A 288,358-nucleotide genomic window follows, 5' to 3' on the forward strand; every position below is an offset into this window, starting at 1 on the left:
GAGATCTACCCACAGATGGTCTATAAACGGGCAGCCATTAGAAAAAGTATACTCCTTTAAATATCTAGGCCTACATCTCAGCCACAATGCCATCTGGAAGGAGCATTTTGAGGAAACTAAGCTGATAAACGCCAGAATCTCTGGCCAAATTCGCCGTTTCTTCTATTAACGTGGGGGCCAATTGGTAAACCCCATGCTGAAAATCTTTCAGGCCAAGGTCCTACCGATGATCTTGTATGGTGCAGAGCTATGGGCCCCGACGGTTAAGCCAAGGATACAGGTGTTTCAAAACTCCTTAATGAGACAGATCACCGGACTTTCCCCCGGTGTGCCCTCGGCCCATCTGAGAGCTGAATTAGGACAGCCCTCTCTGGCGGCCAAAGTTGACCTGGCACAAATGAGATTCTGGAGGAGAATCCTCCAAATTGTCAGCTCTACACTGCATCAGCAGTGTCCAGGGGGGGCTGGAAATTCCTGGGTCTTTGGCAGGGAAGGAAAGTCCTTAGCCAGCAGTCGGGTTGTAAATCTGCCAGGCCTATCCGAAGCGTACTTGCCGAGTCAGAAGTCCAGAAGCGAGGTCAGTGGAGGTCCGGGATCAATTGCCAAGGAGGTCAGTCAAAGAGATGCTGCAGGGAAACTAGGTCTACACAAAGCCACGCCCGACGTTGCAGTCAGCAACAAGCTGCAGCCAAGGTGTGCCTTATAAAGAGCAGGATGGACAGCTTGTGAGACGGCCGTTGCGAACGCAGGAATTTGGTTGAGAGCCATACCCGGTCCCCTACCTTCAGCGGCAGGCCTGGTTGGCGGTGGCAGTCAGCAAAGCGCTTATACGCGTCCTTGGCCTGCTCCAGCTGCTCCTTCAGGACTGCCTGCAGGGCTTGCTACTCCTGCAGCATGACATCCGCAGCGGGGACCGGCGACGGGGGTCGCACTGAGGGGAAGAATCGGGGGTGGTAGCCGTAAGAGGCAAAGAACGGGGTCTGGCGCGTGGAAGCATGCACGGAGTTATTATACGCGAACTCCGCCAGCGGTAACAGATCCACCCAATTGTCCTGTTGGAAGCAGGTGTAACACCGCAGGTATTGTTCAACGGTGGCATTGGTACGTTCTGTTTGTCCATCTGATTGAGGGTGGTGGGCGGAGGACAAGTGGATCTGGACGTTCAGGGCCCGAAACAGGGCCTGCCAGAACCGGGCGGTAAACTGGGCTCCTCGGTCAGAGATCAGGTGGTCGGGGAGGCCGTGTAACCGGAAAACCTGGGTCAAGAACAGTTTCGCAGTTTCTGGGGCAGAGGGTAGGCCGGCACAGGGGAGGAAATGGGCCATCTTGGTGAACAGGTCTACGACTACGAGGATGGTGGTCATTCCCCGGGAGGCCGGTAAGTCCGTGATAAAATCCAGGGAGACCGAGCGCCAGGGCCCGGGGGGGTAGGCAGTGGGAGCAGGAGCCCCGGGGGCTTGCCGGGGTGGCTCTTGGCTCGCTGGCAGGTATCACAGGCCGCTACATAGTCCTTGACGTCCGCTTGGACCCGGGGCCACCAGAAATCCCGTAGGACCAGGTGGAGGGTTTTATACGTTCCAAAATGCCCTGCCGGCTGGCTGTCATGGCAGAGGTGGAGCACCTCTCCCCGCAGAGCTCCCGGGGGAACGTACAACCGGTTCCAGTGATACAAGAGGCCCTGCTGCAAGGAAAAGGGGCTGTCCCGAGCGGGCATCCCTGACTGGAGCTCTCGCTGCTGGGCCAGGGCGTAGGGGTCCTTTTGCTGCTGTTCCTGCACCCGGTCCAGGAGGGGTTGCGGCTGGTGGGTAGCGGCGAAGTTCTCTGGGCGAAGAATTGGGCGAAGGGGGCGATCGACCTGCTCGGCTCGGTATTCTGGCTTGCGAGAGAGTGCATCTGCTAGGGTGTTTCGGCGGCCAGGGAGGTAGGTGACCGTGAACTGGAACCGGGAGAAAAACAGGGACCACCGGAACTGGCGTTGGTTCAGCCGTCGGGCGCTTTGCAGGTGCTCCAGGTTTCGGTGGTCCGTTCGTACCTGGACCGGATGGCGTGCCCCTTCCAGGAGATGACGCCAGGTCTCGAAGGCTACTTTGATGGCCAGTAACTCCTTCTCCCAAATGGTGTAGTTCTGTTCCGAAGCGTTGAGTTTCCGGGAGTGGAACGCACAGGGGAGCAGGGACTGCTTGCTCCCCACCGGCTGAAGTAGGACCGCTGCCACTGCCTTATCCGATGCGGAAGGCCTGTTGAGCGGCTTCGGTCCAAACAAACTTCTCTTTGCCTCGAAGCAGGTCTGATATGGGTGTGGTGAGTTCGGAGCAGTGGGAGATGAACCAGCGGTAATAGTTGGCGAAGCCCAAGAAGCGCTGCACATCTTTGGGGCTTCGCAGAGCTGCCCAGTGGAGGATGGTCTCAATTTTGGCGGGGTCCATCTGGATACCCGAGGGTGAGATCCGATGGCCTAGGAAATCCATGGTCGTGAGGTCAAAGGCGCATTTTTCGAGCTTGGCGAAGAGGCGGTGCTCCCGCAGGCGCTGCAGCACCGCTCGAACATGCTCCTTATGTTCCGAGGGGTTCCGCGAGTAGATCAGGATGTCATCCAAGTAGATCACCAGGAAGCGGTCTAGGAGGTCCCGGAAGATGTCATTCATGAAGTGCTGGAAGACGGCAGGAGCGTTGCACAAGCCAAACGGCATCACGGTGTACTCAAAGTGCCCATAACGGGTGCGGAAGGCTGTCTTCCACTCATCGCCCTCCCGCATACGCACCAGGTTGTAGGCCCCTCTCAGGTCTAGTTTGGTGAAAATGCGAGCACCCCGCAGCTGCTCTAACAGTTCTGGGATCAGGGGCAGAGGGTAGCGATTCCGAACTGTAATCTGGTTGAGGGCGTGGTAGTCATTGCACAGCCGGAGTTCCCCACATTTCTTTTTGACAAAGAGGACAGGGGCAGCTGCAGGGGACGTGGAAGGGCGAATGAACCCTCGGCGCAGGTTCTTGTCGAGGAACTCTCTGAGGGCTGCCAGTTCGGGTTCTGACAGGGAATAAAGCCAGCCCACGGGAATCTTGGCTCCGGGGAGCAGATCAATGGGACAGTCGTAAGGACGATGGGGCGGCAACTGGTCTGCCTCTTGCTTCCCAAACACATCCGCGAACTCCCGGTACTGTTCCGGTAAGGCCTCGGGCACGGAGCTTGCCTCCTGGGTCATCAGGATGCGCTCCTTCGGCCTCCAGCAGTTGGCTTGGCAATAGGGGGATCTGAGGGTCAGTCGGCCCGTGGACCACTGGATGATGGGGTCGTGCCGCTGGAGCCATGCCAGGCCCAGCACGACCGGGAAGTGGGGTGCGGCAGCCAGGTAGAACTGGAGGCTTTCCTCGTGCTCCCCCAGGGCCATGTCGAGCAGCACTGTCTCCTGTACTACAGGGCCCGAGGCAAGAAGCCAGCCATCAATAATCTCCACCAGGAGGGGGCGGTGAATGGGTTGACTAGGAACCCGGTGGAGCTTGGCAAAGGACACGTCCATAAAATTGCTGGTGGATCCTGAGTCCAGCATGGCGGGTACTTGTAGGGTCCCCCTTCCGGGGACTGTCAGTGCGATCAACACGGTCAGATGCTTGGGCGGTGAGGAACTGAGGTGGCGGGCCCCTTGAACCATGAGGTTGCCCCGGCTCAGGGGCCTGTGAAGGCCGGGGCATAGGCGTTTCCCGAGGCAGGGGCTGTGGGTCGTTTCGCGGAACACTGGGCTGCAAAATGTCCCGGGGCCCCGCAATACAGGCAGAGGCCCTGTTGCCGGCGTCGCAGCTTTTCGGCCGCAGAGAGACATGGCCGAGCCCCTCCCAGCTGCATCGGTTCTGCCGGGGGTGTAGGATCCTTGCCGACAGGCTCCAAGGGCCCAGCCACTGGGGCTGATGCTCTGTAGACTGGCTGGGGTCGGTTGGCAGCACGCCTGCTTTCCAGCCTCCCGTCAATCTGGAGACACAGGCGTATGAGGGCTTGCAGGGTTCCAGGGCGCTCCACCCTAGCTAGCTCATCCAGGAGCTCATCCGACAGCCCCTCCTGAAACTGGTCCATGAGAGCGGCTTCGTTCCAGCCCAGGGTTTGTTGCAATAGACGAAAGTCTGTTACATATTCCCCCAAGGGGCGTCGGCCTTGCCGCAGCCTGCGTATCCGGCGGTTGGCTGTGGCAGATTGGACTGGGTCCTCGAACATAGCCTTCATTTCTCTGGTGAAGGCGGCTAGGTCGTTGAGCACGGGGCTCCGCTCGAGGAGCAGGGGCGTGGCCCATCTAGCTGCTGCCCCGGTGCAGAGGTTAATCAAGAATCCCACCTGGGTCTTATCATCTGGGAAGGCCTCTGGGTGTAACTCCATGAAGAGCTGGGCCTGGGCCAAGAAGGCTGAGAGCTGGTCGGAAGCCCCAGTAAATTTCTCTGGGAGAGTCACAGGGCACTTGGCTCTCCCTGTAGGGAGAGGGGGTGGGGCTGCTGCTAGCTGGGTTTGCAAGCCTTGGACGGCCAACAGCAGCTGGTCTACTTGTGAGCGCAGGAGCAAGTTTTCCTGCTGGAGTTGCTCCATGGTCAGCACTTCCCCCACTCCTTTGTTGCCTGCTTTGTTTGGGCTGACTGCAAACTGTCAGCTCTACACTGCATCAGCAGTGTCCAGGGGGGGCTGGAAATTCCTGGGTCTTTGGCAGGGAAGGAAAGTCCTTAGCCAGCAGTCGGGTTGTAAATCTGCCAGGCCTATCCGAAGCGTACTTGCCGAGTCAGAAGTCCAGAAGCGAGGTCAGTGGAGGTCCGGGATCAATTGCCAAGGAGGTCAGTCAAAGAGATGCTGCAGGGAAACTAGGTCTACACAAAGCCACACCTGACGTTGCAGTCAGCAACAAGCTGCAGCCAAGGTGTGCCTTATAAAGAGCAGGATGGACAGCAGGTGTGAGCCCTCAGCGTTTGGGCCTTAAGGAGACAGGCCTGCCTCTCTTCTGCCTGACCTTCTGCTGTCTACGTTCTGCAGGTGAGGGGGGAGTATCCTGTTCACTGTCTGTGTCTGGCTGCAGGGCCTGTGCTGTCCCTGGGGTGCTCTGCAGCTGAGGGGCAGAAGGAGCTGGATTCTCAGGAGGCTCCTCTGTGTCTCCTGCTGCTCCTGGGTCTGCTGCTGTTACTCCCGAGTCGTCCTCATCTGAGGAGTCCTCTGACGGGGCCATGACACAAATGGAGGAATCCTCTCTGGTTCGACTTTGTTGGCAAGAACAGATCCAATTAGAGAGCCGAGCGCAATGGTGCCAAGCCCTATTGTCTTCATATGAGCTTAACTGGGAGAACCTACTATCTCTTTCTCCCAATGTGTTCCGAAATAGAGTCCTTGATTTTGACGCGAACCAAGACAGGGCCGCAATAATTAACTCTTCCTTCTCCCCATGGTTCCTGGCCCTCAAACCCAACCACGCCACTTCTAAATATTTCGAAACACTTACACGTGCTTGTGACGCCCTTCCCTGGCTCTCCCTGTCAGGTTCCTACCTGCGCGTGGCTACTGCCTGTCACTAGGCACCACCAGGGACTCCACCAGTCTGGACTGTCCTTTATTTTATTTTTTCTCTCCCCGCTCTAGCACAGATCTCAACAGATCCCCCTGCTAGGCAACCACCAGTCACGTCCTAATACTAGTATTCCCAGAGACTCTGAATACTGGTATTGTTATTCTCTTCACCGCTGCCACCATTTGTTACAGTTCCTCTTCAGCCTTGGTCATTACCTTACCCTCCCTTCTGGTCTGTGAAACCCCAGCCAAGGATCAGGCCTTTGGTAAACCAAATTAAGTATTTATTAAAGATAACAAAGCTAACAAGATTATCAAGATTTCTTCTTAAGGCACATAAGCATATGGTTTTACTCAATACTAATCCGAACTCCACCCCCCTCCTTCTCCACTCTCTCCTGGCAAACCACTCTCTCAAACCCCACCAAGCAACCCACTCTTTCTCTTCTCCCCCCAGATTCCACTCTCACTCTTCCTTTCATACGTTCAGCCATTTTAAACACTCAGCCAATCATCTAGCATTCTACTGCCCATTCACTCCCCCTCCTCTTTCACTCCACTTACCATGTATCTTCTAAACAACAACACTTACCATATATACATTAATATAGGAACATCACATTTCCCCCCCCTTAAAACAACGGCAGAGTATTATTCCTGTTCCAGGATTTATACGTCGCGTTAACAAATAAAAGTCTCTATGGGGAAAATGTCTTTCTTTGTTCCTCCGTCTGGTCACGTCACTGCAGTCCCAGCCACTTGCCTGGAAAATCGATCGGCCAGTACATTGTCCTTGCCTTTTATGAACTGGAAGTCCACTTGATAGTCCTGTAGGGCCCAGGACCACCTCTGCAGCATAGTGTTATGGTTTTTCATAGTCTGCAACCATAACAAGGCCCGATGATCCGTAGTCACTGTGAATCTTCGTCCCCACACGTATGGGCGCAACTTGTTCAGTCCCCACATGACCGCTAGGCACTCCTTCTGGACCGACGAATAGTTTTTCTCCCTCGGCATCAGCTTGCGACTCAGGTACGCCACTGGATGTCTGGTGCCTTCTCTCTCCTGTAGCAAGACGACTCCCAGCGCCAGGTCCGACGCATCTGTAGCCACGATGAATGGTTTCTCATAGTCTGGTGCTATTAATATGGGTCCTTGGCACAACGCTTGCTTCAGTAGATCAAAAGCCTTCTGACATTCATCCGTCCATACCACACGCTCAGAACACTTCTTCTTTGTTAATTCATGCAAGGGGATAGGCCACAATTGCACTGCCTCTACCTTGCTCCATAAGGGGGTGATTTTCCCACTCCCCACCCCATGTCCTACACAGATTACTTCACTCACAACTTTCCCATTCACACAGCACGGTACAGATCTGACTGGGGCATGCTCTCCAGTATCAATGGAATGTATAACTATACTGGTTCGGCCAGGTTTATTACTAAAGAGATTCCTATAGGTTTTCAAAACTCTCAGAATCTCTTCTTTTACTTCCTCCTTCACCTCCTCTGACCATTCCACTTGATCTACCCCTCCTTTGTCTTTGCTTTCCTGTACCAAATCTGGAAGTTCAGGCCCACTTCCCTCAGGGAATAAGGTAACTTGCAACACCTGTACATCCCTGGTATGGTAAGGCTTCAACATATTTACATGAACCACTTTGCTTTTGTTTAATTGGTCTGTGGTGATTACATACGTCACTGTGTCAAGCCTTTCTCTGATGGTATATGGTCCTTCCCAGTTAGCCTGTAATTTGTCATGTTTCCTGGGTATGAACGCCATAACCATATCTCCCACATCATACACACGTTCCCTGGCTGTTCTGTCATACCAGTAACGTTGCTTCTCCTGTGCTTGACTCAAATTCTTTTCCACCACCTCCATCACTGATGTTAATTTATTGCGGAATTCCAATACAAAATCTACTACAGATGTTTTGTACTCTCCCAGGGTTCCTTCCCATGAATTTTTTAATAGTTCCAAAGGTCCCCTCACTTTTCTAGTGAACATGAGTTCAAAAGGTGAGAAGCCTGTTGACTCCTGAGGGACTTCTCTGTATGCAAATAAGAAGCATCCCAAACGTTCATCCCAGTCTTGTGGGTGATCTTGAACATAGCTTCTTATCATGCCCTTCAAAACGCCATTGAATCTCTCTGTTAACCCATTAGTGGCAGGATGGTAAGTAGTGGTCTTTAGATGTTTTAGACCACAACATTTCCACATACATTGCATCACTTCTCCCATGAATACACTGCCTTGATCCGTCAGCATTTCATGAGGGAAACCCAGCCTCATAAAGATTTTTAATAAAGCCTCTGCCACTACAGGGGCTTCTACAGATCTTAGTGCTTCTGCGTCTGGGTACCTGGTGGCAAAATCCACCACCACCAATAGATATTTCTTGCCATGCCTTGTGGGTTTGGAAAAAGGGCCCACCAAATCTATTCCCACTCTATAAAACGGTTGTCCAATTATAGGAAGGGGCTTTAAGGGTGCCTTAGTCTTTACTCCACTTTTTCCCACCTTTTGGCAGATACCACAAGATAGACAATGTTGTTTTACATCTTTGGAGATGTTTGGCCAATAATAGTGTGCTGCCAATCTCCTCTTGGTCTTTTTTATTCCCAGATGTCCTGCACATGGGACATCGTGGGCTACCTCTAGCAATCTGGTTCTGTATTTGCTAGGTACTATCAATTGCTTCACTGGTTCACATTCATCCTTTCTCTCAGCAGGCATCCACAGTCTATATAAAATCCCATTCTCACACACAACTTGATTCCTCAGTTTGTCAGTGAAAGGAATCTGTTGGGTCAGAGCTTGTTCCTTTATCTGCTTCAAACTTATATCTTTATGCAGCTCTTCCCTGAATTGATCTGCTTCTTCCCCAGAGACTACTTGATACAGTTTGTCTCCTTCAGCAGGCCTGCTAGTGGTTGCTATAGTGACCTGAGGCTGGTTAACAGATTCCACCCTGTTTGTTTCAGCCCCCCTTAATATGGCTTCTTTTTCTCTGCCAATTTGCTGTCTGGTCACTACATATATCTTTCCTTGGGCTCCCATTACATCTCTTCCCAGTATTACTGGTTCTTGTTGCTGGGCATTAATGCCTACTTTATATCAGCCCTCTCGGCCTCTCCAAGTCATTTCCACCAGGGCCACAGGCAAACTTTCTGGTTGACCCCTCACTCCTTGGATAGTCACAGTTTCCTGAGGTAATATTACCTCAGATTTTATTAAATCTGGCCTCAGTAATGTCTGAGCGGCACCAGTATCAAGCAATGCCCAATAATTTGCCCCTTGTACACTCACTTCCTCTCTCAGACTTGAATCAAGGTCTGTTACTTCTGTCCAGTTTATCTGGCAGAACTGAACCTTTTTCGCTGTTTCTAAAGCCTTGGGCTCTGTTTTCACTGCCCTTGTCTGAGCAGGATTACTAATGGGGTTGGCAACCTCACATTGAAAACGTAGGTGCCCCGGTCTACCACATTTGTAGCATAATTTCTCCTCACTTTTAGGGTACACAGATCCACTCTGGGGTGTCCTGTGCCCTTCAGATTTTACTGGAGGAGTCACTTGCTGTGGTACCACATCCCTTCTGCCAGCGTTATATGGTCTGGGTTTAAAATCTCTTGATGTTTTCCCCACCCAGCCAGTTCTGTTGGAGGCGAAGTGATCCGCCATCTCTGCGGCCTCCTGCACCGATGTAGGGGAACGGTCTTTGACCAGGAGCCTTATTTCTGGTGGTAACTGATGGTATAATTGATCCAATATCATGAGGTTTTTCACCTCCTCCACAGACTGAGCTTTTGCACTTGTCAGCCATTTCCCAAATATGTCCATCAGTTTTGCCCCTAGCTCCACGAAAGACCTCCCTGTCTGTATCTGGCAGTTTCTGAAAAGCTTTCTAAAATAATCAGGCCCCAGTCTGAATCTTTTGTAGACTGCCTCTTTAAACTCAGCATAGGTGACGGGCCTGTCTGAGGGGAAATATTGGTATACCTCAGCCAATTCCCCTTTGATCAGGTTTGATAAATACTGCATGTATTTATCTTCAGGTAGCCCCCACAACTGAGCTGCCTTTTCAAAGGTTGTGAGATAAATTTGAGGATCTTGACCAGGCTCATAGACAGCAAAGTCCTTTGGAGTAATTTTTATTTTTGCTCCATCTCTGTCTTTCCTTGTCTCATCAGAATGAAACTTCTCTCTTTCAAATTTTAACTTTTCTGCCTGTAATTCCGCATCCACTCTCATTATCTCAGTTTCCATCCGCAATCTCTCAGTTTCCAACTCTCGCTGTTTATCTTTCCCATCAGCTTCCATCCTCAATCTCTCAGCTTCCAACTCCCTCTGCTTGTCTTTTTCCTCAGCCTCCCATCTTAACCTCTCTCTCAAGTACTCTATATAAGCGGGATTGCTTAAATATCCTTCTGGGGTCTCTTCTCTGACAGGTTGTTTTTGCTGGGCAGTAGCAAATCCTGTAAGTGCTACCCTCAATTCATCTACCCCTTTACCCTCGTGAGGTAAATTGAATGTTATGCACTTCTCCACCAGCTCCTCTCTTTTCATTTTTATGTATTCAGCCATGGTGTTTGAGTTCACTCACTCTTTGCCACACACTCTTTGCCAGTCACTCTCACAAGAAATCTTGTTTTGTTATTTCTGTTTGCCACACCACTGTATCTGAATTCTCTGTTGTTCGTATCTGGATTCTCTGTTGTTCGTATCCCACTGCTACTGCCACCACCTGTGACGTAGTCTCCTTTGTTCGTATTCCACCGCTACTGCCACCACATGTGACGTAGTCTCCTTTGTCACCACGTGTCTTTGGGACTCTCTTTGGTTCGTATCCCACCGCTACTGCCACCACATGTGACACCCTTCCCTGGCTCTCCGTCAGGTTCCTACCTGCGCGTGGCTACTGCCTGTCACTAGGCACCACCAGGGACTCCACCAGTCCGGACTGTCCTTTATTTTATTTTTTCTCTCCGCTCTAGCACAGATCTCAACAGATTCCCCTGCTAGGCAACCACCAGTCACGTCCTAATACTAGTATTCCCAGAGACTCTGAATACTGGTATTGTTATTCTCTTCACCGCTGCCACCATTTGTTACAGTTCCCCTTCAGCCTTGGTCATTACCTTACCCTCCCTTCTGGTCTGTGAAACCCCAGCCAAGGATCAGGCCTTTGGTAAACCAAATTAAGTATTTATTAAAGATAACAAAGCTAACAAGATTAACAAGATTTCTTCTTAAGGCACATAAGCATATGGTTTTACTCAATACTAATCCGAACTCCACCCCCCTCCTTCTCCACTCTCTCCTGGCAAACCACTCTCTCAAACCCCACCAAGCAACCCACTCTTTCTCTTCTCCCCCCAGATTCCACTCTCACTCTTCCTTTTATACGTTCAGCCATTTTAAACACTCAGCCAATCATCTAGCATTCTACTGCCCATTCACTCCCCCTCCTCTTTCACTCCACTTACCATGTATCTTCTAAACAACAACACTTACCATATATACATTAATATAGGAACATCACAGTGCTCCCCTCCGGAAAGCCTTTACAGAACTTTGTTTTCAAACAATGCCATCTGCTTTCTTGGAGGGGAGATATTCCCAGACCCCTTATTCCCAGCGATTGTGCATTCGAGGTTGCGGGGTGGTCAAAGAAGTAGCCCACTACTTACTGACCTGCCCTTTATACGATGATCCAAGGAGGAAATTCCTAGCCCCAATCATAAACTCCTATAGGGACTTGACTCCAGAGGAGCAAATGCTTCTTCTCCTGGCAGATTTAGACAGATCTATCACGCAGGCAGCAGCCAACTTTGCTTTGGCTGCAAGAAAATTGAGAGTTATATACCTCAAGGCCCTTAAGGGATAAACTAGGGGGAAAATTTTATTGTATTGAGCTATCTTATGTATTTTAAAAATTTTATGCAAGTTTGTATGTTTTTCTTTTAATTGTATGTTTTGCAATGGCTTATGGCCGAAATGCAATAAACTGAACTTGAACTTGAATTATCGTTAGCATGGAATTTGCCTTTTTCACAGCTGCCGCACACTCGGTCGACATTTTCATCATGCTGTCCACTACAACCCCCGAGGTCTCTCTCCTGGTCAGTCACCGCCAGTTCAGACCCCATGAGTGTATATGTGAAATTCAGATTTTTTGCTCCAATATGCATAATTTTACACTTGTTTATACTGAATTGCATTTGCCATTTTTCCACCCATTCACTCAGTTTGGAGAGGTCTTTTTGGAGCTCTTCGCAATCCCTTTTTGTTTTAACAACCCTGAACAATTTAGTGTCGTCAGCAAACTTGGCCACTTCACTGCTCACTCCTAATTCTAGGTCATTAATGAACAAGTTGAAAAGTACAGGTCCCAATACCGATCCTTGAGGGACTCCACTTTCTACAGCCCTCCATTGGGAGAACTGTCCGTTTATTCCTACTCTCTGCTTTCTGCTTCTTAACCAATTCCTTATCCACAAGAGGACCTCTCCTCTTATTCCATGACTGCTAAGCTTCCTCAGAAGTCTTTGGTGAGGTACCTTGTCAAACGTTTTTTGAAAGTCTAAGTACACTATGTCCACTGGATCACCTCTATCTATATGCTTGTTGACACTCTCAAAGAATTCTAGTAGGTTACTGAGACAGGACTTTCCCTTGCAGAAGCCATGCTGGCTCTGCTTCAGCAAGGCTTGTTCTTCTATGTGCTTAGTTAATCTAGCTTTAATAATACTTTCTACCAGTTTTCCAGGGACAGAAGTTAAGCTAACTGAACTGTAATTTCCGGGATCCCCTCTGGATCCCTTTTTGAAGATTGGCGTTACATTTGCCACTTTCCAGTCCTCAGGCACGGAGGAGGACCCGAGGGACAAGTTACATATTTTAGTTAGCAGATCAGCAATTTCACATTTGAGTTCTTTGAGAACTTTCGGGTGGATGCCATCCGGGCCCAGTGATTTGTCATTTTTTATATTGTCCATTAAGCCTAGAACCTCTCTCGTTACCACTATTTGTCTCAGTTCCTCAGAATCCCTTCCTGCAAATGTTAGTTCAGGTTCAGGGATCTGCCCTATATCTTCCACTGTGAAGACAGATGCAAAGAATTCATTTAGCTTCTCTGCAATCTCCTTATCGTTCTTTAGGACACCTTTGACTCCCTTATCATCCAAGGGTCCAATCGCCTCCCTAGATGGTCTCCTGCTTTGAATGTATTTATAGAATTTTTTGTTGTTGGTTTTTATGTTCTTAGCAATGTGCTCCTCAAATTCTTTTTTAGCATCCCTTATTGTCTTCTTGCATTTCTTTTGCCAGAGTTTGTGTCCTTTTTTATTTTCTTCATTCGGACAAGACTTCCATTTTCTGAAGGAAGACTTTTTGCCTCTAAGAGCTTCCTTGACTTTGCTCGTTAACCATGCTGGCATCTTCTTGGCCCTGGCGGTACCTTTTCTGATCTGCGGTATGCACTCCAGTTGAGCTTCTAATATAGTGTTTTTAAACAACTTCCAAGCATTTTCGAGTGATGTGACCCTCTGGACTTTGTTTTTCAGCTTTCTTTTTACCAATCCCCTCATTTTTGTGAAGTTTCCTCTTTTGAAGTCAAATGTGACCGTGTTGGATTTTCTTGGCAATTGGCCATTTACATGTATGTTTAATTTAATAGCACTGTGGTCACTGCTCCCAATCGGTTCGACAACACTTACATCTCACACCAGGTCCCGGTCCCCACTGAGGATTAAGTCCAGGGTTGCCGTCCCTCTGGTCGGTTCCATGACCAACTGGTCTAGGGAACAGTTATTTAGAATATCTAGAAATTTTGCTTCTTTGTCATGACTGGAACACATATGCAGCCAGTCTATGTCTGGGTAGTTGAAGTCACCCATTACTACCACATTTACTAGTTTGGATGCTTCTTCAATTTCATATCTCATCTCAAGGTCTCCCTGAGCATTTTGATCAGGGGGACGATAGATCGTTCCCAGTATTAAGTCCCTCCTGGGGCATGGTATCACCACCCACGACGATTCTGTGGAGGAGTCTGCCTCTTTTGGGGTTTCCAGCTTGCTGGATTCAATGCCTTCTTTCACGTATAGAGCGACTCCGCCACCAATACGTCCTGCCCTGTCCTTCCAATATAGTTTATATCCAGGGATAACCGTATCCCACTGGTTTTCTCCATTCCACCAGGTCTCCGTTATGCTCACTATATCAATGCTCTCCTCTAAGACCAAGCACTCCAGTTCTCCCATCTTGGTTCGGAGGCTCCTAGCATTAGCGTACAGGCACTTGTAAGCAGTGTCTCTCTTAAAGTGTCTTTGGCACTTGTGGTTTGGCCTGTGGTAATTTTGCTCTTCTGAATTTATATCCTGTGCCCCTGCTCTCACAATGCCTACTTCTAGGCCTACCCCTTTTAAAACTTGATCATTTCTTTGGTTTTTATCCCAGGGGGGAGGTTTATTCCGAACCGGACCTTCCTCAGCTCCTGTCGGGTTTCCCCCCTCAGTCAGTTTAAAAGCTGCTCTGCTACCTTTTTAATTTTAAGTGCCAGCAGTCTGGTTACATTCTGGTTCAAGTGGAGCCTGTCCCTTTTGTACAGGCCTGGCTTGTCTTGTCTTGTCTAATGCTTGTCTTGGACTGCGAAATAGTTCAGGGGCTTGTCCACACCAGAACACAGTGTGGATTTGCATTGGCCTGTCTCCCTATTAATGTAGGGGTGTCCACTTGGTGTCCTCCCAATCCCAGTGTTGTGCCAGGCCTTTTCCCCTTTAAATGCAGGGGTTTTCAATCCTTGGAAATTCCAGAATAGCCGGGATTGAAAAATCCCACATTTAAAGGGGGGGGGGGAAGTCCAGGACAACGTGTGGGCCCACATCTTATAGCAGCCCTAAGAAAAGAAAAATGCTGAAGTAGGTTTCAGAGTTTCTTAATGTGCACTTAGATAAAATTTAATTTTATTGTATTTTTTATTTTTAGTTGTATTTTAATTTTGTTTTTAATATGTTTTATAATCTACACTTGCTTGTATTTTAATTGTGGTTTTATCTTGTAGTACACCGCCCTGATAGCTTGTTGCTATAGGGCGGTTTAGAAATGCAATTAAATAAATAAATAAATTAAATAAATAAATAAATAAAATGCTGAAATGAGGAAACAGGTTTTTGTTTTTTTAAAGGAGTGGTTTCCTGACATCTCACTTGAGCTGTCCTTTTGTCAATGATTCAAGTCTAAGGATACTTCCAGAATTACAACATCTAGTGCACCCATTTGTGGCTCTTCTCCTTGAAGCTGCTTGAAGAATTGCAGCTGACTTTCCACACATTGGGGGCTGATGAACACCACTGATGTAGGTTTTCCCAAAATAATCTGAATCTTAAAAAAATAAATAAATCTGGAACATTGTCCTAAATTGATGGAGATCTGATATACCATGATTGGTTTGACTTGCATTAGTAAGCAAAACTTTTTTTTTAAAGTATCTGAAACGTATCTCAAATGTTTTTTTCCAGTAGCCCAACATAATTAAACTGAAATATTTTATTGGGGAATAATAAATAATTTGTGGGAAATAAAGCCGTGGTGTAAATGTTCAAAGTCATACTTCAGAGCCACTTTCGTTTGGAACTGTTGTAAATATAGTATGACATAATAGGTCCGTGACATACCCTTCCTTTACATTGTTTAGATTTTAAGGCAGGGGAATTACAGCACTGAGGACTGTTAACATACTAATTTTAGCAAACCTGATGGTCATTTCAAAAACTCAACTAATTTGCCTAGTATTGTATCCATTTCAGTTGCCCAGTTCGATATGTATTGTATTAAGTCATTTTGTTACTAATGAATTGAATGGAACCATGAATTTTGCGTAGAGCAATCATATGCATGTTTAATCACAAGTAAATCCAATGGTGCTTACTCCCTGTTGAACACAGGATTGAACATGCACAGGATTATACTGTAAATGTAAAAAAATACAGTATTGCTTCTGCATCACTGTATAGTATTATTTGGCTGTATAACCCCATTAAGTTCCATCTATGCTAGTCGTTATCAGGAGAGGGACAGTTTACTTGAACACGCCATTTTAGTAGCATGGGGGTGGTTTAAATCAAATTTATAACTTGCACTGAAATGTTTTACTTAAGCATTTAACTAAAAATGTAGGCTAAAAAGCATTTTAGGACAAATTAATTAACAAAAAAAAGGTTTAAACTGGCCCTGACTGGAAAGGTAATAGTGAAGTGATGGATTCAACCACCCAGTGACACTGAACATCAAAACTATTGTGTCATTTTTTTAAAAAAAGTGATACTAACACTGAGACCATCTACACCAGTGGAGATTCTGCTGCTTTTGTGGTCTCTCCAAAAAAAAGGAAAAAGCTGGATTTTTCGGTGATTTTGAAAGATAGAAACAATAGATCCAACAGAGAAAGGTGACAACTTGTTTGTCATATAGATACCTCATACAAAATGAGTGAGGAAAGAGTTGTAGTTCCGGAGTATATGCCTAGTGTGACAGCACCCCAAGTTTGTTTGTTTAAATGTGGGCTGATGTCTAGGGAACGGTCTTAGCTCAGCAGCAAAAGAGCACATGCTTTGCATACAAAAGGCCCTGGGTTCAATTCCTGGCATCTCCAAATAGGGCTGGAAATGGCCCCTGCCTGAATGAGGCAGTTTTCTGTGTTCTTCCTGTGCCATTGCTGCTAGCTGCTTGCACCTGGGGCCATCACTTTAGGGGAGACTGAGGCAATCTGGGCCCCTCAGGGACTTTCAAGGTCCCTTCTTGATTATGTTCAGCTTTCTAAAAAAAAAATTCTATCTCTTTTACTTACAGAAATATAAGGGAAACTTAATGGGCACGGTTCTTTCTAATTGCACAGGATGGAAGGTTCCCACCCTGGGCTAATCATCCACTTTGAGGGGGTCATTTTCAGCAAGTCTGTGGCACAAGGGAAAATGGTTAACACCCCTCTTCCGGCATGCTGCATCCAGTTCTGCTCCCCACAAACACACACACATACTTGCTTACACATATTTGATGTGTACTTTGGCCCTTAGATCACATTATAGCACAAGGGAGCTTGATGTCCTGAAACTTCTAAGCTACTAGTCAGAGCGAGTTATGCGAAAACACAATTCATACACTGTTCAGAGAAGCACAGATAATTTTTTCCTGATACGGATACTGATTTTTCCCCCCAGTCTGGCCTAATAGGGTTAAAAGTTTTGCGCAACACACCTCAAATGATCCCAAATATAGGTTTACAAATAGCACATAAAAACTGTATCCCTGTACATAGTAGAGGCTGTTTGTGCCTCATTTGTACACAGACAGGGAGCTGGTGCATGCAACATCAAAGTGGTGCCACAGCCCCAGTGCTTATGTGTAGTGCTTTTTTTCTGATGGCACACTTCAGTACAAAATACTCGCACTTTTTCTTTTTTTTAGAGTAAGGGTGGGGAACCTTTTTGGCCTGGTGGGCCAGATCATGATCGCTCCGTACCCCATGAGTCAATTTTGATAGGTGGATGGTCTTGTCCACCTGTAACCCATGGGGGTGGGAGTGGGGAGATAGTTGGCAGGATTGAACTCCCCATCCACCATCCTGCTTTCTGCATGCTTCAGACAGAGCATCTCATATATAAAAAGTGCTGCTTGTATGAATAATCTTGGATTCAAGCAGGGTAGGCCCAGAGCGAAATGCAGCATGAGTTTCTAAGTGTATGTAACTGTGTTGAACTGAATTCTGAACTGTCCCATTTCTCAGAGATGCTGGTTGCTGTAGTCTTCGTCCGTGAGTCCTCACCAGCCCCCGACTCTCTGCTGCTGGTTTGCCAAGTCACTGGTTTCTACCCGCAACCAATCAATGTCTCCTGGCTGTAGGATGAGAAGGAGTTGCCCAGCTCATGGTTCAACTCCACCAACATCTTACCTAATCATGACCTGACCTACCAGATCAAGATCTCTCTGGTTATTAAGTCAGTGGATATGCACAGTTATGGTTGCAGGGTGCAGCACAGCAGTTTGGGGGAAAAGATCATCCCTTGGGGTAGGTACTTTTTATACAGAAAAAGATTTATGTCTGTTAGGAAGGGAGGAGGCATTAACTTACTGCAGTATCTGTGAATGTAAAGCAATGGCAGCACTAAAGCTGAGACTTTATCCTGGCAACCATGGGTGCAAAAAACTACTTACCACTGGAACTAAAATTGTTCCTGGGTTTAGCAAGGATTTTACTACAAAGGTGAAGTAGTTATTTTAAAAAAAACTCAGAAGCTTTGTACTATTGAATGTTGGAGCTTGTTTACATAGCCAATTTGCAAAGATTAATCATTTACAGCCACTTGAGCCTTTCAGTAGACAAATGGATTGATCAGGTGCAATGGCCCCTCTAATGGTATTCTGTTGACTCTTGGAACTTGTAAGAACACTTGGGAAATTCCAAATCCAACACTCTTGGGTTTTTTTGCTGCATGGTTATATAAAATGATTGATTACCGCATGCACTTTTTAGATTTGTTCAACTCTTCCCACCAACGATTTTCACCAAGTGTAAATCAAAAGGAAGGTTTCACCATAATCTTTGGGTTTGGGGGTGGAGTGGGACATACATAAGTATTCATCTGTAGGGCATATTCCTTGTACCATCATAGACTGTATTCCTGGTACCAGGCAAGAAGTACGACTTTGCAATCTTGAGTGCTCAAAATAAAATCCACTATATTTCATAATCTGGAAAGGTTCAAACCTAGCAGTTGCCCTGAGTTTGCATTGGACAGAGTTGAATCTTCTAAGCATTTTTACATGTTTAGGTCAACAATATTTGGCCTCCTTTTTAAAACAAAGCAAAAACCCAGATGTGCCCATGCGCCACTGTTTTTATGAATGGTGTGACATTCGCTCCCCAAATATGTTCAGGAAGGTTGGGGGACCCCCAAAGTACAGATTTCAGGGGGTGCAGAAGAGAAAGATGAAGTCCACTTGTGTGATGTTGGATACCATTGCCAATCTGCATGCATGAATTCATTAGGGATGTTCACACATTACATTCATCAAATGTACGATCTGTTTACCTGTGTATATAATAGCTGAGCTGTACAAATCAACGAGTGTACACGCTTTCGCAAAGAGTTGTATATATATAGAGAGAGAGATTGCACCAGTGTTCAGTATAACATGAGCAAGCTTTTTGACAGGATCAATTGAAATCCAGAGTTTGTGTTGACTTTTAACACAGACAAAGGGTTGCAAGGATCTATTCTCATCATGTAACTGATGCTGAGTATGAATGAAAGCAGCATCACCAACAACAAAATCAAGCTTGCAAAACCAACAATGGCTAGCTCGTCCCTCTTTCCTCTGCTTTGCTTGTTTTGGTCTCCTCATGAAACAGACACCTATGAAAACGAGTGCCGCAATCAATCAGTTCAGACACTATTATGGAGCTTTTGGAGTGCTCTCTCCATATGAAACAAAAACTTAAATCCCTGGTTGCAGGATGGAGACAACAGAAGGAGCTGCTGTGTTTCTTTTTTTAACCCTGTTGCCTTTTCTGTTCTTGTATACCCATGTTCTCCAGACCGCAGACGAAACAAGGCTGTAGCAGTAACAGTAGGGCTCATCGTTGTTGTGGCAATACCTGTGACAGGTGTATTATTATATTGGTGGAAGAGACGTAGGTAAGTTCTTCTCTCTCCCTTTCTAATGGTTGCAACTTCCAAAGTGCAGAGCATGGTGGGGTCTTCACTAGTTCTAAGACTTTAGGGGGACATTTCCAGAGTTTGTCAGCACTTCTTTTAATCCAAACATAGAGTTGGTATTTGTATTTGCAAAGGGGGATATGTGTATGGACTAGGGTTGCCAGGTCCATGGCCTGAGACTGATCCTGTATCTTTAGGAGAAGAGAAAGTCAGCCAAGTGCAGGTGTTCTTGCAACACTGTAATGGGAAAAACCACAAGGTGGAATTCTCCCTTCCCCCTGCAGAACTTTTAAAGATACAGAAGACCTCTTGGAGCGGGCCTGGCAACCAAGAGGTCTTCTGTATCTTTAAAAGTTGCATTGTTAACAGCTGGGCAGTGCCTGGATGAAAAGCTGCCTGGACTGCCCAAGTAAGCTGCTCTGAGCTTTCTGAAGGAAGAGGGTGGATATGGGGAAGGGCCATGGCTCAGTGAGAGAGAATCTGCTTTACATGCAGAAGGTCCCAGGTTCAATCCCCAGTATCTCCAGGTAGGGCTGGGAATGTCTCAACTCAAGCCCTGGAGAACTGCTTCCAGTCAGTGTAGACAGTATGGAGCTAGATGGCCGAACTGTCTGGTTCAGTATAAGGCAACTTCCCATGTTCTTTTCTACCTCATAGCCAATTCCTGAGATTGCACCAAGGGACCATGACACAGCTATGATGAAGGGCCAGAGCTACGAGGGCAGAAATCAGGCTTTGTTCTCAGTGGGTCACAGAGCAACCAAGTGTACACCCCATCCCAATGAGGTTATGAACCTTTGCCCATGTAACAAATAGCAACCATCCGCATTCCGTGGGGAAAAGTTCAGCACGTGGGGACAGTTTTACTAAAGGTAGCTCTTGCCTCCTACCCACTACTGGCACGTCCCTCTCTTTGTGTATGGCACTGGATAGTGTGTTCGACATGCATTCTGTGCATTTAAAGCACTTTGGCTTGTATCCAATGTTCGTCCTACTCAGAGCAGACCCACTGAAATTAATAAACCTAAGTAAGTCATGCCCATTCACTTTAGTGGGTCTATTCTGAAAAGAACTTAGGTGGATGCAATCCATTGCTTTCCTCCCAAAAAAAGAATCCTGGGAATTGTAGTTTGTGAAGGGTGCTGGAAATTGTAGTTCTGTGTGTGGGATAAACTACAGTTCTCAAGATTCTTTGGGTGAAGCCATGAGTGTTAAAGCTCCAGGAAATGTGCATTCAAATTCCCACTTGACCATGAAGCTTTCTGGGTGACCCTTGGCCAGGCACTATCTCTGTCTCTTAGCCTAACCTACTCCACAGTGTTGTTGTGAGGATAAATGGAGGGAAGAACTGTGGACACTGCCTTGGGCTCCTTGGAGGAAAGGCAGGCTATAAATGAAGTAAGCAAATAAATAGGAAGTCCTGCCCTCCTTACAGAAAAGCCTAAAAGCCACAGATGTAAACAACAGCAGGAGGACCATCTCTGGCATACACAGGTTAGTGGAATGTAAAAGAGAGAGAGTGGCATATGAGTGATCAGATACACTCTGTGGCAGGATATGGCTGAAATGCCCAAAGTTCTATCCATGTGGGCAGGGCTTGCCATCTCAGGATAACAACCATCTAAGGCTTGTTTGCATGAACGTAATTTTCTGCTCCTATTCTAGAAACTATGACGGCATCGGCTCAACAGATGAAGTAGCGTGACAAGCTAGAAAAGCAGTGTGGCCCCACATTATAAAGGCTGGTACTGAAGGCTCACAAAAAAGAAGACAGCCATGCAGAGCATCACAGATTCTGCCTCTAGTACCTCCAGCTTTAAAAGGTGGCAAATTCTTTCTTCCCTCCAGCTTGTGAAAAATGCCTGCTTGAGGCCTTGGGAGGGATGTTGCCAATGATCAGGTGCCAGATGTTTTGAATTAGAACTCCCATCAGCTTCAGCCAGTACAGAGAGCTCCAGGTTGGTGAAGGCTGGCATAAGGCAACATCATGTTTCTGGCTCAATTAGTGTTACTATACCTATGAAATTACGACTTAAGGTTAAATGATCTTTTAACAATCCCGAAGAACTATATGGGGCTTTAGGTTTGTGTTCAGTGTGGTGAGGCCACCTGATGCTGACATCTTTTTCATGGACCGTTTAGGACTTTCCTCTTTATGGGGCATTTGATGAAATTCAAGAAAATAAGAAGTGCCTACTCAATCAGGCCAGTGGCCCATCTGGTCCAGCATCCTGTTCTCATGGCGGCCAACTAGATGGGTCTATAGGAAGCCCACATGCAGGACCTGAGCATAAGAACCCTAACCCAACCCCACCCCTTTGCAACTGGTATTCAGAAGCATACTGCCTCTGACAGTGGAGGTAGAGCGTAGCCATTAGGATTAGTAGCCACTGGTAGCCTTATCCTTCATGAATCTAATCCTCTTTTAATGCCATTTCATTTGGTGGCCATCACTGCCTCTTGTGGGAGCGAGTTCTGTAATTTAACTTGATTCAGCTAAGTCAAAGCTTCATGTTAGTATAGCTTTGCATTGCTGGTAAGTTTCCCCCTCCCCTGTGGAATATGCCGTTTTACTTATTGATTTGATTGTTTAAAAGTTAATGCTTGTTTAACAATTTTGTATGTTTTTAAACTTGATCATAAGCCAGCTGAAGTGCCCTTTGTTAAGCAACTAACAAATAAATAATAATAACAGTAATATATTTTTCTATGAACTGATCAGCCCATGAAAGCTTATACTACAATAGATCTTGAAGGCAAAAATAGATCATGTGTCAGAAAAGATCAGACTAACAAGATCCTCTGGAAACCATGGCTTCTGTAGTAGTTTATAGGCTGGCAAACTTTCATGTACATTTTCATTAGAGAAAATGTAATAAAATATTTTACAGGCGTGCGTTTTTCATTATTGAAAAAAATCTGTTTCAACTGTATATTCCATCTTTCATTTTTGAAAACAGTGTTTCTGAAGGCGCCAACTTTTTCTTCAGAAAGGTCACCTGAGCGATGCTCTATTTAATGCAGGAAAAGGGTATGAGCTGGTTTAAATCCACTTAATTATAGGTAGAAGTCCAGAGGAGGGTTGCCACTCCTGCAGAGAGTCTAACTAAAAATATTTGTCTGTTGGCAGGGGGAAAGGGGTAAGAGAAGGTGAAGGATCAAGTTGGTCTTATCTGACAGTGTATGCCAGTATCGCAGGGGCTCCCAAGCTGTGGTCCATGAACCACAGGCTTCATCCACGTGGTTCCTGGTCTGTAAAAATACAATTAAAAACTTATATAGCAGTCCAGTGCATTACAATTGTTACAAGAGGCAGAAAAATAATTAAGAGGTCTGCCAAGACCCTCAGCAATTTTCTAGTGGTTTCTGGGGAAAAAAGCTTGGGAACCACTGCTGTATAGGATAGTAATTCATTTCTTATGAGATGGAAATAACACAGTGAACTTTTTATTAATTGTTTTATTGTTCAATACCTCCACAGCACTTCTCCATGTACAAAGCATTTCACAAGTCCTGACTCATATCATCCTATGTCATAGTAAATTTGGATTTATAGCCTCTCCCATCCAGACAGCTCTGCAAAAGCAACAGCAATTGCATTTTAACTATGCTTCCTTGAAGCCCCTCAATAAAAGAAGGGGAGAAGGATATCACTTTTTTATAAAAGGAAAATGATACAATTATAAAAAACAAATGTCTGTCTGGGATTGAAGTAACAGTAGCAAAGCCTACTTATGTTCTATATCTGCATATTTTCTTATACCAAACTACTGAATCACTACTAAATGATTTGTTAATCCCACTAGTGTCTTAGACCATTTACCTACACAGTTTTCTTACGAGCATGGAGTTTCTGGTGAGCAATGAGGGGTGATTTTTGACTGAAGCGTCTCCCACAATCAGAACAAATGTATGGTTTCTCTCCTGTGTGGGTTCTAATATGTTGTGTAAGAATTGAGCTCACCCTAAAGCTTCGCTCACACTTGGGGCATTTGTAAGGTTTTTCTCCTGTATGGATTCTTTGATGTTTACTAAGGGTGGAAAGTATCGTAAAGCCTTTTCCACAATCAGGACACTGAAAGGGCCTCTCTCCTGTGTGAATTCTCTGGTGTACATTGAGATGTGAGCTCCGATTGAAGCTTTTCCCACATTCTGTGCACAAGAAAGGTTTCTCAGAGGTGTGGACTCGCTGATGTTCAATAAGACTTGAACTCACGGTAAAACTTTTCCCGCAGTCAGGGCATTCATAAGGTTTCTCTCCTGTGTGGCTTCTCTGATGTGTAACAAAGTTTGAGCTTTGACTAAAGCTTTTCCCACACTCACCACATACATAAGGTTTCTCCCCGGTGTGAACTCGGTGGTGTTTAATGAGATCTGCTTTGTAACTGAAACCCTTCTCACACTCCGGACATCTATAAGGCTTTTCTTCCATGTGGATTTTTCTATGCCTACTAAGAGTTGAGCTGGCACCATACCTTTTCCCACATTCAGGACATTTGTAAGGTTTTTCTCCAGTGTGGATTCTCTGGTGAGTGCTGAAGTTCTTACTATGAGTAAAACATTTTCCACACTCCAGGCATTTATACAGTTTGTCAGCTGCAAGGACTTGCTGATGTCCAAAAGGATCTGAGCTGCTCAGGAAATTTTCCCCGAGATTGGGGCATTTAAAGAATTTCTCTCCCATGTGATGCCCCGTGTGAGTTTCTTCTCCAACTGCTGTTTGCTCTGAGCACCAAAAACTGAATTAAGATTCACTGTCTTGCAGGTTCCTTAATGTGGAACAAAACTGAAGCTTCAGGCAGAACAATTTCCCCAAAGTCAAAATATTTAGAAGCTGACTGTTGTATGATAATTGATTTTCCGTAATCAACAATGTATTTGCTGACGCTTACGTAGCTGGAGTTAACTCTCATTCTAGCCCTTCAGTTTCATTCTCGCTCCCAAACTGGACGTGGAGGATGTGCCAGTTGGCAAAACAAGAGAAAGAAAAGGTCCATCACTTTCTCCTCTACATTCTCCTGGCAAGAGAAAGACAGAGTTCAAGACACAAGCTGTTCTCTACAAGGATACTGCAGCAAAGCCAGTCAATGAGATTGCGAGAAAAGCCCTCCTGGGTGTTACTTGTATGAAGGGAACAAATGTAGCCAAGGGCACAGCAGGATTGTGCATTTAGCTCCACCCCAAAAGTCATGTGACTCCTCTTATCCACACGTATCAGAGTATAACATCTGACGCAGAGAGCCTGCTCTATGCCTGGAGGGTCCCTGTGTGATTTAGAACCCTGATCATGCAGGATTTAAAAATTGCACAGGGAGCTCTCTCCCCACCCAGCAATTCTCCGTTTCAGAAGTTATGTCCCAACACAGCAGGGGTTGGCAGAATCACACTACTTTGGGGGCAGGGCTTACATACATAGGACTGCAGCCCTTTTCACACAAGTGGCATCTGAAAAGGGCTAATGATACTAGCATATGCCCTTAATTTCCACACCCTACTGCACCCTTCCACAATTTAGTGCCCTCCAGATGTTTGGGACTATAACTCCCATTAGCCCTATGCATGCTTACTCAGAAGTAAGCCCCACTGCGTTCAATGTGTCTGCCTCCCAGGAACATGCATATGGGTTTGCAGTCTAAGTCTATGTATACGTTATTGAATAAATGTATATTCTTGCCATTTACCCCTACTTCCATTTCCCATCTCTTCCTCTGTTCCCTGTGTAGAATGATAAGTTCCTCAGGACAGCCATCTCTCTCTTGAACATTCATGGTATTATGTGATATATATTCTGGAAAGTTGTTTGCTATGCATGTGGACACCTCTTAAGTTTCCATAACAAAATTTTGCATGATGGTTTGTGAGATCAAGAAGCAGGTTTTTGTTTGTTTAGACACAGCTGGATGCCATTTTGAATCAAGATGGTGGACTGAACCTTCCTAAGCCCCATTGGTTTTGACCACTGATTTGAAAAGTACACCGACTTTTTGGTTGCTAAATGGGGGTGCCACAGCATCTGATTGTGGTGATGCGCACCTATACTCTGGACAAGAGGCTACTGTAAAGACAGAATATGGAGAAACCGATTGGTTCCCAATCGGAAAGGGTGTATTTTATCACCCTATTTGTTTAATATGCAGTACAGAAAGCAGGATTGGACCAAGATGAAGGAGGTGTGAAAATTAGAGAGAGAAATAAACCAGAACTGTCACTAGAAGCTAAAATGATGAAACTGAAGTTATCATACTTTGGACACATAATGAGAAGACCTGATTCACTAGAAAAGACAATAATGCTGGGAAAAACAGAAGGGGAGTCGAAAAGAGGAAGGCCAAATAAGAGATGGATTGATTCCATAAAGGAAGCCACAGACCTGAACTTACAAGATCTGAACAGGGTGGTTCAGGACAGATGCTCTTGGAGGTCACTGATTCATGGGGTTGCCATAAGTTGTAATCGACTTGAAGGCACATAACAACAACCGAAAACCCAAGCAATGCCAGGTACAAGGCTGCTACTATAAAATAATACGTAATTAGATTTGAAACCTCTTTACATAGCCAAAGACCTGGACTTGTCCAAGGTTATCACCCCTCTCCCACTGAAACAGGCCCGCAACCAGTCTTGGGTTTTTCCCCTCTCCTTCAACATCCAGACCTGTGCCACATTCTGCCTTTTCTCCCTCCTTAACACCAAGCTCTTCTTTTACTGCTGAAGCAATTGCTAAAACTTTTCTTTGTACAGTAGGCATCATCACAATCACAGAAATAAGAAAAGGCTAGCACAGGGACAGGAAACCTGCGGCTCTCCAGACATTGTGAGACTCCAACGCCCACCAGCCTCAGCCAGCATGGCCAACAGTCAAGGAAGATGATGGGAGTTCTAAAACAACTGGAGGGCCACAGAGTCCCTATTCACCAGGAGCTGTGCATTAAGTATTGTAGCCTGATTCTGTGGAACTCCCCGCAAGCTAAAATCAAACAAGGCCTTTCCCTGTTGAAATTCAGGTGCTTGACAAAATCCTTTGTATTTCAGCAGGCATTTTAAGTAAATTACTATACTTCATGAGCTTATGTTTTTACTTGTGGCCTTTGTTTCAAACACCGTATTATTTTGATTGATAGCTAGTTTTATTTATTGCTGTGCAAACCACTTTGTGACCATCTATGATGAAAACTGGTCTATAACTACTGGAAATAAATAAATAAAGATTATGGGAGCCTGGTAACACATGCAACCAAATGAAATGGTGGAGTTCAGAGGTATGAGAATAGACAGTACCACAACAAGATGACAACTTTTTTTTAAGGCTCCCTGTATAACAATATCTCCCTCCAAGTGGAAGACTAACATAGCAGGGAGAAGCCAGGGCAAGACACTTCCTCTGAGAAATGCTAGATTCTTTATTTGCAGGGATTTAAATACCTGATTCAGCTGCATGTCTTATACACCAAGCCTATGCATGTGAACTTTGAGTATTCTACAGCAACCCTAATCACTTAGCTTTAATATCTCTTGATGGTACAACATGCTCCTGCGGTAAAGCTTGCTGCGACTGAAGCACCTGCTTTTAGCATTGTGGCACCAGTTCTCTGGAATCCTCTTAGAAGTGAAGCAAGTCCCAACATTGTTCTGTTTTTGAATTTGTAAAGACTTTTCTTCCCCTCGCCAAGCCTTCCCAAATTCACCTATTTTATTCCTGCCATTTTTAATTCTTGTTGGTTTTTATGTCTTAGTACAGTTGTTATAATCTGTACTAGGTTTTATATTTCTGTATGTTCCACTTTTTATGCTGGCTTGTACAGCTGTACTGTCATCTTGTAATTTCATATTTTATTAAAACAGAGTTGTTTTTCAACAGAACACAAGAAGCTGCTTTATACTGAGTTGAATCGTTGGTCCATCTAGCTTACCACTGTCTAGTGACTGGCAGCATCTCACAAGGGTCTCTTCCAGCCCTACCTGGAGATGCTGGGGATTGACCCTGGGATCTTCTGCATGCAAAGCAGATGCTCAACCACTGAGCTAGGGCCCTTCTCCTGCTTAAATAATTGGGAATGTAAGCTGCTTTGTCATCAGGAACAGACGGCAGGCATACCAATAGAGTTGCTACGAGTTACTGAGACTGAATCTGTTCAATTTTTGACAAAAATTTGTCAACAAATATGGACAACTAAACAATGGCCCACAGACTGGAAGCTTTCAAAATATATCCCAATTCTTAAGAAAGGGGATCGCAGGGAATGCAGTAATTATCAAACTATTGCCTTAATATCCCATGCAATTAAAGTAATGCTCAAGATTCTACAACAAAGGCTCTTACCATATATGAGCGAGAAATGCCAGACGTCCAAGCTGGACTTAAAAAGGGAAGAGATGCCAGAGATCATACTGCAAACATATGCTGGATAATGGAACAGACCAAGGAATTTCAGAAAAAAATCACCCTATGCTTTATAGATTACAGCAAAGCCTTTGACTGTGTAGATCATGAAAAACTATGGAATGCTTTAGAAGAAATGGGGGTGCCACAGCATCTGATTGTCCTGATGCACAACCTATACTCTGGAGAAGAGGCTACTGTAAGGACAGAATATGGAGAAACCGATTGGTTCCCAATCGGAAAGGGTGTATTTTATCACCCTATTTGTTTAATCTATATGCAGTACGGAAAGCAGGATTGGACCAAGATGAAGAAGGTGTGAAAATTGGAGGGAGAAATATCAATAATTTAAGAAATGCAGACGATACCATACTCTTAGCAGAAAATGATTTGAAATGAATGCTGTTGAAAGATAAAGAGGAAAGCACAAAAGCAAGACTACAGCTGAACATCAAGAAGACTAATGACAACAGATTTATGTAACTTGACAATGAGGACATTGAACTTGTCAAGGATTATCAATACCTTGGCACAGTCATTAACCAAAATGGAGACAACAGCTAAGAAATTAGAAGGCTGGGACTGGGGAGGGCAGCTATGACAGAACTAGAAAAGGTCCTCAAATGCAAAGATGTATCACTGAACACTAAAGTCAGGATCATTCAGACCATGGTATTCCCGATCTTTATCTAGGGATGTGAAAGTTGGACAGTGAAAAAAGTGGGTAAGAGAAAAATCAACTCTTGAAATGTGGTGTTGGAGGAGAGCTTTGCGATACCATGCAGCACAAAAAAGACAAATAATTGGGTGTTAGAACAAATTAAACCAGAACTATCACTAGAAGCTAAAATGATGAAACTGAGGTTATCATACTTTGGACACATAACGAGAAGACATAATTCACTAGAAAAGACAATAATGCTGAGAAAAACAAGAGTAGAAAAAGAGGAAGGCCAAACAAGAGATGGATTGATTCCTTAAAGGAAGCCACAGACCTGAAGTTACAGGATCTGAACAGAGTGGTTTATAATGCTATTGGAGGTTGCTGATTCACAGGGTCGTCATAAGTCATAATCGACTTGAAGGCACATAACACCAGTTTTGTGAAGGACATTCCTCAAAAAGTGGGGTATCAATTTTAAATTTTGAAAAATTAAAAAATCTTGAGGGCCACAAGTTGCCTACTCCTGCCAGAGTCTGATAGAATATACTCTCTTATTTGCAATTCTTCCACATACGAACCCAATTTCACTGACACACATTTCTTTAAAGGCTACCTTCGCACCATACATTTAAAGCACCTTATTTTCCCCAAAAGAATCCTAGGGACTGTAGTTTATCTCTCACAGAGGTACACTTTCCAGCATCCTTAACAAACTACAATTCCCAGGATTCTTCAGGGAAAACAATGCCCTTTAAATGAATGGCGTGTACGCAGCCTGCTTTCGCTTGTAGTACTTCCTTGCTCCTCTTGGAAGCCTGACTCTGGCCTTTGGAGAACTGCGGCTCCCACCACATTTTTGAGCCACTTGAGGTTTAAAACTACTGGATTCCTGAGAACTGCAAGCACGAAAATGTGAAAGCCGTCAGGGGTCTTCTTTTCCCCTTACCTTATTACCGCTCCAATCCCAAAGGCAACAATAGCAAAAAGCAGCAATGCGTTTAGCCTTGCAGGAAGCTTCACCTTGGCAAGACGCACAAGGGACCGCGACCTCTCAGTGCCTGACAAACCGGAAACTTGTCAGGAGCAGGATGAGCCATTCCATGATCCGGAAACGCAAAAGATTTCACTCGTCCTCAGCCCGGCAAGCCGGGAGTCAAAGTGATCACCCAGAGCCCTCTACTGGCTATGGTTGGCCATCTATAATTGAAAGGTGGTGGGGATATAGTACTACAACTCCCATCAGCCCCAGCAAGCATGGCCAATTATCAGGGTTATGGGAAAGGGGGTCTAGCAAATTGGGGGGGGGGCAGAGCTTCTCCATATACACTCCATACATTTAAAGCACATGGCTTCCCCCAAAGAATCTGGGGAACTGTAGTTTATCCCTCCACAGCATAAAGCTGCTGAATGCAGTTACATGTGGCTGAATAAGCATACAATCTGCCTGTAAAGATATTATTTAAAGTTGTGCTGTTTTATAAAGTCAATAGACTAACTGTACTTGTGGGATTATCTTACCCCGTATATGCCCACATGACCATTTCAGTCTGAAGCTTAGCAGTCATGGAATAAGAGCAGGGGTCCTCTTGTGGATAAGGAATTGGTTAAGAAGCAGAAAGCAGAGAGTAGGAATAAACGGACAGTTCTCCCAATGGAGGGCTGTAGAAAGTGGAGTCCCTCAAGGATCGGTATTGGGACCTGTACTTTTCAACTTGTTCATTAATGACCTAGAATTAGGAGTGAGCAGTGAAGTGGCCAAGTTTGCTGATGACACTAAATTGTTCAGGGTTGTTAAAACAAAAAGGGATTGCGAAGAGCTCCAAAAAGACCTCTCCAAACTGAGTGAATGGGCGGAAAAATGGCAAATGCAATTCAATATAAACAAGTGTAAAATTATGCATATTGGAGCAAAAAATGTTAATTTCACATATACGCTCATGGGGTCTGAACTGGCGGTGACCGACCAGGAGAGAGACCTCGGGGTTGTAGTGGACAGCACGATGAAAATGTCGACCCAGTGTGTGGCAGCTGTGAAAAAGGCAAATTCCATGCTAGCGATAATTAGGAAAGGTATTGAAAATAAAACAGCCGATATCATAATGCCGTTGTATAAATCTATCGTGCGGCCGCATTTGGAATACTGTGTACAGTTCTGGTCGCCTCATCTCAAAAAGGATATTATAGAGTTGGAAAAGGTTCAGAAGAGGGCAACCAGAATGATCAAGGGGATGGAGCGACTCCCTTACGAGGAAAGGTTGCAGCATTTGGGGGGTTTTAGTTTAGAGAAAAGGCGGGTCAGAGGAGACATGATGGAAGTGTATGAAATTATGCATGGCATTGAGAAAGAACGTTGGAAGATTCAGGACAGACAAAAGGAAGTACTTCTTTACTCAGCGCATAGTTAAACTATGGAATTTGCTCCCACAAGATGCAGTAATGGCCACCAGCTTGGATGGCTTTAAAAGATTAGACAAATTCATGGAGGACAGGGCTATCAATGGCTACTAGCCATGATGGCTGTGCTCTGCCAGCCTAGTCAGAGGCAGCATGCTTCTGAAAACCAGTTGTCAGAAGCCTCAGGAGGGGAGAGTGTTCTTGCACTCGGGTCCTGCTTGCGGGCTTCCCCCAGGCACCTGGTTGGCCACTGTGAGAACAGGATGCTGGACTAGATGGGCCACTGGCCTGATCCAGCAGGCTCTTCTTATGTTCTTATTAATTTTACTCCACATCATCTTTTGTGTCTGTTTTCCCTCAGCTTTTTCCTTTTCTACACAAGTAAGAGATTTTGGCATCTTGATGGAATGAGGGAAAGAACTTCCTTGTACCCAGGAAAAAGGATCACACTCATGTAGTTCTCAAAGCCCAGGGGGTGGGTAGCGTCTCTAGACTAGCAGGGTGGGGAACTTGTGGCCCTCCAGATATTGCCTGACTGCATCAACCCTGACCACTGGCCATGCTGGCTACAGCTGATGGAAGTTGCAGTCCAACAGTTGGGAAGGCCACAGGTTCCCATGGATAATGCTTATTTAAAAAAAAATGCTCCCCCTGACTGAAGACAGAGGTGGGAGGGACCTATTCAGTGTTTTGTGATTGGCTATAGCACATAACAGATAACAGGAGATGGACATAAACGTCTCCAGGAGTGGAAACTGAACTAGGACACAAACGTTACAGAGCCTGCATGGGCTGTGAGAGACTGGGGCTGGGGAGGAGAATTGTTCTTGGTAAGGCTGCACTCCAGCTGCCCTAATGGAAAAACCACTGATTCTCCCTGGTCACATCCATACCATACAGTGCTGGGAATTGTAGCTCTGTGAGGGGTAAACTATAGTACCCAGGATTCTTTGTTGGGGCTTTTGTATCAGCAAAAGGCCTATCCAGTCCAACATCCATTGGCGGGAGAAGCCATGTGCTTTAAATGAATGGTGTGGATGTGACTCTAGATACATTTTCCATCTGGCCTGTAGCCTCTACAATTCTGTCCACTTGGGCTGGACTTGCCCTTGTCCACTTTTAGATTTTAAGCATTCTAGATGAAGTTTTTTTTTAAAAAAAACACATTCATGTTGTGGTATTTTTAACACCACTTTAGAACTCCCCCTCCACCCACATTTGGAAATCTAACACACCTATTTTGTTTTTGATTTTTGACACAAGCAAAAATACTGGCTTCCTTTCCTCACAAACTTTCCAGGATAGTGAGGAACTACAGTTTCAGTTCAGCTTTGCAAGAGGGCCCTCCGATCATACTTAAAAAGTGGCAAACCTAACAGAGCTTCTTAGATAAATGTGTCTTTTTTGTATTTTCTTGGTCCATTTTGTTTTTAAATAATTGTAAGCTTTGTGCATTTTATGTGTCTAAGTCGCTTGGAGGCATTTTTCACGGAATAAATGTAGCAAGCAACAACAGGCTGTCCCACCAACACTTGCCTTCCAAAATTATCTTCTACCCTGGGGGTGAGGGGATCAAGCATGCGGATAAATCACCCTATACTAGAGGTAACAAATCTCCACTCAGCCATGAATGTCACCAAGTGACCTTGGTCCAGTTACTATGTCTTAGGTGAACCTACCTTGCAGGATTGTTGGGAGAATAAAATGGCAGGGAGGTCCCTGTTTGCCACCTGTTCCTTGGAGGAAAGGCAGGATAGAACCATGCTACATAAATAAATAAGTGGGCCAGAATGGCTGCTAATAGACATCACATATAAAGAAGTTGACTTGGCCACAGTAACACGTGTTGGAGACATCGAGGCTTGATTACTATAATGTGCTCTACGTGGGGCTGCCTTTGAAAACAGTTCGGAAATGGCAGTTGGTTCAAAATGTGGAAGCCAGAATGTTAATTGGATTGCGGTGTGCAAATCATATCACCCCTGTGCTTTATTGACTCCATTGGCTCCCAATTTGCTTCCAGGTCCAATTCAAAGTGCTGGTTTTGACCTTTAAAGCCCTAAACAGCCTTGGACCAATGTATCTGAGGGACCACTTATGCCCATATGTACCTGCCTGTGATTTAAGATCAGCTGCCTCTGGTCTCCTCTGTGTGCCTGGAATGACAGATGTTAGGCTGGCAGGCACACAGGAGAGAATTTTTTCAGCTGTGGCCCCCAGGCTTTGGGATACCCTACCCCAACAAGCTCGCTCTGCTCCCTTCCTGATGGTGTTTTGGAGACTTCTGAAAACCATCTTATTCCAGACAGCCTTTGGGAGGGATTGAGGGTAGAGCTTGAAACTGATTCTATTTTTAGCCCTTTTTAGTTTTACCTCTTTAGTTTTTAGTTTTACCTCTTTCATTCCCTTTTAATATCACTCCCCTTGGATTGTTTACTATATTTTATAGTTTTATCTATTTTAACGGTTTTTGAATGTTTATTTTCCATGTATGATGTCAGTGTGAGTTGCCTTGAGTGCCCTACTGTAGGGTAGAAGGGCGGGATAGAAATATTTTAAATATATATATCTATATCTATCTATATCTATCTATCTATCTATATCTATATCTATATCTATATAAAGAAAGAAAGAACATTAACAGCCTAGCCCTGAGTGCATCCAGCCACATGACTTTAGAGCAGGGATGGGCCCTTCAGACATGAGCCCCAGCCAGTATGACTAATGATCAAGGATGATGGGACTTGTAGTCCCATAATATCTGGAGGCTTAAAAGTGCTCTATCCCTGCCTTTAGGGCATCAAGCAGGATGTGGATGTTGGCTATTAAACCGAGAAAGCAGAAGTTAAATTTCCACAAGTGAGCTACGTGACTTAGAAGCAAAAGTTGGCAGAGCTCGAGCCATCTTCAAGGACACGTTGCTAAGCAACCTAGGCTCGGGCAGCTGGCCTTATCTATATAGAGGGCCAGCAGACACTTGTGAGTGTGGGGGTCGAGGAGTTTGTACAGAGAGAGCTGTGATATATTGTCAGTAAAGTAACTCTTAAAACTTATTGCTTGTCCAGCTCATTGCTTCAACTGGCATCTAGCCTGTCACTATACTGTTCTGCATCCTGGGCATCTGCTTGCGCCAGATACAACATCCAACAGTGCAGTGATAACTTTCCCCTTTTGTTTGTCCCCAGCGCTTGTTATTCAGTGATATATTTATTCAATCTGTACACAGAAGTTCAATTTAGCCTTTCTGGCTAATAACTGTAGATGGGCTTGACTTTCATGAATTTGTTCTAACTTTTTTTAAGCTTGTACTTACTGTGGCCTATTATGGCAGTGAATTCCACAAGTTCATTATGAATTGCACTGAAAAGGGCTTTCTTTTGCCTGTCTTGACCTTTCTGGCAATCATGCACCCACAAATTCTAGTTTCATCCTGCAAAACATATTATTTGACCTACCTTAGACTGTTGTACAAGCAAAAAAATTTGATTGCAGAATCCATTTGACTGAAGGTTTGCATACATGACAGAGGCCTGCTGTCATCCATTGGGAGGCTGGTCCCATTTAGGGTTGCTCTCTTTTGTTCTGGCATAGCTCCTGACGCTTTAAACAGCAGGCAGATGCACAGAATTCCATCAGTGGAAGCTTTCTGCCCATGACTACACCTCCATGCTAGGCTAAGTTGTACCAGTTGCATTTCTGCCTGTCACATTGCTGCTTAAGGCACAGAAGCCCTCCCAGGAAAAAAGGTAGTAACAGTACCTGATCTGTAGATTAAAGTATTTTGTAATGGCACTCTTGATTCTCCAGTACACTAGAGTGTGTGGATATGTGTGAAAAATACTGAAAGTCAGTGTGGTGTAGTGGTTAAAGTGTTGGACTTGGACTACCCAGGTTCAAATCCTCATTCAGCTATGAAGTTCACTGGGTAGCCCTGGACCAGTCACTCTCTCACTCAGGGTTGTTGCAAAGGATGAAATGGCGGTGTACCATGTGCACCGCCCTTTGCTCCTTGAAGGAAAGGCGGGAAATTAATGCAATAAAGAAACAGATATAAATTCCAGCCCCACCCTGCCTCTGCACAGCCTCCTTTCCATTCTGAAGGAAGTTCTCACGAGCTCTGATGCACTGGCCTAACAACAGCAGTCGAAGGATTGCGATTGTGTCTTTGTCTCTGTTCAGGGTCTGCTGAGTGTAGACAGCCATCGGATTCTCCTTTTGGGCGACCCAGGTGCTATCATCAGCACTGAATGTAACCAGCGATTCCCCATTGGCAGCAGAATCATAGAAGCCCCTCTTAGCCCCATTGGTTGCAATCTCACAGAAGATCAAGGACTGAACAACAAAAGGATCTGGATGTAGAAATGAGAAAGCAATCAGTTATAGGGGTGCACAAGAAAATAATGGGGAGTGCTTGTAAAGCAGAGATGGGGCCTTCTTCTGCAACTTTGCAGGATTTCTGATGCCTCCACATTTGTTCAGCAAGCATTTGAGTTGCAGAAAGCTATGGCAGCTTTCAGGGACTCAAGATGGCTCCCTTCTTCACATGAAGTCTGCAGCTCACTGGGCACCCGGGTTCCTCCTCCAGGAGTCTTCTGTCACTCTCCCTCTAGTACCAACCCTCTCTCTATCTCCAGAGCTCCTTTTACAGAAGCCTTTGAGGTGTTTTCAAGGTCATACCCCCAGCTCCACCTAACTCCAGCTGTTTTCTATCAGCAGCCCTACCAGCAACCCCTGTGGAATGGGCCCACGATCCTGCATCCCAGTTGGCAGGAAACACAGGGTGCCGCAGGGTGGTCCCCAGCAGTCCTTCACACACAGTCTTTAAAGGCAAGTTTGGAAACAAAGTTTGGGTTCTGCACTGCTGGTGACTGACTAGGAATGAGACCTTGAGGTCATAGCGGATACTTTGGATTAAGTTGTTGGCCCAGTGAGTGGCAGCTATGAAAAAGGCAAATTCCATGTTACTAGGCATCATCAGAGAAGGGACTGAGAATAAAACAGATAACATCATAATGCCTTTATACAAATTTATGGTGTGGCCACATTTGGAACACTGTGTACTGTTGCAGTCACTTCACTTCAGAAAGGATATGGTAGAGCTGGAAAAGATTCAGAAAGGGCAACGGAAATGATCAAGCAACTCCTCTATGAGGAAAGCATGCAACTCTGGGGCTATTTAGATTGGAGAAAAGATGAGTAAGAGGAGACATGGTAGAAGTGTATACAATTATGTATGATGTCAAGAAAGTGGACAGAGAGAAACTTTTCTCTGTCTCTCATAACTTGGGAACGTCCAGTGAATCTGGAAGATGCAGGACAGAAAAAGGGAAGTACTTCTTACACACAGGCCATAGTTAAACTATGGCATTTGCTCCCACAAAATGTAGTGTTGGCCACCAACATGGATGGTTTTAAAACAGGATCAAACAAATCTGTGCTGGCTGAAACTGATGGGAATGGTAGTCCAAAACAAGTGGAGGGCATCAGGTTGGCAAAGGCTGCAATAGAGCATGAGCGAGATCATGATGTACACACTCACAGAGCAACTCTATATGTATCTGCAGCCAGACCAAACCTGAGAATATGGGGGAATTAGACAATAGAGGCATCTTCTTGTTACCTGAAACCCAGACGGGGTTGAGGGGTATTGGCCAGTTATATTCTTTCCTCACCAAGGAGCAACAGCACTTCTAGAAGAATTAAACCAGTGGCGACCCCCCATACTTACAGCTGGCCTTTGTAGCCAGAGCAATATAGTTGATAGTTTTTCGGAAGCCGACAAAGTAACCTTTGATGATCTTCAGCAGAAGGTCCCAGTCTTGAGGAGCGAGGCCACTTTTGGTCCAAGGCTGGAGGAACTTGACCTTCCAGGCATGAGTGTCCAATGCGCCCACCTCCACATCTCCCAGAAAACCATTTAACTCAATATCAGTGTCATTGGTATTGTGGAATGTTACAGTCTGTAGCAGACGGAGGGCGTGGGGTCCTTCTGGGAGAGGAAGGGAGGCTGGGGGTGCAGGGAGGGAGAGACAGACATAAGAGGTGGGGAAATGTTAAGGTCCTGCTCCTACGCCCTTCACAGCAGCTTGGCATGCAAGAATGAAATCAGGGGGTGGTTGGATGCACAGGAGGACAGTGCTCCTCTGCCTTTAATTGTTATGTAGGAAAGGGAATTTCTGCAGGTAATCAGTGGGACCATTAAGAGTGGACTTTGGAGCAGATGGCCAGGAAACACACTCAGCAGAATTAGCAGAAAGGCCCACCAACAAAAAAGCAGGGTTGGTTTGCCATCAGGGTCAGCCCTACCATTAGGCACAGCGAGACCGCCACCTCCAGCAATAGGTGTGAGGGGCAGGCAGGACTGGTGAGGTACTGGAGGACAGAGCTGCGAGTGCCACCCTCCCAACATTGGCATCACTGCAGGTGACCTGGACAGAGCTGTGTGGATGCACTGGTAGTGTCGGAAGGCAGAGCTGGGGTCCCAATCCCGGGGAGCTGGATCCCGGAGAGTTGGGAGAAGAGTATTCGGATGGATGGCAGAGGGAAGGGGGAGGAACTTCCCCCCTTTGGAGCGAAGACGAAACAGAGGAACTGCCAGTGATAAGGTCGCTTAGCAACGGGGAGCCTGAGCCCTCCCTGGACATTCTCACGCCTCCCCCTCTTTCAGGCTCAGAGCAAGAGGGGGAAGAGGGAGGGCTGCTCACAGCCGAAAAGCGGGGAGGCAGTTTACCATCAGCCCCTCCCCTATCCCCCATCCTGGAATCGGAAACTTCAGAAGAGGAGGGGGTGATGCTTCCCCCCTCACCGCGCACACGCAGACAGCTGAAAAGACAGGAGAGAAGGGGGGGGGAAGGCGGGCAGTACCTGAGGGGCAGTTAAGGAGGAGCGAAAGATTGCGTGCCCGTTTGGCCCCTTCTTAAAGAACAGGCGGGAAGAAGTCCCTTGCTCTGTCAACTTTCTCCCAATGCCGCAGGACCTGTATCCCTGTATTGATTCATGAGAAAACGCAGTCTTTGTTTGGACATTACCCTAATAAAACACGAATTAACTACAATCGTTGGTCTGGTTCCTGAGTCACATCCTGGGCCTGACAGGTAGAGCCAATCCACATCTCCTGCTGGTGCATCCATTCAGCTCCAACATCATTGCTGCCCTGACCCATCCAGATCAACTTCAGCAATGCTGGTATTGGGAAGGTGGTTCTGCAGCTCTGACCCACCACAGCAGCCACTACTGGAGTTGGCAGCCCTAAAAGTCTCTTCTACCCACTGGAGACTGGTGGCTCCAATGTCAGTGGAGCAGGAAATCAGCTCCGGGTTTTAGTCCGAACTTTCAAGGAGCTGTCCAAGGTGCTGAAAGCTTCTTGAAAATTCAGACTAAAAACTGAGATGGGCTCAAACCATCTCCATCTATGAAGCTGTGCATGGGATTGAGCATCCTTGTGTCTCCCCTGGTGACATATGGGATTCCCTGCCCCACTGACATCACAGCCACTAGTCTCTACTGCTGCTACCAATCACTGTTTAATATATTTATACCTTACCTTTCAAGCCAGAAACCGTTTCCAAGACAACTGATAACACTGTTACAGATAACAATTCAATACATTAGAACAATCAACAACTGACTAGATGCATTCACTTAACCCTCACTGCAGTCTACATAAAACAAAGAAATTGCAAAATTAATCCAATATTTTTTAACCGGTCTCTGCAAAAAATATTTTAGGTTAGACAAAAGATTGGTGGGATTCTGTTCAACTAATTAAATTCTATTTCAGCCAACCTAATTAAGGTTGCTTCCACTCTAGAACCCTTTAACACTGCTAAGGCATCGCTGTTCTGTAAAGAGCTGAATGCTATATTAAAATGGAGATTCCATATGGCACTTTATATAATGCTGTTTTGTCTAGTAATAGTCTTCCCCTTTGTCAAGATCCAGCTTTGGCTGGTGAGACAGGTGCGGCCGTTTCTGGACCAGGATAGCCTGGACTGGGATAGACCACTGTTGTCTACGCACTGGTAACCTCTAGGCTGGATTACTGTAATGCGCTCTATGTGGGGATGCCCTTGAAGTTGGTCCAGAAGCTGCAGCTGGTGCAAAATGCAGCTCAGGACCAGGATACCTGAAAGATCTTACCCCTTATATGCCCAGTCGATCACTGCAGTCTGCAGGTGAGGGCCTCCTGCAGATACCATCTTATCAGGAGGTTCGTTCTGCACAATATAGGAAACGAACCTTTAGTGTGGCGGCACCTACCCTGTGGAATTCCCTCCCTTTGAATATTATGCAGGCGCCATCTCTGCTATCTTTTCAGCACCTTTTGAAGACTTTCCTCTTTCAACAAGCCTTTTAAGTTGAGAGCTATCCCAGTCTGCATCTGTGTCAGAATTGTTTAATATATTTTTAATAATGTTTTTAACCCTTTTTAAGGTTGTTTTTAAAAAAATGTTTTAATGCTGTTTTATTTTAATGTATTTTAAGATGTTTTAAAGTTTTTTAGTGCTTTGTTTGCCGCCCTGGGCTCCTGCTGGGAGGAAGGGCGGGATACAAATTAAATAAATAAATAAACAAATAATAAATAAGATCCTTCTATAATATTTACTACAAGTAAACCTTATTCAATAAAGACCCTTTCCAATGTTAATTAAAAGTTTCCTGTTTGTAGTTCCTGTCCATTTTATTTATCCTTAATTGTTCATAGCTGTGCTATTAATGAATAGCCTCATAATCACCTCTTGAATAGCCTCCTCTAATTGCTCCAATAATAGTTTCCATTTCCCTAGGAGGGGCGAGGTTTTGTTTAACGACTGCATTTCTTTCTCATTTAATTTAATAGCAAAATAGCACTATATTGCTATTTAAAAAAGGGACAGGGTGAGAGAAAAAGCAGTATAACTTCCCTTACCTCCACCTCGTGGGAACAGAATCTTAGATTGGAGCAATTAAGGGAGACTATATAGCATATATAGCCACAATGAACAGGAAGCAATACAACAGGCAGGACCTGCATATAGGAAGACATTTTGAACTGAGCATGATAACACTGGTATCAGTCATCAAGTGGATTCCCTGGAAATAGCAAGTGGATGAGCATTCCAATGAAAGAATGACCATGGAAGCAACTTTCTGCAGAACACCTCCTGAATTCCATATTCATTCATTCTTCCATGGATACAAAGCATCTTTCTCTTCTGCATCTTTTTTTGTGAGCTTGTAGAAGTGCCAGCCCAAGGAAGAGTTCTGAGGAAGTCAAAAGCTTGTTTGCTATTTTATGGAACTTTAGTTGCTCTTAGTATTACTCTATTGTTGCTTTGAAATTTCTCTCTTCCCCCATCCCAGACACCCAAGAGCTGAATCATGACATATTATGGCAGCACCCATGTCTTCTCAATTGCCCCCAACACCTGTAAAGTGGCCATGTGGGCCAACAATTCCGAGGGGAGAGGGAGCAAGTGGAGGTGGAGTGGGGCTCTTCCTCATCTGCTACTTTGCCCCCACAACCTTCTCTCCCATATCTGTTTTTGTCTTTAATACTTTCAAAGCAAGGGAAACAGTTATTGTTTCTTTCTCCTGGTAGCCTTTGGTGCAAACGTTAAATCTTTTTTTGCAGATTAACTTCTAGCACCACAATCCTATGTATGTACATATACTCAAAAGTAAGTCCCACGGTTCTATGGGGCTTACTCCCAGCCTCTGCTTAAGACCAGGTTACTTGAAAGATAGCTTAAAAAAAATTACCCGCCTTTCACCAGCAGGTCCCAGGGTGGGTCACAACAATATAAAATGCATTATTAAAAACAGTTTAAAACGAATTACAATCACAACTAGAAAATGGAAATGGACTGCCTTCAAGTCAATTTTGACTTATGGCGACCCTATGAAGAGGGTTTTCATGGGAAGCAGTATTCAGAGGGGGTTTACCATTGCTACCCTCTGAGGCTGAGAGGCAGTGGCCCAAGGTCACCCAGTGAGCTTCATGGCTGTGTGGGGATTCAAACCCTGGTCTCCCAGGTCCTACTCCAACACCTTAACCACTACACCACACTGGCTAGAGCGGGTTCTAAAACTATACATCGCAGGTGTCAAAAGCCAGGGTGAAGAGATGCATCTTCAGCATATGGTGAAAGCTGTACAGTGAAGATGCCAGACGCTCCTCTGTGAAGAAGGAATTCTACAACCTAGGGGCTGCCACAGAGAATGCCCTCTCCTACGCCACCACCTTCCCTGAACTTCTGAGGGTGGCAGAACTACCAAGAGGGCCCCTTCAGCCAATCTCAAAATCCAAAAGGGTCTGTAGGGAAGGAGGCAGTCTTTCAAATTTCTTTTCAACTTGTTCTGCCCGAGGATGTGGACAAGATCCTTGGAGCGGCGCATGCCACCACTTGTTCACTGGACCCTTGCCCTTCCTGGCTCATTAAAAGTACCAGAGGGGGACTGGTTGATTGGGTCAGGGGAGTGGTTAATGCCTCTTTACAACAAGGCAGAATTCCATCATGCTTAAAGGAGGCAGTTATAAGACCACTGCTGGAAAAGCCCTTCCTGGATCCCTCTTTACTGGGTAACTATTGGCCAGTCTCCAATATTCCATTTCTAGGCAAGATAATAGAGCGTGTGGTGGTCGCCCAACTCCAGAGATTCTTGGATGATACGGATTATCTGGATCCATTTCAATCTGGTTTCAGACCTGGCTATGGGACAGAGACGGCTTTGGTCACCTTGGTGGATGACCTATGCAGAGAACTGGACAGGGGGAGTGTGTCCCTGTTGGTTCTACTGGACCTCTCAGAGGCTTTCGATACCATCGATCATGGTATCCTTCTGGGCTGCCTTGCTGAGATGGGACTTGGGGCACTGTGTTACAGTGGCTTCAGTCCTTCTTGGAGGACTGAACCCAGAAGGTGGTACTGGGGGACTCCTGCTCGACCCCTTGGCCATTGACCCATGGGGTCCCTCAGGATTCAGTTTTGTCCCCCATGTTATTTAATGTTATTTCATATTACATGAAACCGCTGGGAGAGGTTGTCTGGGGTTTTGGGGTTCAGTGCCATCAGTATGCCGATGACACTCAACTCTGTTTCTCTTTTCCACCTGGAGCCAAGGAAGCCGTACAGGTCCTAAACCAGTGCCTGACATCAGTAATGGACTGGATGAGGGCAAACAAGTTGAGATTAAATCCTGATAAAACAGAGGTACTCCTGGTCAGTCGGAGGGCAGATCAGGGAACAGGGATTCAACTGTGCTGGATGGGGTCACGCTCCCCCTGAAGTCTCAGGTTCGCAGTTTAGGTGTACTACTGGACTCAGCTTTGAATTTGGAGGCCCAGATTACTGCCGTGTCCAGGAGCGCATTTGCCCAATTAAAACTGGTGCACCAGCTGCGCCCATTCCTGGACCTGCCTGATCTGACTAGGGTGATGCATGCCTTGGTTACATCCCGCTTAGACTACTGTAACGCAGTCTACGTGGGGCTGCCTTTGAAGACTGTTCGGAAACTTAAATTGGTACAAAGGGCTGCAGCCAGAGTGCTAACCGGGGCTGGTTACAGGGACCATACAACTCCCCTGTTACAACAGCTCCACTGGCTGCCAATTTGTTTCCGGTCACAATTCAAAGTGCTGGTTTTGACCTACAAAGCCCTATACGGCTCAGGTCCAGGCTATTTGGCAGATTGTATCTCCCTACATGAATCTGCCCGGGATTTGAGATCTTCAGGTGAGGCCCTTCTTGTGCTCCCCACACCTTCGCAAGTACATATGACACGGACACGAGATAGGGCCTTTTCGGTGGCCGCCCCTAGGCTATGGAACTCCCACCCGAGTGAGGTGCGATTAGCTCCCTCCTTGCCGTCTTTCCGGTGACAAGTAAAGACTGTTTTATTTCAACGGGCATTTGGGATAGAGAACGGCCAGGATTAAGTGTCATAGGATGGGTGACTACATTATGATCTTATTATTTTAAATTATCTGCTGTTCTTAAACGTACGTTTTATAGTTTTTAATTTTTCTCATAGTTTAATTCAATTTTTAGTTGTATACATTTCTATGTTTTAATGGTGTGTTATCTTTTAGCTGTAAGCCGCTCTGAGTCCTATTGGAAAAAGGGCGGGGTAGAAATAAAGTTTATTATTATTATTTCAGATATTTGGGGCCTAAGCTGTTTAGGGCTTTAAACACACACTTTGTATCTTCCACATCTACATGCCTGGTCCTTAATATCTTCACTGGAGGTCCTTCTTCAGGCTTCCTCATCAATAAAGTGAGGGAGAGGGCCTCTCTGGTTCAGTTTATGGAATGCCCTCACTAGAGAGAGAGCCTCACATGGTGCCATGTGAATACCTTTTTGTTCTCCCAGGCCTTTTAATTCAACAGGCATTCTGCTGCTTTAAAAAACTCTTGCACCAAGTTCTTGCCCCTGCCAGTTTTACACTGTGTTAATGCTCATTTTTGTCTTTTCAGTTGTTTGGTATTATTTCTAGCTGTTTTTAGTGTATTTTGTACTTTTTTTTTAAAAAAAATATTTTTTAACTTTTCGTATCAAGAGAAAACTGAAGAAAATATACATAATCAATTCCCTCCTTTCCCCTCCCTCCCAAACCCTCACACCTTTCTCCCTCCCCGCCACCATTTCCTCTAGAGAGTAACCTTAATCTCTTGCTTTTCTTTGCAGGTGCAATTTGGTGGAATTCCACCTGTCAAGTCAGCCACAGTGTTTTGAACAGCGCGGGAACCTGTCCAATTAGGGTTGCCAGGTCAGAAGCATCCCAAACCCTGAGATTTCAGGGGCGGGCCCTAGTGATGTCACAGGGGTTGGGCTGAGTGATGTCATTAAGCATGATACATTAAGCATCAACCACAGTTTGGAGCATACAATTAAAAAAAAATTTCTCTGATTGGAAATTAAGAAATCTTAGCTAAAAGATGGAGCAGGGGAGGGAGCATTTAATCTAGCCTACATGCTTCTGGCAAGAAGGGTTTAAGTGCCCAGTTACCAGAAGGCCACTGTAGGAAGAAAGGAGCCTAGTGTCATGGAGGTGTTAGACGGGAGTACTCAAAGAGTAAAGATGGATGCCCCTGAAGGCTGCAATTCTAAACACACTAAGCCCCATAGAACTTAATAGGACTTACTTCTGAGTAGATTTGGTTTGGATTGTGCTGTTGGTAAAGCTTGACTTAGGATCCTCTGCAAAGATATCCATATCCAAGTACGGTTGGCAAACCCCTGCCTGGAATGCCCTGCCTCTACCTTTTAACGTGGCTGCTCCAAACTTCTTTACAGATTTAACCCTTCATTTCAGAAACAGGTCTGAGAAATGAGCAAGAGTGTCTACCCTTTGGGTTGCTATAAACTCACGTTGACAGCCAACCCAATTCCATTGAGCAATAACTGACAGAGAGAAAACATACATGGTTTGGTTCACCTTCACAGGCAGTAGCTTCGGAACAGCAACAATTGCAGCCACACTTCTCAGTTTCGATAACTGCCAGTTTCATTTTATGTGATAGTTTTTCTAGAAGCTCCTATAGCTTTCATTGCCACTTTAAAATTGACTGTGTCTGTCTGTCTGTCACAGTTCTGGCAACAGCTAACATAAACCCAATTAGCTTTTTATATTGCAAGTTGTGATTTGTAAAGATGTTTAATAAGGTCAGTTCCTGGGTAAGAAGTATTGTCTGTTTTGTCAGCCTTTGTATGTGTACATGTGAGCCCTGTATATCGCATCCTCACCAGCAGACATAAGAATTATTTTTTAAACCTCGTGCTATGTATACAGGAGTTAGGTACCATTTTTGTATTATTTTCAATGCTGTGTCTCTGTGTGTTGTTGAGAGAGATTTGTATGGAAATTTCCCCCACATATTTTGCCATTCTTCATCTTCTATTTGGCATTTTAGATCTTTATCCCATAAATGTTTTAATATTAAATTTGATCCCATGACCCTTTCAATTAAACATTTATAAATTTTGGAGACCATTCCATCTTCTCAGCTTCCAAGGTTAATGATTAAGGACTCCCCAGTTGTCAACCATCTCCTCCCCTGGTTCAGAATCATCTGTTTTTGGATGAAGGAGGTCAATTGGTTCCAGGAGAGCCATGATAAGCCCGGTTCTTTAAGTTTGGTTATCCAGGTGTCTCTGGGAAGTGGTGCTCCATTTACAAAACAATCCTTTAACCTAAATAGGCTGTTGGTTATAAGAATTTCATCATCTACTTTCCTATCTTTTTTGTAAAATTCTGGGTGATAGCAGATAGGAATAATGGGGGAAATGCCGGGCATAAAGTGCTGTTTTCTAAAGCGCCACATCTTAAAGATTGGTGCCATTGTTGAATCTGCATTTTTGACTCCTTTCTTGATTTCTCCTTTAATATATGGGATATCCTTGGGATTATGTTGTTCCAATAAATATTTCTATGTGGACCCAATTTCTATGTGGACCAATCTATGTGACACTGGTTCCCAATCAGAAAAGGTGTGAGACAGGGGTGTATTTATCACCCTATTTGTTTAATCTGTATGCAGAACATATCATACGGAAAGCGGGATTGGACCAAGATGAAGGAGGTGTGAAAATTGGAAGGGAAAATATCAATAATTTAAGAAATGCAGATGATACCATACTACTAGCAGAAACCAGTAATGATTAAATGAATGCTGATGAAAATTAAAGAGGAAAGCACAAAAGAAGGACTACAGCTGAACATCAGGAAGACTAAAGAAATGACAACAGAAGATTTATGTAAATTGACAATGAGAACATTGAACTTGTCAAGGATTATCAATACCTTGTCACAGTCATTAACCAAAATAGAGACAATAGTCAAGAAATCAGAAAAAAGGCTAGGACTGGGGAGGGCAGCTATGAGAGAACTAGAAAAGGTCCTCAAATGCAATGATGTATCACTGAACACCATTCGAACCATGATATTCCTGATCTCTACGTATGGATGTGAGAGTTGGACAGTGAAAAAAATGGATAAGAGAAAAATCAACTCAGTTGAAATGTGGTGTTGGAGGAGAGTGGTGTTGGAGGAGAGTGGTGTTGGACGACATGATTCACTAGAAAAGACAATAACGCTGGGAAGAACAGAAGGGAGTAGAAAAAGAGGAAGACCAAACAAGAGATGGATTGATTCCATAAAGGAGGCCACAGACCTGAACTTACAAGATCTGAACAGGGTGGTTTATAACAGATGCTATTGGGGGTCGCTGACTCATAGAGTCACCATAAGTAGTAATCAACTTGAAGGCACATAACAACAACAAATGTGGACCCAATGTTTAGCTGTTTTAGTTTTCATATATGACAGGAGGTGGTGTATTTGAAAGGCATCATAATATAGGGAGAAGTTGGGGACCTCCCAACCGCCCTCCTTTGTCTCTTTATATCTATTGCGGTTTGCTATCCTTGGTCTTTTTGATTGAAAAATGAACTGCTCTATTTTTTATTGCCAAAAGGAAATGCTCTTTTTTTGAACCTGTGTTGGAAGGACATAAAAAAGGTAGGTGAATTTTGGGAGTATTATCATTTTGATTACCGCAATTCTGCTGGATAGTGACATATTCATTTTTGATCATCTTTTCAGATCAGCTCAAATTTATTTCCATATGGGGCCACAGTTGACTTGGAATACTTTTTTAGGGTTTTTTCGAATGTTCACCCCTAGATATCTAAACTGCGATTGAACAAGTGGTACTCCCAGTTCCTGTGATATCTGGATTTGGGCTGATCTGAAAGTAAATTTATAGCATAAGAGATCTGATTTTCTAAAATTTACTTTCAGGCCTGCTACTTCTCCAAAGCCGCTTAATTCCTCCAGTATTCAGGGTGTCACTTCCATTGGGTTGGACAACATGAGTAACATATCAGCATAGAGACGTATTAGTTGTTTCTCCTTAGCTACTTTAATCCCTAGTATTTTATCATTCCTTGTAAGATTGTTGGCTAGAAATTTTACTACTAGGGTAAGCAGCAATGAGGATAAAGGGAACCTTGTTTTGTACTGGCTTTTAATTGTATTGTCTTTGATTGCATTATATTAAATTTTATTTTTGTTGTGGAAAGAGTATAAATTGCCTGCATAGCTGATATGAATTTCAGGCCAAATATATGTGGAATATCTTCAGGGAATTTAATAAAAATGTCCAATTCACACTATCAAAAGCTTTATATATCCAGTGCCAGTATAGCTAAGGGGGACCCAGTAGATTTACAAAAACTTCAGCACACTAAAAAGCTGATGTTCTGGGTCTGCTATACATCTATTTGGAATAAATCCATTTTGGTCCTCATGGATCAATTTGGGGACTACTGGTTTGAGTCTATTTGCCAAAACTGATGCAAAAATTTTATCATCAGGATTTAATAATGAGATTAGGTGATATGATATGAATCTGGGTGGGGTGGATTTTTAGTTTCAGCAATAGTACTGTATAAGAGGAGGACCAGGTGGGGGGCAACTATGCCCCTGACAAAATGGTGTTGAATAGCCTAGTCATATGAGGGATAAGAATGGTTTTGTATAGTTTGTAAAAATTATTAGGGTATCCATCTGGGCCAGGAGCTTTGCTGGACTTGAGAATTTTTATCACTGCCTCCACCTCTTCTTCTGCAATTGGTTTCTCTAGCGCGTCTCTGTCTGTGTTTGACAGGGACTTCATTAGGGAGTCCATTTGGCAATCTGCTCTTTTTTGATCATATACTCTTTGTTGGCTGAACAGGTTTTCATAAAATTTTGCCAGTTCTCCCATTTTGGTATGATCATTTGTAACAGAGTTAGACTCTCCTACTCTAAGTGAATGTACGACATTCTTTCTCTTTTCTTTGACCCTTCTGGCTAGAAATTTTGATCCTTTGCCCTCGTATTCATAATGTTTTTGTTTTACATACAAGAGATTTGTCATTGTTTTTTCTAAGTCCATTAAATTTAATTCTGTTCTTTTCCTTTTCATCTCCTGCCTAATCCTCTGGGAACCTGTTACTTTCTTTTTCTGTCAAATCCTGTATATCTTTTTCTAATCTCACTCTCCGCTTTGTGTGTGTGCATTACAGAAATCCCCATTCATTTATGAATAGACCCCTCATTACAGCCTTCATAGTCTCCCATCTACTCTACTCTCCAACTTTCTTCTGCTGAGTCTTCCTTGAAATAATTCTCCAGTTCTTTCTGAATTTTGTCCCTGCACTGAGGAGAACAGAGTTGGGTTCACATTCCATGGTGGGCGGGATCGGTATATGGAGCTGTCCCCCAGCTCCGTGTTTACCTGGGTACGATCTGTTACACATATTGTACCGACTTCTACCTTTCGCACTAAGGGGAATAATTCATCTGAAATCATGATCGAATCCAGCCTGAAAATTTTCTGTCTGGTCTGGAGTAAAGTATTTTGTACTTTTACTAAGTGGCAAATTGCCTAGAGGACTTTGTTACATGGCCAACACAGAAATGCCAACAAAAAATAATGTTCACAGCAAGCTCAGCCATTATTTTGACTTTTTATGTGCCAGCCAGGGCTTGAACCAAGTCCAGAGAGCAGAAATTTCTGGGGCTTTGTTGTTTGTTTGCAACTACTCACAAACTTGCAAGTATCAGAAAACCTAAGGCAGCTTTCAGGATGTGGGTGCTTATATATGTGAGCATGCATGCAAACCCATGAACTCTCACAACTGCTCTTTAAGTCACTTGTCATTTACTGCCACATTAACCACAAAAACAGGTTTGCTTTAGTGCAGTTTGGCACCACGGCATGAATGGGGATGGAGCCCCATCTACACCTCTTTGTTTTCTCAACGTACCAAGAAGCAATAGCAGTAGTTATGCCATGTCCCTTTGCCAAAGTTAGAGTTGCCAACCAGCCAGGGATGGGGTAGGAAAGACAACCCAGCCTGCTCATGTCCATTTAACGGAAGTAGATGATACCAAAATGTCTATTATCTATAAATATCAGCAAGTGATGCTTTTCTCAGCATGAAGTAAAACACTAACACCTGCTAACTAACCACATGAAACTGTTGTTAAATGGACAGCTGCAAGGTACACTTAAAGAGTTGTCAGCTTCACCTGGCATTGAGAATGCTGCTTTTAAAACATCAAAGAGTCTTGTGGAACCTTCAAAAGACTAACAGTTTTGTTATGACATAAAAGTTTTGTGAACCAACTTTATCAAATTTATTTACTTGCAATTTATATCCCACTTCTTTCATCATTGAACTCAAGGTGCTCTATGTGTGGTTTCCAGGCAGTCATCCATCCAGGCACTGACCAGTTCCAGACCAGTTTGGCTTTAGCACGGCAGTGGCCTCATGTGCCTTCAGACCATACTCTGGGACCCTCAGATGCATGGAATGAAATCCTTTTTTTTATCATTAATTTTTATTCAAATTTTCAAAAACAAAACAAACAAAACAAATTAATAACTATTACAATAAAAACTATTGACTTCCGATTTGTCGTAGATTAGCTATGTCTATAATATATAACAAACCTGTCTCTTAATAAAATTATACAAACACCTTCCTCCAGTGGTTATCTTAATTGGTATCAAATCTCATTAACATCATTTTATTCTTTCCACAAAAAGTCAAAGAGAAGTTTCTAATCCTTGAGATATATATCCATCAATTTTTCTCCAAATAAACATGTCAATTAATTCATCTCTTCAGGTCTACTAAGTCCAGTAATTTCAATAGCTCTTCTCCCATTCTCCCATTATCAGTATTGATTCCATCTTCCATCTTCCATCTTTGCACACCCAATAATCTTGGTCTTGCTGCCATAGTCATATAATAAGAGTCTGATAGGGATTTCTTTCATCACAGATATTTTCTTGCCATCAATTCTGAATGTATTACTGAAATGTTGTTGTAAAGTTGTATCTCTGTTCCTCTTTTTTACAGAATGCACTAACACATCTCTTGAGAGTTTTTCCATTGTCACATATCTGGAATTTATTCTATAAACTTTCTCTATTTCAAGTTCCATCAAATCCTTCCAATCCAGGAATTTTTTCGAGTCGTTGATATCTTTATCTCTAATCTCTTCACCAATTCCTTCAGGGGCAGCGCTGAATTCCAAACAGTAATATTTGTCTTTAGGATCCATCACAACCATAAAATCCAAATCTTTTTCCAGGTCCATATTTGATAAATCTATTCCAATCTCCAGGGCTTGAACCTTCCCTTTGATCTTTCTTTCGTCTTCTTTTTCTTGTCCAGTTATAGAATCCTGTATTTCTTTCAGCTCCTGTCTCATTTTGCCAAATCCAATTTTCATCTCTTGTCTGTTCTGTCCCAGCTCTTGTTTCATTAGCTTAATCTCATTCATTATTTTCTGAAATATATTTAGAGAGAGAACCCCTTCCTGAACCTCCAGGGTCTCAGCCTCCTTCTTGATTGTCATTCTTAAAACCAAAAGAACAAAACCCTTTCAATTCCAATATAGTCACTATTCTCAAGCAAAGAACAGTTTATTTCTTTTTCCAGTCACAAATGAGTTAATCTTCCAAGCCAGATGACATCACCCTCTAGACAGCACGAACTGCCTTATCTCTTATATGTCCAAAACAAATTTAGTTCACAGCGTCCAAATGATTAGTGGCATAAGGAATAAGCAGATTCGCCAAAAAAAAAAGTAGACCAGAAAAAATAGTCCCAGACATATAATACTCAAATATCAGATAAATCAAATTTTCTCTTCAAATCAGATGCCTCTCATCCGTTAATATCTTTAAAATGCTCAATTCCATGCCAGCTTTTTGCAATAAAAAACAAAGATAGGCTATTTCGATTTTCTTCCTCCTTAATTCCGTATGTAAAAGAGAAAGTTATAACTCACCCAGGGCTTCTTTGTTGCTGACTCTTTGACAAATCTCTTTTGCAGTAACGATAACAAAATGATGATAATAGACAGGAGGATGCTTGCCTGTTAATTTCCGTTTTTCTTTGAAGAAAAAAAAATGTCTCGCTTAATCAGTTAGAGCCTGTTTGTAATCCCTGGCTCCGTCCGACGCTGTTGGCTACCTTCCTTCATAGGCAATTCCAATGAATTCCAGACCAACAAACACCACGGAACTTCTGTGGGTAATCTCTAAGTTTCTCCCTTGCCTGGGAGAAAAATTTCCCAGTCAAAAAAAACCTTCTGACTGGTTTTAAAACTGAAAAAGCTTCCTCTAAGACGAGAGCTCGTCTAGAGGCAAGCACAGGCGGAGCGATCCTCCTGGGAAGTGTGCATGGAATGAAATCCTAAATTGGCAGGCATACATACCCATATGGTATCAGAGGCAGGGAGGGAATGGAGAGGAGTGAGGCCAAAGGAAAATAAAATGCAAGAAGACAGTGCTAACAGTGTAAAGACAAAATGATTACTCACACACATCATACATATCTATACCTCCCAATTTAGGATTATACATTTTGCATCTAATGATACGGACTTTGATCCATGAAAACCTATGCTGTATAAACCTTTCAAGGCTTCAAGATCTACGTAACTTTTTGGGTTGTATCCAATGCTAGTCTTACTACGAGTAGACCCATGAAAGTTAATGGACATGACTAACTTACAATAATTAATTTCAATGTGTTTACTATGGGCAGGCAAACCTGGTTCCAGTGGGTGGCCAGGTTGGGCCCTGGATGAAGGCCCCTGTGGCCCAGAGGAGCCCTTGAGGGGCTGTTCCTAGGGGTGGCGCTCTCACTCCATGATCCATGGCAGTGTCAGGTCATGTGACCCAATGCTGCTGCAGATTATGGAGTGGGAGCTCCCAGGTACACACACACACGTTAAAGATAGCAGTGGGGGCATCACTAATGCAAGAGGTAGGTGGGGTGGGTGGGACTATTTAAGCCCTGTGCTGCTTGCATCAGGATGGGGTGTCATTTATGTGCACCGCAGGTCCAAGGCAGGCTGGTGCCCAAGGGCTTAGTCATGCTTGGCACCAGCCTGTGGGCAGGATATTGTTAGATAAAACTCTTTGTTGTTATTTTCTGCAGACCAACACATGTACCCCTTCAGAAATTCCTTTTGTAACAGCTAGTCTGGACCCAGAAAATCTTAATAACTGTAGGCCAGTAGCAAATGTTCCATTCCTGGGCAAGGTCCTTGAACGAGTGGTTGTGGGCCAGCTCCAGACACTCTTGGATGAGATCGATTATCTGGATCCATTTCAGTCGGGTTTCAGGCCTGGTTCTGGCACAGAAACAGCCTTGGTTGCCCTGTATGATGACCTTTGTCAGGAGAGAGACAGGGGGTATGTGACTCTGTTGATTCTCCTTGATCTCTCAGCGGCTTTCGATACCATCGACCATGGTATCCTTCTCGAGAGACAGGCTGAGTTGGGAGTGGGAGGTACTGCATTGCAGTGGTTCCGCTCCTACTTGGCAGGTCGCCTCCAGAAAGTGGTGCTTGGGGAACATTACTTGGCACCCCGGACTCTCCAGTATGGGGTTCTGCAGGGGTCAGTTCTATCCCCCATGCTGTTCAACATCTATATGAAACCGTTGGGTGCGGTCATCCGGAGCTTTGGAGTGCATTGCCATCAGTATGCTGATGACACGCAGCTCTAATTCTCCTTTTCATCTTCTTCAGGTGAGGCTGTCAATGTGCTGAACCGGTGCCTGGCTGCGACAATGGACTGGATGAGGGCTAATAAACTCAGTCTCAATCCAGACAAGTCCGAGATGCTGCTAGTGGGTGGTTCTTCTGACCCGATGGTGGATGTCCAAGCTGTCCCAGATGGGGTTGCACTCCCCCTGAAGGAGCAGGTTCGTAGCTTGGGGGTTCTCCTAGAATCATCTCTGTCACTTGAGGCTCAGGTAGCCTCGGTGGCACAGAGTGCCTTCTACCAACTTTGGTTGGTGGCCCAACTACGTCCCTATCTGGACAGGGATAACCTGGCTTCAGTTGTCCATGCTCTGGTAACCTCTAAATTAGATTACTGCAATGCACTCTATGTGGGGCTGCCTTTGAAGACGGTTCGGAAACTGCAGCTTGTGCAAAATGCAGCAGCCAGATTGGTAACAGGGACCGGACGGTCCGAACATATAAAACCGATTCTGGCCCGTTTACACTGGCTGCCTTTATGTTTCCGAGCTCAATTCAAGGTGCTGGTTTTGACCTATAAAGCCTTACACGGCTTGGGACCACAATACCTGATGGAACGCCTCTCCCGATACGAACCCACCCGTACACTACGGTCAAGATCAAAGGCCCTCCTCCGGGTGCCTACTCCAAGGGAAGCTCGGAGGATGGCAACAAAGGAGAGGGCCTTCTCAGCGGTGGCCCCCAAATTATGGAATGATCTTCCTGACGAGGTGCACCTGGCGCCAACACTGTTATCTTTTCGGCGCCAGGTCAAGACTTTCCTCTTCTCCCAGGCATTTTAGCATGTGTTTTATATTGTTTAAAATTTTTAAATTGTGTTTTAAATTGTTTTTTAAAAGATGTATTTTTAAATTGTATATGTTTTTAGTTACTGTAAACCGCCCAGAGAGCTTCGGCTATGGGGCGGTATACAAGTATAATAAATAAATAACTAAATAGTCTAGTCAACTAATTCTGTCCAGAAGGACATAAGCCATAATTATGCCCTGCTCCAGAAGTGTTTACTTCACAAGCAATCATGGGAGGAAATGGCAGCCAGACAATGTAGAGTAGTGGTGGACTAGGAGCTAGGAGACCGTGAAGGTGACCATTTGGCTAATCACCCTCTTTCAGCCTAATCTATTTCACAGAGTTCTTGTCAGGATATAGTGATGAGGGGGAGAACAATGTACATCACCTGGAGCTCCTTGGATTGTCATCATCAGTCATTCATATGAGATCACTAGTGAGTAGTCAATAAAGCAAAGGAAAAAAGAGGCAGCACCAAATACAAAAAGAAAAAAGAGATAATGCCTCAGAATGGTACAGCACCTTATAAAATAGCGAATTGCCCTTTTAAAACACCAAAGAGTTCCAGTGAAGATCTTCTTCAGAAGCACAAAATGTTGTTTTTTTTTTTTAATAGAGCATAAACAACCCTATCTACCAACAGAGGGCAATGGCCAGGAGGACACGGAAGCAATAAGGTAATTCTATAGTGACTAACATAACACTTGTAAGCTTCTCTACATAATATTTTGTATTTTAGCTAAAATTATGTGAACAATTAACATTAAACTATCTGCGTGTTAAGTGGATTGATCTTCCCTACAAAAATGATCAAGAAGTATGCCAAAGGGAATTTAAATGCTTTCTTTTTCATTGTAATTTTAAAAACAGTTATGCTACCTCAAGAATTTATCTGTAACATGGCTAATTGTGTTCTCTATAAATATGAAAAATGTAAAAATTTCATCAGCAGTAATACACATGAAGAACTATTGTTTCTTGTGCAAGTCTCAAATTTATCGTAATGTTTATTAGAAACTGTAGAAAAAAGTTTTCCAGCAAATGACCTGCGGTCAACTTAACATGACCCATGTAACGGGTCACAATTCACTGATAGACACTCACAGAAATGCCTTCAAAGCAAGACCCTGTGCATATGATATGACACTTTGCTATGCATTCACAAGTTGAAGGTCAGGATCAAGTCCGTGTGGGTAATTGTAATGCCCGCAGAAAATTTACACTTGGCTGTGGCAACACCCTAATTATGTTTCTTTTTATCGCCAACATTTATCATCATTTGCAGGGAAGGCAATGTAACAGAAGTCCCTTTTTTAGTTAATCACATTGCATCACCTGGCCAACAAATTTTCTTTTCAAATTTCCCTGTTTCAAACTCAACTATAACCAAGTTGCCAACTGACAGCAGTATTTCAGTGGCTGTTTCTGTTTCTGCACTTCCTTTCAGGATAACCATATTTCCTGTAGGGGCATTATTTCCTGTGGGTGGCATTCAACTATTTGTTCTAGCGGGTCTACTCTGAATAGAACCATCCAAAGATAAGAATCACTTAAGTGCGGTAAATTCACAAGACAGTTTTTGATGACACTGATATTCTAGCATTGGCAAACCAATTAACACATATAAGGTGCTAAAAATTCCTTTGTCTTGGTTAAATTCACAAGTGATAGCATTGAAACACTGGATGTATTATAAACCAGCACTTTCACCTTGCCCTGTCCCTTCGAAACTCCCTTGTTCCAGGATGGCTATTTTAAGGTTGTTTACAGCACATCCTGAAAGGTCAACACGTTTCTCCACTGCCTTTTGAATATTGCCACTGTAATCCAAGAAATTTATGCTATAATAAATCTGTTATTCTTTAAGACTCTCTGATATTTCCCCTGAAGCACAGACAAACGGGGCTACTCCTCTGGAATTTTATTTAAAGGCTCACAAAATGTGCCAAGCCCTAATTTTTTTCTGGCAAAACACTAACATAATCGTTCGAACAATAAGTATTAACAGCAACACATTAAAAGAGGTAGTTCACTTACCAGATCTGGCACTGCACGGGGAGGAGAGAAAAGGGAACAGCAGCAGCATCCAGCCTAGAAAAAGCATGATCATCAAGGGACACTCGTATAGCGTTCTCACATTCATGCTGGCAGCTAGGGCACGTTCAAAGTGAAAGTAGCTTGCTTTTGCTTTTCTTTCTCTCGGGAACATAGCAACCTGCCTTATACTGTACTGCCTCACGCCATTAGCCCGTCTAGCTCAGTATCATTTACACATTAACTGACAGCGGCTGCCCAGGTCTCTCTCCCCACCCCACCTGCTAATGCCGGGGCTTGAACCTGGGATCTTCTGCATGAAAGCCAATGCACTATCAGTGAGTTACAGCCCTTCTCCAGTGCCAGTTTTACAACGTAGCCAATCCTAGCTGAGTTATTTACACACTGCGGTGAGCCAGAAGGCTCATGTTTCGCACGCGGATCATTCCACACGCCTCGCTTCCTGAATGGAGTGAAGCCCCCTGCAACGTGGGCCGCGCCGTGCCAGAGATATGGAATAGTCCAGGTGTAGCAGCCGCTGCAGACGGTGCTGCTACTGCTGCTACACGGCATAACTCTGACGCAGCAGGTTGTGCCTTCTGAAAGCGACCAGCCTCGTCTCCTTAGGAAGAATAATAAAAGGAGCCAACCACGTGGGAGACTGCATGATGACAGCTAATTTCCAGGCCCTTTGCATTCACCCATGAGTTGCAGCCACTAGAGGAGGCCGTATTACGAGCGAAGGAAACGCCGCCACTCTCTCTTTCCTCTCCCTCTCTGTGTTAGCATGGAAGGGGTGGGGTTTCCTACCAAGACAATGCCAGCTGAACGGCAGTTGCTCCCCCGCCCCATTACCACCACGTGGTTGAGCCCTGGCAAGAAACCTTGAGCTGTGCTTCCTGTGTGTGTCGGACCCAAGTGAAGACTGCTCCCTTTCTTTTTTTTTCTCTCTCTCTCCAGCTTTGGACTGAACCCTGGGTGAGTTATAGAAGAAATAATCCCTGACTACCATCCCTTCGAAAACTTGATTGGTTGAGACGGGTCTGAGCAGGGTAGGGGAGAGAGGGGTCTGCTGCCAGGAACTCAGAAAAGGAGTGCAAAGTCCTGAGCCAAAGCTATCATTTGCTGTTTCTGGGTGGGGCAGAATCAGGACCGAGAGTCAAGGGGCCTTTTCAGACGGTAGCTGCCCTGCCTTGTTGTTAATCGAAAATTGTGGTGTTCTAACCCAGCGTGCCTGTTGCTAAGACATCACATTCCCCCCCCCACACACACACACATACCAGGAAGCTACACTCGCTGGGAAAATTGAGATTTCCCCCGCGGCTCTCTGTCCCTATGCCGCGCACAGGCTAGCACAAATATTGGGGTTGCCTAAGGTGGTGGGATGCCTGCTGAATCAGAGACTATGAACGACACACTCCACCCCAACACCTAAACCGTTTTTTAAAAGCCGTTAAAACTTTTTCACCTCTTCCTCCTCTGTAGATAGGGCATGAGTAAGGACCCTGTGCCCTTCCAGATCCAATGCCCATATCTCTGAGCATTGGCCATGTAGACTGGGACTGTTAGGAGTTGGGAGTTTAGCCGGAGATTGCTCACTGCTAGCACTCCCCTAATGTGTCATCTGGCCAAGAGCTGTCAAAATAGAAAAGCAACCCTGGTGTACCCCACGAAAGCTGCAATCTCATCTAAAGCGATTTCTCATTGTTTCATGAATTCTTTTGTTCACTTCAGCCTTTCCCAACCTTTGGGTCCTTTGCTGGTCTTGGACCGAAATAAATATATTTATTTAACCTTTGGGTCCCCAGATGTTGCTAGACTACAACTCCCATCAGCACCAGCCAGCATGGTTAATGGTCAGGATTATGGGAACTGTAGTCCAGCAACATCTGGGGACCCAAAGGTTGGACTTGCAGGCTGAGTATTCCACTGGGGTGCGCACCTTTAACCTCTTTAATTAAAAAGCAGGTGAGGGAAGATGCAAGCAGAGAATCCCTTCTGCTTTCTAGCGCTCTCTCCATCCTCAGTCCAATATACTTTTGGTATGAGGGGGTAGGCTCATAGCTCACAAGTAGACCATGTGCTTTACATGCAGAAGGTCCCTACTTGAACCCCTGTCATTTCCAAATACAGCCAACATGGAGTCCTCCAGATGTTGCTGGACTACAGTTTCCTTCAGCCCCAGCCAGCATGGCTGATGGTCAGGGGTAATGGGAGTTGTAGTCCAAAACATCAGCAGAGCATTACATTCTCTACCCCTGCGATAAAGGTATTTAAGGTAGCAAGGGTGGGACCCTGGAGAGCTGCTGCAAGCTGGAATAGACAGCCTGGCTGGGGCTGATGGGCGTTGTAGTCCAAAACATCTGGAGGGCACCAGTTTAGGCAAAGCTGGGTTGGATGGGCCAATGATCTGAGGAAAAGTGGGACTGACGACTTTTAAAATCATGTATCCACATGTCTGGATAAGAAACAGTGCTGCTAACTGCGCTAGTGTCACTTCAGTGCAAAGAGGGTAACATTGCCTAGATGTTTTTTAGTGTCTGGAAAGACCATTGCAGGCATGGCAAGCCAAGCTATGTGGCCCCTCTGACCAGATTTTTTTTGAGGAGGAAGAATAGGTAGTGCCTTTGCATGCTGCAATTGCTTGAGTGCTGAACCCAAATTTCAGACCTCAAATATCTTCTTGTTGTTGAAGCTGTAAGTATGATCTGGCCACATACAGGTATCTGGAAGATATGCTGTCCTCTCTAGAAGACTTTATGATGTATCTGTATGAATGAAACAGTAGGACAACCTGTTCTAGACTGCAGCCAAATTACTGGCTGGTTAGTTCAAATCAATTATGTGATGTCCAGTACCCCACCTCACTGGTTCTTCACTCTCGCTCCCTCTTTAGGATTGGTAGGTCACAATGCTTCAGTGTTTCATGGCTTGGTACTGTTTTTATTCCAGCTCACACTGAAGGGCTGAACAAGAATGTTTGGTAACAAGGACACAGCCATATATTGAGTGTTTTTGTATTATACACCACTTTAGAGATTAAAAAAAAAATTAAGCAGTTTAGAAATGCTTTTAAATAAATGAATGTGAAACAGTCCAGGAAAGGTTCTTTCTCTACCCCTGTTGCAAAAAGGGATGTTGTGCAACAGTGCAGAATAAGGGTGGACAATCAGAAAACTTTCAGGAAAGTAATTAGCCAGAGCAGTAGCCAAGCAGACGTCCATTTGAAAGGTGCTGTTCCAGAAATAAAAACATGAATAAAATTAATATATCTAAAATCATAAGTACAAGAATGACTACATATCTGTTTTGTTTTGTTTTTACTTTTCCTAGTTATGAAAACCTCTAAAAGCATTTTTGTGAATTTTTTAAGAAGTGCTTGGATTTCTTCTTGAGCCAACACAATGACAAAGAGCTCTCCTGTGGTACCTTAAAGGCTAACTGCTATATTGTGATAGCACATTTTGCGGGCAGGACATTTATTTATTTATTTATTTATTTACATTTTTAAACCGCCCTATAGCAACAAGCTCTCAGGGCGGTGTACAAAAGATAAAAACAGGTTAAAACACAAATAAACATGAAAACAATACAGTATAAAAAATATATATAAACAAAATTAAGACAAAGACAAATTAAAGTAGAATTTAAAATGCCTGGGCAAAGAGGTAGGTCTTTACCTGGCGCCGAAAAGATAACAAAGAAGGTGCCAGGCGTATCTCGTCAGGGAGGGCGTTCCATAACTCGGGGGCCACCACCGAGAAGGCCCTAGCTCTAGTTATTACTCTGCGGGCCTCCATATGCGTTGGAACCCGGAGAAGGGCCTTCGACGTCAGGCGCAGTGAACGAGCTGGTACATAGCGGGAGAGGCGTTCCACCAGGTATTGCGGTCCAATGCCGTTAAGGGCTTTATAGGTAAGAACCAACACTTTGAATCTGGCCCGGAAACATATTGGTAGCCAGTGCAGCTGGGCCAGGACAGGAGTTATAGGATCATATTTTTTAGTCCCGGTAAGAACTCTGGCCGCAGCATTCTGCACTAGCTGAAGTTTCCGAACCGTCTTCAGAGGTAACCCTACGTAGAGTGCATTACAGTAGTCCAATCTAGAGGTTACCAGAGCATGGATAACTGTGGCAAGGTTCTCCCTGTCCAGATAGGGTCGTATTTGGGCTACCAGCCGAAGCTGGTAGAACGCATTCCGTGCCACCGAGGCTACCTGAGCCTCCAGTGACAGGAGCGGATCTAATAAGACCCCCAAACTACGGACTTGCTCCTTTAGGGGGAGTGTAACCCCATCTAGGGCAGGTCGGACATCAACCATCTGGGCAGAGAGCTCCCCCACCAACAGCATCTCAGTCTTGTCAGGATTGAGTCTCAGTTTATTAGCTCTCATCCAGTCCATTATCGTGGCCAGGCAGTGTAGTACATCAACAGCCTCACCTGAAGAAGATGAAAAGGAGAAGTAGAGCTGCGTATCATCAGCATATTGCTGGAAACGCACTCCAAATCTCCTTATGACCTCACCCAGTGGCTTCATATAGATATTAAAAAGCATGGGGGACAGAACCGAACCCTGCGGGACCCCATATTGGAGTACCCAGGGATTCGAGTAATGCTCCCCAAGCACCAACTTCTGGAGACGATTCTCGAGGTAGGAGCACAGCCACTGCCAAGCAGTGCCTCCAACTCCCAAGTCCGCAAGTCGCCCCAGAAGGATACCATGGTCGATGGTATCAAAAGCCGCTGAGAGGTCCAGGAGAACCAACAGAGTTACACTCCCTCTGTCTTTCTCCCGACAGAGGTCATCATACAGGGCGACCAAGGCTGTTTCTGTACCAAACCCCAGCCGAAAGCCCGATTGAAATGGATCCAGATAATCAGTTTCATCCAGGAGAGCCTGGAGCTGGCGAGCGACCACACGCTCTAAAACTTTGCCCAGGAATGGAACATTTGCTACCGGTCTATAGTTGTCAAGGTTTTCAGGGTCCAAGGAGGGTTTTTTTAGGAGCGGTTTCCCACCGCCTGTTTCAGACAGAGTGGTACCACTCCCTCTCGTAAAGAGGCATTGATCACCTCCTTGGCCCATCCGGCTGTTCCATTCCTGCTAGCTTTTATTAGCCACGAGGGGCAAGGATCCAGAGCAGACGTGGTCACCCGCACCTGTCCAAGCACCTTGTCCACATCCTCGAGCTGTACCAACTGAAATTCATCCAATAAAACAGGACAAGACTGTGCTCTGGACACCTTATTAGGATCAACTGCTACAATATTGGAGTCAAGGTCCCGGCGGATGTTCGTGATCTTATCTTGGAAGTGTCTCGCAAACTCATTACAGCGAGCTGTTGATGATATTATTGCGTTCTGAGGACCAGAATGTAAGAGTCCCCGAATAACTTTATAAAGCTCCGCTGGGCGGTTGGAAGATGACTGAATGGAGACAGCAAAGTACTGCTTCTTTGCTGCCCTCACCGCCTTCACATAGAGCTTGGTGGAGACCTTCACAAGTGCAAGGTTACAGCCGTTGGGAGTTCGTCTCCATTTGCACTCAAGCCGTCTCCTTTCTTGCTTCATCACTCTTAGCTCCGGGGTAAACCACGGAGCCTGTTGAGCTCTGCAAAGGAGAGGGCGCATTGGGGCGATCGTGTCAGCTGCCCGGGTCATTTCCATATTCCACAGATTGACCAGGGTTTCGACAGGAGCGTCAGTTTTATCAGCCGGAAAACTCCCCAGAGCCTTCTGAAAACCCTCAGGATTCATTAGTCTCCGGGGACAGACCATCTTAATTGGTCCTCCACCCTTGCAGAGGGAAGAAAACATTGTGAGTCTAAACCTCAATAGGCGGTGATCTGACCATGACAAAGGAACAGATGTAAAATCCCTCACTCCCAGATCACCATCCCCTAATCCAGTGGCAAAAATCAAGTCTAGAGTGTGCCCCGAAATATGCATAGGGCCAGTAACAAATTGAGACAGCCCCATGGCTGTCATGGAGGCCATGAAGTCCTGAGCCGCCCCGGACAAAGCGGTCTCGGCATGAATGTTGAGATCCCCCAATACCAGAAGTTTTGGGGATCGCAACACCAAGTCCGTGACCACCTCCGTCAGCTCAGTTAGGGAAGCTGTTGGGCAGCAGGGTGGACGGTACACCAACAGTATTCCCAGTCTGTCTCATTGACCCAACGCAATGTGAAGGCACTCCAGACCATTAGCCACCTGGATAGGGTGCCTAACAAGAGGGATTGAACTTCTATAGACCACAGCGATTCCCCCTCCCCGACCCTTGGATCTACCCAGATGCTGAACCGAATACCCAGGTGGGCACAGTTGGGAGAGATTAATGCCTCCCAGATCGCTCACCCAGGTTTTAGTAATAAACGCCAGATCGGCCACCTCATCCACAATTAAATCATGGATGAGGGAGGTTTTATTATTTACCGCTCTGGCATTAAGAAGCAGCAACTGGAGATCCGAGAGTTGGCTGATAGAACTACCAGCAATCCTGTGGATGTGGGGAGGACCGGAACACGGTACAGCCACCAATTGTCTGGGCCGAGTTCCCCTAAACTGGCATGTCCTCCTCACAACGCCATACCTCCCATTACCCGTCACTATGCTAATAGGGGCCCCCTCTGGTCCTCCCTCCCCGCACCCTATCCTCCCGCCCAGGCACATAATAAAAATAAAAATAAAATAAACAACAGAATTCATAATCTATACACAATCACACCCACACTCATACAGCCACTCATACAACCAGACAACAACAATGACAACAGTTGACAAACGACATTGCTTGGTTGGATGCTTGTACTGAATTATCCTCTGTGTTAGCAAATGCATGTACTGCAGCCCATAAACTGTATCTGCCGATCAAAAATTTATCCCCCAGTGAAGAGATGTTACCTCAAAATGGACTGCCTACCTTCCAGTGTACCTTTTTCAGCTTTCCACTCTCATTTCTGTTTGGGGATTTCTACATTTCATATCATGACGTTTTATACAGAATTCTCCCAGTAGTATTGAAATACTTTTTTGATTATTTTGCAGCCAGATTTTTTTTGAATTGTAGAGAAAGCTGGACAGTTCCTAGGAGATAAACACAAGGACTATTCCTTCTGGGGCGGAAGGTTTTTCATGGAAGTCCTGCCACAGCGAAGAATCCCTGGGATAAGGAAGCAGTACCCGTGCCCGGACTGCGGGAGAAATTTCCAGCGGAACTCTCACCTCGTTCGACATAAAAGGCTCCACACGGGCGAGAAGCCCTTCAAATGTCCTGACTGTGGGAAAAGTTTCAGGCAGAGTACCGACGTTAATACACATCGGAGAATCCACACAGGGGAGACCCCCTATCACTGCAACCAGTGTGGAAAAAGCTTTCGCTACAGGACGGGTCTCGTGAAACATGTGAGGTGCCACAACGAAGAGAAGCCCTACAGGAGTTGCCTGGAATGTGGGAAAAGCTTCAGCAGCACTTCGGATTCAGTTGCTCATCAAAGGTGCTACGTGGAGGGGAAGCCTTACAAATGCCCTGACTGTGATGAAAACATCCAAGAAAGCTCAAATCTTGTTGTGCATCTAACAGTCCCCACAACAGAAGAAATCTATATATGCCCTGACTGCGGAGAAGGATTCCGCTGCAGCTTTCAACTTATTAGGCACAGGAGTCTCCATACCAGTGAGGAAATTTATGTTTATGGATTTATTTCAGTATTTATTGGCTGCCTTTCACAGTTAACTCTCCCAACACAGCTCACAACATATTAAAAGATATGTACGTTGTGAACACATTTTTTATGTATTAATATTAAGTAATGGTTACCCACTCCACAGCCCAACACATATGCACATGCCAAGGATGGGGAACCTGTGGCCTTCCCAGATGTTGCTGGACTACAGCTCTCATCATCCCTGACCATTGGCTATGCTGGCTGGGGCTGATGGGAGTTGGACTCCAACAGCATTTGGAGGGCCACGGATGTTCTCCACCCTTGACCTATGCAATCCAGGCTGAACCTGAGCTAACTGTTCATAAGAACCACCCTCACCCCATCCAGCAGCTTGTGTGACAATCTGTCCGGTTATGCTAGTAAGGGGAGGGGACTGGTGCTGTCATAATATTGTTTAGATTTTGTGGTTCTATGGCTCACAATATGGAATTACAGATCACAGAATCAGAGTCGGAGGGTACCTTGGAGGTCATTAAGTCCAACCTCCTGCTGAGTGGGGGGGGGTCTGCAACACAGGATGCACCAATGCAGATGGCCATCCATCCTCTGCTTTAAACATCCAGCAAACAGCCCACCTCTTCCCAAGGCTGTCTCTTCCATTGTTCAACAGCTCATACTGTTAAGAAGCTTCTCTTAAAGTTTACCCAAAATCTCCTTCCTTGCAATTTCCACTCATTGGTTCTGATCCTGCCCTCTGGTGTAACAGAGAACAAATTTGCTCCATCTTCTGCTTGATAGCTTTTCTTTCTTTTCTCTAGGCTAAACAGAGCCAGTGTGGTGTAGTGGTTAAAGTGTTGGACTATGACCTGGGAGACCAGGGTTCGAATCCCCACATAGCCATGAAGCTCACTGGGTAACCTTGGGTCAGTCACTGCCTCTCAGCCTCAGAGGAAGGCAATAGTAAACCTCCTCTGAATACCGCTTACCATGAAAACCCTATTCATAGTGTCACCTTAAGTCGGAATTGACTTGAAGGCAGTCCATTTTTTTTTTCCAAACACACCCACCTCTTTCAACCATTCTTTGTAGGACTTTTTCAGCCCCCTCGTCCTTGTGGTCACTCTCTTCTAGACACACTCGTTTGTCAACACCCATCTTAAAATGTGGCATTCAGAACTGGACACGGTTCTCCTAGTGTCACTTGACCTGTGCAAAATGGCGTGGAACTGCTACTACTTGTGATCTGGATACTACACTTTTGTTATGCAGCCTATGATTGAATTCACTTTTTTAGCAGTCACATCACACTGCTGGCTCATGTTCAGTTGTGATCCATGAAGATAGCTAGATCTTTTTCACATGTACTGTTGCTAAGCCTGATCTTCCCCATCCTGTTACTTGTGCCTTTTATTGCACTGAAATTCAGGACTTTACATTTATTTCTGTTGAATTTCACCTTGTTGGTTTCAGTCCAGAGTTCTGTCGACCTGCCAAGAACATTTTGGATCTTGATTATATCTTCTATGCAGTTAGCTATCTTTCCTAGCTTTGTGCCATCTGCATATTTGATAAGCATCCCCCCCTTTTAACCCTCATCTAAGTCATTTATAAAAATATTGAATAGCTTATAGAAGAGTGCCCTCTGAGCACTGTACTTGAAATGTCCCTCCAAGCTGACATAGTATGATTAATGAGGTCTTCAATGGGTGCAGTTGTTCAACCAGTTGTGGATCCATCTGGCAGTAGTATCATCTGCCCACATTTTACCAGCTCATTAAGGATATCAAAGAAGATTTGTCTAATCTAATGTTTTGCTGAAATCAAGATGTATTATAGCCATGGCATGGTCATGGCATTCCCATGATCTACTAAACTAGTAATTCTATCTAAAAAGGAGATAAGGTTGGTCTGGCATGACCTGTTCTTGATAAACTCATTCTGCCTTCCCATAATCAATGAATTATTTTCTAGACCAACCACTTAATAATCCATTTTGGAATTTTGTCTGGTATCAACATCAACTTGATTGGTTTTTAATTTCTGGGACCCACCTTTCCTGCATTTTTCAACAAAGCATGGGGATGACATTTGCCCATCTCCAGTCTTCTAGCCCCTTACCTATTCTTCAAGAACTCTCAAAGATTACAGACAGTGTCTCTAAGATCACATGTGCCAGCTCCTTCTGCAAGCTACTCGTTTAAAGTTGTGAGGTGTTTTCTGACCATTTTTTCACCTATCCTGGGTGGCAAGTCTCTCTTTATCATTTATTCTATTTTCCCCAGGTTGAATACAATTCCCCTTGCAGGAGGAGTCCGAGACAAAATAGGAATTGAGCAGTTCCATCTTCTCTCCATTGCTTGTTATCATTCACCATCTTCCCCAAGCAGTGGAGCTAGTCCTTCCTTCTTTGTGGTCCTAATGAAGCCAAAGAAGCCCTTTTTGTTCCTTTTAGCATCCTTTGCAAGCCTCATTTCTTTCTGGACTTTAGCCTTCCTGATGCCATTTTTGCAGGGTTCAGGCTAATGTACTTGCCCTTGTTCTTTGCCCTCCTTCCATCTCATATAAATGTCCCTTCTAAGTCTTAGCTGCGTGGAGAGTGTCTGCGCAGCTACACTGGTTTCTTTAGATGTCCCCCATTCTTCTCATCGGAAAATTAGCAATAAAATACTTTTCTGGCTATAATTTAAAAAATAGCAAAAAAAGCTAAAGGTAAAAATGAAAAAATGTTATAGCCCTATACCAGTAGTGTTTTTTTTTTAATAGCTTTTAATCCACCCTCCCACACTGGTCTATGGAGAAGCATTTCTTCTAGTATGGCTGTTGTCATCACATGCTTGAGTATGTAACCAAAAGTTGTGTTCTCTATTCATAAGCTAATGTTGATATCACTTGTGTCTGTAAGTTGTTAGAAAAATTCAATAAATTATATTCTAAAAAAATTAAGTTAGCTTTTAAATACCCTTCCTGGTTACTGCCAATTTAGCAACATATTTACCTTCTTAATGGAAACATTTCTGCTGTTCTGATCCACAACAAATATTAAAGAGCAACCGTACAAAAATGAATAAGTACTTAGCGCTAAATAAATGATTTTTTAAAAAGGAATGCGTGGATTCCACACACACACACACACGCACGCACGCACGCGCGCACGCACACACGCGTACACTCAGTTGCCCTAGATCTACCTCCCTCTCCCCAGCAGTGGTGGCATGCCTACCGATGTGAACATAACATAGTGAGATAAATGTGCAGGAGACGTGTAAAGTCCTGAATAGTATAGAAAGTCAATGACAGTTTCACTTGCAGCTTACAGTGGGAGAACAATAACTGGGTAGCACTAGAAGCCACCTGTCTGAGAGCAGCCTAAAGTAAAATCCAGTCTAGCAGAAATGCATCAGCTCTCAGAATTGCTCATCTAACTGTATTCTCTTTTCCCCCTTTCCACCAGGATTTCTGATTCCTAACCCTAGTACGCTCTGCAGTCTGGAGCCTGGTGTGGTACCTCTGTACTCGGATCATCAGGATGCAGAGGAAAGGGAGAGTCCAGGTAGCGTCTGTAAAGGTGAGGGAATGGCAGAAGCAAGTCGGGGAGAGTTGTTATCTGTGGAAGGTTATTCAGATATGCAACCCCCTCCCTTCCTGTAATCTGAAGTGTTTACAGCCCAGGAAAATCTTGGCCCCATGATCCCACCAATTATATTAGCTTGAGCTGCTGAATGTTTCTGGATGGGAAGCAGAATCTTTCTTCCTTTTGTCACCCCAAACCAAAATTTGGTTACCACAAAGTTAGGATGAGAAATTTGCTCAGTATCCTTGGCCTACTCCTGGCTATGATACTGTTGTCATTCACTTAAGTGAAAACTTGCTCTGTTTTGAACTTTACATGGGCTTGCACTTCTGTTCCAGCTTGCGATGACATTGTGGTGAAGGAGCATGGAAAGGAAGATGTTTTTCCTCCTGCAAAATCTTACCAGACGCTGCTGGGAAGGCTCCAAGGACTTAATCCCCAAAGGAAGGAAGCCTTTAAGGAGAGGCCAAACTTTTCAAGGTGGCAGTGGAAGCAGCCAGGGATAAGTGGAGGGGAATCCAAAGAGGATGGGAGCTCTGCCTCTCCTGGGTGTGAAAGACTTTTCCAGTCAGAGAGAAAGCACCTGTGCTTTATGTGTGGGAAAAGGTTCCGCTTCGAATCCCACCTTATTGCACATGAACGGATCCACACAGGAGAGAAGCCCTTTCAGTGCAGTGCCTGTAAAAAAGGCTTCCGTGACCGGTCAGACCTAAGTAAACATCAGAAAACTCACTCGGGAGAGAAACCCTACAAATGTCTTGACTGTGGCAAAAGCTTTCACCGTCAGCTGACCTTCATTAGACACCAGAGGCTTCATCCCAGAGAGAGTGCCTGTGAACAGGGCCGTGTGTATTTTGCAATCCTGCCATCATACCGCACACGTGCAGAAATGAACATTGGGGGTGGAACTGAGCCTCCCGAGACCCTTGGGTTTCATTTTAAACAAAAAGTAAGTTTCTAGCCCTTAAGGTTGTGACAGTGGGTTTGAAAATGATTGGGCAAGAACTGGGGAAACCCAACCATCAGGACAGGGCCTGAGTAGGCTTTCTGTTGGCTTGGAGTGGTGCTTGGGTGCCCTTCATAGCTGGTTGCCTCCAGTAGCAGTTGGCAGCGTTGTTCAGCTGCCTTCCCAATACTGAGCTTCAATGTCGATCACTGCCATGGAGATACGTGAGGTATGGGGAACTCAGTGTGGTGCAGAAGGGGGCAGTGGAGTGAATCCAATACTCCTGCCACTAAGCCTGCATTGAGCTGAGCTCCCTGTGCCTCCCTCCCTCCCGATAACCAGCAGCAACGCTGAGCAACGCCACCCTGCCTACACTGCCCCACAGACCGCTCTTGGTTGCCTCCCTGTTTAGCAAAAGCAAAATTCAGCATGTAAAATACGCAGATTTACTTCAGAGTTCCACATCACTCAATTCCTTGATCCAGACCATCTTTAAATGCAAAGGGAGGGGTTGCACACAGACTCACAGGCCTGCTTGCGTATGCGTCAGCTGTAGGGAAAGATTTGGACAAATTTGCAACAGAGTGAATATTGGATACTTGGTGCAGCTGAGGGTGTTGAGGTTTGTGTGTGCCTTTTCCTTGCCCCATTTCCTTCTCAAGTAGCCGAGGAGCTGGCAGAAGCCAAAGCTACCAGGTGGTGGTGGCTCCATGTCAGTGGGGCAGTGGAATCCTTTCCGGGCTTGAGTCTGAACTTTCAAGGAGCTGTCCAAGGTGCTGAAGATGAAGCTTCACTGCTCTGCGTCATGGAGCCACTGCTGCCAGGTCACCAGGCATGTTACTGGGGAGGAACCATAAGAACATAGTTAATGAGATTAACAAATTGGGGACAGTGCTGAGATAACCCCTCCATAAGAAAGAATGGGCCAGGTTGGAAGAAGGACTGGATAAAGAGTAAGGACTGGACCCAGCTCTGATTAAAGCACAGCATCCTTGTTCTTGTTGCAGAAGTGCTAAATATCTTTCAACCCCACAGGATCCTAGTTCTCTCTGGACTCTGGAACTGGCAGAAGGGACAAAAGTATACCTGGCTCCCACATAGAAGGTAAGGTGGCTAGGAAGAGAATCTGAAAGATGATTTGTCAGTTCCGCTAGAGGCCCAGGAAGAGAATGGGTCCTCTTTCCCTTCATCTGCATGTAGGAATAAGCTGTTGAGGATTCCCGATGTTAGAGGCTGATCTGGTAGGATTTTGGGAAGGGTGCAACCCTCTTGTACCTATATTGCTAGGAGCTACTTATTCTGCAATAGGGCCCCAAGTTTTAATCGGTAGATTAAACAATAAAAGTCAAAGTTGTTGTGTTTATTTTGGGGACCATTTTGGTTTTGACCTATTGTAAGAAGGAATGAAGAATAACACATACGACAAATGGCCTTGCCTTCTGATAACAAGTGGTAATTTTATTATTTTAAATGCCAACGCTGTCTCATGTTTTCATTATCATGGAAAGGTACTTATGTTGAGGCAGTGGTAATATGTATATTGATTTCAGTTTAATTGATCGAGGAGAATTGCAGATGAGGGGATTGTGTATGAGTGAAAGCAGGCATATGTGGCTCAGGACCTGAATACCTTAGGGACTGCCTCTTTCCACAGGAATGTCCCTGGGCCCTGAATTTGTCATCTGAGGCCTTTCTCCTTGTGCCTCCTCCGAGGGAGGTGTGGAGGGTGGCAACATGAGAACAGGCCTTTTCAGTGGTGGCTCCCCAATTTGTGGTATGCTCCCTCTCCCCAGAGTGATGTGCCTGGCATCATCAATATTGCCTTTTAAGCACTAGGCAAAGATGTTCCTCTTTACCCTGACATTTTGTTTCCTAATTGAAGTTATATGGTATGATGACACTCGAGCCTGTGTTGATGTTTCTCTTTTAGTAGGATGGGGTAGGATTTATCCTTTTTGTATTATTGCAGGATGAGCACTAATTATTTTAGTTAATGTTCTTTTTTATATTTATTATTTTAAATTTTGTATTCTGTATGCTTTTATAATTGAAGATTGCTTTAAGACCGTTTATGTAATTTTAATGAATTTAAAGCAAGGGTTAACGAATGTAAAGGATATCCTAGAAATTTTGTGGGCTAAAGAAAGAATGGGCAATTTATTTTAATACTGAAGTATATTATATTCCGGAGTGATAATATTCTGGAATGATAGTGTTCAACATATGAATTATGGAAAATGATATAAAAGGAAGATGTCACGTTTTGAATCTGAACCTGTATTATATCATTTTATAATATGAAAGTATTTTTACTTGGTTACTGTTATGTGCATTCTAAGTCCCCCAAGCGGATACTTAATTGTGAGTCATTTGTGGCTGTTCTCATTTTGGCCCTACAGGTGACCATGGGGCAAGTGTAAAGGAGGAGGAGACTTTTTAGAGCAAATGTCCTATGCTTTCAGAACAAAACTTGAATGCTGTTGAAGAGATTCAAGAAAACACGTTCCAAGAACTGCAAATTGGGGGGGGGGGGCGGGCGGAATGCAGCCGACACCATGTAGGTCATGGAGCTTTCAACAGAGCAAGATATCTTGCAGAAGAGGAGGAGTAAATCACCTGCCAGAGATTTGAACATGTGCCAGTTCAGAATCCATACAGTCAAGAAAAATACTCATGCTCCAAATTGTTGGGAAGGTTTAAAGCGATACTCATGCTTCATTACACATCAAAGATTCCACATTCTTGAGAAGTCCAATCAAAGCACAGATTCTAGGAGCATCTTTATTGCAAGTTCAAATGCTAAGCAGCAAAGAATCCCTAGAATGGCAAATCCACAGTGGATGATGGTTGTTCTGATTAGACCTTTTTTCACTGTTTCTTCTGTAGGGTTACCTTCTTCCAGCATGCAAGCCTTAATTTATGTCAGAGAAGCCATGCCAGAGGGAGAACTCTTAGATAGGAAAAGCTTCACATGCAGTGGGAGAGAGTAAAAAAATATCCTGTTGCCAAATCCTACCAATGCTATACAGTCCTTAAAAGACCTCTAGTAAATGACCATCACCACTTAAAGAATCCTTCCCCAGCCTGATGCATTCCAGATGCTTTGGACTACAATTCCCATCAGCGCCAACCAGCATGGCCAATGATGGGAACTGTAGTCCAACAACTTAGAGGACACCAACTTGTGGAAGGTTGGTTAAAGCATGCAGAATACACGCATTTCCAGAGCTGAAATACACGTTAAGGGAGGAAAAACATCAAACCTGAATTTGTTTGCAAAAGCTTGCATGGTCCCCAGAATATTCTTTTTTTACAAGCAAGTAGAATGTGGCTAGGTGAAGCTGCTGTCTAGTGGATTTGTAACTGGTTGATGGACTCTACCCCAAAAAGTAATCCTCAATAGTTCCTTGCAAACCCAGAAAGAAATTATAGTGGGGTGCTGTGGGTTCTGTCCTGGGCTCAGTATTGTTTGGCATTTTTAGAAATGACTTGGACAAAGGAGTAGAGGGGATGCAGTGCATGTAAAAGAGGTTCATGGGTTTTTTAGTAAACCACAAGCTAAACATGAGTCAGTAGGCCAATGCAACAGCTACCGTGGCTTATGCAATTCTAGCTTGTGTCAGCAGAAATATAATGTCCAGATAATAAGAAATAATCTTATATTTATTCTGGTCAGACTTCACCCGGATTACTGTGTCCAGTTCCGGGCATCACAATTTAAGAAGGATATTGGCAAACTAGAATGCGTTCCAAGGTGGGTGACAAAGATGGTTAAGGGACTTGGAGTGTATGTCTTATAAGGAAAGGTTGAAGGTGTTGGGTAGGCTTAGCTTGGAGGTAAAATGATTAAGAAGCAATATGATAGCATCTTCATATATTTGAAGGCCTGTTCCACAGATGATGGAGCAAATTGATTGCTCCAGAGGGCAGGACCTGAACTGACAAGTTAAAAATGCAAGAAAGGGGATTTCGACTAAACGTATGAGCGGAGAATATGAGCTGTTCAACAGTAAGAAAAAACTGCCTGGGAAGGTGATAGACTCTCTTTCCTTAGAGGTGTTTAAACAGAGGCTGAATGAGCACCTATCAGGGATTTGTAGCAGGTGGATATTCTTTATTGGTGGTGCAGGGTCAGATGCATGATCCTCGAGGTGCCTTCCAACGCTGTGACTCTACAATATCACTGTTTTTAAGAATAACCAACAAGAGTTAGGACTCCAGATGTGCTTTGCTGCATAAGCAGAGCTCACTTTCCCCATACTAGCTTGGGTACCTAGGTCCCAGCAAGCCCCATGAATGCCTGAGGTCAACAGACTGTATGTCCATCTGCCTTGCACTAGGTCAGAATGTTGGTCCATCTAGCCCCATATTATCTGCTCTGAACTGCTGGAGCCTTCCAAGGTCTCTGGCAGAATTATTTCCTATCATCTCTTAACTATCACAGATTGAACCTCAGACCTTTTGCATGCAAAGCATATGAGCTGCTGCTGTGCTATAAACTTTGATATATCTACCTACCCATTAAGCTGTACCCATGCAGTACCTGAGCAGTCAAAGCAGCTGCAAAAGCTCCTAACTGGCAAATGGGATACCATGTGCTTCTGACTCCTCAGCGGCTGCAAGGCTTTCTAGAGCAGGGGTGCAGCCAATGTAGTGCCATCCAGATGTTGGACAACAGCTCGCATCAGACCGTGCCAGCATTGGCAATGGTAGGGGATGATGGGAGTAGTAGTCCAACAACATCTGGAGGGTACCACATTGACTGCCTGTGCTATATAGATAAGAGTTTTCTAGGATTGACTGAAAGGGCTATCAGAGCATCCCTGTAGGACTCCACAATGTACTTTTGTGCAGAGAGCTATGCATCAGGTTCCTAAAAGTATTTCTGAAAAACAATGTAGGAAATAATTTCTGTTCACCACAATATTTAGTAGCTTTGTCCTTCTTAATTTTTATCTGTATGTATGTCTTTAGTGCTGGCAAGTGTTACTTTGTATTGCTAAATAGTGTAATAATCTGTTTTACCCTGAAACCCAAAACATTGGGCTAGGCTTTAAATGAAGACATCAGATTTAATTCACCAAATAAAATTATAAAGTTTGTTCTGCCCAAGAATATCAGAGTCAAATCTGGAACATATTCAAAATATCTTAACATTTGCAGAGTTTCATTTTGAGGCCTAAGGGTTTCACTTAGGCCACTGCTCAACCATTCTTGTAGTTCTAACAGGCCACAGATAAAAACATTTCCCCAAAGCTATAGTCTACAGCAAATTTTTATCTTTCAGCTTAAAATTGCTAGGCATCTGCACCAAATTTCTATGCAGTCTGACAACCAAGTGCCTGTGATTTCCCCCCTGCTCTGTCCACATCACACTAGAACCCTCCCCTACAACACCACTCCTGTGTGCACCTCTGCTGAGCCAGATATGTGGCCATTCATCTACAGGAAGGATGGGGAACCTCTGGCCTTTCAGATATTGCTTGGACTGCAACTCCCATCACTCCATGCTGGCCACAGCTGAAGGGACTCCAACATCTTCAGGGCCACGGATTCCCATTCCTGTTCAATATAAAGGGACATCATTCAGGGGTCATGCGCATGCAGAAGGTTCCAGATGCAATCCATGGTATCAGCCAGGTCTAGGAAAGACCCGTCCTATGAAACCCTGGAGAACTACTGCTAGTAGCTGTAGACAATAGTGAGCTAGATGCTCCAATGATCCTACCCTGTGTAAGGCAGCCTCCTATGTTGAGAGGGCACAGGGGCCGTTGTGTATGATCACCCAGCAGCCTGTTTCTTCTCCAGGCCCATGGCATGCATTATAGGGGTGCTCTTTTGAGGCTGACTGAAGGGAGAAGTGGAGCAGGCTGATAGCTGCATGTAAGTGAGGTGTGGGAGGGCCACTCGTTGCTGAGTTTGGCCAAGCATGTTGCTGTGTGTCTAGTACAGCAGCAGCACATGAAGGAGGGTGTGGAGGGAGAGGGTACAGTGGAGGACCAGTTGGGAATACAGTCAGTGTGTGCAGGGACTAAACGTCACAGGTTGGTTTTTAGTTTTTTTCCAAATGAAAGGTGGGAATTCTAGGGTTGCAAGGAAGGTGCTAGGCTTTGCAGTTAAGGTTACATATTGTGCTCCAAGGATGATCAGAGTGAGGGCGTGTGTAAAGGCCTCTGCTATATTTTACAAATCTGGGGCTAGAAATCATTTTAATAAAAGTGCAGAGTGTCTCATAAATCCAAATTCTGCACCAGATGAAGCCAGCACACTTGTCTCTGAGCCTCCATTTGGTCATATCCTGTTTGTTCTTTGTAACCAGATATTGAGGGGAAACAAACAGGGACGTGAAAGTAATGCTATGAAATGTGACTTTGTTTCTTTAGCTGCTTCTCTTTCTTTTTATCCTGGATACTTGTTGGACTCTCAGAACTATCAATTAAAATTGTTTGATGCTTCGGAAAGATTGGCTGGCTTGTTGGCTGTTTCATGATAAGCAATGTTAGAAATGCCAAGCTAGATCATAGCAATATAACCCGCCATCCTTGTACCAACAGGGAGATGTGTGTCCTGTTCTCACCAGGGTCCTAAAGAGGCAAGAGCCTTCCCAGCAATAACACAGATGAGGGCAATGCCAAGGCAGCATCCAGGGCCAGCCCAAAGTCAGAGTCCAGCAAGAAGTAAACAGAGCAGTCCGGAAGCAAAGCAGGTCAAGAGGCAGGTCCCAGGTAGTCTGGAATCAACAGAAGACTGGCAGGCAGATCAGGTCGAGAGCTGGAGTATAGACATGGTTCCAACAGCTCTTCCAGCGTAGCACTGGAGTTTTGGAGCAGGAGCTGCCTGAACCACGCCCCAGACCTCAGCTGACTCCTATCAGTCATCTTCAGCCAGTCCTTTACTCCCAATAAGTCTGGGCCTGCAGTCAGGTACAGTACTCCTCTGGATGGGTTGGGTCTCCAGCTGGCACTTCAAGTGATACCTCTCCCTTGGATTTAGGACCTGTTCAGCCTCCATGGCAGATGCCAAACTGGCCCTGGGTGTATACTGCCCCTCCGCAGCTCCTCACCTCAGATGGAGCCTGACCCAAGGCTGGGTTCAAGACTGGAGCCTCTTGGTCTTCCTCTGATGAGGACTCTCCCAGCTGGGACCTGATAATGTTCTCAGAAGCAGACTTAAATGTTCCACAGCCTCTTGTTAAGCCCCAGCATCTGGTAGGCAATTATTGTCTCTTGGTCCAGACTGTACATTTAAAGCACATGATTTCCCCCAAAGAATCATGGGAAGTGTGGTTTGTTAAGAGCCAGGGAATATGTAGCTTTGTGAGGGGAAAACCAGTTTCCAAGATTCTTTGGGGGAAGTTGTGTGCTTTAAATGTGCATTGGATGTGCTTTAAACATATGGTGTGGATCTGCCAATGGGGAATACCCAAGTTGCGCTCCACGTGCTTAATCCCTCCCCCCACCCCATTGTATTTATTTATTACACTGATCCTACATTTCTTCTATGGAACTCAAGGCAGTGTAATCAGATGGTCAAGTGGTCTCCCACTGAGGTACTGGCTAAACCTAGACCTGCTTTGCTTCAGGAAGGTGGCTGCATGCACCTTTGATTTGGCCTCTGGTGTCCCTGCTAGTGTAATAAAATGTCGGTCCATAGTCTTGCTTGTAAGCCTTACAAAGCAAGGGAAATGTATGTTCTAAAGTTACACAGCACATTCATGGGCCTATCAGTATGCAGTGTTATGCTCAAGTAAGTTGCTCGGTAGCTGACTGTTCGCTCTTATATGCATCTATTCAAAAGTAAGCCTCACTGAGCTCAAGTAGTGAGGCCCAAATGCCAATTTCAAGAAAGGGACTGGCCATCTGGGAGGATGATCCCTGAGTCCTGGACTACCACTTGGAGAATACCGTAATCGCCAAGAATACAGAAATTGTGTGTGTATTTCTTCCTCCCCTTCCCCCCCAAAATTATAAATAGAAATATTCACAAGAAGAAAGAAATGAATTGAAACGAAACAACTGGTTTTGAAGGAAGAAAAGAAGGGAGGGTAGAGCCCCCCCCCCAAAAGTGCAAAACATATTTGCATTATTTCCAACAATATTTGTGGTTCAGCATTCTGTATTTTGTTACACCATAATAAAAGGGGTCCATCTTTCAAGAAACTAATTATCCACCCTCCTTTACTGTCATGATGTTTGTCAATCTCACTTTTGTAATCCAGTTATCTCGTGTGGAAGCATTTATTTTTCTCCAGTGATCACCAATTGTCAATCAGTTGTCAACAAATAAAATGCTACCCTGCCTTTGAAGAACAAAATTATTTCCAGCGTTGTTCACGTTAAAAAAAAAAAGACAGCATTTAAAAACATCTTATTACAACTAGCAATCCAACATCAAACATTCAACACAATACTTACACAACACAATCAGGTCTCCAGCCACCATTTATTTCTGTAAGCCAAAGTTTTTAAAAAGATAGTTCACTCTAGAAACTTAAATGGTAGCATGGCTTTGAAAGATTGCTTACATTTCCAATTAAATGCCAAGGGTCACATTTCAGGTGGCCAAAGAGCTTTTGTTAACGCTCAAGGTATTGTACAAGCTGAACCTACGCAGTCAGAAATAAGCACCACTGAGTTCACAGAAAATTAGCCATAGGATTGCAGTCAAACTGATTCTAATACAATGGGTATAATAATAATAATAATAATTTAATTTTTAGGCCGCCTATCTGGCCGAAGCCACTCTAGGCGGCGTACATATTAAATTCAATAAAATACAAAATACAGTAAATACAATAAATACAATAAAATACAAATAATCAACAGTGACAGAATAGCAGCAATTGTAATACATAGCAACGGGCATTGAGTATATAATTAGCCCATCCCGATAGTCCCAAAGGCCTGACCAAACAGCCAAGTTTTTAATGCTCGGCGGAAGGTATCCAGGGAAGGGCCATGTTGAAGATCGAACGGGAGGGAATTCCAGAGAGTGGGGGCCGCCACCGAAAAAGCCCTCTCTCTAGTCCCCACCAACCTAGCTACTTTTGTTGGTGGGATTGAGAGAAGGCCCTGCGTGGCGGATCTTGTTGGGCGGCATAGTTGGTGACGCTGGAGGTGCTCCTTCAGATAAACCGGGCCGAAACCGTATAGGGATTTAAAGGTTAACACCAACACCTTGAATTGGGCCCGGAAAACTACTGGAAGCCAGTGTAGATTAAATAATACTGGTGTAATATGATCACAGCGACGGCTGTTTGTAAGTAAACGAGCCGCCGCATTCTGTACCAGTTGAAGTTTCCGGACCGTTTTCAAGGGTAACCCCACGTAGAGCGCATTGCAGTAGTCTAATCGAGAGGTGACCAGGGCATGTACTACCAGTGGGAGCTGATGAACAGGGAGGTAGGGTTGCAGCCTGCGTATGAGGTGTAGTTGGTACCAGGTTGCCCGGCTCACTGCCGAAATCTGAGCCTCCATGGACAGCCTGGAATCAAGAACAACCCCCAGGCTGCGGACCTGGTCCTTCAGGGGCAATTGTACCCCATTAAACCTCAGGTCAACAGGACCCAGCCTACCCCTGTCTCCCACAAGCAGTACCTCGGTCTTGTCAGGATTTAGCTTCAGCCTGTTCCTTCCCATCCATCCACTCACGGATTCCAGGCACTTGGACATGGTCTCCACAGCCAACTCTGGTGAAGACTTAAACGAGAGATAGAGCTGTGTGTCATCCGCATATTGGTGACACTGCAGCCCAAATCTCCTGATGATAGATCCCAGCGGCTTCATATAGATGTTAAATAGCATGGGAGAGAGGATAGAACCCTGTGGCACTCCACAAGTGAGGGGCCAAGGGTCTGAAACCTCATCTCCCAATGCTACCTGTTGGTGCCTGTCAGAGAGAAAGGAACGGAACCACTGTAAAACAGTGCCTCCAATTCCCAGTCCATCAGGATACCGTGGTCAACGGTATCAAAAGCCGCTGAAAGATCTAGGAGGACAAGAAAGGTGAATTCTCCCCTATCTAATGCCCTCCTCATATCATCCACCAGAGCGACCAAGGCTGTTTCAGTTCCATGTCCAGTCCTGAAACCCGATTGGTATGGATCCAGATAATCCGTTTCATCCAAGTGTGCTGACAATTGGTTAGCCACCACTCACTCAATGATCTTGCCCAAAAATGGTAAATTCAAAACAGGGTGGAAGTTGTTCAGAACTTGGGGATCCAGGGAGGAGTTCTTTAAAATAGGTCTTATAATTGCCTCCTTGAGGGCCAGTGGCATCACACTCTCCACTAAGGATGCGTTTACCACCGCCCTAATCCCTTCGCCCAGTTTCTCCTTGCAATTCACAAGGAACCATGATGGGCAAGGATCAATCAGACAAGTACGGCTGTAGACTCCTTTGGCGTGTTGGTGGTGATGGGGACTGTTCATACTGAGCTCTTGCACTTCTGACTGTACCACTGCACCACTGCTTACATGACTCCAGCTGAGAGAAAGAGGGAGTAAGGTTGCCTCTTCATTTTTCTCTTTGTCATCCAGACCCTGGGTAGAGAGACACACTCATTGTTCTGCTGGTTCCAATGCATCTCCACCTGAAAATAGGGGCACACAACGCTAGTCAAACCCTGCCCCTTTTTATTGTAAAGCCTGGTGAGAGCAGCTTGACTGTTTTGGGTTTTTTTAATCGCTTCAGACAGATTTCACAACTGATTGGCAGATCAACCTGCTGCCACTCCAGGTGTGGCCAGTGGAAATGTTTTGCTCTGGCAACTAGTGCTTACAGCCCTTAAAAGCATGGGGGGCAGGGAAGAGGAACCTAAGTGGCAAATCAATTTGGGCTACCTTTTGTTAGATAGCCAGAGTGACAGCGGAATGCTGTACACATCTTCTCAGATGTAAGCCCCACTGAGTTCAATGAGACTTACTCCCATCCTAAGGTAAGTGTGTATAGGGGCTCAACTACATGGTGATTTACTGTATGTTTGGTGCTACTTGCATCCCCTTTTAATTCTCATGGTTCACATGATGTTGCAGACAAGCAGAAGCTATCACACAATTTTCTTCTTTAAATCCGTATTAATTTTTGCTGATAATGTGAAAAGGGAAGGAAAACCCATCTAAGCTGCGCTGTGCTCCTCCTTGTAGGTGCTTTGCTTTGGTGTTTTTTAGTGGGCGTGTGAATCTTTACTTTCAGCTGTTCCCCTTTCTCTGCCCACTAACTCTCCCATGAATTCCATTTTGTTTCTGGTGGTTTATCCAGCGACCTCCGACTGACTGCTCTGTTCTCCTCCATAGGAGTTTATTGCAGCCCTCCTTTCTTTCCTCCCTTTCTCCCCCAGTAAACTTCCTTCCTTCACTCCTTGTAGCCAGCAATGGGCTCTGTTTCCACAGTATTCAAGTAGAATTCCCATTGTATTTCATCATTCTTTCTGACATTCCATTATCTATCTTTGCGGAGAGAATTCATCTGTCCCTCTCCATGCCTGTTTGTTCCCCAAGTTGACTTTGAAATAATCAATAATATGATCAATACTTTTATCAATGTACTGTTTTCTATCATGTTAAACCTTTCATTGGAGTTTAGAATCGATCACCTATTACTACGGAGTTTGGCATAAACATCGATACAGTACAGACCACCAGGGGGCAACATTCATCAATAGTGTCATCAGTTCCTTGCACTTTTTAAAAGTTAAACTAGTTTTTTTTCCCTTATAAAAACAGATCACATCACTCCTGTGTTGAAGGAGTTGCATTCGTTACCGGTTGTGTACCGAGCCCAATTCAAGGTGTTGGTTTTAACCTTTAAAACCCTATACAGTTGTGGCCCAGCTTACCTGAAGGAGCGCCTCCAGCATCGACAGGGATGCCGCTCAACAAGATCAGCCTTAGAGGACCTTCTCTGGATCCCACCGGTCAAAACAGCTAGACTGGTGAGGACTCGAGAGAGAGGGCCTTCTCAATTGTGGCCCCCACCCTGTGGAATTCTCTGCCAACTGATCTACGCCATGCCCCATCTATAATGAGCTTCCGCCGGACCCTGAAGACCTCGTTTTTTAGGCAGGCTTTTGGAACGGGCTAGTTTTACTGTTGTTTAAATTTTTAACTGTTTTATATACTGTTTTAACGTGTACACCGCCTAGAGTGGCTGGTCTACCAGCCAGATGGGCAACTAACAAATCGCATAATAATAATAATAATAATAATAATAATAATAATAATAATAATAATAATAATAATAATAATAATAATAATAGAACCTTACAATATTGATATTTACATCAATATTTCATTAAAATATTTTTATAAAATTGGAGAAAGGTGGTTTCTGTCATGACTGGAGGGTAGTTCGAGCGCTGTTGTTGCTTAGGGGGCCATGGGGGGCATTCTGGAGAGGAGGACCAATTAACCTTTACAGTGGGGAGGAGAGCCTGGCTGGGAGTCCAGAGTCTGTGAGTTCAAATCCCCACTCATGTCTCCTGGGTGTCAAGGGCCAGCTAAAGATCACCCCCACAGTGAGTGGCTCAGGGGTTATGTGCCTTGCCACCTGTGCAGCCGTGGGTAAGCTGTGTAGTCCCAAGGAGCCCAGTTGCCCCCCAGCTGGCAGTTGCGGGCAAGGAAGGGGCTGGGTTGTGCAGCTGTGGCAAGCTGAGCAGGCCCTACCCAGCTGGGGAGGACTAGCCTCAGAGGGAGGCAATGGTAAGCCCCCTCTGAGTACCACTTACCATGAAAACCCTACCCATAGGGTCACCATAAGTCGGGATCGATTTAAAGGCAGTCCATTTCCATTTTTTCAACTATTCATAGATCTGTTCCCCTCCCTGATTTATTTCTAATGAGTCTCATGACAATGGGGTGGGGGCACTGTGTGTTCAGTACTGAGAGATGGTTGGAGCTTGCAGGATTGGCAAATTGGGGGGGGTACCAGAGACGGTGAGTTTTTATGGCAGAAGGATAAGGAGGGAGCCGGTTGAGGCTGGAGGGGGGTGCAGATGAAGAAGGGGGTGCATGGATCACTGTTGAGTTCTCTCCATGGGGGGCTATGGGGAGGGTCCACCTTTCACTCTGGCTTGGACAATGGAGAAGGGGAGGGGGGGTCTAGTCAGTTTCATTATTTCTTTTAAATTGCATGCTGGGGTGCATTCCCCACTTCAGCTTTGAAGCTGGAACAGTCATGGGGATTGCAACTGACAGAGGGAATTGTTACCTTGAAAAAAATATCAATAGCAATTGTTGGCCCATATTCAGCTTGTGATAAAGAACAATCACAATATCCTCATGTGTAGTATTGCTGGTCCAAGTACCCCCCCCCATCTTATAACTATGCATTTGGCTTTTTTCCCCAAGGTGTAGAACTTTGCACTTATCCATGTTAAATTTCATTCTGTTGTTTTCTCCCCATTGCTCCAGTCTATCAATATCCACTTTCAGCTTTGGTTATGGCTTAGAGGGTATTACAAATGCCTCCCAATTTTGTATTTCTGTTTTATGTTTTCTGTAAGAATAACTGGTCATCACTGTGACATTTCACTCTGATGTAAATCAGAATGTTTAACCATACAAGCTATGAATTCTTTCCAGCACATGGATCCATATACCTATATTTATATATTTATATTTAGACTAATATTTTCAATGGATATTTATCCTGTATAGGATATTTATCAGACACAGTTGAGAAATGTATAGTAAATGCGGTACATAACAGTAATTTGAAATGTCTTATAATGTCTTCTTATGACGAAAACATTCATTAATAATGTATACAATTTGAAAGCAATTTGTGTTAGTAATTAAAAACAATAAAATTTATGTCTTCTTCTGCACTACTTTCAGCTGGTTGTTTTTCATTAATTTGCACTAATACCTTGTTAGCCTCTATCCACTCTTGCCCATTTTAAGATGCAGATAAACTTAAAAAAATAACATTAATCAACCAGTAACACTTGTAATGCTACTGTGTGTCGTGCAGCTTATTTTCTAAAAAGAACCATGCGCTGCACATACAAACATTTGTAAAAAAACAAAATGTTAACTGATAGGTCAACAAAATTTATTAAAAACTTAATTGAACCTGTTCTTTCTCTACACAGAGGACAAAAGGGAACATGACATGGCATCAAGGAAGTCTGAGATTGCAGCAATAAAGACTGAGATTGCAACAATGAAGACTGATGTAGTGGCGATCAAAGACTTCATTCAACTTGGAGCACACTGCCATGTTATTGCTGCTTTTTAAATGTGGTCATTGTTGCTTTGTTGGTTTTTTTATTTTATGAAATACACATAAAAACATATATTTATACATATTTGCTTTTTTAAAAGTGTGGCGCTTTTATTTATTTTATTTATCCTACTTGGAGGGGAAAATATCAATAATTTAAGATATGCAAACAATACCACACTAGTAGCAGAAATTTTTACAGAGGGATGGCTGCCAAGATAAGAAAAGTGATCAACATTCTCCAGCGTCGCACCTTTAAGCTGGATTGATGGCGCTACAGAGGGATTGGTTCGCACTTACTGATGAAGCACTTTGGTGTTTTTTATGTTAAGCTAGAGGCCAAGCTTTTCATATGCTTCTGCAAAGACATTTAGGATAGTTTGAAGATCTTCCTCTGAGTGTGCAGAGACTACATTATCATTGGCATATTGAAGTTTTATAACAGAGGTTGTCATTACCTTACTTTTTGCTTTCAGCCTAAATTCAGCATTGTCTGAGCTCTGCGAGTGCTGCATTCTCCCAAATGAAGTTGAGAGTGTTCGAGGATTGGGATATTCGCAGGGAGACCAAAATGCTTATTTACAAACTCATTGTACTACCGACCTTACTGTACGCCTGTGAAAAATGGACAATCTATAAATTCCACTCCCACCTTCTTGAAAGATTCCACCAACGCTGCCTCCGGAAAATTCTGTAAATTACTTGGGAAGATAGGCAGACTAATGTTAGCGTATTGGAAGAAGCAAAGACCACCAGTGTTGAAACAATGATCCTCCAACATCAACTTAGCTGAACCGGCCATGTTGTTTGAATGCCTGATCACCGTCTTCCAAAGCAGCTACTTTACTCCCAACTTCAGAATGGAAAAAGGAATATCGGTGGACAGCAAAAGAGGTTTAAAGATGTTCTCAAAGCTAATCTAAAAAAATGTAACATGAGCATCGAGAACTGGCCTTGGCCCATGAGCGTCCCAATTGGAGGTCGGCCATTATCAAAGGTGCTATGGACTTTGAAGGAGCACGAGTACAGGGTGAAAGGGACAAACGAGCTAAGCGGAAGGCACGTCAAGGAAATCCTCATCGCGACCATCTTCCATCTGGAAACCTATGTCCTCACTGTGGGAGGCTGTGTGGATCCAGAATTGGCCTCCACAGTCACTTACAGACCCACTGTTAAAGACCTTCCCCTGGAAGACAATCTTACTCAGCCACGAGTGATCGCCAGTGAATGAATGACTAGCAGAAACTAGTAATGATTTGAAACGAATGTTGTTGAAAGTTACAGAGGAAAGCACAAAAGCAGGACTACAGCTGAACCATGGTATTCCTGATCTCTATGTATGGATGTGAAAGTTGGATAGTGAAAAAAACGAATAAGAGAAAAATCAACTCATTTGAAATGTGGTGTTGAAGAAGAGCTTTGCGCATACCGTGGACTGTGAAAAAGACAAATAATTGGGTGTTAGGACAAACTAAACCAAAACTATCACTAGAAGCTAAAATGATGAATGAAGTTATCATACTTTGGACACATAATGAGAAGACATGATTCACTAGAAAATACAATAATGCTGGAAAAAACAGAAGGGAATAGAAAAAGAGGAAGACTAAACAAGAGATGGATTGATTCCATAAAGGAAGCCACAGGCCTGAACTTACAAGATCTGAACAAGGTGGCTTATAACAGATGCTACTGGAGGTTGCTGATTCACAGGGTCACCATAAGTCATAATTGACTTAAAGGCATATAACAACACTACACTACACTACACTACACTAGTTGCAAACAAATGTGAATATAACATAGCAGCAATAAACATTTTTTTAAAATTATTATAAACAATCACAGTGCCCATTTTTTCTTTAAAGAATATGCATATGCATGCATGAATTTATGTCACTGTTGTAGGAATGTTATGCCTTACACATTTGTACACAAGCTGTTCAGAAGTTGTCTATCAATAACAGTTTTTTCAATTAATTTTTCTGTTTGTTATTGCACCAACTCATTAAGCGTGCCATGCTACTTTACCCCAACACAGAGTCATGAAGTTGTACTGTGCTCCCCCCAATAGGTAAGTATGTTGAGTGTTCTTTATTCGTTTTGAGATACAAATTGGTACATTCTAACAAACACTACAAAGGGAAAGTCAACAGTCTAATGTGCATGTTAGGTTGGTTGCTTTGGAATGCATATGGGTGAAACTATGGATTGAGGTATTGCTGTCAAATTTACTGCTGAAATCACAGTTTAAAGCATTAGTGGATATTGGGTTATTAGAAATATCACATTCAAATAAATATCCCTTTTTATGCCTTGTATAGACAAACTCAGGCCTCTGTTTCTACTTTGCAAGGAACATGTGTGCGTGTGCGTATGAACACACACACACCACGAGTACCCTGGGGGGAGGTAATGCTTGGTTGCGGTGAGGAGTTCTAGCTGTTGCGATGGTGATTTTTTGGCACTGGCAGTAAGAAGACTATAACTGCATAACAAAGGTACAGCTGGGGGAGGGGATGCTTGCTTGATCACTGCGGTAGTTGTAGCAGTTGCTGTAATTGGAGGGTGGAGTTCTGTCAGATATCACCACTTGCTGCTTCTGCACTCAACATAAAAAAAAAGGCTCTGGAAAATGTACAAATCACATTATTACATCCCGCAAGAGGAGATTAATATATGCAGTACCAAGAAGACATAGAATTATATGTCAAGGTTGTTTTTACAATAACAACCCATCTTCCACAAATTTCAATATAGAAGGAACACCTAATGCATATTTTTAAAATCAAGTTTTAGATTTAAAAACCAAGCCTGCAATCCAATACACTCGCACACAGACCTGGGTGGGAACCAAAGATGAAACTCTGTGGCACTTTTGAATGTAACTCATGAGGGGGGGAAATCCAATATAACATTTATCAATTGCTAATAAACTGCTTGGGAGCCAGTGTGGTGTAGTGGTTAAGGTGTTGGATTATGGTTCAAATCCCCACATAGCCATGAAGCTCACTGGATGACCTTGGGCCAGTCACCGCCTCTCAGCCTCATGAAAACCCTATTCGTAGGGTCGCCATAAGTCGGAAGCGACTTGAAAGCAGTACATTTACATTTTTAATAAACTGCTTTAACTTCTAATTGACATTTCTTCCACCGGGATTGATCTTCCATCCACTGTAAATACAATTAGAGCATCTTGCTGTTTACTAGTGTGTGGGAACAATATATGTTTGCAGATTTCCTTTTTAGGGGGCATCTCTGACACACTGCACCCCTACGATTCAATTTTCAGGCTTCTGTCTGGAGGAGCAACACATACCTTTTAAAAAAAAACTTTTTCACAATAAATTTTCCTTTAAAAAAGGGTCCTTTGAACACAGTCCTGATGAAGAATCATCACCCTTAGTTGGCACAACCGCCACCACCCAGACCCATGTACCCATAACACACAATTTGGTTAATAGTTCCCCCTTTCCAGGTCCTTATTGGCTTGAAAATACAAAACACTGAAAAAGAATAAGAGTTCACAGCGACAGCAACTCAACTCCAAAGCAAAGTAATCAAGTCTATAAACAAGTAAATATATGTTGGGGTACCCAGAATCAGATACCTCAGTGATCAGGTCACTCTCCCCATCAAGACTGACAATTAATTAATGGCATTAAAATGGTCACGCTTCTGAAATGCACATAAATGCATAATGCTATCATAAAATCATTCAAAACAAGTGACTGAGGATGCATGCCACTAAATCTCCTCTGGGCCAGGAGAAATCATTCACCCCAGGAAAGAGGAGGGTGCCCTGTATGACATACCTGTGCATTCTGCCTGGCCAAGAGCTTCTGTTGGATGCAGGGCACATCTATGGCTATCTATGCACCACCAAAATATACAACAACGTGTGCCCCCAAAAAAGAACTGGGGGTGCCCACCCAAACCTCTGCTCTGTGCCAGGAGATGTCACAGTAGACAAGTAGACATCACAAAGCTAAAGTTTTTTCAAGTATCAAAAGTGAAGAGTACACTGAAAAGCAGCAAATGAGTGAGGGTATGGTATACACTAGGACAGTGTGCAACAATGCTCTTGCATATGCTTTATTTTGTGTACACTTTCACTGTACTACATAAATATGTGCTCATCAGAATGACAGGAATGTTCTGCAGTTATCAGGTGCACCATAAAAAAGAAAAGGAGTTTTTACATTCTAATTCATAGACGTTACTTGCATGTGAAGGTCCCTGGTAGCACTTTTGTAATTGTAAACAATTTACTAAAAGAACCTGCAACTGCAATGCTAAGTTATTTCGGACTGCTATTTTGGAGACTATTGATAAACAAAAAAATGCACAACACAACAACTTAGTTGTAAATGCAAAAGAAAATATAGTGTTTTCTCCTTTGCTCTATCAAGGTTGTTATTTAGGAGTTGTTTGGCCCAAAGTCACTATACTAATTTATGGCTGCTCTGTGAGGATGGGCATGGACAGGCAACAGCGACATTGGCATGTGTTGCCTTGACATTGGTGGGCCATGTTTTGGGCATTGAACTGAAGTCAGTGTCCATCAGAACAGTCCCAAAAAGAAAGAGACTTTGGATTGTAGTTGTCCATGGTGGACATGCAGAGAGAGCTGCAAATCTACACGATTTGCATGTGGGGGAAATAAGAATAGTGGTTTGTGTCTGTTGAGGGGTCACATAATGGCACAGCACTAAAAGTACATGCCATCAATAACTAATGACATGCAGTCAATGTGCAGACAGAAGCAGCAGTAGCAGTTTCAAAATAGGCACACTGGGGCATGAGTGTTGTATTCTGGGGTACCTTCAGTGAAAGCTACAGGCTGTGTTATGTCCTGTGTCAATTTGTATTGTATTTACTTGATTGAAAAGATAATGAATCTCACAAAACTCGTAGGAGCACTAAACATACCAGACATGTATATACTTTTTCAAAGCAGGATACTCTGGGGATACCATCCTCTGTGCACCATCTCCAATAACCAAACTTATCTTGTGTTCGTATATCTGCCATGCTGTACTCAAACTCAGTGTTGGCTAAGGAGCATGCATTATAGATACAAAAGCTGAATGTGTCCATAGAGTCAATTCACTAACAGGCAAAAAAACTTGCAGTTTAAGAACGTACCTATACCCCACAGATATTTCTATTTCTTTTTCAATTGTGGCCCCCACCCTGTGGAACTCCCTCCCAAATGATCTCCGCCATGCCCCTTCTATGATGAGTTTCCACCGGGCCTTGAAGACCTGGCTCTTCAGGCAGGCTTTTGGGGTGGGCTAGATTTTATCTTCATTGTTTTTAGATTTTCAGTGTCTAGGTATTATATGCCTATGTTGTACGTCGCCCAGAGTAGATGGGCTACTAATAAATTTTATGAATAAATAAATAAATAAAATAATCACTAGGACTGCACTTAATCACTGAATGGACTATTAAGTTCTAGCATTTGTTTGATCCAGTCAGCACTGGATTAACCATTAAGCAAAATAAGCACGTGCTTAGGGCACCAAGGAAAGGGGGGCACCACAGTTTTCCCCCTAACTATCATGCCCTTAACTCTCAACTCTTTCACTGCCACACTTGACTTTAGTTGAATTTTTTGTAGTTCTCCTTATTTTTTATATTTTTAACATTAATAGTCACAAATTGCACAGCTGAGCGTTCATTTTCTCAGTTCAAGCATATTAAAAATCCCAACAGAACAACTATGCGACAAGACAGGCTGGATGCCTTGTCTCTGCTAAGTATAGAAGCAGATTTGTTACACCAGATTAGTTTTGAGGACTTGATCAAAGACTTTGCAATTAAAAAATCTAGGAGAAAACTTTTTAAAGTATAAATAAAGTTATAAGTAGGCAACAATGTCAATAAGCATTATTTTGCATCTTTTGATCCATGTATGCTGAAATGCTATGTATCTTCAAGGTTAGAAAGCAATGGAATAAAAGATGCTTTGTTTCATACAAATAATGATATTTCTCCATTCGAATGTCTTTTTTAAAAATTGTCCACCAACATTGATTTCTGTAGAAAGAGGATTTTCAAAATTGAAAAGTATGCTCGCAAGATCATGTAATTTCAGTAGAGATAATATCAGATCTTATTTTGCCTTATAATCTTTGGGAGGGTGATTAAAAATCGTTTCCAATAAATTTTTGTATTTGCATTTTCCCCTTATAACAATTTTATTAAGAAATGCATAAAACAGTGTTGAAAATTTGCATTTTTTCTGTTGCCTTAGTTATAAGTAAATAATTTGCTTATATTGCTTACTGCTATTTAGTGTTAAATAATTTTTTTAAAAAAAGTTTTTATTTAATATAGTTGTGGGGTCTGGCCTGGAAGAACACTGAATTTTCAATCTCTTATTTCACCTTAAGCACTTATTGAGTCAGTTAAGCAATGGAAGGGCTGAGGGGGGCACCATTGTTGGGCTGTGCTTAGGGCATCAGTTGGCCTTAATCCGGCCCTGGATCCAGTCTGATTTTTAACTGCAGATTTTTAGAGCCGTTTCTTTTACGTGCAATGAAGTGGGCTCTGGACCACGAAAGCGAGTGCCTCAATTACAGCTGTTGTTGTTACTGTTGACCTGCCACAAGACTCATCTGTCATCTCTACACTGTGAACAAACCAGTCGCCAGAGCAAAGCGTTTCCATGAGCCACATCTGGAGGGAGAACGGGTTGATCTGCAGATGAGTTGAAAAATCTCTTTTAAACTGAATTAAAACACACACACACAAGCTGCTCCCACCAGGTTGTACAATAAAAAGGGGCGGGGTTTGACTAGCATCATGGGTCCCCGTTTTCAGAAGAGAGAGGTGGAGATGCACTGGAACCGTCAGAGCAGTGAGTGTTTTTCTAGAACTCTTTCCACCAGCAAGCCCTGGAGACGAGTCTGGCTAACAGCAGTTCAAAGAGCGGGCAAAACAAAACGCGGGCACCCTACTGTTGAAAGTTGCGGTGGCCACCAGAGGCTCTCGATTTTGGTAGCAAAGCTGAGAGGAAGTTGCTCTCTCTTCCTTTTCTGCTCAGGAACATCCTGGCTCAGAGTCAGCCACGCCAACCACGTCCTGAGCGCCGTTTTCTCCTCCGATAGAGTTTGGCGAGAGGCAGAGAGGCTGCGGCGGCTGCTACTGGGCGCTGGACTGCCTCCTCTCGGCCCGACCGAAGTGGGAACTGAACCTCGCTGCCTGCCCAAGCCAAGGTTTGGAGGGATCCCCATGTTAGGAGGAGCTTTAAGGGGGAAGGCTCGGGTTTTGAAGTGTGCGAGCCCACAAATTTTCATGGGTGAGTGAGGGAAGTGGAGCGTGATCTGGAATTAAAGCTGCGAATCACGGTGGTGATGATGATGATGGGGCGTGTGTGTGTGTTTGTGTGAGAGAGAGGGTTGAGAAAGCTGGACGGTACACGGAGGAGAGAGACATTTTCGTGCTGCACGTGAAGGAGGGCTGTAGACGGTGTTTTTATTTATTTATTCTGATTGTTTTATACTTTTTTCCTAAAATTAAATAGTAATTTATAAATATGGTAAGCCGCCCTGCATGGTGCGTTTACACTGGAAAGGTGGTGCATAAGCTCTTTAACAAATCAGCAGGGGGAGAAGGGGAGAACGCAAGCAAAGATTCGACACCGATTGGTAATCCTGGGGGGTTAGGTAAAGTGTTGGGTGTGTCATATATCTAGCATCTTCAGGTAGGGCTGGGAGAGACTTCCTGCCTTGAAACCTTGGAGAGCTGCTGCCAGTCAGCATAGACCATTCTGAGCTAGATAGCCTAGTGGTCTGACTCAGTATAAGGCAGCTTCTTATGTGCTTGTTTCGCCCTTTGGAACTGCGTCTCACTCTGCATTCTGGAGCATAAGGCTGTCAATGCCTACTAGCCACAATGGCTATGCTCTCTCCCGCCGCTGTCAGCTGCCTCTGTATTATATACCAGTTGCTGGGAATCATGAGTGGGGAGAGCGTTGCTGCTCTCAGGTCCTGGTTATGGGCTTCCCAGAGACATCTGCTTGGCCACTGTGAGAACAGGATGTTCGACTAGACCTGGCTGGTCTGATCCAGCAGGACCGTTCTTGTTGCTAATAGGATGGGATGGCTGTCCCTTGCCATATATCTGTTATTTCATTTCCTCTATGCATTCATACCTCCCCTATTATTCTCACCAATTGCATGTACAAAAAGTTATCCTAAATAAATATAGTAGCCTGGTGCCAGACAGGTGTTTGTGAGACCCTGCTGCTCATTGGAACAATGAATTAGCTTCCCCTCCTGTCTCACTAAAGGCTCCTATGGATATCACTGTCAGCTGTCATCTGAAATTCTCCGCTCTCAATGGTTTTTTCCAAAGTGGCCACCATGAAAACTCAACAGTAGATGACAGTTACAGCTGGGTGGGGCTTCCCATCTGTTGCCTCTTTCCACAGCAGCTCCAATTGCCAGAAAGGGTGTATGTGTGAGAGATGACAACAGTCTACAGCCCAGTCTAGGTGTCCTCCCTTAACTTCTGTACTGTGCATCTTGCTGCAAAATAATTGCTGCTGCTATCACTGACATTACTGTGGACCATATCCATGATCGCAAATCAAACACTGTAGACAGAACTTTCATATCATCTCAGACACAAGACTTTTTGTTCGATAGTGCCCATTCAGCGTAAATGAGGGTTGGGTGACCAAGGCTTCAAACAAAAGTCTTGCTGCGTAGGCCTAAGTATATTATATCAACTGTGTCCCCCTAGCCTCCTATACTACTTATGCCATTCATGTAATCTTCCTGCCTGTATCTCTATCCTATAAATAAGTTTCTAGTTCTGGATGGAGACTACTTGGAGACTATCTGGAAATACTGTTTTATATTTGTTGAGCTAATGTAGCATGGGTAGTTAAAATAATCTTGGCTGTTAACCACAAATCCCTGGTTTAAATGTCTGTGGTTGGCCTTAGGTAAGTCTCTGTGTTCCAGCCTTAGCACCCTCGTCTGTAATGGGGAAGGGATAACAACACTGGCCTACCTTTAAAAGTTGTTCTTAGAATGACTGGGACAATGTGTGATACATGCCTTAGAGTACTGGTGGGAAGAAGGTAGGCCGGGTTTTATTGGTGGATCTTTGGGTGATTTGCAGTAGATCGGGACAGATTTCTGATACTCAGTTGTTTAACAGTAGCAACAACAAAATGACTTTTCCTAAATTGGGCTGCTAAAATGAAGAAGGTTAAGCAGGAGGGGACTTCTGTGTGAAGGGACTGTGGGCTCAATTCAGTTTCAGTACTAAAAAATAATTATTAGGCTCAGAATGTGTTCAGAGTCACCCTATTCTTTACTTCTAGTAATATGTCTTTTGAACCTTGTTCTGGCTGGTAGACGGAGTTCTAGTAAAAAACAAAGCTACTCTGATAAACATGAAGTCTATCCATCTCTGTCTTATAGCAGTTAAGAAAATGTGCTTTCTAAATGCTACTTATTACTTCCCTCCCTCTGTGATATGATCTCAGCCTGGATTTTGTCTTTTCTTTCAGCCACTGAACAGAAAATGGACGAGACTCTTCAGAAGGAAAGTTCTGAACAGGAGGAACTGCATAAGGCAATAGCAGGGATATCCCAAAGGAACAGTACCCAAGTAGATGATGATTCTGAAAATCAACAGGGACCAGAAACACAAAAGAACAAGCACCCGGAATCCAGAAGGCAGAAGTGTATCTCTTCCCAAGGAGGCTCCAAAGAAATGAGAAAACTGCCAGTTCGACAAAGAAATCGGATGTCAAAGAAACAGCATCCATGCCCTGACTGTGGGAAAGTCTTCAACAGGACCTCAGCTCTCAATGCCCATCGGAGGGTCCACACAGGTGAAAAGCCTTACAAGTGCGCAGACTGCGGGAAGAGCTTCAGCAAGAGTTCACACCTCATTGCTCATCAGAGAATCCACACAGGTGAAAGACCCTACACCTGTATGACTTGTGGGAAAAGCTTCAATCACTCATCACATGTTATTACCCACCAGAGAACCCACACAGGTGAGAAACTCTATAAATGTCTACAGTGTGGGAAAAACTTCCGGTACAGCTCTGATCTCATCAGGCACCAAATTGAGCATGCAGGAGAAAAACCCTATCAATGCTCTGACTGTGGGAAATGCTTCAATCGGAGTTCAAACCTCCTTATCCATCAGAGAATACACACAGGAGAGAAACCCTATAAGTGCCTTGAGTGTGGGAGAAGCTTCAGCTACAGCTCAGTCCTTATCAAGCACCAAAAAGTGCACACTTCTGAGAAGCCTTATAAATGTCCTGACTGTGGGGAAGGTTTCCATGTGAATGCAAGTCTCCTTACACACCAGAGAGTACACACAGGAGAGAAACACTATTCATGCTCAGAGTGTGGGAAAAGTTTCAGATGGATCTCACACCTTACCAGGCATCAGAAGATCCACGCAGCAGCGAAACCTGTTTGAATGCTCTAAATACTGGGAGAGCATCCACATGTACTCAGATCTTAAGTGAGATACTTTTATTTGTGTATTATTGGTCCATATGCCTCTTCACTATCATTCCTTTTATCTCTTGTCTAATTTTAAATTGTAAGCCATTTGGGGCAGGGATCTTTTCATTTTATTTTTTTGTAAAGCTATATCTCTCTCTTTTAGGCACAATATCAATAATAAAACTCTTAAATCCAACAGGTGACTTTTAACGGCTCAGGACAGGATAGGGGTGACACATATTTGTATTTATTTTTTTAATGTTTTCAATTTTGTATTTTATATTTGTTGCCTTCCTGAGCCTAAGAGATTTATTCAAATAAACATCTTAGGTGCTACCTCCTCCTTTGTGTCTGCTATAGTCACTCCTGCGCCTTCTGTGTAACAAATAAGAAGCTGCAAAGTGGTGGGAGCATGCTGCAACTGTGCAATTCCTTTTCTAAGTCTCTCTTTGTTAGACCTCTTCCCAAGAATTTGGAGAGTTGCTATCAACTAAGAGGTCTCAGGAGAAGGACTTCCATGCCTGCCATAAATAAGGGTTACGTAAAATTAATTAATCAGAACATCAGTTTATGATTGGAGATCATTGCACTGAGAAATCTCATATAGCAGGGTGTTAAGAAATCTCCTTGGTTATTACCAGTCTTGGACATACCAATATTGATTGATTGTTTGATCACTATATGTATATCCCATTTTACTTTCAAAGTGCTCAAGATGGCATATATGGCTCTTTCCCCTTGGTAGAGCTCATATTTTGCATGCATAACAGTCCTAAGTTCAGCCCTTGGAACCTCCAATAGAAAAGAACAGAGCTGAGAAGAACCCCTGCCTAAGCTGCTGAAGAGCCATTCCTAGAGGTCTGTACTAGATGGCCCAATGGTCTCACTCTTCCAGGGCCGGCCCTACCACTAGGCAAAGTGAAATGACCACCTCAGCCAGCAGATTCTGGGTGGTGGTGGTGATGGCAGCGGCAGACCGCTGGTTATTCCTCCTGAGCCTCTTGGCCATTCCCCTTTGTTGGAGGACAGGACTGTCCATACTACATGGTCTGTCTAGCCAACTCAAACTCTTGTTCGGTGGAGGACGCGTACAACCATGCCACCAATGTTGAAGTAAAACTGAACTGCTAGGCAGCTTCTATATGAGGAATGGGGAGGGGGCGCCATATTGCCCGTTGCCACAGGCAGCAAAATGTCTTGGGCTAGTGCTGCACTCTGCATAAAGCATCTATCTTGGGTAACTGCAGAGGAAGAATTCTTTTCCTAGCCTGCATATGCATGGACAATATAGGGGGTTAGGCATGCTGGCCCAAGTTACAAGGAAATAACGTTTCTGGCCTTTGTGCAGGCTTCTGGGTACATCCATGTTAGTCAAAGGCTCTGTCCCACATCTATCCTTTATTAGTATTAATTAGACTGATACCTCAACTTCCCTCCACGTGGAAATTTAAAGTGGCATATGTTGGGTTTGCAGGTGGTCTCCCATTGAAGGCACTGCCCAGAGCCAAACTTGCTTAGTTTCAGCAAGGCAGCTGTATGATGTGCATTGAGACCATGCTTTTGCAAATAATGATTTCCTTCTACAAGAAAAGGAGCAGTATTGACAACACTAGAAAGAGAAGAGGAGAATCAAATAGCAGCATGTGGTCATAGCCAGGGGTGTAGTTATCTGGGGGGCTTATTCCCCTTATTTGTTTGAGAGCAGAATCCCAGCCATTATGTTTCCCGCATCCTACGAGCCAATCAGCATGAAAGCTGGCTTGAGTTGATGTATGATGGCCACTGAGAAGGATCTTCTAACATGCTATTTTGTCCTTTCCTGCCGATTGGGGCCAATCAAAGTGAAAGGAGGTGAGTCAGCCACTGAGAAAGACTCTTCTCAGTAGCCAACACACTCCCTTTTCATGCTGATTGGCTCTTAGGGACTTCTGCTATTGTGGGAGAAGGCACACCCAGAAAGGACTGAGGAGTGGAGATGAGAACAGAAAGCAAGCAAGGGGGGGGCATGGCGTGATTATCATGAAGAGACCCTGCACTTCTGAATTTGCCACTACACTACTGGTCACCTCCGCAATTGTATACCACAGTACTATGAGATCCAGGCCAACTGAGGCCTACACATAACAGCAGAATGAGCTGGTAGTATGGATTGCACCTCATGTATGCACCTTCATATGGGGCGAGGGGGAATCACATTTTTAACGCTCCCATTTAAAACAAACAAAAACCCTGCAATTGGAAAACCAGCACCATAGGGATATACTAGTTTTTGCCTGCAGAGATGGTTTTTGCTTAATACACAGGAACTGTTAAAAAATTGCACCTTCCTCCTGCAGTCTGGATTCCATCATCACATTCTGCAGCTTTTCAGAGAGTAGACGGGGAATTACGGTCCTAAATTTTCTTCCTTTAAAAAGCTCCCTGCAAATAGTAAACTGGCATTGTAAACAAAGGGCTAGCAAGGAGCCTTTCTCCCGATGTGCTAGCTTTTTACTTGCAAGGTGCTTTCAGCATTCAGGAACGTAATTCCCACACCTGAAGTGGCAAGTGACATAAGTCTAAGGGATATCGCGTGTGCGGTCGTTCTCTCCCTGTTTAAGGGCTCTAAGAAAGAAAATAATAAAAATAGAAAAGGAAAGGAAAAGGTGGCAATTCCTCGAAAGAGTCTCTCTGTAAAGGCACGCCTAAATTGGAGGTTTTCCGGCTCCGGGGAGGCTTCTCTCGCGCAGTGCCAGCAGAGGGCTCTGCTCATTGCTTCCAGGGAAGTCGCTGCCCTTTTTCACTTTGATCATCTGGTGGGTTGGGAGGATGGATAAACTTCCTGTAGTGAATAGAGCAGCCGCCATCGTAAATGCCACAGTTGCAGCGAGAACCCCAATTCATCGGGGGGAGGTGTAGAGCCGTGAGGCCAGCTTTTTCCCAGCTCGACCGGAGTGAAGACTACCTCGGCTTCAACTCGAGACTGAATGAAAAGTCGAAGTTGAAAACTGTTCAGGTAAACAAGGGGCTGTGTGGGCGGAAGGCAGGAAAGCCGCTTCTTGCATACCAGGCATATAACATTTTAAATCTCTGGTACTAGCCAGGCTGCCGCTTGGGTGGACGAGGTTTGGACCGTGTTTGTGTGGAATCCAAGCTTTGTTAAAATTAATTTTTCAACTCGAAGTATAGAGTGGCTTGCTTTTACTGGCACGAACAGTGTGAATTGGCGTTCTCCCCACCCTTCGGGAATGTGTTTTGGATTTTTTCTGTTTACGCAAATAAAAAGGTATTGAAGCCGGCACCAGTCGCTTTTGGAATGATTGCATTTTTTTGTACTTCTTTAGATCCACGCCCAGCATCGATCAGGGTATCTCCAAACACACAGTAGATCTGTGCAAAGGAGCCCTCTTACAAATTGCATTTCTCTTGAAGGTCGTCTTCGTCAGATGTTCCTATATGTTTGAGGAATGTGCATGCCTCCTTCATGTTTCATGTCATTACCACAATAAATGCTGATCAAACTCTGATTGATTTTCAGTGCTGCATAAAATGTGAAGCTCCCTCAAAGTCCCACGAGCAGGGATGTGAAACCCGTGGCCCTCCCCGTGTTTGATTCCAACTCCCATCAGCCCCAGCTAGCATAGCCAATGGTCAGGGATGATGAGAGTTATAGTCCAGCTATATCTCTGAAGAGCCATAGGTTTTTGATCCTTAACCTAGAATGTTGAGGATGAATCTGCAAAGTTCAGAGGCACTGTGCCACGGAATACTAATTTCTGGGGAGCAATTGCATGAGAAGCCCTTCAAGCCCTACTTAGCTTCCTGGAGCATCTTTTTTGACCACTGTGAAAAGCAGGGTGCTGAACTAGATTAACCTTTGGTCTGGTGCCACAGAACTATTCTTATGGAGTGAATTTTCAAATATTGTGGGGAAATATTGTGGGGGAAAATGATTTTAGCTCTTTTCCTTCCAGCACTGCAGCCCCAATCCAACTTCCATACACACCTGTTGCTCCTTTTAAATCTTTGTCAGAAAATTCAGTTGCAGATCTCCTACTTATTGTGAGTAGTTTAACACCTCAATGTCTCAGGCTAGAAGCTAAACAGGGTCAGGTCTGGTCAGTGCCTGGATGGGAGACTGCTTGGGAACCATATGTAAGCCTCCTTGGGTTTCTATCATGAAAAGAAAGGTGGGGTATAAATAAATAATTTTACCTAGAGGTAAACACAAACATTTTGTTAGGTTTGATAAGCTCTTCAGGATATATCTGATAAGCTGACATATCATGACAAACCCAATAAGGTTTGATAAGCTCTTCAGGACTACTTAGAGGTTTTATTTACAATTAAGCGGCATATAAAATTGGTTAAATAAATAAAATAAAAATATCTAAGGGGGGGAAATAGAAAAGCTGTCATTTGTTACTGCCATTACCAAGTATTTAACTTTCCCAGTGTATATTTTTGTCAGTTGCCATTTTTAATAACGGAAGTTATGCATAGGAGTGATGTAATTTTTATGATAATTTTGGGATGCATTCAATGAGCAATGTCATTTGAAGTTTTTAATAGGGATGGAAGCTTTGGCATCTGGATACCCAATCAGGGGACTTACTGTGTACATTGTACGTGATCATTGCAGCCAGGCAAGGCTGGCGGACTGTTGGTGGTCTCCACTGTTCTCATTCTTAGCACAAGGATTTACACTTGCACAGTGAAACTTGCCATCCCTCTCCTCCCCCTTGTGCACCCTGTACCATCCCCAAATCTGATCTGGAGGGTTGGGGGAAAACCCGGAACAAATTTAGGGGGGGTGCACGGGGGGGAGGGAGGGAAGAGGAAGGAAAGTTCTGTTGTGCAAGCATAAATCATTGTGCTAATAGATCAAGTTACTTAGTGCTATATTGGATACAAGCCAATAGTACATATGTGTATGTGTTTATACATAGAAATTCAGTCCTTATACACATTTCCTCTCCACCATCTGGGGCAATTGATTATATTCTGAATGTACTTACTTCATACGGTTCATTCACACTGATTTGTTTTATGTGCTTCCTTCTTGCCCTCTTATTGTTTGGTGTGGTGGAAGGAACAGGGGCAGTGCCAGGTATTAGATGCGGGGCACATGCCCATGACATACATTTGCCTCTGGGCAGTTGAAGATGGTGGGTGGTTGGGGTCTTGCTATGACTGTGCTCTGCAGTGCCCCCAACCACCCAGTAAACAAAGCTTTTTAAAAACTGTTAAAAATGGGGGCAGGGGGAGGAAGAGCTGAAGATCCAGGGCCCAGTGCAAAAGAGCAGGGGCTTGAGTCCCCTAACATTGCCCGGGAAGGGGGAAGTGTAGGACTGAAATACACAGGATGTTTCTGATTTTGAGTTCTGTTTGTCTCAGCAGGCCATGGGATGGCAACTGGAACTGAGGAACAGATATGTGTAAAAGAAGAGCCAGAGCGTGTGGAAATGAGTGTGGTATTGACTGATGGATCTGAAGAGATGGTCTCCGAAAACTGCAAACAGGAAAGCAAGAATAAGAGTTGGGATTTTCCAGGTAAGCGAGAGGGAGACACCTCTGACAAAAGCCAAGACAAAGCTGCTAAGCACAAGGAGCAAGGTTTCAAGAATCTTGACCAAATTGTCATCCAGCAGTTGATCCACATTGGAGGAAGTGAGAACAGGTGCAGCAAGCAGGAGGAGAGCTTCTGTCAGAGTCCCAGCCTCAGCAAACCTCAGATTGTCCATTTGGGAGAGAAACCGTACCTGTGCATTATCTGTGAGAAAACCTTCCGCAACCACTCGGGTCTTATGGTACATCAGAGAATCCACACAGGAGAGAAGCCCTATAAATGTCCTGATTGTGATAAGAGTTTCAACCAGCGGTCACACCTGACCTCTCACCGTGGGACCCATACAGGAGAGAAGCCCTTTAAATGTTTTGACTGTGGAAAAAGCTTCAGCTACAATTCTGGCCTCATAATACACCAGCGGATTCACACAGGGGAGAAGCCGTACAAATGCTCTGACTGTGAGAAAAGCTTCAGTCAAAAATCACACCTGTTTTCACATCAGAGGACCCATGTGGGAGAGAAATCCTTTAAGTGTCTTGATTGTGGAAAGAGCTTCAGTTATAACTCTGGTCTCATCATACACCAACGAATCCATACGGGGGAAAAACCCTATAAATGCTCTGATTGCGGGAAGAGCTTCAATCAACGATCACACCTTATTTCGCACCAAGGCATTCACACGGGACAGAAGCCATATACATGCAAGGATTGCGGGAAGAGTTTTAGCTTCAACTCTGGGCTTGTTATACATCAACGACTTCATACAGGAGAGAAACCTTTTAAATGTTCCAACTGCGGGAAAAGCTTCAACCAGAAATCACACCTTATTTCACACCAGAGAGTCCACACAGGGCAAAAATTTTGACTTGTTGATGGCAATTATATAGGATAGGTGTGGAGAGCCTTTGGCCTTCCAGGTGTTGCTGAATTACGACTCCCATAATTCCTGGCCATTGGCCATGCTTGCAAGGGCTGATGGGAGTTGTAGTTCAGCAATATCTCCAAGGCTACAGTCTTGAAGGCACATGAGGCCAGCACCTTGCTGAAGCTAAGCAGGGTCAGGCCTGATCAGTGCCTGGATGGGAAACCGCCTGGGAACCATATGTAAGCCGCCTTGGGTTTCTACCATGAAAAGAAAGGCGGGGTATAAATGTAATAAATAAATAAGTAATATCTGGAAGGTCAAAGGTTTCCCACCCTGAGGTAGATTAATTTCTATTAACATAAGCATCATTTTTGAAGGATCTAGAATGCTGCAGTCTAAGCAGGAGCTTTTAAGTAACAGCCATCATCAGTATTTCCCAAAGAGTATGCCTCATGGCAATGGACTTGTTTTCAGAATTTTAAAGGTGAATTTACACATGTGTGTTTAGCAGTTGACAAGTGCTGCCCTTCTTTTTGTTACAGGCCAACAGCAATGCACAGAAAATGAAGTCTCAGATAAAAAAAATTCCAATCATACAGCAAGAGGATACTCATTGCAAAATCCAATACTAAAGTTTTTTTTTTTTGCACTTTTCTCAGTGGAGGGGAGACACCCTTAAACTTGAAGCTAAAGAATCTACTGATCAACTTCTATAAAAAGTGTTTAAAACCTCCCATTAAATTGTTTATGTTGGTCCATTAGGGTATATGCCTTTGTACAGAATTTATAATCTTCATCAGAGGTACCATATCCACACCATATATTTAAAGCACATGGATTCTCCCAAAGAATCCTGAGATCTGTAGTCTGTTAAGGGTGCTGGGAATTGTAGCTCGGATGGGTACACTACAGTTCCCAGGATTCTTTGGGGGAATCCAGGTACTTTAAATGTATGGCGTGGATGCGACTTTAGAATCAAACTAGGTGGACATGAAATATGCCTTTGAAGCCCATGCTTGGGATTTCCAGGGCCCACCCAAGACACCGTGCTGCTTGAGGTGAAGGGTGTTCCACCCACCCGGTACACCGTGTGGATGTGACACAAGTTGCACTGGTGTGTGGAGGGGGAGAGTAGACTATATCTGCTTGTCCAGCTTGCTGTGCCTGAAAAGGGGATCCTGTGCACGTACAGTTGTATGTGAGTAGGCTCTGCTTTTTAGAAGTTATACAGAATGGGTTGGAGTGATGGTAATAAGCTGGTAAGGTGTACAATGTCAAGGGTGGGGTTACAAAGCACTGTCCCTCTTCCCCTCCACCTGTTTAGCCTATGAATCAGCAGTGGGGAAACTTTGGCCCTCTGCATGTTGCTGAACTACAACTTCCATCAGTCCTAGCAAGCAAGGTTGCCCACATCTGCTATAAATGGAGGCAACTTTTGGAAGAGGAATTATTTAATTTTAAAAAAGGAAGATAAGTATGTGACGTTGCTGATATATATCTTCCAGATTAGGTTACTCCAACACATTCTACATGGGGGCTGCCTCTGAAAAGTGTTTGGGAACTTCAGCTGGTGCAGCAGTCAAGGTTGTGCCTGGGACCTGCTTTTCAGTGCATATAACTACAGTGTTGTTCAGTCCGCATTGGTTACCACTTTGTTTCTGAGTACAATTCAGAGTACTGGGTACTACCTATACAGGTCTAAAAATGCAATTTTAACCAATAGTTTGGGACCAGGAAATTTGAAGGGCCGCCTCCTGTATGAACCCACCCATCCCCTGTAGTCATGATCAGATGCTCTGCATTGAGTCCCATTGCAGGTCTGATTGGCTGGGATGTAGGGCAGGGCCTTTTCATTTGTGGCACCCAGGTTGGGAACTCCCCACACCAAAGGGCCCTGTTGTCTCCTCTCTATTAGTGTTTTGACATTTTTTTGAAAAATTATTTTCTTCCACAGTGCCTTTTTGATATCTGGCTTCTGGGGTTTTTTGTTTAGGTTTTTGTGTGTGTGTGTGGATTGTAGTTTTTGTAGTAACTGATGCTGTGTACTGTCCTGAGGTCCCTGTGAGCAACTGAAAGGTGGGAAAATAAATATTTTAATAAATAAAACAATATTCATTTTTAATAATAGACCATTATAACTTAAGTGGAAAAAACAACACCTCTATACAGCATGTTGCTGTATGTATTAGTGCATATTAAAATACTGTAGTCTCTCAAGGTGATTTATTATAATATATTAACCCTCTCACACAAGTTTTCTCTCACACAGTAGGCAAACTTGCAAGGTGATTAGCTCCACCCCTGACATCCACATCTATAGTGCAAACATGTGCAGGGAGGCACCCTTCACTTGTGCAACTGTATGAACAAAGGTGCCCACACTTTCTGGAATCCCAGTTGTGCAGGATTCCAGATTGCATGGAAGGCTGTGCATGTGTGTGGTGCCTCACTGCCAATTTTTATGTTATACATTCTGCTTATCAACAAGTGTGACAATAGAGGGCAGGACTAGTTGGCGATTCCTCTCTCCGCTTCATGCATTTGTCCAGCTTCTGAAAAGGGCTGTGAATGGTGACATTTCTGTACCTTAAGTATAGACACTGCCTGTAATTTCCATGCCTGCTTGCAATAAATGGAGTGTGTGCAATGACCAATGGGGATTTTTTTAATTTTCAAAATAGATGTTTCAATATTGGTTGCATCCTTGGATCTTTACTCCCCCCCCCAACTAGGCTAAACTTAATGAATGCAACATCAAGTGGCAACTTGCATGTATGAAGGAACCATCACAGATCCAACATCACAAGCAGAGCTTTTTGTAATGTTTCACATCACGTTAAATGCTAAAAACCTTTCCAGTAGGGGCAGCTCATGAGAAGAATCTTGCTGGATCAGACCATAGGCCTGTCTAGTCTGTTAACCAGATGGCATATGGAGAAGCCCAAAGCTTGGATGAAGAGCTTTAACTCATTTCTGGAGCACGTGCTATGCAGGTAGAAAGTCCCAGGTTCAGTCTGCAGCTTCTCCAAGCAGGGCTGGGAATGTCTCCTGTCTGACCCTAAAAGGTAAAGGTGTCCCCGTACTTATAGTGCGAGTCGTTTCCGACTCTTAGGGTGACATCTTGCGACATTTACTAGGCAGACGGTATATATGGGGTGGGATTGCCAGTTCCTTCCCCAGCCTTTCTTTACCCCCCATCATATGCCGGGTACTCATTTTACTGACCACGGATGGATGGAAGGCTGAGTGGACCTCGACCCCTTGTACTGGAGATTCGACTTCCTCCTTCCGTTGGAATCGAACTCCGGCCGTGAGCAGAGCTTCGGCTGCGTTACCGCCGCTTACCACTCTGCGCCACAGAGAGAAGCCACAATATGGAGTTAGTCTGAGTCAGTATAAGTGTTATGTTATGGTTTATTTCTAGGCTGCCTTTTGGCCAAAAAGGTCCCCAAGGCGGCTTACACAGAAATAGAAAAACACAAATGCAGAATACAAATAAAAGCAATAATATTTACCAAAATTCAAGCCAGCAAAATCCTAGCATTTCGAAAAAGCAACAACAGCTAAAAACCAAAATCATTCATCTTCCTGGTAAAGGACAGTCCCCAGGAAAACATCACTAAGAGCAGGGGTGAGGGGGCAAGGCAGATGGAAAATCTTGCCCCTTGATGGTCCCAGCACAGTCTTGCCCCTGCAGTAATACCTCTCAGTCTGAAGTGAAGCGTCCTGTGTTCCTAACATGAGGGCAGTTGCACTTCCCACTGTTCTTGAGTGGCTGGTATCCAGAGGCTTACTGCCTCTAATATAGGAGGTGATGTATAACTATCATGACTAGTAGCCATTGATAGGGGAAACGTTGTAGCTCAGGGGTAGAGTGGCTGCTTTTTCATGCAAAAGATCACATATTCAATCCCTGGCATCTCCAGGTGGAGCTGGGAATGTCCCCTGTCTGAAACATTTGAGAGCCATTGCCAATCAGTATGGACAATACGGAGCTACATGGACCAGCGGTCTGATTTGGTATAACGCAGTTTCCTATAGAAAATGACTGTCCAATCTAGTGGCGGCAGGGGAGGGGAGGATGATTCTTGTTTAGAGTGTGGGAGGTCCTAGGTCCAGTTCATGACAAGCCCATCTTCTCAGATGCGAGATATCAGTAGTAAATCATCATGTGAATTTGGTAGGTCTGGCTTGCTTGATCCGTTCTGGGCCATTCCATTCTGGATGGCATTTTGGTTGTTAAACGGTTAATGAAATACAATATTGGAAGAGTTTTGGTATTATATATTGTTCTCGTGTCTCTAACACATCCCAGTGTTTTTGGCATCAGTTTCTTTTATAAAGGGCCTGTTCCAGCCTGTTCCATTCCTGCTTTCACACCGTCCCAATGGAGGTTGTCATGTCACAAATTAAAAAGACAATTCTCCCCCCACTCAAAAAAAAAAAAAATCCTGGGAAAGGAAGATTCTACAGGAAGGAAAATCTAAAGGTCAGGAACAAGACTGGAAGGAGGGACGACTGAGGAGGCGTTAACACCTTTTGGTATCCCCTTGTTTACTGTATCCTTTACATCCTTTTTTCTTGTGAAAGAAAAAAGACGCCAGTCATTTAATTTCTGATGTTCATATGAAATTGCCTGTTAACTCGACCTTTACAAAATCCATTATGTAATTTAACACACTCGCTGCATGGAGGATAAATGAGGAGGAAGTTCCTTGCTTTCCCTTTCCTTCCCCTAGCTTGATCTCATGTCCTCTCCAACAGGGAGGGGTGGGGAGTGTTGCCTGGCACTATGGACCTCTCCTCCCCAAATACCCCACCTAGAAATCTGGCTACCCCATCTAACAAGGAAGGCTGGCCACAGAGCTGCCTGACATTGGGGACACACAATGGTGTCCTCTGGATTAATTTAGACCAAACTTTTCTAATTTTTATAGCAATTGTAGTAGTCTAAAAGTGCTTGTCTTGTTTATATTCACTAGAAATCTGAGAGGTGTATAATTAATATTCCTAATTTTTAATTTGAGGCTGGCATCCCCCCATATATATATTACTTGAAATATATATATTATTCATGTCAAGATTTCCCTGAGCATTTTTATCAGGGGGAGGGGGAGGGGTGATAGTATGTATTTATATTTGTCAGTTCAGGATTACATTTCTTGAGCTGTTTGGAGAAAAGGTGGGTTATGAATGTAATAATAATATGCTGTGAGAGTCTTTGGCAGCATATACACAACATTTTATTCCAGTGTCAATGGAGATCGAGTACTTGTTTTTCCTCTGTAGTCCACAATCTAGATCATATTTAGCCTCCCTGAAAAACGCTTGAGAAACTGGTTTCACTCTGAAAACAAAAGCTCATTGCATGCAGATTGATTCTGCATTAACCTGCAGGGTGTCTGTTTGAAAAAGATGTAGGCTGCTGTTCCACCAGGGGGGATGGAGGTAGTGTATCCACACCTGTCTAGTGATGTTGTGGGTGGGCATATACCAAGACTGCAATCACAATTTCCTTCTTCCTTCACCTGGGGCATGTGCCAGGAGGAAAAAACAGAGATAATCGAATCAAGGGGAGGGGTTTCAAACACATATCAGTAACCACACCCACCCATGTGGACAGCCGGATCTAGAATCAATCTGGATTGAAAGCTGCATGTTAAGAACAAGCATAAATAATTCCAGATTGGAAAAAACCTACATTTTTGTGCGACAAACGAGTTTGCGTGTAAGCAGCCGTAGTTATTTAGAAATGAAACCACAGCAGCTTGTCTGGTTGCAGCCACCAGAGGGCTTCAGTAGCCCAGGAAAGAGCACAGGCTGGTCTGGTTCCTCTCCCACTCCCTGCCTCTGGCAGCATGTTGAGGTTCCTGGGTCAAAAGCTGTTGTATAATGAACATACAACAACTTTGCTGATTTCCAGCCTGAGAATAAGAAGCGGCCGTGATCTTTGTTCAGTTCGCTGTGACTCAGGAGGAACTGACTCCCATTGGATCAGATCATGAACACCCAAATGAATGGGAACTGCAGTAGGCCTTGAAGTAAGTGAATTCTCAAAGAAATTACATAATTGGGAAAGCCCGAGGAACGACGCAGTAGCTAGGATTGCCAGCTGTTGTTATTAATCAGCAGAGCATGTGTGCCTGCTATATACCTTCCCAAGGAATATTTTTTGATGAGCAGGTGTATAAAGTACAGAAATAAACAAACAGGCACAAACCCAACAGGGGAAGCTTCCATCTTCCTCCATCTGTCTCTCCCAGCCTCCCGCAGTCCAATGCAGGCTTGCTCATTCACCTTGTTTTTTTAAAAAAACGATTTAACAGTTTTCCTGAAGAGGCTCATGTGACTTTTAATGGCTGCATAAATATGGAAATTTAGCTGCTGAAACTTAGTTCATCACTTCATTGCTGGAAAACTGCTACACCTGTTGAATGTCTGCCTGCCAAAGCTGTTAAAAGCCACAGGCATGTGTGAATTGGGTCTTATCAAAGCACTGTTCTGAATCCAGACCAAAGTTGGATAGGGCCTATTTTAACATTCTGGTTGTTTTCATAAAAACATAAGAAGAGTCCTGCTGGGTCTGGCCAAGGGCCCATCTAATCCAACATCCTGATCTCACAGTAGCTAGCCAGATGCCTGTGGGAAGCCCGCAAGCAGGATTTGAGCATGACAGCACTCTCCACACTTGTGTCTTCCCAAAAGGATAAGTGGTTGCCTGCTGCTGCAGAAGCTATTCAAGTAAGAGGGGGGACTGCCTTAATTCTGTATCACCCAAATATGTTTTTTTCTGTCCAGAAGTGAAGCCCTCGTAAGAGAATTACGCTCAGTGAGGCAACGTGGGGATACTCTTAGAATTCACCCTGGTCTTCTTTCTAGAAAGGGATACATTCTTTTTCTGCGGTGGACTGAGGCTCTCTGGAAAGGTATGGCACAAGCCTAATCCAGAAAATGTAAGAATAGGGGAAGGGCTGTAACTCAGCAGGTAGAGCACAGGTTTCGCATGTTGAAGATCACAGGCTCAATCCCTGGTATGTCTAGGTAGGGCTGGGAATGACTCCTCTGAAACCCTGAGGAGTCACTGCAACTCCCCGATATGAACCCACCCATACACTACGTTCAAGATCAAAGGCTGTCCTCCGGGTGCCTACTCTGAGGGAAGCTCAGAGGATGGCACAAGGGAGAGGGCCTTCTCAGTGGTGGCCCCCAAATTATGGAACGATCTCCCTGACGAGGTGCACCTGGTGCCAACACTGTTATCTTTTCGTCGCTAGGTCAAGACTTTCCTCTTCTTCCAGGCATTTTAGCATGTGTTTTAAATTGTTTTAAATTTTTAAATTGTGTTTTAAATTGTTTTTAAAAGATGTGTTTTAAATTTGTATATTTGTTTTAATGTTTTTGGTTGCTGTAAACCGCCCAGAGAGCTTCAGCTATGGGGTGGTATATAAATACAATAAATAAATAAACAAACTCAGGGTGTAGGCCTGGTGTGGAGATCCTCAGGCCCTGATGGCCAAATGCAGCCCTCCAGGCCTCCATATTCGGCCCTCAAGACTCTTCCCCAGCCATACCCCCTCTCCTCAGGGCACACCCTTCCCAGGCTCTGCTTTGCAGCCTCCTGGAGTGTTTTTGCTTGTTGGGAATGTGTCCTTGAACTCTGATCGTGCCTCTTGCTCCCCTGGATGGACAACAGAGAGGGGTGTGTATAGAAGGCAGCCTGCAGCAGAAAGGTAACCTTAACATTCCTTGCTCCACCAGCCTTCCCCTCTGGCCCTCCTCACCACTGGTATGTGGCCCCCAGAAGATTACCCAGGAAGGAATGTGGTCCTCAGGCTGACATAGGTTCCCCACCCCTGGTATGGACATTACTGAGCTAGATGGACCAATGGTCTGACTCTGTGTAAGACAGCCTCCTCTGCAGTCTTTCTGTATCAGATGAAAGGTCCATCTAGTTCAGTGTCCTGTTTTGTACATACAGTCACCAGCCAGACGCCTCGAGACACCCACAAGCAAGGCATAAAGACAGCAACCCTCCCCGGTTGTTGTCCCCCAGCAACTGGTATTCAGTGGTATACTGCCTCTGAACCTGGAGGTTCCATTCAGCTATCATAGCCAATTGTCACTGGCAGACCTATCCTCCATAACTATCCTCCATAAATTTGTCAAATTACCTTCTAAGCTAATGACCATCCCCACATCTTGTGGCGGTGAATTCCATAAATCAGTTATGCACTGCATAGGAAATTCTTTCTGTTGGTCCTAAATCTATTGCAAGGGAGGAAGAACATAGGGCTGAGCCAGACCATTGGTCCATCTAGGTCAGTACTGTCTACACTGACCAGCAGTGGCTCTCCAGGATTCCAGACTGAGGTGTATTGCCAGCCCTACCTGGAGATGCCGGGGATTGAACCTGCCACCTTCTGCATGCAGAGCAGGTGCTATCCACTGAGTAGTGGAGGGCAGGCCCTTTCCTAAAGTTAGAAGAAAAGGGTGGGAGAGACTTCCTTTTTCATCATGCTTCCTCCTCCTTTTAACGCTGCTCAGAGGATGCAACTATCACATGGGAACTGCTGTGAATCGCACTCCACGGACGCTGCCTTCTCACAAGAAGCCACTTAAAAATGGAGGTACATAAGGAACATAGGCAAGCCTTTGCTCTGCCTTGCTTTGTGGCATCTACACCGAATGGCAGTGCTTCTCCAGGGTTTCAGACAGGAGTCCTTCCGAGCCCTATTTGGAGAGGCTGAGGACTGCACCTGGCATTCTTGACATGCAAAGCATGTGGCTTGTCACCAAGTTATGGCCTTTTCTCCTATTCTGATGTTCTGATGGGTTAGGCTTGCCTTTATGGGTTAGACCAGGGTGGGGCTCTGCCCCTCCAGATGGAGTCCAACAAAACTCCCATCCACCCCAGCCAGCATAGGCAATGGTCAGGGGTGATGGGAGTTGTAGTCTGACCATATCTGGAGGGCTATGGGATTCCCCCACCCCCTGAGCTAGACCAAATCTTAGCTAAAGCTCAAGGCTTCGTTTTCTTTTCTTTTTCCCCAGCAGTCCTAAGGATGAGTAAGACCACAGAGGAGAATTCTTGTCAAGAAGTTCCCAGGATGGCAACATCACAGAGTCCTAAGCTGGGAAAGACTTGTAAGAACTGCTCACCTCGCGGATCAGTGAAGCAAGCGAAAGTGGTGGGGAGACTCGCTCAGTGTTGCAAACAGTTTAAGACTTGGAAAGAAACTGGAGTCCATCAGGGGCAAGGTGGAAGTGAAAACACATGCACAGTCTACGCAGAGAGCAGCGGGCAGCGTCTGAGACATAAAGGACGCAATGCCATCGGTCTGGACCACCCCCTATTAAAGTGCCCAGATTGCGGGAAAGGACTTGCTAATCAATCGGCCTTCAAAAGGCACTGGAAATTCCACACGGGTGAGAAGCCCTATACATGTCCTGAATGTGGGAAAAGCTTTATGGAGAGCGGCCACCTCATTCAGCATCGGAGGATCCACACAGGAGAGAAACCCTACACTTGTTCAGACTGTGGGAAAGGGTTTACTCAGATCTCGCACTTCATTCATCACCGGAGAAGCCACACAGGGGAGAAGCCCTACAGCTGCCCCGAGTGTGGGAAAAGCTTCAATTTTAAGTCAGCTCTGATACGCCATCACCGGATTCATACAGGAGAGAAGCCGTATGAATGCCCCGTGTGCGGGAAAAGCTTCAACGTTAGTTCCCACCTGGCTAGACACCAGAGAATGCACCTCAAACAGGCAAAGCTTGAAACCGTGGAAGGCTCTGGAGGCAACGCTGCCTTCCTTAGACGTCACAGAGCACCGCGGCCGTACGATTGCACTGACTGTGGGAAAGGTTTTCTCCGGAGTGGAGATCTTGTGAGACATCAGAGAATCCACACAGGAGAGAGACCTTATCTGTGTAGTGAATGCGGAAAGAGATTCAGCCACAAATCCAGCCACATGAGGCACCAGGCAGGACACATAAGAGGAATTGCCCTGAAGTGCTAAGTCCTGAAGTTGAGAGGCCCTCTCTTCCAGCTTCTGTGATGGATTCCAGAGAATGCTGCATGTGGAGACTTTTCTGCATTTATGCACTTAAAAACAAGCAAAGCAGCAAATCATTTCTGCAACTAGAAATGCTAAGTTCTGCAATCAGAATAAATGACATAAATGTACAGTACGTCATTTTCAGAAGTGCCCTTAATTAGCATGCCTTTCTGCACATGTTTGTTGTCAATATTTTTGTAGAGAACTTGCCTGTTTACCTACTTCTTGTTTTGTTTTTAAAACTAAGTTTTGGGATAAACAGGTCTGGAAAGAAGTTTGGGACAGATGTAACATCGAACAGTGACAGGTAGGAAGAACCCTGCTCTCTCCCTGCCTCCAAACTGCAAAATTGTTAAAAGGAAGTGCAGTTAGGAGTGCCTGCTATTGACTTGGAGACAGCACCTATTTCTTGGAAAAGCACAAAAGTTTCCTGCTATTGAGGCCTCCCCACAACCAGGCAACTCTATGCAACGACCCAGCCTCCTTTTCTGCACATTATAGTGGCACATTACACCTTGCAGCAATCCAGTTGCTAACCCAACCAAGAACTTGGGTGTAGAGAGTTCAGCTGAAGCAGGGTGCTGATCTCGATCAGGGATTTTCTCCCTGGGAGCTCAACCTTAGCATGAGAAAGGGTCCTGCCTGATTATGGTCAAGAGCTGAGACAACAGAGATGGCCAGTTCAGTTGGTTCTCCTCATTCTTATCCTGCGCTTGGATAGCAGGCGTGCTAGACCAGCCTGATAGGTCTTGTAGTCCACAACATCTGGAGGGCACCAGATTGGGGGTGTTGGCAGTAAACTTATAGTGGGGACTAGGGATGAGCGAGAAATTTGATTCAGTTCAAATTTAAAGCTGAAACAATCAAATTTGCACTTTCTGAAACAATATGAGAACCAAAACACAGTCATCCTTTAAAATTCACACTTATCCAAATTTTGTGACGCCGTTCTCCAACCGATGTTTACAAAAATGTATATATTAGGGGGAAAGGTGCATGAAACTGGATACAGAAGTGAAAATAATATAAAAATGCATTACGGTAGGAGAAATTGCTTACAAAAATGTGTACATTAGTGAAAACTGCACACATTACTACTGGTCTACTATAATGAGCTGTACATGAGGCTGCCCTTGAAGAAAGTCTGGAGGCTGCAGCTAGTGCAGAATGTAGCTGCTAGGCAGGTAAGTGGGGCAGCCTGGCGTCCTGTAAGCACTGCACTGGCTACCACTGAGCTACTGAGTCCAGTTTAAGGTATTAGTACTTGCATATAAATCCCAAATGGCTTGGAACCCGAGTACCTAAAGGAGCACCCTCCCCACTATAAACCATCTTGGACCCTATGATCAGCAAGTAAGGCCTTGTTGGTGGTGCTGCCACCAGGGGCTGCCTGATTGATGTTGATCCGTGACAGGGTCTTTTCAGTGGCAGTTCCCTGCTTGTGGAATGCCCTGCCTGGCGAGGGGCATCTGTCTCCCTCATTACTGACCTTCAGGAAGAATTTGAAAATATTCCTATTTACCAAACCATTTGATGGCTGAAGGACAACGGTCCTGGCAACCCAAAGAAAATTGGATGAAACAACGTTTTTAATTGTTAACCATTTTTAGAATGGAAGTGTGTTTGCCATCCTGCACTCCTTCAGAAGGAACGGCAGGATATAAATAACGGTTGAGTTAGACCCAGTCTGCCTTGTATGGTCAGGTGGGTATTATTAGAGCCACTCCTTGAATCAGCAGTTATTGAGTGAGGATTCTTGAAGAGGTGAGCCTCCTTCCTCCATTCCTGACCCTGGCTTGCTAGGCAAATTTGGCTGGGAGGATTAGAGCCAGCGGAGGCTGGTCCATTAGGGCTAGTGGGGCACTACCCCACCAACTTCAGCCAGCGTCCACCTGCCTACCTCCTTACTTCCAATCAGTCCAGGGGATGGCACTGGTGGCTTCCTCCTGCTCCTTAGACTCAGTGTACCCTTTGTAGAACTCAGCAGCTGGCAGGATGGGGACAAAACCAGAATTAGTTGGCTCTGGCTTCATCTACTGTTGGCCTCCCTGCTTTCTGGCCTGCCAGTCCCAATAGGTACCAGAGCTTGGAAAAGTTACTTTTTTGAACTACAACTCCCATCAGCCCAATCCAGTGGCCATGCTGGCTGGGGCTGGTGGAAGCTGTAGTTTTAAAAAGTAACTTTTCCAAGCTCTGGCACCCCCACTGATTAGGGCAACTCTTCATTACCCTCTTTAGATAGGAGTCATTTGGGTAGCCTCCCTGACAGACCCTAGATAACTGCTGGGTAGAGGCTTGGGTAGGGGCCTTTCTCTTCACACCAGTCTTTAGTGTAGCTGCTGGGCCTCTTCCAATCTTTATGCCTTGCAGGCTCTGAAAGGTGAAGATCCTCCACTTGGAGCCAGGGCTAACAATTGTGATATAGGTTGTATCCAACAAAGTCACTGCCCAAAGAGAATAACTGCAGCCTCTCTCCTTCCCCCACCTGCTATGCCCCCAGCCCTCCGGAGATTTTGGAGAGGGCTGCAGAGTGGGAGAAGAGGGCAGTTAAAGAACATAAGAACATAAGAAGAGCCTGCTGGATCAGGCCAGTGGCCCATCTAGTCCAGCATCCTGTTCTCACAGTGGCCAACCAGGTGCCTGGGGGAAGCCTGCAAGCAGGACCCGAGTGCAAGAACACTCTCCCCTCCTGAGGCTTCCGGCAACTGGTTTTCAGAAGCATGCTGCCTCTGACTAGGGTGGCAGAGCACAGCCATCATGGCTAGTAGCCATTGATAGCCCTGTCCTCCATGAATTTGTCTAATCTTCTTTTAAAGCCATCCAAGCTGGTGGCCATTACTGCATCTTGTGGGAGCAAATTCCATAGTTTAACTATGCGCTGAGTAAAGAAGTACTTCCTTTTGTCTGTCCTGAATCTTCCAACATTCAGCTTCTTTGAATGTCCACGAGTTCTAGTATTATGAGAGAGGGAGAAGAACTTTTCTCTATCCACTTTCTCAATGCCATGCATAATTTTATACACTTCTATCATGTCTCCTCTGACCCGCCTTTTCTCTAAACTAAAAAGCCCCAAATGCTGCAACCTTTCCTCGTAAGGGAGTCGCTCCATCCCCTTGATCATTCTGGTTGCCCTCTTCTGAACCTTTTCCAACTCTATAATATCCTTTTTGAGATGAGGCGACCAGAACTGTACACGGTATTCCAAATGCGGCCGCACCGTAGATTTATACAACGGCATTATATCGGCTGTTTTATTTTCAATACCTTTCCTAATTATTGCTAGCATGGAATTTGCCTTTTTCACAGCTGCCGCACACTGGGTCGACATTTTCATCGTGCTGTCCACTACAACCCCGAGGTCTCTCTCCTGGTCGGTCACCGCCAGTTCAGACCCCATGAGCGTATATGTGAAATTCAGAATTTTTGCTCCAATATGCATAATTTTACACTTGTTTATATTGAATTGCATTTGCCATTTTTCCGCCCATTCACTCAGTTTGGAGAGGTCTTTTTGGAGCTCTTTGCAATCCCTTTTTGTTTTAACAACCCTGAACAATTTAGTGTCGTCAGCAAACTTGGCCACTTCACTGCTCACTCCTAATTCTAGGTCATTAATGAACAAGTTGAAAAGTACAGGTCCCAATACCGATCCTTGAGGGACTCCACTTTCTACAGCCCTCCATTGGGAGAACTGTCCGTTTATTCCTACTCTCTGCTTTCTGCTTCTTAACCAATTCCTTATCCACAAGAGGACCTCTCCTCTTATTCCATGACTGCTAAGGTTCCTCAGAAGCCTTTGGTGAGGTACCTTGTCAAACGCTTTTTGAAAGTCTAAGTACACTATGTCCACTGGATCACCTCTATCTATATGCTTTATATGTTCCATTGCAATAGCAGAAATTTGGTCCCATGCTTTGTTAGATTCAGCCCTGAAAGTTTTGAAATATTGCTCATTTGTTTTTCTGTGTGATTGAGTGATAAATGTCTGAAGCGAATACACCTGGTAATGTAGAGTGGGAACTTTTTCCAAAGTGGAAATTTTGACAGTCCTTTATTTTTCAATGGAAATTTTTTTGTTTCATATGTTCATTTGTAACAATGAATGGATGCCAATTGCAAGTACAATATTAGGCAAGCTGGGCAGTTTTAAAGTTGTAATCAATGTTTTTCAGGTGATTATCCCTAGTAAGTACATGAGCCAGCATATAATGCACAGTTCTTTGCGTTGCTAAAATTGATTGTTAACATCTTTTTCTTAAATTTAAACAATGTAAGGTAAGTACAGGCTATTGTCTTTGAATGTTTACAGTATTTAAAAAATCTACATAATATAACATTCAAGTGTGCTTTAATTTCTCTCAAACATTTTGGGTGAAACATTTATGGTGTATTGGGACAAAAAACGTTTTTGTTTAAGCTTTATTTACTAAGGTAGAATAAACATGCTAATTAGATCACTCTCTAGGGCAGGAGTGAGGAACATTTGGCCTTCCAGATGTTGCTGAACTACAATTCCCATCAGCCCCAGCAAACATGACCAACAGAGAATTACAGTTCACCAACATCTGGAGAGTTGAAGGTTTCTCATTACTGGCCTAGAGCATCTTAACTAGGGCATCTTAACATTTTACAATGCAAATTATCCAGAACATTTCCCCATACAAAATTTCCCAGAAAACCCACATCACTAGAGACGCGTGAAAGATTGGAGCAGCTGTTTTATTAGAAAAGTCCTACTGTGTATTCCCACCCATCACAAAATTAGCTGCTCTGATCTTCTATGGGTCCTTCCATAAGGGAATTAGTCCTTCTGCTTTAGAGCAACTGAGAAACAGGATTTTCTTTAGGTTAGCTAGTAGTGTCTTGGGACACAGTGATCTTCTGCAACATGAGTGATGCACTTCAAAGAACTACACCCTACACCCTAAATTAGAGCTGTCTGGACATAACCTGTGCTTGAGCTCACAGTTAATACCTCTTAAACTGTGGCTGGGGTGCTGGAAATCATCCTTCACACAAAGATGTTCAGATAAAAACAGTTTATTCACATTCAAAAAACAAACTAGATAGCAAGTCTCATTGTTCGACTGCATTAAGTCTAAACCTAAATTAGTTTAATATCTTTGTAAGAGCTAAGTTCCTGGGCAGTTCTGTCAGTGCTGACTGCATGCCACTGATGAAAGGGCAATTCCAAGGTTGCAAATTATCCCCCCCCCAAAAAAGAAAGGCCTTTGTTCCTGTGTCTCTTACTGACCCCCCTTCCCAATCTTTATCCTCCTTTGCAATAAGCAGTGAAAGAGACAGTGAAGTATTGATTCAAGGAATGTTGATTCCACCACAATTCTTCGCAGAGAGCATGATGTGCCTTCCCATGACATATGAGACTAAAATCTTGTGGATTGGATAGCACCTGACAACGTTTCCTAGCCACTGGCCCAACTGCTGTGATATCACAGAATGTTTATAAACCTAACTGCTCAAAGTGAAGATGTCAGCAAGAGAACAAAACAAGCAGCTGCAGTGCAGGAAGTGAATGGCCAGTAGGAAAGGCCACACAGAGACAAAGGAAAATAAATGGAGCAGAGGCAACAAGGTTGAGTAGATAGGGAAACTGTCAAGTGGAAGAGAGTCAGAAGTCAAGTGGAAGAGAGCTTATATGCAGGGCTAAAAGGTGGTGAGGAAGCAGTGGGTTAAGATGCAGGGTTCTGAAAAGGGGATGAGAAGAACAGTCAGAGTCTGAGGAAAGGGACTATAGCAGAATGGGAACTTGCAACCTTCCAGATATTGTTGGATTCGAACTCCCATCAGGCCCAGCCACCATAGCCAATAGCAGGGCCAGTGCCAGAGGACATCCAGGTCGGGCCCTGGCTGAGGGCCCTTGAAGGGCCCCTCCCTAGGGTGGGAGGGTAGTGCTCCCGTTCCACGACCCATGGCTGTGTGGATTCCCAGCCCTGCCACAGATTGCAGAGAGGCAGCTCTCAGGCAGCCCTCCCATACAGACCATGCGGGCTTCAGTAAGCCCACATGCACACCCCACCTACCTCTCCCATGCTGTGAATGCTGAGCACACTGCGTGCGTATACCTGCCATCAACCAAGTTCGTGGCGGAGGCTTCCCTAAGGGGCTGACACCCCTGCTGCCATCTAGGTTGATGGCAGGCATGCATGCACAGCATGTATAGCATTCATATGAGGCAACTGGAGAGGTAGGTGGGGCGTGTGTGTGGGCACTGCGCGCCTGGAGCAGACTGGTGTCCAAGGGCCCAGTCATGCCTGGTGCCAGCCCTGACTAATGGTCAGGGATGATGGGAGATGGAATCCAACATCACCTGGAGGGCCAAAGATTTTATCTCCTTGGACTGAAGGGTGCACTGAGAGATCAAGAAGGAAGCAGTCTGGGGAATGTAACCTTACACCAGTCCTTGAAAGAGAGGGGTGGTGGTGATGTGTTGTTGACCACAAAAGAGTAGATAAGCAAGAGACCTTTGGTGGACAGATGGCTGTGAGAAGGAACCAATCTGGGCAGGGGGGACAGAAGAAGATTGTATTTGACATACTGAGTTGAACGAGCCAACTATATTGGTGGCTACAACTCCCTAGTGTTGCTGGCAGAAAAGGTCAGAGTAGATTGTGTCCATAAAAGTAAGATGTTCTCCCCCTGCCACTCCCCGAGAGCATGTGAACCAAACAAATAGCAGCATGAACAGTGTATACAAGGGGCCATGGGTACAAACATGGCAAATGGATATCGGGCTGGAATGTTGTCACCTTGGGACAGGACAACGTTTAAAAGAGCACAGGAGGGTTGGTGAAAAAAGGCATCCCTACCTATGTTATTGAATCTGCCCCTCACCCCCACCAATGTCTACTCACCCTGTATCCTGCTGCCATTATTATGAGCTTTCTACAGCCTGCAAGCACATGTTGTGGAAAGGGAGAATGGGGAAATACACACTGTCATGTCAGGACATTTGGTAAGTTGAACTTGAGACATTAAGAACATAAGGAGGGCCCTGAAGCCGAATCAGATCAAAGGCCCATCTAGTCCAACATCCTGTTCCCACAGTGGCCAGCCAGATATCTATGGGAAGCCCACAAATAGAGACGTGAGCACAAAAGCATCCTCATGTTCTCCAGTAACTGCTTTAGATAAAGTAGAAATGTGACATATTACAGTAGGGGAGGGATGAAACTTGACACGGGAATGCCATTTGTAACATGTAGGTCTACCGTAAACATATAAAATTAATGCTGCTTGGCCTATGTTGCAGCAGAGGGCCATTCTTGGGGGAGTGCCTTTCTGGAGGAAATCTTGAGGGTGGTGGTCATTCTATACAGCCACACGCAAAAGGATAAATAATCCAAGTACACACAAATACACAGAAATTCAAATTCTGCATTCTGACTACATTCATACAGCTTACAAAGATTTGCCCCCACTTCCTAATTTTTGTAAGCTCCAAAATTAAAGGATTAATGAATTTGGTGGGAAAGGATTTGGAAAGGAATCAGATGGCAGACAGGGAGACAGGAAACGGCATGGGGGAAAAGAAGTGGAAAACTACAGAGGGCAGGTAAAACCATGTTCAAGGAAAGGTCTAGCAAGCCCCCATAAACCACTGATTTCCAAGCAACCACTATTAGAACCGGACACTTGGTTTTTGGCTGTTTTTCTTTTTTAAATTAAGCTGAAATTCTTAACACTATCAAATTCTGACTTGATCAAATGCTGCATGTACCATTGCATGGTACCACTGACCCTACAGATGTAGAACATTTCATACAGCCTTACAAATAATGCACTAAAGTGAGCCAATAAAAGTCAGCTGCCTGCCATTTGCTTTTTAACTGTTCTTCCTACTGCACCCCAGGTTTTTACCCATCCCACTGGGAGGGAGAATGCATGCAGCCTTGGTTAAAAAGAAAAAAGGAGAATCAACTATTCTGGGCCATGAAAAGCATAAGTCCATTGCCTTTATTAATTAAACAAATGAACGTGCTGGATGATGAAGCACAGCTGATTCTGTTTCAGCTAGTCACCAAGAGAGGCAAAAATCTAGGTGTGGCACTGATCCCTACCTAGCTCATACCTAGGAATCTTGCTCATCATCCCTCCTGTGGCCTCTTGAGAATTCTCTAGGCATGAGTGCTATACACTGAAGTCCATCTCCACAGCATTAAGGGATAGAAATCTTGGGGTACAACACATCCAAAGTTAATTCCTTTAAAATGTCCAAGGATCTCAATGGGAAAAGTTAAGGATGCACCCTCCCCACATCTGCCCCACCGCTCCCTCCCACTGCAATAATCAGGACTTAAAAGTGCTTTACTGGGCCTAGATTGTGCCCTTTCAAAAATAAGGAAATTATGAGCTTCTTGGGATACTACATGTGGCTTTCCAGATGTTGCTCAACAATAGCTCCTATTGCCCCTGAGCACTGCCCATGCTGTCTGGGGCTGATGGGAGTTGGAATCTAACAACATCTAGTGGGCTACAGGTCCTTCCCCCCCACTCCCCGGCACTGCCTGCTTTGCAACCTCAGGGTACAGCCACACAACCCTGCTTTCAGGCCACTTTCCCACAAGACACCTCAAATTTCCCCCATCTGTACAATATCACACATCAACCCACACACTCAAAACATTATAAATCCAAGGAAAGCCATGCCCTCTGTTTACATACTGGGGAGAGGCCCCACCCTTATTAAGAAAAGCGTGGATCAGACCAACAGTCTGCCTAGTCCAGCATCCTGCCTGTAACAGTGACCAGACACACACCTATGGGAAGTCTGCAAGCAAGGCTTGAAGGCGAGAGCTCTTTCCTGTTGTCCCTCCTCTGCATTTGGTAAAAGGAACAAGCTATGAATAATACACATGTGTACAAACACCGAAAACTCCCGTTTGGGTATACCCAAATGAATTATGCGTTCAAGGTTTTCGTGCAGCAAAACATTGCCCAAGAGACAGCCACCAGGTAACACAAGTTGCTCAATCCCCAGTCCTTGACTTGGCTGTGGGAAAAGTACAGATTTGGAGCAACAGGTTAAGTCTTTTTCTAACCATTTTTTTTTTTAAATCACACCACATTACATGATATCTCTAACTTGTGGACAAACTGGGGCAGCGGAAGGCAAGCAAAATCCAGCTGAGCTTGTTGTTACAAGGCAAGAGGAAACTTCCTGAAGAATAACGCAGCTTATTTGTAGTGTTTAGAACTCCTGAGGGAGCCATTTTCTCACTCCGTCTCCTTCTTGCTATCCCCTCCTTCTGTCCAACTATATATACTGCTGCCAAAAAAAGGGGGTGGGGAATTATTTGCTACCCTCCAATTCCAAAAAGGTACCCGCTCCACTTTGCTGTGTCTGGCGAGGCTGCCGTTGTATACTGCCCGTCGCACGCAAGGCCTCTGCAACAGACACCACGGCATCAACCATGGGATGGAGGATATCCCTGGTGCGCTGAAGCTCTGCCTCAATCATGTTGAGCTCCTTAATCCTAATCTCCCTCTCCAGCTGGTTGTCCCTGGCCCTCGCCTCTCTATCCAACTGGGCCTCCCTAGCCCTTGCTTCACGATCTAGTTGGGCCTCCCGTGTCCTGGCTTCCCTGTCCAGAAGCATTTCCCTCAGCATGGCCTCCCGGAACTCCCCTGCGCTGATTTCGCCCCTCTCGTGGAGCGCCTCCATGGTCTCCCAGGTCCTCCGGTAGTCAGTCATGATCTCGTGCATCATTTCTTCATGAGACCGCCTCTTCCTCTCCCGCATGGACGCCATCCTCTCTGCTGTTGTCAGGGGGCGCCCCAGGGGATTATCTCGCCTGCCTCTGCCTGCAAGGGCAAATGAGGAGATCCGATTAGGCACCTGAGGTTAGACAGCTCTATTAATTGCTAGGTTTTACCCATCACTCAGTTCCAGCTGGCTGGCAGTTACAAAGGCTGGAGACCAGAGGGTAGCTGAGACTGTGATGGACCTTCTATTTTTGTTTGGGTAGCTTCAAGGAGCAGAGATTTAAGCCTACAGCTTTACAAAGGTACAGTAAGTCAGTGTTGTGTATTGATTAAAGGAGGGGTGGGGAACCTCCAGCCTGTGGTCCAAATTTGGCCTGCCAGGCCTCCCCATTTGGCCCATGAGGCTGTTTTCCCCAAACCACACCAACCTGTCCCACACCTGATGTCAGATATAGGGCAGGTAGAAATGTAGCTGGACTTCAAACAGAAGTCTTCAATCCTGCTTGGTTGTGGTATCCGAGAGAGTTCCTAGCACGGAACTCTCTTGCACCCTTGAATCCTGCAGAAAGCAGGACTGAAATCCCCACCCATCACCTGATGCGCAGGGAGTTCAATCCTGCATGGTCACTATCTCCCGCCACCCCTGCAGGCCAGCTGTGACAGGTGGGTGGGACCACCCACTTGTCAATCACCTGAGACAATTATGACCTTGGCCACATTGCTGCCTCTTATCCTAACTTGCATCACATGGTTGTTGTGAGGAAAAAATGGTGTGTAGGAGACAGCCATGTATGCCACTCTGAACTCCTTGGAGGGAGAGTGGGATAAAATATTTAATAAAGAGCAAGGTTAGGTTGTTTTAAAGATGTTTTGTTTTTAAGATGTTTCTAATGCACTACCATCTGTTTGACACCCTGGGCTCCCTTTGGGAGGAAGAGCAGGATATAATAATATTAATAATAATATTAATATTAGTATTAATAATAATAATAAGCCATCTCTTGTGCTGATCTTTAATACGGCAAGAAAAGGTGCCTGTGTCCTGCCAATCTCATTGTATTATCCCTGGATGCTAGTGTCCACACTGATTTTGTCTTACAGGTATGTGCCTGGATCGGTGACCACCTTGAAACCACACGCATGCTGCCCTGAGTTCCATGACAGAAGAAAGGTGGGATATAAATGTAAGAAAATATGAAAATAAATTAAATAAAACTAATTACATACTGTTGCATGTCACTGTTGGATGTGCGTTATTTTTCTGTGTTGTGTAATGCACTTTGGAAGAGCACTTGGTGCTGACACGCTTGTCATTTCAGCATCAAGTAAAGAGACTGTTTGCTCAGGCACTTTCAATGTTTTAAGGCAGTATTAACTGTGGTAGTAGCCTGCTGTACAATTGTTACTCTTATTCTTAGCTTTTTAAGAATTGTAGCAGTTTTTATATAATTTTATGGAATCTGTATCTTGTACCCTGCCCTGGGATCTACTGGGATGAAGGGCAAGTTGTAAATGCTCTTAATAAAATAGTAACTAAATAACAATGGCATATTACTAATCTCATTTGGAAGAGTTTACCATGTGACTAAGCATAATTGTTCACCTATTAGCAGTCATTAATGTTATTCGCGAGGCCTCATTGAGGCATATGATGTGGGCTTGTCCACTGATATATTCTTTTTAGTTTGAAGTTGTTATCCGCATTAATTTTGTACTGTAGTGAAATCCTTCATATTTGCAGATGCTCATGTACTTTTAAATTTTATTTCTATAGTATGGGAGTTAATGGATTCTGCAAGCCCTTATAGTTGCAAAGAGACTTGTACTTCGAGCCTGGTAGGATAAATACCCACCATCTATTACACAATGGACTGAGGACCTCATTGGTGTGGCAACATTTGAACATATTTCATACAGATGCCAGTTTTGCACGGATATCTATTTGGACCTCTGGAGGGCTTATATTAACTTATATGTGTAACTTAAGATGCATGTACTGATGTTATTGCAGCCATAATGTAAACTGATGGTGGTTTATTATTACTATTATTCAAATATTATTTCTTTTTCTTTTTATTGTTTTTCTATCTTAAACATTAATTAATTAATTCTTCTTTTTCTTTCTCCTTTTTTAAATTTGCAAATAAAAAAATTAATGTCGTTGGCAGTATGAGAATAGCATAGTTGATGTAACTACTTTTTGCTGATATATTAACCAATTAACCCAATATAAGGGTTAAGTCTCTAAACCAGTGGTTCCCAAACTCCCTTCCCTACAAACCAGTTGAAAATTGCTGATGGCCTTAGCAGACCACTTAATGCTTTTTCTGTCTGATTGTCATGTTCTGGCCTGATGCTAGATCCCAAGTAGAAACAAGGCAAGGCTGCCAGACCATGGATAGCTCCAAGTGAGCAACTTGTTCCAACTAGGGATGGAAGGATCTGTCAATTTCGGTTCTCTCAGTTTCATGTTTTTCTAATTCTAAATTTGGTTCTCCACATTTCTGCAGCAATTTGCGGGTTTTTTTTTTTAAATCCTCATGAAAATTCTCCAGCATTTTAGTGAGAATTTCTTCTACTAAATACACTTTTGTAGATAGTTTTGATTAATGTACACAGTTTTGCAAACAATTTCTCCTAATATAGTGCATTTTTGTATGTTATTTTCACCAATATATCTATTTTGATGCACACTTTCCCCTAATATATGCTGTTTTTCAAACATTGCTTAGTTGGAGAACTGCATCACAAAATTCAGATAAGTGAGAATTTTGAAGGATGGCGGTGTTTTGGTTATGTTGTTTTGGAAAGTGCAGATTTGATAAATTCACCTTGAAATGTAAACTGAATCAAATCTCTTTCTCATCCCTAGTTTCAACAAGGATTGGGTGTAAATTGAGGCCTTTTAAGCCTCTGTCTCCAGTCTGCCTCCTCCAGACTCCACCCCTTGTAGAGAACTCCAGAGCCTGAAAGAGTCAACCCTCTGGCCTGAAGACAGGCACTCCTCCATTCCACACCTTCCCTCCTTATATGCTCTCTGCACCACCAGACTGCTGATGTGCGATGGGAGGCATCAGGCTCTTCAGGGGAAGGTGGCCATGAAGGTCTGGGTTCTGGCCCTATAGGTCCTGGTGGGCTGGGACGTCCTCTGGTGATTCCTGTCCAATAGCCTCAGGTGTAATGGTCTCCCTATTGTCAGCAGTCAGCTCTGAGCCCCGACTCTGACCCAGGGGTCATGATACTGTTGTAGCCATTGTAATGGGCTACGCTTAATGCTGTAAGATTTTCAATTGTATTTTTATTGCTCCGCTTATTTCTCATATATTGTATTTTTACTGAAATACAATTTGAATTCCATAGAGTTCAAACTGCAATGCAACAAAATACAATCTTTGAGAAATATGAGAAGCAATAAAATATAATTGAAAATCAACGAATACTATTTAATGTGATGGATGTGCTGCCTCCCAGCTTCAACCACAAGTCCACAACATGTTGTGGACCACCTGAATAAAGTTTGCAGACCATCGGTGGTCCACGGACCACATTTTGAGAACCCCTGCTCTAAAACCAATGACTGCAATTACTATGGGTGGTCATTTGACTCCTACATGTCAGGTGGTTTTATAACGCTCGTGACCTATTTCTCTGGGAATGAATGTATACGTATTGCTAGAGAACCAAGAATGTGAACAAATCTGAAATGAACATATTTTGGCAAGACTCATGTATCTACATTAAGCTGAATTAGAGTTGCACTTCTGCTTTCATTCCCTGAGCTTCTCCCTTTCCAATAACCCTTTTCTTTTCCAGCCAGCCAGATCCTCCCCACAGACACTTTCCCACCTTCCTCCATTTTCTCTGCCCTTCCTGTCCCCCCCCTTACTTTTTCCTGTCTGCTTGCCAGCCTATCCCACAGCCCAATCAATTTGCCAGGGTGGAACTGTGATTGCCCAGAACTAATGCTGATTGGCTGCTGGGATGAAAATCTAAGTAGTTTCCTTGCCAACCTCCTTCAGACCCTCCCAATCCCCTCCCTCTCACATTTTGACTAAAATTGGTTGAACTTAAGACACATAGCTCCATATGGCACTCATAGCTAACTGAGCTGGCTTGCATAGCATCCAGTCTAACGCAAGCTCCTTTTCTGACACCAAATTTCAAGTCTGCACTTTTCTGGCAAGGCACATCTAACGTGGATCTCTAAACAGCAGAAAATTCAGGTCACAGCACCTCACAAGAGTCAGCATCTACTACAGTGACATCCCAGAAAAAGTTTTCATGGGCTTGTACAGCTGATTGACACAGAACTGTAGGAAAGAGCCAAACAGCTGACAGCCCCCTGCAAAGGCCAGCACAATAACAGAACATTCGCTTACCAGTAACAGGATGGTGTCCATCTTCGCTGGGGCCAGCAACTGGTTGTCCATATAAAGGCAATGCTTTGTCTTCGGGACATTCCTCCCCTATTCTGGTTTCAATCACATCTGGGTCAGTGGCCACCAGCTCTCGTGAGAGTCCCAAATTCGGTTCTGTTTCAGTGTCCGTGTCGGGGTCCATGCTCGAGAGGGTGTTGGGTGGGGTCATTTGGTTGCCCTCTTCTTCAGAGCCTTGGGCCTCCATGTCTTCCGCATCTTCAGTTTTCACAACAACTCGGGTGGACCCATCCATGTTCGGCAGGCTTCGGTTGGCTACTCCATCCATCTCACCGCCAAACATCTGATCCAGCTCTCGAAAGTAGCGACAGGAAACTGGCTCTGCACCAGCGCATACTTGTGCATCCTTGGCCCTCCGATAACTTCGCTTCAGATCCCGGGCCCTGTTCCTACACTGTGAAGCGTTGCGCTCATGACCCCTGGCAACCATTTGGGCAGAGAGGTCCTCATAGATGTCGCTGTTTGGGGGGCGGTTTTCGATCCACCTGAGAATCAAAAGTTCACCCCAAAGGGCAAGGAAATCCCGGGTTTCCTTCTCTGACCAAACTGGAGCTCGAGGCTGCAAGCGCTGGCGAGGGGTATGTGGCATTTCTGCTTTGGCCTAGTCAACAAAGAATGAGCACCAAACTGCAAACAGCTCCAGATCTCTAATGCCTTAAAAGTGCCAAACTTTCATCAAAAGACCCAGAAACCACACCTGGAGAAAGATAACAGAGCTTGCATAGAACAGGAGGCCACAAGAAGAAAGCCAAGATGGAATCTTTTGCACAAGCGAGTGTTCACATGAACAGTTGTTAGTCAGTAGTAACGTCGTGGGTGGAGCTTTGAACGGGACTTGGAAGATTCTCTTTCAGGCACTTGGAATGGCCAATCCTAGCATGCAACATCACATCCATCAACCCACTGAGTGGCTCTTTCCAAGGGGAGGAGGAAGCATCAACGCAGCGAACCAATAGGCAAGGCGGGGAGACGGAGGCGAGTACCGCAAGCAATGGATCCACCCTGCCTTTGCAGACAGGAAGAGGAAGGGATCCCAGCTGTGGCTTCCCACACACCCCTTTCCCAGTTTGCTGTGGCTTGTCTTTTGCATGCGGCAAATAGCGAGACGTCTACAGCGTGCAACACAGAGCCTCATTAAAGCATATAGCTGTATCAGGGGACGTTTCTTTCTGAAATGTACTGTGTCTCCAAGGAAAGCCTCTGTGTCCCTCTGTGCTCTCGCCTCTGCTTGTGTTCTCTCCAAGCCTCTGGATGCCCACCTTCCTGCAGGGGAGAGGAAAGTAGCCAGCTAAGAATATAATTTAAATCGAATGCTGACCTTGGAGAATTCTTTGAAATTCAGCAGGGGTAGTCGTTGTTCTCCCGCTGCTGGTTTCATTAGATACAGACAGCGCTGCGACATGGGTAACATCGGTGCTTTTTTCTTTTCTTACCGGATCAATCCCTGAAAGAGCGTTCAAAGAGCTTGCAAACTTTTGGAGTTCGGAGGAGTGCAAAAGATGAACATATCAACTGAGAGAATGGCGAGTGACAGGAGTTAATGCCGTGGGGTGGGGAGGGGGGATGTTCCAGGGCTGCTTAGGAGGCAAGAAGGACATGAACGTATGAAATTGCGGAAGAGGGATCTGGAATGCTTCCAATATCGCGGGGACAGGAATTGAGGGGAATGCCAATGGAAAGCCATACGGATGAGGGTGGCCGGTGTTGCAAGCGCTTGCAGGAGTCTCTGATCTTCCTCCTGGCAAGAGTCCCCGATGTTAATTTCTGCTGCCTTAAAAGTTGTCCGTTCCCCGATACCTTCGTTCGTGGTTTTCAAACTATTTTTTTTTGCCCTCTAGAGGGCACTCAATCCATTCTGTTAAAACTACATATTTCATACAATCAGAGTTTTAAAGGACTAGGATTCCCTCCCCCTCCCCCATCACTTGGGGTGGGGGAACAATATATATTTTCACCCCCCCCCGCGCAGTTTTTAATTCTGAAGTCTTCTGCAAGGGTGATATTTACCTGGTTAAGGCTGGTGCAAGAGTGATAAAGATGCCTTGACAACAACTCTGTATTAATTTTTTCTTTAAAAAAAAGTCCAGTGTGACAGGATCTTTGCAGTAGTGGCTCCTGGTTTGTGGAATACCTTCCCCAATGAAGTGTGTCTGTCTTCATGGCTATAAACTTTCAGGAGGAATTTGAAAACATTCTTGTTTACCCAGGCATTTGATGGCTGAAGGGGACTGTTCCTGGTAACTTGAAGATCACTGATGAAAGAATATTTTTAAGCTGTGTTTTACAACATTTTAAACTGTGTTTTAGAATGTTTTTAATTGCAATTGTGTTTTGGAATGTTTTTAACTGTTTATAGTATGTTTTTCTTGTTGAATTATTTTGTTTATGTTTCCCACACTGGGCTCTTTTGGGGGGAAGGACGGGATATAAATTCAATAAATAATAATAACATGTACTGTGATTACAATATTCCAGGTAATCCCACAGATCCTGAGGGAATAGCTCCTTCAAACTGGGTGTGCATTCAGCATGCAGCAGTCACTGGTAATAAGGTGTCTTTCTTTTGATATTGAGAACTGCCAGAAATGGAATGCTCAGGTTGTCCTCAGCTCAGGTGAGATGCAAACAGCATTAGGGATGTGGTGGCAGAGATCATGCACAGAAATGTCATCACACACATGACAAACTCCCCCATCCCAAAGAAAAGAATTAACAGGCTTCTACACTAGCAGTGACTGACAATGTATAATGGATTATTTTTACTTACTTGATTTGCCACAGAAAGGAGAATTCCAGATTAAATGTAGAATAAACACACAGGCTGGCATTTTGATGACGTTGTTTGGCCACTACAAAATCTTGCGGGAATGAGAAGCACCAATTCCATAATAAACTTGTGTGTGGAAGCACCTGAGGTGTTAATTAGAATAATGTTTTCTACTGTTGTTCCCAGGTGTATCCCTTTTTCTCTGGAAGATTTTTAAAATGTTTCCCAGGAAAACATACTGCTGTAAATGTGCCCTCAGTTTCTATCCTGTACTGTAACTAAGGAGGCAATCCTGTGCATTTTTACCTGGAAATAAGCCCACGGGATACAAGTAAGATTTATTTTTGAGTAAATGTGTGGGGTTATAGTGCACACCTGAGCACACAGGAAGTGTTATTTATTTATTTATTTATTATTTGATTTATATCCCGCCCTTCCAGCAGGAGCCCAGGGCAGCAAACAAAACCACCAAAACCACTAAAACATCATAAAAACAAACTTTAAAGTACGTTAAAACAAACCAACTTTAAAAACATTTTTTAAAAAGCTGTCAAGACATCTTTTTTAAAAAGGTTAAAAACATTGTTTTTTTTAAGATCTCAACGTAAAAGGTTTGTTGAAAGAGGAAGGTCTTCACTAGACCCCCAAAAGATAACAGAGATGGCGCCTGTCTAATATTTAAGGGGAGGGAATTCCACAGGGTAGGTGCGGCCACATTAAAGGTCCATTTCCTATGTTGTGTGGAATGGACCTCCTGATAAAATGGTATCTGCAGGAGGCCCTCACCTGCAGAGCACAGTGATTGACTGGGTATATAAAGGATAAGATGGTCTTTCAGGTATCCTGGTCCCAAGCTGTATAGGGCTTTGTACACCAAGACTAGAACTTGAAATTGGCCCAGTAGTAATGGGCAGCCAGTGCAATTCTTTCAGCAGCGGGGTGACATGTTGGCGATACCCTGCCCCAGTGAGCAGTATCACCGCTGAATTTTGCACCAGCTGCAGCTTCTGGACCAACCTCAAGGGCAGCCCCACATAGAGCGCATTGCAGTAATCCAGCCTGGAGATTACCAGTGCATGAACAACAGTGGTCAGGCTATCCTGGTCCAGAAACAGCTGCAGCTGTCTTGCCAGCCGAAGCTGGTAAAAGGTAATCCTAGCCACGGAGGTCACCTGGGCCTGTAGCATCCAGGAGCACCCCCAGACTGCAGACCTGCTCTTTCAGAGAGAGTACGGCCCCATCCAAAGCAGGCAACTGACTAATTATCCGAACTTGGGAACCACCAACCCACATCCTTATAAATTGCCTTATAAGGTCAGGTATGGTCCATCTAGGTCAGTACTGTTGACACTGAATGACAGTAGCTCTCAATGGTTTCAGATGGGTATCTTCACAGCCCTACTTGGAGACACCAGGGACTTAACTTGGGATCTTTTGCATGCAAAGTGCATGCTGCACCCCAAACTATGATGTAGTCCATGGTTTTCTACACATTGCCATTTGTCATCCAGTGCAAAATTTTCAGCATGGCCCAGGGAAACATAAGGGCATTTGTACAAATGATATATATGGTGATCCTTAAGAGGAAGGACATATTACGGGGCAGTGGTGACAAGTATGCCACAAGTCAAGCTGAATGTGCAAGATAGTGTTACTGTAATTCACATAGTTCTGTACATGTGCAAACATCCCTCTCTGGCCTGGTTTGTACATTACAGTAGGCCAAAGTATGTCTTACCAGGACAACACGAATTGGCTGGCTCCCTTTGCTCTCCCTGATCGTTTCAGCATAGCGTGGTAGCTAAGCCAAGTTTAGCGTAGTGTGTTGTCCAAACCTGGGATTGTAGTTAAGGTCTCTCCTCCTTAACCACAGTCTATAGCAGCCTTTCCCAACCAGTGCGCCTCCAGATGTTGTTGGACCACAACTCCCATCAGCCTCAGCCAGCATTGCCAATGGTCAGGAAAGATGGGAGTTGTGGTCCAACAACATCTGGAGGCACACTGGTTGGGAAAGGCTGGTCTATAGCCAAGGGTTGTGCTGTGGTTACAGATTGCAGTTAAGAAGGAGAGACCTTAACCATAATCCTGGTTTTGGATGGCATGCTAAGCCAAACAGTTTGGCTTACCATGATGTGCAAACAAGGCCAGGGTGTGCCTCTAGGCTGTGGGCTGGCAATAGTACAGCACTTAAGAGGTAGAAAGGCCTGGCCTGGTCCATCTAGCTTAGATTTTGTTGTTATGTGCCTTCAAGTCAATTACGACTCATGGCGACCCTATGAATCAGCAACCTTCAATAGCATCTGTTGTGAACCACCCTGTTCAGATCTTGTAAGTTCAGGTCTGTGGCTTCCTTTATGGAATCAATCCATCTCTTGTTTGGCCTTCCTCTTTTTTGACTCCCTTCTGTTTTTCCAAGCATTATTGTCTTTTCTAGTGAATCATGCCGTCTCATTATGTGTCCAAAGTATGATAACCTCAGTTTCATCATTTTAGCTTCTAGTGATAGTTCTGGTTTTATTTGTTCTAACACCCAATTATTTATCTTTTTTGCAGTCCGTGGTATGCTTAAAGCTCTCCTCCAACACCACATTTCAAATGAGTTGATTTTTCTCTTACCCGCTTTTTTCACTGTCCAACTTTCACATCCATACATAGTATGATCCTGGTCTGAATGATCTGAATGGTCTGAATGATCCTGACTTTAGTGTTCAGTGATACATCTTTGCATTTGAGGACCTTTTCTATTTCTCTGATAGCTGCCCTGGCCAGTCCTAGCCGCTTTCTGATTTCTTGACTATTGTCTCCATTTTGGTTAATGATTGTGCTGTGGTATTGATAATCCTTGGCAAGTTCAATGTCCTTGTTGTCAACTTGAAAGTTACATAAATCTGTTGTCATTACTTTAGTCTTCTTGATATTCAGCTGTAGTCCTGCTTTGCTTTCCTCTTTAACTTTCATCAGCATTTGTTTCAAATCATTACTGGTTTCTGCTAAGAGTATGATATCATCTGCATAAATTATTGATATTTCTCCCTCCAATTTTCACACCTCCTTCATTTTGGTCCAATCCTGTTCTCCGTATGATATGTTCTGTGTATAGATTAAACAAGTAGGGTGATAAAATACACTCCTGGGTCACACCCTTTCTGACTGGGAACCAATCGGTTTCTCCATATTCTGTCCTTACAGTATCCTCCTGTCCAGAGTACAGGTTGTGTATCAGGACAATCAGATGCTGTGGCACCCCCATGTCTTTGAAAGCATTCCGTAGTTTTTCATCATCTACACAATCAAAGGCTTTGCTGTAATCTATAAAGCACAGGGTGATTTTCTTCTGAAATTCCTTGGTCCATTCCATTATGCAACGTATGTTTGTGATATGATCTCTGATGCCTCTTCCCTTTCTAAATCCAGCTTGGACGTCTGGCATTTCTCGCACCATATATGGTAAAAGCCTTTGTTGTAGAATCTTGAGCATTTCTTTACTTACATGGGATATTAAGGCAATAGTTCGATAATTACTGCATTCCCTGGGATTCCATATTTGTTGACAATTTTTTCTCAAAATTTGGACAGATTCAGTCTCAGTAGCTTGTAGCAACTCTATTGGTATGCCATCTATTCCTGGTGATTTGTTTCTTCCAAGTATTTTAAGAGCAGCTTTCACCTCACATTCTAAAATTTCTGGTTCTTCATCATCTGGTTCCTCCATGAATGAATCTGTCATCCTGGCATCTCTTTTATAGATTCTTCAGTGTATTGCTTCCATCTTCCTTTTATTTCGTCTCAGTCAGTCAGTGTATTCCCCTGCTGATTATTCAACATCCCTACCCTTGGTTTAAATTTCCCTTTCTCTAATCTTTTGGAATAGGGCTCTTGTCCTACCCTTTTTGTTGTCCTCTTCTATTTCTATACAATAACTATTGTAATAGTTCTTTGTTCCTAGGTACTATTGATTGATTGATTGATTGATTGATTGATTGATTGATTGATTGTATTTATATACCGCCCCATAGCCGAAGCTCTCTTAGGTACTGGTTTACAGTACCTAAAAACACATATACAAATTTAAAACACATATTTTAAAAACAATTTAAAACACAATTTAAACAATTTAACAACACATGCTAAAATGCCTGGGAGAAAAGGAAAGTCTTGACCTGGTGCCGAAAAGTTAACAGTGATGGCGCCAGGTGCACCTCGTCATAAAGATTATTCCATAATTTTGGGGCCACCACTGAGAAAGCCCTCTCCCTTGTTGCCATCCTCCGAGCTTCCGTCCAAGTAGGCATCCGGAGAAGGGCCTTTGATGTTCAGCGTAGTGTATGGGTGGGTTTGTGTCGGGAGAGGTGTTCCATCAAGTATTGTGGTCCCAAGCCATGTAAGGCTTTATAGGTTAAAACCAGCATCTTGAATCGAGCTCGGAAACATAAAGGCAGCCAATGCAAGCCGGCCAGAATCGGTTTTATATGTTCGGACCGTCTGGTCCCTGTTACCAATCTGGCCACTGCATTTTGCACAAGCTGCAGTTTCCGAACCATCTTCAAAGGCAGCCCCACGTAGAGTGCATTGCAGTAATCTAACTTGGAGGTTACCAGAGCATGGACAACTGAAGCCAGGTTATCCCTGTCCAGATAGGGGCGCAGCTGGGCCACCGACCGAAGTTGGTAGAAGGCACTCTGTGCCACCAAGGCTACCTGAGCCTCAAGTGACAGAGATGGTTCTAGGAGAACCCCCAAGCTATGAACCTGCTCCTTCGGGGGAGTGCAACCCCATCCAGGACAGGTTGGACATCCACCATCGGGTCAGAAGAACCACCCACTAGCAGCATCTCAGTCTTGTCTGGATTGAGCCTCAGTTTGTTAGCCCTCATCCAGTCCATTGTCGCATCCAGGCACCGGTTCAGCACATTGACAGCCTCACCTGAAGAAGATGAAAAGGAGAATTAGAGCTGCGTGTCATCAGCGTACTGATGGCAACGCACTCCAAAGCTCTGGATGACCGCACCCAACGGTTTCATGTAGATGTTGAGCAGCATGGGGGACAGAACTGACCCCTGTGGAACCCCATACTGGAGAGTCCAGGGTGCCGAGCAATGTTCCCCAAGCACCACCTTCTGGAGGCGACCTGCCAAGTAGGAGTGGAACCACTGCAATGCAGTACCTCTGACACCCAACTCAGCCTGTCTCTCGAGAAGGATACCATGGTCGACGGTATCGAAAGCCGCTGAGAGATCAAGGAGAATCAACAGAGTCACACTCCCCCTGTCTCTCTCCTGACAAAGGTCATCATACAGGGCAACCAAGGCTGTTTCCGTGCCAAAACCAGGCCTGAAACCCGACTGAAATGGATCCAGATAATCGGTCTCATCCAAGAGTGTCTGGAGCTGGCCCGCAACCACTCGTTCAAAGACCTTGTCCAGGAATGGAACATTTACCACAGGCCTATAGTTATTAAGATTTTCTGGGTCCGAGGAGGGTCTCTTTAGGAATGGTCTGACTACTGCCTCTTTCAGGCTGCCAGGGACCACCCCCTCTCGCAGAGAAGTATTAATCACTTCCCTGGCCCAGCCAGCTGTTCCATCCCTGCTAGCTTTTATTAGCCAAGAAGGGCAAGGATCCAGCACAGAAGTGGTTGGACAAACCTGTCCAAGCACTTTGTCAACGTCCTCAAGCTGCACCAACTGAAATTTATCCAAGAAATCGGGACAAGGCTGTGCTCTGGATACCTCGCTTGATTCACCTGCTATAACACTGAAGTTGAAGTCCTGGCGGATGCTAAAGATTTTATTTTGGAAGTGCCTAGCAAATTCATTACAGCGGGCCTCAGATGGTTCTACCATGTCCCTGGGGTCAGAGTGTAATAGCCCCCAGACAATTCTGAAGAGCTCCACTGGGCGGCAGATTGATGATTTCATAGTGGCAGGAAAATATTGTTTTTTTGCTGCCCTCACTGTCCCTAAATACATCTTACCATAGGCACTTACCAGTGTATAATTGCATCCACCAGAAGTTCGTCTCCATCTGCACTCAAGCCGTCTCCTATGTTGTTTCATTGCTCTCAGCTCTGGGGTATACCATGGAGCTGTACGAGCTCTACACAGGAGAGGGCGCTCAGGAGCAATCATGTCAATCGCCCGGGTCATTTCTGTATTCCACAGTTCAACCAGGGTTTCTAGTTGCTGTATTGTTGCATTTAGGGTTATAACTGTGTTTCTGTTTCCTTTTCCTTTTCCTTTCCTTCTCTCTTTAAACATTTTAACAGTTTCTTCAGTCATCCATTGAGGTCCTTCTCTCTTTTTAACTAGAGGTATTGTCTTTTTGCATTCTTTCCTGATAATGTCTCTGACTTCACTCCATAGTTCTTCTGGTTCTCTGTCAACTAAGTTTAAAGCCTCAAATCTGTTCCTTATTTGATCTTTATATTCTTCTGGGGTGTTATTTAAATTGTATTTTGGCATTCTGATTGGTTTGTTGTTCTTCAGCTTTACTCTGATTTTTGATATGAGCAGTTCATGATCTGTGCCACAGTCTGCTCCTGGTCTTGTTTTTGCACAAAATATGGAACTTCTCCTGCTACCAATTATATAACCAGTTTGAATCCTATATTGACCATTTGGTGATGTCCACATGTATACAGTAGGGCCCCGCTCATATGGCAGGTTCCATTCCGGACCGCCGCTGTAAAGCGAAATCCGCTGTAAAGCGGAACGCATTGATTAACATTGACAAAAATGGCGCCCGATGCCCAAAAAATGCTGTAAAACCGGAACAAGCGCTGTAGGAGTGGGGCCTTTCTGCAATTCACAACCGCTGTATCGGTGGAACGCTGTAAAGCGGAGTGCCGCAAAGTGGGGCCCTACTGTAGTCGCCTTTTCGGTTGCTCAAAAAATGTGTTTGCGAGAAACAAATTATTGGCTTCACAGAATTCATTAAGTCTTTCTCCTGCTTCATTTCTATTTTCTAAGCCCCATTTCCCCACAATTCCTAATTCTTCTCTGTTCCCTACTTTTGCATTCCAATCCCCCATGATTATCAGCACATCTTGTTTTGGTGTGATCAATTTCTTCCTGTACTTCTGCATAAAAATTATCCAGTTCCTCTTTTCCTGCATTTGCCGTTGGAGCGTAGACTTGGATGATGGTTATGTTAATAGGTTTCCCATTTAATCACATTGATATAACTCGCACAGACCTTGCATTATAGCTCCTTATTGCTTTTGCTACATCACTTCTCACTATTAAAGCAAACTCATTTCTTCTTAATTTCTCATTTCCTGCATAAAATATTTTGTAGTTGCCTGATTGAACATGTCCCATTCCTGTCCATTTTAATTCACTCATGCCAAGTATTGTAATGTTGATATGTCCCATTTCTTGCTTGACAATTTCTAACTTTCCTTGGCTGATGCTTCTCACATTCCATGTTCCTACTGTGTGCATCATACAACTCCAGACTCTCACATCGGTGTGCATTAGTCTCTGGGCTTCCTTTTGGCTTTGGCCCAGCTGCGTCATTAGTCACTTGTACTTGACCTTTGTTCTTCCCCAGTAGCTGGTTGAGTGCCTGCTGACCTGGGGGTCTCATATTCCAGGCTTAGATTTGGGAATGCCAAGATGGCTTGCTGTGTATAACCTTGTGCTGAAAGCTGTCCCTTCCCCCGCAATGAGGTATAACAATAGTGGAGTACTGGTTAATCTTTCAAATGTTGCTTGCGTAATCTCTTAATACTTTGCGTTGTATCCAGCTAAGTTCTACTTACGAGCAGACCCATTAAAATTAATTGACTTAAGTTAGCTATGGCCATTAATTTCAGTAGGTCTAACCTGAGTATGGCTAATGTTGGATACAACTCTCTTCATTCACAGTTCAATTTAGTATTCATGACATCATTAATATTATTAGTTAAATCTGTATATTTGTTTTTAATGTTTTTAATTGTTGTAAACCATCCAGAGAGCTTCTGCTATGGGGCGGTATACAAATGCAATAAATAAATAAATAAATAATAAATTAGTTGTGTTGTGTGAGTTATTGAATCAATAAATGTTAAATAAAAATCTAGGCAAGGCAAAGCCCTTTTAAGCCCTTTGATTCCCACATGATTCCCATAGAGATATGAAGGCCCTGGGGGAAAAACTGGTTTTTTTTTTTTTAAAACCCATTCTCTCCCCCCCCCCCATTTTTCAGTTCCCCTCAGTTTTTTGGGGAAGAACCAGAAAAGAATGGGGGGAGGAGAGAAAAATGTTTTCTCCCAGTTTTTTCTCCCCCCCACCTAGGACTTCACATCTCTAAAAAATGTAAATGTACTGCCTTCAAGTTGATTCCGACTTATAGGGTTTTCACGAAGCTGAGAGGCAGTGACTGGCCCAAGGTCAGCCAGTGAGCTTCATGGCTATGTGGGGATCCAAACCCTGGTCTCCCAGGTAATAGTCCAACACCTTAACCGCTACACCACATGGTGTACCAAAAGGCAAGAAACTGCAAGTCATTGGCTATGAGGGAAGATTAATATGATACCAGTTTGTTTTTTTACAATTAAAAAAACCTGACTCTCACGTGCTTCATGAGACTTAACATCTTTATATCTCTGCCCCTGTGCCCACCGTGGGTGACTTTGATGGGCCCCTTATTATGTCCCAACCTAGCCTACCTAACTGGGATGTTTTGAGGATAAAACAGAAAGGCGGATGGGGAACAAAAAACTGTGTGTCCCGCTCCCTGGAGGAAATGTGGGATATGAACGCGCCGGTATGCACAATAAAAGAAATAAAATACTGAAATAGAACCGCAAATGAGGGCACTGTAAGGGCAGGTGGCTTCGTTCGATGTCTTTGAGCATGCTCAGAGAAACCAGGCATGCTCAGTAACATCTAGGTATGGCTTTCTGACAAGTCAAGACCTTGTGCGATATATACCATCGAGGGGCATCATGTGAGTAACGAGAGACTGGATTGTTTGGGCCCGGAGAGCGGGGCGGGGGAGAGGCCGGTTTGGCATGTTAGGAGGGAGGAGCTTTTTCAGGTTAAAGCGGAGGACGGACGTGCTGCCCCCGTCGTCTCTAAGGGGGATGGGTCAGGCAGAGGGCGACGCGAAGGGACGTCGGGGCGCCCTCTCCCTGCCCGTTCTCAACTGCCTCATCGTAGGCGCAGGACTCAGGGGCGCCATTTCGGGCGTGGGGGTCGCAGAGGCGACGGTAGGAAGGGAAGAAACTCCCAGGCCTCTTGTGTATAGTTAGCCCCGTATTAAACTGCAAAAAACACACAGCTGCGTCGTCTTTAAGCGGTTGTTGTGGCTACTCTGCCCTGTCTCATAATAAGCAGCGACGACGTAGGTACTGCAGCCTCTTGACTCGAGAGAGTAATAACGAGGAATGGAAAAAATAAAACAAGATTATGGCGTGTAAACGTTTGTAGACCATTTCACCAGTTGCATGTTGTGTGTGTGTGTATATATGTGTGTGTGTGACAATATATACATACCCGTATAGACACAGGACTTGAAGGCACATAACAAAAAACTGACGGGGAAATGGTAAGCAATGTGTTCAATTAAATTAGATGTATGCAAAAGCAGCAATTGGTTTTCCTAAAAACAAATAGCAATAAATAGGAGCCTTCCTTTTTGAGGAGTGACCCTTTAATTTATTTGTGGCCTTTAGCTAAGGATTAAACTTTTATTTAGAATTAATATTCTTTCTAATATTAGTCCAGTGACATGAAATAAACTTCAGTTAATGCTGAATTAAATGTTTCCTATTGTTTTAAAATTAAAACAACATTCATTTCTGGAATGAACCTAGATACATAATGTATATGATTATCTCATTCTGTATTCTGTACATGATAGAAATAAAACTTAAGGCTGCAGTCCTGTGCACTGTTACCTGAGAGTAAGCCCCATTGATCAGTGGGACTTACTTTTGAGTTGTATATATAGGATTATGTTATGAAATCATCATCATTATTTAGATTTCTTACTTGCCTTTCATAATCTCAAAATGATTACAGCAATTTAAAAATACAATATTATAAAAACAAATTACTGTCACAAGAATGGGGTGAGTACTGAAAATATACATCTCAAGTGTCAAAGGCCAGGCTAAAGAGGTGCATCTTTAGAATACAATGGATACAATAAACAAGGTGCCAGACGCACCTCCGTGGGGAGGATATTGTACAACTTCCACAAATTCTTGCCTTCTCTGTTTATATGTATTAGTATAATAACATGTAATGAAGTTTGCTGAATGGAAAACAAGTTTTAATTCAGGCAGGCTCAATACTATTTGTTGTGCTGGGGTGTTTTTTGCTAAATTGCTGGACTATTGTTTTTGTTCCATGTTTTGTTTGTTTTTTAAAAAAATCTGCTTCTGATGAGGAAATTTCCACTGGTTTTAATCTCATTTATATCATCAGTTTTGATTGAGAATGGCCAGTTATACCATGAGTCTGTCTATTGGATACTTATTAATATGCTTCATGTACAATATAGCTCTGCCTTAAACACTTGGCAGTTGGGCCAGTGACATTAACTATTCAGCAGCTGCCCTGTGAATGAAGAGCACAAAATACCGGGGATGTGAGCACTTCAGAGACAGTCAAGAGCATTGTACGTAGGTACAACCAACCGTTATAAATGCGCAGACTGTCTTGCCACACAACAGTTATTCCTCACGTGCAGTCTGCATCTGCCAGCTGTGCTCAGTTGCTCTGTATGGGCAGAGCCAAATGATCTGCTTTTGGGCTGTGCAGAAGGGTTGCACTTCCAGGCAGTCCCTCATCAACAATGAGTTATCAAAATGAGAAGAAGCCTTTTCTAGAGGCTGCGCATTATGTGAGAGAGTGGGTGTCCAAGCCCACAATCTCCAGCATCCAACGCAGCCACAAAATGACACCTGGTAAAACTGGATATTTCTTATGAGGATCGTAAGCCATCTTGACCCTCCTTTCACATCAGCTGCATTCTTGCCTTACAGAAAGATGGGAATAGTAAGGTAGGGAAAAGATTCACTAAATAGTAAGCAAATGATATCTGAGGAGAGATAGCAACTAAGTTAAGATTCAAGGAACAAATTGGGGAGGGTCCATAGCTTACTGGTACAGCACAAGCTTTTCAAGCAGTAAGGCACAGTTTCAGTCCCTGGCATCTCCAGTTAAAGGATCTCTGGTAGCAGGGCTGTGAAGACCCCTGTCTGAGTTTCTGGAGGCTCTGCCAGTCAGAATAGATAATATTGGGTTATGTTGGCCAATAGTGAAAATTTGGTATATACTGCCGATTTATATGCTCAAGTATAGACAGGGCCTATGTCAGGGGCAGGGAACCTCTTGCCTGGGGCCAAATGCAGACCTCTGTCTGGCCCTTGAGAATCTGCCCAGGCCACGCCTTCTCTGTCCAGGTCACACCTCTCACTAGCCCTGCTCCATACCTCCCTCGAGTGCACTATCTGGTTGGAATGTGTCCTTCAACTGTAATAATGCCTCTTGCTTGTCTGGATGGAGGACGGAGAGATGTGTATGGGTTGTGTGTGCATGTAGAAGCTTCAGACTGTTGCATGGTTGTAATGTAGCTTACAAAAGTAAGAGTCACATACATTGCTCTGCCCATTTTTGCCTCTTGCCCTGCTCGCTTTTGGCTCTGGGCCTGCTGGCGCTGGCATGGGGCCCTGGGAAGGTTCCCTACAAGGGAATATAGTCCTCAGGCTCAAATCAGTGACCCAGCTCTAGCCTACGTACTGTTCTTCACTTCAGTTTGCCATTCTGCTTGCAGCCAGTGTAAAGAATAAGTAGAGACATCCCAGCCTTCGTCTGTGTTAGAACTGCTTTTTAAGATGTTTTTAAAGCTTTTTTTTTAAAAAAGATGTTTTAAAATGTTTTTAAAGAGGTTTTCATACATTTTAAAGTCTATTTTTAAGATTTTCTTTGTCATCCTTTGCTCCCTTTGGGAGAAAGGGCAGGATATAACAACAACAACAACAATAATAATAATAATAAACATTCCCTAGACCAGTAAGCAAATGGGGTGCATTCTGAACAAACATTGGTGGAACTCTTATATAGAAGAAGATTAAAGAAATTAAGCTGCAAAATGCTGAATTGTTAAACGTGTCTGCTGCAAAGGATATTCAAGGATAAACAAGTATCAGTATGTAACAACCAATACTTTAAAAGAATCAATACTTAAGGAAATATCTTGGAACAGAAAACTGCTATATCATGAAAATCCTACCATTTAGGGAAGGAAAAAAGTTCCATGATCTTTCTCCATGTTATACTATAGCTTTTCTACACTCCAACACTAATTGGCTGTTCTGTGCATTTAACATCATTCCACATCTCGTGTTCTAACGGGCAAAATAATAACTGGCAAAGAAAGGCTTCAACAAATAATCTACAAATAAATAACTAAATTTATAATCAAAGTATAAGTATTACATAATTTGGAAACATTAATGTGGAATGTGTTTTCCTGTATTAACACTTTGGCTCTCTAATGTTATTGTTTCTGTAAGGCCTCACAGGACAGAACTATATCAAGATATCCCACCAACATGCTGGCCTATTGTATATTCTCCAGATTACAACATTACATTTATGGGACTGGAGAAACTACATCCATTTGATGCCGGAAAATGGGGAAAAGTAATAAATTTTTTGAAAGGTAAATTTTGTAGAAATTATGTTATATAAGTATTCTGTAAAACATCAACTTGCAAGAAGTAATTCCATATAGATGGCAGGTTTTTTTGTTGTTGATGTAGGTACCAGTTATGAATTCTTTTGCATTTTGATTATATATAATATGGATAATTAGTATGCCTTCTTACTTATGTTTATTAGATTTGCAGTTCCCGCGGCATTAAAAGGGCCAGTGATGCTGCCGCCACTACTATATAAACTATAACCATCTGTTTACTGTGCAGTGGTTTTTAAAGCAAAGCAAAAGCCTAGTTTACAAATGGAAAATCTTATGTGCTGGCTTTTGCAGTGTTGAAATGTGAATCTTATATACATAATATTGAATGTCATTTGCTTTTCTTTTTAAATTCAGAAGCAAAACTAATTGCAGATGACTTGATTGTACGAGCTCGAGAAGCAACTGAAGAAGATCTTTTAGTTGGTCACACAAGAAACTACTTGAATCGATTAAAGGTGTTGTATCTTCTACTTTTGATTGAAACAAACTTTTTGAATTTTTGCTAATCCTCTATGTTCCTCTCTCTCTCTCTCTGGGCTTATCCAAACGGAGCGGGATAATCCACGGTTTCCATATTCGGTTTGTCAGCTGATAGTCCTCACTTTGCCTTTTTGTTCGCTGTTTCCCAGTGGAAAAAAACGCTTTTTTGTGGCACAGCGATGATTCCCGATTTCAAACAGCAAATCGCATTTTTGCAGGTATTGGAAGGAGCGGATTTAACCTGCGAAAATGCGTGACAGCGCACAACGTCATTTGGACGACCGAAATATAATAAGCACACATAGCGCGTGTGTCACACATTTTGCAGTCGTCTGGATGAGCCCTCTCTCACACACAGAGAGAAATCCCCAGTAAATTTAAGTGAGTATAAGGAGGACAGCAAAAATAATTTCTTTCCTAGATTTAGGGCTGTGGTCTTCATGATGGTGTTTTTTCAAGTCTTAGGGTTGAACATAGTGTTACGTTTATAGTGTGGGGGGGGGGCAGAGGGATAGTGAACAGAGTATTAAAAATAGAAATCTGACATGAAATATCTTCTATAAATTAAAACAACAACCTTGAAATTTCCTTATATAATTTTAGAAGGGTGTTTGGAGATTACTTTGTGCTCATTGTATGACCCTCCAGATGTTGCTGGACTACAACTGCCATCATCATCCTTGACCATTGGCCATGCTGGCTGGGCTGATGGGAATTTATTTATTTATTATTTGATGTATATCCCGCCCTTCCTCCCAGCAGCAGCCCAGGGTAGCGACTGGAGTCCCACAACATCTGCAGGGCCACAGGTTCCCTGTGCCTGGCCTAGAATGAGAGACAAGTGTTAATTACATTATATCTTGCTATCTCTGTTTGACAGCTGAAAAACTACCTGATAGATCTCTCCATATTAAAGCTTCATAGAAAAAATTAGCTGACTACTTTTAATTGGAGAGGCTTATTTCTGTTGAACTATTACTTGGCCAATTAATGCAGCTGTGGTTGCATTATGCAAAAAAGAGTTCCCTTAAGATTTTAATTTGGATGCTCTCCAGCTGATTTGTAAGCAAAGGAAGACTTACTGGAAGGTTAATTTTGATGTTATCGGCCTTGTTTGCATGTCACAATAAGCCACAGTTTGCTTTAAACCATGGTTTAATTGTTCACGTGCCTCTACTTTGCCATGTGGATCACTGCATAGCTTCTCTCCCTCCTCCCTCACACAAACTGTACTGTGGCTCACACAAGCTGTACTGTGGGTGGTTGTGTCATCAGAACACTGACTGTGGTTTGTTTGCTTCAAACAAATTATGAGTAGTAAGCCAGAAATCAACCAACATCCTATACTGTGGTATGTATTATTGTTTTATTTATTACCCGCCCTTCACGAGCAGTTTTCAGGGTGGGTTACAACAGTTTAAAATTCAGTATTGCAAACAATTAAAACAAATTACAATCAACAGGAATAGACTGTGTCCTGAAAACATACATTTCAAGTGCCAAAGGCCAGGGTAAAGAGGTAGGGTTGTCTTATTCCAGTTCCACAAATCTAGGCTGGCTACTTTGCATATTATGAAAATTATTTGCTAATTATGCAAATTAAGCATATTAATAATTGCATTGTCCATTTGTTTTGTTTTTGTGTCTAGTAATTACCACCCAAAACTGAGGGAGGATGTGAGGAAGCTTTTTTTAAAAAAAAAAAAACACCTTACATTTTCAGCCTTAAATGCGTAGACTTTATTTTCCAACACTATGGAATATTTATTTACGGAGAGGATTTATGTTCTGCCCTTCCACTGTTAAAACAGAGCTCTGGGCAGCTTACAAATATAATAAAAACCATAAAAATATACAATCAATATAAAAACACAATAAAAACACAAAATAGAAACAAACATAAAACAAGTCAATGCAGCAATATAAAAATCCAGTATAAAACAAAAAGCCAGCAAAGCATCAATTAAAAGCAATATTGTGACTAAGAGGTTGTTTGTCTGTACCAACAATTAGGAAATGTGAAACGAACACACTGCTACAACCTGTAACAAAGATAGAAATCAAGATTTCAATATTATTAGTTCAGTCAAACATTTTATCTAAAAAGAGTAGTGTCTGAGCATGTGAGAAGTGTCTTTAGTACACTGATTGTCATAAACCAGATCAGACAGAGGGGAAAGACAGCCTTGTATGATACAGGCTGGAACTTGATGGAGACTTGAATGCTGGCACCTTTCTTTTTTTAAAATGCAGTGAATTCTAGAGAGCTGGCCAGTCATTTTGAAGAATGATACGTATTAAAAAAATACTTTTTAACCTTTTCTGAATTGCTGAACCCAGGCTCTGTTGAACAGGGTGAAGCAGCATTCCAATGCAACTTTACTTAGGAGTAAGCACCATTTAAGAGAGTGGGGGCAAGGCTGAAAAAAGCAAATGCCATTACCTCATCCTTTTCTACAGAGAGGTTTGCTTTTATACCTTGTATTTGTTCAGGGAGGGGAGAGTTTGGTGGATTCAAACCCCTTTATTCCATCCTCCATGATGACAGGTAGACATTCCCATTGCATTCACCACTTAAGAGACATACCCTCTGACACAGAGGCAATTGATATGAAGGCTGCTTCTCCTTGCTGACGCAACCAGAAAGTCTACGGATAAGGGGCGGAGCTACATGTGTTGATCAAGTGAGGATGTTCAGTTTCTGCATATGCAGCGGGCAGGCAGACTAAAATTCTTGATTTTCCCAGGACAGTTATGATGTCCCTCATTGGCTAAGAACAATGGAAGGCGGGAGTAGGGTGATTTCTCACAAAATGGGCAGAAAACTGCCTCACATTTCGTCTTGTATCTCTGGATCCACAAGGGCTAGAGACTTGCTTTTTTTTTTTATGAAAGCTGGAAATCCTGGCCATTTAATGGGCTATACAGGCACTGGGTAGCATGGCTAGGATCTGGGTAAAACCCAGCTAACCACACACTATGGCACCTATAAAGAGGTGCATAACCACCTATAAAGAGGTTCATCTTTAGCATTGGCCAAAAACTGTACACTGAAGGTGCCAGGTGCACCGCTGTTGGAGGGAATTCCACAACTTAGGGGTTACTTGCTCATTTGCTGCTCTTTAGAGTGTCATGTAGCCCTGAAAATTCTTAATGGAAAATTCTGCAGTTTTGTTGAGGGAAATTGACTTCATATCTTTTGAAATGCTTCTCTTGAATTCCCTATAGTTCATACTAGTTGGTATGAAAATTCCCACCAATAGTTTGTGGAAGAAGACCATTCTGTTATTACAGTTTTATAGGGCTGTATCCCATTGTATAAGGGGTAAGACAATCTTTCAGGTATCCTGGTCCCAAGTTGTATAAGCTTTGTATACCAAAACCAGAACCTTGAAGTTGGCCCGGTAGCTAATGGGCAGAATCCTGATTGAAGATTAAATGTGGCACTTCCCAAATATTGTTTCTAATAGAAACTACCATTTCTGTGCATGCAAACCTTTCATTACATGCATAATTTTTGTCTCTTCTTTGACCAAAACCCCTAAAAGCAAGCAGGCAGTTTATGCTCACATTTCTGCAGTTTCATCTTTTCTGACTTTCCACTATCCTCGTTCCAGGGGGTGGAAATCCGGAGTCTGCTAAAATAACCTCTAATTTACTTTTATTTAACACTACGGCTCAGTACAGACCATGGTTAAGAGATGGGAGCATCCTTTTGACACACACGTTCCTTCTCCCTCCTCATGCATGGATATCTTCCTTCCTTTCATTTTTGGAGCTAAGAATGGTTAGAGTTATGTCTGCCCCAATGTTTGTACTAACTCATTAGCTTAAACCAGAGTTTACACATCCACTTTTAATCATGGTTGCCAACTGTAGTTTAGATTTAACCATGTTTAGTGAAAACGCTAGTGTCGATGCAACATTAACCATGGTTAGTTTTATTACAATCAATTTTGCTAAATAAATAAATAAATAATATTTCATAAAAAAAAAGTAAGGGGGAAATTCATGTGCAAGGAGAATTATGTGTATCCATGGGGCCCTTCTGGTTGCCTAGATCTGAGTAGGAAATGGGCAGTGTTACTTTCGCACTGGACAGATGTGCAAATTATGCTAATTTGTGGATAGTTCCTTGTTTTGAAGGTTTTTTTTCCAAGAGCAACATTTGTTTCTTCTTAATGAAGAGTTCTGTATTCCATGGACATGGATTTAGGACTAGTAAGTCTTCATATGACAAATTGGGGGACTGACTGGAAGCTTTTCATTTCTTGCTGCCTGTCCTTTAGCATCTAGATCTTACTGTTCACTTAGGAACCTGTTTCACTAACAAGATCACAGCAGTTTTGTTTGTTTTTGCTATGGAGTTTGAAATGAGATTTGTGTCATACTATTCTCTCATCCTCCATGTCCTCCCTCACTGGAAACACAAGTGGAACAGGTTGTCTGCTATTTCTGGTGGTGGGTCAAAAAGAAATGAGAGATGAGGAAGCAATTGTAAGTTCCTGGGTGACCAGCCCTCATTTCAGCAAGCCAGTTTGCACGGCATAAGAAAGGAAAAGAAACCCATTCCTAACTCTGATCATGGTGTTGTGCTTTACCTTAGCCATATAAATAATTAAGGCAAAATAGCAATGGTTCTCGGTATATGCCACTGGTTATCTCTTTCTGGGAACAGACAGTGGGTAGGCAGTTAGCATTGTTTAATTCTAGTAAAAGTTGTTGGAAGTAAGAATGGAACAGATTTTTTTATAACAATACTTATAATGCAAACAGTAAAACTCAGGCTTCCATAGTGGGGCATATAACAGAGAATTTGCCATGTAGGTTTAAATTTCCCTGTAAATATCTTGGTAATTATAGTTTAGTATATACTCTCGAAACATTTCTGTAGGCCATTTCTGTATTTGCAACATTGTTGGAAAACTTTTCAGTGCTCAGATTTACTTGCAAATTGCTATCTGAAACACCATAGCGTTTGCAGATTAGTTATGGCTATGAGATATTCAAGATGTTTGAATGTATTTTCTTCAACTTTTTTTTGTACTGCTTACAGAAGCATATACTGGAAAGCGTTGAAGAGGTATTCTAGAAATTATTTTGCGCTTCTGCTATACACTTGAAAGTGCTATGAATATAAAATGCAGCTTAGTTATTTGTTGTATTGTCATTTTAAGTGTGCTGTTTTCCTGCATTAGCTACATACAGCACTGAAATCATTGTCATTATTCATCGTTGCTCTGTACTTTTGCCGTTGTATTTAATGTTCTTCTGGGGTTTTTTTTATGTTTCCTAAATTATTTCTAGATTTGGCATAAGAATCTAAAAAGTAATTTTAAAGAGCAGCAAGAATGGTTTTCTTATTGAGACCAGTGATCTGAATTAATTGAATACAGTAATGTAATCTTAATCTGCGCCTCTTGTTTGCTCATCAACACTTTCCCTGGATGTCATTGGTGCTTTTTGTAATTATATAATTTGTTTAAATGCACATGTTTTTGCTTTGCATATAGCTGTAATATGAATAGATATGAATTATAGACATACTAGGGTGTAAGTCCCATTCAACATAGAGGGATTTACTTCTGAGTAAACATGTTTAGATTGCACTGCTAATAAATCAGTTATTTAACCTGCAGTCCTATATACACATATGGGCTGGGAGTAAGTCCCGTTGAATTCAGGGGTGCTTACTTTTGAGTAGACATGGATAGGAGTGTACAAGACAGGAACTAATCCGTAATCTTTTGTGTTTTTTTCTAGTGGTCATTCGTTGTGGCTACAATTACAGAAATTCCACCTGTCCTTTTTATGCCCAATTTCCTTGTTCAGAGAAAGGTACTAAGGCCCCTAAGAACTCAAACAGGAGGAACAATAATGGTAAATAAATGTTTCATTATTTTTCCTTTTGCATTTTTTCTCATTCTAAATTAAACATATTAAAAGAGCAGTAAATATATATACATATTTAATATTGATATATTTATAGACTGCATTTTCATATAAAATTTTGCAAGATGGTAAATAACCTAATGGCCCCTGTATTATGAATACCTATTGGCCTATGTATTTGGAAATGACAAATCTACCTTTGATTGCAGGTTTGTAGGAAGCTGCCTTATACCGTATCAGGCTACTTGTCCATCTAGCTAGTGTTGTCTGCACTGACTGGCAGCAACTCTTCAGGGTTTTAGGCAGTGAAAGGTGAAATTGGGACCTCCTGCAGGCATTGCATTTGCTCTGCCATTCGGCCACAGTCCCACCCCAGAAAGGGCAGTTCCCCTTTCCCCTGTGGCAGTGAGAGCCTCAGAGGGGATGGGGACTGGCACCTGCATGGGGAGGAGAGGGTGACAATGTTCTGGCTTGCAGAATGGGCTAAACCCTAACCTGGGTTGCCACTTTACTTAAATGTGGATATCCATATTTGTAGGATGTGTCATCCTGCTGGATAGTTTAAGAAATGAGAATGTTTTAGAGGAGGGGGAAATGTCTGCAATTATTTTGTCTTTAATATGTGTTTAATATCTAGCCTAGGGTACAGCTTTTTAAGAATGTTTCTGTATGAAGTTTCAGCTAACTACTATGGCTTATCATTAATGTCTGCTGGTGGCACGCAGGGTGGATGCCACAGCATTGACTCCCGTTTCAGAGTAGAGTCACTGAGTTTATTCCAACAGCAAACCTCTGGATGCATGTTCTGAATGCCATTTTTCATAGGATGTCAGCAGCTTTTCTGATTTATTTAGGAGTAGCAGCTACCTGAACTCCCATTAGCTGCAGGGCTATTACATTTAATAGTCTGGTCAGTGCCTGGATGGGAGACCGCCTGGGAACCACATGTATGCTGCCTTGGATTCCATGGTGAAAGAAAGGCGGGGTATAAATGTAACAATTAATTAATTAATTAATTAATAATTTATTAGAGACACTATCAGACATGATGCCTACAAGTGTGCCTGTCCTGCAGAATCTCCTGTTAGTGAGAGTCTCGGGTTTGCATTGCTTACAGTTCCATTTGCTTGTTGACACCTGTACTTTTCCATGCTTTTGAATCTGAAGCACATTTTTTCTCACGGCTTGATCATAAGTATATTTATTCTGAAGGAAATTAATTGACTTCAGTTTAGATTTTATGCACATTATTCTGGAGGGTGCTTTAGTTTTCTAAGCATTAGCAATTAATGAGCATTTGGATATAGAGCAATTCGAAATGCTGAGACTGAGACAACAAAATGAATGAATACCTGTGTTTCATGAATTTTGGGTTTAGCTACATTCTTTTTTCATGTTTTGAAGGCAGGGAAGCTGGCTATTGAGAGAGGATGGGCAATTAACGTTGGTAAGTAGCAATATATTTACATCATCTATGTCCTCTCAGCAAAAATTCTGGTCCAAACTCTGGTCATCTTTCCTGTAGACTACTGCAGTCTTTACCTCTATAGTCTTCACTGGCCGCATCTGAATGTTACCCTAAACGAGGTGTTGCCAACCTTTTTGGGTCCATGGTTCACATTTTCAGACTGGAGAAACTGTCGTGGGCACCACATTATGCAACAACAAGCACACGCAATCTCCCCCCTCCCAGCAGTTAGGCCTTTTTAAGGAGGTAATCCCTCCTTTCTCACCTGTGATCTCTCCCATTACCCTTCCTCTGTTGTACTTAGTTTGAAGGAAGCCATATGTTGTATCCAGTTGAAGGCTTCTTAAAAGGCTAATTGTGGCATGGAGAAGTACAACTGGGGAGGGCAGAGCCTTTCTGAACTCCTCACAGCCACATGGGAGGAGGACACAACCCTTCCCAGCTGTAACCCTCCCTTACCTGTCTACAACAGAAGGCTTCTTTGAAGCCTTATTTCAGTGGGAGGAGGGGACTCTATGAGTGCCACAGAAGGCATCTGTGGGTGGACATGTGGATGCCCACAGGCACTGCATTGATGATCCATGTGCTAAAGCATGATTTAGAGCACCATGATTGAACTGTAGCGAATCTTGTGCTCGCATGCTTCCTTGCCCCAAATCCTCTTCTGTATGACTAAGAAGTTCAGAAGTTTCTACTGTGATCGTTAACTGCATGTTTGTCATGTCATCCAGGCTAACACACTGTGGTGAACATTTACTATGATAATTTCAAACTGAACTGGCTTGTTTAAGCTTACTGTAGTTAATGTTAACCACATGGCAAGCTGTGGTTAACTAAAAGGAGAAGTGCAAGCTTCAAGCACTTCTTTGCAGCCATACGGGATGAGGGAACATGGAAGAAAAAGCCTTATTGTAAGTTATTTGTGTTGTGCTAAATTATGGTTTAGTGTCACATTTAAATGTGATCATTGTCTCTTCTTTTCCCCTCACATCTAGCCAGACCTCTGCTGCCATAATCATTCACCTCTCTCATTGCTCTGATAATGTGATGCTCCTCTTTAAATCCTCACACTGGCTTCCTGTTTGATCCCTGATCCAGCACAGGCTCCTTGTCCTAAACCTTCAAAGCCCTCCATGCCCCCCATCTTTCTGCTTTTATATCTCTCTACATCCTCTCTGAAAGCTTTGCTTCTTCAGCTCCATCATCTTGCACTGTCCAAAGGTATCAGGCTCCCTCAAATGACTCTGACCTTTCTCTCTTGCTAATCCTTTTGCTTGGAACTGCCTCCTAAGAACATAAGAAGAGCCCTGGTGGATCAGACCAAAGGCCCATCTGTGGTTATTTATTTATGGCATCTGTACCTCTCCCTTTTGCCAACAAGGCTCTCAGGATGGCTACAAAATTATTATTATTGTTATTATTATCTTATTATTATCTTCATTTATACCCCGCCATTTTTCCAAAACTGGAACTCATGGCGGCTTCCAGATAAAAAATACATATAATTAAAAACATACAAAGTCTACATTAAAATAAGATTAAACTATTTCCAATATTAAAACCATACACACATATAGCTAAAAAAGTTCAAACTAGTTTAAAAATGATATAATAGACATTAGCAATGCAGCACCCTTCACGCCCGATCCTTAGCCTTCAATTCCAAAGGCTTGTTAGAATAGGAAGGTCTTTGCTTGTCGGCGGAAGGGCTGCAAAGAGGGGGTCATTCTTACCTCCCTAGGAAGGGAATTCCAAAGCCTAGGGGCAGCCACTGAGAAGGCCCTCTCACGCGTCCCCACTAGTCGTACTCAGAGCTTGGAAAAGTTACTTTTTTGAACTACAACTCCCATCAGCCCCAGCCAGTGGCCATGCTGGCTGGGGTGATGGGAGTTGTAGTTTAAAAAAGTAACTTTTCCAAGCTCTGGTCGTACTTGAGAAGATGTGGGTATTGAGAGAAGGGCCTCTCCTGAAGATCTCAGGGCCCGGGCAGGCTCATACAGGGAGATACGGTCTGATAAATAGCCTGGACCTAAGCCGTATAGGGCTTTATAGGTCAACACCAGCACTTTGAATTGTGTCCGGAAACAGACTGGCAACCAGTGGAGCTTTTTTAACAGGGGGGTAGTACGGTCCCTGTAACCAGCCCCAGTTAGCATTCTGGCTGCAGCACATTGTACCAACTGAAGTTTCCGAACAGTCTTCAGAGGCAGCCCCACGTAGAGTGTGTTACAGTAATCTAAACGGGATATAACTAAGGCATGTGTCACCGTGGCCAGATCAGACAGCTCAAGGAACGGGCGCAGTTGGTGCACTAATCTTAATTGTGCAAAAGCACTCCTGGCCACTGCAGAAACCTGGGACTCCAAATTTACCACTGAGTCCAGGAGCACACCCAAACTGCGAACCTGTGTCTTCAGGGGGAGTGTAACCCCATCCAGCACAGGCTGTATCCCTATTCCCTGATTCGCCTTACGACTGACCAGGAACACCCCTGTCTTGTCTGGATTAAGCTTCAATTTATTCACCCTCATCCAGTCCACCACTGACGCCAGACACTGGTTTAAAACCAAGACAGCTTCCTTGGAATTAGGTGGAAAGGAGACATAGAGTTGGGTGTCATCAGCATACTGATGGCACCGAACCCCAAACCCCCGGACAACCTCTCCCAGCGGTTTCATGTAGATGTTAAATAGCATAGGGGATAAAACTGAGCCCTGAGGGACCCCACAGGTCAATGGCCAAGGGGTCGAACAGGAATCCCCCAGCACCACTTTCTGGGTTCGTCCCTCCAGGAAGGAATGGAGCCACTGCAAAACAGTGCCCCCAAGTCCCATCCCAGCAAGGCGGCCCAGAAGAATACCATGGTCGATGGTATCAAAAGCCGCTGAGAGGTCCAGCAGAACCAACGGATACACTCCCCCTGTCCAGTTCTCTGCGTAGATCGTCCACCAAGGCGACCAAAGCCGTCTCCGTCCCATAACCAGGCCTGAAACCAGATTGAAATGGATCCAGATAATCTGTTTCATCCAAGAAGCCCTGGAGCTGGGAGGCCACCACACGCTCTATTACCTTACCCAAAAATGGAATATTGGACACTGGCCGGTAATTATCCATTATGGAGGGGTCCAGGGAGGGCTTTTTTAACAAAGGCCTTACAACTGCCTCCTTTAGGCAACCTGGAACTCTGCCTTGGTGTAAGGAGGCGTTAACCACTCCCCCCACCCACTCAGCCAGTCCATCTCTGGCACTTTTTATAAGCCAGGAAGGGCAAAAATCAGTATTCAGACAGTCCCTACCCTCGGGTTTACGATCTAAAACGACATGACACACAATGAGAAAGGAAGGCAGGAGGTAAAAGCAAGCTCAAGCACAAGTTCTTATAATGCAATTAAGAACAGCAACTTCTTGCTGATGTGAGCCTTGCTTGTGATAAAGAGTGGTCCCCTCCCCGGAAGCACTCTTCCCCTTATCTATCAGATTATTCTCACTGGCTCAGCATCTTCATCAAGCTATCCACTATGACCCCAAGGTTTCATTCCTGGTCAGTCACTGCCAGTTCAGCCCTGTGGGGGTACATATGAAATTAAGATTTTTTGCCCTGATGCGCATCACCTTACAGTGGCTTACATTGAACTGCATTTGCTATTTTAATGCCCATTCACCCAATTTGGAGAGAACATTTTGGAGCTTTTCACTTTTTGTTTCAAACACCCTGAACAATGTGGTATCATCAGCAAACTTGGCTCACCCCTAATTCCAGGTTATTTATGTACAAGTTAAAAAGCACAGGTCCCAATATTGATTCTTGTGGGATTCACTTTCTATACCCCTCTCTTGGGAGAACTGTCCGTTAATTCCTACTCTCTGCTTTCTGTTCTGTATCAAGTTACAAATCCATAAGAGGACTTGTCCTTTTACCCCATGACTTCTAAGCTTACTCAGGAGTTGTTGGTGAGGCTTGTTTAAACTTTTTAAACAATCTAAATACACATTGTCAACTGGATCACCCTTATCTATATGCTTGTTGACACTCTCAAAGAATTCTAAAAGATTAGTGAGACACAGCTTACCCTTGCAGAAGCCATGCTGGTTCTGCTTAAGCAAGATTGTTCTTCTATATGCTTGGTAATTCTGTCTTTAACAATGCTTTCCATCAGTTTTCCTAGAACAGATGCTAAACTAACTGGCCAGTAGTTTCCAGGATTGCCCCACCCCCGCCGCCCAGATCCCTTTTTAAAAATTGGTGTTGCACTGGCTGCTTCCCAGCCTCGGGTATGGAGGCTGATCTTAGGGGAAAGTTACATATTTTTGTTAGAAGATAAGTAATTTTACCTTTGAACTCCTGGGTGCATGCCATCTGAACCCAGTGATCTGTCAGTTTTATTTTGTCAGTAAGGCCTAGCACTTGATTTTTTGTTAGCACAATTTGCCTCAGTTCCTCAGACTTCCTTCCTGTGAAATTAAGTCAGGTACAGGAAGCTTCCTTATATCTTCTGCTGTGAAGAATTCATTCAGCTTCTCTGCAATTTCCTTTTTTCTTCTTTTGCATACCTTTGACCAAAGGTCAAACAGCTTCCATAGCTGGTTTTCTACCATAAGTACATAAGCATCTATGCTCTCTCTCTGTCCCTCCCTCCCTCCCTCCCTCTCCCTCCCTCCCTCCCTCTCCCTCATATGTGCATTTTACCCAAGAGACCTTTGGCCTCCTTGAATTGCTGTCATGCACCCCTGTACTTTCAGTACCTAGTTCTGCTTCTCCCCCATTTAGACAAACATAATCATTTTCACCCTCGTCCCTTAGGGATGATTTATCCTAAACTGGATGCACCTCAGTTCCTGTTATTTTAATTTAAAGTTCTACTTGTCTTTATAGTGGTTAAAGTGACCTGACCTGGGAGACCAGGGTTCGAATCCCCACACAGCCATGAAGCTCACTGGGTGACCCTAGGCCAGTCACTGCCTCTCAGCCTCAGAGGAAGGCAATGGTAAACCACCTCTGAATACTGCTTACCATTAAAATCCTATTCATAGGGTGGCCTTAAGTCAGAATTGACTTGAAGGCAGTCCATATTAGAGGATTAAATTAGAAATGAAGAGCTGTGCCAGAATATTCTGTAGTGTCTGACAATGAAAGGGATATTGAATCTCATTGAGTTGAGAAGCTGCCAGTTAGGGTAAAATAGAGTGTAGGATTTTTGGAGAGTCTATTCATTAGTATTCTTATGGTGCTGCCTAAATGAGCGTGGTTAATGAACACCTGCTCATTAGCCGTATATATATAGTGACAACCACGTTTTCCACTGTCTGGCAATTTAGTTAAATTTATTCTTCAAATTCACTATTTCATTTTTCCAGGTGGTGGCTTTCATCACTGCTCAAGCGATAAAGGTGGAGGATTTTGTGCATATGCAGATATCTCATTGGCCATAAAGGTGAGGAAAATCTATTGCAGAAACAAAACAAACATTTAGCATGTATCTGTGAAACCAGTAGTCTAAATTTGTTCTTAATAGATCAGATAATGCTGTGCATAGAATGGAATATATGAAAGCTATTGTAATCCTAGTTGGATAGCTATGTCCTGACCAGAGGATTTGTGAGGAAGATGCACTTTGTCTTAGTTGGAATGCTATTTATTTCAGTAAGGCTGAACACTTACTGAAATAATTTTTTCTGAAGGGCTGGACACAGTAATGTAAAGCCTCTTACAGACATAAACACAGATGCCCAAAGCCAGGGAATTGAGTCTATAAGCGTTCAGCTGGGAATGGATGATCCAGACGGTCTCTCATTCAGGCAGTGCTTAGGGCCAAACCTGCTTAGCTTTAGCCATAGATGCATCTTCTTCCTTCAGATCATTATAAAGTATGACAAATCCCAGATAGGTGAGAACTCACTGACTGACCCCTCATATTTAGCCATTTAACAGAAAATTGAAGTATCCAAGGAGAGCCAGAGAAAAGCCATTTTGGTACCTATTTGTGAACAATGTGAACCTTGTGGAAATGTTTGTAAAGGTCTGTTGTCTCTGTTGTATGTTAATTATTGGCATATATTGTTTGTTATTTTCTATGCTGTAAACCACCCTGAGGACTCGTGATGAAGAGTGGTTTATAAATTTAATAAGTAAATAAATAAAATGAATAATGATCCCTGTTCTTGAATTGTCCAGGAAAAGCTTTTTAAAGAGGCATCCCATCTGGGAAGATGACCTTTACAAGCCTAGGGAATTGGAAACTTCTAACTTCCCATCTTCTAGGCAGGGGCCAGGGAGCCTTCTCGGTCTGGCAGGACAGGTTTTTCTCTCCCCGACCCTGGCAGGCCAACTTTGACAGGTGGATGGGACCACATACCTGTCAAACATCTAACTTCATACTCACGTCAGGTGTTTGACAGCTGTGTTGTTCTGCCAGGTGGGGGGAAGATATACTGTATAAAGCAGGATTGAACTTGGTGCATCAACTGATGCGCAGAGAGTTCACACCTGCTTTCTATAGTCGCATGTCTTGCTTGCCCCGCACCTGATGCCAGCAATGATGTCAAGTGTTGGGTAGGTGCAGTATGTGTTTTCAAAAAAATGGTCTGGCAGGCCAAACAGACAGGTCTAGCGGGCCACATTTGGTTCACAGGCCAGAGGTTCCCCACCCCTGTTCTAGGGAAAAACAATCATTCAGGCAGGGGGTCTCAACCGCTGACAAAAGAATGTGGAATTTGCAGGAGGGCTGTGAGATGTATAGGAAACACATACGCATTGGATAACTGCAGATTTGCTTTGTCACTGTGTTTCATGGAGAAAATAAAGTGCATTCAGTTAAATGCTTAGAGTCATTTTAATAAGCTTTTAGTTAAGCAAAATAGATATGCTTTACAGGAATTTTAAAAAGCTATCAAATGATTATACAGCCACAAGAGTGGCTGTACACTATAGTCAACATGGATTTTTTGCATTCCTCAATGTTAAATTGAAAATACCCCCATGCCGTTCTGATACTTCCCATAAGCTCATTTCAGAACAAAACTTTACAAGACTTATAGTCCTGAACTTGGAAATGCTTCCTTAACAACCCTCTACGTTTTCGTGGCGATACACAAAACAGTCAGAGAGAATAGAGAGTTCAGTGTAAAAAGAGAGAGAGAGAAAAGCAGACACCTTTTGGACTTTTTTTTCTGTCAGTTCTCATAATTTATGGAAATTAAATAAATTAAAAATCAGCCATGTTCACAGAGTACCTGTAATCCTATTACTGACCTTGCCGCATATTCTGAACTTCACCTTCTGCAGTTTAAAAGTTTAAAAAATGCCTGGCTGATTTTTAATTAATTTAATAAAATTTGGCTGGGACCCAATGATAACGCAGAGCATGCTCAGTAAGAACCAACTGTCAGAGTTCTAAAAGCCTCACAGCTGCTGGGCTTGGCTAATCAGGGGGCCACACCAGACTTTGATTTCTCATGAGACAGTCATGGCTTCCCTCAGAGAATCCTGGGAAGTGTAGTTTGTGAAGGGTGCTGAGAGGAGAGTCCTATTCCCCTGAGAGAGCTCCAGTGGCCAGACTGGTTTAACAGTCAGCTTCTCTGACTGAAGCTCTGTGAGGGGAACAGGGCATCTCCTAGCAACTCTCAGCACCCTTCACTAACTACACTTCCCAGGATTCTTTGGGAGAAGCCATGACTGTCCAAAGTGAAATAAAGGTCTGGTGTGGATGTGACCAGGAACAGCTTTGGTTTAAATTTGGGTGGGAGCTTCATGTGCCTGCTGTAGAATAAAATGTGGTAGAAACCCTGAAAAAGAATGATACTGTTAACAATGTTTTCCTTTTGGAAAGGAAAGGGGCTTTCTCTCTGCCCAATGCCCCCTATCCAATCTCCACCCCTCCCCTCCCCCTTCCTCCCTCTCCTCCCCATTCCTGTCCTCCTCCTCCCCTCCCTGCCCCTCCCCCACATCAGTTTCTTCTTTCCTAAGCATGATTGCACAGGAGTAAATCCCACTGGAACCAAAAAGCATGCAAATGATTAAACCCACCCGCCCTTCTCCTCCCTCCTATTCCCTCCCCCTTGCCCTTTCCCTCCCCCTTGCCCTTTCCCTCTCCCTTCCCCTCCCCATCCCCTTCCAATTCCCACCTTCCCCCTCTTCCTCCTTCCCCTACTCTCCCTTCCACCCTCCCCCATGGTAAGTTTTACCTATCCTAAGCATGATTGCATGGGAGTAAATCCCATTGAACTCAATAAACATGCAAATGAACAAACCTGCCCTCCCCTCCTCCTCCCTCCCATCACCTCCCTTTTGCCCCCTCCCCTTCCAATCCCCTCTTCCCCTTCCCCCTCCTTCTGCTCCCCTCTTCCCATCTCCCCCTTCTTCCTTCCCTCTACTCTCCCTTCCCCCTCCTCCTACCCCATGGTCAGTCTTACCTATCCTAGCCATGATTGCGTGGGAGTAAATCCCACTGAACTCAATAAGCATGCAAGTGATCAGACCTGCCTTTCCCCTCCTTACCCTCTCCTCTCTCTTCCTCCTCCCTTCTTCCTCCTCCCCTGCCCACTCCAGGTCTCCCTCCCATGGTCAGTTTTACCTATCCTTAGCATGATTGCATGGGAGTAAATCCCACTGAAGTCAATAAACATGCAAATGATCAAACCTCCCCTCCTCCTCCCCCTCCTGCCTGCTCCCCTCCCCCTGCTCCCATCCCCATCCCCTATGGTCAGTTTCACCTATCCTAAGCATGATTGCAGCGGAGTAAATCCCACTGAACTCAGTAAGCATGCAAATGATCGATCCATTCTCAGCAAATTTGCACAGGATCCCATTTCTTACCTCCCAGATTAAAAAGCAGAGAAATTCACTAATAGACAGAAAACCTTGTGGTAGAACGTACCTATAACCAACAGATATTTCTATCCAATTTTTAAAAGCAGGGAAATTGGGCAGCTATAGTGAATGCACCAGGGGAGCAGGAGACCAGACCTCCTCTCTGAGATAATGTACTGCCCTACAAATTTGTCAAAATGCAAACACAATTTGGGTTGGTCTTTCACAGTCCAATCCACTTCCTGTGCAGCTTGGAAGAATTTGGTAACGTGCCTCTGAGCATATGGTGAGTGGTGGCAACACCTGCAATCAGCCCAAACAACAAAAGCAAGGCATGTGCTGATCTTGTTTTAGCAGGGAGGAAGCAACAATATTAAAACAGTTGATATAGTTCAGATTGTTGTTGTTGTTATGTGCCTTCAAGTCGATTACGACTTATGGCGACCCTATGAATCAGCGACGTCCAACAATTTTAGTGAAGTTTCCTATAATAAATCATTTTCTTTTGCTCCTGTTTCTGTAAATATGTGAAGTACAGCAATACTTTGCAACACTAAAAAAAACCTCCAAAACCAATTGTGGAATAATGGCACTGACTATTCTGCAGAATAGTTTCCAGTGGACATGAGGAGTGTCTCAGTTTGCACAAGACAAAACAGTGGGAGGTGAAATATATTCTAGCAATATTCTATGTGTGCTCTATGTTTTTAATTGACCATGCCCACCTTTCCTTAAGCGGAGTAGTTTTAAGCATAGCAGGCTGAAAACATGCATCTTGGGCAGGCCAAGTTTGTTTTTTCCAACAGCTAGAGTCATTGCTTAAGTAGCAACATATTGTAATCAGTTTGATTTTACATCAAACTGTTTCAGATTCAACTGTTAATGTGCCCAAAATAGAAATGGAGCATAACCTCCAGTTTGAAACACAGAAGGCTGTCTTCACTATTATATGACATTGACCAATAAAAAGGCTTTGAAATTAATAAAAATAAATTTGACAGAGATTTCTAGGATGAATAATGAGAAAAATATAATTTTCAAGGTAAGATTCTCTGTAGAAACAGTAGTAACACAGAAAAGAAGCAAAAGTAAGAACACCAACAAATATACAAAAATGTTATTCTCCATCTTTGGAGATGGCAGGTGTTGCCACCACTCACCATATGCTCAGAGGCACATGTTACCAAATTCTTCCAAACTCCTTAGGAAGTGGATTGGAGTGTGAACGAGCAACTCAGATTGTGTTTGTGTTTTGACAAATTTGTAGGGGAGTCCAATATCTCAGAGAGGAGGTCAGGTCTCCTGCTCCCCTGGTGCATTCACTATAGCTGCCCAATTTCCCTGCTTTTTAAAGTTTGATAGAAATATCTGTTGGCTATAGGTATGTTCTTTAAACTGCAAGGTTTTTTGCCTATTAGTGAATATATACTGTAATTCATTCAAGAGTGGAATATTTCATTGAAGTTTCAAACTTTTAAATATATCATCTTCTTGCCTGACTGTTTTTTAAAATTTCTTTTCTCTGTATTCCAGTTTTTATTTGAAAGAATAGAAGGAGTTTCTAGGGCAACGATCATAGATCTGGATGCGCATCAGGTGAGTGATCAAATGAAAAAAGTTTTAATTCAGAAACAGAACTCCTGAATCAAGTCACTCTAGAATGTGCCACAAAGTAAGTTAATTTATACTGAAAAACACAAAACATATACAGAAAACCTTCATATGTGATAAAGGTGTGACATTGGGGGAAAACTCCCTTAATTATTAATTAATATACTTCCAGTCTGGCTACATTGCATATATTGACTAGGGCCCAAAGAACCCCAACCAGAAGGAGATAATGTGTTGGTGCTGCTCTGAATTCTTGTGAAAGAATTACTGCAGTGCAGCACCACAATGGCTGCATTTGGGTGTCTCACTAAATCATAGTTTAGAACAGGCTTTCTCCAACCTGGTGCCCTCCAGTTGTTGTGGACTACATCTTTCAGTTGCTGAGAGTTGTGGTCTGAAATATCTGGAGGGTACCAGGTTGGGGAAGGCTGGTTAAGCATGACATTCATAAATGAGTCTAGGCGAGCCTCAGGCTCACATGCTTCCCCTCTTTGGTGTGTCTGCAAGGAGGCGTTTGGAAGCTTTCCCTTCTGTTTTTGTTTAAGCACACGTTGTCATGTCAGAACAGCAGACAAACGTTAATGTAAATTATGGCTTGCTTGAAGCCAATTTGAAACCAAGGATCTCCCCCCCCCAATCCCTTATTAGATCTTGCAAAACCATAAAACCTCTGCAAAAGTTTGAAGGTTTGAAAGCAGTGAGAGGTCATGAAGTATGCTTTCCTGTTTTGCAAACCCCTCCGGCTCAATGCAAGTTCAGCACAAAGGTCCTACTCCCTTGGAGTGCTTAGCAAACAAAGGACATCAAAAGCACTGATTACAGTACCTGAGTTTCAGCCCAACAAGGAAGTGAATGGTGGGGAAAACCAGGGCTGTAAACGTAATGGAGGAAGGGTAAGGACTGTAATGCTAAGGTGATCTATACCAGCTGGGGTTGTGACTGCTCCTCTGTTTCTGCCCTCCCCCCAAAAAAAAACCCAGTTGGAATAAATGAGCTGGCAAAAGGAATGGAAGAGGAATGGGGAGGGGAGTGAACCAAAAGAGCAATGGTTTTGATGACTGCATCATTTGAATGATCTGTAGTAAATGAGTCTTCAAGCATTCACCATTGTAGAAAACGTCTGAGAAAATAAAGATGAGGCTTGAGTTTTTGGAAATATCACTTTGAATCTACATTGTACGTAGACTTATTTTTCTCAAAATGTGTCAGAATTGGTTACTGTCTGTGGAGAAGGTAAAGTAAAACAATCTATTTCAAAGTTAAACATGAACTGAAAAAATACATCAAAGTAACTGGAGGATAAATGTGTATATCTCTATCTTCATATTCACATACTATTTTACATTACAATAATCTACCCTGTATGCTCTTTTGATGAGGGCTAAAAATCCAAAAACTAATGAAATTCCATTAATCTGGCTTGATTTGTATTAATTGGTTGTAATAATCTCACAGGGAAATGGCCATGAAAGAGACTTTATGGATGACAAACGAGTGTATATTATGGATGTTTACAATAGATATATTTATCCAGGAGATGGATTTGCTAAACGTAAGTAGATGATTTTCCCAACTTACATGACCTTAAAATAATTTAAAACATGGTACTAGAGGAATTACCTCATTCATCATTGAAGTATTTGCTCCCTAATAAATGAAAGTGCAGTACTGTTTTTTCCATTGCACTGTTCAGATGTTTCAAATCTTCTCAGTGTGTGGGCCATCCCTGGGGTCACAGTTGTATGGAGAATGTGGGAAGATGCTAGTGGTCTCGAACCAGGAATTTGGGAAAGCAGGATCCAGATTTTTACTCAGAAGTTTTCTCCCTGCTGTCTGATATTCAGTTCTTTCATTTCACTGTCTTATGCTCACTCTTACTCCAGATGTAAAAAGTGGGGAGAACTAGGTGCTAACTTGAAAGGATGTGGAAAGAAAATCAGGACATTTTTTTAGTTCCAAATGTCCTGGCAAGGAGGGTGGCTAACCTGTGGGTCTGCAGATGTTGTTGGACTCCTAGTTGGCTACCCTTGGTCATGGCTATTCAGCATGTTATCACTCAACAGCAGCTTGTATCAAATGTAAAATGTAAATGTACTGCCTTCAAGTTGATTCCGACTTATGGCGACCCTATGAATAGGGTTTTCATGAGGCTGAGAGGCATTGACTGGCCCAAGGTCACCCAGTGAGCTTCATGGCTATGTGGGGATTCGAACCCTGGTCTCCCAGGTCATAGTCCAACACCTTAACCACTACGCCACACTGGCTCTACAGTATCAAAGCACTGATATAAAATGTAGTGCTAAGTAATTCATTCCATAAGCCCAAGGATTGTGCAACTTACTTCCCGTGCAATCTCTAAATGTGTTCTGAGGGTTCCGAAACCCTCTTAAGCAGATTTGGGGTGGGCTTGGGGCATGTGGAGCTGGGAGGAAAACCTTGTGCTTAAAGGGATGTGTGCACTAGATACCACCCAATATTCTGCAATCCTGTATCCATTTACCTAGAAGCAAGTCCTATGGAACTCAGTGAGACTTATTTATTTAGTCAATGTTTAGAGTGCTTAATATTAAAAAAAATCTCTTAAGTGGATTACAAAGTGAAAATTACAAAGCTAAAATACAAATAAAAACATAATATCTCAATAACAATCCAGAATGAAAATACTGAAACAAAATTATGAGCCATGCAGTCCAAAAATGATTATTTATTTATTAGATTTATATCCTGCCCTTCCTCCCAGTAGGAGCCCAGGGCAGCAAACAAAAACACTAAAAACACTCTAAAACATCTTAAAACAGACTTTAAAATAAAACAAAACATCTTTAAAACATATTAAGACAAAACATCTTTTTAAAAAAGCTTTAAAAACATGTTAAAAAGCAATTCCAGCACAGATGCAGACTTAAATAAACAGACAGGACGTGCCTGAACAAACAAGTTTGTAATATAACACATCTGTTGATGCCTCTCGGATAACATTGGGGAGGTTTTTTCCAGAGGGCTGGTGCCGCTATCTAAAAGGACCGCTTCTGCGTTGTCATTAGATGGCAATCCATCAGCCATGACATGACCAGCAGGGCCTCCTCCAATGATCGTAAGATCAACTGGGTCTATACAGACATGTTCGGATTGCACTGTTAGTAAAACAAAACGAAAAGGGAAGGCAACAGAAACGGGTGGGGAAACTTTCAGTCTGAGGGCTGCATTCCTTTGTGGGCAACATTCTGGGGGCCACATGCCAGTGGTGAGCAGGGCCAGAGGCAAAAATGAATGGAGCAATGAATGATAGTAGGCTACATTCCAGCCATGCAGAAGACAAAGGTTTCTGCACCCCCACAATACACATTTCTCCCTCCATCCAGGAAAGCGAAAGCCATGATCAGTGACATATTCCAGCCAGCCAAGCAAAAAAATATGAGGAGGGCATGGATCAGGGCCTGTGATGGACATGGCATGGCAAATGTCCCAAGAAAGACATTTAGATGTCCACGTTTGAGGAGAGCATGGAGCAGGGCCGGTGAAGGCCAAAGGTTCTCTACCCCTGTTGTAAGAATATATCAGTTTTCACTTCCTCCTCATAATCTAGGGCTGTAACCCTATACCTGCTTACCTGGTAGCAGGTCTCATTGAACTCAGTAGGGCTTATGTTTGAGAAGACACACATAGGATTGTGCTATAAATGTTGGTCAAAGGATTATTGTATAAAATCAAATAAAGCAAATAAGAAAAGGTATGTCTTTACCTTGTGCTTTATTTCATCTCAGTTGGTTAAAGTGCTGGACTATGACCTGGGAGACCAGAGTTCGAATCCCCACACATCCACGAAGCTCACTGGGTGACCTTGGGCCAGTCACTCCCTCTCAACCTCAGAGGAAGGCAAGGGTAAACCACCTCTGAATACCGCTTACCAGGAAAACCCTATTCGTAGAGTTGCCGTAAGTCGGAATCGACTTGAAGGCAGTCCATTTTTTGTCATCTAACATTACACATAAAAAGCAAAGCCATGCAGAGAATGAAAGAGCGTTAACCATTTTATGTGTAATACTGGGTGACAATTGGGATGAAATAAAGCACAAGGTAAAGACTGATAGGTTTTATTTTATTTATTAATTTATTATTGTCAAATTTGTGTATGCAGACTAATAGTTTGGTTGGCAATGTATCTTTTCATTGGGTATATTATGTATAATACCTTTTAGGAGCCATAAGGCGGAAAGTTGAATTGGACTGGGGCACAGAAGACACAGAATACCTTCAAAAAGTAGAAACGCATGTAGAAGGTGCATTGAATGAAGTGAAATCGGACATAATCATTTATAATGCCGGAACTGATGTTTTGGATGGGGACCCCTTGGGAGGCCTGGCTATTTCACCTCAGGTTTGTATAGCACAGAGTACAGTTTCCTGTATATTCAAGTATGGTTCCAAACTGAAGTTGACACTAAGCACCAAGCAATGCCAGCTTTTCAGCCACAATAGTCTTGTGCTTTTGATTTCCCTGCTACATTCCCCACCCCCACATTACATGTCAGGCCAGCTGCCCCTCTCAGCCATACCTTTAATTCTGATACTGTTTCATGTATTATAATGCTTTTCTCTCGCCTCGCATGCATCCAGTTATGGATAAAAGAGTATCCGGGGGAAGGGCCATTGGCTTTGAATGCAGAAGGTCCCTGGTTCAGTCCCCAGCATGGCTAGGTAGGGCTGGCAGAAAGCCCTGCCTGAAATCCTCGAGAGCCACTGCCGGTCTGTGCAGACAGTACTGAGCTAGATGTCATGGTCTGACTTGGTTTGTGCTGGCCGGGGAGAGGGCAACCAGAATGATCAAGGGGATGGAGCGACTTCCTTATGAGGAAAGGTTGCAGCATTTGGGGCTTTTTAGTTTAGAGAAAAGGCGGGTCAGAGGAGACATGATAGAAGTGTATAAAATTATGCATGGCATTGAGAAAGTGGATAGAGAAAAGTTCTTCTCCCTCTCTCATAATACTAGAACTCGTGGACATTCAAAGAAGCTGAATGTTGGAAGATTCAGGACAGACAAAAGGAAGTACTTCTTTACTCAGCGCATAGTTAAACTATGGAATTTGCTCCCACAAGATGCAGTAATGGCCACCAGCTTGGATGGCTTTAAAAGAAGATTAGACAAGTTCATGGAGGACAGGGCTATCAATGGCTACTAGCCGTGATGGCTGTGCTCTGCCACCCTAGTCAGAGGCAGCATGCTTCTGAAAACCAGTTGCCGGAAGCCTCAGGAGGGGAGAGTGTTCTTGCACTCGGGTCCTGCTTGCGGGCTTCCCCCAGGCACCTGGTTGGCCACTGTGAGAACAGGATGCTGGACTAGATGGGCCACTGGCCTGATCCAGCAGGCTCTTCTTATGTTCTTATGGAGTCTAAAACATTTGAGGGTACCAGACTGAGGAAAGCTGGTCTACAGCGATTGGCAGCAACTCCCCAGGGTTCCAGACAGCAGTCTTTTTAGATTTTCCTGGAGCTGCTAGAGATTGAACACTAAGCTGAAATCCCCTTCATTGATTTTTTAAGTACCCTAAAGTAAATGGATTCTAGATCACTGCCTTAGTTATTACTGACTTATAAAAAGTTTTAATGTATAAAATTCTTGAGTATACAACAACAAGGGAAGGACTATAGGGCACTATTAGAGCATCTGCTTTGCATGCAGAAGGTCCCAGGTTCAATCTCTGACTTTCTTTTCTCTGACACCATAAACTGTATGATTTGTAAACTACAGTGACATTCAGCGTTCACACTATGTCTGCTTTTCTTGTTGTAAATATGCAGGGAATTATTGAACGAGATGAAATAGTTTTCAGAGCTGCAAGAACGCACAGAACTCCTATCTTGATGGTGACCTCTGGAGGCTATCAGAAGAGGACAGCACGGATTATTGCAGATTCTCTTCTCAATTTGCATAGCCAAGGGCTTATTGAAAAGTAGCCTGCATTTGGTGAAGCTGGAAATGTCAAGGTAGAAATTATGAGTAGAAAATAAAAAGGAGATCAGCTAACTTGGCACTAAAGTATGAGAATATTGGGGTTGTTGTATAATACTAAGTCAGGTCTTAATTGTTTAATATTTAAACCAAGAGACAAGAAATACCCCAGTTCTTATGGAATTAATATATTCTACTAGGGACTGAATGGTGACAGTCAATGGTCCCACAAAGGGTACTAACATATAATGTATTTCTCACTCTCTCTTCCAGTGCTATTAAATGCTGCTTTGTTAGTTTACTATGGACATTAATTCTGGAGTTGGGTATTTCTTGCTGTTGTCAGAGTATAAACACATTAATATTTTCTTACCTCACAATAGTCTATTTATTTAATTAAAAAGCGAATCATGTAGTATCTGAAAATGTTAACTTACTATTTTTATTTGTAAAAGTTACAGGCAGGTTAATTTTTCAAAAGAAACTCAAGGCAGCTAATAGATCCAAACTTCACGCATTTTAAGTATATCACAATTCCCATTCCTACTCCCAATCATAAGGCCAAAATATCAATGGGGAAAACTAATCATCATCATCTCAAAACAGCCACAACTGAAACAATCTCAGAAATAAACCAGAATAAATAAAACTGCTGGCTGGAAACCTTTTTAAACAGCTATGTTTTTGCCAGCCACCTGAACAGCAAAGTGATGGAGGAGGCCTGAAGATAGGTGTTCCATAGGGTGTGTGCCGCTACAAGAAACAGTCATAGTCCTGCTCATCAGCAATCATACTTTACAGGGTCGAGGGATCTGGGGCAGGGCTTCAGATGTTCATGAGCAGAGCTTGTAGGGAGAAACAGAAAAGAAGGTGGTTCTTCAGGCAACATGCCATTTTGAATGTTTCATTCAAAGTGCAGTTATTTGTTCAGGTGGATAAGAGAACCTGTTTAAAACTGGCACCGTAAGTATATTTTAGGTCTCCCCAACTATTGCAAACATAAGAAAGGGATGGTATGTGGGCTTGCGTGTGTGTATTTGCAACATGGGATGCTGTTTCCCCTCTAGCCATTTCCAAGTAGATTTTTGGCAGAAAAGCAGCAAGTCTGTATGAATGTGAAGATTTGGTTTTTTATTTTTTTACAGTTAACGATTCTTCCCTTTATTATTAATTGATTATACCTCGATTATGTTATAATGCCGGTAGTAATTCACATCACAAAGTGGTAAATACTGTTCTTTAGCTTTAGCTCCTCTTCTGATATCAGAATATAGTTCAAAATTGCATGCAAGGATCTGTGCTTGTGCAGCTGCCAGATGATCAATGTACTTCCTCCCCAGAATGGTATAACAAACTCTTGCTATCTGATTATTGTTTTTTGCTTGTCGTTTGCAACTGAGAATCTAGAGTTATGTTAAATACTTTCTTATCTACAGAAGGACATGATGGGCACAATACAGAAAAAGTTAGAATTGGCCATGGAACCAAAAGTGCAGAGCTAAAAGCTCCATTTAAATCCCACAAAATCTACAGGAGGTGCATTTGAGTAATCCAGCTGATTTCATTAGGACTTAAATGGCAAAAAACAAACACATTTTTCTGGATTGTGCTTATCAAGATTGGATTATCCAGGTATTCTATTTTTTAAAAAAGAAGCATCAATGTGATAGTATCTGTAACAGATTTTGATTGCAGATTTCCTATTAATGTTATGTGGTACTACTGTATAATATTATGAATTGTGATGCTCTGAAACATAGGTAAAATTATTAAATCAAAACTAAAGTGATGTAAAATAGATGAAAATTATGTCAAATATCAGTTTACATTTTATATTTTTTTTAAAAAAAATTCTGGACAAATATGGGTTGTATCCAATGTCCTACTCAGAGTAGACCCATTGGAGTGAATGAACATGACTATCATAGAATAGTAGAGTTGGAAGGGGCCTATAAGGCCATCAAGTCTCAATGCAGGAATCCAAATCAAAACAATCCCAACAGATGGCTGTCCAGCTGCCTCTTGAATGCCTCCAGTGTCAGAGAGCCCACTACCCCTCTAGGTTATTGGCTCCATTGTCATATGGCTCTAACAGTTAGGACGTTTTTCCTGATGTCCAGTCGAAATCTGGCTTCCTACAACTTGAGCCCATTATTCCATGTCCTGGACTCTGGGACAATTGAGAAGAGATCCCAGCCCTCCTGTCTTAGGTTCATTCACTTCAGTGGGTCTGAGTAGAACCTAGTTGAATACAACCCTATTTTTTCAGAGCCTGCACTACGTTGCCTTTGCTAATTCTTTGCAAATAATTTCAGCTGACTTTGAGCAAATGCTTAAACAAAAAGGTTTTTTTAATTATTTCCTTTTAAAAACAAACAAACCCAAAACCCAGTTCTTGGTCTAGACTCCTGACGGCATTGCTCTCAGCTTCTTCAACACTCTCAAACCCCCGCACCACGTTAAGGTGTGCATCCTAGAGGGGGTGCGTAATGTTAAGATGTAATAAAAATATAGTGCAATCCTATATGTATCTACTCAGAGAGATAAATCATACTGAGTAAATAGGGCTCACTTCCAGGTAAATAGGAATACGATTGCAACCTTAAGTTCAGTTAATAAGAGTTTTCAACTTGAGCCAGATAGTTGTAGAAAAATTACCAACTTGCTATGAATGTTTTTTTAAGTGGATTTGACACTCTGGATTAATATTGAATAGCAATACTATCATTTGCACTTTCCTCTAATGAGAATGTTTAAAGCACTATTAAAATATTGAGATGCGTTTTCTATATTGTCTAATGCACTATCTAGAGTTGTTATAATTTGCAATAATTTTTATAAATGTGTTTATATTTTTATTGAGTTTAAAACTCTGTAATGCCATGTAGCACACTAAATATCATGTTTAATGTTCTTATTTATGGATAAAATTAAAATAATGCTACATTTTTTCTCTGTGCATTTTTACTTCTCTCTCAACTTTTCATGGGGCATTAGTCATCCTTTCATACCAGAGCCAGATTAGTTGCATAAGGAGTCTCAGGCATTCAGTCCAGAGACTATGTGCTGGAACATAAGGACATAGAAATCTGCTTTATACTGAGTCAGACCATTGGTCCATCTAGCTTAGTATTGTCTACACTGACTGGCAGTGGCATCTCCAGGTTTTCAGACGGGACATTCCCAGCTCTACATTGAGATCCTAGGGACTTTCTGCATGCAAGGCAGATGCTGTTACCACAGAGCTATGGCCCTTCCATGCCATTAGAATGTTTTTGTGGAAAGCAAAAGGAGACACAAATAAAAGTTGCCAAGCAATGGTCAGCAGTTGCAGCACATGGTCTCGGGGTGCGGGTGTGCAGTGGGTTAGCAAATGTTGATTCTTTCTGCCTACAAATAAACATTTGTAGCAAAATTAAGTCTTTATTTAATAGAACTGGAACAAAAAACACATACATGGGTTTGGCCCTACTCCTGTGCCTTTGCCACTTGTGTAGTAGGCTTGCAGGTGGGATGTGCCCCATAGCCAGGAGAGGAATGAATGAATGAAACTTTATTTTTATCCCGCCCTTTTTCCAAACTGGAACTCAGGGCAGCTTACAAATAAAACTACATGTAGTTAAAAACATAGAAAAACATACAATTTAAAATACAATTAAACAATGCACAACCTTAAAACCTTAAAAGGCACTTAAAAATCTAAAAACAATTTAAAATAATACAAATAATAATATAAAACAATAAAACAAGCCTTGTAAAGCCCAATCCTAAACACCTTCTATCCCAAAAGCCTGTCGGAATAAAAAAGTCTTTACTTGCCTACGGAAGGATGGCAAGGAGGGGGCCATTCGTGCCTCCCTAGGAAGGGAGTTCCAGAACCTAGGAGCAGCCACTGAGAAGGCCCTATCTCACGTTCCCACCAATCGCACTTGCGAGGGTGTTGGGACTGAGAGAAGGGCCTCTCCTGAAGATCTCAGGGCCTGGGCAGGCTCATACAGAGAGATACGGTCTGACAAATAGCCTGGACCTGGGCCGTATAGGGCTTTAAGGGTCAAAACCAGCACTTTGAATTGTGACCGGAAACAAACTGGCAGCCAGTGGAGCTGTTGTAACAAGGGAGTTGTATGGTCCCTGTAACCAGCCCCTGTTAACACTCTGGCTGCAGCTCTTTGTACCAGTTTAAGTTTCCGAACAGTTTTCAAAGGCAGCCCCACGTAGAGCGCGTTACAGTAGTCTAAATGGGATGTAACTAAGGCATGCATCACCATAGTCAAATCAGGCATTTCCAGGAACGAGCGCAGCTGGTGCACCAGTCTTAAATGGGCAAAGGCACTCCTGGCCACGGCCGAGACCTGGGCCTCCAAGTTCAGAGATGAGTCCAGGAGCACACCCAAACTGCGAACCTGTGTCTTCAGGGGGAGTGTAACCCCATCCAGCACAGGTTGAATCCCTATTCCCTGATCTGCCCTTCGACTGACCAGGAGCACCTCTGTCTTGTCTGGATTTAGTTTCAATTTGTTCGCCCTCATCCAGTCCATCACTGATGCCAGGCACTGGTTCAGGACCAGGACAGCTTCCTTGGCTTTAGGTGGAAAGGAGAAATAGAGTTGAGTGTCATCTGCATACTGATGGCACCGAACCCCAAACCCCCGGACAACCTCTCCCAGCGGTTTCATATAGATGTTGAATAACATGGGGGACAAAACTGAACCCTGAGGAACCCCATAGGTCAACGGCCAAGGAGTCAAACAGGAGTCCCCCAGCACCATCTTCTGAGTTCGTCCCTCCAGAAAGGAATGGAGCCATCGTAACACGGTGCCCCCAAGTCCCATCCCAGCAAGGCGGTCCAGAAGGATACCATGGTCGATGGTATCGAAAGCCACTGAGAGGTCCAGTAGAATTAACAGGGACACACTCCCCCTGTCCAGCTCTCTGCGAAGGTCATCCACCAAGGCGACCAAAGCTGTCTCTGTCCCGTAACCAGGCCTGAAACCAGACTGAAATGGATCCAGATAATCCGTTTCATCCAAGAATCTCTGGAGCTGGGTGGCCACCACACACTCTATTACCTTGCCCAAAAATGGAATGTTGGAGACTGGCCGATAATTTCCCATTATAGAGGGATCCATGGAGGGCTTTTTCAACAAAGGTTGTACAACTGCCTCTTTTAGGCGCGATGGAATTCTGCCTTGTTGTAAAGAGGCATTAACTACTCCCCTCACCCACTCGGCCAGTCCTCCTCTGGCACTTTTGATAAGCCAGGAAGGGCAAGGATCCAGCAGACGTGGTGGCTCTCGCCTCTCCAAGGATCTTGTCCACATCCTCGGGCTGTACAAATTGAAAGGAATCCATTATTATTGGACAAGCAGGGGCCAAAGTTACATCCCCTGAGACTGTATCAATTTTAGCGTCCAAGTCAGTGCGAATCTGAGCGACTTTATCTGCAAAGTGCCGTGCAAATTCTTGACAGCGGGCTGTTGAGTGGTCTATATTACCCTCCTGGGGGCCAGAGTTTAAAAGACCCCTGACCACTTAAAACAGCTCCGCTGGACGGCTCCCAGCAGACGCAATGGTGGCAGAAAAGAAAAGTTTCTTCTTAGCCCGCACTGCCATGGAGTAGGCCTTCAGATAGGCTCTAGCCCGTGTTGGGTCAGACTCGCACCGAGTAGGAGCCCATTCATATTTATGAACTGATTTACTACACAACAAAGGAAGATTGCCTGCAGAGAGTATAGTTTAGGGACGAGATCACTGTGCGATCTTACTAGAGATTTCTGCAGGCCAATAGGTCAGGGCGAGTGCCAGGCATGACTAGGCCCATAGGCACCAGTGTGCCCTATGCCTATGGAGTCATACTCCCCAACATCCCCTCCTGGTGCAGGTGGCACGGGGCTTAAATAACCCCACCTGCCCCACCTACCTCCTACGTAGCCCTATCGGCACGCTGCACACGCATGCCTGCCATCACCCAAGATGGTGTCTGTGACCTGAACTCCTTAGAGACACCCCTGCCGCCATCTTGGGTGATGGTAGGCATGCACACACAGTGTGCTGATGTGGTGGCGCAGGAGGTAGGTGGGGCGAGTATCGGGGGTCGCCTGAGAGCTCTCGCTCTGCGATCCACTGCAGCATCAGGTCTCTGGGTCCTGCAACCTGACACTTGTGTGAATTGTGGAGTGGGAGCTCCACCCTTCCAGCCTAAGGAGGGCCTTCTGGGCCACATTGGTTCTTGGCCAGGGAAAAATCTTAAGGCATTCTTTAGATACCCAGCTTTGTTCTCTGTGCCACAAGATCCTCCTGTTTAAGGACCCAGGGCCAGTGTCAGCTTTCAGGCAGCCCTTAGTAAACTGCCACTGACGGGCACCCACACTATCAACAAATACTGTTCTGAGCCTGCGGTTCTGAAACACTTTGTCAGACAGCTCAGTCAGTAACTACTTTATTAAGCAAATAAACAAGTAGTATACAGAATCTCCTGAGAAAACTTAAAAGTCTCTGGGGATAGTGAACTGAAGATGGTGATGATGGCGAAGTTTGATTATAGATGATTCTCTTGTTGACTATAGAATTGTTGAGAAGAAGGTAGTTGTTAGATCCAAACCCAACACGCAAGCTGTCCTGTTACCCCAGCTCGCTTATTACACCCCGGGAGAGTGCGGAGCTGAGTAAAAATGAACCCACTATCAGAGATCAAACAACACAAAACAAAGCCTTTGCAAAGGGGACCCAATACTTACAAGCCAAAGCAGGTGAGCATGGGAACCGCGTTTATTGATAGATGGGGGTTTATATAGGTTTACCCCGAAGTTTACAGTATCATGTTCACGTCATAAAACATAAAGAAACAATTGCTAACTGCCCTAGCTTTAGGACGTATGTGACAAACAAAAAGGGGTACAGGAGAAGAACAAAAGTAGAAACATTGCACTGTCAACTTGTCTACATATTTCACATGTCCTTGAGATAAGCACTATGCAGGAACGGACAAAGGCTCATGGGAAGAGGAGGTTCAATTGCAACCGGGCGCCCTCTAACTTAAACACAGACATGGTATCATTTCGTCTTGCATATCAAAAGGGAGGGATACAACTCGAGAGCTATGAGGGACAATAAAGCAGCCTTTGACATTTCTGTGTGAAACATTTTGACAGTAATAAGCAAAGCCATAAGCATATATACGGTATGAAATGCATAGTAAGGGAGTCTCCAGCGTAATCCGGCTTTTATTATGTGAGCCACTGGAATGTCGGTAAGGGTCAGGTCACAAGGAAATAAATCTACATTTTATACCGAAAGTCAGATAAATGCCACTCTGGTTCTATTTCTCATGAAGCCTAAGCTGGTTTAGGTAAGACCAGTGAATTATAGTTTTATTAACACAGGGGTTTCAATTTGAACACAACAATCCCCCCTTTCAGCCCTGAGAGACTAGTTAGTATCTCAGGTAGCTGCATCACCTTGTTTGGATTGCCAAGCCGGTCTCAAAGCCAATTCCGTGTAAGTTGGCTGTGGTTTTTTGAAAAGGGACACTGTGAGTCGGTTCAGGCAGGCAGAGGCCAGTTGCATTAAATTGGGAATACATTGTACACAGCAACAAACTGAAATTAACAAGGCACCTGTTACAACAATATAAAATAAGATCTTATGCCAACTGGGTCAGGCTGAAAACCAATTGGAGAAGCTCGAGGCCAAGGAAAAATTCCCTATGTGCTCTACTTCGTGATATATATTTCCGATGTCGTTAATGTGTTTTGTGACATCAGCCTTACTGTCTGTTATGCCCTTGTTCGTTGGTGAGATCCGAAAAGGCAATGGCCGAATCATTCATAAAACGCTCAAAAGCTTGAGACAATTCTATGAGCTCCTGGTATGTTTTGGCTGCGCCATACTGTGGAAAGAAACCTCTCAGCACTGCCTCCCCTGCGCTTCTTTTGTTACGGCGACGCAGAGTAGGCAACGTGGAGGAAACCCGGAGTCTTGGAACTACCCTTCCCAAAGTACAGGTCCAGGAGCCCGTTACTGGTAATTTCCTTACCGCTGAGTGCCCACAAAGCCACCAGAGTCCAGCTGGGGTTTGATGATCCACTAGATCTGTAAGGAAAGGTACTAAATGGTGGTCCGCAAAAGTCAGGTGTAGCAAATGCTGCCAAATAGAAAGCCACGTTAAACCCGCTGCTTTTCGTGTTTCATTTATAAAAGACCAATTACCTGGTTTTGTAGAGTAAATTAAGCCATCGCATAACATCCCTCCCGCTGGCTGGCTTCCGCTGCCTACGCATACTGATCTAGCGATGGGCCCACTAAGAACCAACCCCCCTTCTAGTTCCTGTGAGCTGGAATGTGAGGCGAAGGAGAGATAGTCATTTAACGGCAATGGGTCCCCCGTCAAGGGGACTCCCGCCTGTCCGTGCGGTGGGGTGTGTGCACAAACATAACAGGTGCCCTTTTCCGGAGCTGTTTCTTCCATTAAGGCAACAAAAGTATTTCCGTCCCACCCATCGCCTCTTTTAGTGTTTCTATGTTTGAACCCGCCCCATGTTTTCCTGGTTTGTGTAGCTTGTGTCACCTTGTCTTGTATGGGTTTCTGAGCGCCCAGTTTATCTTTTAGCCATGCATAACATGATGGTTCTCCAATACCTACACAAAACTTTGGTCTTTCTGCCATCTTGGGCTGGGTTGTTCCATATTTAACCTGGAAAGTAAGCATGTTATATTCTGAACTTATAGATGTTATGTCTACCTCTGGAGGGCAGCCGTAATTAGGCATATGTCGATATTACCAGCATCAAAGTGCAAGTCTAATAGGCCATTCGATTTCAGCCTGGGTGCAATGCGTTACCCAGCGGCCAGTATAATTATGTTGCAAGATAACGGCTGATTTATGACACAACCGTCCCGCTATGTCAGCCTTCACTATCCCTTCCTTTATCTGATTTACATCGTAAAGAAAAGGGTCTGGGCAATCCCGTGTTTTTGGGATTGTTCATCCAAAGTCTTTCAGGTAGTAATAATCATTATCATTGCATATCTTCACGTTTGGGGGGGCAGCAAAGGGGTAAGGCATATCGAGCTAACACAGTCATCCCCCATAAGTAAATAGACATCCTTTCTGTTTGTTGGAGCATTTCTGTGTTGATGTCTTATTCAATGTCCGCGTTCTGGAAAGGGAATTGTGCCGCCTGCCACTGGCCGGTTTCTTCGTTCCTCTGCAACCGTATCTTGGGAACCTGGGGTGGTGGGGGTGCCGCTACTACAGCTGGCTTTACGTGGGAATGGTGTATCCACGACTTTCGTCCTTCTAGGAAAACAGCAGCTTGTGTAGTCAACAGGACTTGATGTGGTCCCGTGTATCTTGGCTGCAAGGAATCGCCCCTCACGAATTTCTTTGCCCAAGCAAAGTCCCCGGGGTTGTATGGATGCACCTGGTCCTCAAGGGGTACCGTCTTAGTGGATCCGGCAGCTTTCCACAGTTCCTGGAGCCTGGTCTGCAAAGAAAGATACTGGGATACAGTTATGTGATCCCCCCCCCAATAGTGAAACCTCCACATTTGGCAAGCACCCCCCTTTTGTGGGAGGCCTGCCATACACTAATTCGAACGGTGAAAGCCCTAACGCCCGGGTAGGGCGGGTACGCAAATGGAAAAGAACGAGAGGGAGTACCTGAGGCCACCTTAAGCCTGTTTCCTGAGTATACTTAGCCAACGCTGTCTTAATTTCCCGGTTCTGTCTTTCCGTCGCTCCGGATGATTGTGGATGGTAAGCGGTATGGAACACATGTTTAATTCCCAGACCTTCTTCAATTTTTGTCAAAATCTGTCCTGTAAAGTGTGTTCCTCGGTCTGAGTCTATTACCTCTGGAATTCCGAACCGCGGTATTACTTCTTTCAGTAATATTTTGGCCACCGTTGTTGTCGTAGCGTTTGTGGTTGGGAATGCCTCTACCCATGCTGTTAGAGGGCATACCATGACTAGAAGATGTTTCTTTCCTTCCGCCTTAGGGAGATCAACGAAGTCGATTTGGAGCTGAGTAAAAGGTGCAGCCGGCACGGGTCTACCCCCTTGTGGGGCCCTGTTTGGTAAAGCTGGTCCGTTGGCTTGGCAAATGTGGCATGCTTTCACTATTGCGCCGCGTACGGGTTGGATTCCAGGGGCATACCAGAAACGTGTGATCGAATCTGATAAGGCAAGTATGCCGTAATGGCCTCCATGGTCATGGAACCATTTTGCTGCTGCGTGATACAACGCTCTGGGTAGACACGCTCGGCCGTCCGGCATGGTCCATAGTTGTTGTTTCAGGATCGCTCCTAGTTCAGTCCATTGCTTCACTTCCTGTGGGGGTATTGAAACAGATACAGGCGGGACAAAAGCAGTGGTCACTAGTGCCAGAGTTGGCATACTCATAGGTAATAATGCTGCGCGGCGTGCGGTCTGGTCAGCCAGGGCATTTCCCAAAGTCACTGGGTTCTGTTCCTTAGTATGTGCCTTGCAATGCACCACTGCTAGCTGTAAGGGATCAAGAATAGTTTGTAACAGTTTTTGCACAAGCTCCAAGTGTTGGATAGGCTTGCCCCCTGCAGTTGTAAACCCCCTGTATTTCCACAGATGAATGTGACAGTGTATAACTCCAAAAGCATACCTGCTGTCGGTAAAAATAGTCACTTTCTTACCTGCTGACAATTGACATGCTCTGGCCAGCGCATAAATCTCTGCTGCTTGCGCTCCCCATCGTCTTGGGAGGGCTGTCGCCTCCACCACCTCCCGCTGTGTTGTTATCGCAAATCCTGTATATCTTACCCCATTTTGGTAATAGGAGCTGCCATCTGTAAACAGTATAATATCCGATTCTGGCAATGGCTCATCAGACAAGTCTGGTCTGATCTGTAAGGTAGATTGTAAGACTTGCACACAGTCATGCTCCGGGAGGGGCAGGGGTAAATCGGGTAAGAGTGTGGCTGGATTTAATGGTCCACAGCGTTCAAAACTGACATTTGGATTCTCTAGCAGCTCTGCTTCCAGCTGTTGCTGTCTTTGTGCTGAAAACACCTGTGTGGTACCCTTTCAATGCTAAAAAAAAAGGGCATTTTGAGATCAATCACGGTAAACCACTTCGCGTCCCATGGAATCTGACTGATAATTGTTATTGGATCTGGAACAACAGTGTGCAAAGGGATCACATACCTGTTTACCGCCCTCAAGTCTTGGCAAAACCTCCACCGGACTGGATCTCCGGGTTTCTTTGGAGGTTTCTTTATTGGTAGTATTGGCGTGTTGCAGGGGGTCCGCTGCGGCCGGATAACTCCTTTTGCAATGAAGCCTTCTATTATGGGGCGTATGCCTTCTCTTGCTTCTAATGACAGAGGGTACTGGGCAACGTTTGGTGGCGGGAGGGATGGCTTTACCTGAATTCGAACGGGGCTTACTGATCGCAATAGCCCCACGTCTGTATCTTCCGTGCCCCACAAGTCAGATGGCAGGTCAGCAAGGTCTCCCGGTAAACCGTCTCCTGCATGTTTGTGTCTAAGTGTATTACCCGCAGGCACCCCTAATACACTCATCAGCAAGCCCACCCCTTCAGGGGTGCAGGTTAAGGTAGCCTCCAGTTTACACAACATGTCACGTCCCATTAAGGAAATGGGACAAGAAACAGAGTAGAGAAAAACGTGGTTAAACATTTTATCATTGTATTTAACTTGCAACGGTAGTGTTGTGCACATGGGCGTGGGGTTTCCATCTACCCCCATTGTCATTTTTACTTCTTTACTCAACCAGTTTCCTGGCGCTACATTAATCAGGGAGTATGTAGCTCCCGTATCTACCAGAAAGGTCACCGCTTGTCCTTGCACGTTTAGGGACAGTCTGGGTTCTTGAGTTGAGAGAGAGAGAGAAAGAAACATCCCTGCTAAAGACATCAGATTCATCAGACCGGATCCTGCCCCCTCCCTTTCCACAGTTAGTCATTGTTGGTGTGCTGGGCGCCCTCCGTACTGATCCCATGAAGCCGGCGTCTGTTGGACAACGGGAGGGGGTGGAGGTGGGTAATCCGCTTGCGCACCTGTGAAATCTGGGTAAGAAGGGTTGTTAGAAATGTGTTGCACGTTCCCTGTCCTCCACGGACAGTCCTTCTTGAAATGTGTGTACTCTCCGCACTGAAAACAAGCCCTATCTCCTTGCCATGGACTCCTCGTTTGTCCTCTTCCTCTCTGATTTCCGGCTCTCGGCCCCCTCGGAAAACATCTGCCTCTACCTCAAAATCCTCTATTTGGTGGCTGGCCTCTTATAGCAAGAGCCAGCATTTCAAAGTCCTCTTTTTTCTCCTTCTTCCTACTTTTCTCCTTGTCCTTATCCCACACAAAATCCGCTACTTCCAATATCACTGTCACAGCTTCCCCCCCCCATCCGGGTCTGAAATTCAGAAAATAATCCCTCACCGCTGGCTGCGCTTGATGAACGAAATTGGCAATGAGGGTTGGGTGATCCAACACGTTTTCTGGGTTCAGATTTGTATAGCTACGTGCTCCCTCTAACAAGCGCGACCAGAATTTTCTGGGAGGTTCACTGGCTTCTTGTTTTATTGCCATGAATTTAGCTTGGTTGGGGGGTTTCTGTGACATCCGCTCCAAGTGTGTCAACAGCCTATCCCTGTCGGTCTGCAGCTGGGCGCGGCGAGGCTGCGTCCAGTCTCCCGCTACCCACGCTGCAGCCACCCGTGCTTGGTCCGACCAAGCTCTATTTCCCGCTGCCTCCGCAGCCCATGCAGTCTCCAACGTCCACAACCTGCTACGTTCTTCACCTGTCAGAACCCTTCTCAGCAAATGTTCCACATCCGAGTATGTCGGATTGTGGCTTTCGAACAACCTGCCCAACAACTCTCTAATTCTCCTTGGCTGCTCACCAAAAGTTCCAGCCATCCTACTCCATTCCTTTAAATCCCATTCCAACCAGCTCTTTAGCTCAACTACTTCGGTACGCTGGATGCCCCCTCGGGCATCTACGTACGGCTGATCATGTACAAGTAATGGCATCTCTAACGCTTCTGCCTCCTGCCTTTTCTTTTCTTTTGTTCGCTGGCGCGTGTCCATACCCCCTGAGGCACCCTTCTCCTCTTCCCTTTCATCTGTGTCATCATCCGACACACATGAAAGAAACCTCTTCTCCGGAGTGGGATTTCTGCTCCCGGGAGCTGGGAGCGGATCCGGAGCAGAAGGTATTATAGATCGGCTCAGGACCGTTCTTTTACTTGACGTATTGTCATTAAAATAAGGAGGGGGTTCCTCAATGGACAGAGTTCTTATTGCCATCAAAGTAAGACTGTCCCATTTTTGTGACCCTATTTTCCATAGGAGCCAGAATTCCAATTGGTCTGGGTGGGTATCCCCAATCCGTCTCCGCAATCCCAACAACGGAACGGTTTCAAAGGACCCATCCCTCGGCCACCGTTCACCCGGCACCGATACTGCAGTCATCCGCGGTTCTTTTTTAAACCTCTCCTCCTCACTGGCAACTCTTCCTCTTGCCACAGCATGCACATAATTCCCAAAGGGCTGTCCTTGACCGGCACACCCTCTGTATTTCCCATGACGTCTGATAGCGGGTTTTTCCTCAACTGTGCTTTATCCCCGAACTGTCAAAGCCGCCCGCTCGCATTGATAACCGAGGAAATCCTCGTGGCGCCTGTTATCAATTTAAGGGGTGCAATGGCAAAAAGGGGGTCCGCACAAGGGATCCCGGACGAGCCCCCAATTGTTAGATCCAAACCCAACACGCAAGCTGTCCTGTTACCCCAGCTCGCTTATTACACCCCGGGAGAGTGCGGAACTGAGTAAAAATGAACCCACTATCAGAGATCAAACAACACAAAACAAAGCCTTTGCAAAGGGGACCCAATACTTACAAGCCAAAGCAGGTGAGCATGGGAACCGCGTTTATTGATAGATGGGGGTTTATATAGGTTTACCCCGAAGTTTACAGTATCATGTTCACGTCATAAAACATAAAGAAACAATTGCTAACTGCCCTAGCTTTAGGACGTATGTGACAAACAAAAAGGGGTACAGGAGAAGAACAAAAGTAGAAACATTGCACTGTCAACTTGTCTACATATTTCACATGTCCTTGAGATAAGCACTATGCAGGAACGGACAAAGGCTCATGGGAAGAGGAGGTTCAATTGCAACCGGGCGCCCTCTAACTTAAACACAGACATGGTATCATTTCGTCTTGCATATCAAAAGGGAGGGATACAACTCGAGAGCTATGAGGGACAATAAAGCAGCCTTTGACATTTCTGTGTGAAACATTTTGACAGTAATAAGCAAAGCCATAAGCATATATACGGTATGAAATGCATAGTAAGGGAGTCTCCAGCGTAATCCGGCTTTTATTATGTGAGCCACTGGAATGTCGGTAAGGGTCAGGTCACAAGGAAATAAATCTACATTTTATACCGAAAGTCAGATAAATGCCACTCTGGTTCTATTTCTCATGAAGCCTAAGCTGGTTTAGGTAAGACCAGTGAATTATAGTTTTATTAACACAGGGGTTTCAATTTGAACACAACATAGTTCAATAGAAGAAATAGTCTTTTGAGAAAGATGGGGTTTCAGAGAGACAGCTTTGAAGGTTGCTTGGTGGGAGAGAGGGAGCTTCTGGCAGAGAGAAAGGTGAAAAAGGAGTGTTCTCTGGAAATAAGAGGCCTGCTACCAGCTTGGCCAATGGCTGAAACAAACTAAGACAGGTTTTGGAGGGAAAAACTAACTGCAGGAAGCTAGTTAGAATTGACCAATAAAAAAGGGGTGATATTACCTGACAGGCAGTTACTTTATAGCCAAGGGAGCATAGGGCCAGGCCCCTGGTGTACCATAATTCTAGCCTTATAAATACATTATGTAACACAACAACTAGAGGGAATCTCCTTATATACAATTCTAAACCCTGTGGAGGCAGCACACATACCATCCCCCAATGTGGCCACAAGCCACCACCGCCAAACATAGCTTCTATCCGTGGCAGCTGCTGCCATTGTATTTTACCCAAAATACAATGCCCTCCTGGCCTATGAGCACTAACTGCCCACAACAGAAATGCCACCTGGGAAAAGGGCGGGAAGTGATGGCACAGCTGAGTTGGGCCAGTGCCCAAGCTGGCTGACTCCAGGTGTCAATCCTGATGGGGGTGCTAAATGTTGGGCCTAAGCAGCATGTTCAGAACCTGCAGCACACACTGCTAGTCGGACTGGGGGGCTCCAAACAAATTGAACCTTGGCCTAGAATATGATGCCCTCAATTTGGGCAATTAATCCTGGGTTGCTATGTAGGCCTGTCAAGAGGGAGGGAAAGATGGGAAGCAGCACAAAGGTGTTGTGTGCTGAAACTCAGTGTTCAATATTTGGGTCCCCCCCCCCAATTGTAAATCTGGATTGTGCATTGCTGTAACCAGTCTTCAATGGATGGGATTGCTGAAGGGAACTATGGGAAGTAAGCAAGAGGTGAATGTGGGCCACACTGACCCTTCCAGGCAGTGTTGGAATAGAGGGAGGGTACTTCTGCCATTGGGGAGCAGAGGGTGGGTGTGTCTAGGTTGCTTTCTCTGGGATTAGATTGCTGCTTTGCTATGTTTAGTTTTCTGTGTTTTGTTGGTTTTTCTATTGTTAGATTAATGTTCTGGATTGGTGGTGGTGTTTTTTTTTTATCTTCCCCTCAGGTCCCATCTGCTCTATACATTTAAAGCAACATTATACCTACCACTTTAAACAGTCATAGCTTTCCCCAAAACTTCCTGGAAACTGTAGTTTGGTAAGAGTGCTAAGAATTGTTAGGAGATGCCCTATTCCCCACACAGCTACAATTCTCAGTTTAATAGTCAGTCCCTCTTCCCAAGGAACTCCGGAAATTGTCGCTTTATGAGGGGGACAGGCGGTCTTCTAACAACGAGAGTTCCCAGGATTCTTTGGGGAAGTCGTGACTATGTAAAATGGTATGATTGTGCTTTAAATATACAGTGCAGACAGGGCCTTAGGCTATGAAACAGCAGCGCAAAGCAATGGCTGTCAGAATGCTAGAGAGGTAGGTTCTACATAAAGAGGTGTTTCTTTTCCAAAGAGCTCACTGCTACAGTGTGATATGTCTTCCAGGGTAAGCCAGTTCTGTATTCCTCACTATGGTTTTAACCTATAAAGCCTTATACGGCGCGGGACCACAATACCTGCTGGAACGCCTCTCCCGATATGAACCTGCCCGTACACTACGTTCTACATCGAAGGCCCTCCTCCGAGTTCCGACTCATAGAGAAGCTCGGAGGGTGGTAACAAGAACTAGGGCCTTCTCAGTGGTGGCCCCCGAACTGTGGAATAGTTTCCCCGATGAGGTGCGCTTGGCGCCGACGTTACTATCTTTTCGGCACCATGTCAAAACCTTCCTCTTTTCTAAGGCATTTTAATCTAACTTAATCTAGTTTTAATATGTGCTGTAACTGTTTTTAGTTTTCTTACTCTCTTATATTTTGTTGTATTTTATTATGGGATTTTATTGTATATATTTGTATTTCTTTGTTGTACACCGCCCAGAGAGCTATGCTAGTGGGGCGGTATAAAAATTTAACAAACAAATAAATAAATAGATAAATATGGAACATAAGACACGCAATAAGACCCTGCTGGATCAGGCTAGTGGCCACCTAGTCCAGCATCCTGTTCTCACCATGGCCAATCAGATGCCTACAGGAAGCCCACAAGAAGGACATGAGCTCAACAGCTCCCCCCTCCTGAGATTTCCAGAAACTGGTATTCAGAAGCATACTGCCTCCAGCTGTGGAGGTAGAACATAGCCATTGTGACTAGTAGCCACATCTAGCTATGGGAAACCTAATGGTTATGACCTGGAACGTCAAGGGCCTAGCAACCCCACAAAAGAGTAAACAAGTTCTGAGATATCTTAAGCAAATTGCCTAACTGGCTGCCCATTTGCTACCGGGCCAAGTTCAAGGTTCTAGTTTTGGTGTACAAAGCCCTATACAGCTTGGGACAGGGATACCTGAAAGACCATCTTACCCCTTACATACCCAGTCGATCACTGCGCTCTGCAGGTGAGGGCCTCCTGCAGACACCATCTTATCAGGAGGTTCGTTCTGCACAATATAGGAAACGGACCTTTAGTGTGGCGGCACCTACCCTGTGGAATTCCCTCCCTTTAAATATTAGGCAGGCGCCATCTCTGTTATCTTTTCAGCGCCTTTTGAAGACTTTAGTCTTTCAAGAAGCCTTTTAAGTTGAGACCTATCCCAGTCTGTGTCTGTTAGAATTGATTTAATATGTTTTCTTTAATACTATGTTTAAACCTTTTTTTTAAAAAGATATTTTTAAAGCTTTTTAAAAATGTTTTTAATGTTGTTTTGTTTTAATGTATTTTAAGGTCTTTTTATTATGTTCTAAAGTGTTTTTAGTGTTTCTGTTTGCCGCCCTGGGCTCCTGCTGGGAGGAAGGGCGGGATATAAATTAAATAATAAATAAATAAATAGAAGAAGATGGATATTGCCTTCAGATGTGGCTAGCTCTAGCAGCAGGAAAGTCACCCATGCCAGGGTGAGGGAAGAAGCTGTGCTGATACAAAAATGCCTAGCTGTCATAAATGCAAATATATATGCAGATCTATCAAATTGTACCTAACTTTAGTCATACTCCGATTTAATTTATATGACTAATGTCACTGGGTTTATTCAGTAAAACTTAGGCCTCATCTGCACTGTACATTTTAAGTGAGGATGGTTTGAAAAGAGGAAGAGGATTAAATATATAGCCTGCCCTTCATTATTGGGTCCCAGGAAGGGTTACGGAAATTTAAAATACAGTATTAGAAACAAAGCACAGGGGAGAAAGTGCTGCCTGGGGCTGATGGCAATTGCAATCCAAAACAGCGAGAGGATAGCAGGTTAGACCAGAAGGTGCAGCTACACATAAGGAAAATGCCAACAGCTTCCTTCTGTTTATCAGCTCCCACAGCCCAGCCTTTGATAAAAACTCTTGAAACCCAAATTCGCCCAAGAATGGCAACACAAATCAGCATGATTCTCATTTTTACATTTATCAAAGCAAGCAAAACATGTAACTGTATTATATGTACATTACTATTTTATTTAAGGGTGGAATTCAGTGCTAGTCCTACTCAGAGCAGACACATTAAAGTTAATAGGCATGACTTAGGTTCGTTGAATTAATTGAATACAACCCTTATTGCTTTGAAGAACAAGTTTTCAAATTACAATTTTGCCAACACCATTTAACATTATAGGCAGGGTATCGTGGTGCAGTAGTTAGTGTCAGACTAGAATGCAGGAGACCAGGGTTCAAATTTCCACTCAGCCATGAGCTCACTGGGTGACCTTGGGCCAGTCTCTCAGTCTAATCTACCTCACAGGGTTGTTGTAAGGATAATAAAGAGAGGGAGGAGTCACCGTAAGCTCCTTGGAGGAAAGGTAGACTATAAGTGCAATAACAATACTATAAAATTCTTGAAAACAGAAAAATTATCTTCCAGTGTTTCAGCTCACAAGTGTTTTAGAAGCTTGTGTTCATCTGAAAAACTTGTTTCAGTAACCTTTTATCACACAAAACGTACTGGCTTCCTTTCTTCCTCTGCCTTTAATCATGAACCCCTGCTCACTTCCTCCCACAGAGGCTTTGTCCACACTTGGAGAATCAGTTACATAAATAGAAGGTTGAACCAAGATAAAACTTTGGATCAGACTAATCCTTTACAAGTAATTTGTACAATGAGTTCCTGAGTTGTGTACCTACCAACAACACAAATACTGTAGAAGTGTAGGCCCTTGTATGCAGAAATTCAGATTTCATTAAAAAAAACCCCTCCAACACAGGTTTCTCATCCCTTTATTAAGACAGCTTGCAATGGTACACAGAATTAAAAAGTATGGGAGAGAGAACCAACCATTGGTACTTGTTTAGAAAAAAAGGAAAAGTTCTGTCAGTTCATACAGAACAACAGCAAAACAAGGAAAAACAAAAAGTGGTCATCATACAACCAAATTAAATTTCACATTTACTCATGTAAGCAGCAGAAAGTTTTTATACAGTCCTGATAGGAATGATTAGGGTATAGGCTTCTATCATTTGGTTGCATGAAAATGTCACAGGACAGCAATTATGAAAATAAATTAAACAATTTACAAGAGATGTGTTAAATAATTTAGCAAATACGAATTACAATTTGCAAGATGTACATTTTTACACCATTGTCAGAATAGTAAACAGAGAAGAGACGGTAAGTTCACTGCAACAGTAAGGCAAATTATTCGAAACAGCTGTTAAGGTAAATGTTACATGCACACTAAGTTTGCAGAATATGAATTTGCAATGGAATCAAAAAAGTATTTTCCAAGTACAATTTGATCTTTCAGACAATTAAAAATCAGTTAAAATGCCAACCACCATTAACAGGTGGTAAAATAGGAAATATTCGCTATTTCCTATTAATGTAGATATTAACATGTACTGTTGTATACTGAAGCATCCCCCTACAAAACGTATTTAAAAATCCTTTTGTAATGATTGAACCTCAAGCAAACAAGCTGCAAAGTGTAACTATTGCTTGAAATGCATTATCATCCAAAGCTGAAGTGAACATTTAAATTTATTTAGGTTCCAGAATTCTGTTCACATTATTCAAAATACTATATTCACAATACAAATAAAAATAGCAATGGATTCAGCCAGCAAAGGAATACATAGAACAAATTATGTTATCTGAATTAACATAGCTATGACGATCAACACACAAGCTTAGGAACGGCTCTTTCTGAAATTCTGAAACTTATTTCATAACACATGTATTAAATGTAGCCCATTTTATAAAAAGCCAATTTTATGATAAACTCTTGGCTTCAGTGAATTGTTGTCCAGATATAACAGAAATAAGTGCATGAGGCATAATTATTTGTTAAAATGTTCATCTGATAAGTAGTATCAGACTTTAAACTGTGATTATAGAACAAGTTCTTTTATCCACCATCTAGCTTGTCACAAAGGAGTATCATCAAACCAGCCTGTTTCCAGTGTATTGCTAAACTATGGTTTAGTACAGAGGCAGATAATCTGTGGCTCCTCCAGATATTGAACGACAGCTCCCATCATTCATGTCCACTGGCCATAGGAGTTGGAATCCACCAACATCTGGAGGACCAAAGGTTAACCACCCATGCTTTAGTGCTCATGAACAAGCAAAAAACAGTCTTGAACTAATGCTCCTTTATCTCTCCTCCTCCAATGTGGATGCAAGATCAGAAGCATCTGCTTCCTGTTTTAAACTAGCCAGTTTATCCGTGGTTTATGATCCCAGCTCATTAACAAACCATAGATTAAACTGACCAGAATTATTTGACCGGTTTCCCATGCCGGGTTGGTTCAGATACACCAAGACAAAGGATTAATTTAAAACAGGAAGTGGATGATTCTTATCTCTTCACAGCTGTGCCAGAAAGGGAAGGGGGAATGCCAAAGGCTCACTTTTCATTCACAACGCTCTAAACTAGTTTAGCGTTATGCCCAAAATGGTTCAGTGAATTAGCCTGTTGCCTTGATATAGAACCAAAGCAGACAGTCTGAAGTACCATCAATCTCCTTTATCCATCATAGTGAACAGGATAAGGAATACTAAGTAGCTGCCAAAACCTTCCCACGGTACAAGACCAAAAAGCCAATGCTCTTAGTATGTTATTTTCTACAGTACCAAGTAAAGGAGGCACCCATTTAAAGATTATTTTCAAGTTAGTTTCTCACACAAAAACCGATACCCCATAAAGATGGAACACCTTGCGACTTATCTACACTTAGGATTTGCTTGTGCTCATCATACATTTGGCAAATCTTTCAAAAGCTGATCAGCTGCACATGTCAGTTTTATGTGAATGTTCACAATTTACCAAAATGCACACATTCTGACCATTTGCCATGCCTAAAACATTTTTCGTTTTTTGGGGGGAGCAGGAAGAGAATACTGGTAAGTAGACCTAGGAGAGTGTTTGCTGCAGACTTCTTACTAAGTTTGCTGAATAGTTTAGAATATAAAGTCACTTTTCAGAATTAGAAAGCATTTACCTTACTACAATGTATTCTAGGATACTATTGAGATAATTTTGGTGATTACCTCTAAATTAAGGCATCTTGTTTGCCCCCCACAAAAAAGCCCCTAAGTTTTGTAACCTTTACATTCAGTCTACAAAGGCATAGAGAACTTGTGGCCAATGTTTTAAGCCTTGCGTGCCAAACTTTTCTATCAGCACAGGTGTCTTGATCAACAGAAATCTGATTCTCAACTCTTTTATCTCCAAGTTAAGCTCAGTAACATCCAGGCTTATTGTACTTTATTAGAATTATAATGAAAAGGGGTGTCTTTTGATGGCACGTTGCAGAAGATTCATAACCCCTGAATTCTCTACTTTTTAAAACAACCAACAGCAAAAGCAGTCTTCTATGAACATAAAGGTTTAATTCAAAATACATTTTGACCTACCACCAAAACTTCTGTCGTCTACTTAACCCAACATATTCAGTTCAGAGTTTTAATTGATGCACTATTTACAAAGCAGCAATGTATGAATATTTAGGGGATTAAATGAGTCACATTTTAATCCTTAAGCAATAGATTTGCTCTCAGTATAAGCACTTGAAAATATTCAAAAACTTAGTTTAATGACTGCTTCACACATTACAGTAGAAGCAAACATGTTAAAATTTAGCACATAACTGCTTCTCTTCTTTAATGGGCAAGATGACTTTCTCCCCCCTCCCCCCATGGCTGCCATTATCCGTGGTGGGGATGAAGATATGCAGCCCCTAAAATTATAAATATGCTAAATCCTTAATCCATATTTTCAGCACACAATGCAGTCCAGAGAAATACCTTGAAAAATTTAAGGAACACTGGCTCAACGTGTAGCTAGACTTTATACATGCAGTCATTAAGATTTTGTTGTTTCAGTGGATGTTGGTGGTATAATAAAGGCTGCCAAAATTTACCACATGCTGCAATGTACACAAAATTTGCAGTCACAAGATTTGCTATTAGATCTAAGCAGTGATGCAGTTAGAAACACTTATTAGCCTTAATCTGCTTGATCAATGACATCCAGCAAGGTTGTATACAACTACCTTTAATGGTACAGAGACAGTGCAGCACAGGGGTCGGGGATTTGTGGCCCATGATATGTTCTTGGACTTCCCAACTCCCATCACCTCCTGTGAGCATGGCTGTCAGGGATTATGGAAACTGTAGTCCACAACAACTGGAGGACCATGGGTTGCACACCTCTGGCAGAGCATAGCAGCAGAGCCACCTGACTTATCAGCTACTTCAAAGCATAACACAAATGGCAAGCAATGCAAAAGATGATCTGGTCCTTATACTACCCTCATGTTTCATTAAATGGTGCTTTCAAAATGGCAATACACTAAGGAATGCCAAAATAAACAAACATATGGTGCATTAATTTCCTATTTTAATGGTTGGGGAAGGAAGTTACAGAGGTGTTATCCAAGAACACTTTAATGGAATGGATACTGAAAACTTGTGTAGGTTGAGACTTGAAAATGATTTGGCTTCGTAAGAGATTAAACTGCCTTATTAACAAGATAGAGCGTCTTATTTTAGGAAAATGGTGTGTTTTGCATCCAGGACTACATACTGTATTGTAACCAAAAAGCACTCATGACTATGTGATTGCAGAGTTACAATGAGGAAAAAAAGGAAAGATGCAAAAAGGCCTAGCTATCCAATGGTCTACTGAGCTTTTAATTTTCTTTAGCTTATCCACAAGTGTCAAATATGGAATTGACACTGTTCCATGTTTGAGGGCCACTGATAATATCCAAAGTCAAAAATATTCTTGTCACGCTGCTCAAAATTCCAGAGACTTTAAGGCACACTTGAGACTGCTAGATTTAAGAGCCACTACATTCGGAACCGATGATCCTCCGTGGTGCAGAGTGGTAAGCGGCAGTAACGCAGCCGAAGCTCTGCTCACGGCCAGAGTTCGATTCCAACAGAAGGAGGAAGTCAAATCTCTGGTAAAAGGGGTCGAGGTCCACTCAGCCTTCCATCCATCCGTGGTCGGTAAAATGAGTACCCGGGATATGCTGGGGGGTAAAGAAAGGCCGGGGAAGGAACTGGCAATCCCACCCCATATATACGGTCTGCCTAGTAAAGGTTGCAAGACGTCACCCTAAGAGTCGGAAATGACTCGCACTATAAGTGCGGGGACACCTTTACCTTCGGAACCACTATTCCTTTCCTTAAAGGAAATATCCTCCCTCCTTACTCAGCCAGCAATTCCTCCAACTCCACAGAAAGTTGTCAACAGTCCAATATATCCATGTATCTGGAAAAAAAACTTGCTGTGCCAACGCTAAAAAAAATCAAGAAGCCTTTTCACTTGGTGCTAAGCAAGACCACTAGGAACATGAACCATAACATGAATGGAAGGATTTTATAACATTTGTATAGCATGAGGTCAACACAGTGAAAGCTTCTATTACTACAAATCAAAACAAATAGGGAGGAAAAGCATTTTTCTTTACTGTAATAATCACAGACCTGTGTGGTATAGAAATTGCTGATGAATTTATAGGGTTTATTTCAAACCTGTAATTTTGTAGTGGGATATACTGGGCTGGTTCACATGTCACATTGAACCATAGTTTAAAACAAACGTATGGTTTAATGTGAATGAGCAGCATGTTGGTGCACACTGCTTAGAAGTTCCCATGGCACTCCTCCTCCACTCTTACTGCTCCCACACTGCAGACAAAATAAGTCACGAGTCTGGCTCGTTGTGTCATTTGAACCCAGGCTCATAGTTTGCTCCCTCCAACAAACCACAAACAGTAAACCATTAACAAACCATTATAACTTGTGGTTTGGAGGGCACAAGTCAAGAGCTCTGGGTTCTGTTGACATGACAAGCCAGACTCTGCCTTGTTTCATCTGTGGCATGGCAACAGAAGGAGCACCATGGGAACATTAAAACCATAATTTTGAACTAGGCCACCATATATTAAATCTTTTTGCTTCTAGAGCAAGTCTTCTTGAAATGTGTTTTCCTAGGGACTAAAGTGGTAGAGTTGTCCAGCTGTTGTTTCAGTCATCTTCAGTTCTGAATAGCAATCAATACAGAGCAAGGCTACCTTAGATTATTTTCATACAGCCCAGGATATATATTAGAAAGTATTAATTGCAACTGAAAGCATATCCTTTAACTGAAACATTTTGGCTATGTTGAGACTTAAGGCCAAGATACGTATTCTTTCAAAGGCAAAAAGTTACTTCCATGTCATAATTTATGAATTGTTATACTTTATTTAAAAAGATGGGGTCAAAATAGTCAAGTAGTCTCTGTAATGAGACTTGGCTCAGTCTATATTTTCTGGCCATTACCTCAGCATGGGACCAATGGAACATGTATCTTTGGACATTGCCCTGTACTGTAGAGAGACCACTCATTTCTAAATCCTAAGAATGGAAAATAGGTTTTAGAAGGTCAACACAAGCATCAACAACACTAATTACTGCTAATAAGCACTGAAATGTAGTTAGATGTAATTGAATTGAAAAGTTCAAAAGCTATGCATGCTAGGTATCTGGAGATATATTTTCCATACAGATATTGCTGTTTAAAATATCAATGTGCCAAAATAGTGTCAACTTGATCAAGTAAATCAAGCTTGAGTTCTAGTCAGAGTGGTAAATTTCCCTATAGAAAACTTAATTCATGGATTGGATATCTGGATATTCCTTCAGGATACAATGATACATCCCTGTGCATAGAAGTGTTATTTTCTGAGAGGATTTTTTTTTCTGAGGTCTTACGGTAGGCTTTGCTGCAGCAATCTACAAATACACCACTATTGTAAACTTTTACAATCAAATCTGAAACAGCAGACAGTCAAAAGTACAGGGGTAGCCCCAGCATGTGGAGTTTATGTCAAGGCCACACTGTTGCAGTATCTGGAACAGTTTATCAAGAGTACAATGAACACTGGACCTTTTCGGTTTGTGTAGTACAACCTCTAAAGCTGCCTTAATACTTGAAGCCACAAACTTGCCCTAAATTAACATTTGGGCCAATTTTTCCAATGTGTTTATATAAACTGAGAAATTGCGCAAGAAACATCCCTTTGGATCTGTCAATCCAACAACTGCAACATTATTGCTCCTTTGTTCTCAGGAACATCTACTAGCATATTTTTATAGAAATGGGTGATTTAGAGCTAAAGATTTTTTCTATTGTCAACCTTTTAAAACCTTTCAAGGTTTGCCTGAAAATCCTATATGGAAGAACCTTTCACAAAGGCAAGTTATCGGTTAAACATTAAGTGAAGTAGGATACTGCAAAGCTTAACAAAATGTGACTATACAGTTGGTAGCCATACATAAGCATATCCAGTTGCTTAACTCGCCTTAAATCAATTGTACAAAGTCTTTGCTGATATTTTTATTTTTATTCTCTGGAAACCTTAATACTGGAAGTCTGAATTATGTATTTCAACACACTGTAAACTCCTTGCATTGATGGAAAATCCTCTGCATCAAAGAACTTCTTTTTTAGCAAATGGCACTTAGTTGTGGCCAAGGTCAATTTTTTGAGCTGATGGAAAATTACACAAACAAACATTCAGCACAAAGCTAAAGACTTACACAACTAGATGCAATCTAATAGCCTTAAGGGGAATTTTTGGGGCAAAATTTGATTAGCATTGCAGGGTTTGGACAGATAAACTAAAGCTAATATTCCAATTCCAATTTTGAGGCTCGTTTCTCAGAGGCTGTACTGTATTTCTTGGAGGTTGCCATACACTTCTTACAGAAACAACTAGGTTTCAAACTCTGTCTCTGTGAGACAGTTTATCATTCTTACAATTAAAGACATTTATAGCAAGACAGCGGCCCTTTGGTTCCAGTTGATATAAAAAACAGTGTTGTAATAATGCCAGAAAGGTAGGGAATAATTCAGTTTTGTGATGCTTTGAACTTCAGCTGAAATTTGGCAATCCAAGGAGGGCACCAACTGCTCCAAAGTATCCCTGCATTTAAAAGAAGATTTTGCACAAATCAAGTTTCAGTAACCATATTAAATTTGGTCTCTTTCAAAATAGAAATACGGGACAAAATCTCATTTTTTCCCTAATTGATATCTGACAATTAAGAAAGAGAAATATATCCACACTACAGTCAATATACTGAAAATACTGTGGATAAACTAAATGCTAAACAAGCCTTTGTATCAAGTATACAGGCGGCTGCGAACTCTCCTATGCTCTACTTCTCTTATTCCCTCCCTTGATGCTGTTTGTCACCAGTCCTTCCTCCCTGCATTGTCCCAAATTCCTTTTTCAGCCTGTGACTGGCAATGGGAACATTGCCACATGTGCACAGCACATTGTTTACTTCCTTGGAAACTTAAGAGTTAGTAACTAAGGCTAAACAGGAGGCAAACAGAATCTTGAGCACAATTTCTACAGCACTCCCATGTTTTGGACTGGTCTGTGCTCATGCACATATCTGATCTCCATTGTAGCTTTCAACAAATGGTATACAAGTGAGTAAGTCATGGGTGAGCCTTCCATGATCTTGGTCCATCTTAAATAAGGCTATGCTTTACAGCCTACATGACTGAGGGCAATTACTGTGGCAAACAGGATGCTTGACAATAACTAATTTTAAAACTCTAGTGATTTCAACCCTTGCCCAAGGAAGAATTGACTGTGAAAGATCCAAGCTGCAAAGGCACTGGCTATGTAAACTGGTGATTGTCAAACCCTCCTATGGTACCTGAGAAATGTGACAGTAATTCAGGACTCATTTTTCTGAAAAAGTAATATGTATAGGTGCAGCAGTGCCTTTTACTATTCCACTGTTTTCATTAAGGCACAGTTCGCTTGTTTGCTTTCCCCAATAACTAAAATATGTTGGGTACAATCCAGCCAAAGCATTTTTAAGCACCATTAATGTTAATGAAGAAATTTCTGCACATGCTTTTCTGTTGATATCGGTCATGCTTTAAAGTGCTCAACTTTGGTTGGATTGTGTCCATTATGTTTTTAAAGTTCATTAACCTAAGCATAAGTCTAATGAAGAAATTAAACAGAAACTTTGAAACGGAACACTTTTGTCATATTCAGAAACAGCATTTTTTTATATAAATGTAAAGACCTTCCTCGTTCCTAACACAGTTCATTGCATACAATCTCTCTTACCATCCTGATAACTCAAGTACAAACGGAGGAAGATATTCAACTAATCTGTCCTGTCAGTGCAAGGATTTCCATGTGTACAATGGGACTTTTCCCCCTACTCCTCCAACACCCTCCCCAAATCAGCTCCAGAAGTTGTGGGAACCCCTAGAACAGATTTAGGGGTGCATGGGTGGAGGAGAGGGGAGGAAAGTCCTGTTGGGCAAGTGGAAATCTTTGCGCTAATGGGACACGTTCCTTAGTATGGATACAACCCAAACCCTTTACATAGCTTCCAAATCAGGAATGAAGAAAGTAATTATAAGGTGCTAGTAACAGATAAAATTTAAAATTCTGGCATTTGTACTGGAAGACAAACGTGGTCTAAATCAATATTTAATTGCAGTGGTCATACATACCTCATGTTCTAGGAACAAAGCCTTCAATTGGCCCTTGGACCAGTAATCCAGTGCATATGCCAAAAGCTTCATCGACAATGTATTCACACGTAAAAAGTTACCAACAAAGACAACACGGTTTATTTTCTAAAGAAAAAGAGCAATAAAAGTTTCCTCACTGGGATATAATCAAAAGCAATATGAGTTTTCAATGGGATGTAAGAAAAAGATCAGCAGCACAATACTAGCATGCTTATTCAGAAGTCCCACTATGTTCAATGGAGCCACCTTCTAGCTACGTGTGCACAGGACTGTGGAATCAATGAACTATAAATAAACGTGTAACAAAATTTAGATAAGATTTACACACTGCCCTTCACCAGATTTCATTCCAGGGCAGTTTTCAGTTCAAAAACAAAAATAATCTATAAGCTATAAATTTGTTTCTAAATTTATTTATAACATATACATTTACCTCTCCATTTAAGCATTCTGTAGAGATCTAGAAAACTGCCGAACGTTTGGAGCCGGATTTCACCTTCCATGAACTGAATGATCCTGCTGGTGGAAAGGCTACTTTCACCAATTCCTCCCCCCTTCCTGCAGATTCCCTGTTGTGGAAGGCCAATCCTCCATACATTTTCAGCCGGTGCAAGGCGCTGCAGGGAGAAATTGGTGAAAGTTGCCTGCCCCTCACCTTGTGCCAGTAGGAGTGGTCTGAAGCAAAACTCCATTCAGCTGGAGCAGGTCTGGATCAGTCCCAGAACTTGAAGGTGACAAGAATTCTGCCTCCCACGAGTCCATCTGATGTTGCACTCATCAGAACCTTCTCCCCTGCCTTCTGAAGATAAGTAGGCAGCAATCCCAAAATAATTGGCAGGGGCTTTCATACAGCCTTGCATGTGGACTTCCCTTTCCAGGGAGGCTCACATGGCACTAAATCTGATGTCACTCCAGCACGATATAAAGAACCTTCCATTTGCCCAAGCCTTCTAGCATCTTCTCTAGCTGTTTTTTTTAACTGGGTATCTGTTTTTATTGATCTGTATTTGTTTTACTGTTCCGCTACATATTTTACATAATTGTTATCAGTGTAAGAGGGTAGTTATGCAGATGGAGATAGGTGTAAGGGAACAATGGAGGGTCAAGCAGAGACATTTCAACTTGTAAGCAAGGTCCAGCTACCAAATGAATACTGTAACTGTACAGCAACAGGCACTGACAAGGTGATCACAAACAGGTTGACTTGCACATATCACTGTATTCTTAGTCCTAGATTAGAAGAACTGCTATAAGCAGGAATACTACAAATTCTCTTCTGGATCAAGCAATTGTAAAATACAATCAAGCCAAGCCACTACTGTGAGTGAAGGAGTACTCAGTGTCTTCATAGCCCTGTACAATGCTGCTTGATCCATATGCAACAAGGCAGCACTGTAAAGAAGCCAAAGACAGCAAGAAATATTCCAGATGCGCACTTGTTTCTTCCTCCTTTTTGGGCATATTAGTCAGTTAACATATAGAAATTCCACATTTCCACAGGTTTGCATCTGAAACAGATGTGATGCTTCAGATAGCAGCAATGACAGAAATGCTTTAGAAAAACTCAGTAAGGCACACTTACATATTGGAATCAACCTATAAAAATATAAGCTTATAATCAAGTGTCTTTGCAAGTGTAACACACCTGATTACTTTTCTCCTAACTAGTGCTTATCAACTTAACAGCCAATTCCAATCTGTAAAAGAAAGAACCTGTTTATCCCCAACGAAGAAACTGATGTATGAGCAAATCCTCATACATTCTACTCCAATCTGGATTTTAAATTCACTGCAGTCTCTACTGTTCCTGCCTAACAAAGTTTACCTCATTTACAGCACACATTCGTGCTATAGATCCAATGTTATTGGTGATAGTAACCAACGTTGCTCTAGCCAGATCTTCTTTACTAACAGATTCCCGTTTTTCCTTGTAGATCATATTCCCAAAGCTAAAAAGAAAGAGATCCCACAATGTTATATATATATTTTTATTAAGAACACGATTTCTATGCCAAGTCCTCCTCCTCTTACTTACAATGACTGTCAACTGAGGGTGGTAGTGGGGAGATGAGGCTAATTCCATTTCAAACAGACCACAATAAGTCAAGGTTTGTTCTTTGCTTACCAGCTGTGATTTATCTGGAGTAAAACAAACCACGATCCTTGCTTGGAATCTAATTTAAACAAGGGTTATGGTTTGTTTCCTCCACACACTAGCAGGGAGGAGCAAACAGCCCCAATTGGTTGTTCATGGTAAACCATTAACTATGGTTTACTGTGATGTGATATAAGCTGAACATCTCCAATCTTATCTTTATAACCATGCACTTAAAATATAGGAAAAAACAGATTGTAACCAGGAACTTAAAGCATTCTAACTGAATACCTTTACTACTTGATAATTTCTACTCTAACTGCATAACTGAGAGATTTTTAAATCATAATGGCTGTATCACTACCTGCCTTATCTACTAGCTCCAAAGAACCAAGTTAAACGGAGAGAGACTGTGATGTGACTCGCATAACGTTAATGTTTTGCCTCAAAAGGTCTTTGCAAAGGAGACCACTATACATACAATCTAAAGCACCGGTCTTCAGCTGGTGGGTGTGGACCTGCTACTGGGTCGCTGCCTAATTCAAGGTGGGTCACAACAGCAGTACTATCACCATAGAAATATATAGTAAAAAATTAAGAACTGGGCCACCAAATGCTTATTTGTTGTAAAGGTGGGCCCCATGTCTGAAAAGACTGAAGACTACTGATTTATAGAGTAGGGAGCATAAATTCAAGGCTAATGTCTATGCAGCCAACACATCTTTCGCCTCAAACGCATGGGGTTGTATCCAACTAAATCATTGTGCACACAGAACAACCTCCCCCTCCAGAGCAGATCAGGAGGCAGGGCAGGAGGAGAGAGAGGGGATGTTCGGTTTCACACACGCGCTGAATTAGTTGGATACAACCCGACTGCTATCCTGGGTTCTTCTTAGGTATGTGTTAATAGATTACTATGGGTGGTATTCAATGCTAGTCCTACTCAGAATAGACTGCAGTTAATAGACATGGCTAACTTAAATTCTCTAATTTCAATGGTTCTACTCTGAGTAGGATTTAGTTGAATACAACCCTAAAATATTAGAAAAGTATCATATAAACACAACACATTTTAAAATTTCTTATTAAGCATTCTTAATTAGAAAACATTATTTCATGAGTCTCTTAAATACAGCATTTTAATGGAAATGAGTGTTCTCTTACGACACCAACCTGGATGCCACTGCCCACCCTGGCAAGCCAAACCGTTCATAGTCTCCACCATAAATATCCCGGACTAGCTTGTCGGCCTGTGTGCTGTCCCCTTTGGATGCCATTTCTAGAGCTTCTTCAAAACTTTCACACCCAGTCAGTAAGCTGCACAAACCAAGGAAGGTCCCACCACCTAAACTGGTGTGGGGAAAAATAAAAGAGGACTGACTTGTAAACTGCATTTCTATAATTAATTTTTTTAATGATACATCCATATCATCCGTCCAAACCAGAAGAAACCTAGTAAGCTAAACTGACTATGTAAGGAATTAAGTATACAGTTATCTAGAAGTTGCTCCTAGTGAACGAATATACAGTTGACTGATTTATATTCAGTTGCTGTCTGCCATATCACAAAGGCTCTTGATGGGCAATATTAAAAAGCAGGAACAACACTTGTACCTCCACATATCAACCAAAGCAGTTACTATGGAACCCAGCTAAGGGTTTGTCTTTTTAGGTGCTTCTCCCAACTGAGGTAGCTGGAGTGGTGTTTAAATGTAACCACAAGTATCCTGCTGACTGGGACAAAGTTATTAAAACTGTGACCATGTAGCAGCTGGGCAGTCTAGATAGAAACAGTACAGATCTTCCCAATACTGGTAGCTTCCTTTCTCTTTAAAATCTTTCCACTTTTTACCTAGCTGCTTATATAATACAAGTTTGAAACGATCCTTTGTAAAGACTGTAAACAACAAAAATGAAAATGTTGACAATCAGTGAGAATACAACTCTAAAAAAACTTGGTGTGTCAGTTCACATTGCTCTTAGATCAAGAAAGCTAAACACATCACAAAACAGGAATATGCTTCAGAATGGCAATTTCTTCAATGATGTATGCATTTGAAAGAGGCCCATAAGAACACAGTGGATTATAATTTCACTTAATAGCTTAACCTGACATTCATTAAATTCTCTACCTTGTTCCAGTTACTCTCTTATAGTTGTCTTTGGAATGGACAGCTAGAATACTGACTCCTGAACCAATGTTTACAACCAGCAATGGGTATGGATCATCCAGGTTAAAAGGCATCTTTTGGCATCTTTCAGGTTCTGATGCGTTTTCAAAATAATAGCACTCTGCCTGGCCGTTAAAACTGACAGAATCTATATACAACAAGCCTTTGACAAGGCAGTCAAGTTCATCCAGTTTGTGCAGCTGGAGGTCTCCAATCTGTGAAAATGCAAAATATATATTATTATTACTTTTTCTCACCACAAAGTGATATCAGCAGCCACTTTTAAGCCAAATACACTGATAAGTAAGTTTTAAAAAGCCTATAATGGTTATACAAGCAGCTAAATACAGTTTGACTCATTACAATAAGAATTATACCAGAATTCTCAAAATAACCAAGCTAATAAGGAATAAAACCCCCACAAGTCTCCTTGACTTTCATCAGCCTCTCCACGTGTGCCATATGTGCAACTCTGTACCTTTCATTTTTTTCAAACATTTCAAAAACAACAAAAATGTGAGAAGTAGCTTCTCACCAGCCAAATGCTTGGCATGTGCATATGGACAAAAAAAATATCATTTTTTTTTAAACCCAGTTAGAGGATGTAGCGTTCTAAATAAAAGAAGGCCCACATAACTATTTTGCAAGTCATGTGTACTTAATTTTCTACTTGCAGACCATTTTGGGCAATGTTTTAAGTAAAAAACTATTAAGACTCAGCTAACTCTGCCTACACACACACACTACCAGAGGCTAGATGGGTGTGTGTGTGTGTGTGTGTGTGTGTGTGTGTGTGCGCGTGGAGAACAAATATGAGAATAAGGTAAGAAAAATGCGAAGAGATACTATTTAAATGTCATCTTCATTGCTATGTCAATACTACCCAAAAAGGGGCTAACCCCAATCCTTTTATAAAATGGTAGTTATTGTTCCTAAAGGACTGGATGGCTGTTAGAAGCATGCAACTCATGACAATAGACAAGACACACCAAGGAAGCATGTGCTGCAATTAACATGCATCCAGGATTGAAAAAATCCCCAATATCCAAAACATTCCCAGTTGTCTTCCAACCCTGCATGCAAATACTGGGTACTGCAGGTTCCTAGCAAAGGAAAATGAGAGGAGAATGGTAACTATGAAAAGTGCAAGGCCCCATAATCCTGAGAATTTTGTCTGGGTACAATACAACTTCCTGATCTAGGACTGAGAAGAGCATCAGGAGGAGTTTGGTAGTCAGTGCTTCTGAATTAACAACATCATGGAGGAAAACAAGGGGCTATTTCGGCAATGGGCGTAGAGGCAGGACAACAACTGCTTCATACACGCAGTCACTGTTATGTAGGCAATGATTTTTCACAAAAGGCTCCAAAGTATGAATCCAAAGGTTTGCTGGCCCATCAGATCTTTGTCTGTGATAGCAGAGGCAATGATTGCACAGACTTATTACTTAACCAACACAGATTGTAACATACTTCTAGAACAGAAAATTATGAAACAGGATGCAACTGAACTACCTACTGTGCGAAAGTCTTCTTCAAACTTATAGGCACCACCGCCAGTGGCACACAGCACTGTATGCAGTGTTGAGAAGTTTTTATTTCTTCCCATTTGAATAAAAGTAGGCAAATCATGAGTTGGGAATCGGATAAAGTGCAGGTTTCCCTTTCGCCCAAAGAGTATCAAGTCCTTGAGTTCAAGGTGGACATCCCGAATACCGGTGGATCCGTAGGCTACATTTGATGTCAAATATCTGCGAATACTTTTCAAGCTTTCAACTTCTTCCTGCTCTTCTTCTGCAGTAATATCAATAGGTTCAAAGTATGCGAGTTTCACTAGGGTTCCTCCAATGTCCATACCAAACCATGGAAAAGCTGGGGAGAAACAAACCTACTGTTAGTCATATACATATGAAAATTACAACTGAACACCTTCTCAGTTGCCAGCAGCGCTCTCTTCAGTGTTTCATTAATCAAGAAATTAATGAAAACCGCTTGACATTATTATGGCTTGACAGCATAAGAACTCCTAATTTGTTAGCATGCATCACCCAGTAATAGTAAATTATATCATACTACAAATTATTGAACAGTTAATCACCAATCTTACCCACTACATTTCTAAAAACATGAATTATATCATTCTGAAATTTCAAAAACACTTTCATACAGTTGATTTATCTTGTGTGTGACTGTGGGTGCTAAAGTGTTTGTAAGTCATGCTAACAGAATCTTTTTCTAAGAATGGCAATAGTTAAATAACCAAATAAAAAGACTCTGCTCTCAACTCTACTAGGCAGTAAACAAAAGTGAGAATTTCTTATAAAGACTGATAGGTATCCCAACAAGGCCCCTTAAAAGGCACAGAAGAAAACACTTTTAAGATCAGCAGCACCAATGGATTAAGTACTTTGCTGCTCTGTCATTGAAGATATTTAGAGGTACCTGAAAAGCTACTGGAGCTAAAATCCTACACGCACTTACTTGGAAGCAAGCGACTCAGTGGGATTCATTCTTAGAACAGACTTCCTTACATAAAGGTAGAATCCATAGAAGCTGGGCTCTAGCTAATCATGGCATTTGCATAAAAAGAGAACGCTAAAATAACCAGCAGCTCTTTGACAAAAAACTTTCCCCTCCTCTCCAATGCCAGACTTAAGAAGCATGAAAACTTTACATTGGTGACTCCTCTGAAGTATTATCAGATGAATATTAAAATAACTGAAAACAGCTCGCTACTTAATCTTTGATTAACTGATTATACGGGAAGAATACATGAACATGTGATTTAAAATATTTCTCAATATTGTATAGGCTTTACTGTACTTCAACATATTTGCCACTTTTAAGACTTTTCAGAACTTCGTTAGGTAGTTTCCTGCAGGCTTTGCAATTATAAAACTGCAACCCCTCCTCCCATCAAGTACTTGAACATAAGCAGCCTGTTTATAACTCTTCAGCATTGTGTAATAAAGATGGTCTAAGGGCATCCAGTAATCTTTGAACCTTCTTTGTTTCTGCCAACAGGACAGCTACAGTTTCTAGCCTTTAAGATGAAGTTAGGTATTAATTCTACATGAATGTATTAGGAGGTGGGTGATATCTTTCTTATAAAATAGTTATTTATGAAAGCTGAAGTTAGTTGGGCTTACATCAAAGTGTTTTCTTTAGAACAGCAACAGGGAACCTGTGACTCTCCAGATGTTGCTGGATTCCTACCACCATCAGCCCCAGCCAGCACAGCCAACAGTCAGGGAAGATGGGAGCTATAGCCTAGCCACATCTAGAGAGTTAGTTTCCCCATCCTTTCTTCAGAACCAGGATGCAACTCTATTTAAAACATGCCAAATCCTTTGAAAGGACTTTTTTGTACTTGTGAAAACACTATATTAGTAATAGTTTCCACACAAATTTTCTTTTACAGGCACCAACAATAGCACATTTATGAAACCCTCCTTCCCAAAAGACTGTTGTACTAGACTTATGATGGGTCCAGACGTCATGTCTTCCAATTTAGAGATGGCTAGTATTGAGCATTTTAGCATTCGTCCCAGCTGCAGCACTAAACCAATTCAGGAAGTTACCAGGCAGGCCAGTATATATACAGTGGAAAATTCTACATGCAACACAACCGCATACATGCAGTAAAGGAGGAAAAGTAAGATTTCAACCTGTCAGTGTTTACAGACTATGAGTTCTACCCAACTAAGTTGTATTCAGAGTAGACCTATTGAAATTAATGGGCCTAAGTTAATCATATCCATTAATTTTAATGGGTCTACAAGTATGACCAATACTGGTTTATTTATTTATTTATTATTTGATTTATATCCCACCCTTCCTCCCAGCAGATCCTCCGTGGCGCAGAGTGGTAAGTGGCGGTAACGCAGCCGAAGCTCTGCTCACGGCCAGAGTTCGATTCCAACAGAAGGAGGAAGTCAAATCTCCGGTAAAAGGGGTCGAGGTCCACTCAGCCTTCCATCCATCCGTGGTTGGTAAAATGAGTACCCGGCATATGCTGGGGGGTAAAGAAAGGCTGGGGAAGGAACTGGCAATCCCACCCCATATATATGGTCTGCCTAGTAAATGTCGCAAGACGTCACCCTAAGAGTCGGAAACGACTCGCACTACAAGTGTGGGGACACCTTTACCTTTTACCTTCCTCCCAGCAGGAGCCCAGGACGGCAAACAACAGCACTAAAACACATCAAAACATCATAAAAACAGACCTTAATGCTGGTTGCAACCATAGGGTTGTATCTAACCTAGTGCTGGTTGCATCAGCATCCTTGCACAAAAGAACATTCTCGCTCTCTCCTCCCCTTGCACACCTTCTACATCTGTTCTGGAGGTTCCCCCAACCCTCCAGAGCAGATTTAGGGACTTGCACAGGGGGCATGGGGGAATAATCCTTGCACTAGTGCCATTATTTAGTTGACTACCTCCCACAGACTGTATATTTAAGAAATACAATTCCACATACAAGGTTAGATGATTTATACATATGTAGCAACTGTGATAATTGACTGTTAAGTATTAAGTTGTGGCAAGTCTTTGAGACAACATGAAATACAAATCTAGCTAAACGTTACCAATTAAGATTTTACTACATTTTCTGTATGTCAGACATGGCTTGATTGACATTAAATGACTTGTGGCACAATCCTATGCACACTTAAGACCCAATAAACTCAATGAGACACGTACAGGATTGAGGTATTGCCCAGTCTACATTTGTAATTGAATAATTTATCAAACAAAAGTGGTATGCTTGTGGGAATAAAATTAAGAGATCCATTCCTATAAGTAAAGTTAAATTATTCTTGTTCCGATTAAATATTTGATTAGTATCTTGTGCTTTAGTTTGAAGTAGAACCCAGCTTAGAGTACAACACCCAGAATGCAGGAAAGTGTTTTAGTATGCTACTATATTATTGCCACGATTCACTAAAAAAACTAGCTGTTTAATATGAACATGAAATAGTATGAGCTGCCTACCAGGTTATAAAACTGTTGGGACGCAGTTTATGAATAGAATAATTGTGAAAAGGAACAACAGAAAAAGTAAATGACAATCACCTCCCTTTTGTGCAACATCACAAAGGCACTTGTCACTTTCTTGGAACTTCTGTTTTTATCCATTAACACTACACTCTGGATATTTATGTGAAAACACATAGGAGTACTTTTTCAAGACATTATATGTGGGCTGGGTTAGGAAGGAAAAAAACTCATTGTATGAGAAGAACTTGGAACTTGAGGAAGAGCCTGCTTCTATTAAGTTACTGGCTATAATTTCCTGTTGTTTTACTAAGTTGTTCAGTTTAAATTGCAGACTCCTATAATATTTTCCTTCCAGGACCAAAGGGCAAAAGGCACATGCCACATCTACTTTTGCAAAACTACCCCTTATTTTGATAATAACTTTTACAGTTGACTATCTCCTGTATCTTATCATTATAAAACACTGGTAAATATATAACAACCATGATTTCCTAAAATGTACTTTCCTGCAGAACTTCCAAGTGACTACTAAAAAAGATAGCAGGTTTTCAAACATATGTTGTAACAAAACGTGGCAGTTCAAACACCAAGTAGCAGTCTAAAGCAAACCACCATATGGACGATATTAAAATAGCAAGCAGACTGCATGCAGCTCGGTCACATACAAAGCCATTTCCACTACATTGGAAAACAACACTGGAAGGCAGCTTCCTATCACACATACACTACAGGTATAAACAGCAAAAGAGAAGTGCATGCAGGTGTTAGATAGGACAACTCACATTAACATATTAACATATGCCGCCCTGGGCTCCTGCTGGGAGGAAGGGTGGGATACAAATGAAATAATAAATAAAACCTACAATTATAATCTGCCTCTAGGTACCAAGCCAGTGTGGTGTAGTGGTTAAGGTGTTGGACTATGACCTGGGAGACCAGGGTTCGAATCCCCACATAGCCATGAAGCTCACTGGGTGACCTTGGGCCAGTCACTGCCTCTTAGCCTCATGAAAACCCTATTCATAGGGTCGCCATAAGTCGGAATCGACTTGAAGGCAGTACACACACACACACAGGTAAGAAAAAAATGAACAAAAACAAATTCCAACTCAAGTGTTTTGTTTATATATTGCAGTCAGATAGATATTGAGGTTGTTTTCAATGCTAGTCCTACTCAGAGTTGGCCCAGTGATGTTAACAGACATGACTAACTTAAGTTCACTAATTTCAATGGGTCTACTCTGAGTAGTACTTCTCTGAATGCAACCCATTGCGCTCAAACAATGCCAGGCAAAGTGAGACAGAAAACGGGGTGTCACTTCATCAAGCATTGTTCCAGTATTTACGATCCCAACAGAAAAAAAAAACTAAACAACAGGCACAACCTGCTCAAATCTGAGGCATGAACAGAAGAGTTGGCAGGAGAGGAAAACCTTACATGGCTTCTTGGCATCTTTGATCTTCATGTCTGCGCCGCTGCGCTCACGACGGCAACGTTTGCTCCAGCCCCGGTGCGAATTTGTGTCTCTTGGATGATAGCCCTGGAGGAAAAAGTGGAGGAGGAGGAGAGGCGGCGGTGGCGGTGCTAAAGCTTCTTCCTCAGAGGATGATGACAGTGGTGGTGGTGGTAGCTGGTGGGCGACAGGGAGGCTCGATCTTGCTCTCTCCGGATATGAGGCGGGAGAAGGGAGGGTGAGCGCTTGTCTGACAGCAGGCACTCAAAGGATGGGGGTTGGGAGGCGGGGAATTAGAGGGAGCGAGAACGGAGAGGCCTAAGCTCGGCTGCGGCGGAACTGGGGAAAGGCCCGGCGGGTCAGAAGGATTGTTAACACACCTCCCGTAACTGGTTTGTCAGGCAGCGTTGCCCCTGCTCGGCCTGACAGAGAGGAAAGGGAGGCGGTAGAAGGGAGAGTACCTGCCGCCGCGCCGGCCCCGCCCACACGCACGGCACTGCCAGTTCACCGGCCACCCCCACCTCTTCCCCCCTCACTGGGCGCTCGCTAACATAAAATGACGGCCACCACCGGTGGTGGCGGGGGCGATGGGTGGGGCTCGGGCTCTACAGGCCGAGCCGACGATGCCGCAACGCCACCCGCCACCTCCTCCTCTCCTCCTCCTCCCTCCACCCCAGACACAGGACCCGCGCAAGGACAGATGGGAAGGAAGGAGGTGGCGGGGAAGCACGGCCGCACCTCACCTTCCTACGCCTCCCAGAGTGCACCGCGAAGTCCCAACCTGTTCTGGGCCATTCTGCGCTCGCTAAGCATGCCGGGAGCCTTCGTAGTTCCAGTGGCGAAAAAGGGAGACCATCTTCGTGGAGGTTTCCCAGGGAACAAAGCGGCTGTGGAACATCCCCCCTCCCCTTTACCTTTGCCTCAAGAACCACGCCACTCACCCCACAGAGAACTGGCGAATGACAAGCAAGGGCTTTCCCTGCTCCACCCCCACCCCTCATCTCTAGGTGTGACTGTAAGGCGCCTTCTAGTGGTCACGCTTGATAGGTGGTGTGTACTGGCGTAGGCAGGTGATGGCCCACATTCGGGGGGTGGAGTGGGATGAGGTGATTTATCCTGGAGGAGAAAAAAGTAAAAGTCGGAGTTAATAAAAAAACTGATCCTCTTGATTTGCATTTTTTTTAATATAAGAGATAGTCCCTAAACCACCATCAAACCCACTGTAGAAGGTAGTAAGCCTCTGAAAGTTGCTGGGAATCGCAGGGAGAATGCTGTTGCGCTCAAGCTCTGCATGTGGGCTTCCATAGGCATCCGTTTGGCCACAGAGCACAGGATGCTGGACTAGACGGGACTTTTACCTGATCCAGCAGCTTCTTTAAGCAGAGCCCACATCTCTATCCATCGACTGAACTATAAAAAACACAGATCTACCCCTTTCTGGCATAGCATAACTGCGCTGCAAAAGCATGGATCAGACACACAAGATGAGACCTGCTGGATCAAAGCAAAGATCTTTCTAGTCCAGCATCTTGTTTCCTTCAATAGCCAAATAGATTCCTCTGGGAATTCCACAAGCAGGACATGAGTGCAATATCACTTTTTTGCTCATGATCTTCAGCTATTGGGATTCTCAGATCCTCATGATTTTTACTTGTAATCCATCCCAAACCTGTAGTCAAGACACATTTCACATCTTCACCCATGAACTGAACCATAAAAAATTAGATCCGATACGTCATGAATTTGAAGTACATGTCCCCATGAATCTAGATGTTTTTTTCTGATCCTCCCATCACATATATTCATAGATTGCACTGCAAAATTCACTGTCATGTCCTTTCACAGTACTACTGTGGTGATAAACTTTTGTTCTTTTTAAAGTTTTCTAATTCAGTTGTTTGTTTTTAACTGTCTTGCAAACAAGAAATTGAGATCTAGTAAATTGTGACCATCAGCATATTTGTAGCATATTTGCCCATGGATTGAATCATACAAATCATGGATCTGCTGCTTCTCTGAACCACCATGAATGTCACAAAAGCATGAATCTGAGGTACATGGATTTCTGGAGCTATTGAAGATCCATGTCTTGAGTTGTGTTTTTGTACCATGGCAATGCAAAGAAGCAATGGGTCCATTATTTTTATGGTGCAATACATGGCCACAGATATGACCTTGCATTTCCTGTAGGAAAACAGGAGACTTAAAGAAGCAAAGGACGGTGAAGACAAGAAGTTAGGCAAGTTGTTCCTTCCAAAAGGGTTATTGGTGCTCTTTAATAAATCTGGGGTCGGTAATAATATATTTTTGATTAGGTTATGAGAGTGAGAGAGAGCCAGTGTGGTGTAGTGGTTAGAAAGTTGGACTGGGAGACCAGGGTTCGAATCTCCACACAGCCATGAAGCTCACTGGGTGACCATGGGCCAGTCACTGCCTCTCAACCTCAGAGGAAGGCAATGGTAAACCACCTCTGAATACGGCTTACCATGAAAACCCTATTCATATGATGCCATTACTTGCCAGCTGATTATGTCAAATTACAGCATCCACCATCATTTGTTCTGCACCACCATTTTGGGACTGGTGGAGCTCAATAATTTTTAGCCCTCAGGTGGGCCCTGGGGGGTGGGGTAAATAGTTTGAGGTCCTTGTGTAAACCAAGTATATATTGTTTTATGTAAACGGCTTAGAGGTTTTTAAGTGGTATACTTGTTATGTGCCTCCAAGTCGACTGCAACTTATGGCAACCCTATGCATCAGGACCTCCAACTGCATCTGTCATGAACCGCCCTGTTCAGAACAAAGATGCAAAGATGTGTCACTGAACACTAAAGTCAGGATCATTCAGACCATGGTATTCCTGATCTCTATGTATGGATGTGAAAGTTGGACAGTGAAAAAAGCAGATAAGAGAAAAATAAACTCATCTAAAATGTGGTGCTGGAGGAGAGCTTTGCAGGTATCATGGAGCACAGAAAAGACAAATAATTGGGTGTTAGAACAAATTAAACCAGAACTATCGCTAGAAGCAAAAATGACGAAACTGAGGTTATCATACTTTGGACACATAATAAGAAGACATGATTCATTAGAAAAGACAATATTGCGGGGAAAAACAGAAGGGAGTAGAAAAAGAGGAAGACCAAACAAGAGATGGATTGATTCCATAAGGGAAGCCACAGACCTGAAGCTACAAGATCTGAATAGGGCGGTTTATAACAGATGCTGTTGGAGGTCGCTGATTCATAGGGTCGCCATAAGTTGTAATCAACTTGAAGATACATAACAACAACAACCATCAAAGTAGGGAGACCTCCATTCCTTCCCCACCATCCACCTTTTCTGTGTATCCCAGCCAACTTTTACTAAGCATGTAGGGAGCCAGTCTAACAAAAAGCTAAGTCTTGGCCAGGGCGTGAGTTGGATAAGGGAGAGTGGGAGGGAGGAGCACTGGGTGGGCGATACTAACGGCCACTTGAAAGTGGACAGGCAGCCCACTGGTGGTCCGATTTGAGAAATGCTGGCTTAGACCATTCAGACTTTACAAAATGCACCTCTTTAGTCATGGTTGCTTTCACACAAAGGCTGTCAAACTACAAGTAGGGAACCATGGTACCCAAAGTACTAGGCTGAAGCCACATCGTATGAAACACCAGGCAACATGAAGGCTACCTGAAACCAAATCCACACAGGGTTTACTTTGCACATTTCACCATGTGCCTTGGGCACCTCCACATGCTCTGCCCCACACAAGGGTGTGGCTGTATTGTTATATATTACTGTTATTTGTTATTTGAAGCTCCCTCAGTTTTTCCTCATATCCCATTATCAACATTTTCGCTTTCACATGTACCCTTTCCCAGTGTTTTGTTTTTCCTCGCTGAAGTTTAAAAATATTCCTTTAACTTTGTTGAACCTTCCTCAACCTAGTGTTCTCCAGATGTTTTGGCCTGTAAGTCCCATCATCCCTGTCCATTAGCCATGCTGGCTGGGGCTGCAGGGAGTTATAGCCCAAAGCATGTGGAGGGCACCACATTCGAGCCCTACTGCATCAGGTCAATGGCCCATCTAGTCCAGCATCCTGGTCTCACAGGAGCCAACCAGATGCCTATGGGAAGCCCACAAACAAGACATGAGTGGAGGAGCACTCTTCCCTCCTGCAGTTCCCAGCAAATGGTATTCAGAGGCATCCTGCCTCCGACAATGGAGGGGGAACATAGCCATCAGGGTTAGTAGCCACTGATAGCCTTAACCTCCATGAATTTGACTAGTCCTCTTTTAAAGCTATCCAAGTTGGTGACCATCGCTGCCTCTTATGGGAGTCAATTCCATAGTTTAGTTATGCATTGTATGAAGAAGCACTTTCTTTTGTCTGTCCTGAATCTTCCAACTATCAGCTTCATTGGATGTCACCTAGTATTATGAGGGAGGGAGAAAAGCTTTTCTTGATCCACTTTCTCCACACCATGTTGGGGAAAGCCGCTGAACAACATTTTCTGCAACACATCTCAATACAAATAAAGTCCCTGGAGGGAAAAAAAGTTTCAACCCACAATTTGTATTTTCCCCAAAGCATTCTATTTATTTCATTTCTGTTTAAAAATCACACTATATAAAGCACAGATACCCAGCAAGCATGGGGCTCTGTGCATACTTTGGGAGCATTAATACATCACATTTTTTCTCTTTTTTTGGTGTTCAGAATAAAAGAAAAAACAACACCAACACTGCTTCTGTATGCATGAAGTAGAAAACTACCAGATGGCCTCTTCAGAAAAGAAAACACAGCAGGCAAGAAAGTACATCTTAACCATAACTAGATTTGATTATGATTTAAACTGGAGCAGGGGGTTAAAAGGACAGAGGAGTGAAATGTTCAGATACAACTGGGTTGTATCCAAGACAGTGCTACATAAATGTTTTGCAAGGATTTCTGCTTGCTTGATGCAATGTTCTCCCCCACTCCCCCCGCTAAATCTGTTTTAGGGGTTCCATTATTCCTCTGGAGCACACCTGGAGAGGGTGCAGGGGAGGGAAGGAAAGCTCCATTGCGCATATGGAAATCCTTGTGTTGAGAGGACATGTTAGTTTAATACCACTCTCTATGGCCTGCTCCAGTTGTTCAGCCTGGACTCACAAGGGCAAAAATGTGTAAAGGCGCCTAAGTTGTTGCTGTCCCCAATGTCTCCTTGTGAGCCTGGCATGCCTGCTACACCCCTAGCCTGTGTGTGAAGGTCTAAAGGAGGCTTGTAAGCACATTTGCCTGGATGTGCTTACAAGCCTCCTCACGATTGGGAACCTGCCTTGTCATAGTTCCCAATTGTGAGGAGACTTGTAGCATTGAAAGATTTCTTCAGAACATTGGTTGGGGGTGGTGTGGTGTGCCTGGCAACAATGAAAACAGGGCCAACATGCACCCCCTCCCCAATCCCTCTCCACACTTCTGATCCTTCGTGTCCAGGATTAACACCTAAAGAGAGCTTATATTAGGTGCTTCTGAGGCAGTGGTCTTTTGTCCTGTTCCTCAGGGGCTTCTTTCCAAGGGCATCTCTCAGTTTTCAACCTGCCCCTAAGGCAAGATTGGAGCCACTTTCTATACCTCGAGCTCCTCCCTCTCTCTCTCTCTCCTTAGCCAGCACCACACCTCTTCGGGAACCTTTCCGGATCTCAGAACTCTCACATTTGCCTCAGAGGGAGCATTTGCTAATGGCCAGAAGAGAGCAGAGACACCCAGAGAAATATTAAGTGGAATGCATCATGGAGCCCAGTTACATTTTCCAATTCAAGGAACTTGAAACTTACCCCAGATTAAAATAATATAACACTTTGCATTCATACAGCACTTTTAGAATGTTCAACAAGAATATCTTGTTATAATCCTTACAACAACCTTGCAAGGAAGGTTATCCCCCTACTGCAGTTGGGGAGGGGGCTGAAGCTGGGAGAATCATGTGCCACTGAGTGAGTTCATGGCAGAAGGTAGATTCAACCCCAAACCTTCATGATTCACAGGTCAGGCTGTAATCCTATATCGAATGACCTAGGAATAAGCCCTACTGAACTCAACTGAGCTTACTTCTAAGTATCCACGTACAGTATAGGACTGCGCTAGCAGCCATTATCCTAAAGTTACTTGAAAAGCACAAAATCCCAACCCACAATTTCAATAGTCTCCACTAAAAAAAAAAGCATTAGAAAAAATGATGTTGATATTTTAAAACTCTGATGTTGTTATCGTGAACCCACAATGCATGCTAAGGACCAAACAGGGTGAGAGTCCCAAGTGTTCTCAGCTGATGCCAGACAGGTCCTTGAACAGAGACTTCCTCCATTTTAGGGTACAATGTAATACAATGGATCAGACACCAGAGCCAAGGAACTTGAACACAGACAGCTGTTTCATACTGGGTCAAGCCATTTGGTCCCAATACTATCAACTTTCAATGGCAGCATTGCCACAAGGCAGAGATCTTTCCCATCTCATTACCAAAGGGTTATTTTAGCTGGAAATGCCAGGAAATGAACCTAAAACCCCTCACCAACTTCAGGAACAGCCATAGTTCAGAGTCACCATGCCTTGAGGTGATGCAGGCTTAGACTCCAAGCAGCGAAAGATTCCATAGTCTACTATCAGAAAAAATCAAGGCAAAGGCAAGGAGGCACACCAGGCCCTGTTCTCTCTCTCTCGGCTTTCTTCTCACTTGTAGACAGTGGCAGCATAGAGATACAGAGCCATTCCACTGGATGATGAGTATAAGTATGATCCACCACAACAGAGAAAAGGGAGAGTGTTGGCATCACCACAGAGCTTGGTATAAGTAACTGATAGGTCAAGGTCTCATTGTCTATTTCTCTTTTTTCCCCTCCACCTATCACAGCTTCCAAGGATGTGAAAAGAACCAATCAGAAACCAAAGGGTTTACTTGAAGGCCATTAAGAGTCTCAAAATCTGCAATCCATAAGAAAACTCAAGTGCTGACATGTCTGAAGGCGTCTGCAATGGGATGACATTTTACAACTTGTAAAAAAAAAAAGGTAGATAAGGATAAAGGTTCAGCTAAACCGGGGAATATTCTAGGATCCCGTTAAGAAATGGATGGAGAACAGGAGCCAAAAGGGGGGTGGGAGGGTGAGGGTGTTTTAAAAGCATACTGGGAATCTCATCCAGTATCTTATTTCCCTGATGATATTCCTCCAATATGAGATGTGGTTGGACGAAAGATCCTTTGGAAGATGGGGAAAGGCTTACTGTTTTGAGATACCTGGTTTGCTTATACAGTGGTTGAAATTACAGAGATGAACTTCCAACAGATAATCACTTTTTAAAAAAATTAACCTGTGTGGATTTTCTGATGCCTAGTCAAGTGAGAGTTCCGATTGAATCTTTTCCCACATTTGAGGCACAGGTAAGGTTTCTCTCCTGTGTGAATTCGCTGGTGCTTCTTAAGGCATGAGCTCTGACTGAAACATTTTCCACACTCGGAACATTTGTAGGGCTTCTCTCCTGTGTGAATTCTCTGGTGCTGGATCAAGTCTGAGATCCCACGGTAGTTCTTCCCACACTCAGAACATAGATAAGGTTTTTCTCCAGTGTGGATTCTCTTATGTACAACAAGGTGGGAACTCTGAGTAAAGCATTCCCCACATTCTCGGCAAATATAAGGTTTCTCCGCTGTGTGTATTCTCAAGTGTCTGATGAGATGGGAGCTGACCAGAAAGCCTTTCAAACAGACAGGACAGCCAAAAGGCTTCTCTCCTGTGTGGATTCTTTGATGAGCAACAAGATTAGAGCTCACACTAAAGCTCTTTCCACAATCAGGGCACTTATATGGTTTCTCTCCAGTGTGTATTCTCTGATGTGCAATAAGTGTTGAGCTTTGGGAAAAGCTCTTCCCACACTCAGGACATGTGTAAGGTTTCTCTCCTGCATGGATTCGTTGATGCTTAACAAGGGCTGAGCTGTCACTAAAGCGTTTTGAACATTCACGGCAGACATAAGGCTTCTCCCCAGTATGGGTTCTTCGGTGTCTGATAAGAGGCGAACACCGCTTGAAGATTTTTCCACAATCAGGGCACTTGTAGATTCTCCCTCCCTTCTTGGCGGTTGCTTTGTTGGGTTCCACAGCAGTTCCCTCCCGAGGCACAGCTTTACACCGTCTCTTCTTTGGGACATACTCTTGCTGGCTCTCAGGACCAAGTTCACTATCACATGGTTCGTCATCCCCAGGAATCTGGAAAACATTTATTTCATATTCTTCGAGAAGGGACTCACCCTCTTCAGTCTGTTCATAACCTTCTTCTGGAAGAATCTCCTCCACTTTTACCAAATAATCTTCCTCCTGGGGGATCTCCTCTTTCACCCAATTATTATCTTCTTCCTGGGGGATCTCTTCCTCTTTCACCCAGTTCTCCTCTTCCTCCTCCTCCTGGGAGATCTCCTCTTTCACCAGGTTCCTGTTCTCCTCTTCCTCTTGGGAGATCATTTCTTCTTTCACCAGATTCCCTCCCTCCTCCTCAGAGATTTCCTCCTCTTTCACTAAGTTTTCCTCCTCTTCTTCCTCCACTTTCACCACTTTCTTCTCCTCTCTCATCATCATCTCTAACCTGCTGGATCAAAGAGATATAATAAATTTGATGCATCAGCAAAAAGAAGTTGGGAAATCAGGATCACATCTGGGAGAGGAGAAAGGCAGATTGTAAGGAGATGCTCAGTTTAAAAAAGCGAAGCCACATTTCCTATGGCAATGAGGAACTGTATGCAGGTCTCTTCTATGGCTTTATTCTATCAACCAAGAGTATCTGAAAGATCACCTCCACCTCTATAGACCCTCTTGGGTGTCAAGATTGGCAGAGGAGACTCTCTTGGTAGATCCACTGCCCTTAAAAGTGCAATGGTGGCCTGGGATGCAGCTTTCTCTGCGAGAGCCTCTAAGTTGTGGAATTCTCTCCCCACAGGGGTGTATCTAGCATCTTTGTTGTACATCTTTTGCTGTATGGTCAAGATGCACCTCTTTACCTTGGCCTGTGACAGGTAAAGCATTTTGTTTTGGGACCCATCTCTTTTGCTGAATCTATAGTTTTCTGTTCTGCTCATTTTATTTGTTTTTATAATCGTAAGGTTTTTTTTTATAGCTGGGACCTTATGGTGAAGGTCAGGTAAGAATCTTATAAGAAACAATAAATTTGGTATTTGGCCCTTCAAATCTCAACTTTCATTTTTAAAAAAACCCAAACAATAAAAAATGCTTAGCATTTATATAGAACTCCAGAGCGTTCAAGGCATTTCACAGCCATTATCTTAATAATATGTACAACAGCCATGTATGCTGGGCCAGAAGTATTATCCTTATGTTGCAGCTGGTGGGTCTGACAGATGTGTTTTCCTATGGCCACTTGGTAAGGTTGTGGATGAGGTAAATTTTGAATCGGGTTTTTTTTAGTTATGCCTGACATTCTTGGTCACTGAGTGATACTCACTTTTGCAGCTACAGACAAAAAAATGATGTGTTAGGATGTAAAGAGAAAATAAAATAGGGATGAACATACCATTTAATGGGCAATATTAACCAATATTTCCTCCCTTAAGCATGGTAAACCACCTCTGAATATCTCTTACCACGAAAACCCTACGAACAGAGTATCCAAAATGCAACACGAGATAATGCTGGAAGATGAGACCCCCAGGTCGGAAGGCACTCACCGAGCTACTGGGGAAGAACAAAGGACAAGTATGAGTAGCGCTGTGACTAATGACGCAGCTGGGTCAAGGCTGAAAGGAAGCCCAGAGGCTGATGCGCACAGATGCGAAAGGAGAGTCCGGAGTTGTACGACGCACACAACAGGAACATGGAATGTGAGAAGAATGAACCAGGAAAAGTTAGAAATTGTCAAGCAAGAAATGAAACGCATCAACATTACAATACTTGGTGTGAGTGAACTAAAATGGACGGGAATGGGACATTTCCAATCAGGCAACTAAAAAATATTTTAGGCAGGAAATGAGAAATTAAGAAGAAATGGGGTTGCTTTAATAGTGAGAAGTGATGTAGCAAGAGCAATTGGGAGCTACAACGCAAGGTCTGAGCAAGTGATATCAATGAGATTAAATGGGAAACCTATTAACATAACCATCATCCAAGTCTATGCTCCAACGGCAAATGCAGAAGAAGAATTGGAGAGATTTTACGCAGAAGTACAGGAAGAAATTTATCACACACCAAAACAAGATGTGCTGATAATCATGGGGGATTGGAATGCAAAAATAGGGAACAGAGAAGAATTAGGAATTGTGGGGAAATGGGGCCTAGGAGACAGAAACGAAGCAGGAGAAAGACTTATTGAATCCTGTGAAGCCAATAATTTGTTTCTCGTGAACACATTTTATGAACAACTGAAAAGAAGACTGTACATGTGGACATCACCAAATGGTCAATATAGGAATCAAATTGATTACAGTAGGGCCCTGCTTTACAGCGCTTCGCTTTACAGTGTTCCGCTAATACAGCGGTTGTGAATTGTAGAAAGGCCCTGCTTTACAGTACTTGTTCCGCTTTTACGGCGTTTTTTTTGCTGCCGGGTGCCATTCTGGTCAAGTAAGTCAATGGGATCCGCTTTACAGCGATTTTCGCTTTACAGCGGGGGTCCGGAACGTAACCCGCTGTATGAGCAGGGCCCTACTGTATCTAATTGGTAGCAGAAGATGGAGAAGTTCCGTACTTTGTGCAAAAACAAGACCAGGAGCAGACTGTGGTACAGATCATGAACTGGTTGTATCGAAAATCAGAGTAAAGCTAAAGAAGACCAACAAAGCAAACATAATGCTAAAATACAATTAAAATAACATCACAGAACCATATAAAGATCAAATAAGGAACAGGTTTGAGGCTTTAAACTTAGTTGACAGAGAACCAGAACTATGGAATGAAGTCAGAGACGTTATCAGAGAAGAATGCAAAAAGACAATACCTCTAGTTAAAAAGAGAGAAAAACCTCAATGGATGACTGAAGAAACTCTTCAAATGGTTAAAGAGAGAAGGAAAGCAAAAGGAGATAGAAACACGGTCAGAACCTAAATGCAACAATACAGCGACTAGTACGTAGGGACAAAGAGAACTATTACAATAGTTACTGTATAGAAATAGAAGAGGACAACAAAAAGGGTAGAACAAGAGCCCTGTTCCAAAAGATTAGAGAAATGAAAGAGAAATTTAAACCAAGAGTAGGGATGTTGAATAATCAACAGGGGAACACACTGACTGACCGAGATGAAATAAAAGGAAGATGGAAGCAACACACTGAAGAACTCTATCAAACAGATGCCAGGATGACAGATTCATTCACGGAGGAACCGTATGATGAAGAACCAGAAATTTTAGAATGCGAGGTGAAAGCTGCTCTTAAAATACTTGGAAGAAACAATTCACCAGGAATAGACGGCATACCAATAGAGTTGCTACAAGCTACTGAGACTGAATCAGTCCAAATTTTGACTAAAATCTGTCAAAAAATATGAAAAACTAAACAATGGCCCACAGACTGGAAGCGTTCCATATACATCCCAATTCCAAAGAAAGGGGATCCCAGGGAATGCAGTAATTATCGAACTATTGCCTTAATATCCCATGCAAGTAAAGTAACACTCAAGATTCTACAACAAAGGCTCTTACCATATATGGAGCGAGAAATGCCAGACATCCAAGCTGGATTTAGAAAGGGAAGAGGTACCAGAGATCATATCGTAAACATACATAGGATAATGGAATGGAGCAAGGAATTTCAGAAGAAAATCACCCTGTGCTTTATAGATTACAGCCAAGCCTTTGACTGTGTAGATCATGAAAAACTATGGAATGCTTTAAAAGAAATGGGGGTGCCACAGCAGCTGATTGTCCTGATGCGCAACCTATACTCTGCACAAGAGGCTACTGTAAGGACAGAATATGGAGAAACCGACTGGTTCCCCATTGGAAAGGGTGTGAGACAGGGGTGTATTTTATCACCCTATTTATTCAATCTGTACGCACAACATATCATACGGAAAGCAGGATTGGACCAAGATGAAGGAGGTGTGAAAATTGGAGGGAGAAATATCAATAATTTAAGGTATGTAGACGATACCATACTACTAGCAGAAACCAGTAATGATTTGAAACGACTGCTGATGCAAGTTCTAGAGGAAAGCACAAAAGCATGACTACAGGTGAACGGCAAAAAGACTAAAGTAATGACAACAGAAGATTTATGCAACTTTACAGTTGACAATGAGAACCATTGAACTTGTCAAGGATTATCAATATCTTGGCACAGTCATTAACCAAAATGGAGACAATAGTCAAGAAATCAGAAGAAGGCTAGGACTGGGGAGGGCAGCTGTGAGAGAACTAGAAAAAGACCTCAAATGCAAAGATGTGTCACTGAACACTAAAGTCAGGATCATTCAGACCATGGTATTTCCGATCTCTATGTATGGATGTGAAAGTTGGACTGTGAAAAAAGCGGGTAAGAGAAAAATCAACTCATCTGAAATGTGGTGTTGGAGAAGAGCTTTGTGCATACCATGGACTACAAAAAAACAAATAATTGGGTGTTAGAACAAATTAAACCAGAACTATCACTAGAACCTAAAATGATGAAACTGAGTTGATCATGCTTTGGACACATAATGAGAAGACAGGATTCATTAGAAAAGAGAATAATGCTTGGAAAAACAGAAGGAAGTAGAAAAAGAGGAAGGCCAAACAAGAGATGGATTGATTCCATAAAGGAAGCCACAGACCTGAACTTACAAGATCTGAACAGGGTGGTCCATGACAGATGCTCTTGGAGGTCACTGATTCATAGGGTAGCCATAAGTCGTAGTCAACTTGGAGACACATAACAACAACAAATAAGGGAAATGAAAGCAGAATCACCAACTACAATAGTTCTGTAAAACCTAGCAGAAACTTATTCATCCTGCAATCCTGCTGACTTTATTACAACATCCAGCCTAATGTTTGTATATTATTATTATTTATTAATTATTATTATTGCATTTATATCCCGTCTTTCCTTCAAGGAGCTCCAGGTGGCAAACATAGCTATCACCCTCTCCCAGGTTAGTCTCAAAACAACCCTGTGAGGTTGAGAGACAGTGACAGGCCCAAGGTCACCTCATACACTTTGAGTAACATCTTGCTGACGAAGCGTTCTGAAGAACTCAAAATGTTTACCACAATTTTGTAACATTTTGGTTGTTTCTAATAACGGTACAGTAGTGCCCCACTTATATGGCGGGTTAGGGACCAGGACCCTGCCGTAAAGCGGAAATCGCCATAAAGCGGAACCCCATTGATTATAATGGGGCGCATCGCACGAAAATGCCGCAAAATCGGCTTTAAAATGGGGAATTTCCCGCCGCCGCATTAGCGGAACGCCAGAATGCGAAGCGCCGGTAAGCAGGGCCCTACTGTATTGCCTAACTGTGGATATGGGAGTTACTGCAAAGCTGTTAACAGCCAACAAAACTCCAGAGGTAAAAAACATACATTTTCCCACTTTTAGCTTCAGTGATCTCACCCAGGGAAAAAGCTGAGGATCACAGGTTTAAGGGCCTATGTGCCTGCAGGGGTCTGTGTGCCTGCTGTATGGATGTGTGTGCGTCAGAGGGAAGAGATGGAATCAGGAGAGGTTGAATGCCAACATTCAGGATAAAGGGCCTCCTTGGAAGCAGGGAACCTTGGAGCCTGGACTAACCAATTGCAGCTTAGTCACCTAGACCCATCTATCTAAGTTCTCCGTTACTTGCTGGAACAACACAGGTTTTCCGCTTTGTGCAACTCACTGGCTTGTTCCTACTTCCTATTATCTGCCCTTGCTCTTGGAAACTATCCTTCCCTTGGGCTTCTCCACTGTGTTGGACCTTGGCTTTGTCTAATGACCCTGCAGTAAGACCATGCCTGCTGTTGTACTGTCTCACCATGCCTGACCCTGGCTTCTCCTTAAAGATCCTCACTTTTGGGATTGCCCTGGTACCTGACTGCTACTGTAACCTTCCAGAGTTCGGCCAGCCTGTCTTGGGAAAGGGCTGTAGCTCAGTGGTCAAGCATTTGCCATGCACGCAGAAAGTCCCAAGTTCAATCCCCAGCATCTCTAGGCACTGCTGGAAGAAACTGCTGCCTGAAACCTTGGAGAACAGTGTAGGCAATATTGACCTAGAATCTAGGTCTAGGTCCTAGATGGACCAGTGGTCCGACTCCTGATAAGGCAGCTTCCTGTGTTTCTATGTCCTGGGGCCTAGCTTCCCCCTTGTCTCCAGCTCGGGGAACATGTCAGGACAAGATTAAGGCAAGACACAAGGTCACCCAGTGAGCTTCTTGGCAAGGATTTGGATAGAGGTCTCTGCCCACTCAGTGATAGCACAACACTCTAACCACTACACCTGGGTTGAGGAACTTATGGTCCTCCAGAGGTTGCTGGACAACAACTCCTGTCATTCCTGACTATTGGCTATGCTGGCTGAGGCTGATGAGAATTGAAGTCCCAACAATATCTGGAGGGCCACATGTTCCTCCATCCCTGCACGACACCAAGATAGGAAATACTTCTTTAAAAACCAGGAGTCAGGACAGTCAGCTCCAGAAAGCCACCCACCCAGAGATTGCACCTTGGGTCTGCAAGGAACTGACTAGGGAAACTGGTGGCACCACTGTTGTTCAATTACTCTGGGAATGGGGAACATGCTAGTTCTAACAGTAGTATAATCAGGTGTACTCAATATGTGCCTAGGAGAGGTTGTGTAGCATGGTGCTTGACAGCGAGATCTGGGAAGGCCCTTCTTCAGATCTCATCTCAGCCATTAACTTGCTAGTGCAATTCTATGCACACATTAATAAGAATAAGCCTCACTGAAAACTGTGGGTTCAACTTCTGAGTAAATGTGCATGAAATTGTGAACCCTAGTGGCTTTAGGCAAGATACTATTTCTCAGCCTCAGCCCTTGACCCCCAATGCAATATCGGCATACTGCTACTGGACTACCTTGCAGGATTGTAGTAAAGATTAATGAAATCATGTGTGTGAAATGTTTTGAACATTAAAAAAAAAACTGATATAAATTTTAAGCATTATTAAGAAGGTTTAGATAATATATTATTTAGCAAGCTTTCCTTCGTAAGAAGAATCATGTTTGATCAGAGCAAAGGCCTAGCTAGTCCTACATTCTGTTCGCACAGTGAGTAGTCAGATGCCTCTGGGAAGCCTGCAGGCTGGATATGAGCACAACAGCACTCTCCCACTTATGATCCCCAGCAACTGGCATTTTGAGGAATACTGCCACTGATACTAGAGGTAATATATCAATCATGACTAGTAGCCATTGATAGCCTTATTCTCCATAAAAGTGTCTAATCCTTTTTTAAAGATGTCCAAGTTGGGGGGGGGTCATCATCCCTACATTTTATTGTAGTGAATTTGTCCACTCAAAGTCTTCATTCTGTGATAGGATGGATTCAAATGCTCAGGAAGACCATGTGATTTGATCCCACAATGACCTCAAAATGAACATAAGAGATATCTCATCTGAAATGCCCATATGTCAAAATCTTCTTGCAATGTGGAAAGTTATCGGATCAGGAAAAAAGTTATATGCCAAAGATTTTCCCTTGCCAAATTATCACCTAGGGGCACATTAAAACAAGTGATCTGCTAATGTGTACTGTATCAAGAAACACAGCCAGAATCACTTCCTCTTCCAGGTAGATGTGCCTAGGGCTGGTCTGCAGGTGCACTTTACCTCTCTATGAGCTACACTCCCACTTACAGCACTATCCTAAATGTGTTCACTTGGAAATAAGTTGTATTTATTTTGATGGGGTTTTTAATTCCAAGTAAATGCCTTTAGACATCCAGTTCTAGCTAACCTGAAATCCTAACGTATACTAATGCCCAGAGTATGGGAAACAAACAGGATGAACTTTACTCTCCTGTATTAAGAGTTCAAATACGACTTGAAAGGTATAACTGAAACTTGGTGGGATGACTCCCATAACTGGAATACAGCGATTGAAGGATATAACTTGTTCAAAAAGAACAGAAGGAAGAGAAAGGGAGGTGGAGTCGTGCTATATGTTAAAAATATATATCCCTGCACAGAAGTACAGGAGGATGAGTTTGGTAGCTCCACCAAGAGTATCTGGATTAAAATAAATGGGACAAGTAATAAAAGAAACATGGTGGTTGGAGTCTACTACCAACCACCCAATCAAGGAGAAGACGAGGATGAAACTTTTGCAAAGCAAATTGACAATGTTTTGAGGAGGCATGATATAGTAGTAATAATAGAGGACTTCAATTACCCCGACATCTGTTGGGAGACAAATTCTGGCAAATACAACCCCTCCAAGAAATTCCTGAATTGTGTGGGAGATAAATTTCTCCTACAGAAAGTGGAGAAGCAACTAGAGGATCAGCTATCTTTGACTTGATTCTAACCAACAGAGATGACTTGATGGATGAAGTGGCAGTTACGGGAACTCTGGGGGAAAGTGAACACATTATACTAGAGTTCTTGATTTCAAAGGAAACCAAAGCTGGGAGCAGTCATATGCGTACCCTGGACTTCAGGAAAGCCAATTTTAAAAAACTCAGAACAATTTTCAGTAAGGTTCCTTGGCAAGCGACCCTAATGAGAAAAGGAATCCAAGATGGGTAGGAGTTTCTAAAAGAGGAAATTCTACAGGCATAATGGCAAATAATTCTGTCCAGGAAAAAAGGGGGAAGACAGCAGAAGAAGCCAATGTGGCTTCACAGAAAGCTTACAGAGGACCTAAAAACAAAAAAGGGCACATACAGGAAATTGAAAGAAGGCCAGGCCACAAAGGAAGAGTACAGAGAGGTAGCACAGAATTGCAGGGATGGTATCACGAAGACTAAAGATGAGAATGAGCTGAGGTTAGTGAGAGATTCCAAAAGCAACAAAAAAAGCTTTCTTCAGGTACATCCATAGTAAATAACAGAAAAAAGAAATGGTGGAACAGCTACTCAATGAAGATGGCAAAATGGTAACAAAGAAAAAGCAGAAGTGCTCAATTCCTGCTTTGATCAGTCTTCTCCCAAAAGAGAGTCTATGACCCTCCTGGGAAATGTGAAATTGAAGGGGTAGGATGACAGCTTCAGATTGACAGACAAATGGTCAAGGAATACCTAATCGCTTTGAACGAATTCAAATCTGCAGGGCCTGATGAACTGCATCCTAGAGTATTGAAGGAACTAGCTGAAGAACTCTCAGAACCGCTGTCTATTATATTTGCAAAATCGTGGAGGATGGGTGAAGTGCTGGATGACTGGAGGAGGGCTAATGTCTCTATGTTCAAAAAGGGCAGAAAGGAGGAACCTGGGAACTACAGATCAGTCAGCCTGACATTGATCCCTGGGAAAATTCTGGAGCAGACTATAAAGCAGCCAGTCTGTAAGCACCCTGATAACAATGCAGTGATTACTAGAAGCCAACATGGATTTATCAAGAACAAATCCTGTCAGACTAATCTTATATCAATTTCTGATTGGGTAACCTCCCTCTTATTGTGGGAATGCTGTGGACATATCTTGACTTTAGCAAAGCTTTTGACGAAGTGCCCCATGATATTCTGATTAGAAAGCTAGCTGAATGTGGATGGAACAACTATCAGGTGGATCCACAGTTGGCTACAGAATCATACATCAATAGTTCCTTCTTAAACTGGGGGGAGGTTAACAAGTGGGGTCCTGGGTTCAGTGCTCTTCAACATTTTTATTAATGACTTGGAAGAGGAGGTGCAGGGAACACTTACCAAATTTGCAGATGATACAAAATTGGGAGGAGTAGGTAATGCCTTGGAAGACAGAAACGAAAGTCAAAGGGATCTTGATAGGCTGGAGCATTGGGTTGAAGGCAACAGAATGAAATTTAACAGGGATAAGTGCTACACCTAGGAAAAAGAAACCACATGCACAGTTATAAGATGGGGGATACTTGCCTCAGCAATACTACATGTGACAAGGATCTTGGGATTGTTGTTGATCACAAGCTGAATATGAGCCATCAATGTGGTGTGGCTGCAAAAAGGGCAAATGTTATTTTATGCATTAACAGAAGTAGTTTCCAAATTACGTTTAGTATTAGTTCCCCTCTATTCGGCACTGGTTAGACATCATCTTGAGTACTGCATCCAGTTCTGGACAACATACTTTAAGAAGGATGCAGACAAACTGGAACAGGTTCAGAGAGGGCAACGAGGATGATCAGGGGACTAGAAACAAAGCCCTATGAGGAGAGACTGAAAGAAAAGGGTATGTGTAGCCTTGAGAAGATGGAGGGAAGAAATGATAGCCCTCTTCAAGTACTTGAAAGATTGCCACAAAGAGGGGGCCCAGGATCTCTTCTTGATCATCCTAGAGTGCAGGACACGGAATAACGGGCTCAAGTTACAGGAAGCCAGATTTCAGCGGAACGTTAGGAAAAACTTTGACTGTTGGAGGAGTACAACAATGAAACCAATTACCTAGAGAAGTGGTGGGCTCTCCAACACTGGAGGCCTTCAAGAGGCTGCTGGACAGCCATCTGTCGGTTATGCTTTAAGTTGGAGTCCTGCACAGGGGGTTGAACTCGATGGCCTTACAGGCCCCTTCCAATTCTATGATTCTATAAGAGCACTTAATCATTCTGCATTATTTTCTGCTTGCCCATATAGTTTAAAAATAGCGCTATGCATATGCTTAAAGGCTTCTCCATTTTTCTTTCTCCTTACATTTAAGGGCTGAGCCCTGACCCTCAAAACAAGATTCAAGGCTCCTAGGCTTTGTTTACTCGAAACCCTACTAGGTCTTATAAGCGTGCATAGGATCACAGCCTAATAGCGGAGACAAATCAAGCCCGAACAACGTGGTTGAATTGATGGCAGAAACGTTTACCTTAAGAATAATCCTGCTTCCATCCCATCCCATCCTTGTATTGGCAGAGGCTTTTATGTTATGAATAATCCCGCTCCTGCCCCTTTGTTATATGTGAAGTACAATAGGACTTCCACCATATTCTTGCCTTCCTTCTCCACATCATTGTTAATCTACCTCTGGTTGCTCAAGAGTTAATGGCTGCAGGGCCTCGGGCTGATTCCAGGCTGCGACAGCCCCCACCCGGGTCCGGCCCGCAGTGAAAGCTGGACTCGACGTCCCTCACTTCACCCCTCCCCCAATCAGGCCCAAATCTCAAGGAACGCGCTGCAATAACTTCACGGTGTACTTAAGCTGTACCTACTTGGGAAATATATAATACATACATGAAAGAAATAAAAGACCCAACAACGGTGCGCAGCCTGTGATCCTTTTGTTCTAAGCGTGTCCCCACCCCGGATCTGTTCCACCGGATTTCTCCGCCGTGCTGGCCACGCACGCTCGCCCACCTACTAAAGCTAATCCAGCCCCTTCCGGTGCCGTGTTCATTTCCAGGCCAGGCTACAACCCCCTCCTTGCGGTTTACTTGCTGCTTGTTACCTATATCAGAGAGATTGGCATCCTGAGCTGTAGGCTGAGTGCAGACTGTAATATGTCCCACTAGATAAGAACATAAGAAGAGCCTGCTGGATCAGGCCAGTGGCCCATCTAGTCCAGCATCCTGTTCTCACAGTGGCCAACCAGGTGCCTGGGGAAAGCCCGCAAGCAGGACCCGAGTGCAAGAACACTCTCCCCTCCTGAGGCTTCCAGCGACTGGTTTTCAGAAGCATGCTGCCTCTGACTAGGGTGGCAGAGCACAGCCATCACAGCTAGTAGCCATTGATAGCCCTGTCCTCCATGAATTTGTCTAATCTTCTTTTAAAGCCGTCCAAGCTGGTGGCCATTACTGCATCTTGTGGGAGCAAATTCCATAGTTTAACTATGCGCTGAGTAAAGAAGTACTTCCTTTTGTCTGTCCTGAATCTTCCAACATTCAGCTTCTTTGAATGTCCACAAGTTCTAGTATTATGAGAGAGGGAGAAGAACTTTTCTCTATCCACTTTCTCAATGCCATGCATAATTTTATACACTTCTATCATGTCTCCTCTGACCCGCCTTTTCTCTAAACTAAAAAGCCCCAAATGCTGCAACCTTTCCTCGTAAGGGAGTCGCTCCATCCCCTTGATCATTCTGGTTGCCCTCTTCTGAACCTTTTCCAACTCTATAATATCCTTTTTGAGATGAGGCGACCAGAACTGTACACAGTATTCCAAATGCGGCCGCACCGTAGATTTATACAACGGCATTATGATATCGGCTGTTTTATTTTCAATACCTTTCCTAATTATCGCTAGCATGGAATTTGCCTTTTTCACAGCTGCCGCACACTGGGTTGACATTTTCATCGTGCTGTCCACTACAACCCCGAGGTCTCTCTCCTGGTCGGTCACCGCCAGTTCAGACCCCATGAGCATATATGTGAAATTCAGATTTTTTGCTCCAATATGCATAATTTTACACTTGTTTATATTGAACTGCATTTGCCATTTTTCTGCCCATTCACTCAGTTTGGAGAGGTCTTTTTGGAGCTCTTCGCAATCCCTTTTTGTTTTAACAACCCTGAACAATTTAGTGTCGTCAGCAAACTTGGCCACTTCACTGCTCACTCCTAATTCTAGGTCATTAATGAACAAGTTGAAAAGTACAGGTCCCAATACCGATCCTTGAGGGACTCCACTTTCTACAGTCCTCCATTGGGAGAACTGTCCGTTTATTCCTACTCTCTGCTTTCTGCTTCTTAACCAATTCCTTATCCACAAGAGGACCTCTCCTCTTATTCCATGACTGCTAAGCTTCCTCAGAAGCCTTTGGTGAGGTACCTTGTCAAATGCTTTTTGAAAGTCTAAGTACACTATGTCCACTGGATCACCTCTATCTATATGCTTGTTGACACTCTCAGAGAATTCTAATAGGTTACTGAGACAGGACTTTCCCTTGCAGAAGCCATGCTGGCTCTGCTTCAGCAAGGCTTGTTCTTCTATGTGCTTAGTTAATCTAGCTTTAATAATACTTTCTACCAGTTTTCCAGGGATAGAAGTTAAGCTAACTGGCCTGTAATTTCCGGGATCCCCTCTGGATCCCTTTTTGAAGATTGGCGTTACATTTGCCACTTTCCAGTCCTCAGGCACGGAGGAGGACCCGAGGGACAAGTTACATATTTTAGTTAGCAGATCAGCAATTTCACGTTTGAGTTCTTTGAGAACTCTCGGGTGGATGCCATCCGGGCCCGGTGATTTGTCAGTTTTTATATTGTCCATTAAGCTTAGAACTTCCTCTCTCGTTACCACTATTTGTCTCAGTTCCTCAGAATCCCTTCCTGCAAATGTTAGTTCAGGTTCAGGGATCTGCCCTATATCTTCCACTGTGAAGACAGATGCAAAGAATTCATTTAGCTTCTCTGCAATCTCCTTATCGTTCTTTAGTACACCTTTGACTCCCTTATCATCCAAGGGTCCAGTCGTCTCCCTAGATGGTCTCCTGCTTTGAATGTATTTATAGAATTTTTTGTTGTTGGTTTTTATGTTCTTAGCAATGTGCTCCTCAAATTCTTTTTTAGCATCCCTTATTGTCTTCTTGCATTTCTTTTGCCAGAGTTTGTGTTCTTTTTTATTTTCTTCATTCGGACAAGACTTCCATTTTCTGAAGGAAGACTTTTTGCCTCTAAGAGCTTCCTTGACTTTGCTGTATCTGTATCTGTATTGAATTTGAAATGGATTTTTATCTATGGAATTGTTTTTAATTGGTTTTATATATGGAACTGTTTTTATTGTGAAATCACTTTGACATATTTTATGGGAAGCTATTCATAAATAATTTTAAGGTTTGTAATGCCATAGGCCATACTACCCTGATCTCAGAAGCTAAGCAGGGTCAAGCCTGGTTAGTACTTGCATGGGAGACCACGTGGGAATACCGGGTGCCTAGGCTTAGAGGAAGGCAATGATAAACCACCTCTGAATACCTCTTACCATGAAAACCCTATGAATATATCCAAAAGATTCATAGGGTTGCCATAAGTCATAATTGACTTGAAGGCATATAACAGCAAATGGCCATAAATGCAATAAGTGCACCAAAAGGGTATTTTTTTGCTCCCCCCCCAAGGACCAGCATGGTTACCTGGTGTTCCCCACCCTCTGACCCCAGTTGTGAACTTTAGTTCTAAATCAGGACTTTATTTACCGCTCATGTTAATTTTGTTTTAATAGGTGGTCCTGGGCACCTGTCAAAGTTGGTCTGCAGGGGTTGGGGTTGGGGGTCTGCTTCAGCACATTCCCCACAGTACCCAGCACGATTGGACCTTGCCCCCAGCATCAGCTGATGTCACCCAGTAATGTAATCCAGTTCATGGACAGGTGAACTTGGTTTGGGGGAAATATGGATCCCCTGGTGAGCCAAGATTAGATTGCAGGACAGAGGCTGCTGACTCCTGGCATAGGAGATGTAAGTCAGTCATGATCCAATTCACAAAAATGATTGGAATAATTAAACTACTATAATTTTCTTGAAGTGCTTCACCTTTGTCCTGCCCAAATATCCAAAGCAGCCAGGGAAGGAATTATGTGGACTATCTTACCTAGCTGACTGATCTTTCCTGTTGAGAAAAACACTTGCTATTCACCACCAACATAACAACATGTATTGGAAAAGCGGCTGGCTGTTTCATGCCGGTACTCCAATTGGGCAGGACCTCCAAAGCAACTCCACCCTTTCTTGGGTTAGTATTTTTTAAATTAGCTTTGGGAGACGAACCACTTTATTTACATTTATCAGTTTTGTTTCCTTTTAGGAAGCTGCTTTATACCTAGTCAGACCATTGGTCTATCTAGCTCAATATTGTCTAAACTGACTGGCAATGGCATTCCATGGTTTCAGATGGGACATTCCCAGCCCTTCCTGGAGATGCTGAGGATTGACCTGGTGGGTGCCCGGGCCTGCGCCTCCAGGCGGCCGCGGGTGATCTCTGTCGCCGGGCTGCTATTACGTCGGCGTTTTTGGAGTGGATGAGGTGGTTGAGCAAGAACGTGGAGTGACAGATCAGGGTGCTGCCTGCCTGCCCCCTTGTGGCTTGTACACAAGAGAAAGGAGAAAGAGTGCCATTAATACGCCAGCTCTGACTGCCTTGGAAGAACTGGACTGTGCAGGGAGGTGGTCAATAACGGATTTAGATAACTTTGCGTGGATTGTTGGGGGGGTGAGGGATTCTGTTGAGGCCCAGGCGGGAGGGGGTCATGTGCAGAGCGGAGAGGGTCCCTGTAGGGAGGGTGGGAAGCCACGACATTAAGAGGCTAGGCGGCAGATGCTGGAGAGGCGTGAGGGGCAGGCCAGGCCAGTATCGGGGAACAAGGGATAGATGCATAATATCCATCCCCTGTTCCAGGCCTGCCCACAACCAGAAGATAACTGGGGGATGTACAGCTCCATCCAATCTTCGACTGCTGTTGTGTAATGCCAGGTCTGTAGTACAGAAAACATCCCTCATCCATGACATGATCGTGGATGAGAACGCAGACCTGATGTGCATTACGGAGACCTGGCTGGATGAGGCCTCAGCTCCTGTGCTTGAGGCCATGTGTCCAGCCGGTTTCCAGTACGCACAGCAGCCAAGGATTGGTAGGCGGGGAGGGGGAGTGGCAGTTATCTATCGGGGTCCTTGATTTTTGCCAGACCCCCTCTCCACGAGACCAAGTTGTTGATTGCATGTACTGGAGGTTGGGCCCTAAGGGCAGTTTAGGGATTCTCCTTGTGTACCGCCCACCCCGCTGCACAGCTGACTCCCTGACCGAGGTGCTGGAGGTTGTCTCGGACGTGCAGGTTCTTTCCCCTAACCTGTTGGTTTTGGGGGACTTTAACCTGCATGCCGAGACGGATCTCATAGGAGCCCCTCGGGATTTCATGGAAACCATGACTTCCTGGGAACTGCACCTTAGTAATTTTGGGCCCACCCATGTAGCCGGTCATGCTCTCGACCTTGTATTTGTCTCGGGAGGGGGAGGCAGTGCTCTGAAAATGGGGGCTATTTCTTCGAACCCCGTGTCATGGTCAGATCACTATCTGGTGAACATGGACCTCTTATTGCCACACACCCTCCGCAGGGGACAGGGACCTATTAGGATGGTCCGCCCCAGACGCCTGATGGAGCCAGAAGGATTCCTGACTGCGCTGGGAGATTTGGAGCTGTCTGAAGGTCGCCCGGTCGAAACCCTGGTGACAGAGTGGAATAGGGAGATCACCAGGGCAATAGACCGGGTGGCTCCGAAACGTCCTCTCCCCCTGAATAGAACTCAAACCGCACCTTGGTATACACCACGTCTGCGGGGTTTGAGGCAGGAGGTGAGACGACTAGAACGCCGGTGGCGGAAATCTCACTCCGAAGACGATCGGACACTGGTTAGAGCAGCAATAGTGGCCTACCAAGTGGCAACAAAGAGAGCAAAGAGAGCTTTCTTTGCTGCCTCTATTGCATCCGCAGAATGTTGTCCCAGGAGATTGTTCCAAGTGGTCCGTAGCCTGGTCGGTCCAGTTGCGCAGGAACCCATGGAGCACTCTAAAGCCTCCTGTGATGCATTTGCAAAACATTTTGCTGATAAAATCGATCGCCTGAAGAGCTCGATTCCGTACGCCGTGGATACAGGAAGCAGGCCAGAGACGGCCAGTTGCTATCCGGTCCGGTGGGATCGGTTTCAGCCTCTTCCCTCTGAGGAAGTGGACAAGGCGCTCTCTACTGTGAGACCGACCACCTGTTTGTTTGACCCTTGCCCTACGTGGCTCATTGTGGGCTGCAAAGAGAGACTGAGTGCAGGGATCAAGGCGGTGGTAAATGCTTCCTTGGAAGAGGGTGCATTGCCATCTGCCCTCAAGGAGGCGGTAATAAAGCCCATCTTGAAAAAGCCCTCCTTGGATCCCCAAGATCTGAACAACTTTCGCCCAGTCTCTAATCTACCATTCTTGGGCAAGCGGATTGAACGTGTGGTGGCCAAACAGTTACAGACACACTTGGAGGAAGCAGATTATTTAGATCCATTCCAATCGGGCTTCAGGACTGGTCATGGAACTGAAACAGCCTTGGTCGCTCTGGTGGATGATTTGAGGAGGGCGTTGGATAGGGGAGAATACTCATTCCTCGTCCTCCTGGATCTCTCAGTGGCTTTCGATACCGTTGACCACGGTATCCTGTTGGATCACCTGGAGGGAATGGGAATTGGAGGCACCGTTCTACGGTGGTTCCGTTCCTATCTCTCTGACAGGCACCAACGGGTAGCACTGGGAGAGGAGGTTTCAGACCCTTGGCCTCTTAATTGTGGTGTGCCACAGGGTTCTATCCTCTCTCCCATGCTATTTAACATCTATGTAAAGCCGCTGGGGGCCATCATCAGGAGATTTGGGTTGCAGTGCCACCAATATGCGGATGACACTCAGCTCTATCTCTCGTTTAAGTCCTCACTGGAGTTGGCTGTGGATACTATTTCCAAGTGCCTGGAGTCCGTAAGTGAATGGATGGGAGGAAACAGGCTGAAACTGAACCCCAACAAGACCGAGGTACTACTTGTGGGAGACAAGAGAAGATTAGGAGACATTGACCTGGTGTTGAATGGGGTAAGATTGCCCCTAAAGGACCAGGTTCGCAGCCTCGGGGTCATTCTTGACTCCCAGCTGTCCATGGAGGCTCAGGTGTCAGCAGTGAGCTGGGCAGCTTGGTATCAATTACATCTGATACAGAGGCTGCGACCCTACCTTCCGGTCCATCTGCTCCCGCGGGTGGTGCATGCCCTGGTCTCCTCTCGCTTAGACTACTGTAATGCGCTCTATGCTGGGCTACCCTTGAAGACGGTTCGGAAATTACAACTGGTACAGAATGCGGCGGCACGGTTGATCAAGAACGTCCGCCGCCGGGATCATATCACTCCAGTGCTAGAAGATCTACACTGGTTACCAGTTGTCTACCGAGCCCAATTCAAGGTGTTGGTGTTAACCTTTAAAGCCCTATATGGTTTAGGTCCAGTTTATCTAAAGGAGCGCCTCCAGCATCACCAAATATGCCGCCTGACGAGATCAGCCTCACAAGACCTTCTCTCGGTCCCACCAGTGAAAACAGCTAGGCTGGTGCGGACCAGAGAGAGGGCATTCTCGATTGTGGCCCCCACCCTCTGGAACTCTCTCCCATATGACCTTCGCCATGCCCCCTCCCTGGTAGGTTTTCGCCAAGGATTAAAAACGTGGCTGTTTCAGCGGGCATACAGGATTCCTAGGAAATTTTAGTTTTATATAACGTACAGATGTGGGTGGGCTGATTAACTGAACTGATGTTATAATTGTTATAATTGTATTTATATGTGGTATCTTATTTTAATCTATGTACGCCGCCTAGAGTGGCCGTTCCTTCGGCCAGATAGGCGGCCTAAAAATAAAATTTTATTATTATTATTATTATTATTATTACCTGTGACCTTCCGCATGCAAAGCAGATGCTCTACCACTGAGCTACAGCTCTTCCATGAAAGCATATTTCCATCTTGTGGGAACACAGGAAGGTGCCTTATAACCAGGTCAGGCTATTTGTGCATTTAGCCCAGCATTGCCTCCACTACTCTGATTGGCAGAAGCTGTCCAGGGTCTCTGGCAGAAGTGGGCCTTTTCCATTACCTCCTATCTGATTCTTTTAACAGGAACTGCCAGCGGGATTGCATCTTGAACATTCTTCATACAAAGTAAGAGCTCTGCCACTGAGTTATGGTTCCTCTCTATATGAAAAATAATGCCAAACCATAGTTCTGTTTCCCCATTTTTTCCAAAACACAGGACAGAGACAAGATGAAACCTTTTTATTTGAAAAAAGGAAGTCAGCTGGTAGTGGCCCACCAGGATCTGTAATTAGCCTAGCTTCTTAACATCAAGAATACTTATGATGAGGCCAAACGCTAGTGCAACACTGTAAACCTTCAAAAAATTTCTTCTTTGTCTCTCTCCACTGCCAGCTTGTGTGACCTTTATACACCCTCCATATATTTGCTGCGATACCCTAGATTAATTGGAGTCAATTCACTGTGATAACTCATTGTCCACATGATTATTCCAGGATATGGATAGCTCCATACAAGCTGGGTTTGCCAGGGCAAGAGAGGAAACATAGTTCTAACATTGGGCTTCCAAAGTAGAGTCAGTTTGCTCAAGTAATTTGGAGCATGCAATGCAGACACTGGAGGTACCAACTCAGCTGCTCAATCAGGAGCTCCAAAAATAAAAGTACAGACAATGTTTAGCCTGGAGAAGAGACAAGAGACAATATGGTAACTACAAATATTTTAAGGGCTGCCACAAAGACAATGGACCAAATTTATTTTCTGTTGCTCCAGAGCAGAGATAGGGCTGAGTTCCTCCAGCACCGTGGGTCACTTTGACAAATGGACGGGGCTGCCCACCAGTCAATCACCTGACATCACCACACTGCCAAGTCACCCAACATCAGAGGAAAGAACTGGGAGGGCACTCAAAAGTGTCCTCCCTATTCTTTCTTTGCAACCTAGCTTGAATTTAAGTCAGGCACAGAGGAAAATTCTTGCCAAGAGTGAGGCTTGCAGCACCGACTACAAACCCTACTTTCCACATGGACTTGGGAGCTCCCAATTTGACACTCCTGAATGCAGCCAATGCCAGCAGGGCTTGCATTTGATACCAAATTTAAAGGTCAACAAATGCAAGTTCCACTTGCCAAGGAACAATTGGGAGTGTGCTTTAAGTCTCCCCAACTATTCCTTTGCAGCTTTGTATTCACCTGCAAAGTGGGACCTGATGTCATACGATTTTGGGTGTGAGGCAGGTCTGGGCCCTTGCAAGTTGGAGGTTCCCCATGCCTCCTCCAGAGGGCAAGATCCAAATCAATTAGTGAAAATTACAAGACAAAGAATACAGCCTAAACATTAGGAAGACCTTTCTGACAGTATGAGCTGTTTGACAGTGGGTCAGACAGGCTGTCTTGGAAGATGGTGGACTCTCCTTTGCCAGAGATGTTTAAACAATATTCCGACTACCAACCTAAATAAATCCTCATCCAAAGAGGCAACAGTCTCATAATTCTCCTTCATGACTTCTCTGTAAAGGGCATTTTGCTGAGGCCACTCCTCAGTGAAGTCATACTATATATCTTAAGGTCATGCAAGGCTGTGATGACCTGGCCAATACCCTGCACGAACCAAGAGTGCATCTAAAACATATCTCAGAATCTCGAGACAAACCAATGTGAAAAGGATTCCCTGAAGGTCAGGGATAGGGAACCTGTAGTCCTCCAGATGTTACTGGACTGCAGCTCCCATCATTTCTGAACATTAGACACACTAGTCAGGGCCGATGGGAGTTGGAGCCTAAGGACATCTGGATGGCTGCAGATGTTCTCCATCCCTACTGTAAGTGAAACTATTGACCTACAGGGGCTTCATCACATGCAAGACCTTCTATAACTCCAAAGAGTTTGGGATAGCATTTCCTTCCCTTTCCCTTATGTAATGATGCTCTTTTTTGTCTGGAGTGACTTTCCCCAAACCATCACTGGATGTTACAATGTTAACAGTATGCGGGTGATAGGAGAAAGAGAAGATGATAGTGCATCTCCGGACCTGAGATCAGGGGAATGGGATAGGCAAAAATGTGCTCCCCAATTCAGAGTTCTCTCTTAGAGTACGCACACAACAGGAGGACAATCTGTAAGGAAAAGGGCATGCATGAACTCACCATGCTCACCCATCCACTGCATCTCATTATACTAATAGTAACAATGAGAAACAGAGCAGGCTCATACTGCTCAATTACACTGATTATAACTTGTTCAATAACAACAACTAAAAAGGCGACAAGAGTCCCCAGAGGGTTCAACTTTTGGATTTTCCCCTTGGGTGATCATCTTAAGCTACACATGAAAAAGACAGCTGCACCAATAATTATGTCGATGCATGGGGGGCATAAAAGGACCTAGATAAATACAATACTAATTTATACACTTTTAAAATGCAATATTATAAAATTGCATATTCCTAAAATGACTACACCCGTATTACTAAACTATATCTAACAAATTACCCACTACTCAACCACAATGCATGCATATATTATGGTTGAGTAGTGTAGAATTTGTTAGATATAGTTTGGTAATATGGGTGTTGTGTTTGAGTATATAATTTTGCAATCTTGCATTTTAAGCATGTATGAATTTGTATTGTATTTTTATAGATCCTTTATAAAGACATTTTTTGCATTGGGAACATAACCGTTGGTGCAGCTGTCTTTTCCATGTTTAGTCTTTTACTTTGGCTGTTTTTCAACTTGTTTTATCTGTTTTTTAATGTCAAGCTCTTTTCAATCCACCCTCATTTCAGGCCCCAGAAGACTACTGCATGAGTTTCTGGCCTAAGGCTTTACTTGAGCATGTGATGTGGCTCACCTGCCCAGGCTGGATTAGCATCTCTGCAAATGGCTCCAGAAATTCAGGCCAGTGGAAGGTTGGTGTTGCTGTTTGGGTGGCTGGAGGCTTCTTGTTCTGAGATTTTGGCCCTCTGCCTCTTGTAAGCTGCACCATCGTTTGCCTTTTTCCACCTAGCAGGTGGATGGTCACCGATCCTGGCTCCTGGAGGACCAAAGCAGACGTCAGGTTACTGCCACTGATTCCTTTTCATCTCTGCTTCCCTGGCCCTCTCCCTTGAACACTGTCATAGTTTCAAAGCGACTTTGTGTTGTGCTGTGTAGACTGGTCACAAACTCCACTAGCCCTTGAAACATGTTGGGGCTCTTTGATGGGGGTTTGCCATGTTCCTGCAACGTTCGTTCAAAGGCACCACAAAACTGCACACAATCAATCACTTTTTGCAGGATCTCCCAGTTTTTCTTGACTTCTGTGTTGTGATTTACAAGAAAGCAACTCACAGCTTTCTTCATTCAGCCATCTTCTATATCATCAGACTCTCTAAGCATGAGCAGATTCAGACAGTTAACCAAGTGTTTTAGAGGTCTTGTGGTTTTTACTTTGTCAGTAGAATGCTTCAGGTCCGTCACACCAGCCAACGTCCAGCCTGCCTCACCATCGAAAATCAGACCCAGAAAGCAAAACAAGGCATTTTTCAAAGGACAGCCATAAAGCCAGCGTCCTCTTGTGGCACACAGGGAAAACCTTCAAGTAGAAATCTTCCCTCTTTCCATCGCAGCATGCTCAATATCAATATTAGGCTGATGAGGTCCTAATCTTTTCCCTTTTAGTTTTTTCCTCCAAGGTCCATTGATGGTACACTTTGTACTGCAGGTACTGCCCTGTACTCATCTTGATTTTCCTTCAGAAGGCTGGATGCGTATAGTCTGCATACGAAGCGAGAGATGGGTTGGAAGAGTCTGCAACGGGCAGTTAGTTACAAGGGGAGATCCCCAGCTTCAGATACAAAAATTGAAACTGCATGTCCAGCTATAGTGGGGGGGAGCTGGTTTCAGTTGGTGGGCCAGATCCTGATCTCCTTACGACTTGCACAGACCATTTGGACAGGTGTGTGGGGCTGCTCATCTGTTAGTCATCTGATGTCACCATGATTGCCTGCATGGTTTGATTTTGGGCAAATGCTCAGGGATTTGCAGACCAACAGCTGAAAAGCAAGTTCTGCTTTTGGCAGAGACCTGCATCATAGCATGCCCCACATCTGATGTCAGGTGGCTGTGGCCTTTGATATTACTAATCTATATATACATGGTTGTTGTAAGGATTACACAGATAAGTGAAGGGCTTTGAACACCTGGGAGGAGGGCTATATAAATGGTAATCCCTGTTCTAATTTTGTTGAAAATCACTAGGACATATCCATGACCACAAAACATCCAAACAGGGGTACTCATGTCTGCTTGTAGGCTTTTTACCAATAAAAATGCAAAAAGTATTTTGAGGGCTGCCTTGCTGGCAGTTTTAACTACACAACACAGACTAAATCATGAAATCTCTGGTTCTAATTTCACCGGAGACCTTGATCTGATTAGGTTGCTTTACGACAACATAAGACCTGTAAATGGATTCTCAGTCCTCTTGTTAATACCAGCCTATCTTACAAGGCTGCTGTAGGAATTACAGAAGTCATGTAAGTGAAACCCTTTGAAGACTTCCAGAAAGTGCTGTTTTAATACTAAAACGCTGCAGCCATACAACTTGGCAAGAAGTCCAATTCAATGCAGTGGGTCTTCTGTCCCCACAGTAAACAGGCACAGGCTAGGACTGCAAGAAACACTGGTTTACACAGTTGAAGCCTCTGCATGTTAACTCAGAAGTCAATTCCAGTGTTTAGTGGGGCTTATTCCCAGAGAAGTGTGCACAGGACTGCTGCTTTATAGCGCAATGGTAACCGTGTCTACTCAGAAGTAAGTCCTATTGAGTTCAATGGGGCTTACTCCTAGATAAATTGGATTAGGATTGCAGCCTCAGGAAGGAGACACCAGAAAGGATGGTTTGGAGTAAAAGTGCCATGCGGTTTGTATCCATATTTTCCTATTTTTCTTCCCCCATGGGCAGGAAAATGTGCCTTGTGAAATAAATGCATCGTACTATTATCAGCTATGTTCTTCCACTACAGCAAGTTGCAGATACAAAGGGCTTACTTACTGAGAGCCTTTGGCTTTCCAAGAGTTAACGGGCACTGCTTAGAAGCATTTCCCCCACTGGAGCTTGAGTCCAGGGCTACCGTCGTCCCAATGCAGTCCTAATGAAGACTTCTGATTGTCACTTTAATTCCAAATGCTATGTACTAGAACCCAGGGTCATCCAACAAAGCTGAATGTTGGAAGTTTCAGGGTAGAGAGACAAAAAGAAGGCCTTGTTCACACAGAATAAACTATGGAATTCACTGCCACAAGATGCAGTGATGGCTGCCAATGTAAACAGCTGTAAAAGTGGATTAACCAAATTCATGAGGTAAGGCTCTCAGTGTCTACTAGTTGTGATGGCTATATGATACCTCCAGTGTTGGAGGCAGTTTGCATCAGAATAGCAGTTGCTGGGCATCATGAGTGAAAATGGCCATTATGCTCATGTCTCATGGGGACTTTCCAGTGGTATCTGGTTGGCCACTATGGGAACAGGATGCTGGACTAGATGGGCCTTTGGCCTGATCCAGCATGGCCATTCTGATGTTCTTATCACAACTTACTAATAAATTTTATCTTGAGCTTTTGAGTATGAGGCTGCCTTTTGTGTTGCTATAGCACAGGGGATGGGGAAGCTCTGACCCTCTAGATCAGCCTTTCCCAACCAGTGTGCCTCCAGATGTTGTTGGACCACAACTCCCATCTTTCCTGATCATTGGCAATGCTGGCTGTGGCTGATGGGAGTTGTGGTCCAACATCTGGAGGCACACTGGTTGGGAAAGGCTGCTCCAGATGTTTGTTGTTGTTGTTGTTATGTGCCTTCAAGTCGATTACGACTTATGGCGACCCTATGAATCAGTAACCTCCAAGAGCGTCTGTCATGAACCACTCTGTTCAGATCTTGTAAGTTCAGGTCTGTGGCTTCCTTTATGGAATCAATCCATCTCTTGTTTGGCCTTCTTCTTTTTCTACTCCTTTCTATTTTTTCCAGCATTATTGTCTTTTCTAGTGAATCAGGTCTTCTCATGATGTGTCCAAAGTATGATAACCTCAGTTTCATCATTTTAGCTTCTAGTGACAGTTCTGGTTTAATTTGTTCTAACACCCAATTATTTGTCTTTTTTGCAGTCCATAGTATGTGCAAAGCTCTGGGGATAATGCTAGTTGGAATTCAGTAACATCTGACAGGACAAACTTTCCCCATATTTGATATAGAGACACAACATAACTACACTATCAGCTGAAATACTGTGATGGAAGGATCTGAGCTGCACATCAATAATCTAGGCTTTGTGGGATATGCAATTTGTCCTTTAGGAATTTGGTCCATCCAGAGGAGGACAGAAGGAAAAGGAAGGCTTACTTGCTCCAGTTTTTTATGTCCCAGAACACAAACACTCCCTCAATTAATGTAGCTCAGTACAAAGATATTTTATTAGCACAAAACATTTTGCCAGAGCATCATCAGCCCATATTGGAGAGAAAGTGAGACGAAGGACAAAATTTCACATTTGTAGCACAAATTTCCATCCTTCCCCATCATAGAATAGTAGAGTTGGAAGGGGCCTACCAGGCCATCGAGTCCAACCCCCTGCTCAATGCAGGAATCCAAATCAAAGCATTCCCTCTATCACTTGTGCATGATCAGATGATGGTTGTATCATCACTTTCTGTAATCTTAACAGCAGACATGAACAACATCATTACTGTGTATTTCTTGTCTGGTGTCTTAGTACATATTGGGGGTTTGTGGAAGAGTAAAGAATTGTTTCAGAAAGCAAAGACCCAGCTGCAACAAAAATGCACTAGACCAGCCTTTCCCAACCTTTGGGTCCTCAGATGTTGGAATACAACTCCCATCAGCCCCAGCCAGCAAAGCCAATTATTAGGAATGATGGGAATTGTAGTTCAGCAGCCTCTGGGGACGCAAACGTTGGGAAAGGCTGCCTGACTAGACCATTCAATAGGACATTATATGTCATTTCTGGTGAAATGCTTTCCCCCCCACTTTGGATCAAGGTAGCCAATTTGGTGCCCTCCAAATGTTTTGGACTACAACTCCCATCAACCAACAGCCAATAGTCAGGGATGACAGGAGTTGCATTTCAAAATGTCTGTAGGGCACCATGTTGGTTACCCCTGCTTGGAACATTACCCCTTTAAAGGAACAGCAGCAGACACAGGGCATAAAAGGGAAGAGTAGATGAGAAAGCTGGAAGAAACTGTGATTGCTGGAGAGGATTCATGTGATTTCACAGATGCAAAACATTGCCACCCTAATTAAGCACTCTCCCCACCACACACACTCTCAACTACCCAATTACAACTTGAGGATCCACAATTTTTAAACTCAAGGTGTATGGACACTGAAAAATGACATTCAAAGGGAGACTGCAACAAGAACAAATGTTTGTAACGCATAACCTTAGGAGAAGAGCATATGTATAAGCTAAACAGAATTTCCAGAAGTGCTATTGTTATAGTGTATAGTTAGACAGGTGGAAACACCAAGACACTTTCAGCTATGTTCAGCAACTGTGGCAGATTCTCTGGTGACCAATATGCTGGAAGCTGCCATAGAAGGGTGTGGTTTCATCCAAGGCCATGATCCAGTGGCTGAGATCAGCAAATGCAGCTTGGGTCTTGCACTGTAGGACAAAGAATGGCTTATGCTGGTAGATCTTTGACTTCCATAGCTGACAGTGGGTCACACCTAGGATGCATGATCTGAATTGGGCCAAGGTGCTTAGCGATTCTAAATGTTTGGGGCTTACAAAGAAAGTACTAAATTTGAGTGCCTCATACTGACAATTCAAATCTGACCTATACTTCCATTCCCTCCCGGTGCCATATAAAATATGGTTTGAGCTCAGACTGAAGCCTTCTCCCAACCTTCAGAGTCAAGTATTTATTGGGCTTTCCTCTTTTGTAAGTCCTCTAAGAGCTGGTTGAAATTGATAAAAAAAAAACCCATGATACACACTTCTTGAGGATGTGCTATTTCAGAATGCATGTGGGAGAAATCTCATTTCTGAATTGTCCAGTACATTAGAACCCCCTTCCATATGAGTCACTTAGCACATCAGGGAAGACAATAGGCTAAAGCCTCTATTCCTGAAACACTAGCTGTCCACACATAAGCATTTTTTAAAAAAACATAGTTGTGCACTCAGTCTTGTAAATTCCCAAGTTCAGTCTGAAGTGGTACAGTCATGTGAGGACCATTCCTTGAGGTTTTTTTCCCTGTTGAAATGAGCTGGCTTTAAGAAAATTGGGTAACTATCAAGAGCTTTTTCTACAGTCAGTGCTAGCATGTTTATTAAGTTTTTCTCCTGTGTGCATTTTCTGATGTTTAAGGAGACTGATGGAATTGCAGAAGCTTTTTCCACAGTCTATGCACTTATATTTTCCCTCTCCCACATGGGTTTTCTCATGAGCAGTAATGTTTGATCGCTGACTGAATCTTTTCCCACAGTCTAGGCACTCGTATGGTTTCTCCCCCGTGTGAGTTCTCTCATGTATTATGAAGCTTTCTCTTCGATTGAAGCTTTTCCCACAGTCTGTGCATTTATATGGCTTCTCTCCTGTGTGGATTCTCGCATGCTCTTTCAGGAGTGAACGATAATTGAAGCTTTTCCCGCAGATGGAACATGCAAATGGCTTCTCTCCTGTATGGGTTCTCTCATGTTCAATAAGGTGGGATCTCCGACTGAAGTTCTTACCACACTCTGAGCATGTGTGTGGCTTCTCGCCTGTGTGAATTCTCTGGTGTCTAGTAAGGTGTGATCTTCGGCTGAAACTCTGCCCACACTCCAAGCAGTTATATGGTTTCTCTCCTGTGTGGATTCTCTCATGGACCAAATGTGCTGAGGCATGGTTGAAGATTTTCCCACAATATGAGCATCTGTATGGCTTTTTTCCTGCCTGGACATTCAAGTTTTTTAGAGGGTCGGAACTCTGGCTGGAGCTGTTCCCACTGTCTGCAACTGACTTTTTTCTCTGACCTGCTTCAAGTCCCTCACATAAAGTGCTTCCATTTAAACTTTGCTTCCCTTCACAAAGAAAAGCTTTTTTTGCTGTCTGCTCCAGGAGGCTTCCCTGGTGTCTCTCTGGGGCCTGCTGGCTTCCTGACACGTCTTCTGTCTCAAGAAAGTGGAAGACCTTCCTTCCAGCTGCCAGTTGATTTCCAGCCATCTCTCCCATCTGAGGAAATAGGAAGACACTCCCTTTAGCCCTTTCCAGCGACATCCTGTTGTGCTCCATTTGCTCTGGTCTTTCTAGTTGGAGAGTCTCCTCCTCAGTTTCACTCGCTGGACCACTGCCTGCTGGAATAAACAGACAATCACGACGTGAATTTCTGGGGAGGGACAGCAGCACAATGACAAACGCACGTATTTGCAAGTAGAAGGTCCCAGTTGGTATTCGGAATCATATGGCCTTTGACAGTGGTTTGTCTAATTCTCTTTTAAAGCCACCCAAGCTGGTGGCCATCATATTGTATCTCATAGAAAACTCATAAGAACATAAAAAAAGCCTGCCGGATCAGGCCAATAGCCCATCTAATCCAGCATCCTGTTCTCACAGTGGCCAACCAGATTCCTATGGGAAGCCTGCAAGCAGGACCTGAACACAAGAGCACTGTCCCCTCCTGCAGTTTCCAGCAACTGGTATTCAGAAGCATACTGCCTCTGATTGTGGAGGCAGAGCATAGCCATAATGGCAAGTAGCCACTGATAGCCTTATCCTCCATGATTTGTCTAGATAAAGCCATCGAGGTTGGTGGCCATCACTGTGTCCTGTGGGAGCGAATTCCAGAGCTAAATTATGCACGGTGTGAAGAAGTACTTTCTTTTGTGAGTTCCGAATCTTCCAACTCTATAAGGTCCTGTTGCAGATTCCAGCCCGCTTCTGCACAGCTTTTAATCAGATATCTGACTGCCATAGTCCCTAAAACACAGAAAGCCCCAAGAACTCACATAAATTCAGGGTGGATAGATCTGCTGTCAGAAAGGACTGCCTTAATCTCATGGTATTGTCTCAACTTCATTTATACATGTAGATCTGTCATTCTCCTTCACTGAACCCTCTTTATTTTATTTAAAAATATTTTTATAAATAGGCAATATGGATATAAAAGCAAAATAAAGAAATTGTGCAGTAGTTCCACCAAGTTCTTCCCTCTCTATTTGTCTAACTACATGTTGTTTTGTAAGAGCTGAACCCATCTACACTGCAGTTAGCTTGGCCATAGGCAGGGGGCGCTGCGAACTACAGCCATGCTGGGCTCAAGGCTGGGGGGGGGGAGATGGGCAGCCTAGTCAACCAGAGGGTGGGTGGCGGCCAAGGCTGCGGGGGGGGGGGAAGGAAGGCAGCCAAGCAGACAGCACGAGAGGGAGTGGGTGGCAGCCACAGCTTGGGGGGCGGGAGGAAGGTGGGTGGCCAAACAGACAGAGGGAGAGCAAGCAGGCAGTGGCCAAGGCCGGGGGGGGGGGGGAAGAAAGTGGGAGAATGAGTGGGCGGTGTGGGCAGTGGCCTGGGAGACCTGTGGAGCCGCTTCCTGGGAGGCCTTGGCATTGCTAGAGTATCTGCATGGCATGCAAAAAGCCCCAGGTTCAATCCCTGGCATTTCCAGATGAGACTGAGAATGTTTCCTGCCTGAAATCCTGGAGAGCTGCTGCCAGTCAGTATAGACAACACTGAGTTACATGGACCAATTGGTCTGACTCAGTATAAAGCAACTTCCGATGTTTCTTATTTCAGCTTAAGTGTATGTGGTTATGAACCATGAGTACTAGGATTCCCTATGATATGCCATAGGCCTTCAGAAGATACCAGAACAGAGCTTCACTTGTTGCCCAGTTTCTCTTAGTTCAGGGCAGGGGAAACTGTGGCCCTCCAAATTTGTTGGAAGTTGTACCCCACAATCCCAGACCATTGGCCATGCTGGCTGGGGCTGAAGGGAGTCCAACAGTATCTGGGTAGCCACAGGCTCCCCCTCGCTGCCTTAATTGTTTCCTAAGTAAGCTGCAATTATTCTAGTTCTTCCGTTACATGCACTCTGACAACTAGGCTGACTATTCTGCTAGCAAGATGGCCCTCAGTACATCCTCTTCCTCACAACACCCAACTAGATTCCTAATGGTAGGTCTGATTGCACCTAGGTATAAAAAATCCTCGTCACAATTAAAGACCTTTGGATGCGGCCTCCATGATGGCCATGGATCAATCCCAACTAATTGGCATGAGATATATTGTAGACATCCACATACTTATTTAAAAATCCCACACTGATCTGGAATTGGAGTCCAATAACCCAGGTCAGTTATGATGTGGGGTTGGGCCCTTGCTTTCTGAAAGGAGCAGAGACTAACGCCTTCCTGGTTCCTCACCAGAGTGGTAGTTGCTTAATACAGCATCACAGGTACTTATAATCTGTTGGATCTCCCTAGAGGATTTACTGCCCGGCTTTAATGGCCTTGTTGATCCTGGAATCGTAGGCTGACCAGCATTGTTGTCCCAGGCACCCTCTCATTGGTCTTATCAATATTACTCCCTGCTCCAGGATTAGACAAACATCCAGAAGGCCCCAGACTGGCAATAGTCCAACCTTGGCTTAAAATGTCAATTCCCCAACCAGTAGCATTCTATTTCTAACCCTCTGTGTTTTGGAAAATAGGGGTAGAAAACTTAAGTCATTCTGCACCCTATCAGTATATACCATTATAGTTTTCAGTTGAAGTATTACGGCAGGGGTGGAGATCCTGTGGCCCTACAGATGTTTCTGGACTCCAGCTCCCATCATCCATGGCCATTGGCTATCCCAGCTGTGGCTGATGGGAGATGGAGTACAACAATATCTGGGACAGCCAAAGCCCTTTATTTGTGACTGTGCCTATGGGCTTGGTCATGGAGATCAATGGGGTACAATGTCACCTGTTGATCTTGTCAGAGCTTTCAACAGCCTTGCATAACATTGATTATATATGCAGTGGGCTCAGATGTAAGGTAGGTGCCATGGGTGACTGTTGAGTGGCTCTGTTTTGGAGGTCCCAAAGTGTGCCGATGGGAAGGGTTACCCACCTTCTTACAGGGTCCCAGAGAGTTCTGACTTACCTCCCTCCTTCCCCAAAAAATTTTACAACCCATGACCCAGGCACACAGTAAATCCTTACCCAGCAAGCTGGTTATCCTTTCATCCTCTTGCATGGCCACCACATACAGCTGCATCTTCAAGGGGTCTACCTTAGAGAAATTAACAGCCACTTTTTCAAAGGGCCCTGGCACCTGAATCAAAAGGAGAAACATAGTTCAGGTCACAGCGACAGGTTTGGGGAGGCAAATGGCCCCAGGTCCAAATCAATTCCTATCACGTTCTCCCCACAGAAGCCCCTGGTCCAGCTGACAGCTTTACTGCACTCAAATAGACTGGATTTCCCACTTCAACCTAGTAAGTCATCTAGGAGAGGAGAGAAATACAACCCCCACCACCACCATGGGCATTCATAAATTGTTCCTAGACAGATTCTATATGCATATCTAGATTCTGCATTCTACAGCCCTAGCCACTTTCATTAGTTAAGGGACAGGAAACCTGTGTCTCTCTAGATGTTGTTGGACTACAGCTCCCTGACCATTGGCCACAGCGGCTGGGGCTGCTGGGAGTTGGAGTCCAACAACATATGTAGAGCCACGGGTTCCCCACCTTTGCATTAGGTTTTCTAGATTTTTTTTAAAAAAACAAAACCTCTCACCTGCTGGTCCCATCTCTCGTTGTCTTGCAGCTTCCAGGAGAAAATCTCTGCCAGGGTCACTGCCCGAGCACAGGTCTCCGGTCCCCGCTTCCTAACCCAGATCTGCATTTCGTGCGGCAATATGGCCAGGAACTGCTCCAAGACCAGCAACTCCAGGATCTGCTCCTTTGTGTGTTTCTCTGGCTGCAGCCATCGATAGCAAAGGTCCTGGAGCTGACTACAAACTTCTCGGGGTCCCTCAGCCTCCAGGTAGCAGAAGTGTCTGAATTGCCGACGCCATAACTCCAGTCCTGCGGTGTCCTCGTCCACCAGCTCTTCCTTCAATTGCTCAATGGAGCCCAGGCTCTTATAGGCCTGAGTGGCTATTCCACTGAGGTCTGAGAGAGTCTGGGTCTTCCTCTCTTCTCTAGGCCAGTGGATGCCATCAGCTATTCTCTTGAAAGAAGTCTGAAAAGGTTTAGTATGGTCCCATCGGGTAGGCACCAGTAGCTTTCTCCGAGACTTCATTGCCTTCTGGAAATCCTGTTGTTGGGATTCCCTGTGCTGTTGTAACTTTCTGTCAGCTGTCCGGCTAGCCTCTTGAGGAACTGCTTCATCAGGTACCTGCTGAGCCTTCTGTGGAACCTCCTCACCTGGCATCTGTTTAGTACCTAACAAAATGGCCTCATCTGGTGTCTGCTTAGTTTCTTGTGGACCTGCCTCAGTTGGAACCGCCTTGGCAGTCCCATCCTGAAAAAGAGGACAGTTTCCTCCTCCTCCCAACCTCTTCTCTGTTTTGGTTCCTGTCGGTTCCTGTTCTTCCATTTGATTTCCTCTCTGCTCTCCTGGAGCTGCAAATGAAATGCAGTTTCCAATAAATGAAAAGAGGTGCACACTAGGCAAAAATACCCATCAACCAGGATTTGAGTAGAAAATGAACTGTTCCCTCAAAATGTCAGCACAGCCACTGTCACAATGGCCAACCGAGTATTAGGGACGTTATAGAAATGATCAAGTATATGTAACTTGACTGCACTCAAATAAAATACTGCGGACGGTTTTAGTCATCTCAAAAAGGACATAGCATAGGAATATAGGAAGCTGCTTTCTGCTCAGTCAGACCTATTGTCTATACGGGGTGGCTAACTTTTGGCCTGGCAAATGTTGAACAACCGAAAAGACAACTGTACACGTGGACATCACCAAATGGTCAATATACGAATCAAATTGAATTTGTAGCAGAAGATGGAGAAGTTCCATACTTTCTGCAAAAACAAGACCAGGAGCAGACTGTGGTACAGATCACGAACTGGTCATATCAAAAATCAGAGTAAAGCTAAAGAAGACCAACAAAGCAAACATAATGCCAAAATACAATTTAAATAACATCCCAGAAGCATATAAAGATCAAATAAGGAACAGGTTTGAGGCTTTAAACTTAGTTGACAGAGAACCAGAAGAACTGTGGAATGAAGTCAGAGACATTATCTGGGAAGAATGCAAAAAGACAATACCTCTAGTTAAAAAGAGAGAAAGACCTCAATGGATGACTGATGAAACTCTTAAAATGTTTAAAGAGAGAAGGAAAGCAAAAGCAAAAGGAGATAGAAACACGGTCAGAACCCTAAATGCAGCAATACAGCGACTAGTACGTAGGGACAAAGAGAACTATTACAATAGTTACTGTATAGAAATAGAAGAGGACACCAAAAAGGGTAGAACAAGAGCCCTGTTCCAAAAGATCATTAGAGAAATGAAAGGGAAATTTAAACCAAGAGTAGGGATGTTGAATAATCAACAGGGGAACACACTGACTGACCGAGGTGAAATAAAAGGAAGATGGAAGCAATACACTGAAGAACTCAATCAAACAGATGCCAGGATGACAGATTCATTCACGGAGGAACCGTATGATGAAGAACCAGAAATTTTAGAATGCGAGGTGAAAGCTGCTCTTAAAATACTTGGAAGAAACAATTCACCAGGAATAGATGGCATACCAATAGAGTTGCTACAAGCTACTGAGACTGAATCAGTCCAATTTTTGACTAAAATCTGTCAAGAAATATGGAAAACTAAACAATGGCCCACAGACTGGAAGCGTTCCATATACATCCCAATTCCAAAGAAAGAGAATCCCAGGGAATGCAGTAATTATTGAACTATTGCCTTAATATCCCATGCAAGTAAAGTAACACTCAAGATTCTACAACAAAGGCTCTTACCATATATGGAGCAAGAAATGCCAGACGTCCAAGTTGGATTTAGAAAGGGAAGAGGTACCAGAGATCATATCGCAAACATATGTTGGATAATGGAATGGAGCAAGGAATTTCAGAAGAAAATCAGCATGTGCTTTATAGATTACAGCAAAGCCTTTGACTGTGTAGATCATGAAAAACTATGGAATGCTTTAAAAGAAATGGGGGTGCCACAGCATCTGATTGTCCTGATGCGCAACCTATACTCTGCACAAGAGGCTACTGTAAGGACAGAATATGCAGAAACCGATTGGTTCCCCATCGGAAAGGCTGTGAGACAGGGGTGTATTTTATCACTCTGTTTGTTTAATCTGTATGCAGAACATATGATACGGAAAGCGGGATTGGACCAAGATGAAGGAGGTGTGAAAATTGGAGGGAGAAATATCAATAATTTAAGATATGCAGACGATACCATACCACTAGCAGAAACCAGTAATGATTTGAAATGACTGCTGATGAAAGTTCAAGAGGAAAGCACAAAAGCAGGACTACAGCTGAACGGCAAAAAGACTAAAGTAATGACAACAGAAGATTTATGCAACTTTACAGTTGACAATGAGGACACTGAACTTGTCAAGGATTATCAATACCTTGGCACAGTTATAAACCAAAATGGAGACAATAGTCAAGAAATCAGAAGAAGGCTAGGACTGGGGAGGACAGCTGTGAGAGAACTACAAAAGGTCCTCAAATGTAAAGATGTATCACTGAACACTAAAGTCAGGATCATTCAGACCATGGTATTTCCGATCGCTATGTATGGATGTAAAAGTTGGACAGTGAAAAAAGCGGATAAGGGAAAAATCAACTCATCTGAAATGTGGTGTTGGAGAAGAGCTTTGTGGATACCATGGACTGCAAAAAAGACAAATAATTGGGTGTTAGAACAAATTAAACCAGAACTATCACTAGAAGCTAAAATGATGAAACTGAGTTGATCATGCTTTGGACACATAATGAGAAGACAGGATTCATTAGAAAAGAGAATAATGCTTGGAAAAACAGAAGGAAGTAGAAAAAGAGGAAGGCCAAACAAGAGATGGATTGATTCCATAAAGGAAACCACAGACCTGAACTTACAAGATCTGAACAGGGTGGTTCATGACAGATGCTATTGGAGGTCACTGATTCATAGGGTGATACGTCATTGCATTTGAGGACCTTTTCTAGTTGTCTGATAGCTGCCCTCACCAGTCCTAGCCTTCTTCTGATTTCTTGATTATTGTCTCCATTTTGGTTAATGACTGTGCCAAGGTATTGATAATCCTTGACAAGTTCAATGTCCTCATTTTCACCTTTGAAGTTACATAAATGTTCTGTTGTCATTACTTTAGTCTTCTTGACATTCAGCTGTAGTTCTGCTTTTGTGATTTCCTCTTTAACTTTTATCAGCATTCGTTTCAAATCATTACTGGCTTCTGCTAGTAGTATAGTATCATCCGCATAAATTACTGATATCTCTCCCTCCAATTTAGAGTCAGAGGCTGACTCTATTCCAAAAGGGCATCATCATCTGTCCTTAGCATGAAACTCCCTTTTCCATTTCAAAGTTGTTCTGCATCAAGGGTGGAGAATTTGTGGTCATCCAGATGTTGCACTCCAACTCCCATCAGCCAGCATGGAAGTTACTGTTCAACAACATCTAGAGGAACACAGTTCCCCATCCTTGCACTACATGTATATCTCCATCCTAATTCAGGTTTTAGTAGTTTCAGCATCAGTAATGTTTTCCTTACATAACAACGATGATGATAATTTTTTATTTAAAATGAAAAATAATTTTCTTCCTTAGGACTTATAAAAGGAAAATACTTTCTCAAACCAAATGTCAATGACAGATGGCTATCTTATTGATACCTTCACTTTGTTCCTACTGCTTCTGCATTTTGAACTTAACAGACCCTGATAAAACAGCATCACCACTGTTTTGAACTCACAGATGATAACAGAGAGGCCTTAGCTAATACTAAAGCACACGCCTTGCACATATAAAGGCCCAGCTTCAATCTTTCATCAAAAGGATCTTGGGTACCTAGCCTGGAAACCTCACAATGCTGCTAACACTTGGAGTTTGCTGCATTAGGACCCTGGGCTGATTCAGCTCAAGTCAGCTCCTTATATACTAAAAAGGCTCAAAATCCTGTACGTCTACATCCTGCTTGCAGGTGGCCCATAGCTCAGTGGCAGAGCACATGCTTTGCAAGAAGAGCCCAGGCTCAGATCCTGGCATCTCCAGTTTTTACTGGCTCAGGTCGCAGGTGAAGGGGAAGATGGGGACTGAGCTTCTAATTTGTCAAGAGTAGACGATACCGAACCAGGCGGTCCAATGGCTTGACTCAGGATAAAACAGCTTTGTATAAAAGGGCGTTAAGGAATACCTAATTTGAATTAACTACGCACCCTGCGATTACTCTTCAGCTCTCTATCCTTTATTACCTCGCTCTGGCTCCGACCTGGAGAGGAGATGTGAGTAAGGGATGATGCACGGATCAGCAGCACAGACCTCTGGCTCCGACGTAGAACGGGGCTTTGGAGACCTCTCTCGCTGTCAGTAATCCTTCTGCAGCCTTTGATCTTCTCCTGCTCCTCCTCTTTTCTTTACTACCAGCACCATCAGGATCTCTCTCGCATGAGCCAGCAGGTCACTGAAACCACCACTTAGCACCCCCGCCCCATTCTTTCGCAATCTGTAGCTTTGCGGGGGTTGGGGTCTTTGGAAAAAAAAAAAGGATTTAGGGGGGTACTTTCAAAAGGTAATTTCTTGCCGGAAGAGAGGGGTGGGGAACGGGAAGAAGGTAGGACAGGAAAGTGGCCTAGCCATTTCCTCCTCCTTAGCTTTTTTTTTTGGACCTATCTAGGAAACTGATCTCTGTTGATTTTACCCGTACATCATTTGTAGGAAAGCCGCTAGGAGCAGAAATTGTGTTTGAATTTTGAAATTAGCCGAGTTGGGATTATTATGTCATGTTATAACTTCCAAGACAGAGATTCTCACTTAGTATCTAGCGGTCGCTGTCTTGTTTTTGAGCGTTCCAGGAATTTGTAATTAATTAGCATAAATGCAATTTTTTTAAAGAAAGTGGATCTGCATTGATTTTATTAAATCCTCATTTTCACAAACATTCTACTCTCTAAATGCACCTCATATCTGGCTCTGATCACACGAATTACAGATCTAGCATGTCTTGGCGTCACAATGCAAAACAATACTTTTTGTAAAAAAACTGGATCTGAGGCTTTAGTTACTCATTTCTTTTACATGTTTTTAGACTCCGAGATACATATCGTGTATCTATTTCTGATGACTGGAACAACCATAACAACAAAACTATGATCAGTGGTTTCTGCCTGGAGCTTCAAAGTGATGCAACACATACAGTTTTCCCTTTATCTTCTCTGTTAAAGAAATTTGTGGAAGTTCAGCTGCACCATTTTTGTCAGTTTTCCATTTGGAAACTGGGGCCAGTTCACTCTTTTATTGTGGGCTGCTGTTTCTCCATCCAAACTATTGATAAATATTTTTGTCATCCCAAAGTTCAGATTCATGGCAAAGCCATCCACCAAATGCTTTGTCATAAAAGCAATCCGCAGTTCAGTGGCCCTTTTTAATCCATGTTTTACTGCAGCAAACTGAACCTCACATTTGCAGCTGTGAAAATTACTTTACCATGGATCCACTTTCACTGGATGGCAAGGCCTCTTGTGAGAGAGGGGGTAAGTGGTGGGCTGTCCAGCTCTTGACTGTATTGTGTTGCAGTCATATTCAGTGAGGGTGTGTGCAAATAGCTCTGTATGCAGGGTTGTATTTATTCTACAGCACTCAATCAAAATTTGGTGCAAGGTAGCTTGAATCGCTTTTCGACAACCAAGTGAATTCTGCAGCCTCTATATATTATGCATAACCAATTTGCATAAATGTTTGTTTTTCATAATTTATTCAGAGAGAGCCCAAGGATTTTGTGCAGGGCTTTGACAACTGAAAAGGAACTCCTGCTGTGGCCACCTTCTGGCTTTTAGGATCCTTGGGAGGAAGAATGGGATCCAGTTGCAAAATAATAATTGTATTCAGCTGTGGAAATCTTCATGGAGAAAAGCACAGCTTTTCCAAAATAACAGGATGAAAAAGGAGGAGGATGACCAGAGATTCCAGATGGGGTACTTGGTTCTCTCCCTCCCATTGTATTCTCGCAACAGCCTTATGAAGTAGATTAGGCTAAGAGATAGCTCAGGGTCACTTAGTGAGCTTTGTGGGAGTGTGAAGATTTGTGCCGGGGTCTCCCTGACCCTGGTCTGATACTTTAACCATCATACCACACTAGCATAAATGTCTCCTGTCACCCCAAATGGTGGATTTCAATTAAAGCATGTAAAGCTTAGATGCTTATGGAAACTAGGCACATTTACTGTGTGGCTAATTTCCTCCTGCCCTGGGAGGGTGGAGCCTTGACGAACTCCAGCTGCAAATTCTGCTGCAGAAAAGGCCACAGACCATTCTACCTGAGCGCTACTCCCTGCATGGTTGGCTAATGTCCATCTGCCCCTGGAGGGAGGGGCCTGGACTGACTCCAGTTGCAAAAGTTGCTGCTGCTACTACTGCAGCAGGTGTGGGATGTTGTTTAGGAATTCCTTTGGGTGCTCAAGATTTAATTTTTAGAGATGCATTATTTTTGTTGTTGGGATTATTTTCTGTGGCTATCACTGTACCACACAAGGCAGTGATGGCCACTAACTTGGACAGATTTAAAAGAGGATTAGGCAAATTAATGGAGGGAAAGCCTATCAGTGGCTACTAGCCTTGATGGCTATGCTCTGCCTGCATAGGGAGAGGCAGTATGTTTCTAAATACCAGTTGCTGGAAACCATAGGAGGAGAGAATGCCCTTGCACTCAGGTCCTGATTGCGGACTTCCCATGGGCAACTGGTTGGCCACTGTGAGAATTTGATGCTGGACTAGATGAGCCATTGGCCTGATCCAGGAGGGCTCTTCTTGTGTTCTTATGGTTTGTATTTTTTTTGTTAGACCTTATTATGGAGTATGCAGGGTGTGTTTAATTTTATTCTAAAAAAAAAAAACAAGAAAAGATGATGGCACTCTGTACCGATGAGTACCATCACAAAAAAAGCACTGCATTTTTCTAAACCGGGGAATTGTTGGACTCCAGCTCCCATCATCCCCACTCAGTTGGGACAGATGGAACTTAAGTCCAATAACATCTGGAAGGCCACAGGTTCTCCACCTGTTATAAACAGGGATTTGTGGAATGTGCTGGATAGCTGCACTTACTCAGGATTCTCCAGCACATTCCCTGTTACATTTAGGCACTCAGTGTGTTTAGTTATTACAGGGAATACTGCTATAGCCCTGCAAAATCAACTGCCATCTAAAATGCAAAATGGCTCTTAGCTACTTAAGAAAGTACAGAGTTACTAACAAAAACATACTTTTATTGTCATATGTCAGGCACCAAAGTCGGAACATTCCCCATTACTCCCCACCCTGAAAATGTGCCAAGGAATCTTTGTCCTGTTGAGGTTTGGCAAACAGTTTTGGGGCATAAAACCCAGGGTTATTTTTACTGGAAGGTCTTTTTCAGTTATCTGAACAGCCAGGGACCACAGTTATCTGAAGCCGTGCTTCAGATTCACAGGGTCCTACTAGCTGTTTGGGGTCAGCTGTGCATCCTAATTTGCAGAAATGACAACGAGGATGTTCCAGGAAGTTCAAAAGGTGCTACAGCGCTTTCTTTCTGAAGCTTAAGGATAACTGCTTCTTTGTGGGAATGGGTAAGAGAGTCTCCAGTATGGTATGTGATGCTTGAACACTGACTGCATTTTCTCCATGCATCATTTGAGCAAAAAGAGTTTACTCTTATAAGTGGATTCTCTTCTGATCTAGAAAGACAAAATGAGCTGGGATGAAAGCCTTCTTTGAAGTCTCCATAGGATCCAGGGTTCCAGCCCATATGTGTACTGAGCAGAACAGGCTGGCTGAAGCAGCTCATGAAACATGAAAGGATTCCAGCTCAGTTGGAGGCTCTGATAGGTGATGAAATACAAGTTCCACCTGAGTACTTAATGGTATTAGGTAGAGATGGGACGTTCTACTTGATCTGAAGGATCCTAATGGGGCCACCAAGGAGGCTATCTCCATGGTGGAGCTTCCGATGAGTGATGACATTGGAGCTCTGGCTGAAAGTTTTCCCGCAGTCAGGGCACATGTAGGGCTTCTCACCTGTGTGGATTCTCCGGTGCTTAGTGAGGGATGAATTGACGTTGAAACTCTTTCCACAGTCTGAACAGACATAAGGCTTCTCTCCTGTGTGAACTCTCAGGTGTGTTGTCAAGTGGGCACGTTGGCTGTAGCTCCTTCCACAGTCGGGGCACTGATAGGGCTTCTCACCCGTGTGGATTCTCTGGTGCCTGGCCAGGTTGGAGATGACTGTGAAGCTTTTCCCACAGTCCCCACAGATGTAAGGGGTCTCCCCCGTGTGGGTGCGTTGGTGGGTGATAAGATAGGAGCTGGTAGTGAAGCTCTTCTCACAGTCAGCACACTTGAAGCGTTTCTCCCCGCGGTAGGGACTCTGCTGGTGCCTGGTCAGGCGGGGCCGCTCACTGAAACTTTTCCCACAGTCTGTGCAATCGTAGGGTTTCTCCACTGTGTGGACTCTCTGATGAGAGATCAGCTTGGAGCTGATAGTAAAGCTTTTGCCACACTCAGGGCAGACATAGGGCTTTTCACCTGTATGAAGTCTCTGATGCGTGATGAGGTTGGAACTGCCACTGAAGCGCTTTCCACAGTAACAGCACTCGTAGGGCTTTTCACCTGTGTGGATTCTCCGGTGTTTGATCAGGTCAGAGCTGACATTGAAGCTCTTGCCACACTCTAGGCACTGATAAGGCCTCTCTCCTGTGTGGAGGCGCCGGTGGGTGATCAAGTGGGACCTTTGGCTGCAACAACGCCCACAGTCGGGGCATTGGTAAGGCTTCTCTCCTGTGTGGCTCCTTTGATGGCGCAGAAGGTTAGACACCACGTTGAAGCTTTTCCCACATTCGTTGCACATGTATGGCTTCTCCCCAGTGTGGATACGCCGATGAGTGATCAGGGCTGAGCTGTGACCAAATCCTTTCCCACAGTCGGGACATCTGTAGGGTTTTTCTCCCATGTGGGTCCCCTGGTGGCGGATGAGGTTTGAGATGATGCCAAAGCCTCTCCCGCAGTCAGCACACTGATGGAGCTTCTTGCTCCCGTGCAGTTTCTGGCGGCTAATGAGGTTGGGGGGTCTGGCCACCTTGTGATGGGTGCTGGGTCCTTGGTGGATCACAGAGTCTTGAGTGTTGCCAAGAACCTCCATGTAGGGAGAAGGGCCAGTCCACCTCCCTCCAAAGTAGCCTTTATCTTGCTTCTCTTGGGCTTTCCTTTCCTTAACATCTGAAGACATACTCCTTTCACAGGCTCCCAACAAGGCCATGCACGACTCCACAATCTCTGGTTTCTCTTCCTCATTCTCACTCTCTGAAAAGAAATCCACATGAGTGTGTCATTCACATATTCTTATTAAAAGCACAAGTAACTCCCCCTATCATGGACTCTGAAGGCCTGATCCTGTAAGTCAGGGGTGGTTCCCCACCCCTGCCACAAGCACTTGCATTAGGTACTACTGTGGTCTCCCTGGGTTATGAGATGCCATGGCAGCTGGTACTCAGTGCTTTGGCATTAAGGCTCATTGCGTGCAATGACATGGTGGCATGATCCTGTTTCTGGCAATAGGAGTGAGCTTAGTCCCACCCTCCCATTAAAAATCAGGCAGGCACCATCCCAGCAATGTTTCATACGTCAGGTGAAAACATTTTTATTTCAGGAGGTCTCTGCACCGTGTTGTTCTAATGATCTGCTCTCTGATGCTTTAATCTAGGTTTTAAATTTGTATATTGTATGTTTTAATCCCCCCCCATATGAACCACTTTGAAATTTATGGTAGAAAGCAGGGTATATGATTTCTTAAATAAAACAGGATAATAAAAAACATCTTGGGTGACGTTGCTCCTCTGGCGCAATATCCCAACCCACATCATGGCTCCTTGCGTCGGATCCTAGCCCCTTTTTGTCTTGTGCAGCAGAACATAACAAGTTGCTGCAACGGAGCAGCACTCCATCTCCTGGCATGGATGGAAGCAGCTGCCCACAAAACTGTGATTTTCTACATGAAGTTTCCATTTTATTTATTTATTTATTCAATTTAAATCCCATCGTTCCAGATTCCTCTTATAGGAGGCTTCCAATGGCCTCTCATCCAGGCAGAGGTCAGGACCCTTCCTGCTTAGCAGCACCAATGCTACTGTGTCAGATAGCAATTCTATCAACATCCTAGCAACACTGCATATGATAAGGAAACACCATCCAGGATCTTACTGTGCCACATCAAGGGAACAAAATAATTTCTTTGTTTGTTTCTTTTGTTGATCAATCATCTGCTTTTTAATATTTTTTTTTGCTTTTTAATATATTTTTAAAACGTTTTTTCCCTAAACAATATGTTTTTAACCCTTTTTATTTAAGATGTTTTTAAAGCTTTTTTAAAAAAATGTTTTTAAAGTTGTTTTAATGTATTTTAAGGTCTGTTTTTTATGATGTTTTAAAGTGTTTTTAGTGCTTTTGTTTGCCGCCCTGGGCTCCTGCTGGGAGGAAGGGTGGGATACAAATCAAATAATAAATAAAATAAATAATAAATCTACCTTGTATCCAATTAATACATGTATTGAGCTTAAATAAATTTGAATATTTCCAAAACTTTATTATAGATGCCTTTTTTGAGATCATAAAGGAAACAAGGTTTCTTACAGTATAAACAAGAAGTGGCAAGCTACCACACCTTGTCATTTGGAAGAGCCACTTGTAATATTTTCTTCTTCATTCCATATTACAGTAATACACCAGAATCAAAAAAGCCACAAAATTAAACAACCTGTGCTCTTAGCTCCACTGTTCAAATTTACTCTCACTGATTAATGTTGATTTATCTCAGCGGTAAATCAACCAAACCTTCAGTTGATTAATTTAAGGTTTAAGCCAATGACAGTTGCAATCTAATGTCCATGCACACAAATTTGGAATAAAGCCTATTGAAATCAGTAGGGCTTATTTCTGAATAAACACGGATGAGGCTGCACCAGTTGACATCTTCTGCACAGTGAAGCCTAGGGAGGGGGAGAGAAGAGGAGACAAAGTAATGTGCATTGTTCTAATATCAATGTTTCGGGTTTTTATTAATGGGAACCCTGTGTAGACTTATATAAATGGCTATATGTAGACTTGTATAAAGCGGTGATAGAGATTACTTCTACCCTGGATATGAACATTAGTAGATGCTCTAGGGCAGCAACCTGCTTCCCACAGTGACCAGCGAGTGGAACTTGAAGGCAATAGCCCTCTTACATTGTTTTCCTGTCAGCAACCAGAATTTAGATGCCATGGTCAAGAACCACTCATAGACTTATCCTCCATGAATTTGTCTAATCTCCTTTTAAAGCCACATATATTAGATTCCTGTCTGCATACTTAAAAGGGAAAGAATTAACATTAGGAAGAATCAATATTAATATTAGGCAGGCGTCTTCGTTGTACTGTTTTTGATTCCTGCTAAAAACATTTTTGCTTAGGCAAGCCTATCCAGATGTGCAATTTTATTATGTACCAGAAGCCTCATACCTGCTCAGGGATTCTCAGAAACCAAAAAATCAGTACAGTTTTGAAAGGTTCTGTCTGCCATCTTGATTCAAAATGGCATCCCAATTGTATCCAATAATAATTGAAAACCTGCTCCTTGATTTCAGGAACTATCACACAGAATCTGGTTACAATATCTTAAGATATGTCCAAATGTGTAGCCAACAAACACCTTTCAAAAATATATAGTGGATAGTTTGTGTCTAAAAATATTGGCTTTATTTATATTTTGACAATGTTATATCTACTGTTATTAAAGTCTGTCTTGCTGTTTTAAAAATAATATTTCATACTATTTTATGTAAACTGCTTTTTTCTTAAGCAGTATATAATCTTGCTTTTTTTTTTTTTAATTGAAAAACCTGTCACCCTTTAGCCAGCACCTGACCTGGGTGAGATGTGACTGAGCAAGGGGAGCTCACAAGGACCTCCTGGGAATCCCAGCTGTTGTCATCATCTGGCTGGCCGCTGTTTCTTGGGCTCTCAGCTTCCTCTGTGCACTGGCGATAGAGTCCCCGGGACATTTCTTCACCTTCTGATTGGGCCTTCCCAGAAGAATGTAGGGATCCTGTTTTTGATAGACAGAATCTCCTGTCAGGTAAATACCAGAATTCTTTGCTGAGAAGGTGTATCTCTGTGGATTGTAGTCAACTAAGTCATTACTTCCAGAAGAGCACTGGAACTTCCCCTCCCTTTCCTCCTTCCCCACCCCTACACTGTCCCCAAATCTGCTCCAGAGAGTTGGGGTAACTCCCAGAGAAGATTCAGAGGTCACGTGGGGGGAGGAGAGGAAGGAGAAGTTCTGTTGCGTTTGCTGAAGTCATTCCACACACACGTAGATGCAACCCTGTGTGTATTCGAATATACTTGCCACCACTTGTCCTGCCAGGACTCCTGTTAGGCCTTTCCTGTTTGCCCTGCTATTTTAAACAGAATTTAATCAGAACTGTTTTTTACCATTTGCTTTTCCTCACCCCACTGCTTTCTGTTGGTTGCTGTGCTTAAATATATTGTACTTTCTATGTTGTGTGAATTACTTTTTCACTTTTGGGCACTGCCCTAGAATCTTCTGATGAATGGCAGTGGCATAATGCTTTAAATAAATAAATACTAAGATCTGCATGGCAGGCAGAAATTCAATCGGTGAAGCTCTGCATTGCATCTCTGTGACAAGGAAAGATTCCCCACCTGAATAAGAATGTAAGAAGAGCCCTGCTGGGTCAGACCAAAGGCCTAACTGCATCCTGCTTCCCAGAGTGGCCAATCAGATGAGGTCCATGTAAGGCAGGGGCGGGGAACCTTTTTCAGCCCAAGGGCCACAATCCCTTCTGGGCAACCTTCCGGGGTCCACATGCCAGAAGTGAGCAGGGCCAAAGGCAAACGTAAACACAGCAACAAATTTAAATGATACCTTTGTGCAGTAGACTAGTTTCTATACTCACACTCTTCTGTCTGTCCTTCAACCAGGCCGTGCTAGGGTTCAAGGACACTGTCCACATAGGCGGAGTATAAAGCAGGGCTGATGAGGGATGTGGCCTGGGAGAGAGAGACTGGGAATAGCCTGCGGTCCTAAAGGCCCTATAAAGAGACTTGGAGGGCTGCATTTTTTGGTCCCTGGGACTGAGGTTCCTCACCACTGACAAATGTTTATGCTCTATTACATTTCTTAGTCACAAGACTCTGTTGCTTCTACTGCAACAGACTAACACAGCTACCTCTCTGGAAACTGCTGATTCTGACATATAAAGCTGCTGTTAAAGACATACCTACAAAGACCTGATCAAAAGTTGGCAACCCTAAGATCAAATAATGACTGCATTGGAAAACCCAAATAACTCCTTAAGTCCTGCGGTAGAAAGTGATCTTATGAATAGCCCCAAGTTCTTTGGGGAAGACATCAAATTCCCTTCCCCAAGAAATACATATGATCCGATCATTGTTGATTTTTAAGAGAAAACACCTACGACATTTTTCTTTCAATCCACATTTTATTCATTGCTGTGCTAAGGGTGAATTTTTACTGCTATTTTTAAGGTGCGATATGATTCCAATTTGGTTTTTTTTTAGTATTACTTTGTAATATGCCCTCAAAGGCACTTTAGCAATCTTTTAATTAATAAAATAAAATAAGAGCAACCTATGGAGTGAAAAGTTGCACCCTAGCCATGTATGCTGGTGGAAAATGATGTATATGAAGGACTATTAATCCTTACATTTTTCTATCTATGGACCCAGTTTATTTATTAAATTTATATCCCATATTTCTTCTGTGAGAGAATGCCAGGGTATGGAAATGGGGGTTCCAAACAGTCTGTTGTCTATAGAAACAGAGTCAGACCATTGGTCCATCTAACTCAGTACTGTCTACACTGACTGGTAGCGGCTCTCTAGGGTTTCAGAAAGCAGTTTTCCCTGGCCCTACCTAGAGATGCCAGGGATTGAACCTGGGACCTTTCGCATGCAAGGCAGACAGTCTACCACTGAGCTACAGCCCTTCCCTAGGCAATGACCAAACCCACATGTGCTTAGTTTGAGCAAAGTTCCTGCAACATGTGCCTTCAGATCATGCCCTGGGACCAATAGAAGCTAAGACAAGTTTAGCAAAGTCCCCAATCATGGACAATTTCAGAACCTAAATGACAATGTGTACCTCTCTGGAAACATTGAGCTTTGGGGAAGACCCAATTTAAAATCTCACCTTAGGCAAGGATTGTGTAAGAACCAAACCAATCCAGATTTCTGAGCCTTGATATAGGAAAAGCCCTGCTAGAGCTATCTAGTCCAGTATGGTTTCCCGCAGTGGCCAAACAGATGCCTATAGGAAGCCCACAAGCAGGACATGAGCGGAGTAGCCTTTTCTCACTATTGTTCCCCAGCAACTAGTATTCAGAGGCATTCCATCTCAGATCACAGAGGCAACATATAGCCATCATGACTAGTAGCTATATAGCCTCTGTGATGAGCTGATGGCCATAATTACATGTTGTGGAACCAAATTCCATACTTTATCTATGCGCTGTGTGAAGAAGTACTTTCTTTTGTCTGTTCTGAATCTAGCACCATTCAGCTTCATTGGTTCTACTCTTATGAGAGTGGGAGGAAAAGGTCTCTTTCTTTACTTTCCCTGCCCACTGCATAATTTTATACCCTCCATCATGTCCTTGTTGTTTTTCTAAATGAAAGATGAACTCAGCTTTCCTTGGAAAGTTGTAACCTATGTGCTTCTAGCCACAATGGCCATGCTCTTCCTCCATGGTCAGAGGCAGTATGCTTCCAGTTGCTGAAAACCACAAAAGGGGAGAGTGCCCTTGCACTCAGATCCTGCTTGTGGGCTTCCCATCAGCATCTGGTTGGCCACTGTGAGAAAGAGGATGCTGGACTAGATGGGCCATTGGCCTGATCCAGTAGGGCTCCTCTTATGTTTATGATCTTCTAAATTCTAATGACAACAGAAGATTTGTGTAACTTTAAAGATGACAACACAGACATTGAACTTCTCAAGGATTATCAATACCTTTGCACAATTATAAACCAAAATGGAGACAACAGTCAAGAAATCAGAAGAAGGTTAGGACTGGGGAGGGCAGCTGTGAGAGAACAAGAAAAAGTCTTCAGATGCAAAGATGTATCACTGAACACTAAAGTCAGGATCATTCAGACCATGGTATTCCTGATCTCTATGCGTGGATGTGAAAGTTGGACAGTGAAAAAAGCGGATAAGAGAAAAATCAAGTCATTTGAAATGTGGTGTTGGAGGAGAGCTTTGCGCATACCATGGACTGCGAAAAAGACAAATAATTGGGTGTTAGAACAAATTAAACCAGAACTATCGCTAGAAGCTAAAATGATGAAACTGAGGTTATCATACTTTGGACACATAATGAGAAGACACGATTCACTAGAAAAGACAATAATGCTTGGAAAAACAGAAGGGAGTAGAAAAAGAAGAAGGCCAAACAAGAGATGGATTGATTCCATAAAGGAAGCCACAGACCTGAACTTACAAGATCTGAACAGGGTGGATTATAACAGATGCTCTTGGAGGTTGCTGATTCATAGGGTTGCCATAAGTCAGAATTGACTTGAAGGCACATAACAACAACAACAAATTCAAGTGGGTGTTTTTTTAAAAAACAACGACAACAGAGACATTAAAAAATGCAACTGAAAATGATACTACCTATTATCAATTTCTTTATCTCCAGGCAAGGATATCCAATCTTTTGTGCCACTTTTCCTCCTTTGATTTGCATGTGACTCTCCTGGAGACACAGTGCAGAGCAACAGTCCTGTTCATGCTAATTCAGAGGACAATCACGGCCAGAAGAAATCCGGTTGGAGGGAGTTCCCAAAGCAGCCTAGCCAACATGATGCAGCACCGCAAATAAAGATGGAAATAACTGAGACCTGTTACCTGGGGATGGTGCACAGCCTTCTTCTTTCCCTACTTCAGTATCAGTCATGAGGGATGCTTCACCAGGGTCAGGCAAACACAATGTTTTCTCCCATTTTTCATCTTCCTCAGGCATGTCCAACTGCTAAAACAACAAAGCTCCCAGCTCAGTGCCTGTTGCTTTAATAACAACCCAACCAAGATGATTGCAGGGCATAGATTAAATGGCTGAGCACCCCATACCCAGGGGTGTGCCTATTCTGAGAGTTTTCTGCTATAGGGCGGTCTAGAAATGTAATTAAATAAATAAATAAATAAATAAATATTCCATGCTCATAAAAATTCTAAAAGTGGAATACAACAATATATCTAAGACCACAATTCTAAACATCAGGGTGGGGAATCTTTGGCACTCCAGATGTTATTGGACTACAAATTCCATCAGCCTTGCCTATTTGCCATGCTGGCTAGGGCTGATGGGAGATGTAAATCAGCAACATCTGGAGGGGCAAAAGTTCCCAACCCCCCATCAGCCTTTACCAACCTGGTGCCCTCCAGAGGTTTTGGACTGCAACTTCCACCAACCACAGCCAGCTGCAGGACAAGAGTAAAGTCCCTCTACTCTACCCTGACAGGGTCCTGATCTGGATGTGAAGGCCCATACTTGCAAAAATATCATGCAACTGCATGAACAGTGTCACATCTAATTTGGCCCTAAGACACTGTCAGTCAGAACAGACCACGGATGGGGAACATGTGAGCCCTCTAGGTGTTACTGGACTACAAATCTCATTATTCCTGATCATTGGCCATGTTGGCTGTAGCTGATGGGAACTGGAGTCCAGCCATATCTGGAGGGCCACAGGTTCCACAGCCCTGAAACATAGTACACGGCTAAACAGACCAGCAGTCCATATAATGCCAGCTTCATATGTCTACCTACGTCTACTGAAATGAATGGGAGGCGTGCAAGAATATTACTACATTAAAAAACCCAAACATCTCCCCAGAACATTGTGTCCCAGAGGACTGATTTGTTGCCCTTCATAGTACTCAAAATTCATCTCCCCAGATGCCCACCTTTCTTGCTTTATGGGCATGATGGCTTAAAAACCCTCTTGAAATCTTTTGTGAGTATTCAGTTCCCACTACTACAATAAACTGTTTGAAGATCTCCTACCTACCTGAGGTGGCTCTGCCGTAGCCATTCCCTCTCTTTCAACAGGATGCACTGAGCTGGGACAAAAATTGGCAGATGGCTGGCAGACTGTTACAATGAGAAAAGGAATAGGGACGAGGGTTTATTTCAAAAGGGATCCCGCACGCTCCATGCCACAATCCTTCCTGGCAAGCACAAACTCTGTGCTTCTCCTCCCAGCTCGGGGGAAGGACCGTAGCTCAGTGGCAGAGCACACGTTTTGCATACTGAAAGTCCCAGGTCCAATCCCTGGATTCTCCAGTTTAAAACAGGACCAGGGAGCAGGTGACAGGAGACACTTCTGCAGGAGAGCCGCTGCTGGTCAGATCAGACAGTATTGAGCTCGCTAGATATTCAGGCAGCTTCCTGTGTTCCTTTCTGGCAAGATACTTGAGCATTTCTATAAAGGCCTATTCCGGAGGTGGGGAATCTCAGGGCCAGGGGTGGGGGGCAAATGCGGCCCTCCAGGCCTTTCTTTCTGGCCCCCAAGCCTCTCTTGAGGCTAGTGGTAGCTGGTGACCATTGGGGCCGGTGGGGCAGAAGGCAGGAAAACACCATCAGTAGGATGAGCCAGAGCCAATGAGAGGCAGACTCATTCTCGTTTTGCCCCTCCCCTGCTGAGTTCTAAAAGGGCAACACTGAGACTAAGAAGGAGGAAGCTGATAGGCTGTGCTTCCTGTCTGGACCAGTTGCGAGTAAGAAAGTAGGCAGGCTGGATTTGGTGGGGCAGTGCCCCATGAGCCCCAATGGACCATCCTCTGCTGAACCAGGCCATACCCCTGCTCTCCAGGCTACATCCCTCATCAGTTCTGCTTTGTACCCTCCTTGAGTGTTTTTGCCTCATTGGAGTGTGTCCTTGCACTCTGATCATGTTTCTTGCTTGCCTGGTTAGACAATATAGAGGGATTTCTGTGCAGAAGTAGACTCTGTACTAGTCTACTGTACAAAGGTAAAATCTGCATTCCTTGCTCCGCCCACTGGGATGTAGCGCCCAGAAGGTTGCCCAGAAGAGGAAGCAGCCTTCCAGCTGAAAAAGGTTCTTCATCCCTGGGCTATTTAGTCATCAAGGCACTGCCATCCCAGAGGTAGTCTCCAAGCCAAATGCTAGGAACTTCAGGATTGAGAGGCATTTCCAGGGATGGCCCCTAAGACCATTCCGGTCCAAGGGTGGCATCTTTCTCGGATGGAAGGTAAGGGATGTCTCCTGTCACTGTTCCTCAGCCATATCAAAAGACAAATACAATGTAGGTTTCTTTTTTAAAAAAAAATATATAGGCCTCGGAGTTTCACAGAACTCTTCATCAGACAGAGAAATGATGGAGCATTCTGGGATACCTTGACATATTGCATATTCTCACATCAACTTAGGTTGGCCCAAAAACAAAGGCATTATCCACCTTGTATTTTGTATTTCCTGTCCTTTGGGACCAACATAGCGGCCACCATCTACTGAAGAAGGGGAAACTATTTAGCCAAAACCAAACAGACTATTAATAAAAACCAAGTATTACAGATGAGCCAGGGGAAATGGCACATCCTTATTTTGTCATTTATTTCCCACCCTTTCCAATATTTCTCCTTCCTATTTCCTTCATGGCTTCCATCACACAAGAGACATATATTAACACCCCTTCTCTGTAGTAACATTTATGTGCAGTTTTGTGTGACAAACGTTATTTTTGCAACATGCACATGGAAACATTTCCTGTGTAGGAAAGTGTGACACACTTCCATGTAGGAATTAACATGCAATCTATGTGTGTAGATCAAGGGTATGTGTGTAGATCAAGTGGTGCCCTCCTGATGTTGTGGAACTCCATCTTTCCTCAGCTCCTGCCAGCATGCCATTGATCACAGATGGTGGGAGTTGTAGTCCCACAACACTGGAGGACACCACGTTGCTTACCCCGGCATAGATTGTTGCATGAGGCGACCACACATGCAGGATTTATCACTCCATATCTACATGGATCCATGTGGGTGCTCTTCAAATACAGATATCTACACTAGGCTATAGAGTGTTACATGTTTAAAAACTTGGAAACTGAAGTGGCCCTGGAAATGTGAATTGCTTGGTAGATTCATTCTCCACATAGCTATGAAGGTGAGCTCTGGCTGGGCGCATATTCCCAGCCTCCCCTACCTCACAAGGTTGTTGTGAGAATAAACTAGGGTAACACACCAGCATAAATTCCTTCGAGGAATATGCATGTGGAAAATGCATGCCTAAGTGTGCAAACAAAACACTACCACTCTTTCACGGCCCTCAAATGATTAAGGGGATGAGCCCTCAGTATTGTCGGCTGATGTGGCATCCTCCAACAACCGAGTAGCAGGAAAATGGGTTGGAGAAAGGCCGTTTGTGCAAAGACCCTTCCTACCCAATGCCACAGTTACCTAAAGTGTCCGGCAGTTTGGGAGTTAATCGCTGGAACCCTCCGGGGCTACCTCAGAGGGCTGAGTCCAGGGAGTCGGTGACATACAGTCTTCCCGTCGGTCGGGCACACAGGAGGAAGCGGAGATCAAAAAGATTTCTCCTCCTGGCAGCAGCCCCACTGGGCGCCCAGTCCAGGCTCCACGATCACAAAGGGAACTTTGCTTGCCAACGAGTCAAAGTCGGGAGAGCCTCACGATTTCCGACGGGTCTGCTCTTGGTGATCCCTCCTTCCTGCCTGCTTCCCTCCCCATCGTTACACCCAGCCTTTAATCATCTTCAACTGCTCCAGCCCCTTCCTGTGCCGGCAGAAAAGCAAACCCCGCTACAACAGTCGCTGCTGCAATGGGGGGGGGGATCTGAGCGGGGGCTGGCGGAGCTTCAAGGCACAGGAGCGCCCCCAAGCATATTATAGCAGATAACAAACTATCATCACCCTGCCTTGCGTTTTTCACACATCCCACTCCACAAGCGTGGAGTGCTACCTGATCAGGGAAAGGAAGCTTCATGCCCCCCTCCTTTATCTTTGATTTGAAGAAAGCAAGCATCAAAGTCCTGCTCCTATGGTTCTACTGCAGATGCCCCTGTGGTGACAACAGCATGGAGCCAACTATGGGATGGTGGTGGAGAAGAATGGAGGGAGAAAGGAGCTGGAGGACGCAGAGGCGGCAGCAGAATGGACATGAAGAACTGGAGCAGTAAAATCTGCACCAGCAGTTGGACTTTCCAGGAGGCTGGGAAAGAGGGCTTGTCATCACTGCCCTCCTCAGCATTTCCCTGTTGCTGCTGTTGGTTTCTTCTGGAGGAGATAAATGGCAGCCAACTGTAAGCCATCTAGCTGGTGAGAGGACCCTTCCGCTCTGAACTGTGTTTAAGACAGGCTGCTGAGGCTCCTTCAAGTGCAGCAGGATGAGCACCTGAACCTCTAATGTCTGTTAGCTTTCATTTTGCTTTGTACTTATATTTTAAAGTCTAGATTATTTTTTTTGTAATACTGAATGTTTGCTAAATTGTTTGTTTTTGTCCTTTTTGAATGCATTGGTTGTTTTGTAAACTGACTTCTTTCCCCTACTTCAGTGTTTTGTATTTTGATATTTTGACTGTTTGTTGTAAGCCGCTTTGAGCACAGCTCACTGTGGAAAGGCGGCGTATAAATAAACTCACTCAATCAATCAATCAAATCAGCAGGTGAAGATTCTCCTGGAATGCAGTTAAAGCTGTTAAGACAGTAGTGTAGTGGCACATTCAGAAGCGCAGGGTCCATTGCTGTTAGTCACAGCCAGACTCCCTTCCCCTTTTTTTTTGCTGTGTTGAGAACGAGATCCTCGTTAATGCCTTCTCCCACAACAACTGACATCCCTAGGAGCCAATAAGTATGAAAGAAGAGACTGTTAGCTTTTGGGAAGAGTCTTCTTAGTGGCCTACTCACGATCTTTCATTCTGATTAGCTGCAATCAGCAGGAAAGGACAAGGAAGTATGTTTGAAGACTCTTCTCAGTGGCTAACACTCCCTTTTCATGCTGGCTTGTAGGATGCTGGAGACATAGCGACTTTGTTGGGAAAAAGTAAGGGGTTTAAGACACACACACCCTCCAGAGGACTGTTAAAGGAGTATTTGTGGAGGCTGCTAGAGCAGCTGGCAATTCTAGGGCAAGGATAGGTGATTTTGTAATGTGGGAATGGCCACTGTGGAATCCACTCCCACAAAAGGCAGTGGTTGCCACGGTGGACGGCTTTAATAGAGGATAAGTCAAATTCATGGAGGGTAAGGCTATCAATGGCTACAGCCACTGATGGCTATGTTCCCCCTCCATTGTCGGAGGCAGGATTCCTCTCTGAATGCCAGTTGCTGGGAAACTCAAGTGGGGAGAGTGGCTGTTGCATCCAGATCCTGCTTGCAGGCTCCCCACAAGCATCTGGGTGGCCACTGTGAGAGCAGAATGCAGGACTAGATGGGCCACTGGCCTGATCCAGCAGGCTCTTGCTATAACACCTGCCAGTAGCACACAAGGCGGCTTACAATATACACCACACAGTTGCAATCTTTCCTAAACTACATAGTGCCCATCTCCTGGGCATAATTTCACCCTAAGAATGACTATGATTCAGGGCTGAGTAATCTATTATGTGTTCCTATATGGAAAGCACTTCCTTACAACTCACATTGTGTGTCATCCCCACATGTGCTGGGAAGAACAGATGATAAAAACCTCCATGACCCCAGCCATTGGTCAGATGCAAATAGGCTTGTTTTCAATTCCTTTTTTTTTTCTTTTGCACCATAGATTGTGAACCTGCAGACGTGGACTATCCTATCTTTTAATAATGTTGCAATGCTTACAACATTTTAGGTGCACTACATATTATAATAATAAGAGTAATAATAATACGGTCTGATACCAGTCTCAGTATAGCTTAGCCAGGTAATTTTGTACATTTTTAATATTTTTCATTTTCAATTACGATCGGCAGGGTCCACACACACAATGCAGTTCTAATCCTCTTTTAAAGCTGTCTAAGTAGGTGGCCATAGAAGCATCTTGTGGTAGCAATAAGAAATTCCATAGTTAAACTACGTGCTGTATGAAAAAAAACTTCTGTGTCTTGAATCTTCCAACGTTCAGCTTCATTGGATGACTCCAGGTTAGTACAATGAGGGAGAAACACTTATCTCTAGCCCCTTTCTCCACACCATACATAATTTTATATACCTCTATCATGTCCTCCCCTTCCCTCATAGTGGAGTTGCTACAGATCCTTGATCATTTTGGTTTTATTTATGTTATATTTGCATCCCACCTTCCCTCCAAGAAGCTCAAGATGGCCTCTTCCCACCTGGTCTGGGAGGATGGGGCTGAGTGATTGCAGCTATAAAAGTTATTGCTACCTGAAGATGCCAGATACCACTTTGACTGTGAGTGCTGCAGTACCTTCTCTCTGCTTGCTGTCCTCTTTCCACCTGTCCTAGCCTTGACTGTACTACCTGAAGATGCCAGAAACCATCTGGATTATGAGGTGTTGTTTAAGGGCTTTTAGGGGCCAACATTTAATTCTGGAGGTAGTTATTTTTGCTGTTATTCGTTTTTGTATTTTATTGTTGGGCCTTATGAATTATAAGTGTTTCAATTTATTGTATGTTTCTTAATAAGATGTTTCTTTAACTTATTGACTATTTAGAATTTTGTTTTTTAACAGTGAATCATGTCACATTTTCATGTTGTGAGCTGCCTTGAGCATAGATTACTATGGAAAAGCGGTTTATAAATCAACCATGATGATGATGATGAAGAAGAAATAATGCTCACTATTGTTGGAAGCTGTTGATATATCTGTTCAGGGGATTATTTTTTCTGATTCAACGATTCTCATTGGGGCGTTCTAAACAAAGGTTCCTTGATGTTTCAGGTCCTGTTTACATCTGAAAAAGCAGTCAGCCAACCATGGAACCGTCTGTGTTCTCAGATTCAAAAGAGGGAATTATCTTTTGTCAATCTCTCAAAGCGGAGCAAACGCTCAGCTGGAACTGCACCACTTTATTTTCTGAGATGTGGAGAACATCAATTGCACAAGGCTTCAAACACAAATAGTGAATACTTTAATTTGGGCAAAGGTTTTGCATGGACCTCTAAGGCAGGGATACTAATATTCTTGGGGGCCATTCTCATGCATGGCCAAGCTTCATAATAAGTAAACATTTACTTAAAAGGTCTTCACATTTGTAATGCATTTAGACCTCCACCATTAAGATCTTTATGGTGCCAGATAGATAGCAAGTATTTCTGCAAGCCACTCCAACTGTTTTATAGAATCTGAAAGTTTAATATTGTTCTTCAAGAAGAAACCTGGTGTTTCAAAATGTTTTCGGTGAAATAAATCCTAACACCACTTTTGAGAAAAGTTCACCTTTTGCATTCTTTCTGGGTTTTGCACCTCCATTACATCTTGGTTGTGAGAATGCCTCAGTACTGTATCTAACTCCCCAACCACAGGCCACACTGGCTCGTAACATTGCTAATAGCTTTATCATGACTCCAAACATATTCACATGGTTTCAGCTGCAGTTTAAACTAATAAGTGAAAGAACTCTGCCTCCTGCCCCATGTACTCTTATAATAGTCTAAAAAGTCTAGTCCTATTAGTTCATCCTATAGGCAATGAGATCTATTTCATTCAGGATAATTTGCTAGGTTTTTATTTATTTATATCTATACCCCACTTTACAACCGATGTTGGTATCAAAGCAGCTTACAAGTAGAATGAAATGTACAATTCAAACGTGTGTTTACTATGCACACCTACCTGAGAGAATGTTTCATTGAACTCTGTGGAGTGTTGAGTAAACATGCACATGTCTTAACTTGGCCTGATGGTTTCTCTCTGGAATATTCCAAGCCAGTTTGGTCCTTTTATTAGGACCAAATCAAAATGTCACAAAGCTGTGAGCAAGCTTTCAAGTTCTCCAGAACCCTTATTCAGGCTGGATGTTAACAAAATGGGAGCGGGGTGTGTTTGGAAAGAAGAGTTATGCAGATGTTAATTGGGCTTAACCAGTGTAAAACAAGACTGCAGGATACACACAGGTCCAATGGACCAAAGCAGCAATACTTTTTGACAGAAGGGTCATGTAGTTCTGTATTCCTACTGGGCTCCTACTGGGAGTAAGGGCGGGATGTAAATCTAATAAATAATAATAATATTCAATTCCAATCAGAACATACAGGCCCCTAGTGCGACCAAAAGTAAATTGATATGTGGTAGCTTTTATATTAGCAAATCTGGACATTAATTTTAGTGGTGCACTAGCTAAAGAAACCTAATTGGGACACTATTTACTAGTGCCTAGAGGTTGTATATATATATATATATATATATGCATACATATATATACATACATATATATATACATATACAACATCCTTCAAACAACAATGGAGAGGCAAGTTCTAGTACTATTAAGTGCAATTCCTCCCGTTCCAAAAAAACCATATCCAGTTTAAAGGATCTTCCGAAGCACACTAAAAGCGTAGGCAGCCCCGTGCTCTAGAATATGTTAAAGATCTAGAACCTCTTGGAGATTCACCCCCACCTCCACGGAAACGACGCAAGCCATCGCGAAAACTCTGCGGGCAGTCAAACATTACAACTAAGAGCAAGAAGAATCCAAGCAGTAAGGCAGTCAGGAAACACCCTCCCAGATCTTCAGGATATTTTTTATTATTACTCTTACTACTACTATTAAGCAAGCTCTTCCCTCCATCTTTCTTCCCCACTGTGAAACACCTTCTGCGCGGTCCCGATTTGGGCAGCGCCCAGCAGAGGGCTCCTCTTCCTGTGCAAGGAAGGGAAGCTGTGCCCCTTCTCTGCCGCCGCCGTCGCCACTCGCCAGCCCAGACCAGAGAGGCGGAGTTTTCTGAGTCAGCCGCCGCTGCACATCCGGATTAAGCTTAAGTGGTGGTGGTTGCTGCTGTTGCTGCTCCCCGCAACAGAGACCCCCCCCCCGATCTGCAAACTTGCTGGAGCCGCGCCGTAGGCTGATTGTAGGTGATCAAAGGTGAATCCATGGTGAGGCGAAGGGGGGGGGCGAGCGGGACCGAGGCCTAGAGGGCTTGCCCACACATTGGCCCTGATTTTTCTCCCCTCCTCCTTTTTGTTGTTGTGAATGAGAGGGAAAGGTATGGAGCCGCCGATTGATATAAACCCGCTGCCGGTGGGGGAGGGGGGCATCTCAGGGTTACATTGGAGGAGGGGAGAATGAGAGTGTAAGTCTCGCTAGGACGCCCTTTTGCTGCAGGGAGTGGGTGGGATCCGAACAAGGGCGAGGGAGAAATTAGCCGCCGGTGTGGGGGGCGGGGGAGAAAAAGAGATTTTTTTTTTTAAGGTCAGTGGGTAAATTGGATTGGCTCCTGTTTGCTCGTGCAGTAAAACGGAAGAGCAGTTTCAAACCTTTTACCTGTAGGCCAGCGCAGTCAGATTTGCGGGTGAAGGTTCTTGTTTAATTTGCAGCTTCCAGATTCGTGTTGTAGCAAACAAAAAATGAATTTGCAAGGAAACCACTTGTTGTGGCAGCTTCTTAGTGGTGGCGAGGGTGATATACTGAGACGCATGCAGAGGATCATACCCCCTTTTTGTGGATTACTTAATGTAGTTAATAAATAAGCAGTGTTATCGCGTTGTTGTACCAGATGCTACATCCAAAATTGTCATATCACTTTTCTTCCTTAGTATCTAATCTCTATATTACTACTTCCAAGAATCAGTAGTACTTCTAATGATTTGTTTCAATTTAAGAAACGTTTATATTATCTTGGTACTTAAGTTCTCAGGGTGCCTTATGATATCAGTAAAGCAACTTAAAATATCAGAAATGCAACAAAATTAAGCATTGCTGCATTTGTAGAATTGAGCTTGTACATAATCCCATACATTTGATGCTTGCGTCTTTAGAAAAATATACAGAGGGAGCCTTGAGATGATGTTATTGGGGAGCTGTGTTTACTTTCTGCTAAAATGTTAGAAGAAATCAGCCAAGTATGAGTTTTAGTTCAGCACTAACATCTGTAGGGCCACAGCTTAGCTACCCCTGATCTAGAGGAAAAACCATGCTAGTAGCCCTTCATTTTGGCATAAGCTTTTATCAAGTAGATCCCACTTTTATCAGATAATTCTTCTGATGAAGTGGACTCTGGTCCACAACAGTTTATGCCATGCTAAATCAAACAAATTTAAAACAACAAAGAATCTGGCACCTTTAAGGTTATTATCATCACTAAATTTTAACACAGATTCTTTAACTGTGGATTGGAATGGAGCACATTTGGCCTTTATTATTTTATTTATTTATAAAAATGTTTGCATACTACTATTCATTAAAAACTGGTTTACAGTCACACATATATACAATAAAAACATAAAAATTTAAAATCAGAAATCATCAACTGACTATTACAGATGTCTGAAGTTGCCAATATGTCTTGAGCTGGACCTGTCAAAAGTAAACTGCATAAGGCAGCCTTTGCCAAGATGTTTTAGATTAGAACTCCCATCAGCCAGAGCCCGCTGGGAGATGTAGTCCAAAACATGTGGAGGGCACCAGCTTGGCAAAGGCTTGCATAAGGCTTCTGTACAGACAAGCTGATGACAGTGTTGATCCTTTTTAATAGGAGGCATAAGAATTTCTGACTAGGTTTACTTTTTCTTTTGTGTGTTATTTTTGTAAAGAATCCCCCAAACCTTGAAAGCACTAAACAATGCCAGGTGACACCCTGTGTGTAGGCTCCTTGCCTGACTACCAGTAGCAGATTGTGCAAGAAATTGCCAATCCGTTGCCGCTCTGCAAATAAACATGCCCTGAAAAACTGGGTTGGGTAATAGCTTGTGTGTGGAGGGGCTCTCCATCCTTTTAACCACTCTTATTTGTATCTTTTGATAAAGAATTCTTCCCTTTTGTATATATCAAATCCAAATTAGAGTGAATTTACAAATGTGCTGGGAGGGTTATGCCCACAGGAGGTTAGAATTGACAAATAAATCTAATAAAAAATTCACCCTTTTTCCTAGGAGCTGAGGGTAGTGAATGCAGGGCCTCTTTCCACCTCCCTCCCCCTTTATACCAATCCCATAAGGAGGCTAGACTGAATGACCGAGTGGCCTAATCTAGCCTACGTTTGGGATTCAATCCCAAGTCACACCAGCCCAGTTTCAGAGGGAAGAGCTGAAGCTCAGAGCATCTGCTCTGCGTACAGACGTTCCCAAATTCAATCCCCAGCCTTTCCAAGTAGGACAAGGAATGTCCCCTGTATTACACCCAGGAGAGCCGCTGCTATGAGGCAGCTCACTAATACCCTTTCACCTGCTGTCTAGTCACTGGGGCTGGTCTGATGCAGTGAGTTAAAGTACTGAGCTTAGGTGTGGGAGATTTGGGTTCAAAGCTCTGCTTAGCTGGGAAGCTCCCAGATTGGCCCTGGACAGGCCTTGCAATGTAGCTGATCCCAGCCTACCAGCTACAGAGCAGTGATGGGGAAGCTGTGACCCTCCAGATGTGTTGGGTGCCAGCTCCCTGACGTATGGCCAGTGATGAGGAATGATGGGATTTGTTGTCCCCAACAACATCAAGGCAGACACAGGTTCCCACACCTTTGCACTGAGAGGAATCTGTTTGTGGTCCTTGCACCCGGGACTGCAGAAAGAGAGAGAAGGGGCTATGGAGCAAGGACTGGTGGTGGCGCTGTTTTTGGCTTTTTTGGGTGGCAGTCGTGCAGGCCTTAGACAAGGCAGTACCCAGGACTTGCCATCCCAAAGGCCCCCATGAGCTGTTTTTTTTAAGATTTAAAAACAGCTCTTGATCTAAGTTACCGCTGTAGGCTAAATAAGCAAGACTTGGAAAAAGCTGTACTGTAGAAATCCTAAGCAAAAGCGAAGAGAATTTGCTAACGTTACCAAGTAGAGCCAGCCACTGCAATACCCTCTTTGAAAAGAGCGTAGGTGGCCCTGCTTTTGTGAAAATGGACAGGATTCTCTCTCCCCCAGAACTGCAATCCCCAGACTCTCTTGTTGGGAAAGGAGGCACGGCTGTTGAATTAGTACAAGGCTGTAGTGTAAACATCCTTAAAGAGCGGTGAAGCCTGTTCTGTATTGAATCAGGCCGCCATGGAAACCAGGAACAGTCCAATCAGATGGATGCCTGCAGAGGACTGGAGCTTCACAAGCACTTCAACAATGGGGCCTTTGCACTGGTGGTTTTGAAAAATATATTTAATAGGAATGTTCCCCCTGCGTTAAGTGGGGCAGCTTAGAGATTCCATTCTCCCATCTTGCCCCAACATCCCTCTCCCGTCAGCCTCGCGCAAACCCTTGTATGGTAACTGCAGTGGTGCAGTTGCACTGTCCTGAGTTGCCACACCGGTCCGGCATTCATCTACTTAAGATGTACTTTTTAAAATGTTTGATTTAATATTTGAAACCAAGCAGAGCTCAAGGAGGCTCACGGCAATAACAAATAAAAGCAGCACTTCCTGATGCAAGAGAAATGTACACTAAGGAGTACAATACCTTAATCAAAACAATAGGAAATAGAAAAATCCCATTCAGAGCCACACTGGATGTATGTTAGGAACCCCAATTAACCCTGCAGTGACAAGCAGAAACACCATCCATCAAAACACCCCTATCTCTCACCTAGGGTGTACATAGTCCCCTCCCATTTCTCACCTGGGGGGAGGGGGCAGGTTCCAGCAACAGGCTCTTACCCTGGGGCAGAAACTGCTTTTCTGTCTCACTGCAGCCCACCAGTCAGCAGACAAAGTACACATTAACCCCATGTTATAACAACCAGAGCTGAAGAGAGAGGGAGCAAAAAATCCTACAAACCAGGCTCTCTCACCGTGGAGCATCAAACAGCTTCCATTTTCCCTCTGCTAGTACTCCACAAGCAGCAGCATTTTAATTAGAGATGTTGGATGCTCCGACACAGCAAAAAAGACAATTTTTTTTGGTTGCAATCTGATGTTAAATCAAAATTTGGCAGATGTAATGACCGCTTCCTAACACGTTGGGTGCAATGACTGATGGCATGTAAAGAGCCATTCTTGGTCATTACGGTTAAGTTATGGAACTCGCTCCCACAAAGACAGCGATGACCACCAGCTTGGATGACTTTAAAAGAGGATTAGACAAATTCATGGAGGATAAGGCTATCGGTGGCCACTAACGGCGATGGCTACGCTCTGACTCTGTGGTCGGAGGTGGCATGTTTCTGAATACCAGTTGCTGGAAACTGCAGGAGGGGAGAGTGCTCTTGTGCTCTGGTCCTGCTTTTGGGCTTCCCATTGCATCTGGTTGGCTGCTGTGAGAACAGGATGCTGGACTACATGGGCCAGTGGCCTGATCTAGCAGAGCTCTTATGTTCCATTTGGATGTCAAAAAAACCTTGCAAATATCAAAGCCAACTTTCAGGAACATGAGACAGGGCTTTTTCTGCAGCAGCACCATTGGTTGTGAAATTCCCTTTCAAAGAAGAGGAGGCAAGCCACACCCCTGATGGTGATTAGGCGGGCAGTGAAAACAGTCTTATTCTGTGTGGCTCTTAATGGCTTAACTCTGCTCCTTTTGATTTGAAAGTTTCAGTCTTAATTTTTTTATTTGATGGAGTTTTCTTGTTTGGTTTTGTTCTTTTATGTAAACTTTATTAAGATTAAAAAGTGGTATAAAACATTTAACAAAATAAATTGGGTTGCAGCCAATGCTAGTCCTACCCAGAATATACCCATTGAAATGTATGAACATGGCTAACGGATTAATTTCAGTGGGTCTACTCTGAATTGGACCTACTCGTGGAAACAATCCTTTATGTAGACGCGTGTATGGGGGATCTCACAGGCCTGTCTCCTGTTTGGCTTGTACTCTGCTGGAATTCTGGCTGTGTCTAATTTGTATTGCATATTTAAATAGCTGTGGTTTTTTTAAGTCCTACTTTTGGACCTTGTAATTAGGGTGTGCTGGACTATATGTTGGTCAAATTTCAACATTTTGATCTATTGCAGAAATTCCTTATTTTGAGTTTTATATGGGCCTCTCAGAACACACAGTGCTGTGTAAACACTTTTTATCTATGGTGAGCTGAATCACACTTGTGAAAGAGGGCAGGGAATATATTTAAAATTCAGTACACCTGCAGAGGTTGCGACACTATATATTAAATCCATCAGAGAAGCCTTTAATCAAGCTCTGCACTTGTCCATTCATTCACTGTTGGCTATAGTCATTTTCTGATACAATCAGGAAAGAAAAGGAACCTGTTGTTTTGCCTGTTAATGTCCTCTAAGGAATGGCTGAGGGACCTGTGGCCCCCCAAATGTGGTGGGACTCCAGCTCCTGTCAGTCCCAACTAGCATGGCCAGTGGTCAGGGATGATGGGAATTGTTGTTGTACTCCTCTGCCAACATCTGAAGGGCCACAGGTAAGCCACCCCTGCTCTAAGTAGTGTGGTACAATGGTTAGAGTGTTAGACTGGGACCTGGGAGATCAGGGTTCAAATCTTGGCTCAGTTATGAAGCTCACTGGGTGACCTTGGGCCAGTCACTTTCTCTCAGTCTAACCTACCTCCCAGGGTTGTTGTGAGGATAAAATTGGGAGTGGAAGGACCATGTTTGTTTGCCACCTTGAACTCCTTGGAGGAAAGGTGGGATGTAAATGTAATTAAAAAATATTCCAGTGAAAGGACAGATGGGCTTATTTTGTTGTTGGCAGGTGCCGGTGGGCATCTGAGAAGACCCTTTTCCCACCATGGAGCCATGGGTGTACCTGGACCCACGCCAGAGGGCTTTGTATCGAGATGTCATGCAGGAGAGCTACGAGACGTTGATGTCTCTCGGTAAGGATCCCTTTCCTTCCACTGTGTAGCTATGCATCGTTTCTCCCTGCTCCTTTCATGCTTGGTTCTTTCTTATTGCATGTAATAAAGGCAATCTCTCTTCTCCCTTCCTTCCTTTCTCTCCCGCCCTCCATCCCTCTCTAAACAGCAGCTGTAACTGATATCATATTCAGGGAGATAGCAGGATCTTTCACTTCTCTCTGAAAAAAGAAAGACATGGGTTGGAGTCTCCCGGAGCAACAGTGCCACAAGATGCTCTTATTGCTTATGTAAGGTTGGAATAGTCTGAGAGATGGTGGCCTTGCCAAGGCCCCCTACTGGAGTCATAGAGGAGGCAAGATATGAACCAGGAATGTCCTCAGTCACAGTTTATAGGCCTAGTTGCAAGCATTTCAAATTCCCAGGTACCAAGTGAAAATGCAAACAACTTCCCAATCTCCAAAAGCCGACTGGCCAGGCATGTTAGGGACCAGCACGGCATTTTAGATGTTGAAGTGCCAGCGTCACATTTCCAGGCACCCCGATGACCGTGCGACTGGAATTCCTCCAGCCTCGTCATAGTCTAAAGAACCTGCTTTGTATGCATCATGTGCAACATTCCACCGGAGGATACACATTCCAAGTAGGCTGCAACTCAGGCAGCTCTAAAACCTGTTGAGCAGCTCACATAAGTCCAGAAGTGTGTACCTTGTCTCTGTACAGTAACACTGGCTTTCTTTAAGGTAATGTGCTGAGCGTGAGACATGTGATATTATTAACTGTAAGTTGCTAGGAGTGCTTATGTGTGTGTTGAAAAGCAACTAATGAATTTAACAAATAAATAATAAATAATTAAATGTGAGGGTTTTAGACCTCTCCCGTTGCTGCTCCACCTGACCCACACAGATTTAGGAAACCCCAACCTATCTAGCAGTGCAGGGGTGGGGAACCTGTGCTCCTCCAGATGTTGGTAGGAACTACCAACACCCATCGTCATCAGAAGAGCCCTGCTGGTCCAGGCCAGTGGCCCATCTAGTCCAGCTTCCTGTTCTCACAGTGGCTAGCCAGATGCCCATGGGAAGCCTGCAAGCAGGACCTGACAACTGGCCATTCTGGCTGGGGTGGATGGGAGTCCAAGCAACATCTGGAGGGCTGCAGGTTCCCCATCCTTGTGTTTGGGATCCCTTACTCCCCCTTCAGATGTCCCAAGGATTGCTGTCCTTGGCTGCTGAGTGAAAATGCTGCCTGTTAAAATGGCTTGGGGGGCAGCTGTTCTGGGCAGGAAGCCCCCACACAAAGGCAGGTCCCCAAACATCTCCTGAAGCACCTGTGTGGCACTGGTTAGAGAAGAGCATGCTGGGCTAGGCAGAGGCAGCCCTTCTTGAAGTAGGGGCTGTGAGTGAGAGACCTTTCCAGCACCCTCCATCTCACTCAAACCGCACACACTTGGATGCGGATTTTGAGGCTTCAGACTTTCCCTACCTGTGGGCTGTAGAATAAAGAGGGCATCATACACTGCAGAGCACATCTGTATCATTATGGGATCTGCATGAAACAATGGGAAAGATTATCTACGCCCAAGTTTAGAAGGAGGATCATCACTAACCCTCCCAATCCAAAATAGTGCAAGCCAATTAATTTTTATCCAATCCTAGTCCTTCTCAGAGTAGATCCACTGAAATTAATAAAGATGACTGACTTAGGTTCATTAATTTCAAGGCATCTGCTCTCAAGAGGACTAGCACTGATACAACCCACTAATGTCTGTGAAAGGAGCCTACTGTGTTCGAAGCCACAGTGTTTCCTCAGAGAGAACAACCAGTGGCGCTGGGATGCAGGGGAAGGGAGCTGTAGCACTTTACCCCGCCCCTCCAAGAGCTGGAGTGATGTTCTGCCAGAGCTCCCAGGCACTCAGGAGTGCCTGCTAGTTGCTTCTGGCCACAGCAGTCTTGTACAGCCAAGGCTTTCTCCAAAGCTGACTGGCCTGTGCTTGCACTATGCCAGGAGCCTGTAGGAGCATGCAAGTGCAGTGACACTCTTAATGTTTCAGGTGTGGTCAGTACTTGCCAAGCCTCTACATGCCCAGTAAGCTCAGTAGCAGGCAGGTGACAGCAGCAGTGCACGTGCACACACTCTTCGAACCTGCCTCCTAATTGATGATGGACTGCCTTCAAGTCGATTCCGACTCATGGCGACCCTACAAATAGGGTTTTCATGGTAAGTGGTATTCAGAGGGGGTTTACCATTGCCTTCCTCTGAGGCTGAGAGGCAGTGACTGGCCCAAGGTCACCCAGGGAGCTTCATGGCTGTGTGGGGATTCGAACCCTGGTCTCCCAGCTCATAGTCCAGCACCTTAACCACTACACCACACTGGCTATATGCAGAGATTGGGAGAGAGGAAGGGGACTGGTGAAGCCTTTGTCTCACTGGTTCACAGGTACATTTCTCTCTTTTCAAATGGTGCACTGGTCCATTATGATAGAATATTCTTTCTATCTTCATAGCTAGTTCTCAGCACATACCCCAAACTCCCCCTTCCCAAAGCAAATAAGTACCCTTCAAAAAGACTGTGGTTCCATTTCAAACTCAAGGATCCAGCTTCTGCAGCAGCCTCTTCTGAGCTTTAGAGCCCGAGGGAAAAGTTGGGGGAGCCTGACTTGTTGGACGCTGAGCCAGTGCCTGCCAGGTCAGTACCAGCCCAGGGAAAGGACACTGGTCTCAAGAACATGGAAGCACAGGAGAATGGATCTTGGCTCCCCACAGCTATTCATTGGCATATAGGAACCTTTCTTATACTGCATCGAACTATTGGACCATCTAGCTCAGTATTGTCTACACTGACTGGCAGCTGCTCTCCAAGGTTTCAGGCAGAGAGTCTCTTCCAGCCCAACCTGGAAATGCCAGGGATTGAACCTGGGACCTTCTACGTGCAAAGCTGATGCTCTGCCATGAAGCTGCATCCCTTCCTTCTGTCAGTATACCCAAAACATCAAATCTCAGGATGGCAGTCCCATAGAACACTCACAGAGCATGCCCCATTGAACTTGGTGAGGTTTGCTGCTGCATAAGCATGGATAAGAGTGGGCTGTCAGATCTCTCGGATGGCTGAACTTTTAGTCCCATTCTATGCATAATTATGCAGAAGGCAGTCCCACGTTTGTGCAATGGGGCTCTCTTTTTGCAAGCACGGACGACGGCTTCAGAAGCCACAGCAAGATCTGTAGGACTCTAAAATGGGTGCCTTCTTGTGTACAGTGCACAGTGCTCCAGCCAGTTAGCCAGTTAGTTTTAACTCTGAGAAAACAGAATCCTAAGGCTGGAAAAGGAGGTATGAAAAGGCCGGTTGGACTGTCTCCTTTTCTAAAGGCAGGGCCATCCATCGAGCTATCTGCACACTCAAGCCCCAAGCGGAGAGTGGGTGCACCACAGAAAAGGAGCCTATGGATCAGATAGCCCCAGACAACTCAAGTAAGTAAGCCAAGCCACATGTTATAGGGGGAAGAAAGACTAGGGACTTACTGTCACTGCTACCTTTTGCAGTGCAGATTTAACTATCTGTACTTGGAAGCTGGTCCTAAACGAACAGGTGCAGGCCAGCAGCTTTGACTTGAAACCTGACAAGCACAAATATGGAGCTGAATTCCCATACCATTTATTTTACCATCCTGGGCGTGAATATGATTTGTCACTCTTATATCCTTCCATGCTTCTAAGGAACATGGTAGGGCAGTAGCTCAGTGGTAGAGCACCTGCCTTGTGTGCAGAAGGTTCCAGGTTCAATCCCTGACATCTCCAGGTAGGGCTGACAGAGACCCCTGTCTGGAACCCCAGAGATCTGCTGCCCATTGGCATGACCAATAATGAGCTACGTGGACAATGGTCTGACTCAGTGTAAGGCAGCTTCCTTATGCTGTTGGAACAGTGTTGGGGTAGGTTAGAGTGTTGCCTCCTCACAGCCTGGATATTGTTTCCATGCTTTTCCATTCTCCCCTCCCCAAAAGCGGTGAGAGATGAGATTCATCTCCTTGGTCCTACCATCCTCCCTACCTACTGAGGCAAAATAGACTCCAGGTATGTTGTGCCGTAAGCGGAGGAGAGCAGGCAACAGGATCCAGAATGGAATAAGTGGCAGAAGCTGAGGACTGTTTGCATTGCATGTGGAATACATGCACAGCTGCATAAGTTGTGCAACCCTTCTGGGTTTACTACTTCCTGCAGGGAACTTTATATATTGCAAGAAAGTTAAGATTGACTTTTTGTTGTATCATCTTTGTGAGGGCATAGTTGTGGGGGCTGTCACAATGAGCTCCCGCCCTTCAAAATTTACCCCGACACCACTGGTAATATTTCTAAACAATAATAACATTTCTAAACAAGCCTTCATGAAGCTTTAAGAAAAGGCTACTTCTGTCCATTTAACGCAGTAGGCTTCTTGCACAGTGTGTTCTGCTCATTAAAACATAAGCCTACTCTTGTAGCTTCATATTAACTTCAGAAACTGAGTAGAACTCTTAAAAATCACAGATACAAAAGGAAATTCTGCTGGGAGAACAGCACAAGTTAAGCTTGGAAAGCCTGTCTACACATTCTATATCTATAGATTTAGGAAACAGTTTTCAAAACTAGAGTATATAACTCCACCACCTAAATTGATACAAACACATAAAAATCTATTACCTTGGATAAGCCTCGCTTTCTACTCCCTAAGATGCACTTCAAGCAAAGCATTTTTAACTTGTTTTGTATAAGGCAGGCAAACCTCTCTGGGCATACAAACTTGAAAAAAGTGCATTTTACTCTTTGCAACCCTTTAAGAAAGAACCTTTCGATGCTCATCAAGGCTTTAGCACCTGGAACCAATTAGTCTGGATGCTTCTAACACAGTGGTAAGAAATCAAGCTCAGGCTTCTCCTCTAGCTTTTTATGGTAGCTTTATAGCTTGATGAACCATCTACCTTGCCTTTCTAATAAGAATTAATCATCTATTGTGTTTTCATTTTTTCCAATTTTCCGTCTACAGCTCATATACATAGCAATTTGTATCAATGCTCCCTAAAACAGGGTTGGAGATAGTTTGCATTTTCCTTACCTTAGGGCGTGGGCGGGGCCGGTTTTTGAAAGAGCACTCTCTGGTGCATATGAAAAAAGTTGTGGTTTTGTGTGTGTGTTAAAAAAAAGAAGCCATCAAGTACTTTAGCTGGTCTTTCCATTTGCCCCAGGGGATGCTGTTTCAAAACCCCACCCACACAGCAAGTGGCCCTTTGTAGCCAATAAATTGCCCTTAACCCTCCCCACTTGTTGCCTCCTTGTGAGGAAGTGGGTGGTTGGGTGGAGGTAGGCTGCTTTGATGGCAAACAGGAAAAGGGCAGCAGCTGAGGATTCTGCTTTCTGGTTCTCAAACAACCCTGGTGAGTGTTTCCTTTATTAATAACGATATGTGTGCATAGGGAGGGGGCTTTTTGGTCCACGTGTTTTTGGAAGGTTTGCCATGCTTCCCCACTTCCTATGCAGTACTCTGCCCCACTCCCTTCCTCTCTAGCACCCTCTGCCCTTTTGCTCACTTGCCAGCTTCCAGTTTCCCTCTCTACCTGCCCTGGTGATAGGACCCTCCCTTGATCACCTCCAGAGCCCCTTTTCCCAACCCCAATTTTCCATAACCTTTCACTTTCCATTTTCCTTTGCTACTAGCTCAATATCTCTTCAGCTGATAGCTTAGCAGCAGAGCATCTGCTTGGCATGCAGAAGTTCCTGGCATCTCATGGGAAGAGATTCATAAATGAAATAAATAATAATATTGGGTGGTATTCAACTTATTTATTAATTAATTAAATTTACATCCTGCCCTTCCTCCCAGAAGGACCCAGGGTGGCAAACAAAAACACTTTAAATCATCCAAAAACAAAACACTTTAAAACATTTTAAAAGCATCTTTTAAAAACATCTTAAAAAGTAATTCCAACACATGTAGACTGGGATGAGGTCTCTGCTTAAAAGGCTTGTACTATAATACTCAGAGTAGACCCATTGAAGCTAATAACCCTGTCTATGTCATTCATTTCAATGGGTCTATTCTGAATAAGACTTAGTTAAATACTACAGCTTCCTTTTCTTCTCATTTATCACTTCCAGACTGGGAAACATTCCCTGCCCAAAAACTTGGAGAACTGCTGCTAGTCAGTGTAGAGTAGACAATATTGGCCTTGATGGACCAATGTCCTGACTTGGTATAAGGCTGCTTCCTATATTCCTTGGGGACACCCCCTTAGTTACCCTCTTGTCCATCTTTTGCAATCTCCTTAAACCCATGTTTTTCTTCCACTGTGGGATTCCTTTGTTGGTCACCCTGAACCTCCCCAATCCCATTTATATTATCTTTTCTTTCTTTACCCCCAAATATATAAGGGATCTCTTCTTACTCCCCTGCCCTTTCCTTTTTCAAAGTCCCATCACTCTGGTGTCACTGCCCAGCATCCCAGATGCTTAGCCTGTTTTTCTTGTTTGTTTGTTTTGTCTGGCTTGTGTACCTGTTTCTTGATGTACATAGTGGAGTGGCTGATGGTGGTGGCCTTGTTTTCATGCAGTGGATCAGTGACAGGCACTCTGCATATGCTCGATTGCTATGATTGCTGAACATAGCACACTATAAGTTGGGGAGTTCTGGCCTTCTTTTCCATCCTCTCCCCATATTTGCCCATCCCTTTCTTACCATTGTTATTAAAATGCCTAAGGTACTGTACAAATATAAAAAGATGAGAATAGGTTCTCCTTGCAGGCTTACAATCTAAAGTTAAAAGACAAAGCATATTTGTAGGAGAAAATAAAGCAAAAGGGAAGAGAATTCCCTTTTTCTATACTTCTTTAAAATTTCTATTTGGACTTTTTAGTGTTAAGTTTGTAATTTATATCCTGATTTTAAAAACAAAAACCAAAGTTGTGTACAAAAAGCCAAGATAATGCAAAAAAGTTAAATAATCCTATTTTTTTAAAAAGTGCAGCCTTTAAAAATTCTCATGTTTTAAATTTTGAATACAGCAGATCAAAGCCAAAAGCTAAGTGAAATATAGGAAGCTGCCTTATACTGAGTCAGACCATTGGTCCATCTAACTCAATACAGTGTGCACTGACCGGTAGCAGTGGCTTTCCAGGATTTCAGGCAGGGGAATCGTAGAATAGTGGGTTGGAAGGGGCCTATAAGGGCATTGAGTCCAACCCCCCCTGCTCGATGCAGGAATCCAAATTTAAGTGTACCCAACAGGTGACTGTCCAGCTGCCTCTTGAATATCTCCAGTGTTGGGAGAGTCTACCACCTCCCTAGGTAATTGGTTCCATTGTTTATACTGCTCTAACAGGAAGTTTTTCCTGATGTTCAGCTGAAATCTGGCTTTCTGTAGTTTGAGCCCATTATTCCATGTCCTGCACTCTGGGATGATTGAGAAGACATCCTGGCCCTCCTCTGTGTGGCAACTTTTCAAGTACTTGTCAAGTGCTATCATATCTCCCGTCTGTCTTCTCTTCTCAAGGCTAAACACACCCAGTTCTTTCAGTTTCTTCTCATAGGGCTTTGTTTCCAGTCCCCTGATCATCCTTGTTGCCCTTCTCTGAATCTGTTTTATTATTTATTTATTTATTTATTATTTGATTTATATCCTGCCTTTCCTCCCAGCAGGAGCCCAGGGCGGCTGTTCCAGTGTGTCTGCATCCTTCTTAAAGGGCGGTGTCCAGAACTGGACGCAGTACCCAAGATGAGGCCTAACCAGTGCCAAATAGAGGGGAACTAGTATTTCATATGATTTAGAAACTATACTTCTGTTAATGCAGCTTAAAATAGCATTTGCTTTTTTTCCCCGCCACATCACACTGTTTGCTCAGATTCAGCTTGTGAGCAACAATTCAAGTTCTTTCTCACATGTGGTATTAGTGAGCCAACTATGATTTCTTTTTCCTAGGTGTAGAACTTTGCACTTTTCCCTGTTAAATTTCATTCTGTTGTTCTCAGCCCAATGCTGCAGCCTATCAAGATCACCTTGAATTTTGTTTCTATCCTCCAGGCTGTTAGCTATCCATCCCAATTTTATGTAATTGCAAATTTGATAGGAGTTTTCTGCACCTCCTCATCCAGGTCATTGATAAAAATGTTGAAGAGCACTGTGCCCAGAACTGAGGCCTGCAGTACCCCGCTCATTTCCTCCCTCCAGTTTGAAAGAACCATTGATAAACACTCTTTTACATTTCTGTGGCCAACTGTGGATCCATCTGATAGTTGTTCCATCCAGCCCACATTTAGCTAGCTTGTTAATCATAATATCATGGGGTACTTTGTCAAAAGGTTAGCTGAAGTTGAGATATATTATGCCCACAGCATTCCCAGAGTCTACCCGGGAGGTTACCCCATCAAAAAATGTGATAAGATTAGTCTAGCAGGATTTTTCCTTGACAAATCTACAGTATGTTGGCTCCTAGTAATCACTGCATTGTTTTCAAGGTGCTTACAGTTTGACTGCTTTATGATCTGCTCCAGAATTTTCCCAGGGATTGATGTCAGGCTGACTGGTCTGTAGTTCCCAGATTCCTTCTTTCTGAAGATAGAGACAACATTAGCCCTCCTCCAGTCATCTGGCACTTCACCCATCCTCCACACTTTCACAAGGATAACAGACAGTGGTTCTGACTGTTCTTCAGCCAATTCCCAGCCCTACCTGAAGATGCTGGGGATTGAACTTGGAACCTTCTGCATGTAAAGCAGATGCTGTAACCATTAAGCTGTATAGCCTTTCCTGTAGGTCTTGATAAGATTATCAAGAATTATTGTCATTGATAGATAGGATTTTTATTTTGTCTTTTCAGCTGCAGATAAATTGCTAAACAGTAATAATAATGAGGAGGAAGAGGAGGAGGATGACGAAGAGGAGGAGGATGAAGGACCTGAGGAACTACGGCCAGGCACCTCCCAAAGCACCCCCAAGCGGGTCAAGCCCTTGGTACACCGGCCTCCCCCTAAGCAGCTGAAAATGATCCCGGTGGTTAAGAAGGATAAGGCGACCCAGCGTGGGCACGCCTTGAAGAAAAGTCTTGAGAGCCGCTGCTCAGACTGCACAAGGAGCCTGCACGCCACCAGCCGGGGCCGCCAGAGGAGCGAGGCCAACGCCGCTCGGGAAAAACCTTTCCAGTGTGGGGACTGCGGGAAAAGCTTCATCTGGAGTTCTCACCTGGAGCGCCACCGGCGGATGCATACGGGGGAGAAGCCCTTCAAATGCCTCAACTGTGGAGAAGCCTACAGCCAGAACTTCCACCTCTTGCAGCACCGGTGCTCCCAGCTGATTGAGAAGCCCTTCAAGTGCCCCGAGTGCGGGAAGCGCTTTGCCCAGAGCTCGGCCCTGGAGAACCATCGGAAGGGCCACACGGCAGAGAAGCCCCACAAGTGCACCGACTGCGGGAAGTGTTTTATCTGGGCTTCCCACCTGGAGAGGCACCGGCGCGTCCACACCGGGGAGCGGCCTTTCAAATGCCCTGAGTGCGGCGAGACATACAGCCAGAGTGCCCACCTGGCCAAGCACCGACGCAACCACATGGGAGAGCGGCCTTACAACTGCCCGGCCTGCTGGAGAAGCTACGCTCTGATCTCTGAGCTGGAGGAGCACAAGAAAACCCACCTGGGCTGCGAAGACTGCGGGAAGGTCTACCGGAGCAGGCAGACGCTGATGCGGCACCAACGGGGCCACCACCGCGAGCGCACCCACCTCTGCGAGGAATGCGGGAAAGGGTTTGTCTGGGCCTCCCACCTGGAGCGCCACCGCCGGGTCCACACCGGGGAGCGCCCTTTCCCCTGCCCCACCTGCGGGGAGAAGTTTGCCCAGAAAGTCCATCTCCTCCAGCACAACAAGACGCACTCCCATGCACGGCCCTACAAGTGCGGGGACTGCGACAAGCGCTTCGGGGACAGTTCGGCTTTCCTGGCCCACCAGCGGGGACACGCCATGGAGAAGAACCACAAGTGCCAGTACTGCGGGAAAAGCTTTGCCTGGAGCTCCCACCTCGAGAGGCACCAGAGGATCCACACGGGGGAGAAGCCCTACAAATGCCCCGATTGCCCCGAGCACTTTAGCCAGACCTCCCAGCTCTTCAAGCACCAACGCAGTCACCTGGGCAAGAGGCCCTACAAGTGCAGCGAGTGCGGGCGCAGCTTTGGCACCACCCTGGAAGTCATCATCCACCAGCGGACCCACTTTGGGGCCAAGCCCTATAGATGCTCCCACTGCGGGAAGGGGTTCACCCGACGTGCCAACCTGCTGAAGCATCAAAGGAGCCACGTGAAGGAGAGCCCGTAAGGAACACGTCACTGGGCCAAAGGTGGTGAGGAAAAGTGTCCTCCTCCTGCATTAAAGACAGTCTAGAATCCACGCAAAGAGAAGCCCTTCTGTAGGTTCTGATGATGGGGAAGCTGCAGGGCTGATCCCGCTCTTGCAACAGCACCAGATAAATCTGCACGTGGTTGAGGAATATTTCAGAAAACGCAATAGCTTATAAATGAAGAGATTGTAGAAATGCCGTGGTGTGGAAGAGGTGTGGCCGACACCAGGTTCTTGAAAGAAGGCCTATCAAGGTAAAAATAGCAACCATGTCCACTGGGAAATTGATCCTGATTTAGAATTCATATGGATGTCTTATTTGCATTTGTTTGACACTGTGTACATATAAATATACCCCAATTTTTTGGGAAAAAAAGCTTTACTTGACTCTTCATCTCCCTGTATTACACATCAGGAACCCTGCCTGGGATAGACCAACTCCCTTCTCCCCTTATAAGAGCATAAGAAGAGCCCTGCTGGATGAGGCCAGAGGCCCATCTAGTCCAGCATCCTGTTCTCATAGTGGCTGACCAGATGTTATGGGAAGCTGGCAAGCAGGACTTGAGTATCCAGAGGCAGTGGAGGGGGAACATAGCTATGGTGGCTGTAGCCATTGATAGCCTTACCCTGTAGGAATTTGTTTAATCCTCTTTTAAAGGCATCCAAGTTGGTCATTTTGAACTCTGGATAACAAAGCTTTAACATACACCGAGGACTGACCTCCAGACCTTAAATGCCCGACTGAGATGGACTCAGACTTCACTAGATGCAAGGGAATCCATGTTGGGAGGGCTGGGGAGAGGGAATTGAAACTCTTGTAAGCCTCTTGAATGTGGAGGAAAAGCTTTATTGACTTATTCAACTCAAAGAATCTAAACATCCAGGGGAGGTGAGGGAGGGTACATGAATAATGGTAGGGCTGGAAGATTAAATGCAGTGAGCTCTACATGAGTCGTCAGTGCATTAGTACCTGACTAACCAGAGAGTATCTAAGGTCAAATGACACAGCTTTGGCTAGATGCACTGTGTGGCTTCATTGGCAACTTCTACAGAGATAAGAAGCCCAAATTGGTTTCGCTTTGATCTTGGAATCTTGTGTGCTCAGTTTCGTCTTTCCAAGATGGATTGGAGGGAAGACCAAACCCAGAAATTTCTTCCTTGAGGACTAGAAAAGCAGAGATAAATGAGACACTTAAACCTTCTTTAGAAACTGTGAGTTGGGCTTTTGAGCCACTATTCAGTGGGACGGTCTGGTTTTTGGAGCTCTTATCTCTTGGAGTTCTTAATAGTTTGGTCATAGGCATTGTGTGTGCATGTGTGAGAGACAGACAGACAGAGGGTGAGGGTGAGAGTGAGATCTGTTTAGCCATATGACAATGGAACCAATTACCTAGAGAGGTAGTGGGCTCTCTGACACTGGAGGCATTCAGGAGGCAGCTGGACAGCCATCTGTCAGGAATGCTTTGATTTGGATTCCTGCATTGAGCAGGGGGTTGGACTCTATGGCCTTGTAGGCCCCTTCCAACTCTACTATTCTATGATTCTATGAGGTGACAGAAAGCCACCTCTCACCTAGGAAAGAGGATGCCAAAGGGTGCAACATGGTGAAGCGTAGAAAATCATAAGAGGCCCAAGGAGGATTCAGCTTTGGGAATGAAGAATAAGCTTTGCTGGGGTAGTGTATAGTTAATGAATAGGATTCAGAATTTGAGTTCAAAGGTTCATGGTCTCTGTTTTGGGAGGTGGTGGTGGCTGGCATTCGGCATCAGCCCTGTATCAGCCTTTTTTAAAAAAAATAGTTCATGTATATAAGTGGCTGGATCACAGGTCCAGGAATCTCAACGAACAGGCATATGGGAGTTTTCCTACCCTGATATAGGGCTTGTGCTTTAAAGAGTGGGGAGAGAGGAAGTAGGACACACACACGCACACACAAAAGTGATAAAAGTTGAGTCTAGTTGGGTGAAGAGATTGAAGCAGGAGGGAAAAGAAGCGGAACTTCCATTGTGGAAAAGGGCAGGGTGGAAACACAGAGCAAACATCTGTCATGCAAGGTTAACAGCTGGGAACTTAACTATGGTAAAGCTCCATGACTGGAGTTCCGGGGAAGAGAGAGAATTGAGAAAAAGGCCTTGCTTGAAGTGGCTCTGCAGTAGTGGGAGGTGTTGCTGGTGAGGATGAGTGAGATAATACTGATTGAGACACCTGTGGCTGAGAACAGTGTGCCACACTGTGCTTCAGGGAGGATAACTGGCTGGGGATGTGGGGGTGCCAGGAAAATCTGCCCTTGTGTCTTGGTGGGTTGCAAAAGAGGACCCTGATCTGCTACTTCTTTGGGCCCAAACGGTGCTAAGTGAGACATTGGAAGAAGGGATTGGTGTTCCTCTCTTCACTGAGTTGGGAGCTTGCTTACTTGGCTGCGGTGCCTCCCCACCCGACCTCCAAAAACAATCCTCTCCTAACACCTACCTCGGAATCCTGTTCAGGATGACAAGAGTCCTATTTCCCACCCCATCATCTCCATCGATGCTCTTGCGACAAAGATGCCCGCAAAGGAATGAAAAGCCTTGCCTGGCTTAGGAGAGACCTGGAAGCTGCTGTAAACTTGCTGCAGTGCTGCTTGCTCTCTCACACACATGAGGGTCAACTTCATGCAGCCTTCGTAACCCAGCGACTAAGTGGATTGCTGTGGCTTGATGAAGCCTGAACTCCCTGCTCCTGTTATTGCATCCCGGCCTCTTTTTTGTCTTACTGGCTTGTACTTCCCAACCAGGCCCTTCTCTTTCAGAGGTTTATTTACTTTAGTGCTTTTTTTTGGGGGGGGGGGGAGGTATCTTGTTTGCCACAATATGCTTCTGTTGATTTCCCCCCCTTTCTTGTTTTCATCCAAAGCAAATGTCTTTCTGTTTAGGGTCCTTTCCCCTGACTGACTTATGGGGGTGGGGTGGGGGAGTTTCTAAGCTCTGACTTCTTTGTTGTTGGTTAGGAGTAATAAAGTAAAAAATGTAGCTGATGCAAGTCTGGCTTGTCTGACGTTTGTTATAATCCTGGGCCTATTGGCATAGGTTCAGAAGGTGGTGTTGGAGCTCCTTCCCTTAAGCAAAAGCACTGGTCTTCATGTGGTTGGCCAGGACGCACTAGTGGGTCACTTCAGCAGCCCTACCGCTATACAAATATATGGTAAGAAATGGGCAGAGCAATCTGACGCAGAGGAGGGCAGTGGGAGTGGAGCCAGCGGACGAGAAGGGGGTGTAAGGTTCTGCCACACCTTGTGTCTTTTTTGGGAGCCTTGGGGAGGGGAACATGATGGCTCAGTGGAAGGAAAAGAAACGTATGTTTCCTTCCACCACCCTTTTTCTTGGCATAGCATCTGCTGGGACTGGGGTGCTGCAGGACAGAGCCGAATGGGGTCTGGTTGTGGTCTAAGTCCTCTCCTTGGTTCTGCCCTTGACACCTCCTCAAATGCCCGTTTTGGGGCCTTGCGTTGGCCTTGGCTGTGGCAGCTAAACCTCAGCTTGTGGCCAGATGGCAGCAGAGTTCCTTGGCCATGCTGCAGCTGTGCCCAGGTGGGGGATTCCTGCTGCTGTGGCCTGCCTATACCAACATCCTCCCTGCTACACCGTATCCTGAATCCCCTTGGCCCGGCATGACTACACAAGGATTGCTCTCTAAGTGTGTCTGCAACTGCATATTTGGGCTGAAGTTGGGTCCTAGGCTGAAGAGTGCTGGTCTTGAGCAGGAGTTCCCAAAGTGTGGTCCAATAGCTTCATTCAAGTGGTCCATGGTGTGGCTGTAGATTTGTGACTGACGACAAGTCTGTCGTATTAAATACATAGATTTTTAATTGCATTTACTGTATTACAATTTGAATTCTATGGAATTCAATAAAATACAATATATAGCAAATGGAAGGAGCAATAAAAATAACATCTACACCATCTAGCATAGTGTATTACCATTACGACAATGGGGGAAAATCATTAAGTGGTCTCAGCCATTTTCAAGTGGGGAAAAATCTGGGAAGCCCTGTTCTGAAGTACTTGGGCTCATAGCTTAGAGGAGGCATGGATAGAAGGAGGAGGGGATGTACTGGTTGATCTCTGGATGATTTTCCATAGATCAGCAAGGCTTTCTGTCTCCCCAATTGTTTAACAACAGAAATAGCGAAATGTTTCCCCATCAACATGAGGCTCCAGGAGTGAAGAAAGCTAAGCAGCAGGGACTTGTATGTGAAAGGGCTGTGAGCTCAGTTCAGTGCTGGTACTGGAAACAAATTCGAAGGTGACCAGGGGCACCTTGTTCACTAATTCGCATGATGTCTTTCCCACCTGCGTCTGTTCAGTACTACAATCCCAAGTACTACAAACTCAAGTAAATCTGGTGAGCCTGAAGTTTGCCCACCGATGGGGTTAGAGCAGGGCCGGATTATCCATTAGGCTTAGTAGGCTGAAGCCTGGGGGCCCGCGATCCGCAGAAGCAGGACAGGAGCCACGGATTGTGGGACAAGAGCTTCCGAACTGCCCACCACCCCCCTGCTTCACTTACCTTTTTCTCCACTGTTTTTTGCAGTTTGCCATCAATCAAGATGGTGGCCGAGGTTTCCCTAAGGGGCTGAAGCCTTTGCCGCCATCTTGGTTGATGTTACACATGCGTGCTACACATGCGCATTGCTGCCATCAACCAAGATGGTGGCAGAGGCTTTAGCCCCTTAGGGAAACTTTGGCTGCCATCTTAATTGATGACAAACCTGTGCGTGCAGCCGCAAAAAAAGCAGAAAGGTAGGTGAAGGGGTGGGTGGGATGGGACGGTGGGTGGCTCAGAATCAGCCTAGGGGCCCTCCTCAGCTTAATCCAGCCCTGGGTTAGAGCAGGGATGGGAAACATCTGTGGTCCTCCAGATACTGCTGGACTCCTAGCTCCCAGCCAGTGAGGCCTATGGTCAGGGATGATGGGACATCTAGCAACATCTGGAGTGGTACAGATTCTGCCCCCTCCCCCAATCAAATGGAGACTGGCAAGGAGTATGAAACAGGATATTCATCCCTGGTGTTGAAGAAAGGCAACTAACTGGGGACATGATCATGGTCTATAAAATCATGGATGGCGTGGAGGAAGTCGAGAGGGAGAACTTCGGAAGCTGCCTTATTGTGGAGTCAGATCATTGGTCCATCTAGCTCAGTATTGTCTACTACACTGACTGGCAGCAGCTCTCCAGGGCTTCAGACAGGAGTCGTTCCCCAGCCGTACTTGGAGACGCCAAGGATTGAACCTGGGACCTTCTGCATGCAAAGCAGATACTCTACAACTGTGATATGGCCCTTCACTCCTCCCACCCTCATCCACAAAAGCTGGGATCACCTAGTGAATAGTAAAGACAGACAAAAGAAAGTACTTCTTCACCCGAAATAACTAGCAGCAGGATGGCTAACCTTGTTCATCCCGGGGCTGTGTTAAGGGTTGCGTGCATGTACAGTATACAGATCACACAAACACACACTCACCATACGTACATAATACACATGCATATGCTACCACCAAATCTTGTGATAGTGAACAGAATTCACTGCTGTTAAAGTGATGTCTACTAGCTTAGGTGGCTTTGAAAGGAAATTAAATAGGTTTGTGGAGAAAGGACCTATAGAGGTTTGTTCCAGCCTGCCAGGCCTCTGATTTTGGCCCATGAGGCCATTTTGGGCAAACAACACCCACCTAACCTGCAGCCACAGGCAAAGAGATCTTATTACCTTATGTGATCTTAGCACTAAGCAGAACAGTGGGAGAGATGCCTCTGCCTATCAAAGTTTAATCATTTACTGTCAAAGAGCAAGCAGTATTTCTCTTTATCTCTGATACTGTTATTACTAATAATAACAACCTGCCCTTCACCTTCAAGACCCAGAGAGGTTACGACAATTTAAAATATAACGCTAAAAACAGTTTAAAACACCATTGATGACGATGGACTGCCTTCAAGTCGATCCCAGCTTATGGTGACCCTACGAATAGGGTTTTCATGGTAAGCGGCATTCAGAGGTGGGTTACCATTGCCTTCCTCTTAGGCTGAGAGGCAGTGACTGGTCACCATTACAATCACAAAAATAGGCTGGGTCATAACATTATATATATCAGGTGTCAGAGGCCAAGGTAAAGAGATGCGTCTTTAGTATTTGCCCAAAAACTATAGTGAAGGTGCCAGATGCAGCTCTGTGGGGAGTTTGACAACTTAGGGGTTGCCACAGATAATGCCCTTTCCCAGGCCACCCCTGCCCCTCCAAGCCTCTGAGGGCAGTGGAATTACCAAAAGGGCCCCCTCTGCTGATCTCAACCCCCAAGAGGATCTGTAGGGAAGGAGGCGGTCTTTCAGATATTTGGGACCTGAGTCATTTAGGACTTTAAATGCTAATATGAGCACCTTGAACTAGGCTGGGAAACGAAGTGGCAACCAACGTAGCTGCTTTAAAACAGAGTTTATATGAGATCTAAATGGAACCCAGCTGGTAGTCTGGCTGCTGCATTTTGGACCAACTGAAGTTGCTGAGTCTGCAAGGACACTTCTACTGGGCATGTATTGCAACAGGCTAGTCTGGAAGTTGCCAGAGCAAGGAGCACAGTGG

At 43.9% G+C, this 288,358-nt stretch overlaps 10 protein-coding genes across 28 annotated transcripts; 4 read left to right on the plus strand and 6 right to left on the minus strand.

Annotated features, from left to right (window-relative positions):
• Window positions 1-22,689: 22,689 nt before the first annotated feature.
• Window positions 22,690-24,138, minus strand: LOC133380874 (zinc finger protein 239-like). The gene has a single exon (XM_061619034.1). The coding sequence runs from the start codon at window positions 23,930-23,932 to the stop codon at window positions 23,072-23,074; it is 861 nt and encodes a 286-aa protein (XP_061475018.1). The 5' UTR covers window positions 23,933-24,138; the 3' UTR covers window positions 22,690-23,071.
• A 12-nt stretch (window positions 24,139-24,150) lies between these two features.
• Window positions 24,151-55,909, minus strand: LOC133380876 (T-cell surface glycoprotein CD1b3-like). 5 transcript variants are annotated; one of them, XM_061619040.1, is made up of 5 exons: window positions 55,760-55,900; window positions 55,113-55,166; window positions 36,415-36,693; window positions 34,754-35,035; window positions 24,151-24,266 (listed from the first exon to the last, which is right to left on the minus strand). In XM_061619040.1, the coding sequence occupies exons 2-5, from the start codon at window positions 55,159-55,161 to the stop codon at window positions 24,163-24,165; spliced, it is 714 nt and encodes a 237-aa protein (XP_061475024.1). In that variant the 5' UTR covers window positions 55,162-55,166; window positions 55,760-55,900; the 3' UTR covers window positions 24,151-24,162. The 5 variants fall into 5 exon arrangements, 4 of the variants coding, with proteins under 4 accessions (XP_061475024.1, XP_061475023.1, XP_061475020.1 ...); XM_061619039.1 differs by having other exon boundaries at window positions 55,811-55,885; XM_061619036.1 differs by having other exon boundaries at window positions 55,113-55,901.
• On the plus strand, window positions 55,768-92,346 carry LOC133378824 (zinc finger and SCAN domain-containing protein 2-like). The gene is made up of 7 exons (XM_061613440.1): window positions 55,768-56,087; window positions 62,158-62,785; window positions 66,229-66,342; window positions 66,687-67,297; window positions 68,330-68,392; window positions 88,360-88,828; window positions 91,055-92,346. The coding sequence occupies exons 2-7, from the start codon at window positions 62,245-62,247 to the stop codon at window positions 91,984-91,986; spliced, it is 2,730 nt and encodes a 909-aa protein (XP_061469424.1). The 5' UTR covers window positions 55,768-56,087; window positions 62,158-62,244; the 3' UTR covers window positions 91,987-92,346.
• A 2,467-nt stretch (window positions 92,347-94,813) lies between these two features.
• Window positions 94,814-108,665, plus strand: LOC133380879 (zinc finger protein OZF-like). The gene is made up of 3 exons (XM_061619043.1): window positions 94,814-95,010; window positions 97,395-98,381; window positions 107,906-108,665. The coding sequence occupies exons 2-3, from the start codon at window positions 97,403-97,405 to the stop codon at window positions 108,445-108,447; spliced, it is 1,521 nt and encodes a 506-aa protein (XP_061475027.1). The 5' UTR covers window positions 94,814-95,010; window positions 97,395-97,402; the 3' UTR covers window positions 108,448-108,665.
• Window positions 108,666-112,537: 3,872 nt separating this feature from the next.
• Window positions 112,538-124,246, minus strand: LOC133380867 (uncharacterized). The gene is made up of 2 exons (XM_061619023.1): window positions 122,589-124,246; window positions 112,538-118,308 (listed from the first exon to the last, which is right to left on the minus strand). The coding sequence occupies exons 1-2, from the start codon at window positions 123,232-123,234 to the stop codon at window positions 117,797-117,799; spliced, it is 1,158 nt and encodes a 385-aa protein (XP_061475007.1). The 5' UTR covers window positions 123,235-124,246; the 3' UTR covers window positions 112,538-117,796.
• A 10,043-nt stretch (window positions 124,247-134,289) lies between these two features.
• HDAC11 (histone deacetylase 11) lies at window positions 134,290-165,155 on the plus strand. Of its 5 annotated transcripts, none has more exons than XM_061619028.1 (10): window positions 134,290-134,345; window positions 137,923-138,071; window positions 138,462-138,562; window positions 144,351-144,467; window positions 145,884-145,926; window positions 151,303-151,379; window positions 156,287-156,349; window positions 157,820-157,916; window positions 160,564-160,742; window positions 162,164-165,155. In XM_061619028.1, coding segments are annotated over exons 1-10 (984 nt in total). In that variant the 5' UTR covers window positions 134,290-134,343; the 3' UTR covers window positions 162,320-165,155. The 5 variants fall into 5 exon arrangements, with proteins under 5 accessions (XP_061475012.1, XP_061475014.1, XP_061475016.1 ...); XM_061619030.1 differs by lacking the exon at window positions 134,290-134,345 and adding an exon at window positions 134,438-134,745; XM_061619032.1 differs by lacking the exon at window positions 134,290-134,345 and adding an exon at window positions 134,438-134,741.
• A 16,023-nt stretch (window positions 165,156-181,178) lies between these two features.
• On the minus strand, window positions 181,179-201,435 carry LOC133380869 (pantothenate kinase 3). Its single transcript, XM_061619026.1, has 7 exons — window positions 200,692-201,435; window positions 195,772-196,124; window positions 194,214-194,467; window positions 193,255-193,431; window positions 191,812-191,935; window positions 189,966-190,091; window positions 181,179-188,397 (listed from the first exon to the last, which is right to left on the minus strand). The coding sequence occupies exons 1-7, from the start codon at window positions 200,717-200,719 to the stop codon at window positions 188,347-188,349; spliced, it is 1,113 nt and encodes a 370-aa protein (XP_061475010.1). The 5' UTR covers window positions 200,720-201,435; the 3' UTR covers window positions 181,179-188,346.
• Window positions 201,436-205,262: 3,827 nt separating this feature from the next.
• On the minus strand, window positions 205,263-245,087 carry LOC133378825 (zinc finger protein 568-like). The gene is made up of 6 exons (XM_061613441.1): window positions 244,740-245,087; window positions 240,061-240,890; window positions 239,482-239,593; window positions 235,594-236,634; window positions 220,000-220,213; window positions 205,263-209,314 (listed from the first exon to the last, which is right to left on the minus strand). The coding sequence occupies exons 2-6, from the start codon at window positions 240,862-240,864 to the stop codon at window positions 208,039-208,041; spliced, it is 3,447 nt and encodes a 1,148-aa protein (XP_061469425.1). The 5' UTR covers window positions 240,865-240,890; window positions 244,740-245,087; the 3' UTR covers window positions 205,263-208,038.
• A 2,670-nt stretch (window positions 245,088-247,757) lies between these two features.
• Window positions 247,758-276,614, minus strand: LOC133380857 (zinc finger protein 883-like). Of its 8 annotated transcripts, none has more exons than XM_061618998.1 (5): window positions 276,489-276,614; window positions 257,605-257,687; window positions 256,442-256,565; window positions 252,416-252,595; window positions 247,758-249,816 (listed from the first exon to the last, which is right to left on the minus strand). In XM_061618998.1, exons 2-5 carry the CDS (start codon window positions 257,626-257,628, stop codon window positions 248,405-248,407), a joined length of 1,740 nt encoding a protein of 579 aa, XP_061474982.1. In that variant the 5' UTR covers window positions 257,629-257,687; window positions 276,489-276,614; the 3' UTR covers window positions 247,758-248,404. The 8 variants fall into 8 exon arrangements, with proteins under 8 accessions (XP_061474982.1, XP_061474983.1, XP_061474980.1 ...); XM_061618999.1 differs by lacking the exon at window positions 276,489-276,614 and adding an exon at window positions 266,003-266,020; XM_061618996.1 differs by lacking the exon at window positions 276,489-276,614 and adding an exon at window positions 260,016-260,327.
• LOC133380861 (zinc finger protein CKR1-like) lies at window positions 265,480-282,127 on the plus strand. 4 transcript variants are annotated; one of them, XM_061619009.1, is made up of 3 exons: window positions 265,480-265,603; window positions 271,297-271,420; window positions 280,244-282,127. In XM_061619009.1, exons 2-3 carry the CDS (start codon window positions 271,333-271,335, stop codon window positions 281,722-281,724), a joined length of 1,569 nt encoding a protein of 522 aa, XP_061474993.1. In that variant the 5' UTR covers window positions 265,480-265,603; window positions 271,297-271,332; the 3' UTR covers window positions 281,725-282,127. The 4 variants fall into 4 exon arrangements, with proteins under 4 accessions (XP_061474993.1, XP_061474995.1, XP_061474994.1 ...); XM_061619011.1 differs by having other exon boundaries at window positions 265,573-265,589; XM_061619010.1 differs by having other exon boundaries at window positions 265,600-265,614.
• The last annotated feature ends 6,231 nt before the right edge of the window (window positions 282,128-288,358 follow it).

The sequence above is a fragment of the Rhineura floridana genome, chromosome 3 (assembly GCF_030035675.1).
Source record: "Rhineura floridana isolate rRhiFlo1 chromosome 3, rRhiFlo1.hap2, whole genome shotgun sequence".
NCBI lineage: Eukaryota > Metazoa > Chordata > Lepidosauria > Squamata > Rhineuridae > Rhineura > Rhineura floridana.

Coding starts and splice junctions, on each gene's coding strand:
- HDAC11 (XM_061619028.1), top strand. Junction 138,563..144,350: donor ACTACTTGAATCGATTAAAG/GTGTTGTATCTT, acceptor GTTTTTTTCTAG/TGGTCATTCGTTGTGGCTAC. Junction 145,927..151,302: donor AGGATGGGCAATTAACGTTG/GTAAGTAGCAAT, acceptor TCATTTTTCCAG/GTGGTGGCTTTCATCACTGC.
- LOC133378824 (XM_061613440.1), top strand. CDS start 62,245: ATGGAAGTCCTGCCACAGCGAAGAATCCCTGGGATAAGGAAGCAGTAC. Junction 66,343..66,686: donor TCCAGGTAGCGTCTGTAAAG/GTGAGGGAATGG, acceptor CTTCTGTTCCAG/CTTGCGATGACATTGTGGTG. Junction 68,393..88,359: donor AAGTATACCTGGCTCCCACA/TAGAAGGTAAGG, acceptor CAGAAGAGAGAG/GTGGAGATGCACTGGAACCG.
- LOC133380876 (XM_061619036.1), bottom strand. CDS start 55,284: ATGTTCCCGAGAGAAAGAAAAGCAAAAGCAAGCTACTTTCACTTTGAA. Junction 36,694..55,112: donor CCCGTGCAGTGCCAGATCTG/GTAAGTGAACTA, acceptor CTGCACCCCCAG/CCTCCCTTCCTCTCCCAGAA. Junction 35,036..36,414: donor TCTGGCTACAAAGGCCAGCT/GTAAGTATGGGG, acceptor TTCTACATCCAG/ATCCTTTTGTTGTTCAGTCC.
- LOC133378825 (XM_061613441.1), bottom strand. CDS start 240,864: ATGGAAGAACAGGAACCGACAGGAACCAAAACAGAGAAGAGGTTGGGA. Junction 239,594..240,060: donor ACGAGAGATGGGACCAGCAG/GTGAGAGGTTTT, acceptor CTTTTGATTCAG/GTGCCAGGGCCCTTTGAAAA. Junction 209,315..219,999: donor GGGTCTTTTATTTCTTTCAT/GTATGTATTATA, acceptor TCTTTGATCCAG/CAGGTTAGAGATGATGATGA.
- LOC133380879 (XM_061619043.1), top strand. CDS start 97,403: ATGGCAACTGGAACTGAGGAACAGATATGTGTAAAAGAAGAGCCAGAG. Junction 98,382..107,905: donor GAAAAGCTTCAACCAGAAAT/CACACCTTATTT, acceptor TTATGGAGAGCG/GCCACCTCATTCAGCATCGG.
- LOC133380857 (XM_061618998.1), bottom strand. CDS start 257,628: ATGGCTACGGCAGAGCCACCTCAG. Junction 256,566..257,604: donor CTACGGCAGAGCCACCTCAG/GTAGGTAGGAGA, acceptor TTGTTGTTTTAG/CAGTTGGACATGCCTGAGGA. Junction 252,596..256,441: donor AGGCTGTGCACCATCCCCAG/GTAACAGGTCTC, acceptor TATCAAAAACAG/GATCCCTACATTCTTCTGGG.
- LOC133380874 (XM_061619034.1), bottom strand. CDS start 23,932: ATGGGAGAGAAATTCTTTAAATGCCCCAATCTCGGGGAAAATTTCCTG.
- LOC133380867 (XM_061619023.1), bottom strand. CDS start 123,234: ATGCCACATACCCCTCGCCAGCGCTTGCAGCCTCGAGCTCCAGTTTGG. Junction 118,309..122,588: donor TGGACACCATCCTGTTACTG/GTAAGCGAATGT, acceptor TTGCCCTTGCAG/GCAGAGGCAGGCGAGATAAT.
- LOC133380861 (XM_061619009.1), top strand. CDS start 271,333: ATGGAGCCATGGGTGTACCTGGACCCACGCCAGAGGGCTTTGTATCGA. Junction 271,421..280,243: donor CGAGACGTTGATGTCTCTCG/GTAAGGATCCCT, acceptor TTGTCTTTTCAG/CTGCAGATAAATTGCTAAAC.
- LOC133380869 (XM_061619026.1), bottom strand. CDS start 200,719: ATGAAGATCAAAGATGCCAAGAAGCCAT. Junction 196,125..200,691: donor CAAAGATGCCAAGAAGCCAT/GTAAGGTTTTCC, acceptor GTTTCTCCCCAG/CTTTTCCATGGTTTGGTATG. Junction 194,468..195,771: donor TTGAAGAAGACTTTCGCACA/GTAGGTAGTTCA, acceptor GCATTTTCACAG/ATTGGAGACCTCCAGCTGCA.